Source organism: Lissotriton vulgaris, chromosome 1_1, assembly GCF_964263255.1.
Source record: "Lissotriton vulgaris chromosome 1_1, aLisVul1.2, whole genome shotgun sequence".
Taxonomy (NCBI): domain Eukaryota; kingdom Metazoa; phylum Chordata; class Amphibia; order Caudata; family Salamandridae; genus Lissotriton; species Lissotriton vulgaris.
The window spans coordinates 27133464-27421821 of NC_141685.1; the positions used below are offsets into that span (position 1 = coordinate 27133464).

The 288358-nt window shown below is 47.6% G+C and overlaps 1 protein-coding gene across 1 annotated transcript; it reads left to right on the forward strand.

Moving 5' to 3' along the window:
* The first annotated feature begins 12161 nt into the window (after positions 1-12161).
* Positions 12162-195521, forward strand: LOC147737030 (uncharacterized). The gene is made up of 5 exons (XM_086922627.1): positions 12162-12304; positions 14457-14645; positions 105738-105788; positions 118933-119050; positions 192269-195521. The coding sequence occupies exon 5, from the start codon at positions 193458-193460 to the stop codon at positions 195519-195521; it is 2064 nt and encodes a 687-aa protein (XP_086778753.1). The 5' UTR covers positions 12162-12304; positions 14457-14645; positions 105738-105788; positions 118933-119050; positions 192269-193457.
* Positions 195522-288358: the final 92837 nt, after the last annotated feature.

Below are 288358 nucleotides of genomic sequence, written 5' to 3' on the forward strand. Positions count from 1 at the left end.
GATTTGCTTATGTTACAACATGGCCAGTCTCAATTACGCTCTATTATAGAATTAGGCTGGACGCTGCAAAATCTTCGTTCAGGCTATGTGCCTTGGCGTTTGATAAACACAACGTCATTGTTTTCCATTTTTAACCTTACTGATAAACAGATCAGTTTGGCACAGAAAGGAGCAGACTATACAATCTTGAGCATCGAGAAACTCGAGCGATTACCATTGACAATGTCAGAGAGTCCTGTCATTGAATGGATAATACACGGGATTATCACAATTCCGATAACAACTTTCCGATTTCATAAATGCCTTGAGTACATACCTGCTGGCCAGTATGAACAATTGGGTAAGGGATATATTAAATCCGAATGGAAATTACCATACACTCATTCTTGCTATAGTGACAGCGACAAAAATGTATTTCTTAGTGGTGACAACTGTAAACACTCACTAAGCGGTATACTTTTGTGTCAGGGTATTAATTTACACGGAGCATGTGATGGAAATTCAAACAACCTTTCATGCCACCAGCTAGTCACACCTGCAACTCAGATAGAGCCCTTCTTTATGCAACTCGCAAACGGGAGTTACATTCTAAGAACGGATCACAGGTGCTGTGGCCTCGCGCCCGGACTAAGTTATCTAGTAGAAGTAACGTCCATGGTCAAATGCTGTATGCAAGCATTGTTCCCGAGCGGGCCTCCAGACATAGTGACTCCCATCTGGCCTCGTCTGAATCTCTATTCTATACGAATTGATACATTAAGCAAAATGAAATCTGTGCTTTTACAGACAACAGTGCCTATAACGTCATCTAAAGAGACGTATGATCTTCTAGTCGCAAGGACGGCTACTGAGGTTCATGACCTTTTATCAACAAATTGCCCCGTGCATTTCGTACAAATGCTCGACCAACTCCTTAACATGTCTAGTGCTACAAGCATCCCAGGCATATTTAAGACAGTCTTTACGGGACTGCTAACACCCTTCCAGGCAATTTTGGGAATATTTCCTAATTTTGTGCACTCCATCTTTGGTGGTATTCCACTATTTTTGGGACTCATCGCAGGGATTCTATTTTTGACCATCCTGCTACGTTATGGCAAGCCTCGGCTCAGACATAGCTCCCATGGGAATGGAAGAGACAATCCTAGCAATGCGCTACCGGGACAGGATAACTAACGTCCTCGGATTGGCCAGGCTGAGAGATCTAAACATGACCTGGTTCCTTTCATTCAGACCGATATGGCAAAATTGCATTTTACCTGTGCTACGGTGTATGCTTTGCGGCGATGAATGCGTGTTGGACATCTGTCTTTCACTTCCATCAGCAGTACCAATGGACGTCGATACCTTGCTAAGTCCAATAACGGCTCACGCATTGTGTTGTCCCCAGCGGCTACCAATCCTGATGACGGCATTCGTGGAGACTCCTGTACTACAGCCAAGTGGTAACAGTGGAGCGAGTGACAAAAGCAACATCACCCAGGTACAGCGAGCTGTGAGCATTGCTGCTCCCAAATATGATGACAGCAATCATTCTCACACCTGCCAAGTTACAGCGCTATCTAATTTGGTTGAACTATCACCTGATTTTGTAGACCAATTCTTTGCGAGCCTGTCTGATACGATGTTCTCACCCATAGAGAAACAATAACTTTTGAAAAGCTTTCCGACACACAGCGTTCCTATGAACTCTGGATTCGGCCTTCAGTTTTGATCAACAAAAAACTGCCAGGAGCTTTGGTAAACTGATTTTTCTTTGAATTGGACAATTTTTAAAATATTGACCTTTTTCTTCTTTTTGGCACGAACAATTCTTTGCTTAACGTAAAAACTATTCTTAGAGAACAGAAGCTTCACACTTCTATTTCTAAACACATCTAGAGACATAACAACATTACACCAGCCTCTAGCACACATGCTATTACAATGCATTTTTATGTGATGATTTATCTCGCATTTCTTCTGTCAGAGATACTTCATGTGTAATTCTTTTTGCATAATCGTTCATTGATTTTATATGCAATACCTTTTGAATGATTACTATGCTTTAAAACTACGTACAGTACCTAAATTCCATGTATTACAAGTACGCCTATTTCGAATGCATTTATGTATTTTGGGGTGGGCTATGTTACACAATGTTACACATGCATCTAATTGCTTAGTTTTAGTAATTTTGATGGACATGAATTCGTGGAGTGGGTGTCATGTGCTTATCTAGGTTCCTGATCGATACTGTGACCTTATGCCCCTATTCGGCTATAAAGCCCTTTATTCCCTATATTGGCATAACCGTTCAAGTGCGATTTTCTGAAAAGTCATCTCTGGCCTCACACGAGCAGAGCCACAGAGCCACATTCCAGCATTACTCTCTGCTACTTCCTTTGCGACCAATTAGTGCAATGACAGAGCAGCAGTCACTATCTGATATTCCTAGATAACACTCCGAGTTCTTCAACAAGATAAAAACTTAGCAAACCTGGAAATCCCTGCTTGCTATGTTTTGATTAGTAATGGAACTCTAATGAGCAACTGATAACTATCACTTCCTAGTGACATCTTTAATTGACGTCTTATGTCCAGCAAACTTGCGTCAAACCCGGCACCTGTCAGGTATAAATATTACCAACGTTGCCTTAAGCAATGAGCGTTGCCTGTTGCTGATGCCAGCTGCCTGCATGACCCCGTGTTGGTAACAACTAGCACTCTGTCGCTGCAGCCTGCTATCCTGTGGTGGTGAAGCTACTGATTACCATTATCGCCGCTACAGCGCGAACTGTGGTTCAGTACGCTTGAGGAGCCGTGCAGCCGTCCTCTGCGAAGACATCCAGCCCAGCTGCCCGCGGACGCTGTCACCCCTCCTTCCTCGACGCGCTGAGAGAAGCCGCTGCATTTCTCGTGCAGAGAAATCCAGTCCCGGCGCTTCCGGTTTACCCTCGCAGGTGACTGGGATATCGAGAGAGACCCCTGAAGGAGATACCAATCCTCCATCATTCTATTCAGAGGTATGGTGTTGACTAAACCCTTAGAAGAGAATTCTTGAAACAAACCTTGGCAAAACCAACTTAACTTAAGCTACTTACTTACTCCCCCTTCTCACGTGTTAGGCTTAGGTCAGGCACACTGGGGTAGGCTTAGTTAGAAGCACCAGTTGAGTATGTTAGCCTAATGTATATATGACTGTATATATGTTTTATTACTTTTAAACCATTGTATGGCTAAGAAACCATATCAATGCTTTTACAGTTCTATTTCGCAATTCTTATCTTACTGTACGTACTTTTTATAATAACAGTTATTGCAATTGTGGCAATACATTTCTCTTGTACGAGAAGAAAGACTGTTCAATAAATGTTAACCTTTATTGATACACGCCCGTCTCTCTATTCTCTACATACTGTGAAAGTAAACTGCACTAGACTGACTGAGTGAAATCTATGTCTATTGTTTCACACGACCCTAGAGATCGACTCTTGATCTGAGGAGCAAAGTTGTCATGTTGCACGGTTGTTGGAAAACTGAATCCCTTCTTGTCTGTGCCAGGGAAGCTGATCACTTCCTATGCAGAGAAGAAAGTTTCCAGTGACCTCTGAGCTAGTTGGTAACACAACCCAATTAAGTTTAGCATAGTCAGTGGAGGCCTGGAATATAGCCAGTTCCACGTCGATACTACTGTTTATGTTATTCCAATGCGCAGGGCCTAGTGGGAAACTAGGAACTACACTACACGCCTATTAATCAGGCTGTTAGGTCGACAGCGTTTCGATCCGGATTAGTTCGGATCATCATCAGGTCTGGTTGTCTGAATGAAGGAGTGCTAGGAGGATCCTGGTTGAGTAGAATCCTTGAAACCAACAATTTGAGGGGATCTCAGGGTGACTTTAGGAGCCCCAGAATGAGTCGATTCTGGGCTGCGGGAAGGAGCTTGCTGATTACCTCAGCGCTCTCGCCGGCCATAGGAGTCAGCCGTGCTCCGCGTGCACTGAGTTAATCGGCGTGTTGCGGCGTTCGCGAGTCAAAGGCAGTTGACTTGTGAACGCCGCGACACGCCGATTAACTCATGATAACCCATGATAGTCTAGAAGTGTGTAACTGAAAAGAGCAAAAGTGTATCTTCATGCGCAATTGGAGTTAATTATCTCTAACGGCAGAAGTGTTCCACTATACCAAAATGCTAAAAACCGAGTGATGGCTGGCAAACCAATGCGCCATCCGAATAGCGGTGGTCAGGGGGAAGGAGGTGCAGTTGAGCAAGCAATGATGTCTCCCTACTTACAAAACGAGTCCTTAACAACCTCCCCTGGGAGAGAGGCAGGCCTGCACAGCCATGCCGGTGTACAGCAACAGTTCAGTCTAAATTCCGCTTTTGTAGCTGTGGGATATTTTCAATTATTATCATGATATTCACATTAAAATAACAACTCCCTTTGTTATACGTTGTTATGTATTCCACCCTTTAGGCATATTCAGCTAAGGGCCATCAGCTTCGCTAAAACCAAAACTGGAATTTTGTATAAAGCTGTTTTCTTTGCAGCTCTTTTATTGTATTGTGACTAATTCAATGTTGCCGGACTGGGAACCAAAATCAGCTCGGAAATGTTGCATTAAAGATTAGGGGCCAGAAGTATCATACCAACATTTTGCGATTCTGAAATTGCAAATTTTACCAAATCGCTATTTTGGAATCTCAAAATGCAATGTTTGTAGGAATTGCAAATTATTTTGCGATTCCTTAACATTATCTAATAGCGATTCTGTAAATAGCGAATCGCTATTAGGTAATATGACTCCATTCATTCCTATAGGCCTAAAGACCGATAGGAATGAAGGGTTTTGCATTTGCTAATTTGCGATAACCAAATTGGTAATCACAATTAGCGAATGCAAAGCCAAGGGTGCCTAGGGGCCTAAGCCCCACCCCCAAATTACTCCCTCCAAAAGAGAAGTGTGTACATGTAAAGCACACACATGCCGCCTCATGGTACTTTGAACAATGCATTTTTGTACATTTTTCACAGTTTGCTTGCACATGGTTACCATCAACTTGAAGTTGATGTTAATTAGCGTTTCCTAAATGCACAGTTCGCATTTAGGAAAGGCTTCTTTCATTTGCAAAAGGGATGCGCAGATTGCGATTACCTACATTTTGCAACTGCAAAGCATTTCACATTAGAAAAGGCCTTTTCTGTTCGCAAACCGGCTGATTCTGCTAATGGGCCCGTTTGCGAACGGAAAAAGGCTTGATACATCTGGCCCTTGCCGTCTCAATTCTCCATGTTTACGGAAGACACTGTTTGCAATTCCCAATGGGGTCGCAAATTGCATGCCTCATCAATATTCATGAGGCAAGCGCAATTTGCGACCCCATTAGGACTGGCTAGCCAGTTCCAGTTCATAAGTCTTTATTCGGTGCAATTAACCATAAAAGACATCACAAAATAAAACACACAGTTTAAAACATACAATACATTATTAAAAGCAACATAATACATAATTGCATGATACATAGTATTTTCTCTGGTTGTTCAAAATAAGAAAGAAAGAGCGATATTTCTACAGACACTCTTTAAAGAAGAAAAAAAAAAAGAAAAACCGACCATGCTATGAATTTTTACGTTACAACTAGACATATAATGAACTAGGATAGAAGTCACATATGCTCCATATAGATAGAGGACCATCTCCTATTTGAGGCTGCCAGGATTGGAGATAAGGAACCACATAGTTAGACCTGAATTTAACAAGTACCAGATCGCCCACAAAGTCCTTGCGTAGAGGTCCTAGCCAGCCCACCCTTCTGACACTAAGTATGGTCCCGTCAATATTTGGCGGTAGAGGTCTATTTTTGGTTAACCAAAATGAGACCTTGTTTCTAAGGTCCATATTGCTTTCATGTTTCCCCCTTGTAAGTTCAGGTACACCCGAAAGCACACACACAATAGGGGCGGCCTCTGGAGGCAAATGTAGATGCTTGGATTTGGGCGACATTTTGTTACGAGTGACCATGGTTTCTTTATTTGAAGGCAATTGTTTATTTAGCCCTACTGTAGGGCGGGAGCTATGTACAGTTTTGACAGGGGGATCCAGGGCTTTTCTCATGTCGAGTTGCTGACTGATATTGAGTGGACTTGCTTTGTACGGGGTTTGCGGGCATTTTTGTGGCTACTAAACACTGTGATTGAGTAGATGTTGTTATAGTTTTTACAGGTAGTGGATTGGCCTTGATTGCATCCTCGACGGCCATAAGCCTATCCCCTAAACTGACCATTTTGTCCATCAGGGGGGATAATATAGTCTTGATTATGTTCTCGATTGAAGCCAGAAGAGAAGCGTGAATAAGTGGATTCGATGTGTCAGTGTTAGAAGTGATAGGAAATACAGGATAAGGATTTGGTTTCTGTTGCTTGGCCCGTCTCCCCAGGTGTTTGACCCCTTCTCGCTTCCTTTTAGCGATGGTGGACTGAGGGGTCAATGCCAAAGGCGAGTTCACATTTGACCGTATTAAAGGGGGGTCATCCTGTGTACTAGGGATTAATTGGGGTTGATTGCAAGGCCGAGGGCTAATATTTGATATGGCGCAGATGGGTGGATTAGTTTTCACATTGACTGGTTTCACATGTTCATACGTAGTTTTACACATGTTATTTAGATCCTCCAGTAATGATATCTCGGGAGCAGGATCAACAAACTGTAAAGGAGAGTACATATTGAGCGAACTATCCAGGGCGGGAGATCGCTCTAATCGCTCTAGGTCCCTAACAATGGGGAGCGTTACCCTCTTTAGATAGTGGTCCAATGTTCCTCTGATCATGCCACTGTGCGAGGCATCGTTCCTGGGACCCCCCTTGCAGGTGAGGACATCAGCCATCTTCCAATATGAACAGTTCAGTGGAGCCACTTGTAGACAAAATAGGAAGGACCTATTTGTAAAAGGGGGATATGTAAAGGGAAACAGTACCTTTAGTGCTTATTCCGCATCTCCTCGTGCCGAGCCAAGGGGAATGGCCCCGCCCCGACCTCCTCTGGCCTCTGATGGCCGCAGATGACCCCGCCCTTGTCCCGGGCTTCTCCCACGCGCGACTCGTCGAGGGCGTGAGCTATTAAGCACCTCCGGTCGCGCAGGTGACTCCTCCCTCGTGCGCCGGTCCCAGAGCTGCTGGGTATTGTAGTTCCCCGATGGGAACTACCGCCGTTCCCCTCACGGTGCTGATGTCAGAAGGATGAAATGCCCCTCTATGCCCCTGCCACGGGCTGTGCAGGTAAGGCTTGGCTTTGGTCTCCCCAAGGGCTCGCTTCATTACACAGTGTGCTCACTTAATAGGCTTCACTCACCGGCAACTTTATTCTGCTAGAGCTTTCCTCAGGCTTCCCTTCAAAAACGGGGCCAACTCCACTTCCCACGGCACTCCTGAGCCTCGCCGCGTCACTTCACTAGGAAAAGCCAGAGACCAAGTCAGTGCCTCCGGTTAAAGTTCTCAACTACAGTCACAGATTCAGACTGCTGCTCCTCCGAAAGTTGCCTTTTGCTGACAATACCCTCTGTCAAGAGTTTAGCACAGCTCAGCACTAAATATCCCAGAATGCTTCTTGGTTAGCTAGAAAGTACGGACCAAATAACTTTTTTTTTGGGAGAATGTCTTTTTTAATGTCTTTAGATGTACCAGATTTACCACCTACTTTCTTATTTGCCGCTTCCACTTTTGAAACCAATTATATTTTGATGTGTCCCAATTTAGCAGTATAGCAGTTTGGCAGAATTAGTAATTTTGGCAGCTGCATGCCTCCTCCGGAGCCGCACACCAGGCATGGAGCCTCACTCAATCACTGCACACAGCTCGGGAGAAACTCGGAAACTAGAGCAAGGTTTCACCTTCACTTGCCCATCCGGAGAAAGAAACACTCCCCAGCGATGATGCCAAGACTCCGTCAGGTGCCCGCCTCATATAATTAATGCATGCAGCTCCGCAGAAAAGCACTCTGGAGAAGCTCGAGATTTAAAGCGGGGACTTCAACATCCCCTATCCGTTTGAAAGATGTCCTGAGTGGGAATACAAGGACGCCCCTAGCACACATGGATGACGACGTGACGTCTGGATAGATGGCTATATCCATACCTTTGTGCGATAACTTGCCAAGTTCTCTGGCCTTTCGGAACACCGCATCTCTGTCTCTTTAACTTAGTAACTTGGCGACAATCGGTCTCGGTCTGGAGCCAATAGGGGTTTTTTCATTTTTTTCAGGAGATTAGTCGCCATTTCCTGTGCAAATCTTATTAGCTGGAAATGGGATAAAAAGCTGCATTTTTCAGCCTAATTTTAACAGCAGTTAAAGTAAAGTGCAAATATGTACATTGTTATAAGGATCAGAAAGATTGTATGTGGTGTGAAATCTCTCCGTTATCAAAGAGGAGTCAGTAAATGTAGTTCCAGCTATTTAGCATCTGTAGTTTTTGTCTTAAACAACAGACTGCATTTCCGTTTTATATCCTCTGTTCTTATAAGGTAGAAGGTGTTGAAGAGATAGAGCTACGGGTTCTGACCTCTGAGGCCTCTCTTCAGTCATCTGCAGAGCAGTCGTGGTCATCAGGTTTATCTGTGGTCAGGAGAAAAGATTCAACTGCCTCTATGCCTTTTGTCATGAGGTATGGATGTATATAGTGCTTTCACATCTATGGTACAGGGGATGGTATCGGGAGTAACTTTGTTCTGGATGGTTTCTAAGATGTTTAAAAAGTTAGTGGTGTCTCTGATGTATGTACTCATGGATTGTACCAAGGGCTGTAAATGTTTGTCCAGATATCTTCCAATCGGTTCATGTAATGAATTGATAGTAGGGACAATCGGTCTAAACGGAGGTATGGTTGCATGTTTGTGAATCTTAGGTATCATGTAAATGTAGTGTATTGCAGGATTGGATTTGGTGAGGTAGTTTCTGTCTTCGTTGTTGATGGTACCCTTTTCGATGGCAACATTGAGAATGGTTTGTAAGATGTTCATGAAATCATTGGTAGGGTCAAACGATAAAGGCAAGTGTTGGGATCTTGGATGCGAACATTAACATTTTTCTCATAAAAGTCGGAGTCCATGATGACCATTGCCCCACCTTTATCCGCTTGACAAATGGTGATTTCTGTTTTTGCTGCTATTTGTAAAAGGGCCTGTTGTTCTTTTTGAGTGATGTTTGTATTTTTAATTTTTCTTTGGTTGTATATTTTTTCCACTTTTTCTAGAGTGATGGTTTCGAAAGCATATATAACTTTGTGGCTGGTGGGAGCCATAAATGTACTTTTATTACGTAGTCCCATCAACGTGTTATCTCATGGTCTTTGTGTTGAATCTACCACGTTATGAAAAAAATGTTTTAGCCTTAGGATACGCATGAATTTGAAAAACCAAACTTTTATGTCAAGGGGATTGGAGTAATACGTAGGAACAAACAATGTTCCCTTTTGTGAGGTTCTCCTTTGGAAGTACGATATTTATGTCTGGAAATATTGATCACTAGGTTCTCTGACTGCGCAACAGGTTTTGTTAACAATGTTTTTCCTCCTGCTTCGTCTTGTGGCCTTGGTTATGCTCAGCACTATATTTTTAATATCTTACGTTCCAGCATCTTCCTTTTAACCATTGTCCCAACAGACGCGTGGGTTTATTGTACTACCCATTCACTTGCGTCACCTCGTTACCTTCAAACGCTCTGTTTTTTCCATTCACAGATCTTTTGATTCAATCCATTAACATTGTAGTACTTCAAATACCACATGAGCAATCGCTGCTTTTTACATTTTCCTTCACCGTTTCTCATCATAACTTGCGTGTACCTTCCATCACGTCCAGCACCACTGGAACTTTAAACGCCACAAATTCACTTGTTTCCTTTTTTCAGGGCATCACCTAACAGTTAATACACGTTGACAGGCACCGACCACGCGATCACTTTTAATTATGGATTCTCAAATTCACCAGAGTTTTTCACACGTTATCACTATGGGAGTTAATCACACGTTTGGTATTCACCATTCGCAACTTAACTTTCTTTGTATTATGAATGTGGGAGCCCTAGTTCGTATATAGCAGTTTCTTTCCTAAAACTATAGAAGTCGACTGTGGTAACTACTTGTATTATTTTGGTTCCTTATTTTTCATGGACTAAGGTGAACACTTATCATTTTGGCCAGTTCTTTTTACCAACATGTCTAGCATTTAACCTCTACTTTTTTGGTGCAACCTGTTGAGCCACTTATACAGTAGGCGATGAGGCTGGGTATTTTCCAAGCTGACATGAAGTTTCTGAAAGAAGGGTTATGCTTGCCACAAAGACAGATTGCATTCTTAAAACAACTCCCCCCCAAACCCTCCTCAGGTTGTTCGGACTCGCTCGCTACACTCGCTGCAGTGCAGTACCACAATTATTTTACGCCCCCATTATTTTCAAATGTCACCAGCCACCTCTGCACAACAGAGCTTCTCTGTAGGCCCAGAACACTAATATCACACCACTAGTGTTGTGCCTCAGGATAGCTGTGGATTTAATGCACTGTAAGAGAGCCGTACAGCAGGCCTCCTATACGTTATATCGAAAAAGGAAAGCAGCTTTCATCGGGGCAGGAGAGGCCCTTTTAGCCACGCTGCTACCCTTTCATTGCCATTGTAGCATCACTCCTTAGCAACCACAGCTGAAAGCCCGAGATCAGATTCTACATGGTTTGGATTCCCCCACACCCTAGAAATAAGGAACGATGCACACTATTGTAGGACACCAACTGCAGTAAAGCTGTTTCATCCACCAAATAGCGCAAACGCTTAAGCTTTCCACTGTGTCTGACCCCTCTCCCCACTCCGACATCCTTCCATGCGACGACAAGGCCACAAACCGGCCTATATAAAGTTTAAAAATGCCTGCCTGGGCCTTACCTTGTGAACTGCCCTGCTCCTTACAGTAACTTGCAGTGCTGTGGCGGCGGCAAGCACCCATTGGACTAGCTGTTGTGGGCACTGCAGAAATGATGATTTAGATGACAGACTGCCTGTGATACCTCAGTCTCGAGTAAAATGGCTGCCCCTTTCACCACTCCAACTGCCACTGAAGCAGTATGAAATCGAGTCTGTGCAGACTCGATTCCTTGACGCCTGCCACACCCTTTCCCATCTCGGCACAGGCGCGTTGTGAAAGGGTGGGGTGACAAGCTCTCCACCCTCTGACGTGGAGGGTTCACGATCCCGGGCTTGTATTTAAAATGTCCGGGGCTAACTTCACCTCCGCGCCATCAGGGGGTGGAGACTGCACCTCGTAGCTAAGACTTTGCCGAGCTGATGACGTCACAGCCTGCAGGGCTGCGAGGTTGTCAGCCCTGCAAAGATGTCGGCTTCTTTGGGCCCGCCCGGGGAGCAAACACAGACAGAGCCAGTCACGTGACGTGCGCGGGGCAGACACTGCCCCTGTCCTTCTAGCAGCATTATACATAAGAGGAGTAGTACTAGACTGCAGTAAAGGTTTCTTTTTCTATATGAGCTGAGCGCTTATTGTTGATGGTAAGTGGGGCAGAGCGCCGACGCAGGGCTCGAGTTAGGGTACCACGTGCGTGGACGGCGGCCCCCCTGCCAAACAGCTGGACTTCACTCTAATATATATGAAATGCAATATGGGAAAAGAACAATAGAAAGAGAACAGTAGAAAGAAAAGGAAGAAAAAAAATAGAGAAAAGAAAAAATAGAAATAGTAAACCTATTATTCAAAGAGTGGAAAGATATAAAAGAGAAAAAGAGGATGACTTGGGCAGTCACGTGACGTCCTTCCAGTAGCATGATACATAATGAGAGGAGTAGTGCTAGACTGCTGTAAAGGTTTTGTTTCTATATATGAGCTGAGCACGTATTGTTGAGTATAAGTGAGGCAGAGTGCTCCAATGCGGGAGGAAATTTCTGTTCCCTGCGCATGCGCAGTTGGTGCGCAGTGTCTGTCCTCCGCGCATGCGCGGTTATTAATTCCAGGCCCTCTTTGACCCGCGCTTCGCTACAGGAGGTAGTGTGTGTCCTCAGCGCTTGCGCACTTACCACAAGGCCTCTTTAACCCCCGATACGGGAAGCAGTGTTTGTTCCCAGCGCATAAGCAGCTGGTATTGTTCTACTTTCCTCAGCGCATGCGCGGCTGTAAGGAAGCGACAGCCTGCGCATGCGCAGCTGCAGATCACCGGAGCGGTTGTTGTCCCGCCCGCGGTTTGTTTGTTTCTGAGCCGGAGTCACACGGGGACCTTGGGGACCCCTCAGGCCGCAGCGCCGCCTCTCACAGCCAACGCACAGCGAAGGTACGAAATGGCCTCGAGGCAGCGGTCGAACAGAAGTACATAAACTGTAAGAACGGTAGTGGGGGCGGGGCCATTGGATGTGGGGGCGGGGCCTGTGAATGAGGTGGTCTGTGGGTGGGGACGGGGCCTGAGGGTGTGGCTTTGTGCTCAGTGAATGTGGGGGCGGGGTCAAAACAGCAAACCCGCCCAGCCTGGAGGCGTTGCCTTCTACATGGAGCGGCGTCTGTCTGTCTCTGAGTTTGATTTCCTGCGGGCACCGCCGCCTGTGCCTGTGCGGCCAGAGTTTGGAGCTCGCCCCCTCCGTACCTCCGCACCGCCATCCTTTTTCCGCATCTTCCAAAAGGACCTTAAAACTCTTCTCTTCCAAAGACACGGCGACCAATAACTTCGACTGTTTCGTGTTCCTCACTGGAAACTAGTTTGCCCTTACGCTTCAACTGTGGAATGTGGCTTTCTGGAACCCGAAAAGCTCCAACTTAGTTTGCAGGGTGTCATTTGTAGCGGATTTATACTCTGTTAATATGTTACCATAATATCTAATCGTATATACCTCGCTCTATTCTAAAGCGCTCTGACACTTCTGGGTAAAGTATGCGCTATAAAAAATGCCTTAATCAATGCTCTGCGACCTGGCTGTTGGAGGCTCCCTGTGGCCTTGAGGCTCCCAGTCACACGTCCTCAGGTCTGTAGACTAAAGACGGTTGCAGCTTGCAACTCAGAACTGTTCTATTCCTCAGGCTCCGGCGGGCTGCATGTTTTGCACTGTTCTCTAGTGGCACTTGTGCTCGTTTGGCGATTCCCTTGCGGGAGCGAGCAGCAGCGCCATCTGTTTTCAATGATCCTGCTCACGCTTTCGAAACAGATGGCACCATTTCTCACTCCTGCAAGGGAAATTCTGTGTGTGTCTGGTCCCTGTTTGAAACCTTATCTGTGTGCTTTGTCCCACATGGCAGTCCTATTTATCTCTTTTGCCTTTGGTTTTAGTTGTGCGTTTCCTTAATTGATAACCGCAGCACATTCGGCTGCTGGCAGTTCGCTTGGCAGGATGGTCAAATCTGCTTGTTGTGTCTCGTTGCTTGAATGGTTTGCATGTGGTTGGGTCGCTTTTACATGTTCATGTGCTTTAGCTTATCTATGTTTCTGCTGATTAAAAAAACAACAAAAAAAATTCTTCCAGTTGGCAGGTAACTCGTATTCTGGAGAGGGTCTGGATCTTTGCGATATCATGACATCACCACAGCCTGATGTTCCTGGTAAATTATTTAATCTCTAGGTTCCATTCTTCCCTCTCCGGCTTGATGTGGTTCCTGTGCCTCTAGTCCCCTCCCCCCTTTCTTGTTTCCCAGTTATAGCCTTCAAAGAAAGAGAACCTGTTAAAAAAGAGCACCTCTTTCCCCTAGAAATACAAATAACCTCAAATTTATGGACAGTTGACGTTTATCTAATTGTAAGCCTGGCATGCGTTCAGATTGTTGCACCACTAATCACTGTCGTTTGAGTTATGTGCTAACAACCTGGCTTGAGATGTTTTCATGTACTTGTTCTTTAAAGTCTGTTTTAAAGTGCCTATCTGCTTCAAAAAGAGCCAAAGTTGGGGTATTTTTGGCTTTGAAAATGGTCAGGTTATAAGTCTGCCCTGCTCCAAATTCTTTGCCATAATGTGGTGCGGTCCATGAACAGACAGGAGAGTATGTTTTGATTTAGAGGACTACGTCATAGGAACAAGGTGACTGCGCTTCTGTCTTGTCCTGTTTTATTTATACGCACAGCGTGTGGTCTTTATCTATACTGCCATTAATTAGTTTCTTTAACTAATCAATAAGACAGAGATCTTGGCAGTCGTGTTTTTTGTGTGCGTATTATTCATTTTTCAAATACTTCCCTGACCTTTTCCTCACTTACCACTGAAGGTTATCAACACTTTCTTTACCCTCCGTACTAATAGGTTTGCTGCCTTTAGTTTCTCTGCTTGTGGTATTCACTTATTTGTATCCTCCCTGGTGTTCACTTCTTTGAACCTTTACTTGTTCCACATTCCTATGTCTGTGGCCTTATCCTCACACCTTATTTGTGCATTTTGCCTATCTTCTGCTTGACCTTGGAGCTCCATGTTGTATGTATGCTTTAGTGACCATGGGCTCTCTGTTCTCAGCCATTGAACTCGGCACAAGGGACCTTCTAGGCAAGATGCCCCTGCCTCTGGGAATGCAGCGCCGGGCATTCAGTTAAGGTGATGCCCTGGATGAAACTGCTCCGATGACCCCTCCTCCTTCAGATGTGCGCTAAAAACATTTGGAGGCAGCCTGTTATTCCGGAGTTCACGTACAAGATGCTCTCTAAGGTATGCACTTTAGCCTTTTGGAAAGGGGGCCGTATCATTCTGACGGCCGGACTTTCGAAAAACTCCACATTATCACCTATGAATAAGTTAAGCTTTTACGATAATTGACTATCTTGTGTGCAAGACCTTTTGTGGAATACAGGAAGCTAAGTGGGTTTGGGGAGTTGCTAACAAGTATTTTGTTTTCTCTTAACCTTTTCCACCGACATCACAACGGGTGTGTGCGGAGGCTAGCCGGCCAAACTGCGCACGCATAATGTTTTTGTGCTCCGCAGCGGAATGTTCGCCGCAGCGAAGCGGTTAAGCATCCGCTGAAACCCACCTGGATAATTACACAGCTGTTATTGTTTTCCTAGGAGATGTGATGCAAGCTGTGTGACCCGGATATTAACGTAACCTGTGTTTCTGGGGCAAACAGTCATGCCCTACGTGTCATTACTCCTCGTGGAGTTTTGAATATATATTATCGTTGTATTTAGTTGTTGAGCTGAAAACCAGTTTTAATTTTTTTCTCTAATCCTCTAGCAAGCAGTCTATTTTCTTTTGTAGATGTATGCAGAAGAGGCTAATTTATTTGCTTCAGTCGTCGTTTATTCTTTTTGCCCTTTGCTGCCCCACAACCCGACTGATTTGCTAATATAGACTACCCATTAGCTCCCAAATGTCTTCCTTCTGTTTGCACTGAGGATGTAATAGCAATCATGAATCTCCAAAGCTACCTTTATAGGGCTAGAGCAGTTGACCTCGAAGCTGGGGTCTCAGGTTCGAGTCTCAGCAACTACGCTCAACCTCCATGTGTCCTCCTGTAACGAAACTGGTGTTCATGTAAAGCACTCTGCTACCCGATGTCTCGGGTCTAGTTTGCGCTATATAAAAAACTCTATAAAAAATAAAACGCACATTGACATAACCAGGCTGACCACCAAAGTCATATCTATTAGCTTGCTTGTTTTTATGTTCCTTATAAGATTGTTGCTACTGGTTACACTGTTTTTCAAAATGTTTTTATTATTAATATATTTGTGAAATACTAGCATACATCAACACATTTTGCTAAATGATGCTTCAAAGAAATGGTACCTAAAATGTCACATTAGTTTAGGAGAACGTTTTTTTCCTAGTTGCATTTTTTTGGGACTATTTTATTTTGTAAGCAAAGACTCCTCAATCTTGTGTTCAAGCTTTTGCATATAGTTTCTCTCCCATTATGTTGCCACTTCATTTGATGTTTTAGAGAAAGTCTTGCGTGATCAATAAAGACAGCTGGCAGTTTGACAGCCCCTTTTGAAAGAAACACACACAATATGTTTATATTTCTCTGAAAAGTAAGTTCCTATTATCAGAAACGTAATAGTGCCATTTCTATAGTTAATATTTTATATATATATATATATATATATATATGTAGAGGAATACTCTTCGTCTCCGCTTTTCTTTTGATTCAAATGAATAGCACGGACCACGTAATTCTTAAAATACCTTACTGTTTATTCACAGCGTACAAACAGTGCAGGCAGCCATATCGCTCTTCATTCCTTCTTGGGGATTGATCACTTGACGCAAAGTTACATATGGCATTCCTTTTTAGAGGTTACCACGTGATAAAAAGTGCCAAAAAGTGCTCAGTGTTGTACAGTAAAATGAAATTCAGTTACAGTGAGAGTTTCATCCTTATCACATCGCACATTTTAGGTTATTTTGTAAACTATATTTTGCCAATTACAATTAATTTTCAAGAGGATTTCCTAAAAACAAGAACCACAATTATTCTCCTGGGTATTTGCATAAATGCATTTTCGCGTTGATATTACTGCGAAATTCAACCTTGTGAAAACCAGACAATAATCAATCCACATATATAAATATATAAATAAATATATAGATATAAATATATACGGAGTGATTTTGATCCTGTATAAATACATAGGATAAATAAATAAACATATATATACATTATTTAATGAGTACAAAATCTACACATATTTAAAATTAATAATATGAAAGTTAATAAATATATATTTAATTTAACAACGTCTGTCCACATAGGTATACATGTAAATTTCGTCTGTTAAAAGTTTTCCAAATGTAAGAATTGATGTTGTGCAAAAATTGGCACGTAACTGCTGTTACCATATAGGAATGCAATATCCTCGCTAGTACCTCCTGGGCTACTGATATTAAATTTGAAAATAAATGTGGGGTAAATCCCAGTCATTTAACATTATATCCTTAACTCTAAATTCCGAGGATATTCATTACTCAAGATGCTGTTACAAGTGGAGAAGTGTGGCTCAATGGTTAGAGCGGCAGACCCTGATGCAGAGGTCTAGCCTGGGACCAGGGTTCAATTCCCGCCTCGGCGGGTCTTGGGCTCAAAAATTCCACGGACCTGATCATTCTCGCCTCTGTGCCTATTCCAATCATGGAGTCCCACTCTGCAACTCTGGGCAAAAGCTTGCTTAATCTCCACAATGGCCCCCACAACGCTAAGGATGCCTGGCCTCCACCTTGGGGGTGCCCAGGAGTGGACGCCTCACAGGGAAGCCAGGATGGGTTCCACAGCGGTATTCGTACAAGTGCCTTGAGACCCTTGCGGGTGAGTAGTGCGCTATACAAGTATCAATTTACATTTTACAAGTACTGGATATATCTGTGCAAATGAGTGCATGTGTAAAAAATATTTGTTAAAATAGAGAACTGGAAAAGTACACAATGTGTTTTTTTTAGAGAAGGTTAAGATAGCTAAAAAGAAAAAGGATTGTGGGGGAAGCTCATTAAAATATAGAAGATATGAATATCACTGGGCGGATTTGAATCAATATTAGGTTCTTAGATTTTTAATTACATTATTTGGTGCCATGCTGGCCCAGGAAATCTAGTACGAAAGGTTAATCCAATCTTCATTTTTTGAAGACTGGTAACGGAATTCAGTCAATGTCTACAGATCTTATACTTTTGAAATAAAAGCCCCAATGTTTAAAAGGCTCGCATGAAGTTCCTCCGAGCTATTTAGACCATTAAATGTAATGTAAATGTAAAATGTAAATGTCAAGGTATTTGTAGAGCGCACTGTCACCAAGCGGTTTCCTGGCGCTATTACTCATACCGCTGAGGAACCCATCCTGACTTTCCCTGTGAAGTGTCCACTCCTGGGCACCCCCAGGGTGAAGCCAGGCATCCTAGCGCTGTTGGGGCCGGTGTGGAGGTTAAGCAAGCTATTGCCCAGAGTTGCAGCGTGTGGCCCATGATTAGAATAGGCACCGAGGCGAGAATTGTCAGGTCCGAGGAAATTGAGCCCAAGACACGCCAAGGCGGGAATTGAACCCTGGTCCCGGGCCAGAGCTCTGCATCAGGGTCTACCGCTCTAACCATTGAGCCACACGCCTCGCATTAGGATGCTTACCTTCAAGACTTAAGATGTAATGCATCTCTAATAGTCTAAGGGTTCTCTCTCTGTCACCCCCTATTTTTTTTCTTGGGGACCGAGTCAATAAGAAAGTATTTGAGGTCCTTAGGATTACCATCATGCTGCTCGTGAAAGTGGCGGGCCCTCGAGTATGCCTGATCGTGGTTTTTGATAGCTCTGATGTGTTGGAGCACCCTTTTGTGTCCTGTTAAGATAGTTCTCCCTATATATCTTAGTCCACATGGGGACTCCAACACATATACCACATGATCATTTTTACAGTTTAATGCCTTAGTGATTTCTCTGTTGGGTGCCTCAAAGGGGGTTGAATATTCTGTGGCATTGACCCCATTGATAGGCTTTACGAACCTTGCATTTATAAAACCCCTTCTTTTGCGCCAGCCAAGAGCCCTTAGCTGGCGGTCCACACAGGTCATTGTCCATAAGTGCATCTTTCATGGATGCTCCCCTTCTGAATGTTATTGCAGGTCTTTTGGGGACTGTCTTGCCAATTATGGGGTCCTGCTTGATAAAATGCTAATTCTTTTTGATTATCTTTCTCACGGCTATGTGTTCTTTATTGTAACTTAGTATGAATCTAAACGCGTCAGAGATTTCATTTTTAGTACTTGGGACATTACTGGTCATGAATAGCCAGCCCCTATCTACAAGATTACACTTCGTGAGGGCCCTCTTTAGGCATGTTACTTTAACCTCTTTCCTTGAACCTTGAGATTCATTCACCCTGCGTTTTTTGCAATGTTTCATTATTGCTGCAAAGTCTTTTAATGCACAGTAATTCACCGTATGGAATGCTCTGTATGAGGTGGGTAGGGTGGGCACTACTGGCGTGCAGGATGGCGTTGCCTGCCGTAGGCTTACGATGTAATTTAGTTTCAATTCTTCCTTGATCTATGTATACCTCGACATCAAAGAATGTTACTGTAGTTCGGCTTGTATTGGCAGTGAAGTTTAGATTTAAGTTGTTTTGATTAAGGGAGTCAATAAACTCGCTTGCCTCACTTTCCTTGCCATGCCAGATCAAGAAGAGGTGATCGATATACCACCACCAGCATTTAACATGTTTAGTCAGTGTGTCCGAGTATTTTGCCATGAGGACCTGCTCCTCCCACCAGCCCATGTGTAAACATGCGTAGCTGGGGGAGAAGCTGGCCCCCATGGCAACACCTCTCAATTGTTGGTACAGTGCATTTTGATACATGAAAATGTTATTACTAAGACTCAACTCGACCATGTTAACAAGCATTTTGCTATGCTCCTCATAGTGTGGCCATTTCCATATATATATATATATATATATATATATATATATATATATATATATATATATATATATATATATATATATATATATATATATATATATATATATATATATATATATATATATATATATATATATATATATTCACTGAAAAAACCATAGGTTTGACACCAGTTATAGTTAGCTGGAAATTTTACTGGCATAAAACCATTGAAATTCCCACGTTATAGTCAAGTCACATAGGGTAGCCTGGTACCGAATGTGGAGGTCTAACCTAGAGGCAAAAGTGTTAAGCTTGCATCTCACCCTCTCAGTAACTCAGTGTCCATCCATCCAAAAATTACATTACACCATAATTTTATAAAAGTAGAAAAGCTTTATCTTTCCTTAAGTTAGTTTTGCAGTTGCACACAATTTTTCAAATCAATATCTAGACTGTTTTCCTGTAATACCTGTACTTGTAAACAATTGTGAAGGCATAGGTACACAATTCAAGAACAATTCCTCCTTTTCATTTTTAGATTGATATGACGGAAATTCCTCATAAATTCATTACATTTCCTAAAAGGAAGTAAGTAGCTATGGGGTTACTTCTGCACACTAGTACCTTGATGAAAAATTCAAACAGCTGACGGCCTAGTAGGTTAACTGCAGGTCAACATAAAACCTCCAATTCTTACAGTACATTCTATTGCGTTCTAATCTAGGACCCTGATCGATACTGTGACCTTATGCCCCTATACAGCTGTAATCCCCTTGTACCCCTATATTGGCATAACCGATCAAATGCAATATTCAGAAACTCGTCTCTGACCTCACACGAACAGAGCCACATTTCAGAATCGCTTCCTCTGCCACTTCCTTTGCAGCCAATTAGTGCAATGACATAGCAGAAGTTACTACCTAAGATTCCTAGATTAACACTCCGAGTTCTTCAACAAGATAAAAACTAAGCAACCTGGGAAAGCCCCGCTTGCTATGTTTTGATTAGTAATAGAACTCTAATGAGCACTGATAGACGGTCACTTCCTAGTGACATCTTTATTGACGTCTCATGTCCAAAAACTTACGTCAAACAAGGCACCTTTCAGGTATAAATATTACCAACGTTGCCTTAAGCAAATGCTGCTGTTTTCGCTGATGCTGCTGCTGTTTCACTGAAGCTGAAGCTGCTGTTATGCTGATGATACCATAGCTGCTATCGCTACTGCTATCGCTGCTAACGAGCGAACGATGGTGTGGTGAACTTAGGAGCTGAACAGCCGTCCCCTGCAAAGAGCCCAGCAGATGCAAGCTGCCCGCGGACGCTGCCCCTCCTCCTCCTCCTCGACGCGCTGAGAGAGACGCTGTCTTTTCTCTTGCTGAGAAATCCAGCTCCGGCGTTTCCAGTCCACTTTTGCGAGCGACTGGGATATCGAGTTCCCTGAAGGAGATACCAGACCTCGATCATTCTATTCCAGAGGTATGGTGTTGACTAAACCCTTAGAGAGAATTCTTGAAGCAAACCTTGGCAAAACCAACTTAACTTAAAGCTACTTACTTACTCCCCTCCCAAGTATTAGGCTTAGGTCAGGTACACTGGGGTAGGCGTAGTTAGAAGCACCAGTTGAGTATTTTAGCCTAATGTATATATGAATGTATATATGTTTTATTCATTTTAAACCATTGTATGGCTAAGAAACCATATCAATGCTTTTACAGTATTATTTCGTAATACTCATCTTACTGTACGTACTTTTTATAATAACAAGTCTTGCAATTGTGGCAATTCATTTCTCTTGTACGAGAAGAAAGACTGTTCAATAAATGTTACCCTTTATTGAAAACGCCCGTCTCTCTATTCTCTACATATCGTGAAAGTAATCTGCACAACCACTGACTGAGTAAAATAACTGTCTATTGTTTCACACGACCCTAGAGATTGACTCTTATCTGAGGAGCAAAGTTGTCATGTTGCACGGTTGTTGGAAAACTGAATCCCTTCTTGTCAGTACCAGGAAAGCTGATCACTTCCTATTCAGAGAAGAAAGTTTCCAGTGACCTCTGAGCTAGTTGGTAACAAACCCAATGAAGTTTAGCATAGTCAGTAGAGGCCTGGAAGATCCGTACTTCTACGTCGATACTACTGTTTATGTTATTCCAATGCGCAGGGCCTATTGGGAAAATAGGAACCACACTACAATTCAGTTCACATTTGTTGGTATGACTAAGGTTCCGGTTCCCCCTGTAAACAGGTTTGGGTTTATTGGAAAGGTTTACCCACTTTATGAAGGCAGGTCCTTGAATTAACACAATCACTCAAAAAGGGGCTGTTCATCCAAGATTCCTAGCCTCATATTTAAAACAGTAGAGTCTTCTTTTCCCTCCGATTATTCTTCTAATTCTAGCCTCAGATTATCCCAAGTCTGGTTTGTGTGGCACCCGAGCTATTGAATCATACCCAGTCGCTTGTTCCGGTAACTCAGTGCAGTTGGTTTACCTTCCGGGGCTCTGCTTACATGTTTCCTGATTCTGCTGGATGGGCCGATTACCTCATGTTTTCACAGGGCCTGCGATGACTGCCCGGCCTCCCACTTCCCCACTTACTTGACACTCGGTGGGTGTGCAGAAGGTCCTGGGGCCGCTGTTAATCGGGGAATATGAAACCCCACCTTCCGCTCCCTTCCTCGGCAAAGATGGGCCCTTAGCGGCTGGCTCACGGGGGGAAGGGTTTCCGCCTACTCTGACTGGATCTCCCTGCCCTTCCGCTAGTTACAGAGGAGGATCCTCCCCCGTCACCGGCCTCTGGTGAACTCGTCCCGCCTCCCGGCGCCCTTTCTTTTTACAGCGCAAGGCGGGACCTTCGTTTGTTCGCACTTTGGATCTTCCTTCAGGGAAGCCGGGAATGCCTCTCCCTCCCGCGCCGAATCGCCACAGCGGGACAGAAGCTCCGGCAACTTGCAGCCTCTCTCGCATTCGCCGGACCGTCGACCGGGGCACCAGAGGTTCCAGTACCCGGGTAAGCCCAGTTTCACTATAAAGCTTCAAGCAGTCTTTAGGGCAGCCAGTTCAGGACCGTGGAGGTCAAGTCGGGGTCTATGGCAGTCTTGGAACTTGCTGTGAAGTCAAGTTCTGAGGGGGTTTTGCCAGACAGTACCGAGTCTAGAAATCGGAAGACTCCAGGGCAATCTCAGCAAGAGCGTAGAGGGGCAAAGAGCGGAAACCCAGTCCCCTTCAGGGGGGTCGTTGATCTCGCCTCACCTCCCGCTGGCTGGTATGCCCTTTCAACTCAAGATTAGTTCAAGGTTTCTCCCACAGGGGCGTGGAAGGGGGATAGGTGCAATTTCCCCAATTTGAGAACAGCAGGGCTAGGTCTGCTTACAAGGGGCAATGTCGACAGCGAGGGATAGCAGCCCCAGGGAACAGCCAAACACTCCAACAGCGCACCAACCTCCCTGCTCAACAGCCTCAACTCCTAACTGGACTCTCTCTGTGTCTAAAATGGCCGCCCTACAGTTGGCCTATTTTTACCCGTCGGTCCAAGTGTCCAGAACAGGCCAGAAGGTTCTAGATTTCCCATATAAGTCTATGGGCCAGTCCCCGAGGTAATCAGTTGTGGCGGTTATTAGCCACCATTTTGCGTATCTCATAGTGTTAGTCAGAAAAAGCACCTAAGGCAGGGAAAAAAACTACAGGGGTAAGGAGCACCTAACCCCTAGGTCGACACCTGAAAAAATTCCAGTGGACATAAAAATAAAGGGTGTTGGGGGGCAAAAAGGGGACAAAAATAAATAACTAGATAGGAGGGACCACCCAAAGGGCTGACAGGTCTAACAGTTGGACTCACTATAACTTGCGCGCCTGCAATGCACTGCTGATGACGTCACATATTACATCACTCATGACATGGTCAGTGACATCACTCATGACATCACTGATGACACCATCCAGTGAATGTGTGTCTTTCTGAAAAATAAATATGTTTTATATATGTATATGTAAAGGTCGATGGAAGAATAAATGTTTAAATAAGTGTCTTAATGGATTTTTTTTTTTTAAATGATTGGTTAACAAGCTTATTAAGTGTATCTTAGTGAATACATATATTGGCGAGTATTGTTTAAATATTTAAATGTTTGTATCAGTGTTTCACTTTGTGTATAAGTGGCTGCATGGGTTGGTGAGTAGCTACATGTGTGTGTATATGGGTTATTAGATGTTTTTTTAGTATCAGTATGAGTATCTGTATGGTTTGATGGGGGTGTTACTTAGCACATAGATGCATCAATGACTGACTCACTGTTTGTATGTGTTTTGAAGACAGCATATGTGCAGGACTGTATGGGTGGATGAGTGTGTATATGTGTGTGTTAGTGAATGAATGACTGTCTCATTAGTGTCTTTATCAGTAACTATATATGTTTTAATCTAGTATATGTGAGTATTGATGTATATAAGTGAGTATATGTGAGAGTGAGAGATTGAAAGAGTTCTTGTTTAAATAAGTATGTGCTTCTATAAGTGATTGTTTAAGAGAGTAAGTATGTGTAAGTTTCCTTAGAAGTAAGGTGGTAGTGTGTGTATAGCTGTATATGCAAATACATGGATGTTCAATAGTTTATTTGCATGTGTGATTATGTGTGTGAGTAACTTTTGGATGACTGTCGGTGTGTAACAGGATGTATAGGTGTTTCACTACATATGATGAGTGAGTATATGTATGAGTGACTATATAGAACTGTTGGTGAATGAGTGGATGTGTATATAGATGGTGGTATTACTGAATTGGTTGTTGTAACTGGTATGGGTACCTCTATTGTTTTGAAAATTTTTGTTTCTATTTTTGAATATGTGTTTCAAGGGTTATATTACACTGAAAGGAGGTATGTCACTCTGTCACAAGGATGGTGTCATCAGTGATGTCATGAGTGATGTCACTGACCATGTCATGAGTGATGTAATATGTGACGTCGTCAGCAGTGCATTGCAGGCATCCAAGTTATAGTGAGTCCAACTAACTATAACGTGGGAATTTCAATGGTTTTATGTCAGTAAAATTTCCAGCTACCTATAACTGGTGTCAAACCTATGGTTTTTTTCAGTGAATTTAATAGGTTTTTTAAATGCTAATTCATAACTATAACTGGTGTGAAACCTATGGTTTTTTCAGTGAATTTCATAGGTTTTTTAAATGCTAATTCCTAACTATATAAGGCCTGAAAGCTATGTTTTTTTCAGTGAATTTCAAAGGTTTTTTTAATGCTAATTCCTAACTATATAAGACCTGAAAGCCCACCAGGAATCTCCAGTATGCGCCAGGGGACTGCATTGCAGAGAGGTGTAATGAAGCCACGCCCTTTTTTACACCTCTCTGCAACGCAGCCCCCGTGCATGTTTGAAGAGGGGGAACTAATTCCCCTTGCATACTGGGGGCCCCTGGGGGCCAACTAGCCCACCTGGAACCTCCTGTATGTGCCAGGGGGCTGCATTGAAGAGGTGTAATGAGGCTCGGAACGGATTTCAAAAGGGACAGGCTCCGACATAGGAGACACTAAACTATGCCTTAATCGGCACGTGATAGCGACACGGCTAAGCTTGAAGTTCTTCTCCCATCCTCTGAAATAAGGAGTTTGGCAGCATACAAGGGATCACAAGAATATACCTTTAATAAATACAAGTGGGATACAACTGCCATTCGTTGGAGCTACATTTGGACCAAGCCAGTCTTGAAACCAGTGTAGCACCAGGACATGATAGTAAGCCCTGAAGAAGCCTGTGTTTGGGCGAAACGCGTAGGCTGTGGATTTTGGCTGTGGATTTTATGAACACAATAAAGGCACTTGAAAATCACGTCACCGTTTGGACAACCATTACTTCTGTCATCTATGTTGACTCAAATGTATGGCATCTGAAGCCACAAAGTAGTACTGATACGCTTTGCCTCTCCACTGTTGTGTTAAACAAGTTTATATGTTAAGACCATTTCTGGTGGCTGGTCTTAGGAGGTGGGCAGAAGTGGAAATAATAGCGTGAACCAAAAAACGGTTGTAATAACTGTCGGTTAGTGCAGCAATAGTACCTCCCACCCTTTCTGTGTTGCAAACCACGTGTAATGAGGCTATGCCCCTTGTTACACCTCTCTGCAACGCAGCCCCCTGCCGTGTTTGCAGAGGGGGAACTAATTCCCCTTGCATACTGGGGGTCCCTGGGGACCAACTAGCCCCCCAGGAGCCTCCAGTATGCGCCAATGGGCTGCATTGCAGAGAGGTGTAATGAGGCCACACCCTTTTTTACACCTCTCTGCAACGCAGCCCCCGTGCATGTTTGAAGAGGGGGAACTAATTCCCCTTGCATACTAGGGGTCCCTGTGGGCCAACTAGCCCACCTGGAACCTCCAGTATGTGCCAGGGGGCTGCATTGCCCCCTGGCATCGCAGCCCCCATCGCCTCCTTGTCCTTAATAGAATTGAAACTTTCCGTTACGTTAGCTAGGAGATTTTTCATTCTATGTCAGGACGGAGGCGAGGATTATGCAGTTTCAAAGCTTATCCACAACAAGCTCTGCCGCACCATAGATAGGCTTGAAGTAAAACTTTTTGAATATAGACTCCGAGGACCAGTCTGCTGCTGCGATGATGTCCTCTAGCCTACCACCTACCTGAATGGCCTTAGATGCCATGGCACCCCTTACGGAGTGAGCCCCGAACGAGGTCACATCTATGCCCGCCTCGGTCATAATCCAACGGACCCACCGAGCGATAGACGGAGCCGAAACCGCCTTAAAAGGCTTCTTCAGTGCTATGAGGAGTTGTCGTTCCCCAGGAGGGCGGCAATCCTCTGTCATATCCTCATACGCCTTGAGGCTACATACCACACACAAGTTTGGATGGTCCGAAAAGGACGGGTATGATACTGACCTGATGCTAGTTTTCGTACGTCTAGCCACTGTGAACGTCACCCCCTCCGGAGTGAACACGCGTGCCGTGATATCCAATGCACGCACGTCAGAAATTCGTTTACACGAGATCAGACACAACAACATCGCCAGTTTAGCTGACAGTTCTTTCCGAGTCAAATACCTGTTGTCACGCCAAGAGTTAAGGAACCTGAGGATGATGTTGACATCCCAGAGATTGCTATACCTGGGCTCTGGAGGAGTGGAAAGCCTGGCGCCCTTCATGAGCTTGCAAACCCAAGGGTGTTCCCCCACCGGTTTTCCGTCGATGTGAGGATGCCCCGCCGAAATGGCGGACCTGAAAGAGTTAATGGACCGATACGCCAAACCTGAGTCGGCTAGTTCGACCAGAAAATTCAGAATGAGGGTAACGTCAGCCCCCACGGGATCGGCGTGTCTTCCCAGACACCAACGACGCCACAGTTGCCAAGCCGATCGGTACCTCTTGACTGTACCAGGGGCCCAGGCCCTGCTGATGAGTTCCGCAGCGCCCGCCGAAAGGCGCCCGTCCTGCCAACGTCCCCGGAAATCCTCCACGCCATGAGGACCAAGGTTTCCTGAAGTACCAGTGGGTGCCCCTCTCCCAGGGGCCCCGAAAGTAACGACAGGAACGAGGGCAGCCGAATCGGACTGTCCCAAGACAGCTCCAGTAGCGAGGGAAACCAGGCCTGAGCCCGCCAAAAGGGGGTCACCAAGACCAGCGAGGCCTGCTGTCGGCGAACTTGTGCCGCTACTCGAGGAATCATGAGGAATGGGGGAAAGGCGTACGCCTGTTCCGTCGACCAGTTCTGTAAGAAGGCATCGACCGCGACCGGCTCCGGGTCCGGTCTCCAGCTCACAAACCTCGGAAGTTGACGGTTGAGCCGGGAAGCAAACAGGTCCAGTGTGAACGGACCCCAAGTCTCCCTCAAGGCCTGAAAGACCGCAGTGTGCAGCCTCCAATCGCTGAAGTCCAGGAAATTCCCGGAATGCCAGTCCGCGATCGAGTTCTGCGTGCCAGGGAGATATTCTGCCGAGACCGAAATTCATCTCTCCAGGCAATAGTGCCAGAAGTCCTTCGCCAGATTCGCCAGTGCCTTGGACCGAGGCCCGCCCAGGCGATTGATATACTGTACCGCCGACATGTTGTCCATGCGCAGCAGGATGCAGCACGACACCTTGTTCTGTGTCAGAGACTTCACCGCAAAGGAGCCCGCTAGGAGCTCCAGGCAGTTGATGTGAAGCCGAAGTTCGTCCTCTGACCACCGGCCCCCCATGGTGACATCGCCGCAACGGGCTCCCCAGCCCGCTCTGCTGGCATCCGATTCTATGACCAGGTCCGGGCTGGATCCGAAGATCGCTCTCCCGTTCCACGCACTCATGTGTTCTATCCACCATCGCAACTCCGTCCTCGTTTCCTCCGTAAGGGAGATGAGTTCGGAATAAGTAAGTCCTTTCCGGAGGTGTTGCGCCTTCAGGCGCTGAAGTGCCCTGTAGTGTAACGGGCCCGGGAAGATCGCTTGGATCGAGGATGATAGATGGCCCACTATACGAGCTAGGTGTCGAAGGGAGATCCTGTCTCTCCTCAGAGTCTGGGAGAGTTCCCTGCGGATCTTGTTCACCTTCTGTTGTGGGAGGCTGAGGCAGGCCGAGTCGGAATCTATGAGGAAGCCCAGAAAGGTAATCTGCCTCGGAGGAAGATCCGACTTCTGAGCATTCACCACGAACCCCAAGTCCTGGAGTAGGGCAATAGTCATGGTCAAGTGTGACCGAAGACGGTCCGGCGACTGATCCATGATCAGGATGTTGTCGAGGTATATGATCATCCGCACACCTCTCTCGCGTAACGTTTCCACCACCGGCCGAAGGAGCTTCGTAAAGCACCAGGGGGCCGACGAGAGGCCGAATGGGAGGGCTTGGAATTCGAAGACTTCCTCGTTCCACAAGAACTGCATGAAGCGTCTGTGAGGGGGAAAGATCGGTACCGTGAGATACGCGTCCTTCAGGTCCAGACGAACCATCCAATCCCCTTGTAGGAGAATGTCGCAGAGTAGATGGATTCCCTCCATCTTGAAGTGGCGGTAAACCAGCCACTCGTTGAACTCCCGTAAATTGATGACCGGGCGAAGCCCCTTGTGTTTTTTCTGGACCAGAAATATGTTGCTCAGAAAACCCGCAGGGTGAAGGCGCGTTCTGCGAATCGCACCTTTTCTGAGAAGATCTGCGATTTCGTTGTCGATAAGAAGTCTGTCCTCTGAGGAAAAAACCAAGGGACGAGGGCGAACCCTCTGATGGGGAGAGCCATAGAATTCTATTTGGAAGCCCCTGACCGTCTGGAGAACCCAAGTGTCTGAGGAGATTTTGCACCAGTTGTGGAGGTGATCTCGAAGCCTCCCCCTCAGAACGGATGGGGAAAAAAGGGTAACACTCACCGGATGGGCCTCCTGGTGCATTGGCACCGCCGTGGTAGCCTCTGCTGCGCCCTCGGCCGGCGCCTCGACTCGGGTAGAAGTTCCCCTGGCGACCGTCATTCCAGACGTTGTTACGGCGCTGCTGGGCCTTGTTGTTAGGGCCTTGTTGGGGTTGGCGGCCGGAGGAACGACCCCGTCCTCGTCCGGCCCCTGCAAAAACCCGACCGGGAAAAATTTTCTTGATGGAAGTTTGAGCTCTGTCTAGTGCAGAGAAAGTCGTCACAAACTTATTCAGTTCCTTTATAAAAGGTTCTCCAAAGAGTTTGCCTTGTGCAATAGGGCCCGCCTACGATGTGGCTAGATCCCCGAGTTTCAGATCGATCTTGATGAGGAGAGATCTCCTCCGGTCTGCTGCCAACGCACAATTTGCGTTGCCCAGGAAGCATGGGGCTCTCTGTGCCCAACCTGCCACGACCTCCGTGGACATCGTTGTCCCCGACTCCTTGGCCCTCTCAGCCAACTGGATAATCTGGGTCACGGGACCCACGGCGTCCAGGAGCTTATCCTGGCAGTTGCGCCAGGATCGATCTATACCCTTCCTGGGGTCCTTCATAAATTTTGCGAAGAACGCATAGAGCTTTTCGTCGATATCAGGATTGGCCGCCACTCTGCCCTCCAGTTTAGGGCGAGGGCACTCACCCCGCATGCAGATCCGAACCTCTTTTTCCAGAGGTTGGCGCACTTTACCCGCCACGTACGCCGCTACTTTGGGGTCTGGGGTCCATTCCGACGATTGTGGATGGTAGATCTTTGTCGGATCAAACATATCCGGGAGTTTATCGTCTCCTTCAAGCGACCCCGAGGAATGAGACGCAGGGCGCCAAGGGCGTCCTGAGCACCCATCCTCGTCGTCCGAGGAGGTATCATCCTCGGTGACACCCTCTCCCTCCAAGGGGAAACCATCTTCCTGGTCAGAATTTGGGGCGACCTCGTCGCCATCATCTCCGGGGTAAAAACCCTCCCAGCAGGGTAAATGTTTAAGCGTTCGCGCACTTTTCCGGAAGGAGTCCCTCAGGCGATCGAACTCCTCCAAGTGCCCCGCGTGACGCTTCGCCGACTTTTTCACCCCCCCCTGCGCGCCTTTGGCTCCGCGGTTCGCAGGAACTGCGCCACTGAACACCCCGGGGATGCTTTGAGTGAGGGCCTCCACACTCTCCCGCAAAGGTGCCAGTACCGAATCCAGCGCCTGCTAAAGCGCGCGGCCAACCGCTGGCGGCAGTAGTTGGGAACAGCCAGGTTCCTCCGTCCCTTGATTGAGGGGTTCGACTGTTCAGCAGTCTGCATTTTTGCGAGGGTGAGAGCACTAAACACCTTGTACGACTTTACAGAAGGTAGCCCCCTCGCCGGTGCTCCGACAGTACCGCTGTCAAAATTAGGGTGCGGTGACTGACAACCACCACTAGATGGCGTCGGGCGCGCTAATACACCGGACAGGTGTCAGGCGAGGGTTGGTGAGTCCGGTGAAAAACCTGCCTCAGCGCACCGACCCGAGGGAAAAGCACCGCAAACGCAGCCTTAACCCAAGCGGTGGCGCCCCACGGAGCTGAGGGGAAGCGAAGCCGCTCTCCGCAGAGCCCGCGCTGAGAAAACGGCAAGCAGCGCCTGACGCACGTCGAACTGCCGAAGGGTCTGACAAGAGATCAAGCGCACCGCCAAGCAAGCGCTATTGCACAAGAAAACACAATAGTAAACCAAATACACACAACGTCAGAAAAGATAAAAGGTTTGACTTATCTGACGAGCAGAGAAGAAAGAGGAAAAGGATAGGACGTCATGGCTAGTTATACAGCTGACGGATCCATGATTGGCTGTTGGTTACTATGGACACTGTATCCCATGTGCTCATGAGAGTTGTGGTTCGATAAAAACGTTTTGATTGTTTTTTCTTTAAAGTGCTGATTATAATAAAGAGAAGAAAGGACTGCATAATCCTCGCCTCCGTCCTGACATAGAATTAACTGACAGTCCCTGTCCTTGTTGGATGTACATGTTTTACTGAGAATGTCAGACTTCATTCTCACATGACTGAGAAAGATAATGTGAATTTACAGAAAATATGCTTTCAGTTTAGCTTATAGATCCCCTTCCAAACCACTGTGGGAAAATCATGAGATATTAGTTTTCTTTCAAACATGATTCATGATATCACAGCAGAGGGCTTTTTCACATGGTAAAATCACCTTAGAACACACCACAATTCCTAAAATGAGTATGGTACCATCAACAAATGATTTATAATGTAACTAAAGTCCTAAAACCCTCTATTAACTACAATGCTTTTTAATGAGGTGCGTTCATGTATATTGGTCCCAAGATGGCTGCCAACACTTCTTGGATGAAGTGCTGACAGCCAATCAGATCAGATGTGTGGTTAGGCTCCGCCCAGATATATATATTTTTTTAACCTAAATTACTCAAAATCCACTGGAGCACATATCTTGAGACATAGCAAAGGCACATCGGGCTACCAGTCCCTACAATTTTACCAAGTTTTGTGGAGCGGGGGGGGGGGGAGATAAAAGGGGGGTCCCAAAACATGTTTTCTCCATGTTAATTTCCATAGGGCGGTCGAACTCACTTTTAGCCCGAACGGCTGAATGGATTTCCACAAAACTTGGCAAAATTGTTCCCATGCGGGGTATCCGTAAGAAGGACAGCGTGGACTCCCCCCCTTTTCCCCGCACTCTCTTCCGCCGGAGCGGGTATCCGGCCCCCGGGAAATTCTGGGGAGGGACATATAGCCATCTCCCCCTGGGATGGGCCTATGGCCGTCTCCTCCTGGGCGGCCCATCCGTAATGGGTGCCGCCCCCCCCCCCCGTGGGAGGGGCCAATGGCCGCCCCAACCCCGGGCGCTCCCATCCATAATGGGTGGCGCTCCCCCTAGGGACCTTGAAATCACTGCTCACCGATCATGACCTTACCGCCACAGGCCAGATAGTTGACCGACTATCTGGCCTCCCCACACCTCCTAAAGGTCATGTCTCCTCAACCCCACTAGCCAAGCTATCATGTCTCCTATCAATAAGTCATTCCCCACCCTGGACAGGTGTACCCCATCATCAGAATAACAGTGATCGCCGCAGATGCACCCATGAGATATGCTTTGAAGATGAGCAGAGCGAAACAATTTCTCCATTTTATTGTTGACTCTCTTTACCGAATGGTTCAACGCAGTTGTGGACTAACCACCCCGCCATACCCTCCTCGGAATCATGTGAGACCAAGCTATTGTACATCCCGGGAGCGTCTTTGCTAACCAACTAACTGCAGAAAGTATGTGCTCAATTAAAGCTCGTCTGCCCAACCTTACCAAGTCATTGCCCCCAATGTGCACTATGACTACAGATGGCGGTGACCTGTGCCGCCCTAATAATTCTTCCACAAAACTTTGTAGTCGGTCAATACACAGGCCGCCCTTCCCATGGAAGGACACCCTGAAACCATATTCCTCAGATGTGTGGATCGCATCACCTGCCTTGAATATGTCCCCGGCACGCCTCACGTATGAGTGGCCCACGACCCACACCACTCGTCTTCCATTCCTTGTTCCTGAAGTGGTGGTTAGCTGACACTGGGCCGGGTCCAATTTCCGCCCTGCATCACAGGCTCGTGAAACTGTAATCCAAACAAAAGACAACAAGCGTGAGTGCACTTCTTCAGTAACTTACAACATGTGCAGCCGCACGTACCGTTCGAAACATTTCGAGGACCAGCGGCCTAATTGTTTTACATTGTCTGCCCGCAGACCCCCAGCCGTTGCTTCTGTTGCGGCCCCTATCCTGAATGAATGGGTCCCAAAATCACTCGGGTTCAAGCCCGCAGCTGCAATCGTGATTGCCAGCACCCTCTGAAACTGAAACTTTGTTAACGGGGTGCCGTCCGCATGTCGCAGCAAGGCCCCCCCCCACGTTGTCAACCTCTGTTTTAGGTAGGCCTCAACATGCCTCACTGGACAACAGGGACTACTTGGAGCGCGCTGCAACACAATGCTATTCCCCTGGGCCTCCTGATCCGTCTTTGACCTGGCTATCGTGATCAGCAGAGAATACCCCTTCACTTGCGTGTGATCCCCGCGGAGACCCCCCTCTGTATCTTTTTTGTTGGCAGCCACTAGTTCCCTCACCCGCAGGGCCCCATAGAAAGCCAACGCGAACGCTGCCTGGAATAGTACCACCTCGCTAGGTGAGGAGCATGTCTCCTCCAGTTTAGCCAACAAGGAGGTCAACTTGTCAAATCCTATTGGGTGCCTGCTATCCTTTTTGCACCCTTCTCAGCGCCGCCGGCCGCGCAGCTCCTTCCTGACTAGAAAGGAGTCCATTGGGTCCTTGATCCCATGGAGCTGAGCCATAAATGATATGGCGGCCTTATACCGACTTGCGGTTCCCGCCGACCGGCCCTACTCATGAAGTGCCACTAAAAATTGGGTAAAGGACCCCTCCTGACCCCATCTATGCTCCCATGCCGGGCCCAAAAAGGCGCAGTACGAGCGGAACGCCCCTTCATAAGCTTTCCTTGTCCTGGGCGCTAAACTAGCTGCCACGAGATTTTGTAGTCCGGGGCGCCGATTTGCCATAATGCTTCGGGAAATGGCGCTGCCACTAGCTCCGCTGAGGGTAAACAATCCCTGAAAGCCTGCATTTTGAAACGAGAGAGCGCATCAGCTGCATTATTCAGTACACCCGGCACATGTTTTGCCCTGAATTGTACGTTTAATCTCAAGCTTTTCAACACAGTTTCTTTCAACAATCGCAATATCTGTTTGCAGCGTGCTGCCTGCTGATTAATGCACTCAACCACAGTCATGTTATCGGACCAAAATACCACCGAGCGGTCTCTGAACTCCTCCGGCCATGCCGACAGAGCCACCCAGATGGGGAAGAGCTCTAGAAAGCCAATGTTACTCGTCAAACCGCTTGTTTCCCACCATGCTGGCCATCTTTGGGCCGACCAACGGTTTCCAAGGATCGCGCCAAACCCCACGCTGCCCGCCGAGTCGGTCCATAAGCCTAGTTCTGCCGACGAGGCTGGGGCTTTGCTCCAGACTATTCTGCCGTTGAAGCCCGCCAGGAATGCCAGCCAAATGAGCATGTCCTGGCGAACCTGTGCCGACAGTCTCGTGCGATGGTGCCCTTTCTTGAGGCCAACCATGGCCTGGGCAATGGATCGTGAGAAAGGGCGAGCCATCGGTATCACTCTTAATGCAAAGTTAAGCTGACCCACTGTTTGCTGTAATTGGTGCAGTGTCACTTTCTCGTTCCGAAGACACTGCAACAAGGAAGCCCTGAATTTGGCGATCATCTCCGCCGGCAAGCGGAAGCAACCCTCCACGGAGTCTAGTTCGATGCCTAGAAACTCCAGAGAGGTAGTCGGCCCCACCGTCTTACCTGGCGCCAACGGTACCCCGAAACCCCGCATGAGCACGCAGAAATCCTGCAATGCCCGTGCACAGTCCCGAGAGACCGCTGGGCCGCGGAACAGGAAGTCATCAAGATAATGCATCACATGTTGGTGCCCTGTGGCCTTCGAGAACACCCACTCCAGAAACGAGCTAAACATTTCAAAATAGGCACACGAAATTGAACAACCCATTGGCATGCACACATCCATGTAGTATTTCCCCCTGAAACGTAAAACCCAGCAAGTGCTGATCTTGGGGATGCACCGGAAGCAACCTAAATGCAGATTCAATATCCGATTTTGCTAACAATGCACCGGGGCCTAAGCGATTCAACATTACCACTGCGTCATCGAAAGATGCATACCTCACACTGCAAATGTCAGGATCGATCGCCTCATTGACGGAAGCCCCCATTGGTGCCGACAAATTATGAATGAGCCTGTACTCCCCCGGGTCCCTTTTAGGCACTACCCCTAATGGGGAACACACAAAATCGGCAGTTGGTGGGTCACTAAAAGGTCCTGTAACCCGCCCCAAGCCAACCTCCTTGGCGATCTTTGTGGTGGCAACTGTCGGGTTGTGCTGAACTGACAGTTGGTTCTTACATGAGGGGGCCCCCCCGAAAATCACCCGCCGGGATCCTGAAGCCATATGAGAAGCCATCTCGCAGGATCCCAGCGGACGCATGATCAGGGTATTTGTTCAGCCATGGGGTCAAAGCCAGGATATCTACGGGTGATGGTGTGGACTTCCGCGGCACCGTATCAATCCTGCTTGGTACCCCCTTTTCCTCCGGTACCATTGGCTCTGGATCGGCAGCTAGTTTCGGGGTGTGAGGTGTTACCACAACTAGAGCACGCATGCCTGAACCTACACGTTCCTTGCGGCCTGTTACACGTTCCCTTATTAAAACCCCAACACACTCCTCGCTTATTTCCGTTCCCGCCCGATCTAGGCTGAGACTCCCCCCCGTAGTTTGGTCGAAAGGGCTGAGGCTGTTTCTGTGGAAAGGCCCTGGAGCCGTTTGCGCTCGACCCTGAACCACCTGCTGATCCCGGCAAGAGCTGCGCATGCCACGATACAGTATCCAAACAATCCCAAGTCAGTGTCTCATTAAACTCTTTCGCTTTTCTAAAAGCCATGTCATACCCTTTCCATTCTTCTCCTCCATACTTCTCATGGAAGCCCGTGATCCTGCTCTGGTAGCAAGCCAGGTCACTCAACAGTTCCGGTGTTCATTCAGCGATAATAGCTACAAAAATTGAAAAGGCCCTGATCCAGTTCATCATAGACTCTTCGACCCTGAATTCTGCCATTTTTGCCCACCATACACTGGGGTGCCATAAATCCTTCTGAGTCTTGGCATATTCTAACTTTCGATGATCAGTCAGCAATGAAAACATGTTTATGTACTTATTAGCCCACACTAGTTCTTTAGTTGCCATGGGAATATGTTGCGCTAAGCTTTCCCGCCTTGAGGGTACCGCGCCCTCCCCCATCATTGGGAGTGATCTCTTACCGGCTTCCGCCGCACCTCCAGCCGTGTCCGTCGACTTATTCTGGTTTTCGACAGCGACCACCTTCGCCACCTGTGGAGAAATAGAAGGCACGTTCGCTGTCCAAGCACCCCTTGTCTGCCTTAGCTGCTCTATAATCAGCCTAGCTTCTTCGACCGGGTCTTCCACAGCCGCGGATCCCCCCGCTCCCTTCTTCAACCAGGGTAACACAGCCGCCAACTGAAGCGCTAGTTCGGGAGGCATTTGGTTGTCATCCAGCGGTGTGATAACCACAGGGATTGGCAATCCCCCATCCGGTGTGGGTACCGGGCTGAACGCTGGTGCTACTGGGACCAGTGGGACTTCCATCGGGACTGGGGCCTCGCTAGTACCCGCTTTCCCCTTCCTCTTTTTCCCCTTAACCCCCCTGGGGTAATGTTAGGCAAAGCAGGCCTCACAATCCTCTTAGGTCGCCCTGAGGGCCCCGCTTGGGCCTCCACTTGTTTCCGGAGGTCCGCCAAGCCACGACCCAGCGGGTCTACTTTACCGAATTTTCTGTCCATCGCCTACACTCGGTTCACCAGTGTGTGCAGCATTCGTTCCATCTTGGAGATCTTTCCACTCTTCTTACCAGGCATATCTGCGTTCAGCTTTTACCTCTGCCTGTTGTCCAGCAGCGACTCTGACCCCAGCTACGCCTTGACGACTGAAACAGAAAAAACAACGATTACACGTTCAATAAACTGCAGCTTGTTCCCTTGAGGGCTCACGAGCGACGAGTGGTGCAGCCTTCAGAGCGCAGGAACAAGAGGACGCTTCCCCGGATTCCCGCACCTTTTATCCAGCAGTGGGAAGGCGGGGCCGCGACCCCATCCTGCCCATAGGTCCAAGGTTTTCCGGGTGGGTGTTTAGGACAACCCTTTTAGGCGGCGGGGGCGTGCTCCGACCACGCCGCTATGGGCATACCGGTCGGGACACACACCCCGCCCGCAGCGGTTTCCCGGGGGATCGGGGCACAAGGCCATACGTTCGGGGTGACCGAGTGGTCTCCCCTTTTCATTATCCAAGAAAGATGCAAGAGCAAAATGGCAGGTCTTTCAGTCACAAAAGTGAAAGAAGAAGTGAAGGAAATGGGTGGGGATTTCATTCTTTGTAAAAAAAACTGTTAGCAACCAATAAAAAGTGTTATTTTAAGGTCACATGACTTGACGCGCTGACGCTGTGCGCACCGGAGCGCTTCCGGGGGCGCATTCGCGGCGCAAACGTAGGCGCTTCCGGGGGTGCATATGCGGCGCGAACGTAGGCGCTTCCGGGGGCGCTTACGCGGCGCGCATAAGTGACGTTTTGATAGTTTCACGGAAATGCAAAATTATTTTCATTTCCTTATTCAAAAAAACTGCTTTTATATGTATGGTACTAAATGTCTTGCGTTATTATTTACTTTTCATTCATATTTTTTTACACGAACGCAAGTAGCGCTATGAGTGCGCTTTCCAGAGAGCTTACCGGTGCGCGGACCCAGAGCGCCCCAAGAAAAAATGCTAAAAAAAAAATATATTATTATAAAAAAAAATAATACTAATTAATACTCACACAAAACAGCAAATTAAAAAAAAAAATCGTAGGTTACAAACTCGATATAGAAAGGAATTAGCACTTGCGCGCCTGCAATGCACTGCTGATGACATCACATATTACATCACTCATGACATGGTCAGTGACATCACTCATGACATCACTTATGACATCACTGATGACACCATCCTTGTGACAGAGTGACAGACCTCCTTTCAGTGTAATGTAACTCTTGAAACACATATTCAAAAATAGAAACTAACATTTTCAAAAACATGGAGATACCCATACCAGTTACAACAACCAATTCAGTAATTCCGCCATCTATATACACATCCACTCATTCACCAACAGTTCTATATAGTCACTCATACATATACTCACCCATCATATGTAGTGATACACCTATACATCCTGTTACACACCGACAGTCATCCAAAAGTTACTCACACACATGCTCACACATGCAAATAAACTATTAAACATCCATTTATTTGCATATACAGCTATACACACACTACCACCTTACTTCTAAGGAAACTTACACATACTTACTCTCTTAAACAATCACTTATAGAAACACATACTTATTTAAACAGGAACTCTTACAATCTCTCACTCTCACATTTACTCACTTATATACATCAATACTCACATATACTAGATTAAAACATATGTTGTTACTGATAAAGACACTAGTGAGACAGTCATTCACTCACTAACACACACATATACACATTCATCCACCCATACAGTCCTGCACATAAGCTGTCTTCAAAACACATACAAACAGTGAGTCAGTCATTGATGCATCTATGTGCTAAGTAATACCCCCACCAAACCATACAGCCACTCATACTAATACTAAAAAAACATCTAATAACCCATATAAACACACATGTAGCTACTCACCAACCCATGCAGCCACTTATACACAAAGTGAAACACTGATAGAAACATTTAAATATTTAAACATTACTCGCTAATATATGTATTCACTAAGATACACTTAATAAGCCAGTTAACCAATTAATTTTTTTTTAAAAACATCCATTTAGACACTTATTTAAAAATTTATTCTTCCATCCACCTTTACAAATACATATATAAAACATATTTATATTTCAGAAAGACACACATTCACTGGATAGTGTCATCAGTGATGTCATGAATGATGTCACTGACCATGTCATGAGTGATGTAATATGTGACGTCATCAGCAGTTCATTGCAGGCGCGCAAGTTATAGTGAGTCCAACTAACTATAACGTGGGAATTTCAATGGTTTTATGTCAGTAAAATTTCCTGGTAACTATAACTGGTGTGAAACCTATGGTTTTTTCAGTGAATTTAATAGTTTTTTTAAATGCTAATTCCTAACTATAACTGGTGTGAAACATATGTTTTTTTCAGTGATATATATATATTCACTGAAAAGGGTTTCACACCAGTTATAGTTAGGAATTAGCATTTAAAAAACCTTTGAAATTCACTGAAAAAACCATAGGTTTCACACCAGTTATAGTTAGGAATTAGCATTCAAAAAACCTATTAAATTCTATTGGGAATAACTTTGGCGCCGATTGAGGGATCTGCCTGTAATTTTCCTTAAATTTGCCTCGCTGCGCTCCGCTCCTTCCCTGAAAGTTTCGGGGGGATTCGTCAAGCGGGGGCCGAGAAAAAAGGAGGGGTCCCAAAACGTGTTTTCCCCATGTTAATTTTCATAGGGACATTCTGACAAGGCTACAGCTCGAACGGCTGAACGGATTTACACCATATTTGGCAAAATGGTAGGGACTGGTATGCAGCAGTGCCTTTTGTATGTTTGGTGTAAATCCCTCCAGTAGTTCTTGAGAAAATTGAATTTGAAATTTTTCAAATGGCATTTTCTAAGGGACACGGCTACAGCTTGAACGGCTGAACGGAATTACACCAAACTTGGCAAAATGGTAGGGACAGGTATGCAGTAGTGCCTTTTCTATATTTGGTGAAAATCTCTCCAGTAGTTGTTGAGAAAATTGATTTGAGCAAATTATATATCTATATACGCTCAACATTCTATTGGGAATAACTTTGGCGCTGATTGAGGAATCTGTGTGTAATTTTCCAGAATTTTGGCCAGCTCTGCTCCGCTCCTTCCCTGAAAGTTTCGGGGGGATTCGTCAAGCGGGGGCCGAAAGGGGGGGCCCAAAACATGTTCTCGCCATGTTAATTTCCATAGGGACCTTTAGACACAGCTACAGCCCGAACGACTGAATGGAATTACACCAAACTTGGCAAAATGGTAGGGCCTGGTATGCAGATGTGCCTTTGCTATGTTTGGTGAAAATCCCTCCAGTAGTTGTTGAAAATTGAATTTGAGCAAATTATATATCTGTATGCGCTCACCGTACGCGCACCATACGCGTACGGTACGCATATCGTATGCGTACGTGCGCGAGCAAGTTTCTGATTGGCTGGCAGTCGACTGTCAACATTCCAAACTGTCCAAACCAGCAAGTGTTGGCCACCATCTTGTTTTTCAGGAGAACTGAGGCACAAGAGAGCCCAAAACAAGAGTGGAAAACACAAAAAGGGGGCTGGGTAGAGACCCCCCAACCCTCTAGCCCTTCTCAGGGGGTCCTAAAAGGACCCCCAAGGGCAAAAAAAAACAATCAAAAAAATCGCGGGGTACGCGCACGGTACGCGTACCGTGCGCGTACCCCGCGATTTAAAAATCAGGGGGTCTCAACCCTGCCCCCTTTTCGCGTTTTCCACTCTTGTTTTGTGCTCTCTTGTGCCTCACTTCTCCTGAGAAACAAGATGGCTGCTCAGGTGGTCCCAGAAGGATAATAACATACATAAACGTTATCCGCTAATAGAATTAGCATTTACAAAACCTTTGAAATGTATTGAAAAAAAATATAGGTTTCACTCCTGATATAGTTAGGAATTAGCATTTAAAAAACCTTGCAAATTTACTGAAAAAACATAGGTTTCAAGCCTTATATAGTTAGGAATTAGCATTTAAAGAACCTTACAAATTCACTTAAAAAACCATAGGTTTCAGGCCTTATATAGTTAGGAATTAGCATTTAAAAAACCTTGCAAATTCACTTAAAAAAACATAGGTTTCAGGCCTTATATAGTTAGGAATTAGCATTTTAAAAACCTTGCAAATTCACTTAAAAACCATAGGTTTCGGGCCTTATATAGTTAGGAATTAGCATTTAAAAAAACCATTGAAATTGCTCCTATATAGTTAGTTGTACTAACTATATTTCGCGCACCCGCAATCCACTGCTGATGATGTCACATATTACACCATTCATGACATGGTCAGTGACATCACTAATGACATCTCAAATGACATCACTGATGACATCACTGATGACATCTCATTTGACATCACTGATCAAATCACTGATGATATCATTCATGTGATAATACGATGCACCTCCTCACACTCTAATGTAACCTTTGATACACCCAGTGTTAAATACAGACTACAATTCTTGAAACCATTGACACACCAATACCAGTTACTACATACGCAGTCACTGATTCCCCCATAGAATCACTCATACATACAGTCACTCATCAATACAACACTATCATATGCTCTCAAACACCTATACAGACACTCACAAACTGCCACTCATCCATGGAGTTACTCACACACCTAGTCAGTCATGCAAAGAATCAATCACAATTCCATTTCCTCAACTATACAGTTATACACACAACACCTTACATCAAACATACTAACACATACTTACTCTCTTATACAATCACCGATACAAGTACACAATAATCCATACAGCCACTTGCACATTCACTGGCTCTCATGTATAGTCATTTATATATGCCAACTCTCACATGCACTGTGTTTTACATATGTACTTACTTGCACATGTAGCACTGAGATATCCATTCACTCACCAATACACTCATGCACACAGTCAACCGCCCATATAGCTGTTTCCACATGCACTCTTGAACTCATACACCTAGTGAATCAACTGCTCACACATCTATGCACAGAGTCACACACCTCCCAGCCACACACAAACACACTCAGTCTCCCATTCAAATACTTGGGCAACCAATCAATAACCCATATAGCCACTCATATAGCTACTGATCAACACATGCAGCAGTTTACACAACAACAGACATACTGATGCACACATTCAGACAGTTTAGTCACTAACCCATGCATTTAGTAAGACACATTTAATCACTCACTCATAGTCAGTCATGCACCTACTAAATCCTTCATCCAGACAATTATACATCCACTCATTCTTCAATATGTAAAACATATTTAAACTTTACAGAAACACACAGTCACTGGATGATGTCATCAGTGATGTCAAATGAGATGTCATCAGTGATGTCATTTTAGATGTCATCAGTGATGTCATCAGTGATGTCACTGAGCATGTCATGAATGATGTAATATGTGACATCATTAGCAGTGGATTGCGGGTGCGCAAAATATAGATAGTACAACTAACTATATATGAGCAATTTCAATGGTTTTTTAAATGTTAATTCCTAACTATATAAGGCTTGAAACCTATAGTTTTTTAAGTGAATTATATATATATATATATATATATATATATATATATATATATATATATATATATATATATATATATATATATATATATATAACCACCAGAGCGTAAAGAATCCTGCTATAAATTATGTACTGCTGTTTTTGGCTCTTTTTTTCTTGACTTAGCAGTTGAGCTGTACATACTGGGGGTGGGGGCCACAATTGTCATTGTTAGGAGTCTGTAGTTATTGCTGATTAACTTCACACTTTGTGGATCTTCATATAGTTAGTAAAGTAAGTTCTACGTAACCTTCCCTCATAGGAATCTCTATAGACTGTGGATTACAAGTCTCAGTAACGGGGCCAGTATAAATATTTATGATTCCGCATGCATGTTAATCTCCTCACTTACATGCCCCATAGTACGAGCAATTCAATAGACGTTTCTTTAGAAAAGTTAAAACTATTGGCTTTCTCTGTACCTATTGCTGTATGTTTTGTAGTCACTTTACAAAGTACAGTCATCCGGCTAGACACAGAAGGTCATGAACAATTGTGATCCAAGCCTGCGTCTTTCTTTTGAGTCAGTGGACCTGCATCATCCACCCCCTGCTTGGACTGCAGCAAGAGCATGCATCCCTCTGCAGGACTCAGTAATAGCTTCACATTAAATCTGGTAGGGAATAATATCTGGCAAATGCAGGCCACGCTGGGTTCTCCAATATATTATGACCTTCCTAATGCAAGATCCACAGGATGAAAAAGACAGGAACATGGTAAAGACCCATTTTCTCTCATTCTGAGCTGCGACATGTTCACTATGTTTGAGCCAGTGACATTCGTGCAGGTAAAAAACAATAGTGCGATCTGTACATACAAGTTGTAATTCTGATTCAACTGCAACTGTTTGAGCTAGAATGAGAATTACAGAGGTCCTGAAAATGAGGTCATAACTGTTAAAGTATTGCATTGAGAAAAGGTGCATATATGCTTATGAGCTAAATATTTTGCACAGATTGTGCACTGTTCGTTCGTGGACTAAGTATTGTGCCCAGGTTTATTTAAAAAAAAAATTGCATTTTTAATCAACAAAAACATAGATGGCACTTCACAAGTGATCAACCATACTCCTCTGCTCTCCCCCGATCCCCCCACCCACCCTCCATCGCAACAATACCATAATCATTAGCATAGCAAAACCCAACACCCGCCCACAATACATCTGTTCGCACCCTGGAACCCAGCCCAATCCAGCAGGACCCTTAGCACATCAATCAGAGCCCAACCTCCCCATCCAGGCCATGATACCTTCTCCACTTTCCCCATACTCTTCAGAATTTTCTGGGACAGCCTCTAGCCTTTAGGTGATCCTTTCCGCCGCCATGTACAGATCCATACCCCACCTCCATTCTTCCACCTGGTGCGGTGACAGCGCTCCCCACCCCCTTGCTACATCCCTCTTCGCCACCATCAGGGCCAGCATTGTGAAGATCAGGTGCGGGTGGCTCAAATCCACATCGTTGGTTATCTCCAACAAGACAAACTTAGGTTCCACAGTAAGCTCAGTCTCCAGCACTTCACTCAACTCTCCTAGTATCTGTGTCCAGTAAGTGTGGATAATAGGGCACTCCATAGGACATGATAGAAGCCCCCCTGCGGGTGTCTACATCTAAGGCAACTAGAATCACTGGCTGGTCCCATGCGATGTAGCCTGACCCTATCGTAGTAAGCCCTAAGTAGACCTATGTAGTATCTTGTATTGGATAAGTCGTAGTCGTGACTTTATCGCCACCTCCCTGTGGTGCATTAGGGCTGCTTCCCAGTAGACTGTGTCCATCTCGCCCACGTCTTGTTCCCAGGCTGCTCTCAGTTTTCCCAGACCATCCGGTGTGTTATTATTCAGGGTCTTATACGTCAGGGATACCAGATTGTTAGATACCTGTTTCTGCAACAGACGTCCTTCTAACGGGCAGGGAGAGGAGAGCGCCTGTTCAGCCCCCCCACGCATGACACAGTTGCACATATTTAAGGAACTGTGTGGGACTGAAGCCATACTCGGTCTTCAGGGTTTGGTAGGATTTAAGTTCCCCACGTGCCACCAGGTCCCCTAGCGTGGAGATTCCAAAATCATCCCAGCCCTTGAACCCTCTGAGTTTGTGGAGCTCCTTTAGGAAGGAGCAGGACCATATCGGTGTCTGTTTTGTAGGTTTATGCGCCCATCCCATCATCTTTGTTGCCCTATCACAGACCTCTATGGTTATTTGCGTGGCCGGGAGTAGTCGTCTCCTTCCAGTGCCCCCATATAAATAGTGCAAACTAGTACGTCGTGCCATGGTGTCCCTTTCCAAGCGGTATGTGGGGTGGTCAGCCGAGGCATGGAGCCAGTCATTGATCGGCGCCAGATGCTCGGCCCAATAGTAAGTCTCAATATCTGGTAAAGAGATCCCTTCATTATACTGGTTCCTCTGAAGCGTGGCAAGAGATATTCTGGGTTGTTTCCCCAGCCACAGCAGGGAGCAATTCTACGTGTATCATTGTGAACGTCTGTCTGAGGAGTGGGAAATATTAATTTCGTAGGGCTTAAAGGAAGCTGGGCAGCGAGATCATTTTAGGTTTAAAGTATTTTATTGAAGCAGGGTAAGGAAGGAAACAACAAAGTACATGAAAAAGAAAACCACAGGTGCCCTCATAATCAGTGCGTACGGTACATTAGATACATCAAAGCAATTCTTTCGCCACAATGGGCACCATCCTGCTTGGAAACACAGCTCGCGCACCTGTGGGTGAAGACAAAAAAGGGGGCGGGGGGAAGGGAAGGAAAGGGAACAAGCATTGGAAATGCAACAGGTCTCGCAATAGGAAAGTTGGAGCTATTGGTCTTATAAATTACATTTTTTTTATTTATGTGTTTTTTAAAATAGCTAAATAAATAGCTTTGTCATTTACAATGCCAATAGTTATAACTATAAAAATGTGACACCTCTAGCATTTGTAATGCAACATGTTTTGTATTTACGTGACTTAGAAGTACTGATATTACAAATAACAATGGCTTTTAAATAATTAATTCGTAAATAAAAGTGATTTTATTTTATAATTGCAATAGCTTAAACTTTTTTAAATATCTTTAGTTAATTATGTTCTGTGTATTTTATTGTGACGAAAATCCAAGAACAGAAGTGAAATATTAACATCTTTTTTGTAATTTGTAATAAAGCTTGAAACATTGAGAGAACATATTTGAACCAGTGATGCTGTGGTGATGCTGAGTGAGGCTGTGGTTGCGCTGAGTGAGGCTGTGGTTGCGCTGAGTGAGGCTGTGGTTGCGCTGAGTGAGGCTGTGGTTGCGCTGAGTGAGGCTGTGGTTGAGCTGAGTGAGGCTGTGGTTGATCTGAGTGAGGCTGTGGTTGCGCTGAGTGAGGCTGTGGTTTGCGCTGAGTGAGGCTGTGGTTTGCGCTGAGTGAGGCTGTGGTTTGCGCTGAGTGAGGCTGTGGTTTGCGCTGAGTGAGGCTGTGGTTTGCGCTGAGTGAGGCTGTGGTTTGCGCTGAGTGAGGCTGTGGTTTGCGCTGAGTGAGGCTGTGGTTTGCGCTGAGTGATGCTGTGGTTTGCGCTGAGTGATGCTGTGGTTGCGCTGAGTGCATCCCTGTAAATCAATATGTGCATGCAAAAGTGTGGGGTTTTGAGAATGTATTACAAATGTTCAACAAAGGAATACTCAAAATGTATTTATAAACACTTGCAAACATCTAATGTGCTACCACTTGCACTTCTGCGAAGGATTACTGCAGGTCAAGGGTCAACGTATTAATGAGAGTGTTTGGGATGTCTGCTGCCACCAAACAAACTGGAAGCTTGTTTGATAGTTAGAAGGCTGAAGGCAGAAGAGCAACGGAGAAAGCAAAGTTCATGGAGCAATTTCCCTTCTCTGCATGTAATGACCACACGCTGTGAAGCAGCATAACGTAGATACTATGGATCAATACAGCAGATGCCCTGCACATTGTCACCAGTAATATAAACGCAAACAGATCTAAAGTTGCAGTTGTTTTTGTCTTCAATTGACACGACTAATGTGTGGTACAGAGATGAGTTAAGGGATACGTTTTGAGAGACACACAAACCGCATGTGCTATTATTCTTTCTTACTAACGCAGGCATTTTCCTCTTTCCAAACTTCTAATAGCCCATTTTCGCCATTCTATACTTTTAATTGTAACGTAGATTGTTTTACACTGAAATGTGTCTCTTTGCTCTCCTTAAGAATGAAATTACATAAATGTAGCCACTTGCTCGTTTTAGTTTACGTGTGAAAAGTATTGCTACGTGTCACCGTGGGCTGAGCAGACTGTCTTTGAGATGTGACCAGATATCTATTTGTTTTTTTTCGGTTTGGTGTGCATAAAATCCAGAAGTTCTATGGTGGAGTTGGTCATGCTTCTGTGCTCTCAGGTGAGTTGTTGTCGGCAAAGCACTTAAACACAAGATTGCCTCCCAGTACATCTGTGCGGATGCTTTTTTATAACCAGGCGCCATCACTTAGGACCGTTTGAAGAACGGCGTGTACTGGATGTGTAGGCAAAGGTATGTGCTATGGAAGCATGTGTTACTTATGCCCTATGCTTAGAAATGGTTTCCCCTAAGAAGTTATGCTGATATTTGAAACGTTGCTGTTGTTTTAAGATTTAATAGTATTATTGTTCTCTCACATGAGTCACAGTACAGGTGTAAAATTAACTAACTTGTTGAGCAGCAGCTAGTGACGGTGACCAGTGCCGAAGCACTAAAATTAACAGGCAGCGACGAGCGGGAAGTGGTGGTGGTGGAGGGGAAGGCACGGGGATCTTAAGTGACTGCAACGGGTGCTGCAGCACTGAACAATAATAGGCAGCGATGGGCGCGGAGAGGGGGAACCACGGCATGGGATATTAAGTCACGAAGCATTGAAAATAACAGGCAGTGACGGGCGGAAAGGGGGTGGGGCGGCAGAGGGGCATAATTCCTCAAAAGAAGATTTACAGACATGTTTTCAAGCCGGGGCAAGCTTTGCTTTTGATTGCAAGAAAAATCGCTGCGTCCATGAAGCGGGCTGATACACGAGCCGAGGGAAAGAATAACAAGCAGTAGATTAAATTAAACTCCAGACCGTGTTTCTTCAGGCTGGGGACAACTGCACGGACACTCGCCAGGAAATAGGAAACTGCAATCAAGGAAGACCACTGAACGGAGTGTCACTTGCGAAGGACATAGTTTACCAACAAGCATTGGCCGTGCGGCCGGGCTGAAAGGAAATAAAAATGGCGGCCGTGAAACTGCAGGGAGAGAGAGGGGAGGTGCTGGCGGCTGGGGAGGGGGGAGGAGAAATGCGAGCGAGGGAAAATCCATGCAAGGCAGGCGGCTGGGGGCATGTGCACGCGCTTTCAAGCTCAATGCGCATGGACATTGAGCTTGAATTTCACGGGCACTGCAAGGAATCGCCACGATTCCTTGCAAGTTAGTTAAAGAGTGTTTAAGCCCCCATAGTCTCGCAAGCTCGATGCGCATGCGCATCGACAGGCGAGACCTAAAAAGGGAAAAAGAAAAAAGGGGTGGGGAAAACAATCCTGCCCCATTTCCTACCCAGCCAACAACCCCCCCAACTCCCACACCCCGTCCCACCCCCTGTACTGTGCTGTTGGACCTGGGCCTCTTGGCAGGGTCATCCCTAAACTTTTTGCCTTCCTCCAATACTCTCTCTGACCTATTTTGTTTGGTTTAATGACTCTGGGCACTTTACCACTGCTGACCAGTGCTAAAGTGCATATGCTCTCCCTATGTAAAGTGTACATGCGATTGATGTCCATGATTGGTTCATTGGATTTACTGTTAGTCCCTAGTAAAGTGCACCAGGAGTGCCAGGGCTTGTAAATGCCAATACTGCTAGTGGGCCTGCAGCGCTGGTTGCGCCACCCACAGAAGCAGCCATAAAATGTGTCTAGGGTCTGCCATTGCAGAACCTGTGTGCAGTCTGGTGCTGTCATGCTGGCTGGGCAAGTGCACACACTTGCCAGCCCTAAAACCTTCCCTTAACTTCATATTAGTCACCCCTATGGTAGGCCTGAGGGCAGGGTGCATTGTAAGTGTAAGGTAGGACAAGCCCTGATGTGTGTGGCATGTCCTAGTAGTGAATTACATCCAAATTCGTTTTTCACTATTGCAAGGCTACCTGCTCCCCTTAGGCCAGAATGAGCTGCTGGAATTATTACACTCTATAATCCCAGCAGGCTCAGGGAACATGGTAGAGAGTCATGTTTAGTATGCCTGAACTCAGAATAATAAAATACTTCTTTTAGTAAAGTTTATTTTAATATCCTGGGTTTGCAAATGCTACTTTTAGAAAGTTAGCATTTGCTTGTCTAACCACTTCAGCCCGCCTCTGCTCTTGTGTGTATCTGACTGTCTGAGTGTGTGAGTGACAGGGCTGGGAGTTGACAGGTTGTGAATAGCAAGATGACACCTTAGTGGGTGGTGGGAGTTTCCCTGAGTGATGCATCAGGCTGTGCTCTGCCTCCACAATGCTGGCTCCGCCCCCCTGGGGAGCGACTGATGACTCAGCCTGCACCTGGCCCAGGAAGGACCGAAGCTTGTCAACAAAGTGCTCAGGCTGCCCCTGTCTTCACAATGCCGGCTCCGCCCCCCTGGGGAGCGGCTGATGTGCCTGCCCTCACACTGAATGCAGAAGCAGAAGTACCCACCACAGGTGCTCAGGAGCTGAGAGCAGTTATGCAAAGGCCCCCCTGGCCTGTAAGAACAAAAGAAACTGGGTATAAAAGAAGGAGCCCTGCTCCTTGTAAATTAGATCCAGTTTGCGCAAAGAAGAAGCTCTGCCTGAAGAGGAGGACCCTGGAAGCTGCAAGGAGAAGTACTGACTCTGACCCCAAGAGACTGGCCTGTGGTGGGTGCCTCGCTGCTGAAGGAGAGCAGGAGAAGAAAGACTGAAAGACTTTGCTTTTATTGAACTTTGTGCCAAACTCTGCTAAGAGATCTCCAAGGGCTTGGAAGAGAACTTGCCCCCTGAACTGCGCCCCAGGAACAGTGGGCGCTACCCCCGTCTGGAAGAGGAACAGCTGCTGTGTATTGCCGACTCTGCATCACCGCCCTAAAGGACCCGTGCTAACCCCTGTCCTGCCAAGCACCGTAAATTCCTGCCGTCGCAGCTCGCACCGCAAAGGTCAGCCCTGCCTGACCCCAGCACCGTGACTGCCTCCCCGACCGGAAGAAACAACGCAAAGCAGAGGACCTGTCCGGTCCGATCACCACCTTCTGCTGCCCCCGCGCCGTGGAAAGTAAAGAGAAGACGGACTTCAGTGCGTGTGCCCATCGGGAGGAAAGAGCCCTGCAGAGACCCTCGCAATCCGCTGCACCCCTCTCCAGGCGAACCCAAGACGCAGCCCCTGCCTGTAAGCCTGTGTCCCCTGAACACCGCCAACCTCGAGATCCGTGCTCCTGTGGTCTCCGTGCCGCGTCACCCTCCTGGAAGACACCGTGACGCAGGACCCTGAGCCGACCTAGACCTTGCCGCCTCGACCCTCTTCCAGGATCTCTAAGGTACTGTGTGCCCCCGCAGTGCGAGCGTCCTGCCTGCCAAGCTCGCACCGCTCTCTGTGACCTTCTGTGCCCTGGCAGCCCGGCAGCTGCAGTCTGCACCTTGGCACGAGCCTCCCCTCTTCAGAGAGGCTCGCGCTGCTCCTGGCCCCCAGGCCCCCCCTGACATTCCCTTGTGACCGGGCCCCCTCTGCAGCGAGTCCCACACAGCCTGTGACTCATCCTGAGAGCCAGCCCCGGTCGTGCCCTTCGCCGCTCACGCGAGAAGCGTGAGCTTTGGCAGGCCGGGCCCGATCTTCTCACAGGAGGCACACAGAGGCGCTGAGAAGCCCCCAGAAGCACTAGAGAACATTGTACCTTGGGGAAACTGGGCAGAGGACCCCAAAGAATACTTTTAAGACTATTTTTGAAACGCTGAACAAAGAACTGTGGCAGCATATTTACAAGCAACTTGAACCTTGCATTCAAAGTAACAAGACTGTATTTACAAGCCTAATATAAAGATATATATAAAGAAGATATTTTTACAGAAATACAGTCTAGTGTCATTGTGTGGTGGGTTGGTGGTGTTTGGTGTGATACTGCAAATGTTTAACCCTATGTGCCCCAGAGATTAGCCTAAGACTGCTTAAGCCACACTACCTAGAGGGTAAGCAGAGGTTGTCTTGAAGGTAACCCTCAGCCCTGACGAGGAAGAGAGAGTCCCTGCTTGTCGCCAGTGCTGCACTGCGCCAACTAGAGACTCCCCCTTCCTACATTGGACGCAGCGGTGAGGATCGCGAATTTACATTTGCAGTGTCCATACATTAGCTATTGACCATTGCACAGTGATTACAGTCCAGTAACCTAAGCCACAGACTTTTTTTGATTTATGTGTTGCTAGAAGAGATCTCCATGTGTGTTACGTCATGCCGGTGTCAGTGAAAATGGAAAAGGCACCATCCATTTCTTCTATTGACTGTGATTGGGAGAAACTAGAAAACTATACTGGGAAACAGCTCAAGAGCTTCTGCAAAAATTTGAACATTTCTATGATCGGACTCTCCAGAAGGGAGCAGTTCCAAAAGGCGCTGAGGGCCTGGGTCAAGGCAAGGAATGCCCCTGGAAAGGATTTTGAATTTGAGGATGCAGAACAGCAGCTGGAGGGACCCCTGACTCCAGAGTGGAGGGGTGCAACCTCCCCATTGGGTAGCAGTGTTTCTGGCCAAGGTCTGTCACCAGAGGAGCTGGCGGACAGACGGGCCACCCGAGAACATGAAATGAAGTTGGTGGAGCTGAAATTGAATTGCCAACTGGAGCTAGAATCTAGGAAGTTAGCCCTGGAAGAAATGAAAATGGAGCTTGCGCATGACTTAAGAATGAGGAAACTTGACTTGGAGCTCGAGGGGCTTGAGGCCAGGAGGGCTTCAGCCCAGCAACAAGAAATATGTGTAGCTCAGAGATTGAGCTTTGCTGAGTTGGAGGTGGAGTCCAGCTCAGATGGTGGCAGCAACATTCAGGTATCTAGTGCTGACAGCATAGTGCGCGCACCTAGAGATATGGCACCTGACTTGGAGGGGGTTAACTTACACCAGGAGGTTCAAGGGCATGAGGTAGCTCCAGTAGTGCGCAGCGACCCTGAAGGGAATAGGGTGACTGGCGTAGGAGTTCATGGTCCTAGTGGTGGGAGGGATTCCCCCATGGTTGAGGTCCTGGTGGGTGAGTGTAAGGACCGCCCAAAAGAGTGTGGGTTGTGTGACAGAGACAGTCCGCTACTGTCTGGCCAGTCTCAGAAGGATGGCGTGGAGTATGTGTGTGAGGCGCTGGATGGTGAGGTGAAGGATAGCTTGGTTAACCCTGCTAGGGGGCTGTGTAATCCAATTGTGGGAGAGCATACTTTAAGTCCCAGTTTTCCAGAGCTATGCCAACACCTGTTTGAGAGTGAGTTCTCTGACCCCAGGGAGCTCACATTGGAGGCAGACCTTGTGGTGGATTCCAGTGGGTCTGGAGAGGCATTGGGGTGTGATCCTGTGGGGAGTGGCTCAGGTATCTTCCAGCCCAGAGTGGTGGGAGTGGCGCAGAGTAGCCCAGCTAGGTCCTATAGTAGTGAGAGGGGTGTAGGGCCTCACGTCCTGTCCTTGAGGGGAAGGAGTGAGAATGGGTTTTGTCCCGGTAGTGTCCAACCTCAGTCTCAGAGCCTGGATGGTTCTTTAAGGGAACACCAGGTGGGGAGCCTAGGCTGTCCGGATGAGTCACCCGCTGAGGGGGATCCCCCAGTGGCTAGAGGACGTGGAGGCTCTGTAAACAGAGCTCCAGTAGTTCTGGTGTCTGGCAGTACCACTCCAGTTGGGAGAGTGCAGAAGTCCAGAAGGAGGGGCGAGAGGGGGAAGGAGTCCCCAGTGGAAGAACCAGTGGGTCAGGGGCCAGCCAGCAGGGCTGCGTCCCCTGTGAATGACCATGGGGACACCACTTCTGTCCTGGGGGATCTTCCCGCACTGTCAGATGGACAGGGGTTGGGAGATCTGCGCCAGGCAGACTGTCGCACGGCACATGAGCTATGTGCCACCCTCAGGGGGGGCATGCATGCTCCCTGGGAAGTCCTGGTGTGCCAGGCAAGTGTTCAACTGCAGGGTTGGGTCCCTGAGTTGGAGAGCCAGGTTCAGGTGTTGTCTGATCTGGAGGGCAGGACCACTGTAATCTGTGTCCTGGCCCATGTCGCTTCTAGGGGTACCACTCCAATTGGGAGTGGGCAGTACTCTGGAAGGGGGTGCAGAGGGAGGAAGTCCTCGCCTCTGACCCCGGTTCAACTAGAGGGTCTAGACCCTAGGTTTAAGGGCCAGGTGCAGGGTGTCCCCCCTGACCTGGTGCCCAACTGGTGGGCGAATTGTGCAGATCACCTGCCACAGGTGCCCTGACAATTCTGGAAGGGGGTACCACTCCAGGTGGGAGGGTACAGAGCCCCAAGGAGGAGGACCGGGTGTGGGAGAGCCCACCCCAGTTTTTGGTCCAGCTGCCAGGTACAGGCCTGGAGCTGGAGGGTCAGTGCCAGGATGTCATACCTGACCTGACAGGAGGGAGAGTGGACAAAGGGTGCCAAGAACCTGGGGCTACTGCCCCCCACTCTCTGAGGCCACAGAGGTTTGGGAGCCCTGAGAGGCATGAGGCCTGGGTCTCAGCCCTGACTACTGTCAGTGGCCACTGTGATTTGATGACTGTCTGTTGGGACACACCTGTGAGCAAGTTAAGGTTAGAGGCTGCACAGGTGGTGTCCACAGAGGAAGAGAAGGGTGCCCCATGGAGTAGCTGGGTGGACCCTGAGAGTATGTACAGAGGATTTAAAATAGGTTCTGATTGGCGTAGAACTGGAATGTGCCCCTGCTGTTGCGGGCCAGGTCCATGTTCTATCGCCCCAAGCAGGGAAGCCCATCACAGTGGTGATTGGTCTACCCTGCGTTTTGGCTGGAAGGGGGTTGTGTTGGACCTGGGCCTCTTGGCAGGGTCATCCCTAAACTTTTTGCCTTCCTCCAATACTCTCTCTGACCTATTTTGTTTGGTTTAATGACTCTGGGCACTTTACCACTGCTGACCAGTGCTAAAGTGCATATGCTCTCCCTATGTAAAGTGTACATGCGATTGATGTCCATGATTGGTTCATTGGATTTACTGTTAGTCCCTAGTAAAGTGCACCAGGAGTGCCAGGGCTTGTAAATGCCAATACTGCTAGTGGGCCTGCAGCGCTGGTTGCGCCACCCACAGAAGCAGCCATAAAATGTGTCTAGGGTCTGCCATTGCAGAACCTGTGTGCAGTCTGGTGCTGTCATGCTGGCTGGGCAAGTGCACACACTTGCCAGCCCTAAAACCTTCCCTTAACTTCATATTAGTCACCCCTATGGTAGGCCTGAGGGCAGGGTGCATTGTAAGTGTAAGGTAGGACAAGCCCTGATGTGTGTGGCATGTCCTAGTAGTGAATTACATCCAAATTCGTTTTTCACTATTGCAAGGCTACCTGCTCCCCTTAGGCCAGAATGAGCTGCTGGAATTATTACACTCTATAATCCCAGCAGGCTCAGGGAACATGGTAGAGAGTCATGTTTAGTATGCCTGAACTCAGAATAATAAAATACTTCTTTTAGTAAAGTTTATTTTAATATCCTGGGTTTGCAAATGCTACTTTTAGAAAGTTAGCATTTGCTTGTCTAACCACTTCAGCCCGCCTCTGCTCTTGTGTGTATCTGACTGTCTGAGTGTGTGAGTGACAGGGCTGGGAGTTGACAGGTTGTGAATAGCAAGATGACACCTTAGTGGGTGGTGGGAGTTTCCCTGAGTGATGCATCAGGCTGTGCTCTGCCTCCACAATGCTGGCTCCGCCCCCCTGGGGAGCGACTGATGACTCAGCCTGCACCTGGCCCAGGAAGGACCGAAGCTTGTCAACAAAGTGCTCAGGCTGCCCCTGTCTTCACAATGCCGGCTCCGCCCCCCTGGGGAGCGGCTGATGTGCCTGCCCTCACACTGAATGCAGAAGCAGAAGTACCCACCACAGGTGCTCAGGAGCTGAGAGCAGTTATGCAAAGGCCCCCCTGGCCTGTAAGAACAAAAGAAACTGGGTATAAAAGAAGGAGCCCTGCTCCTTGTAAATTAGATCCAGTTTGCGCAAAGAAGAAGCTCTGCCTGAAGAGGAGGACCCTGGAAGCTGCAAGGAGATGTACTGACTCTGACCCCAAGAGACTGGCCTGTGGTGGGTGCCTCGCTGCTGAAGGAGAGCAGGAGAAGAAAGACTGAAAGACTTTGCTTTTATTGAACTTTGTGCCAAACTCTGCTAAGAGATCTCCAAGGGCTTGGAAGAGAACTTGCCCCCTGAACTGCGCCCCAGGAACAGTGGGCGCTACCCCCGTCTGGAAGAGGAACAGCTGCTGTGTATTGCCGACTCTGCATCACCGCCCTAAAGGACCCGTGCTAACCCCTGTCCTGCCAAGCACCGTAAATTCCTGCCGTCGCAGCTCGCACCGCAAAGGTCAGCCCTGCCTGACCCCAGCACCGTGACTGCCTCCCCGACCGGAAGAAACAACGCAAAGCAGAGGACCTGTCCGGTCCGATCACCACCTTCTGCTGCCCCCGCGCCGTGGAAAGTAAAGAGAAGACGGACTTCAGTGCGTGTGCCCATCGGGAGGAAAGAGCCCTGCAGAGACCCTCGCAATCCGCTGCACCCCTCTCCAGGCGAACCCAAGACGCAGCCCCTGCCTGTAAGCCTGTGTCCCCTGAACACCGCCAACCTCGAGATCCGTGCTCCTGTGGTCTCCGTGCCGCGTCACCCTCCTGGAAGACACCGTGACGCAGGACCCTGAGCCGACCTAGACCTTGCCGCCTCGACCCTCTTCCAGGATCTCTAAGGTACTGTGTGCCCCCGCAGTGCGAGCGTCCTGCCTGCCAAGCTCGCACCGCTCTCTGTGACCTTCTGTGCCCTGGCAGCCCGGCAGCTGCAGTCTGCACCTTGGCACGAGCCTCCCCTCTTCAGAGAGGCTCGCGCTGCTCCTGGCCCCCAGGCCCCCCCTGACATTCCCTTGTGACCGGGCCCCCTCTGCAGCGAGTCCCACACAGCCTGTGACTCATCCTGAGAGCCAGCCCCGGTCGTGCCCTTCGCCGCTCACGCGAGAAGCGTGAGCTTTGGCAGGCCGGGCCCGATCTTCTCACAGGAGGCACACAGAGGCGCTGAGAAGCCCCCAGAAGCACTAGAGAACATTGTACCTTGGGGAAACTGGGCAGAGGACCCCAAAGAATACTTTTAAGACTATTTTTGAAACGCTGAACAAAGAACTGTGGCAGCATATTTACAAGCAACTTGAACCTTGCATTCAAAGTAACAAGACTGTATTTACAAGCCTGATATAAAGATATATATAAAGAAGATATTTTTACAGAAATACAGTCTAGTGTCATTGTGTGGTGGGTTGGTGGTGTTTGGTGTGATACTGCAAATGTTTAACCCTATGTGCCCCAGAGATTAGCCTAAGACTGCTTAAGCCACACTACCTAGAGGGTAAGCAGAGGTTGTCTTGAAGGTAACCCTCAGCCCTGACGAGGAAGAGAGAGTCCCTGCTTGTCGCCAGTGCTGCACTGCGCCAACTAGAGACTCCCCCTTCCTACATTGGACGCAGCGGTGAGGATCGCGAATTTACATTTGCAGTGTCCATACATTAGCTATTGACCATTGCACAGTGATTACAGTCCAGTAACCTAAGCCACAGACTTTTTTTGATTTATGTGTTGCTAGAAGAGATCTCCATGTGTGTTACGTCATGCCGGTGTCAGTGAAAATGGAAAAGGCACCATCCATTTCTTCTATTGACTGTGATTGGGAGAAACTAGAAAACTATACTGGGAAACAGCTCAAGAGCTTCTGCAAAAATTTGAACATTTCTATGATCGGACTCTCCAGAAGGGAGCAGTTCCAAAAGGCGCTGAGGGCCTGGGTCAAGGCAAGGAATGCCCCTGGAAAGGATTTTGAATTTGAGGATGCAGAACAGCAGCTGGAGGGACCCCTGACTCCAGAGTGGAGGGGTGCAACCTCCCCATTGGGTAGCAGTGTTTCTGGCCAAGGTCTGTCACCAGAGGAGCTGGCGGACAGACGGGCCACCCGAGAACATGAAATGAAGTTGGTGGAGCTGAAATTGAATTGCCAACTGGAGCTAGAATCTAGGAAGTTAGCCCTGGAAGAAATGAAAATGGAGCTTGCGCATGACTTAAGAATGAGGAAACTTGACTTGGAGCTCGAGGGGCTTGAGGCCAGGAGGGCTTCAGCCCAGCAACAAGAAATATGTGTAGCTCAGAGATTGAGCTTTGCTGAGTTGGAGGTGGAGTCCAGCTCAGATGGTGGCAGCAACATTCAGGTATCTAGTGCTGACAGCATAGTGCGCGCACCTAGAGATATGGCACCTGACTTGGAGGGGGTTAACTTACACCAGGAGGTTCAAGGGCATGAGGTAGCTCCAGTAGTGCGCAGCGACCCTTAAGGGAATAGGGTGACTGGCGTAGGAGTTCATGGTCCTAGTGGTGGGAGGGATTCCCCCATGGTTGAGGTCCTGGTGGGTGAGTGTAAGGACCGCCCAAAAGAGTGTGGGTTGTGTGACAGAGACAGTCCGCTACTGTCTGGCCAGTCTCAGAAGGATGGCGTGGAGTATGTGTGTGAGGCGCTGGATGGTGAGGTGAAGGATAGCTTGGTTAACCCTGCTAGGGGGCTGTGTAATCCAATTGTGGGAGAGCATACTTTAAGTCCCAGTTTTCCAGAGCTATGCCAACACCTGTTTGAGAGTGAGTTCTCTGACCCCAGGGAGCTCACATTGGAGGCAGACCTTGTGGTGGATTCCAGTGGGTCTGGAGAGGCATTGGGGTGTGATCCTGTGGGGAGTGGCTCAGGTATCTTCCAGCCCAGAGTGGTGGGAGTGGCGCAGAGTAGCCCAGCTAGGTCCTATAGTAGTGAGAGGGGTGTAGGGCCTCACGTCCTGTCCTTGAGGGGAAGGAGTGAGAATGGGTTTTGTCCCGGTAGTGTCCAACCTCAGTCTCAGAGCCTGGATGGTTCTTTAAGGGATCACCAGGTGGGGAGCCTAGGCTGTCCGGATGAGTCACCCGCTGAGGGGGATCCCCCAGTGGCTAGAGGACGTGGAGGCTCTGTAAACAGAGCTCCAGTAGTTCTGGTGTCTGGCAGTACCACTCCAGTTGGGAGAGTGCAGAAGTCCAGAAGGAGGGGCGAGAGGGGGAAGGAGTCCCCAGTGGAAGAACCAGTGGGTCAGGGGCTAGCCAGCAGGGCTGCGTCCCCTGTGAATGACCATGGGGACACCACTTCTGTCCTGGGGGATCTTCCCGCACTGTCAGATGGACAGGGGTTGGGAGATCTGCGCCAGGCAGACTGTCGCACGGCACATGAGCTATGTGCCACCCTCAGGGGGGGCATGCATGCTCCCTGGGAAGTCCTGGTGTGCCAGGCAAGTGTTCAACTGCAGGGTTGGGTCCCTGAGTTGGAGAGCCAGGTTCAGGTGTTGTCTGATCTGGAGGGCAGGACCACTGTAATCTGTGTCCTGGCCCATGTCGCTTCTAGGGGTACCACTCCAATTGGGAGTGGGCAGTACTCTGGAAGGGGGTGCAGAGGGAGGAAGTCCTCGCCTCTGACCCCGGTTCAACTAGAGGGTCTAGACCCTAGGTTTAAGGGCCAGGTGCAGGGTGTCCCCCCTGACCTGGTGCCCCAGTTGCAGGATAGCACCCCTGAACTGGTGGGCGAATTGTGCAGATCACCTGCCACAGGTGCCCTGACAATTCTGGAAGGGGGTACCACTCCAGGTGGGAGGGTACAGAGCCCCAAGGAGGAGGACCGGGTGTGGGAGAGCCCACCCCAGTTTTTGGTCCAGCTGCCAGGTACAGGCCTGGAGCTGGAGGGTCAGTGCCAGGATGTCATACCTGACCTGACAGGAGGGAGAGTGGACAAAGGGTGCCAAGAACCTGGGGCTACTGCCCCCCACTCTCTGAGGCCACAGAGGTTTGGGAGCCCTGAGAGGCATGAGGCCTGGGTCTCAGCCCTGACTACTGTCAGTGGCCACTGTGATTTGATGACTGTCTGTTGGGACACACCTGTGAGCAAGTTAAGGTTAGAGGCTGCACAGGTGGTGTCCACAGAGGAAGAGAAGGGTGCCCCATGGAGTAGCTGGGTGGACCCTGAGAGTATGTACAGAGGATTTAAAATAGGTTCTGATTGGCGTAGAACTGGAATGTGCCCCTGCTGTTGCGGGCCAGGTCCATGTTCTATCGCCCCAAGCAGGGAAGCCCATCACAGTGGTGATTGGTCTACCCTGCGTTTTGGCTGGAAGGGGGTTGTGTTGGACCTGGGCCTCTTGGCAGGGTCATCCCTAAACTTTTTGCCTTCCTCCAATACTCTCTCTGACCTATTTTGTTTGGTTTAATGACTCTGGGCACTTTACCACTGCTGACCAGTGCTAAAGTGCATATGCTCTCCCTATGTAAAGTGTACATGCGATTGATGTCCATGATTGGTTCATTGGATTTACTGTTAGTCCCTAGTAAAGTGCACCAGGAGTGCCAGGGCTTGTAAATGCCAATACTGCTAGTGGGCCTGCAGCGCTGGTTGCGCCACCCACAGAAGCAGCCATAAAATGTGTCTAGGGTCTGCCATTGCAGAACCTGTGTGCAGTCTGGTGCTGTCATGCTGGCTGGGCAAGTGCACACACTTGCCAGCCCTAAAACCTTCCCTTAACTTCATATTAGTCACCCCTATGGTAGGCCTGAGGGCAGGGTGCATTGTAAGTGTAAGGTAGGACAAGCCCTGATGTGTGTGGCATGTCCTAGTAGTGAATTACATCCAAATTCGTTTTTCACTATTGCAAGGCTACCTGCTCCCCTTAGGCCAGAATGAGCTGCTGGAATTATTACACTCTATAATCCCAGCAGGCTCAGGGAACATGGTAGAGAGTCATGTTTAGTATGCCTGAACTCAGAATAATAAAATACTTCTTTTAGTAAAGTTTATTTTAATATCCTGGGTTTGCAAATGCTACTTTTAGAAAGTTAGCATTTGCTTGTCTAACCACTTCAGCCCGCCTCTGCTCTTGTGTGTATCTGACTGTCTGAGTGTGTGAGTGACAGGGCTGGGAGTTGACAGGTTGTGAATAGCAAGATGACACCTTAGTGGGTGGTGGGAGTTTCCCTGAGTGATGCATCAGGCTGTGCTCTGCCTCCACAATGCTGGCTCCGCCCCCCTGGGGAGCGACTGATGACTCAGCCTGCACCTGGCCCAGGAAGGACCGAAGCTTGTCAACAAAGTGCTCAGGCTGCCCCTGTCTTCACAATGCCGGCTCCGCCCCCCTGGGGAGCGGCTGATGTGCCTGCCCTCACACTGAATGCAGAAGCAGAAGTACCCACCACAGGTGCTCAGGAGCTGAGAGCAGTTATGCAAAGGCCCCCCTGGCCTGTAAGAACAAAAGAAACTGGGTATAAAAGAAGGAGCCCTGCTCCTTGTAAATTAGATCCAGTTTGCGCAAAGAAGAAGCTCTGCCTGAAGAGGAGGACCCTGGAAGCTGCAAGGAGATGTACTGACTCTGACCCCAAGAGACTGGCCTGTGGTGGGTGCCTCGCTGCTGAAGGAGAGCAGGAGAAGAAAGACTGAAAGACTTTGCTTTTATTGAACTTTGTGCCAAACTCTGCTAAGAGATCTCCAAGGGCTTGGAAGAGAACTTGCCCCCTGAACTGCGCCCCAGGAACAGTGGGCGCTACCCCCGTCTGGAAGAGGAACAGCTGCTGTGTATTGCCGACTCTGCATCACCGCCCTAAAGGACCCGTGCTAACCCCTGTCCTGCCAAGCACCGTAAATTCCTGCCGTCGCAGCTCGCACCGCAAAGGTCAGCCCTGCCTGACCCCAGCACCGTGACTGCCTCCCCGACCGGAAGAAACAACGCAAAGCAGGGAACTGTCCGGTCCGATCACCACCTTCTGCTGCCCCCGCGCCGTGGAAAGTAAAGAGAAGACGGACTTCAGTGCGTGTGCCCATCGGGAGGAAAGAGCCCTGCAGAGACCCTCGCAATCCGCTGCACCCCTCTCCAGGCGAACCCAAGACGCAGCCCCTGCCTATAAGCCTGTGTCCCCTGAACACCGCCAACCTCGAGATCCGTGCTCCTGTGGTCTCCGTGCCGCGTCACCCTCCTGGAAGACACCGTGACGCAGGACCCTGAGCCGACCTTGACCTTGCCGCCTCGACCCTCTTCCAGGATCTCTAAGGTACTGTGTGCCCCCGCAGTGCGAGCGTCCTGCCTGCCAAGCTCGCACCGCTCTCTGTGACCTTCTGTGCCCTGGCAGCCCGGCAGCTGCAGTCTGCACCTTGGCACGAGCCTCCCCTCTTCAGAGAGGCTCGCGCTGCTCCTGGCCCCCAGGCCCCCCCTGACATTCCCTTGTGACCGGGCCCCCTCTGCAGCGAGTCCCACACAGCCTGTGACTCATCCTGAGAGCCAGCCCCGCTCGTGCCCTTCGCCGCTCACGCGAGAAGCGTGAGCTTTGGCAGGCCGGGCCCGATCTTCTCACAGGAGGCACACAGAGGCGCTGAGAAGCCCCCAGAAGCACTAGAGAACATTGTACCTTGGGGAAACTGGGCAGAGGACCCCAAAGAATACTTTTAAGACTATTTTTGAAACGCTGAACAAAGAACTGTGGCAGCATATTTACAAGCAACTTGAACCTTGCATTCAAAGTAACAAGACTGTATTTACAAGCCTGATATAAAGATATATATAAAGAAGATATTTTTACAGAAATACAGTCTAGTGTCATTGTGTGGTGGATTGATGATTATTGTGTGTGATACTGCAAGTGTTTAACCCTATGTACTCCAGAGTTTAGCCTAGACTGCTTTCGCCACACTACCTAAAAGGGTGAGCAGGGGTTATTTCTGGGAGTAATCCTTTGCCCTGACGTAGAAGAGAGGGTCCCTGCTTGTCGCCAGTACATACCTGCGCCAACCAGAGACCCCCAATTCTAACATGTGCCATCAACCATTCGCTCTCCCCTCGTAGCAACCTATTGTGTGCCCCCGCTACCAGATGCCGGCTTAGACCAATCAAACAGCGGGTCCGGCGGCCGTGTCAGCCGTAACAGTCTGAGATGCCTAGGGCAGGTGATTTCTTTGAATTCAGAGCACAACAGATTATGGAAAGGCGCCCACAGCTCCTCAAAAGCATCTACGTCCCCTGCCACCACTAAAGACAGTTTCTCCATGCCAAGGACATGCCACAATCTGTGCAGCCAGCCGACAACAGTGGGGAGCGTGGTGGAGCGCCAGTGTACGAGTATGTTTTGTACAGCTGACCCCAAAGCTATCGCTATCTGTCTACCCCTTTTAGATCTGAGAGGGTACATCAATCCATTCGGCAAACCCAATAGGACGTAGGCAGGGAATCGGGGCAGCTCCATCCCAAAACATTTATCAACCTCATTGAGGACCTCCTCCCAGTAAGAAGCCAAAAGGGGACAGTCCCACAAGATATGAGTAAGCGTGCCATTCTGGCCACAGTTACGCCAGCACGTCCCCGGTATTGATCTATCCATCTCATGTAGTTTCTCAGGAGTGCGATACCAATAGGTTGAAATTTTGGTGAAGGTTTCCGTGAGCCCCGTGTGTTAGGCAGAGTGGCGCGCCCGGTAGGAGATGTGGTCCCATTCAGTATGACTCAGCACTCGACCAAGCTCCCGCTCCCAGCGCTCCCTACCCGGGCTGTGGATATGAAAGGGGGGGGCTGCAGCATCTTGTACAAATCGGAGATAAGCTTAGCGTCCGACGTGCGAGTGATTAGCCAGCGCTCGTACACCGTGATCTCCCGGTCTGCCGTCTCGCGCACTTGAGGCTGTAGCGCCCAGTGGCGCGCCTGCATATACCGCATGCGCTCCGTCTCGCGGAGGCCATAATCCCGACGTAAGTCCTGGAAGGGGACGACACCCTCTGGGCCATATAGATGATACAAGGTGCAGCAGCGAGCCGCCCGCCAGTGATCGTAGGCGCCAGGCTCCATACCCGGGCCAAAGTCCGGATTGCCAATCAGCGGCGTGAAGGGAGAGGGAAAGGTAGTGAGTTCATGCCTAGTAGCCACTGAGTCCCACACCCGAAGCGGGAGCCGCGTCACAAAAGAGGCGTAAAGGTTAGGGGGCCGATGAGCCCGTCTCAGGAAAGGCACCTCCTGTAGCGTTCTGCCTGCCACCGCCTGGTCCTGAAACAGCCAGTGTTTATCCGACTCCCACCGGCTCCACTCCACCAAATAGCGCAATTGGGCGGCCTGGAAATATTTCTGCAAGTCTGGTATCCCTAGTCCTCCAGACTCAGGCGCCAGCGTAGCTATGGTCCGTTTGATTCGAGGCCTACGGCCTTGCCACACAAAACGTGCGATGGCCAATTGAGTCTCCGCGAGCCACCCTTTGGGGGGCTGTAGCGGGAGCGCCCTAAACAGGTATAGTACCTGAGGTAGAAGGGTCATCTTCACTGCGGCCACCCTGCCCAGCAGCGATAACGTGCCCTTATCCCACCGGGCCAATTCCTCTCTGATTTTCGTACTCAAAGCTGTGTAATTGGCCGTGACCATCGCGGGGAGTGAGGGTGCCAAGAAGATCCGCAGATACGGAATCCGGTCCCCAGACCAGCTCAAAGGGAAAAGCCTCTGCAGGTCAGCTCTGGTGGCGCTAGTCAGCGAGACATCGAGGGCAGCAGATTTCCCGAGGTTCACCTTGAAGCCCGCCACCGCGGCAAAGAGGTCCAGTTCCGCGATACATGCAGGCAGGGACCTCCGTGGGTCATCGAGCGTCAAAATGACGTCATCCGCGTAGAGGCTAAGCGCATGGTGAAACTCTCCCATCTTGACCCCTGTGATAACGGGGTTCTGTCGGACCCTTTGAGCAAACGGCTCCATATAAAGAGCGAAGAGCAGGGGGGACAGTGGGCATCCCTGTCGTGTACCACGTTGTATTGGAAAGTGTCGGGAGCTGCCCCCATTCACCCGGACCACCGCGGACGGAAACCGGTAGCAGTTGAAAATCAGGTGGCGGAACTTCTCGCCGACCCCGAACTTGCTCAGGAACTTCTCTAGATAGGGCCAATGCACCCTGTCAAACGCCTTTTCCGCGTCTATGGAGAGGAGCATGCGTTCCCCGGGAATCCTGGAGGCCTTCTCAAGAATATGAGTCACCCTCTTCGTGTTGTCCACCGTCTGTCTGCCTGGCACGAAGCCGGCCTGATCCGAGTCGACCATGCCCGGGAGATGAAGTGCCAGACGTGCTGCCAGTATGCTAGTGAAAACCTTCAGGTCCGTGTTCAGTAACGAGATAGGGCGGTAGGACCCGCAGGCAGTCCGGTCCTTGCCCGGTTTCGGGATCACGGAGACCGTGGCCTGGAGAAATTCGGGGGGGATGGCACCCGGCTCCGAAAATGTATTGAAGAGGCGCGTCAACAGAGGCGCAAGTTCCTGACAGAAGGTCTTATAGAAAAGAGGGATGAAGCCATCCGGTCCCAGGGCCTTACCCGTCTTAAGCCGGGAGATCGCCGTAACCACCTCCTCGATCCGAATCTCCCGCTCCAGATACTGGGCCCGATCCGGTGTCAACGATGGGAGCGACACCGATTCCAGATAGTCCGCCTCCGCCCGGGCGGAGGGGGCCTCGCCAGTGTAGAGGTCAGCGTAGAAGTTACGGAAAACGTCCGCAATCTGCTCGTCCTCCGTAACCGACCCTCCGGTGGGAGTAACCAGCTCTTTCACCCGGTGCTGCTGGTGTTGCACCCTGAGCTTGTGCGCCAAGAGCCGGCCGCACCTTTCGCCACCGGTGTAATACTTGTGCTTCAGGCGAAGCACCGCGTACTCCGCCCGGTCTGTGTCAAGAGCAGACGGGAGTTTCCTGGCGGCCTTCAGTTGCCTCCAGACTCTGGGGGCGCCCGTTCTGTGATGTACCTGTTCCAGCTCCCGCACCTGCCGGGTAAGCTTGTCCCTCTTGAGCTGGCGATCCTTGTTCTCCGCCGAGGAAATAGCGATAAATTCGCCCCGGAGCACAGCCTTCAGGGCAGCCCATTGCGTCGCGCGGGAGGTGTCGTCGTTTACTCGCTGGAAGTCCGTTATGGCCGCGCGGATCTGTTGCACCATCGAGCGCCTATGCAGCAGTGTGTCCCGGAGACGCCAGACCCCTCTCGGACGAGCCACCGGAGTTATACTGAAGGTACCCTCCACCGGCGCATGGTCGGAGAGAGAGAGGACCCCCATGTCGGCAGTCGAGGCTAGTGCGAAAATCGGGCCTGTCACTAGAAGATGATCCAGCCTCACGTAGGACTTGTGTGCATGAGAGAAATAGGAATACGCGCGGGTCGCGGAGTGGAGGCGGCGCCACATGTCGTGCATGTCGTGCATGTCAAGCTCCTCCAGTCGGGTACGAACCGAGCCCGAAAGCTCTCCCAACTGGTGGCGCCGTTGCACAGACCTGTCCAGAGTCGCATCAAAGACCAAATTCAAATCCCCCCTAGCACTATGTGCCTATCAGAGGTGGATGCCACGTCTTCCAATGCCCTGTGCAAAAATTGGTCTTGGTGGTCATTGGGGCCGTATATAGAGCCTACAGTCATCACCAAGCCCCCCACCCTGATCCTATATGCCAGAAGTCTCCCCTTCTGTTCCGCTACCTTCTGCAAGACCTCCCCTCTGAACCCCCTCGAGAACAAGAGCGCCACGCCTGCCATTTTAGAAGCACTGGAGGAAAAAAGCTGCGTGGGGAACTTGGGGGTACGCATTCTGGGACAATCCTTGGCCAGCAGATGGGTCTCCTGCAATAGGCAGATGTCGGCCTGAGAGTTCTCCAACAGAGACAGGACGGCCCGCCTTTTAACCGGGTTATTCAGCTCCTTCACATTCAGAGTAACAACTTTAAGAGCCATCAAGGAGGGGGGCTCCAGAAATGAAGCTGGGCAAGGCCCAGCGGGCGAAACACAGAGGCCACAACAAGAAACCTCAGCACACAGCGAAGGCAAACATCCCTACGGCACAGTATAGTCCCCGAACCCCAAAACCCCCCAACTAAGTGGACCCCCCCCTGCCCCCGGAACTTCGCACGCCCAGCTCCACACCGCCCCCAACTCCCATCCCCCCAGCAAACCCCCCAACTCGAAACATTCCCCTGCAACTCCCTTTCCCACCCCCCGCTTCTCAAGCCATTCAAAAAAGTCATTGTCCCAGTCCGGTCCTTATCGGACAAGGCCGTGGAAAGTCGATTGAGTGGACGTCCAGCCACCACCACCAGCACCCCCGTCCCTCCCTACCCCCAGAACCCTCGCACCTGCAGTGATGAAAAGCTAATGTAGACTCCCCCCGGAGTAAGTTCAGGCCGTCAAGGCCACATCACCGTTCGCTGTTGCTCTGGAGGCCTCCTGGATAGCGCTTGACATGTCCGCCCGAATCGTGGGCGAGTCAGGCCGCTCCGGTGGTGGGGAGCGCCTCTCCCCGATCTGCTGCCAACCGTCTCGAGTGCTTCGCCTGCGGCTCGGCGCCGGGGTGTCAGCATCCGAAGCCGTGATTCCCAATACTGCGCAGACATCCTGGAGGGACCGGAGCTGGTGCAATGTCCCGTTCCACCGGAAGATCAAGCGGAAGGGGTGCCCCCAAGAATACTGCGTTTCATGCTCCCGAAGGAAGTCCGTGGCAATTTTAAAAGATTTCCTCTTCTGCAGCGTGACCGTGGATAAGTCTTGATAGAGAGCCACCGGGTGCTCTCTGAAGCGGAAAGGTTGCTGCCTCCGCGCCTCGCGGAGAATCCGCTCCTTCAGGGGGAAGTCCGGCAGAAAGCCCTATGCGCCCTGTCGATACGGACTTGAAAGTCCTCTGACTCCCCCAAGATTGCGCGGAAGAGGGCCTCCAGGTAGGCGGTCACGTCGTCACCTTTCTCGTTGGACGGGACGCCCCGGACCCTGATATTGTTCCGCCTGGACCGGTTTTCGAGATCTTCGGCGTGGGCTTGCAGCTCAATCTGTTGCTCCCGCAGCCGCAGGACCTCCTGCTGCAGGTGGGTGATCTCTTCATCTCTGGAATGACCAGCCTCCTCCACAGTATTAACTCGCTCCCCCAGGGAGTCCACTTCTCTCCGGACTTCCCGGACCTCACCGGCCACCTCTTGCTTCAAAGTCTGAAAATCCTCCCTCAAGGAGCTAAACAGCGACTCCAGGAACGATCGAGTCACCGGGGGCTCTCCGCCGTCAGCGCCTCTGGAATGGGCCGGGGAGCGCGGGGCGGCCTGGCTCCCCCCGCTGCGCAGGGCACCACGTCCCAACATGTCCGGCAAAGTTCGGTCGCCTCTCCTCTGACCCCTGGCATCCGACATATTGGCGGGGCGGGAGTCACCGATGGCCACAGTTTGGTGAAGAGGCACCTAAGGTCAGGGCAGCCGAGCAGCGGAAGCCGGCCGGGCACCCAGTCGTCGGTCAGGAAGCACTGCAGCGCAGAGGCCTCGATCAGGGCTGGGCGGCCGGTCCGAGGTCTCCAAAATGGCCGCCCATTACAGTCAATGGGCCAACGCCCAAGGAATGAGGCCTACCTCCGTCACGGGTCCAAAAGCGATACACACAGTCGAAGGGCAGGCCCGCAGGGCGAGAGGCAACTAGGGCCGGCTCGCCTGGATGTGCAAATACTCCGGAGGTGCGACTCAACTCCGCACGGCCAGGGCTGGGCCGGAGCAGCCACGCGGAGCAGGCGTTCTCGAGCCCCGGTCTTGCGTAGTAGTCGTAGGCCGGCTACGCCTCCGTCGCCTTTCTCCGCTCGGCTCGGCTCCGCCGACGAAGGCCGCCTCGGCACCCACTCGGTCGCTGCAGCGCAGGCACTCCGGCAGGCCACTCGTAGTCGCTGGATCACGCCACCGGGACCCCAAGCCTGAAGGTCTCGCGGCTTTCGGGCTTCCCACAAGCCGATCAGCGGGCACCTTCTCAGTCGGTATCCGGGCGGAATCACCACCGTGGCGGACTCCTGGGGCTCGCCGACTGCTCCACACCACCACGGGGGTCACCAGGTGTGGTTACCGCTCGATCCGGGGGGAATCAGCGGATGTAAGCGGTGCAGGATTTCCAGGGGCTCGGGAGCTCTCGGCAAGTGCGTCCTCTCAGCCCGCCATCTCGGCCACAGCGAGATCATTTTAAACATTGCGGCTCGGCCCAGTATCGTGAGAGGAAGAGCTTTCCACCTAATGTCTGGTTGGGTGATATAGAGTTGTATATCATCCGCGTATAGCGAGATTTTCTCTTCCTGGGTATCCGTTTGGGATATCTGAAATCCCGCACCTCTGCCTCCTGCCTAACCGCACATGCCACTATTTCAATGGTGAGGGCGAAGAGCAGTGGAGAGCAGTGGGGACAGGGGGCATTCCTGCCGTATCCCCCTCCTTATGGGGAAGTCGTCAGAGAGGATCCCTTTCACCTTAACCCGGGTTCTAGGGTTCTAGGGTCAGCGTACAGTAGTCCCACTCACTTATGAAAGTTAGGGCCTACGCCAAACTTTATCATGGCCGCCTCTAGGAAGGGCCAGTGTACCGCGTCAATCGCTTTTTCAGCGTCCAGGGAGAGGAACAGATTTGGCTCATCCCGCCCCTCTACCTCCATGAGCCAATTCTGGGTCCGCCACACCTGGATCTCCGACTGCGCAGACAAGCTCGTCTGCTACGCAACCCCAACAGACAACGCCCCAGGAAAGCCACCTGGTTCACCACCAGGCTCCAAGAAGCCAGACGCACCTGCAGACGCCTGGAGAAGAACTGGAGAAACACCAAGACAACTGAAAACCACACCACCTACAAGGACGCCATGACGGACTACCGCAACCAGATAAGAGCCACCAAGAGGAACTTCATCCACAACAAAATTCTGGCCAACTCCACCAACTCCAAGGAACTTTTCAGTGTCATTCAAGAATTCACCAACCCACGCAGCAAAGCCACAGACATCACCTCATCCCAAGACCTCTGCGACAAGCTTGGAACCTATATCCACCTCAAGATCAAAAGCCTCTACGACAATTTCATCGATCAGGTGCCACAGACGTCCCCCATCCCCCAACAACACCAGCCAGCCCACCATCTCCAACTGGACACCGATCACGGCCGAAGACACCGCCTTGACCATGAAAAGCATCCACTCAGGGGCCCCCACAGACCCCTGCCCCCTCACATCTACCACAGAGCTGCGGCTGCCATCTCACCCAAACTAAATTGCATCATCAACACCACCTATAAAACAGGCACCTTCCCAGATGACTGGAAGCACACAGAAGTCAGACCTCTGCTCAAGAAGCCCACAGCTGACCCCACTGACCTCAAGAACTATCTGCCCATATTGCTCCTCCCCTTCGCAGCCTAAGTTGCAGAGAAAACAGTCAACAGGAAACTGACACGATTCATTGAAAAGAACGCTGTCCTTAAATTGTCCTAATCCGGATTCCGAAGCAACCACAGCACAGAGACTGCCCTACCTGCCGCCACAGATGACATCTGCACCCTCCTGGAGCAAGGCCAATCCGCAGCCCTCATTCTACTCTACCTATCAGCGGCCTTAAAACCGTCTCCCACCGCACACTAATTGCCAGACTACACGACGCAGGCATACAAGGAACAGCCCTGGACAGCATCCGATCATTCCTCACCGGAAAAAGCCAAAGGATAAAACTCCCACCCTTCCTCTCCGAACCCACGAAAATCACCTGCGTAGTCCCACAGGGTACATCCCTGAGCCCCACCCTCTTCAACATCTACATGGCCCCCCTCTCAGTCATCGTCCGACAACACAGCTTCTACATCATATCCTACGCTGACGATACCCAGCTCATCTTCTCCTTCACCAAAGACCCCACCACTGCCAAACTCAACTTCCAGAAAGGAATGCAAGACGTTGCAGTCCGGATGACAAACAGCTGCCTGAAGATCAATGCTGAGAAGACAGAAGTCCTCGTCTTCAGTACCACCACTTCTGCATAGGACAGCACCTGGTGGCCGACCGCCTCGGAAGCCCACCTATCCCCTCAGACCACACCAAGAACCTCTGCATCGTACTCATCACTCACCATGAACCGACAGGTCAACACCATGACCTCCAGCTACTTCAACATCTTCCGCAAGACTTCTAGTGGATCCCCCCCTTGAGTCAAGGAAGACAGCCACCCACACACTTATCACCAGCAGACTGGACTATGGAAATGCACTATACGCCTGCATCAACTAGTCCCTATTCTGCAAACTCCAGACAATACAGAACACCGCCGCCAGACTCGTCCTTGGCATTCCCGACATGAACACATCAGTCAACACATACGAAGTCTCCACTGGCTCCGTGTGGAGAAAAGAGTCACTTTCAAAATCCTCACTCACACCTACAAATGCCAACACAACAACGGACCCAAATACCTCAACAACAGAATCAACTTCCGATCTCCCAACCTTGCACTGGCCAAAACCCCGCACATCCACAGAGCCAGAGCAGGCAGAAGATCCTTCTCTCACATTGCAGCCAAGACCTGGAACAAGCTACCGGCAGACATTAGATGCACCCCTTCCCTGAACACCTTAAGGTAGACCAACAAGACCTGGCTCTTTGGCTAAACAGATCTACGGACTCCCCAGCGCCTTGAGACCCTCACGGGTGAGTAGCGCGCTTACAATTCCCTGATTAATTGATTAACACATCGGTAAACACATCCTTTCATCCATCCATGTTAAATGAAATCAGCAGCAGGTTTATTGAGGGTAAATGTTGTATTTAAGAACCTTGAACGAAGCACTTTAAAAAGCTGTATATAAAAAACTTTTTGGAAAGAATATCTGCTCTTCGTACTTCTGCTTCCCAGTGGTATATTGTAGCTTCATTCATTGTACCAAAGCTTATATTTAAAAAAGATCTGTGGGTCTTTCGCTCCTATTTAACCCCTTCGCTGCTCATGATGGCCGGGAGACGTCATGAGACACGGTGGGCGTGTGCTCATGACGATTCCAGAGGGATTCCCTTCACACTCTAAGAGCCTTGGGAGCTGGGGAGGAGCTTCCCTGCTCCCGAAGCCCCCCCCACCGCATCCCTGGTTTCCATGAAATGACAATCGGCATGCTCGTCACACTGACGTCATTTGAGTGAAACTGAAATGAGCCAAGAGGCTCATTTCCCTTTCTACGTGCTCAGGGGGCTATCTCAGTGATGTATTAGTATCTTGACAGATATGGGACAAGCAGAGTCTGGTCTTCGGAAGAGACGGCTGAGACAGGAGAGGTATCGTTGGAAAGGGGAAAATCTCCCCTCCCCTCCCCTCAACAGGAGGGCGATCCTCAAGCAGGAACCCACCCACTAGACACCAGGGAGGGGGATCGGCCACTTGGGCAAGGGTTTTTGCTCCTCCGAATTAAATTTGACACAAGTTAGTGTTTTTGCCCCCCACTGGGGGGAGAAGGGGCAGTAGCCCCCAATCTGCCCCCTGGAGTGGGCAAAAAGTCCACTAGACACCAGGGATTTTTTTTAGCATATAAAAATAATCAATCAATCCATCAAACATTTGTAAAGCGCACTCCTTACCCGTAAGCGTCTCAAGGCGCTGGGGGGTGGGGAATGCCGCTACTGCTCAAACAGCCAGGTCTTGAGGAGTCGTCTGAAAGTCAGCAGGTCTTGGATCTGCCGCAGGTGGATGGAGAGGGTGTTCCAGGTCTTGGCGACGAGGTGGGAGAACGATCTGCCGCCGGAGGTTGCTCTTCGGATGCGGGGGAATGTGGCGAGGGCGAGTACGGCAGAGCGGAGCTGGTGGGTGGCGATGTAGAAGCTGTGTCATCTGTTGTGGTATGCTGGTCCGGTGTTGTGGAGTGCCTTGTGTGTGTGGGTGAGGAGCTTGAAGGTTATCCTCTTGATGACGGGGAGCCAGTGTATGTCTCTCAGGTTTGTATTTGTATTTGTATTGGGTATTTGTAAAGCGCATGCTGTCGCTCCGAAAGGAGCATCCTGGCGCTGAAATAATGTATCATGCAGTGATGGAAACTAGATAGAGGCCATTACAAAGACATCGGATAGATTAAAAATACATGTTTCAGTTGTTTCCTAAAAGCATTCTCATGGGCTAAGAGTCTGAGTTCTTTGGGCATGACATTCCAAGCCTTTGATGCCAACACGGAAAGAGTCTTTCCCCCTTTTGTTTTATAATGGAATCTGGGGTTGGTAATCAGATTTCCGCCTGAGGATCTCAGACTTCTTGGAGGATCATAACGGGTGTAGCGTCTTGAGAGGTACTTAGGTCCTGTCTTATTAAGGGCTCTGAATGTTGTTAAAAGGATTTTAAATAAAATCCTCTTGTGCAAAGGCAGCCAATGTAGAATCTTAAGTGCAGCCGAGGCAGAGGACCTTCTTGGTAATTTAAGTACCAGTCTGGCCGCTGCATGTTGCACACTCTGTAATTTTTTCAACGTGGATTTTTTAATCCCGGCCATCAGGCCGTTGCAATAATCTAAACGTGAAAGAATGAGGGCCACTGCCACCGTCTTTCTCGAATCAGTGGGCAGGAACTCGAAAAATTTCTTCAGGGATTTAATGATACTAAAGCAACTTCCTGCCACATTCCTTACATGTTGGTCAAAAGAAAGAGCGGAGTCAAACAAGACTCCCAGGTTTCTAGCTGTTTCAACTGAGTGAGGAGGTGCGGGCGAGTCCTCCGGCCACCAATCCTTAGGGCAGAAATGGACATCTTTACCTACAGGTAGAATCTCTGTCCTATTGGCATTGCACTTTAGGTGGTTATTGTCCATCTATTTAAAGACTTCTGTCAAACAACTCTTTAAGTTTTGTTCTGCGTTGGTAGAGTTCTTATCCATGGAGACAATCAATTGAGTGTCATCGGCATACGATGTCACAAGTATGCCGTACGACTCTATCAATGCAATGAGGGGGACCATATAAACGTTGAACAATAATGGACTCAAAATATAGCCTTGTGGGACTCCAGATGACACCCTTTTTTCCCTAGAACGAAAAGGACCCAGTGAAATCGTTTGGGATCTGTCTGACAAGAATGATATTATCCAGGCCAAGGTAGTTCCTGTTATGCCTATGTGTCTCAGCCTTTCAATCAAGATTTTGTGCGAGATGGTATCGAACGCTGCTGTGAGGTCCAATAAAATCAAAACAGCGTTCCTACCCTCATCCTGCAAAAATTTGATGGAGTCAGTAAGTTCCATAAGGGCCGTTTCAGTTGAGTGTCTGGGCCGGAAGCCTGACTGCTGAGGCTGAAGGATGTTATAAGTTTCAACAAAGTTTTTTAATTCTAAATATACCATCTGTTCCGTTATCTTCCCCAAAACCGGAAGGAGAGAAATTGGCCGGAGATTGGAAAGATCGGTGGGGGATTTATTAGTTTTTTTCATTAAGAGTTTAACGGTTGCTTTTTTCCACTCAAGAGGCACTTCCCCCTGACTAAGTGAAGCATTGACAATTGCATTGATGAGGGGATTAACTACATCAATTATCATTTGTAGTATTTGGGGAGGGCAAGAGTCCGTGGGTGCTCCTGATTTACAGGCCAGGATGATCTCCCGAGTTTGAAAGAGGGAGACAGGTTGGAAGGTACTTAAGGTATGACCCTTAGTCTCTAGCAAATCCTGATGACTAAGTAGGGAAGAGGAAGAGGGAGTTGGGAATGTCGTCGGAGTCCAGGAGAAGACACTGGAGTGGATCATCTCCTTCCTCGCCGGAAGAACACAGAGAGTCCGCCTCCCCCGTTCAGATCTGAAGCCACCGAAGTCATCTGTGGCGTCCCTCAAGGCTCCTCGCTCAGTCCAACCCTCTTCAACATCTACATGAGCCCCCTCGCAGACATCGCACGCCAGCACAACCTCAACATCATCTCCTACGCCGACGACACCCAGCTGATCCTCTCCCTTACCAACGACCCCGCCACCGCCAGAGCCAACCTTCACGAAGGGATGAAAGAGGTAGCCGAATGGATGAAGAACAGCCGCCTGAAACTGAACTCAGATAAGACGGAAGTCCTCATCCTGGGATCCTCACCCGCCGCTTGGGACGACTCCTGGTGGCCCCCCGCCCTAGGCAGCGCACCCAAACCAACAGACCACGCACGCAACCTAGGCTTCATCCTGGACTCCTCCCTCTCCATGACCAGACAAGTCAACGCCGTCTCCTCGTCGTGCTTCAACATCTTGCCGTGCTACGTAAGATCTTCTGGTGGATCCCCACCGAGACCAGGAAGACGGTCACCCAGGCCATCGTCACCAGCCGTCTGGACTACGGCAACACCCTCTACGCCAGAACCACCGCCAAACTCCAGAAGAGACTCCAGCGGATCCAGAACGCCTCAGCACGACTCATCCTGGACATCCCCCGTCGCAGCCACATCTCCGGACACCTGAGAGATCTGCATTGGCTCCCGGTCAACAAGAGAATCACCTTCCGTCTCCTCACCCACGCACACAAAGCCCTACACAGCCAAGGCCCAGGATACCTCAACAGCCGCCTCAACTTCTACGCTCCCAAACGCCAGCTTCGTTCGACCAGCCACGCCCTCGCCGCCGTCCCCCGCATCCGTAGAGCCACCACAGGGGGACGGTCCTTCTCCTACCTCGCCGCCAAGACATGGAACTCCCTCCCCACCCACCTCCGCCTGACCCAGGACCACCTCGCCTTCAGGAAGCAACTCAAGACCTGGTTGTTTGAGCAGTAGCAGATCCCCCCCCAGCGCCTTGAGACCCTCTGGGTAAGTAGTGCGCTATACAAATACGTTGATTGATTGATTGATTGATTGAACTCCCTCTGTAAAAGCTCGATTTTCTCTTCAAAGAAATCAGCAATCTGATTGCAGAAACCTAAGGCTGGTGGAATTTCTTGCTGGAGCATTTTAGGGTGGGTGAAGGACTTCACTATGGAGAATACCGTTCTCTGCTTTTGCTGGGCCTCATTAATAGCGTTCACATAGTAATCCTTCTTGGCCATTTTAGTACTGGCAAGGTAGGATTTCCTATGCTGTATGTACAGAGTTTTAGCTGTTTGATCATAGGATTTACTCCATTTACGTTCACTCTTTTTGCATAATAAATGCTTATCAGCCAACCTCTGGGAGTACCAGCGGGCATTCATTTTTCCCCTTTTCCCCTTACTCTGGGGGCGTTTGGGAGGGGCGCGGTCTGTAATGACTTGTTGCATCCAGGAATGGAAATCTATAGAGTCCTAGGACACATCACCGGATAAACTAGGCGCTTGTGAGTGCCACGGTGGATTAAGCTTTATATTATCAGCAACACCTCTCCAATTTGGGTTGGTTACGGGTTGCTGGCTGACCCTAGTTCTTTTCCCTGGGCAAGAGACACAGAAATTGAAAGGGATCAAACAGTGATCTGTCCAAATTTGCGGTACGGGGAAGTAAGTTTTCAATGGAGTAAAGTTGGAACATATCCCATCCAGGGTATGCTCGGCAGAATGAGTAGGTTGCATCACATGTTGATGCAAACCGAAAATATCCAGGGTCTGGTGGAAATTGATCGCAAATGTGTCGGTTTTAGATTCCAACTGAATTTTGAAATCACCCAGAAGTGTAAACTGTGGATATCGCAACAGAAGCTGTCCTAAGCTTTCACTGAGGATCTAGGAATGTGGAAGCACTACCCGGAGGGCGATAGACCAAACCCCCCGAAAAAGAAGAGGATGAGTTTAACATAATGGAGAAACCCATTTCTTCCGCTCCCTTCAGGGGCCCTAGGTCAAATGTGTGGCACTTCAAAGAGCTTTTAAGGATTAGAGCCACCCCTCCACCTCTTCCATTCTGTCTGTCCTGCCTCAAAATGGTAAAGCCCGAAGGAAGGGCAGATACTAAGTCTGGATTGCAAGTGTCGTTTAGCCACGTTTCCGTTATGAAGAGAACATCCAGGTCACGATCCAGGATTAAGTCCCTAATATCCTGACTGTGACAGCCCAATGAACGCTCATTGATCGGCCCTCCCTTAAATTGAGTGGAGCCTATCCCAATATTGTCTTTCCCAGAAACGAACCCAAGGGTGGGCCAAGGTGTGGTCCATCTGCAGGTTCTACAGGTGAAAGGATCCCAGATCTGCACCATAGGAGAGCCTCAAGGACACCTACCAAGAGTATTGAGCTTATGCAGGTTATTTCCCGCATAAGTTTAAATGGTAGGCCAAAAGTGAGCGGCGTGTCCTGCGCCTATCGCGGACTTAGCGCGGACGGGCGCAGACGGGCTTGCCTTTGGCGCGCCGCAGGCGCGCCCACTGCGCTCGTCCGCTGCGCTGCCTAGGTCGAGTGCTCATTTTATAGTGAATGAGGAGGGAGGGAGGCAGCGACCAACTAGAGCGCTACCCGGTAATCCGCCCAATATGGCGGTTACCCTCTGTGAAAGCGCATCAGCGCCTGTTTTCTCAAAGTGGGGAGCAGGGTTTGCGGTGCAGTGCCGTCGAAATTGATTTAAAATAGAACTAAAGCATACATTTTCACAATGCACCCAAATTTTAAAGATAAAAGTAACAACTTTGAAAATGCAATGGCAGCCTAGGACCCCTGGCTTTCCGCCTCAGGGGAGCGTCAATACACTAATTCTTTGCGAGCGCGCTTTTCACACGATTTAAATACAAGGCAGGGCGGGAGGCAGCGATCAACTAGAGCGCTACCCGGTAATCCGCCCAAGATGGCGGTTACCCTCTGTGAAAGCGCATCAGCGCCTGTTTTCTCAAAGTGGGGAGCAGGGTTCGCGGTGCAGTGCCGGCGAAATTGATTTAAAATAGAACTAAAGCATACATTTTCACAATGCACCCACATTTTAAAGATAAAAGTAACAACTTTAAAAATGCAATGGCAGCCTAGAACCCTCGGCTTTCCGCCTCAGGGGAGCGTCAATACACTAATTCTGGGGTGTGATGTGGGTGGGTCAGGGGATCAGGCGTTCTGGATGCGTTGAAGCCGTTTCAGGAGGGTGGCTGAGGCTCTTGTGTAGAGGGTGTTTCCGTAGTCCAATCTGCTGCTGACGAGGGCCTGGGCCACCTTTTTTCTTGTTTCGGTGGAGATCCATTCGTAGATTTTGCTGAGCATGCGGAGGGTGTAGAAGCAGGAGGAAGAGACAGCGTTGACCTGCTTAGCCATGGAGAGGGTGGAGTCGAGGATGACCCCTAGGCTGCGTGCCTGGTCGGTGGGTGTTGGAGCTGTTCTCAGTGCGGTCGGCCACCAGGAGTCGTCCCAGGCTGAGGTGGTGGATCCGAGGATGAGGACCTCCGTCTTGTCAGAGTTCAGCTTCAGTCGGCTGTTCCTCATCCATTCGGTGACGGCCTTCACTCCTTCGTGGAGGTTGGTTGTGGCGGTGTGAGGGTTCTTGGTGAGGGAGAGGGTGTCATCGGCGTAGGAGATAAAGTTGAGGCCGTACAGTCAGGCAACGTGGGCGAGAGGTGTCATGTAGATGCTAAACAGCATTGGGCTGAGGGATGAGACCTGGGGAATGCCACCGATGATCTCGGTGGTTTTGGAGCGAAATGGGGGGAGGCAGATGCTCTGTGTTCTGCCGGATAAGACGCAGGGAGTTCATTCCAGGGCCTTCTCTTGGATCCCGGCGTTGTGGAGGCGTGATCGTAGTGTGCAGTGGCAGACCGTGTCAAAGGCGGCTGACTGGTCCAGGAGGATGATAGCTGTGGTTTCTCCGTTGTCTAGCAGGGCCCTGATGTCATCGGTGGCGGCGATGAGGGTGGTTTTGGTGCTGTGGTTGCTGCGAAACCCGGACTGGGATGGGTCCAGGATGCTGTTCTCCTCGAGGTAACGGGTCAGTTGTTTGTTGACGTTCTTCTTGCTGACCTTCGCCGAGCAGTGAGAAAGGCTGGAAGTTCTTGAGGTCTTTGCGGTCCGCCTAGCGTTTCTTGAGTAAGGCGTTAATCTCAGCGTGTTTCCAGCTCTCCGGGAAGGTCGCTGCCTTGAAGGAAACTTTTATGGCTTTCTGGAGATGGGGTGCGATGGTGGTGCTGGCTTTGTTGAAGATGTGGAATGGGCATGTGTCTGACGGAGATCCGGAGTGGATGGTGTTCATGATCTTGATAGTGTCGGCGTCGTGGATGTCTGCCATCTTGCGATGGAAGAAGGTGGCCAGCGAGGGTGGGATTTCGTTGGTGTTGGAGCTAGGGTTGGACATTTCCCTCACGATGTTGAAGAGCTCTTTGCTGTCTAGATGGTCTTTGAAGGAGGCCCTTTTGGCGATCTGATGAGGTGATGGTGTCTGCAGGTGGCGTTCTTGTGGACTGTGTAGCTGGTGTGCGTTCACGGAGCCAGTTCTTCTTCAACTTTCGGCAAGTTTGCTTGTAGGCCTGGAGGTCCTCAGTGAACCAGCTGGCTTTCTTGCTGGTGTGACTTTTGGAGGGTTTCTTGAGCGGGACGAGAGCACAGTTGTTGATCCACTGTCTGGGGTTGTGGGCAGCGGTGTCGGTGAGGTCGGCGGGGTCGGCGGGTGGGCTCTGGGCAAGGGTGGTGGTTAGCTGGTCTTCGGTGACTCTGCTCAAGCAGCGGCGAGCCATCTGTTGGGTGTGGTGGTGCGTTTCTGGAAGGTGAATTGGATGCAGCTATGGTCGGTCCAGTGTAGTTCGATGGTGTGGTTGAAGGAAACATGGGGGCTTGCGGAGAAGATGGGGTCAATCATGTGGCCGGCGGAGTGGGTGGGTGTTTTGACGGGTTGTCTGAGTCCGAGGTTGTCGAGGTTGTCTATCAGGGTGGGGGAGTTGGTGTTGTTGTTGTTCTTGAGGTGGCAGTTCAGGTCGCAGAGGAGGATGTAGTCTGTGGAGGCGAGGGCGTGCGTCCTGACGAAGTCAGCAAAGGAGTTGCTGAACTGTGGTCAGGGTCTGGGGGGCCCTAAATGTATTGAGGCAACATCAAAATTGCCTATCACAAAATGTTTTGGGCCATTGCCTGTCGCAGGTACTTGGGCCTCCCATACGAGTGAGGCACCACTTTTATCAGGATACCCGGGGGAACGCTGGGTGGTAGGAAATTTGTGTCAGCCCGGTGATGCCATAACTTTCCCACATAAAAATGTGTGGAAAAAATGATTTTTTTTCAGCTAAATTTGAGGTATGCAGAGGACTCTGGGTAAGGAAACGCTGGGAGATCCATGCATGATTTACCTCCCTTGAATCCCCCGGGTGTCTAGTTTTAAGAAATGTGTGGGTATGGTAGGTTTCCCTAGATGGCCACCGATCACGGGGCCAAAAACCCAGGTGACACCCCTGGCAAAACCAGGTAGTTTTGAGATAGGCAATTTTGATTTCGCCTCAATACGTTTTGGACCCTTGCCTGTCGCGGGTACTTGGGCCTCCCACCCGAGCGAGGCACCATTTTTATCTGGAGACCCGGGTGAGTGTTAGGTGGTAGGACATTTGTGTCAGCCCCTTGATGCCACAACTTTCCCACACAAAAATGTGTGAAAAAAAAGATTTTTTTCAGCTAAATTTGAGGTTTGCAGGGGATTATGGGTAAGGAAACATTGGAGGATCCATGCAAGCCGTACATCCCTGGAATCCCCCGGGTGTCTAGTTTTAAAAACTTTAAAGGTTTGCTAGGTTTCCCTAGGTGCCGGCAGAGCGGTTCAAAAACGACAGCTAGGCACTTTGCCAAAAAAGGGTCATTTTTCTCTGTGAAATTGTTGTGTGTCCACGTTGCGTTTTGCTCCGTTTCTTGTCGCGGACACTAGGCCTACCCTCACAAGTGAGGTACCATTTTTCTTGGAAGACTTTGTGGAATGCGGGGTGGGTGGAAATTTGTGGATCCATACAGATTCCAGAACTTTTCACCACAGAAATGTGAGGAAATGTGTTTGTTTTACAACGATTTTGGTTTGCAAGGGATTCTGGGTAACAGAACCTGGTGAGAGACAGTCAAATCACACCATCCTGGATTTCCCTAGGTGTCTAGTTTTAAAAAATGTATAGGTGTGCTAGGTTCTCCTAGGTGCCAGCAGAACTAGGGTTAAAAACCTACAGCTAGGCACTTTGGCAAACAAGCATTTACAATGCCATGGTCTCGTCTTTGTTAAAGTTAGAGCTATTGGTATTGCAAATGTTATTTCATTCATTGTATTTTTAAAAAAAACTGATCTATAGGTGTTATTTTCACTTACAATTGCAATTATTAAGCATTAGAGAGTAGTAGAGAGTACAAGCATTTATTAAGTGTTAGGAGAGAGTGACTAGTTGATTAATAGAGAGTATACCTGTATAGAGTAGTGTAGGAGTAAGTTGTAGGCAATAGTAGTTAGTTAGTAGTGTTGATTAGTGGAGAGTAGTATAGAGTGAGTAGTAGATAGTGTCCCACACACACAGTCTCACACACACACACAGTCACACACATACACAGTCACACACACACAGTCACACACACAGTCACACACACACACGCAGTCACACACACACAGTCACACACACAGTCAGACGCACACGCAGTCACGCACACGCAGTCACACACACACAGTCACACACACACAGTCACACACACACAGTCACACACACAGTCACACACACAGTCACACACACAGTCACACACACACAGTCCACACACACAGTCTACACACAAAGTCTACACACACAGTCTACACTCACAGTCCACACACATCATTATATAGGAAGGTGAGGCAAATGTCAGGAGCCCGCAATCATAAGCTGAAACTATTCCTGTGTCAGATTTTTTTCTATATAAATGTATTCTTACTGATCATTGCTTCCACTCCAAACGCTTAAAATCATGCGACTGATATTGTGAAGTCAACCAATCACCGAACTTGCTTAAATCATGACGCAGCATTCCTTCCCTAGTTGGAGCAAAACAGAGTGGAGTAGGATTTTAATTACTCATTAGGTTGTTCTTGGGTTCTTATTTCTGCTGCCTGTTTAGGTCAAGCCGGTACAGTCCTAGCTGCTTTAATTGCCAAACTGTAGTGTGTGCCTGTTTTTAATGTTTTTTTCCTGCCCTTATGAAATGCTGAAAAACTTTAACCAAGTTTACAATTCACTGTAAATACGGGTGCACTCAGCTCCATGGGTCAAAGTGTCTTTCCCCACAAATGTGTTCCAACTAACTTTTTTCAGGACCCAACCCAACCCTTCCATTCAACCACTGGTCATTTTTTGGCTAGTGGTTGGCAAGGCAGACAAAATGGACGCCGGATGGAGGGTGGTCGACTGATTGCACTCTGCGAGCTTCTGGAACAAGCACCAATGGTCGTGAGAGCACAGCGACAAAATTGCAATGATAAATGTGCGAATATCTGTATCATGTCTAAACCGCTAACCAGCAATGACTAAAGAGGCAAAATTGCACAAAGAACCCTTCTCACATATTGTTAGTTTTAGGCCCTGCCTTCCAGAGAGGATTTATTTTGTTTGGTTTCATGAAGATTTTAAAAGAAAACCATCTCAAAAGAAGTAATAATGTGTCTTACTCACCCCAACAGAGTACAACTTTCACCAAATGCACCATTAGCAACATGACATAGGACATGAGAATACCAACTTGAAATGCAATAAAGCCTGTCTCTCGGGCATGAACCAGGGGCACCGGGGGTGCCGGTCACATCCAGTTCGAGGCACTCCCTGCCAGCTGCTCCCCTGCCCATGCAACCACATGGAGGGGAGGAAATTGAGCTGCGAAAAGTGACATAAACGTCATGAATGGTATAAGGGCTACCACAAGGACCCCGGGATATGCAGCTGGGGCAGTGTTCCGTGCGGGATCACCAGCTCTGACTCTGTCTCTCTCTCCGCCCCCCCCTCCGGCTCCCTTGGAACTCACCGGCTGGGGCGGAGGACTCTGGCGTTCTCCCTTGCATCTCCAGCGGTGGGGGCAGGCAACGGCAATCTGCAATCCGCTGTCTGGCTGCACCAGGGGCGTCTGCGGGGCTCTCCCTTTACCACGGGAGCCCCGCACCGGCAGCTTCTCTTCTTCCGGCGGCGGACGCGGGGCTTCCTCTTTGGAAATTGGAAGTCCCGCACGCCGTGCCTGACTTCCCGTGATCCCGGCCGCTGCAGTGATTCCCCTCAGTCCCAGGCTGCAACAGTGAAAACGGGGCTGATGAGGGGTAGGCTCCCTCCAAATTGAAAATAAACAGCGGGGTGGGCACCCGCTTAAGAATTAAAAATATAAATGCGGGCAAAGTCGCGGGGTGGGAACCCGCGCAATAAAAACAATCCCATACGCGGGGTGCCACCCTTAATTACTTAGAACCAATAGATGGCCAGAATGCAGGGTGGGCACCTGCTCGCAACTATTTAAAATAAGTGAGGTGGCACCCGCGCCGATCATATTCAGCTGAACCTCGGACCACGCCATGAACATCGCGGGGGTGCTTTGGCTCACCCGTTCTTCTTTAGAAGCCTCTCCTGGCCCCTTTCACCGCAGCTGCTGTTCCGGTCGTGTGGAGGGTGGGCGGCCATCTTGAGAGTAGTCCTTCTCCCCTGCTGAACTGGTGGCAGCGTTCTAGCTTGGGGAGAGAGGACACAGCATAAAATTAGCATGCCTCCGTCAGCTCGCAGCGGTCGCGCATGGCGGGCGCGCCTTAGGCACGCCGAAGGTAAGCCAAAGGTTAGCCCGTCTGCGCCCGTTCTTGCCTCAGACATGACGGACTCAAGACGGGCTACCTTACAGGTGTGGAGTCCAGATAAAACAGCAATGGTGTATACTCGAGAGAGTCTGCTGGCGCTCCGCCCGCCGGCTGAGGTGGGACCGAGGTGTGTAACAATAGATCCAGTTATCCTTAATTCCTGCTCTGCTTGTGGTTTTTATTGCAGAACTAATCAGAATATTTCGTCCGGTTCTACCTTAGGTTCAGGTTCTATTTCTGCTGCTTTAATTAATGCTCGCTCAATGAGTAAACACACAGCAGAGGTTTTTTCACTATTGGAAGATGGTACACTGGACTTGCTGTTTATAACAGAAACTTGGCTGAATAGCTCATGTGCTCCTGACATTGAGCTGGCCATCCCCAGAGGGTTTAAGATCCGGAGGAAAGACAGAGCCAGCCGTAGGGGTGGCGGATTAGCCATTATTTTTAGGGAATCCTGGGTCCTCAATATTGAAATTACTGATGAGATAGTTGAGGGTGAGATTGTGAACTTTTCTTTGGTTTTGTCGCCACATTTTACATTGGGAGGTTCCCTGCTCTATCGACCACCAGGCTCCTCGGGTCCTTTTCTTAAAGCTCTCTTGGAGACTCTGGTTCCCCGTGCAGTGAGGTTTTCTCGTTTTCTACTGTTTGGTGACCTGAATATTCATGTTGATCGTTCGAAACTTCAGGAAAGCAAGTTTTTGCATGATTCTTTTGACTTGGCTTCACTTACCCAATCGGTCTCCTCCCCCCCACATACGGGTGTGCATACCCTGGATGTTATTTGCCCTAACTTTCCCCTGAAGGTCGAGGCCCCTATAATTCTCACTTGGACTGATCATCGGCTGATTAGACTTACATGGTCGGCCATGAAAGATACGCCCAAGTCCTGCAGGAATATGTCCCCCCCGAAGATCAACATAGGCAATTTTATTGCCTGGCTCGATCAAAATAGGCCTATTCTGGGGGCTGAGTTGGATTCTGCACTTCAATCATTTGATGGGTGGCTGGGAGCAGGGACCTCCGCCTCATCGAAAGGGTCCAATTCAAGTAGAGATAGGATGACCCCCTCGCAACCCTGGTATTCGCCCCAATTACGCATACTTAAGCTTGCCTGTAAGAAATCGGAGCGGGTGTGGCGGGCGGCCTATTGCCCACAAGCCAAGGTGGTATACCGCACGGCACAGTTGGAGTATTATGCCAGTATTAAACTGGCTAAATCTGAATACTTTGTCAATAGAATTGAGAAGGCCAACAATAACAGTCGCAAAAATTTTTCTATTGTCAAGAGTTTTCTCTCCCCCTGTGCAGAACAAGTGTCGGTGAAGCCTTCTACTGAGTAGTGTGAGATTCTTTCTTCTTTTTTCTTAACAAAAATTGCTACAATACAGCAGAGTCTCAGAGCTGTCAATGGTGGGAGTAGGATTTTTGATAATGTTAGATCTATAGCATCGCCCACCCATACGATGGAGACATTTACTCCCCCCTCAGTGGAAGACACTTTGGTAGCGATTAAGTCTTTGAGATCTGGCGCCCCTGGTGATACTTGCCCGGCTCGGTTTTGGCTGTAGTGGCTGAATCAGTGGCAAGGGAGGTTTCGCAAATAATGGGCCTATCCTTTAAGACATCTAAGGTTCAGAGGAATGGAAACAGGCAAAGCCTCTTCCCTTGTTGAAGAAGACGGGTGCTGATCCTGCTGTGCCAGGCAATTATAGACCTTTTTCCCTGCTTCCAGCCATGGCGAAAATTGGAGAGAAACTTGCTTTTCGTCAGTTGAATGCCTTTGTTGAATCTTCTGAGGCTCTCCACCCTGCTCAGTCCGGCTTTCGTGCAGCACATAGCACGGAGTCAGCTCTGGTGGAGATCACAGAGGCTATTAGGGAGTGTTTGGACAGTGGCGGCAGAGCGGTTCTAATTTTATTGGATCTCTCTGCCGCGTTTGACACTGTCCCGCACTCTCTCCTTCTGACTCGATTGGCTGAGATTGGTGTGGTGGGCTCAGCACTGGAATGGGTAAAATCTTTTTTGTCCGATAGGTCCCAGCAGGTTTGGATCCCACCTTTTTCTTCCTCGGCCAAGCCTCTTACTCCCGGGGTACCCCAGGGGTCTACATTGAGCCCCCTGCTTTTTAATGTCTATCTTACCCCGCTTATAGTGATGGCTGAACAAATGGGGGCCAAAATTATAGCGTACGCTGATGATACGCAACTTTTATTTACATGGCCTGACACAGCACTAGGCACTGAGGTTATTTGTTCCTGTCTTTCTTCGGTTTTCAACTGGTTAGCAGCGGCACAGCTGAAATGCAACGAAGATAAAACAGAAATTTTGTTATATGGCCAATTTCCGCCCATTTTTAGAGAACTCTTGTGGCCTCCGGATTTTCCCCAGCCAAGTTCAGTTACCATCCCTGCAAAGAATTTGGGAGTATGGTTTGGGGAGGATCTGAGGTTTGAGGCACGCATAAAGAAACTTACAGGGGTGTGCTTCGGATCTCTCAAGGCTATGAGAAAGTTCTTTCCATATCTCCCTTCTTCGGCAAGAGAATCGGTTGCGAGGGCTTTAATACTATCACGGCTCAACTATGCCAACTCTCTTCTAAGCGGAACCCCAGCCTTTCTAGTCGCCAGATTACAGATCATCCAAAATGCGACGGCGAGACTTCTCTGCAATGTGCCCAGTAGAGAGAGTGTAGGAATCCATATGAAAGAACTACATTGGCTACCAGTAACACAAAGGATTACTTTTAAAATCCTGACACTAGCATTTAAAGCAGTCAATCACCTTGGGCCTTCGTATCTGAAGAAAAGATTTAGCCGCTACACCCCCACTCGATCTCTACGCTCAGCTGATCGTAATTTGCTGAGCGTACCCCGCTTTCGGCGAGTGCGCCTTGGAGGCCAGTCAATTGTTGTCCTTGCGGCTTCTGCCTGGAACACTCTGCCTTTGTTTCTAAGATCAATCCTGAATTTTGTACCTTTTAAGAAGGCAATGAAAACTCATCTTTTTAGATTTGCTTATTAGACTATTTTAAATTTCTTCAGTTTTTTCTTTGGCCACCTGCTTGTTTTTTTCTTTCGCGCCAGGATACTCTGGTAGTAACAGAGCGCGTTGTAAAACAGCTAAAATAAAGAAAGAAAGAAAGAAAGAAAGAAAATAAATGAACGTCACCATGTTTCTCCGAGGTCAAGCAGAAATGGATCTGAGAAACGCCCCGTCATTTTCAGACTGGGGGGCGTGTTTTTCCTTCTCCCCTGTTCCCATTGGCTGGAATGTAAACAACGGACGTGTTTTGACTTGTTGTTTACATTCCAGCCAATGGGAAGAGGAGAGAAAGAAACTAAAAAACACACCCCTTAATCCGAAAAAGACGGGGCTTAGCTGGCAAAAATGACATCACTAAAACCTCTTCTCCAATGTCTGGCCACTGTTTAGGAAGCCAGCCAATGGAGAAGAGGGCCGGGGTTAACCTTTGCTACTAAGAAACATAAAATCTTGCCAGCGAGACAGCGCAAGCGCAGCCTACGCTAGCCGAAACCTAAAAAGGGTAATTTTTAGGTCTCGCCTAAGCAGTGCGAATGCGTTTCTTAGGAGCACCTTTAGCCGTCGCTGTGCTTCCAAAAAGAGCAGACTGCGCGCGCACGCCTTCGTTTCTCCATTACTAGCACAGACTCTCGCAGTTTTATAGCACTCCCTGGTTGTCCTTCTCACTCCCTCTTTCTCCTGCGCCGCCTCCCTCTCTGTGTCTGCCTCCCACTCTCATCCGCCGTTGTCTCTCCTCGTCCCTTCTTCTCCCTCCATCTCTATATTTTCTTTCTCTGTCCCTCCGCTTTCTTTTTGAGGTCTGCTTTCTTTGTTTCACATTTTGAATCTCTCCCTTTCATCTTCTTTTCGCCCCTCGTTTATTTTCATTTAAACATCAGCTGTTGTGTGCTTGAGCTTGCTGGTGTGGCTCCTCTATCTTTATCTCCCTTTTTCGGCTCTTTCCGATCCTCGGCGGCGTTTCTATTAGTGGCCTCTTTCTGTGCTTTTTTTCCTCAGTCTCTGTACTGTCCCTTGCCGTCTCCAGCTTTCTACTACCCACTTCTTATTCACCCCTTGTGCCCCCATCTTCTTCTAACTCCTCTCTCCCAGAGTCATGAGATCAGATCTCTTAACCCCCCCCTTAAGGAGCTTGCTACCTTGGTATAATCTATGGCCATTCTCTGGGATACTCCAAACAGTGCAAAGAGGCTTTGAAAAAGGCATGCAAGGCCCTTAATGAAAACCACATAACAAAATGCATAAGAACATTTTTAAAAGAAGGAAATTGTAATTGGTGCTGTGTAAGCTGGTCAGATCCCACCATGGTTCGTTTAAGCTTCCTAAATCTTTACAAGGAAATAATAATTAAATAGAACAAAGGGGGGCAGAGGATACACACAGTGTACAGTGCTGTAAATCAGTGTACTTATCCCAGAGAAGACTATGCATCATTCTAAACTTGCAAACATAAAGTTTGTGGATGGATGTTCGCAGAAAGGCATCAAGTCATGTCTTCGACACATTCAATTTTAAACTTTTGCAGCCGGGTTTATTTCTCAGTGCTGCCCGAGCTGGTTTGCTTCTAAACCTTTGCATTATATTTGTCTTGGAAATTAGAGACAGTAATATTTAAAGCAGCGACGCGGTTTCCTGGCTCCAACCATTTGTCATGAAGATTGGATGCCCGGCACTGCAGCGCCACAAACACAAATAAATAACTTGGGTAATGTAAAACAACAAGTATTGGCATAGCCAATAGGTCTCGCCTTAGACACTTATAAGTGTTTAGCCATGCAACAGTTAATGTTGTTGCAGTAAGGATATTGTGATGCATAACTAAATACTTATAAGGTCCCAAAGGCGAGACCTATTGGCTATGCCAATGCTTGTTCACTGTGAAATTGTGTGTCCACGTTGCGTTTTGCGCCATTTCCTGTCACGAGCACTAGGCCTACCCACGCAAGTGAGGTAGCATTTTTCTCAGAAGGATGGAACAATCTTCCCATCAGTCTCCGCCTGGAGCCTTCGGAAACTATTTTCCGACGTCAACTGAAAACTCATCTGTTCTCCTCATAGTCTACTTTAATGTCCTCTGCCTCGCACTGTCCTCTCCCCATGCGAGTTTTTTCCTTCTCTCTTTTAGCGCGGTGACACGCCGGGATGGCGTAACCATGCGCTCTATAAATGTCTTTATTATTTTAAGACTTTGGGGGACGCGGGGTGGGTGGTAATTTGTGGATCCACGCAAATTCCAGAACTTTCCACCACAGAAATGTGCATGAAAATGTTTTATTTGACTTTTTTTTAGGTTTGCAAGGGATTCTGGGCAACAGAACCTGGTGAGAGCCAGCCAAGTCACCCCATCCTGGATTCCCTGGGTGTCTAGTTTTCGAAAATGTATAGGTTTCCTACTTTTCCCTAGGTGCCGGCAGAGCTAGGGTTAAAAAACTACAGCTAGACACATTGCCAAAAAATTTACATTTTTAGGTCTCGGCTGGAGAGCAGCTGCGCGCATGCGCTGCTCTCGGCATCCGAAAGATTCTTGGAATCAATACAGATTTTGAAGCTCTCGGAGGCAGAGTTGAAGCCCCACCCATCTTTTCAATTGGCTATTGTCCGCTTCCATGCAAAAAGCTGGCTTTTGATTGTAAAGGAGGCTTCTTAGTCCCTCCTTGTTGCCGCCTTGTCTCCTTTAGGCCATGCCCACGGGGTTTGATCTTTAACAGGCGGCGTGACAATCTCCCTTTTATTACTCCCTATGCACTTTTTTCTTTGTTCTTTGCATTCAGCTTTGGCAAAGTTAGCCGCATGTTTACTTTCTCATTGCACTTTCACTTAAAGTGAAAGTATGATGCGATAATAAACACGTGGCTGCCTTTGTGGTACGGCGCTTGTTTATGTTTCTTTCCTTGAAACGGGTTGTGATGTGCGGGGTCCCCTTCTTAGATGGTGTCCCGTTTCCAGGGTAATTTTAACCACCTGGAGCTAATGGGTGTAATTTCCTCAACATGAAGTGCAAAATTGATCGCTTGGCCCTGCTGCACCGCCGCTCGCCAGGGATCAATAGCGCGGCCATGTTTCCTCTCAGGAGGAAACGGCACAGTGCAGACGCACTTTGTTCAGCGCCTTTTCGATGACTGCTCAGCTAGCGATCTATCCCCACCTCACCGCCTTTTTTTTATTTTGGGGTTTTCATACGACCCAAGAGGAGATGGTGTAGAGAGGGGGATGGAGTATGTTTGCAATTCCAAAATCGTTAGAAGAACAGGCTTTTAATATTTTGTTCTTGCCTTGCTCGCGATGTTCAGCGACAAGGAGAGGTTCTTTTAAACTAACTTCTTAAAAGACCAAGCTTCGGATCTGCAGCAGCTGAGACATTGAGCTCCCCCGTGAACACTGGAAGGATTGTCCCTCCTAGCTCAGCTTCATGAACCCTCCAGGGCCCAATTGCAGGGAGTCGGAGTTTGTTCCACATCTGCTAGGCTGTATCATGTTACAAGGCACCCGTGCAAGACACACAGGGCCACGGGGCCGCAGGCCTCGATACATGCAGGCATTTGTTATTGGGATTACACAAGGGATGTAAAAGGGTTACATTCCTGGCGCTGCCGTACGACATCAGTGAATGTAAGTATTTAATGCAGTTTTTTTTCAAGTGCAAACAGCTGCGCCATATGCAAAACGTAGATCAGGCCTGTCCACTGCATTTCGTTGCTGCCCGGTCTTGCATCCCTCTACAAAATACACCATTGACTGTGGTATGTCTTCAAATAAAGCCACCAAACATGTTGCGAGTAAAGCAACATAAAAAAGTAGAGCAACTCTGTGTTGCCTCCCAGGACACATTAGGCATCTATCTGGCTTTCAAGGTAGACGTGACCCAAGGGACACTCGGAGGGTCACCATATCACCCCTCCCAGCATCATCACTTGGGTGGTGGGAAGGGTCAATTAAAGGCCCACAAACTGCCTCAGCGGGTCAGCGAGCCTTTATCTGTTTTTATTCTGCAAGCTGAGATATTAACCCACTATTCTTGGAAGGATTACTGGGCGATCATAGGGAGACTGGGGAAGCAGGGAACACCACCACTAGCCTCAAAGAGGGACTGCAAACATTACCACATGAGTCTCCAGTTTAGGGCATCCTGCCTGTGGGACAGTTTATAATTTAAGAGCACATCTTAAAGGATTTTAATGAGTTTTCGCTGACGCAGTCTCAGTATGAACATCTGAATGTGTAAGTTCCATGTGAAGAGCTGTGAAGCTTCATGCAATGACCTGGTAAGTGAAGGTCGTGAGAAGAGTAGACCGAATGTTTCCCGGATTCTTCCTTATTTTAATTGTCTAAAATAAACCACTGGTGACTTCCAGTAATAACCCACATTTATAAAGCGCGAACAATCACCCGTTAGGCGCTGGGGGCCGTCGGGAAGATTAAGCAAGCTATTACCCAGAGTCACATGGTGCTGGGCTAATCTGCCGCCGGAGCCGGGTATCGAAACGTGATCCCCAGATTCCGGCGCCAGTCGCCCTGGCCGCGGCGCCACACCTCTCACAGCCTTTCCTCTGTCCCAGTCAACCTTTCCTTTAAATAAGTACCAGTAAACCCTACCTGAGGTCTCAGGGTCCCCGGTGTTCTAGTGGGTAGCCAGGTGCGAGGGGTACAGCCTTAAGGTTAATGAAGGAATTTATTCTACTCTATGGTTGCATATCAGATACCCCAATAATGAAACTGTCATTGTGAAGAACGATTCCCATAAGAGCCTGTAAAAATACAAAATCCAATCTGCTCAGGAACAATTCCATTCATTAAATGTGATTAAAAGTATTAGTTCAATCCTCCTCTCATTTCAAAAGTAGGATGATGTGAACCATGTTGATGATCAACCATCAATCAATCAGGAGTATTTTCTACCCAACTCCTCAGGAAAGAGTTTGCAAAGATGGGTTCCTATACAAATCCAGTGAGATCACAAGGAAAGACGACGCAGTTAAAGGAGGACGTGGTTCTGATTTCTCTCAATGAGGATTTCACATTACCATATGTTGTCAGATAAATAAAACGATAGTGCAGCACAATCTTCCTGCCACTCCCTTGTGCAACACCCTAAAATCTATGTTGAAGCTCTTTATTGGCAACCCACGTCAGAAATTACTTTCAGCACCAGAAGCATCAGCCACTCCAGATTTAGAATTACACCTAAACTTGTAACCCTCAGGAACTTATGTTCAATAATTTGAATCTCTTAAATGTTTTGGATTGAATTTTGTCCATTTTAGTATTGCTAGGAGAAAAAAATAAAGCTGTAAATAATTCGAATCGCATTCAAGAATTTAAGATTCTCATTTAACTATTACTTAATCTATTGGTGGATTAAAATTTTTAAAAAAAGGAGAGGAGGGTGTAAGAAACATGATTGATCGGCATAAAAAGAAGTGCTTCCCATAATTCACCTAGCGCTGATGAGTACACCACACTGATGCTCCTCAATTAAGACCTTTAATATAGACTATGACATACAAACTGGTAAACCTCAATGCAAGAAATATAACAAGCATTAAAAATGCAATATGTCTTGCCTTTCATTAAGTTAAAGCCATTTGCTTTGCTATACAATACCCTTATCAAAGCAAATGGCTTTAACTTAATCAAAGGCAAGTCTTATTGCATTTTCAGTGCTTGTTCACTGTGAAATTGTGGTGTGTCCAGGTTGCGTTTTGCGCCGTTTCCTGTCGCGCACACTAGGCCTATCCAAGCAAGTGAGGTACCATTTTTCTCGGGGAACGCGGGGTGGGTGGAAATTTGTGGATCCATGCAGATTTCAGAATTTTACACCACAGAAATGTGAGGAAAATGGCACTGTGCAAAAAAAAGGGTAATTTTTCATAGTGAAAAAGTGGTGTATTCACGTTGCGTTTTGAGCCGTTTCCTGTTGTGGGCACTATGTCTACCCACACAAGTGAGGTACCATTTTTATCGGGAGACTTAGGGTAATTCAGATTTGTAAAACAACTGTTATTACCTATTGACTTTCAATGCATGTTTGCCTTCCAAATGAAAGACAATGTGTAAAAAAGAATAATTTTGAAAAATGATCGATAAGTCTCATGCTAGTATGAGTATTCCCAATTTCGGAAACGTGCAAATATCTACTGTTGCTAAAGTCTATATTCTGTTCCCATTTCATAAATACATAGGTGTCTTTCATACCGATTTTTCCATGTATACATTGTCCCAGAATAATTGCTATATACCCGGTACATAATAAAAAACCATTGCAGGTCGCTGCTCAGTTTTTGGCTCTGGGATCATCGGGTTCTTGGTGAACCTACCCGTCCTTTATGTTTCCCCACAACCAGTAAGGTCCAGCGGATGTAACGGTATACTGCTGTCATAATTAGAAGAAGTTACAGGTGAAAACATTGACACAAAAGCTGTTTTTTTCAACTAATTTTAACATTTTCCTATATTTAACTGTTATTTACTGTAAAGATATCTTGAAGGATATACACAATTGACCCCTTGCTGAATTGAGAATTGTCTAATTTTAAAAAATTTATAGCGTTCAAGGATCCATTATTGCTTTCATACCCATTTCTACCATTAACTGGAAAGAGGTTGAAAGCACAAAAAATAGCAAAAATAGGCTATGTCCCAGAAAAATGCCAAAGCTGTCTAAAAAATGTCAGTTGTCTGACAAAAGTCTGTCATTCCCTAGGAGCTGGGAAAAGGGTGATTTCAGCACCACAAACCCTTTTTTGATACTATTTGCTGGGGAAAACTCAGACGCATTCATTTGCAGCACTTTTTTCCCATTTGTCCCAAAAAAACTAAATTTAGCTGTGTTCCCTCCAGGGGAAATCCACAAACCCTGGGTACCTTTAGAATCCCCAGGTCGTTGGAAGAAAAGGAAGCAAATTTGGCATGGATTCCTTATGTGGTCAAAAAGTCACAGGGGTCTAAGCGCAAACTACCCCAAATAGCCAAAAAAAGCTTAGCACAGGGGTGGAAAAGGCATAGCAGCGAAGGGGTTAAACCTTGAGTAGGTGAACTAGGCATTCATGGAGAGTTGATGGTTAGCAGATCCTCTGTAGAGGCAGAAAGGAGCTGCGGAAAGGAGGATGCACAGAGTGGACAGCCCGGGGAGTTAACAAGCATCCTGTGACGCCAAGGTCAGTCTGTTTGCCATAGCTTGGGAGACGCGCTCCAAATAATTTCTTTCTTTCTCACTGGTGTCATAAGTGAATACTTGTCTATGCACATTGTCGTTTAGTGATTTCAGGAAGGTCTCAAATTTAGCTCTTTCCTCTTAGATAAATAAGTAGTCGATTAAACAAATCCATAAGATTACTTGTTCCATACTAGTTGAGTTCTGTTAGTTCAACATCATAACCTGCTCTCATCAACCTATCATTAAGTTCGCATAGGTTGGTGCGAAATATGTCCCCACTGCTGTTCCCTGTACTTGTAGGAAGTAATTGTTATTAAAGATAAATGTATTATTTTTATATATTTAAGATGTGTATATAAAAAAATATATATATATGTAATTCAGAATATACAGTTTACTGTTTGGTCTGCCCTTGCCAAAAAGGATACATAGGTAGTACCATAAAACCAACACAGTGTGGTAGTGTGGCTCACTGGTTAGAGGCGGCAGACCCGAGAGCAGAGGACGGCCTGGGACCAGGGTTCGATTCCCGGCGCGGCAGGTTTCTGGACCAGGGTCAGCGGACTCGATAATTCTCTCGCCTCGGTGCCCACTCTGATCAGCGATCACACTCGGCAACTCTGGGCATTAGCTTGCCTCATCTTCACTAACGGCCCCACCAGACCGCCGGGGATGCCTGGTCTCACCCTGGAGATACCCATTAAGGGACCATCTCTCCGGGATGCCAGGAAGGGTTTTGCAGCGGTCGAAGCGCCTTGGGACCCTCCGGGTAAGTAGTGCGCTATATAAATGCCTATACATTTACATTTACATTTACATAACAAAAATGAGAATCCTAGAACACATGAGGGCTATTGTGAACAATGATAAGACCTATCCGATAGCCCGTCATTTTGCAGAACAACATCAAAGCAATAGGGATTTACTCATTTACTACTGCATAGATCAGGTTCCCAAATCAGAACGAGGGGGGAATAGGGAAAAAGCCCTCCGTGTTTTGGAATCGAGATACATCTTAGACCTCAAAACGATGTCATCGTGGGGTCTTAACAATGATGCAGAAATGTGGGTACACCTTTGATAATCTCTGGTTCTGTAAAACTAACATTTACAATCTGTTAGAACACCATGACAAAACTCCTTGACCAAAATGAGAATAGGAATATACTGTAGCCTTTGAAATATGTCTATCGCTCCCTTTAACGCCATGCTGATTTGATAATAACAACATTAGAGATACCGGTGAACTATGACATCCATGTGTGGTGGATCATAAGCCCATACAGGGCTCAATCAACACGAATTTGCCAAGCAAAAACTGGCCTAGTTCCATGTATGTATATATTGTAGATTTGTATATAGTTGACATTGGGTTCAATAACATACCATCTGTATAGAACTGATCTGCACACATGAATTGCAATATGGAACTGGGGATACACCCCTACATAATACAAAGAATAACTGTAATTTTGTAAATGGCAACACCGGGTATCGAATATGCAAAAAGTGTAAATATGTGCTAGTCATGATAATTTTTTGTTAATGTCAAACGTTGTTTTGAATTTTTGCACTAAGCACTTTACTTGTCGCCATCTTTGAACAGGAGAAAATGCCTTGTATAAACATACTACAAGATGGCCGCCACAAAATGAATTTTATACCATCATCTATGTCTATGAAATAGAAGGGCGGACTGTTTAAAATGGCGAATTTGTTTGTACACTAATGACACTGACGAAGCCTTGAGCGAAACGCTTCTGTCGGGGGTGCTGGGGGTTTGGAAATAAATTAATTTCAAGATCACGACATCGGAGTGCTTGCCGTTTCTTTCCGAACGCTACAGTTTGGGAGCGTGTGGCGATATATATATACATATCTATATTCACTGAAAAAACCATAGGTTCTACTGAGTCACAAGATGGCTGCCAACTCTTCATGGTTTGGCATGTTGACAGCCAATTAGAATGAAGATTATGATCGGGAAGGGTCACAAATCCAAGGCTGCCCTAGGTATCGAAACTTTTATTTTTTAAATTTCTCAGCAACTACTGAACGGATTTACACCATTTAAAAAAAGGTCGCTTTCTGAACCAAGCTCTACTTTTTTGCCAAATGTGGGGTAATTCCGTTCAACAGTTCGGGCTGTATGGAAATTAACATGGGGAAAACACGTTTTGGGACCCTCCTTTTTTCCTCAGCCCCCGCTTGACAAATCACCCCCAAACTTTCAAGATGGGAGCTGACCTGAAATCTGAAACTTTTTTTGGAAAATTTCATAACGATTCCTTAAACGACGTCAAAGTTATAAGCACATCAAAAAATGCTTTTCCCTTGGAAACTGTATTGTCCCTGAAAGCTGTGTTTTTTTCAGTGACTTTCATGAACATTATAGTTAGTAATTAGCATTTAAAAAACCTTAGAAATTCATCACAACTCAAATGACATCACTGAGGACATCATCCACGCTAAAATCTGATGCACCTCCTCATACTCTAATATAACCTTTGATACACCCACTGCAAAATACAGACTACTATTTTGAAAACCATCGACACACCAATACCAGTTACTACATACGCACTCACTGATTCCTAGGTCTACACTAACCCTGGGCAAAGCACTACGCTACGCTCTCGTAGTTTGCGAAGTTTGCGCAACTTCGCTCTACGCGAACTGCACGTAGCACAGTGCGAACAAGCGTAGCGTAGTGCAGCGGTCATTTTTTGCTTGCTCGCGGTCCTAAACGTCAAGTTGGCGACCGCGAGCAAGCATAATGACATCCTGGCGAGACTTATTCCTCCTTCTCGATCAGCAAAATCAAGTTGCCGATCACAAGCATGGAAAAAAACCTCCCGGCGAGATTCTCAACGCGGGGAGGTCTGGTTTCTCATTGCGAGTGGTCGCGTGTGCTCACGATGAGAAACTACCAGTCCACGTTGAGAAAGCTGCTGCTCGAGTAAAAACCTCCTCGAGCAGCAGAAAACTACAGCTCATACTGAGCAAGATGCCGTTTTCAATGATTGCACAGTGCCGGATGCTTGTCCGCACTGTGTAATCATTGAAAATGGCACCTTGCACAATGCGAACAGGGTACTACGCAGTTCACGTAGTGCTACGTGTAGTTCGCGTAGTGCGAAGTGCACTTCGCGTAGCTACCTGTTGCGCTACTTCGGAAACTACACCCAGCCCTAGTCTACACACACATCCACTCATACACCCATATAATCACTCATACATACAGTCACTCATCAATACAACACTATCATATGCACTCATACACCTATACAGACATACACAGCCCCTCATACATGGAGTTACTCACACACCTAGTCAGTCATGCAAAGAATCAATCACACTCCCATTTCCTCAGCTATACAGTTATACGCACACCACCACACTTATTCAAACATATACTAACACATACTCTCTTATACAATCAATGAGACAAGTACACACTCATCCATACAGCCACTCTCACAATCACTGACTCTCACGTATAGTCATTTAAATACTCCAACTTTCCCATACACTGCCTTTTACATATGTAGTTACTTGGACATGTACCACTGAGAAATCCAGTCTCTCACCAACACACCATACACACACTCTCCCGCCTATACAGCTGTTTCCACATACAATCTTGAACCCATACATCCAGTGAATCTACCCCTCACACATCTATGCATAGTCACATAAACACACTCAGTCTCCCATACAAATACTCAGACAACCAATCAATAACCCATATAGACACTCATGCAGCTACTGACCAACACATGCAGCAGCTTACACAACAGACATACTGATACACACATTCAGACAGTTTAGTCACTAACCCATGCATTCAGTAAAACACATTTAATCACTCACTTATACAGTCAGTCACGCACATACTAAATCCTACATCCAGACACTTATACACCCACTCATTCTTCAATACACCTTGGCATATATATAAAACATTTAATGTTTATAGAAACACAAGTCACTGGATGATATCATCAGTGATGTAATTTAAGTTGTCATCAGTGATGCCATCAGTGATGTCACTGACATATCATGAATGATGTAATATGTGACGTCATCAGCAGTGCATAGCGGGGGCGCGAAATATAGTTAGCTCAACTAACTATAACGGCCGAATTTCTCTGGTTTTGTACAAGTGAAATGTCCAACTAACTGTAACGTCCCTGAAACCTGTGGTTTTCTTAGTGAATTTCTAAGGTTTTTTTAATGCTAATTTTTAACTATTACGTCTGAACTTATGATTTTTTTCAGTGTCCTTCAAAGCTTTTTTAGATGCTAATTTCTCACTATAACGCCCCTGAATCCTATGTTTTTTTCAGTTAACTTCAAAGGTTTTTTCTAAAAACGTTTTTATTGGTATTTACACATTTACAACATATTACACTTAACATGTATAGTCTCTTCGCGTTTGTTCTTGTGGGGACCATTGTCGTTGAGTTTTGGCTGACTGTATCTATGGGGTTTTCCAATTGTCCATATCTGCCTGCGCTTCCTTGCCCCTCTAACTTATACACATTTAGCATAAAACATGTAGGTACTTGCGATTGTTCTAAGGTGTTCAGACATATAGTGCATCACATATAAGTATTTGGCGATTGTTTTTTTGGGTTGACCGGAGATGGCAGAACGCTTCCGACAGTATTACGCAGAGCTGCACAGATCCCAGTCGGCAGGGACAGACGACCAGATAGTTGAATATCTGGAGCATATTTATTTTTTTTTATTTATTTTAGCGATTTCTACAGCGCCTGGTGACCCAAGGGTATCCCTGCGCTATGTAACTTGAACCTATTGAGACGGGAGGTAGTCGAAGGGTGTTACTTGGGAAACAAGTGGGTCTTAAGTTTTTTGCGGAACGCAAGGAAATTGGATTCCAATCTGAGGGCCAGGGGGAGTGCGTTCCAGCCTTTGGCCGCCTGAACGGAGAATTGGCGGCCTCCCGTGCGGACTTTTTTGAATCTGGGAATGTGGACTCGATTCTCATTTTGCGATCGTAGCACTCTGGTTGCTGTATAGGGTGTAATCATGTTGCTGAGGATCGCTGGGCCGGAACCGTTGTAGAGCTTGTGTGTGATACACATTGCTTTAAAGTGCACCCTTTGGCGCACCGGGAGCCAGTGCAGGGTTTTAAGGGCTGGCTTGGCAGATGTTCTGGAGGGGGTGTTGGTGATCATACGTGCTGCCGCGTTCTGTGTCCGCTGGAGTTTCGAGATGGTAGCCTCGGGGGCACCCAGATAGACTAGATTGCTGTAGTCTAAGCGGGACAGCACTAGGCCCTGGATAAGGAGCTTTCTGGACATAGGAGGGAGTAGGGGCAGGATTTTACGAGTCTTACGCATGAGCCCAAAACATGTGCCCGAGGTTTTGGTAGCCTGGGTCTTCATCGTGAGTTGTGGCTCTAGCCACACCCCGAGTGTTTTGATTTCAGATTTAGGGGGGGGGATTTCACCGAACACATCGGGCCATATCGTGGGAGGGATAGATGTCCATTGCTTACCGAGTAACATTACCTCTGTCTTTGTCCCATTCAATTTCAAAGATGATTCGTTCATCCAGTTGTGGATGTTTATGAGGCAGTTAGTCAGGTTTTCCGGATGGTCAATCAGCTGGGACAGGGAGACGACCAGTTGGGTGTCATCGGCGTAACTCACCATTTTGATGTTAAATGGTGTTACCACGTCCTCGAGGGGGGCCATATAGACATTAAAAAGCGTGGGGCTCAGGGAAGAGCCCTGAGGCACGCCGCTGGTGAGTGGGAGGGTGGATGAGTGGTGACTGTCATCCCATACTTGAAAGGTGCGTCCTGTAAGATAGGATTCGATCCATCCGATAGCTGTCCCGGTAAGTCCTGCTTTCGCCAGTCTGCTCAGAAGGACACGGTGGTTGACCGTATCGAAGGCTGCACTTAGATCCAGGAGGATCACTGCCACTGATCCTCCTGAATCTAGTAAGCCCCTTGCCTCTTCAATCACCGCAAGCAGTGCGGTGTCCGTTCCGTGGCCTGGGCGAAATCCGGTCTGGGATTGTCTGAGCAGTTTGTTTGTCTCAAGGAACTGAGATAATTGGATATTTACCAATTTCTCGGTGACTTTACTAATGCCAGGGAGTAGGGATATTGGCCTATAGTTGGTCAGGTCTGCTGGATCCAGCTGGGGTTTTTTTATGAGTGCTTTGACCACCGCACTCTTCCAGCTGTCGGGGACGATGCCATGTAAAAACGAACAGTTGATGAGGTCCGTAATGGTGGGAACTATTACTGGGGCTACTGTCTTAAGGAACCTGATAGGGGCTGGGTCCAGGGGCGATCCACTTTTCATTTTTACAAGGGTTCGCTCAACCTCTGCGGGGGTGACAGGTCGAAAAGTCTTAAGCGAAGGACGACAGCTGCTTTCAGACAATTTGGGGACAGGACTGCTTTCCGTAAGGCTGGGAAGGCTGGAGGGAGGGAGGGAAGCCAGGATACGGGTAATTTTCTCGTTGAAAAAAATGGCTAATTCGTTGCTTCTGTCGACTTTGGGTGTGTTAGAGGAGGAGGTGGTGGGGACCTTGGTCAGCTCTTTGACGATTAAAAAAGATTCTCGGGCTGAATTGGATGCTTCTTGTATGCGTGTGGTATAGTAGGAAGCTTTGGCTGATTTGATATCCTCTTTGTAAATTTTGACCGCAGCCTGGTAGTCTTCTTTGTTGGCATTTTGCATTTTGGCATATCCGACTTCCTTTTCTCCCAGACTCCCACAAGGAACTTCTAATGCACCGATTGAGAGGGATGAGATAATTGAGGCTTTAGGTAATATGAGTACCAGTACTGCTCCGGGATAGATGGATTGATAGTTGCATTCTATAAGACATTTTTGGATCAATTGCTCCCGCACCTCGCAACCCTGTTTGGCGATTTGTGTACTACGGGCACTGCACCTTCATCCATGAGGGAGGCTATGCTGGTAGCCATCCCTAAACCGGGTAAGCCGCTGGAGAAATGCAGTTTGTATTGTCCTCTGTCTCTCCTAAACGTGGACGTGAAAATATTTGCGAAAATCTTAGCCAGCAGGCTTGCTCTGATGTCACATATATTGGTTGCCCCGGAGCAGGCGGGATTCATCCCATCCAGGAACTTAACTTTTAATATTCTTACGGTATTCAGTATGATGCAGCAAGTCCGTCAGGAAAACAAAGCGGTGGCTGTTTTCCTCGATATGGAAAAAGCATTTGACTCTGTGGCATGGTCGTTTTTAAAGCGAATGCTTACACGAATGGGGCTTGGGGCGGTGTTTTTGCAGTTGCTGGGGACTCTATATCACAAGCCCACGGCACGTGTGCGGATTGGTGACCTGGTTACTGCTCCTTTAGATATTACTAGGGGCACCAGACAGGGCTGCCCGCTGTCCCCGATGTTGTCTGCCCTGGTAGCGGAACCCCTGGCTTGTGCTTTGAGGAAGTATCATGGGAATGCAGGTATCGGATTCCCAACGTATAGAATAATAGTATGCACATATGTGGACGATACTCTCCTGTATGTGAGAGATCCTGAAAGCATCTTGGCTCCAGTTATTAGGGAGGTGGTCCGCTTTGTAGCGCTGTCTGGACTTCGGGTTAATTGGGACATATCGCTTGTGTTCCCACTTACGCCAGCTACCTCCGTATTTGATATGGAATATCAGTTGCAGTGGACTACTGACTGCAGTGCGATACTTAGGCATTAGACTGCACACAGGCGCTGATATCGTTTTTAGAGAAAACTTTGTCACAGCCATTTCCCGGCTGGAAGATGACGTTATTATTATTATTATTATCAATTTGTTGAGCGCGATTGCTGCCCAGAGGCGTTGACCTGTGGTGTCGCCTACCACTGTCCTTGATGGGGCTGATCTCCATTATGAAAATGATAGTTCTGCCCAGACTCCTATTCCTTTTTATGAATATCCTTTTGGTGCACCAGCGCGTCTTCTTCCACAGACTACGGCAATTAATGTTAAAACTAGCTTGGGGAGGTTGGCAAGCTAGAGTCCAGTGGGGAGTGCTCACACTGCCATACCCTTTAGGGGGTCTGGGAGCAACGGACTTCAAACTCAATTATAGGGCGGCCCAAGGAGCACAATTGCATGCCTGGATACACGGTGGGTCTGACGTCCCATATTTGCAGATGGAGAGACTTTTTGCCGAGCCTATTCCTTTACCAGCAATAATTATGGACTCTGTTGATCGCAGGACAGGTATTGTAGACTCCTTGAACACTACTAGGCATGCATGGAATTGGCTTTTGCAGAATCAGGCGGGTGCCTTATTGTATTCCCCTGCTATGCCTATAGAGTGGATGAGATGGCTGGGACCTTGTACGGAACAAAGCCTTCTCTTGGCATTGCGTGAATTGAATATGGAGGTTGCAGGGGATTTGTTTCATGACGGTGTGGTTTGCACTCTGGAGCAAGTGACGGGTGCACTGGAGGATGTCTCACTCCTTAATAGATTTCAATTTCACAGAGTGAGGAGGGCACTCAGGGCACAATTGGGTGATAGTATTCTGGAGTTAATGCATGTTAACAAAAGCGCTTCCCAGCGCAAAATGGTTGCATCTATTTACAAGATAGCAATGTCGTACAGGGCGCATAAGTACACCGCGGCCAGACTTGCATGTCAGTGAGATTTGAATGTGCAACTGGAGCATGATAAGTGGGTCTATTGCTGTACGAACACTAGGAAAGTGTTACTACACGGCCGGCATAGGTTGGTCCATTTCAAATATCTTAATAGGATCTAATACACCCCTGAACGGCTATGCAGATATGGTTTGCGTGATAATGCTAGGTGTGAGAGATGTCGCTCTCCAGTTGCCGATTTTCTACATTTGCATGGCTGTGTCCAGGAGTTTATGCCTTTTGGGAAAGTGTATTTGAGGAGTTGGGCAGAGTGGTTGAAACTAACCTTACACCAAATCTATTGATGGCCCTTTTGGGGTACAAGAAGGCGCTGCATAGGGCAGTGCGCAGACTGGTTGATATGGGGCTACTTATAGCCAAGAGACTAGTGGCTTTGTGCTGGATGAAGGGACCTGTCCCGAAGCTGCGACAATGGTCAAGGGACATGATGTACTGTTCTACACAAACTTATAGCGAGCTGATACCTCCCAGAAGCAGACCAAAAAACATTTGGGGTTTATATATATCATATATGTAGCATGATGAAGGAACTGCAGAGGAAGAAACAGATGATGTGTGTGCCGGGAGGGATCGGAGTGTGGGTGAACCTGCTGGAATTGGCTGAGGCTTAGCGGGTCTTGTCTCTTTATTTGGTATTGTGCAATGAACACTAAGAGCGTGCCTACAGCAGTGAATAGGTTACTGTGGAGACTATAGCAGTAGGATGTTCGAGGACAGAAACCTTCGCGGGCAGGTTGCTTATGGGTAGATTTACGAACTCCGACCTAGGAGTCTATACATTTTTCACACACCTGGGTGCTGTTAATTGTCATTTAAGTTGTAATGTTTTTCTTAATACGTTGTTTCCTGCCCGCCTGCTCGGCTCGGGTTGTTGGCTAAATGGCTGTGTATAACCATTCAGTGAGTGAGCTAACCATACTCTGATACGCTGGACTGAGCTTAAAATGACGTGCTGTGTAACTGTTAATTATTACAATAAAATGCTTTAAAAAAAAAAAAAAAAGGACCACCAGTGGAGTGGTGTGGCTCACTGGTTAGAGGCGGCAGACCCAGAAGCAGAGGTCGGCCCGGGACCAGGGTTCGATTCCCGACACGGCAGGGTCTTGGGCCATGGTCAGCGGACTTGATAATTCTCTCCTCGGTGCCACTCCAACCATGGGTCCCACTCAGCAACTCTGGGCAATAGCTTGCTAAATCTCTACTAACGGCCCCATCAGCGCCGGGGATGCTTGTCTTCACCTTGGAGATGCCCAGGAGGGACCATCTCACAGGGAAAGCCAGGATGGGTTCCCCAGCGGTATACAGCGCCGGGACGCCCCTTTGCTGGGGCAGCTGTGTGCTTTACAAGTATACGACATTTAACATTTAACATTTAACCTCATTAACATACAAGAAAATAATGTCCAACTGTCCTAACCGGTAGACCCCTTGAGGGCGGCCTGGGAAGTAGAAGTAGGCCTATTAGAGATGACGACTGGGAAGAGGCAGTACAGAGCCCATGGGAGGTAGCCATAAGAGCCAGATTTTGTTTGATTGAACTACGTATACTCCACAGGTCATATGCGTCTGGAACTCTACTGCATCGACTTGGGCAGGGTATGTCCAAATAATGTGCTAGGGAATGTGGTGAAATTGGCTCCTTCTTTCATATCATTTGGGAATGTAAATACATCATTGACTTTTGGAAGGCGGTGACGAGAGTTATATCTGACGTCACTGGGATTGAAATTCCAACTGAGCCAAGATGGCTGCTATTGTGTGTTACTGGGGAGGAAAAATGGGCAAATATGCGGGTGTATGGTTGAAAGTAGCTGCGATGATGGAAAAACGGAATACAGCCAGGAAGTGGGGAGTGAGACCTACACCGGATTTATTGGAATGGGAAAATGAATTGGACTGGTGCTCTGGGGCCGAGAATGTGAAATATAATGCCAGAGGGTGTCCACATGAATGAGGAAAAATCTGGGGTTGCTGGAAAGCATATAGGTATTACTGAAAGGGGTGTGGGAAGGCAGGGTAGGATAGTGGATTATTGGTAGCCTTGGATCCCGGCAGCTCTGGGATCTCTGGGATGCATGAGAAGGAAATCTACCTGAGAAGTAAGAGATTTCAGTATTGGAACATGTATTATCGTCCTATGTGTGCAAGACTTGTTCTGAGCTTAAGAAGAGTTTTTAAAAACAAATGGTAGCTGGGTCGCATTTATTTACTATAAGCCCTGGGAAACCCTCCCTGGAGCTGTGTTCATAAAGTGGAGGGTTATGTGCAGCCAACCCTCCGAACCATCAGAGGCCCCGGGAAGCCCACCGAGCTGCCGAAATTGTTGAAAATGGGGATTGGAGCTGTTCAGCCGACCCCCAACCTCCAAACCTCAAAAGTCACCTGCTTTTGTCCTATCAGACATCTTTGTCCGGATTTATTGGGGGTACAGTGTCTGCCTCAAACTGTATGTTAGGGTTAGATGTGGAAGGACACTAGCACTGCCATAGTACATGCCCTATGGACACCCTCATCTCTCAAAGACCAAGTTTAGCGTGGTTGAAGAAGTTTGTCATCTTAAACATGCTTAAAGTGGGTATGATTGTCGGGTAACTTTTACTCCATTGGTTTGGGCATGCCTAGGAGTCATTCCCACGTAATAGCCTGTGCCGGCATAAATGAGGCATCTACAGGCACCCACTTCAGAACACTCCTAGACCTGAGGAAGAGCAGACGAGTAAAATACGGAGCAGATCCAGTCCTTTGGGGCTTTTTTCAGATCACAGACAGGATGTGAGCTGAAAAAAGCCCCAAAGGACTGGATCTGCTCCGCATTTTACTCTGGACTAAGAAGTAGACTTGTAGGGTCATTCGGTTGACCTCCTGTTCAACCTACAAGGATACAGAACACTAAAAAGGCATTTGCTGCAACTGTCCAGCTGACCAGTGGCATGGACAGGACGGGTCCCGGCTGTTGGTCCTTGACTGAGCCCATATGAGTCTCTAAGTGCTTCCCCTGAGGTCCTGGGAGGCTATAGAAGTGCGCTCCGATTATGGAAGAAGACTTAAAGGACTAAAGTCAAAAGGTAAAATCTTTTACCAGCACGAACCTGGTTGGTGTATCCGACCTGACTTCCATCGCGGTCGCCATCAATTTACGCCTAGGTCTTCCGCAACAATGGAGTATCATTGGCACCTTGTGCTTCTTGGCACCATCGTTACTTAAAGCATTAAAGTTCATGTCTCATTCCCCTTATTGGGTTTTGTCATTTTAGTGTCATTTTATTCATTACATTTTACTTTATTTTTCTATTTATTTTTTTATTTTTATTGTTTTGCATTTTGACTTTTACTATTTTGGTTTCTGCATACATATTTTACATATTAACCTAAGTTAAGCCTGCCTGTTCCGTGCCTTAGGTACCAGGGGGTTGACTCCAGGTTACTTTTAATGGCGTTGAGAATTCACTCTGACAGGGGTTGTGATTTTTCCTCTTTCACCACAAATAATGATTTAATTTCTTGAAGAAACTAGCAGAGAGTTTTTTTAAATGATCTGCAAATAGGCAGTTGATAACCTACCAGGGTTGAAGCACTTGGAATATGGGACGAGTATCGTGCGGGAACAGAACCTCTAAATAATTCAGTTTAGAGATGAACCAAGCATCACGCTTGAATGTCACAACTTTTTAAAACAAGGTAGTCAAGAAAGTGTGAGGAATATATAGCAGCTCTTTGCATTTTGAGAACCCCAAGCACATTTGAGAACAGAGTGGATGTATGTAGCAGAGACGAGTTTGTTTAACTGATTCTCTAAGAAGTTGCAGGAGAGATTACTGAGCTGCAGAACCCAACTCTCCCTGAGAAGTGAACATTCTTAAAAGCATAGAGCGCTCCACGCTTCCATCTAGAACACTGACCTCTGAGGAGGGCGCATCACCAGTGAGTCGCATTCTTGGGACTGCTCTGGGTTGTTCTGTGAACTCCAGAGACCGAACAAAAAGGAATTGGGCTCAGAAAGCTCATCATGGCAATTGTTACAGGTGTGGGTTTAAGGCACACGTGGGAAGTAATGGGAAAAGCCCGGATCAAGGACAGTGTTGGGGCATTTTCAAGCAGTATGAGTGTATGCACTACTGTAAATTCAGCACAATTGATGTTAATGAGGAAGAACGTCTCCAGAGGGAATAACTTAGTTTTAGAAATTGATTCCATAGTTCGTTCCACCTTCATGCGACAGGTAATGTGTCCCTTGTTCATCGTTCATGCTGGTACGGTGCTGTTAAATGGAATGGGGGATTCAGGACTACCCTTCAAGATTTTGTGTGATGTAGCCTTTAATAAAACTAGAGCTGTGAGGAACAGCTGACACACCTTAGTGAGCAGGATATTGATATATACTGGATTACTTTGTTAGTCCGCTGGAATGATTGGGTAAAAAGATTCCCTCAAAAATGTATGAAACTATCAATGGAAGGTAAGGGATGGAATGGCAGAATCAGACTAAGTTGGCTTCGCTATGAGGCCGGGTCCTGATAATCCTAGATTTTGATGCCAATGACATTAAGAATACTTTACTACATTCGCCTGATGTTTACCGAGTGGGAGCAGTGAATGGGTTGAGCATTGTATCAAACTTAAAGCTCAGGCGGTACCTCTCATTCATAGAGTGCGCTCTGTTTTTCTGAGGGTACGGAGAGAGCTTACTGCCCTCTTACATGATTTATGATGTCACCAATTCTGAATGGTTTCACCAGTTTTTATTGTCCAGAAGAGGTCTGGGGGCATGCATCTTTTAAAGTTCACAGACCACAGTCCTTTGTTTTGAACCTTTAATGGTTTTGAACCTTTAAAGTTTTGAACCTTTAATGGCCCCTGTAAGGCTGCTAAGGCTGTTTTTAAAATTACAACTTTGCCATCAAATTAGCGACAGACACTACAGGGCTGGCTGCTTATCTAGAAAGCCATTTTTGGGTAGTTTGGGTGACGAGGATTTGAATGTTCATGAATGTTTGTGGTAGCGGTGTTAGACGCTGTCCATGATGCTGCTTGTACTGACCCAGGAGTGGTGCAAGTTAACAAGGACTTCACAGATGGTCTCTCCTGGGACTGGTGCTTAAGTGCTGAGATGTTTGGGTGTGCTCAAGTGACGTCAGAGCTAGCTGTGGCTCTGGGTATGGTTATGAGACCTGATTCTTTTGTTCTGCTTGGTAAGCCGAGACCGCTCTTATTGTATAGTCACCCAGTGTGAGTGGTGAGATCCGCATTGCTGATCTGCCTGAAGTTATGATGCTGCCGACAGTAGCGTGTCTGCTAAAAGCGATGGCGTGACTGGTGGAACTATAAAGCCAAATAAGAGAAAGTTATCTTCCGACACCGCAGTCTTTGTGACTGAGAGCAGTAATACTGAAGACCCCGAGACTCACAGCAGTAATTTCTCCTTTCAGAGCGTTATTGCTGCAGATGGAGTGAAGCCAAGAAGTGAGCACATTACTAAGGTACCAACAAAGTTTAATCTTTTTCATTTATATTAACTGTTTCTCTTTTGCAGCATTTGGAAATGCATTTTCTAGTTTTGTTGCTTTTTTTTCTTGTAGGCTGTTACCTTTGGTTTAAAGGGAATGATGTTGTAGTGTGTGACCTTAATGCTGCAGTTTGCATTTCATTAACATCATTTGCTTACCCCGGAGAATCTCCAGGGTGTAGGAGGTTTGTTGTTCCAGAGTTCTTTCTTCAGCTTCTGGGAAGTTGTCACTCTGTGGTGATCTGTGGTCCTGTTTCTCTGCTCTTATTGTAGTAGCTCCTATCAGAGCTTCATCCTCCCACCAACGATAATAAGATGCCAGGCATCACCCAACACACAACACAGCCTATGATGGGCTACGTCTATCTGCTCAGCGCAGTTAGAGCGAGGATAAAGTTCTGCAGACCTATCAGGCTGTGAATGTACCCTAAGGGCTTAAGATGAAATAAAGAGCTTACCTCCTTCCTGAGTGGCTCCAGTCTGCTGTGTTCAGACCCGATAGCTGACAGCACCCTGGAGTATGTATGTATAAATCAGATTATGTTGGACGTAACCTGCAATATAGTGGCAGGCAGCACCCTGCCAACAAGTAGGATTTCTCATAGTATTTTATTTCCTGACACTTTAATGGAGATTGTCTTTTAACTGGCAGAAGAACAACACTTCACCATACATTTTCCTGGCATTGTCTTTAAAATGACGTACACATTAGGAATGGCATTTCGTTCTGCTGGAATAATAACACAAGTTATCTTGCACTCTGCTATGATGTTGCACTACAGATCGTTGGCTGCAATGCCTTCCATGTTCCACTCAAACATGCTTTCTACAGGGCACATACATGATTTGGTGCTGTAGAGAAGTCAAGTCAAGTCAAGTCAAGTCATACAATTTATATAGCGCACTACATACCCAGAGGGTTTCAAGGCGCTTAGGAAGGGGAGGAGGATTATTTGTCAAATATCCACGTTTTAAGCTGCTTTCTGAACGCTAGGTGATTCTGGGTGAGGCGAAGGTAAGCGGGGAGTGAGTTCCATGTTTTGGCCGCCAGGTAAGAGAAGGATCTGCCTCCCATGGTGGTCTTGTTGATGTGGGGAACAGTGGCGAAGGCTAGGTTGGAGGAGCGAAGTAGGCGGGGGGGGGAGTAGAAGGACAGTCGGGAGTTGAGGCAGTCTGGTCCGATGTCGTAGAGTGATTTGTGTGCGTGGGTGAGCAGTCGGAAAGTAATCCTCTTATTGACGGGTAGCCAGTGGAGATCTTTAAGGTGACCAGAGATGTGTTCGTTGCGTGGGATGTCTAATATGAGCCTGGCTGAGGCGTTTTGGATTCGTTGTAGTTTCTTCTGGAGTTTGGCGGTGGTGCCTGCGTAGAGGGTGTTTCCGTAGTCCAGTCGGCTCGTGACCAGAGCGTGGGTGACTGTTTTCCTTGTTTCGGTAGGGATCCAGCGAAATGTTTTTCTGAGCATGCGAAGAATGTTGAAGCAGGAGGAGGATACGGCGCTGACTTGTCTGTTCATTGATAGTGAGGAATCCAGGATGACGCCAAGGTTTCGTGCGTGGTCTGTCGGGATGGGTGCATTTCCGAGGGCTTCCGGCCACCAGGAGTCGTCCCAAGCAGAGGGGGATTTACCTAAGATGAGGACTTCTGTTTTGTCTGAGTTCAGTTTCAGTCGGCTTTGTTTCATCCATTCGGCGACTTCTTTCATTCCTTCGTGAAGGTTAGTTTTGGCGGTGTTGGGGTCTTTGGTGAGAGATAGGATCAGTTGAGTGTCGTCCGCGTAGGAGATGATGTTGAGGTTGTGTTGGCGGGCGATGGCCGCGAGGGGGCTCATGTATACGTTGAAGAGGGTGGGACTGAGTGAGGATCCTTGTGGTACGCCGCAGATGATTTCAGAGGCCTCTGAATTGAATGGTGGGAGGCGGACTTTCTGGGTTCTTCCGGTGAGGAACGAGGTGATCCATTCCAGTGCCTTTCCTTGGATTCCGATGTTTCTGAGGCGATGTAAAAGGGTGTTGTGGCAGACTGTGTCGAAGGCTGCAGAAAGATCGAGGAGGATGAGGGCGACTGTGTCTCCATTGTCCAGTAGAGTACGGATGTCGTCTGTTGCTGCGATGAGGGCGGTCTCAGTGCTGTGTTTGGCTCGGAATCCAGATTGTGAGGGGTCGAGTGAATTGTTGGCTTCGAGGAAGGCGGCGAGTTGGTTGTTGACAGCTTTCTCGATGACTTTGGCCGGAAATGGAAGAAGCGAGATGGGGCGGTAGTTTTTGAGTTCGGTGGGGTCTGCTGTTGGTTTTTTCAGAAGGGCGGTGAGTTCAGCGTGTTTCCAATCTTCTGGGAAGGTAGCGGAATTGAATGAGCAGTTGATGACGTCTCGGAGGTGCGGAGCTATGACGAAGTCTGCTTTGTTGAAGATGTGGTGAGGGCATGGGTCTGTGGGGGATCCAGAGTGGATGGAATTCATCAGGCGGATGGTGTCCTCCGTGGAGATGGGGTTCCAGGCGTTAAGGGTGTTAACGGGGGGAAGATGGTCGGCTGATGGTAGGGTGCGTTGGTTTCCGGGTTGGTTGTCAAAGCTGTTGTGGATGTCAGCAATCTTGTTGTGGAAGAAAGAGGCTAGGGAATCGCAGAGGGTTTGAGAGGGGGAGATGTCGTTGGAGTTGGCCGAGGGGTTGGAAAATTCCTTGACGATGTTGAAAAGTTCCTTGCTGTTGTGGGCGTTGTTGTCAAGTCGATCTTTGAATGCTGTTTTCTTGGCTTTTCGGATCAGTTGGTGGTGAGTGCGGATAGCGCTTTTGAAGGCGTCCTTGTTGCTGGTGGATGGGTCTTTTTTCCAGGCCTTCTCAAGGGAGCGGCACAGTTTCTTGGACTTCTTGAGGTCATCGTTGAACCATGAGGCCTTCTTGATACCAAGTTTGTATTGACGTTTTTTCATTGGTGCTAGGGTGTTGGCGGTGTTGGAAAGCCAGAGGGTGAGGTTAGATGCGGCTTCGTTGGCGTTAGAAGAGAGGGCTGGGGAGGTTTGAAGGAGCGATGTGGAGATCTGCTCCGTGGTGATTTTGTTCCAGTTTCTTTGTAGAGTTGGTTGGAGGTGGGCGATGGGTTTCGGTTTGTTGTAGGTGAAGTGAACGCAGGTGTGGTCAGTCCAGAGGAGATTCGTAGTGTGGCTGAAGGAGACATGGTTGCTGGAGGTGAAGATGGGGTCGAGTGTGTGGCCTGCGATGTGGGTGGGGGAAGTGACCAGTTGTTTAAGTCCGAGGTTGGCTAGGTTGTCCAAGAGGGTGGTGGTGTTGCGGTCTTTGCTATTTTCAAGGTGGAAGTTGAGGTCTCCCAGAAGGATGTAGTCTTTAGAGGGGAGCGCGTGTGGGGTGATGAAGTCCGTGATGTCTTCACTGAATTTTGCGCGGGGTCCTGGTGGTCTGTAGAGGAGGGTGCCTCTGAGTGTGGTCTTGGGGTCGATGTGGATTTGGAAGTGAAGGTGTTCGGAGTTAGCGAGGTTGGCGTCAGAGCTGGTCGAGATGCGGATTGTTTTCTTATGGACGATAGCGATTCCACCTCCTGTATGGTCTGTGCGGTCCTTGCGTGTGATCTTATAGTCGTCAGGGATAGCGATGGCGATGTCTGGGGCGGAGGAGGCGTTCATCCATGTTTCCGTTAGGAAGGCGATGTCAGGAGAGATGGTGTCTAGTAGGTTCCAAAGGTCAATGGCGTGCCTGTGGACCGAGCGGGTGTTGAGAAGGATGCATTCTAGGTGGTTGGGGTCGGGAGTCTGTGTTGTGGACGCAGCGGATATGCTGTCGGTGCCGATGAATCTGCAGGAGAGGCAGGAGAAAGGGCCATGGGTGCGTCCAGGAGCGGCTTGGACGCAGTTGGGGGCGCGGCCGGGGTTGAGGGCTAGGAGGGTGGCAGCATCGTAAGTAATGCGGGGGGGTTGGGCAGCGCGAGGAGCAGGGGGTCTGGCGCTAGGCGCGGTCCAGGCGCGGACGGGCGTAGACGGGCTTACCTTTGGCGCACCTTCGGCGTGTTCGAAGCGCGTGGACGCTGCGCGTGGGGGCATCAGGCATTTAATGGAGAGAGGAGGGGGCGGAGCGTGGGAGGGGCAGCAGCTGGGAGGCGGTAGCAGGGAGGAGGGGCGGGCCAGGGGACACACAACAAGATGGAGGGTCACAGGGCACCGGGGGCTAAAGGAAAAACTTATCAAACCAACACAGCGCGAGGCTGAAATCAACAAACAAACACAATGCAGGCGGAATTATTTAAATAAAAGCAGCGCGAGGCGGAGTGAAAACAGATAACCACAATGCAGGCGGAATTAATTAAATAAAAGCAGTTACAGCTCTGTAGTCTCGGCCAGATCGTCAACAGGAGCTGGGATCAGGGAGCATGGGGGGAGCGACCGTGCTGGAGGAGGTCCAGGTGATCACAGCGCGTCAGAGGAGGTAGGGAGCACTCTGTTCGTGGGTGGGAGGGGCAGCAGCTGGGAGGCGGTAGCAGGGAGGAGGGGCGGGCCAGGGGACACACAACAAGATGGAGGGTCACAGGGCACCGGGGGCTAAAGGAAAAACTTATCAAACCAACACAGCGCGAGGCTGAAATCAACAAACAAACACAATGCAGGCGGAATTATTTAAATAAAAGCAGCGCGAGGCGGAGTGAAAACAGATAACCACAATGCAGGCGGAATTAATTAAATAAAAGCAGCGTGAGGCGGAGTGAAAATAGATAACCACAATGCAGGCGGAATTAATTAAATAAAAGCAGCGCGAGGCGGAGTGAAAACAGATAACCACAATGCAGGCGGAATTAATTAAATAAAAGCAGCGCGAGGCGGAGTGAAAACAGATAACCACAATGCAGGCGGAATTAATTAAATAAAAGCAGTTACAGCTCTGTAGTCTCGGCCAGATCGTCAACAGGAGCTGGGATCAGGGAGCATGGGGGGAGCGACCGTGCTGGAGGAGGTCCAGGTGATCACAGCGCGTCAGAGGAGGTAGGGAGCACTCTGTTCGTGGGTGGGAGGGGCAGCAGCTGGGAGGCGGTAGCAGGGAGGAGGGGCGGGCCAGGGGACACACAACAAGATGGAGGGTCACAGGGCACCGGGGGCTAAAGGAAAAACTTATCAAACCAACACAGCGCGAGGCTGAAATCAACAAACAAACACAATGCAGGCGGAATTATTTAAATAAAAGCAGCGCGAGGCGGAGTGAAAACAGATAACCACAATGCAGGCGGAATTAATTAAATAAAAGCAGCGTGAGGCGGAGTGAAAATAGATAACCACAATGCAGGCGGAATTAATTAAATAAAAGCAGCGCGAGGCGGAGTGAAAACAGATAACCACAATGCAGGCGGAATTAATTAAATAAAAGCAGCGCGAGGCGGAGTGAAAACAGATAACCACAATGCAGGCGGAATTAATTAAATAAAAGCAGTTACAGCTCTGTAGTCTCGGCCAGATCGTCAACAGGAGCTGGGATCAGGGAGCATGGGGGGAGCGACCGTGCTGGAGGAGGTCCAGGTGATCATAATGCTCCTGTGTGCTGTGGCAGACTCAAAAATATTGAAAAACGTCATGATTTCTCTTTCAGCACTTCGTGTAAAACCTTTCACTTTTTGAGTCATACATTTGGCAGAAACATAACCTAGTACCATTAAAATAGTTGTGATGGGGAACATTCATGTGGGGTTAGGACTGGCTCGACCAGAGTGCTTGCTGACTCGGAGGAGTATGGAGTTGACCACCTTGCCTGGTCCGGTGTGGAACCAAGCCAGTGATGCTTTGCTGCAGGCTCATTTGCCCTGATAGCTGGTCAACAATTTGAGGGGGAGGAGGTGAAGAGCTGACTAAGTGTGCCATGAGGCTGGCAGTTCAGTACATCCCTGAGAAATGAGCTTTGAGTCGATGTGGTGTTCCTCTTATACCACGTGCAATTCATCCTCTCCAAAGCCTCAAGAATTCCTGGGTGTGAAGGGCGGCTGATTCTGATTGGGTGCTTGATGGTTTTCCAGAAACTCATGTTCTTGATTGTTCATTGTTGGACTTGGCCCTTCTGGCAGGTTCACCCCTGAACTTTTTGCTTTTTGAATGTGAATTGGTGGTAGTGATTTTTGGGTTCTGCGCACTTTCACTGTGTCCCAGTGGAAAGTGCGTGCGCACTCTGAGTGCGTGGAGTAAGGTTGGCCTGCCCTCCCATGGGAATGCATGGGGAATGTCTGTGTCCCTGGTAGTTTCTGATGCGTGGGGTCTGGTATGTGCGGACTCGTGTGATTGAATGCTGCGCAATGGTGTGTGCAGCGTGCTTGTGTCTAATATGGAAGCGCCACTTCTAGAAGTGTGCCTGTCTTTGCAGTGAATGTGCTGGCTTGTGATTGCTGGAGCTGGCTGGTGTGCCAGGCTCCATGAGTCATGATGGGTCTGCCCCGGTGGTGAGTCTTGAGATTAGCATGTGGCGGTGCACCTGGGACCAGAATAGGGCTGGGCTTTCCGCACACTATGCTGGCTCCGCCCCCTGTGGTGCGACTGATGACCCTAGCCTGGCCAGTGAAAGGAAAGGGTGGTTGAGCACATCACAGAGCTCCAAAACCAGCTGCGACTGGTTTTTCCCCCACCCTGCACCCTGAGACAAAGGAATTTACTGTATAAAAAGGGGCTGTGTCGCCTTACAAAATGTTCTTGTTCCCAACTCGAATCTACTAGGGGCGTGCTGCTGTTGGGGCCATGGGGAAGGCTTGCCACCCTGGGCCCTGCCCAGCCCCTGGATATCCTGGATGCCTGGAAAGCTCTCTGCCTGTGGGGCCCTTCTGCCATGCTTGGGGGGGACTGGAGGACTTTTTCTTTACTGGGAGCTGCCTGCTCCATTTCCCTGCCCCAGGACTCCTTGGACTCCCCAGCGCATTGAGAGCGCTTTATTTGAATTTTGCAGCATGGAGCTGCTCTCTGACCTGCTCGTGATCCGAGCCTTGCAGGTGCCACCCTGCATTATGCCTGCAGTTATATATTTCTATTTACGGGTGCCACCCCGTCTATCTGCCCCATTAGCGAGTGCCCACCTCGCTTCTACGTTTATTGAATGTCTCGAGGGTGCCTACCCCTCGTTATGCGGCGAAACAGGAAGTCAGGCGGCCGGGCGCCTGGAGCGGGGCGGGACTTCTGCTTGCTCCAGGAAGTCCCGCCCGCTGCCGCACCACGATTGGCTGCCGGCCGCCGGCCGGAGAAAGTAAGGCGGGCCGAGTGATGGCTGCCCGGGGCTCCCGTGAGCTGGGGAGAGCCCCGGAGAGAAAAATGTCCCGGAGCCTTGCGGCTCCACCTTAAGTCCCGGTCCCGAGGTGGGGGACTGGGTGAAGACCAAAGCGAAGCGGGCGCCTTGTGAAGGCGGGGCTCCCATGGGGAGAGGGAGCCCTGCCACGCGCTACCGCTGCCGAAGAGAGAGAGCCGCAGACCGCCCCAGAATCGGTGAGTAAAGGCCGGCTGGGGGGAAGTTGAGCGAGGCACCCTGCTGGTGCCCCGCTCTCGAGCAGCCCGCATAGTAGGGGGCTGCTCTGACGTGTCCGTAATGGTGACACGGGCCCAGAGGGGCCCAGGCTTTGTTGTGTAAGGGGGGTGATGTCGGGGCACATGATCGGTGCCCGCCCCTGGGCCCCCACCGCTGTTGTTGGCCCCCCTCATTGCTCCTAGAGCCTAGAAGGTTCCAACCATTGGGGACACGGATTAGGTTCAAAGCCTGCGGGCTCCAACGAGGCCCCAAGTGTTTCAGGGTCGTGGTTGCCTCATTTTATTCCTCAGAGCCCCGTGGCTCCAACGGTGGCCTCAGTTATCTAAAGGGCCCCAGTGGGAGGGCCAGAGCGGTCCAATGATGAGCGTATTTTGTCCAGAGCCTAGAGGGCTCCAACAGTTGGCACAGTTTTGTCCTAGGGCCAGTGAGGGCCCTGTCACAGTTTTGTTGATTCTCCAGCTGCCCAGCAAGTAGTGGGCAGCTGCACCGTTTAGGTCTTCCTTCCTAGGGACATGTGTTCTCTGGACTCAGGAGTGAGTCACACTCCTTCATCCCTACCCTGGCCGTCCCCAGCTGCGCAACAAGTCAAGTCAAGTCAAAGAATTTATATAGCGCACTACATACCCAGAGGGTCTCAAGGCGCTTAGGGAGGGGAGGAGGATTATTTGTCAAATATCCACGTTTTAAGTTGCTTTCTGAATGCTAGGTGGTTCTGGGTAAGGCGAAGGTAAGTAGGGAGTGAGTTCCATGTTTTAGCAGCCAAGTATGAGAAGGATCTGCCTCCCATGGTGGTCTTGTTGATGCGAGGTACAGTGGCGAGGGCTTGGCTGGAAGAACGTAGTTGGCGGGATGGGGTGTAGAAGGACAGTCGTGAGTTGAGGCCTTCTGGTCCGATGTCGTAGAGTGATTTGTGTGCGTGGGTTAGCAGTCGGAAAGTGATTCTCTTATTGACGGGTAGCCAGTGGAGGTCTTTTAGGTGACCAGAGATGTGTTCGTTGCGCGGGATGTCTAATATGATCCTGGCTGAGGCGTTTTGGATTCGTTGGAGTTTCTTCTGGAGTTTAGCGGTAGTACCTGCGTAGAGGGTGTTTCCGTAGTCCAGTCGGCTCGTTACCAGAGCATGGGTGACTGTTTTCCTGGTTTCGGTGGGGATCCAGCGAAATGTTTTTTTGAGCATGCGAAGAATGTTGAAGCAGGATGAGGATACGGCGCTGACTTGTCTGTTCATTGAGAGTGAAGAATCCAGGATGACGCCTAGGTTCCGTGCGTGGTCTGTCGGGATGGGTGCTTTTCCAAGGGCTTCCGGCCACCAAGAGTCGTCCCATGCAGAGGGGGATGTACCTAATATGAGGACTTCTGTTTTATCTGAGTTCAGTTTCAGACGGCTGTGTTTCATCCATTCGGCAACTTCTTTCATTCCTTCGTGTAGGTTAGTTTTGGCGGTGCTGGGGTCATTGGTGAGAGAAAGGATTAGTTGAGTGTCATCCGTGTAAGAGATGATGTTGCGGTTGTGTTGGCGGGCGATGGTCGCGAGGGGGCTCATGTATACGTTGAAGAGGGTGGGGCTGAGTGAGGATCCTTGTGGTACGCCACAGATGACTTCAGTGGCCTCGGACTTGAATGCTGGAAGGCGGACTCTCTGGGTTCTTCCGGTGAGGAACGAGGTGATCCATTCAAGTGCTTTTCCTTGTATTCCGATGTTATTGAGGCGTTGTAAAAGGGTGCTGTGGCAGACTGTGTCGAATGCTGCAGAGAGGTCGAGGAGGATGAGGGCGACTGTGTCTCCATTGTCCAGTAGAGTTCGAATGTCGTCTGTTGCTGCGATGAGGGCGGTCTCAGTGCTGTGTTTTGCTCGGAAGCCAGATTGTGAGGAGTCGAGGGATTTGTTGGCTTCGAGGAAAGCGGCGAGCTGGTTGTTGACAGCTTTCTCGATTACTTTGGCCGGGAATGGAAGGAGCGAGATGGGGCGGTAATTTTTTAGTTTGGTGGGGTCCGCTGTGGGTTTTTTCAGAAGGGCGGTGAGTTCAGCGTGTTTCCAGCTTTCCGGGAAGGATGCAGAGTTGAAGGAGCAGTTGATGACGTCTCGGAGGTGCGGTGCTATGACGGAGTCTGCTTTGTTGAAGATGTGGTGAGGACATGGGTCTGTGGGGGATCCTGAGTGGATGGAGTTCATCAGGCGGATGGTGTCTTCAGTGGAGATTGGGTTCCAGTCGTTAAGGGTGTTCACGGGGGGAGAATGTTCGGCATATGGTTGGGTGGGTTGGTCTCCGGGTTGGTTGTCGAAGCTGTTGTGGATGTCTGTAATCTTGTTGTGGAAGAATGAGGCTAGGGAGTCGCAGAGGGCTTGAGAGGGGGTGATGTCGTTGGAGTTGGCCGAGGGATTGGAGAATTCCTTGACGATGTTGAAAAGTTCCTTGCTGTTGTGGGCGTTGTTGTCAAGTCGATCCTTGAGTGCTGTTTTCTTGGCCTTTCGGATTAGTTGGTGGTGTGTGCGGGTGGCGTTTTTGAAGGCGTCCTTGGTGCTAGTGGTTGGGTCTTTTTTCCAGGCCTTTTCAAGGGAGCGGCAGAGTTTCTTGGACTTCATGAGATCATCGTTGAACCATGAGGCCTTCTTGTTGCCAGGTTTGCTTTGACGTTTTTTCAGTGGTGCTAAGGTGTCGGCGGTGTTGGATAACCATAGGGTGAAGTTGGCGGCGGCTTGGTCTGGGTTAGAAGAGTGGGCTGGGGTGTTTAGAAGGAGCGATGAGGAGATCTGGTCGATGGTGATTTTGTTCCAGTTTCTTTGCAGAGTTGGTTGGAGGTGGTTGATGGGTTTTGGCTTGTTGTAGGTGAAGTGAACGCAGCTGTGGTCAGTCCAGAGGAGATCCGTAGTGTGGCTGAAGGAGACATGATTGCTGGAGGTGAAGATGGGGTCGAGTGTGTGACCTGCGATGTGGGTGGGGGAAGTGACCAGTTGTTTAAGTCCGAGGTTGGCGAGATTGTCCAAGAGGGTGGTGGTGTTGCGGTCGTTGATCTTTTCAAGGTGAAAGTTGAGGTCTCCCAGAAGGATGTAGTCTTTGGAGGGGAGCGCGTGTGGAGTGATGAAGTCCGTGATGTCTTCACTGAATTTTGCGCGGGGTCCTGGTGGTCTGTAGAGGAGGGTGCCTCTGAGCGTGGTCTTGGGGTCGATGTGGATCTGGAAGTGAAGGTGTTCGGAGTTGGCGAGGTTGGCGTGGGAGCTGGTTGAGATGCGGATTGATTTCTTATGGACGATAGCGATTCCTCCTCCTGTGTGGCCGGTACGGTCCTTGCGAGTGATCTTATAGTCTTCAGGGATGGCAATGGTGATGTCAGGGGCGGAGGAGGCGTTCATCCAAGTTTCCGTTAGGAAGGCGACGTCTGGAGAGATGGTGTCTAGTAGATTCCATAGGTCAATGGCGTGTCTGTGGACCGAACGGGTGTTGAGAAGGATGCATTGTAGGTGGTTGGGGTCGGGAATCTGTGGTGTGGTCGTAGCGGAGATGTTGTCGGTGCGCTGAATTTGCAGGAGTAGCAGGAGAAAGGTCCATTGGTGTGTCCAGGAGCGGCTCGGACGCAGTTGGGGGCGCGACCGGGGTTAAGGGCTAGGAGGGTGGCGGCATCGTAGGTAATGCGGGAGGGCTGGGAGGGACGGGGGCCAAGGGGTCTGGCGCTGGGCGCGGTCCAGGCGCGGACGGGCGTAGACGGGCTTACCTTTGGCGCACCTTCAGCGCGGGTTGGGCGCGTACGCTGCGCGTATAAACGCTGCGCGCGGGAACTACTGTCATATATGGATAGTGGAGGGGGAGGGGCGAGGGAGGGGTCAGCTGGGAAGCAGGAGCGGGGTGGAGCTCAGGTCAGGGGGGCACAACAACAACAACTAAAATGGCCGCAGGGATTCTAGTTTCAGGATTGGGCTGACCACTCGTGAATGGCGCTAAGCTGACGGTAATGGCGCTGGTACAATCAATCAGGCACGATTTTACAGGCAGCACAGATAATTGTTTAGTTAAAGCGCACCTTGGCAGACAAGCGCTACGAGTATTTTCTAGGCAAGTGAAATAATTATGAGGAACAAGGCGAGGCAGTCTAGCGCAAGCAGTGATATTATAATGATAAACAAGGCGAGGCAGGCTAGCGCTACGATCTATGTGCAATTAATTAAATAATTAATCCGGTTAATGCGAGCACGGCAGGTTAAGCACTTAGCAGTCTGGCGGTGCAGCGAAGCAGGGATCAGCAGGGAGCAGCGTTGGAGCGACCTCTTCTGGGAGGAGCAGGGCGAACGCTTAGTGCCAGCTGCAGCGTTTAGGCCCTGTTCTGTCCCTGTCCTCAGCTGCCCAGCAAGTAGTGGGCAGCTGCTACGTTTAGGTTTTTGGCGCAGTGGCGCAACCTGGACTTTGTTGTGAATGATGTGCTTCTTAGGGTGCTAGGAAGTGTACTGTGTGTTGTACGTTTTGTGACCCTGTGTTCTGGTACCTCTGAATGTGTTTTTATGCATCATGTACAAAGTTGCTTTCCTTACACTGCTGAATGTATGTTTATGCATCATGTGTTTTCTTTCCCTACACCTCTGAATGTTGTGATGCATCATGTGTAATATTCTTATGCCTATACCCCTAGATGTATGGTGATACTTAGGTGGTTGTTCTTCCTAGTACAGGTGTTGCTAGTGAGGTCCTGGTTCCCTGCGTGACATTCTCCTAAGGTGGTTAGGGTTGCTTAGGTGGTACTTACATCTTACCAGTAGTTACTGGTTGTGTGCTCTATGTTTCATTTTTGTCCTACAGTGATTGTTATTCTATAATCTACAAGTGCATATTCCTGACAGTGGTCACTATGGCCCTGTCCTGTACATAATCCCCTGTAAATTCTGCCCATGCCTGTTGGCACATTGTAAAGTGTGTGTTTCTATTTAATGTGTTTTGCAATACCAAGGCTATTTTTACATAAACCTTGTGTGGAGTTCCTTTTGTAGGGGGCCTGGGATGTTGTTGGTGGTGGGTGCGTGCGCAAATGCTTTACACATCGCCTCTGAAATAGGCCTGACTGCTTGTGCCGAGCTACCAATAGGGTGAGCAGGGGTTATCTTGCTGGGTGACTTCCTTGCCCTGACGTAGGAATGGTGGTTTCTGCGTGGCTTTGGCGCAAGCCTCAGCCAAACCGAAATCCCATTTCTAACATTCATGTTTGTCAGTAGTTAATTAAATACGCCCAGGGGTCTTATCTCTTCAGTGACTCAAGCTGCAACAAAGGTTTCTTTGTCGTTACAAATAAATATGAACGGCCGACGAGCCTCTGTAGGTCAAAGAATGGAAGGGCTGGGGAACTGTCATTCATCTCACTGCTAAGCAGAGCAGTGTCATGCTTCATCCTCCATCAGGCCTCTGAATTTAACCAACATCATTCAGAACACTAGGACTTTAGAGCCCATCCTTTTAATGAGTAAAGCAAAACTACAGGTCCCATAAGCAATAGTGGTGGAAGGTGTCACGCATGACCTGGGGCAACATCCGATTCAGCACATCCAGTTCCATTTTCTAAGTATTTGACACAATATTGAATTTAAAACCTTTGTTTTTTATGGTCATGAGTCACCAGAATACAAAAAATGTGTCTTTTATTTTCAAGGTCAATTAAGTATGGTCACCAGCTCGGAAGCTCAGTTAATTCTTCAGTATTTGTCATTGATCTCCACGTGTGGCTGGTTTGGGTCTGCCCCCTGCATCTATCCCGATAATTCGCACAGGTAAGGAGCTTGAAGAAGCAACATCATAACCCGATACTCGTCTGTAAAAAGTGCGCTCTGATACAGGTATCCTATAATTTTTGTGAAACAAGCAAGCGCCAATATCTGCTATGTACATTTGTTAAAATAAAACACAATCAAATCACAGTATACTGTTCCGGAGGTTCAGTCCCAGAGACATTATCTGTAACTGAACGCAGTCACCCTAGGAAGCTTGTGCTTTTAAGGCAAGTTGCGTTCACTCACCTGATGGTGACATGCTTAATCATTGAGCTATACACCTCACCAGGCCGGGGCTACAATGCCTGGCGGGCACCACACGAGGGCACTTTGTCGGAGATCTTTTAATAAGTACGCCGTATGAGCATAGTAGGACAGAGGATGTTGTGTCATAAGATGTGAGAAAGTCAGAAAATAAGATCAACTATCGACCAGTTGGGGGGGTGCTAGAGAGCCCAGAGCAAGATGGACACACATTAGTGGAGCTCTGCTGGTCAGGGCCCAACATCCTATATTATTCTGCCTTCTACGAGTCCATCCTGTACTCCATTAGGTTGGAGGAAAAAGTCTTACCTGTGGGCGATCGTTTGCTCAGCTCTGTCTATCTCGAAAATGGGTCTGTTTGTTGAAGACAATGTTTGGTGCTGAACATTTCTTCGGCATGTTGGTGGTAGAGCAGGCGCATAGGTCCCTTGTGCCGCGCCCGGTCCCAGGGGCGGCTCCACATCCGATTATAGCAAGATTTCTTAATAATAGGGATCGAGATGTGGCGCTTCGGATGGCATGGGAAATCGGCACTACAAGGTATCAGGGAACAGAGATACAGCCCTATCTGGATTTCACGACAGCTGTTCAGCAAGCCCAGCAGGAATTTCAACAGGTCAAGAAGAAGTTGCAAACGCTTGCAATCCAGTATGCGATGCCCTACCCGGCCCGGCTCAAGATCCAACCCGGCAGCAAGCCGAGGATCTTCACGACTCCTAAGGATGCACCACATTTCATCAAACAAATTGATCGTAAAGCCTCGCCGATGACGGAGGGTGGAAAAGCAGATGTAGGGGACTGATGAGGCTGTGAAGGTGCTGCAGATCACCTCAGTAGTTCTGCTGTGTTACATGCTGGAACATGATTAGAGCCAACAGCTTCGATATCTGAACGTTCTCTGTTGTTTGCTGTTGTAGGTATATGGTAAGGTATGGGCTCACATCTTGCCACATCAAGCTGGCTGATACATGCACCTATAACGTTCGGATTGTATGTCAGTAATGAGCCTGTTTGCGTTTTCTTTGCTGTTTTCTCTTTATTTTACTTGTTGTACACGTGCTGTATTATGTTAATTGTCCGTTGCTCCTTGATGTCTAGCGTACTTGCTGATCCTTCATGGATACAGTCAGCAAAGGAATGACAGACGCTATACATGCTATGGAGGGTGGGAATTGACGGCGGATAGCCTTAACGTTGTGGACTCCAGACTGTCATTGATTACTGTGTGTTTTTTTCAATTTTTTACCGTTTTTACTACAATATGCTACAGCTAGTTCGATTGAAGGGGGCTATGATTATGGCTCTGACCCCCTGCTTACAATAGGGGGGGCATTTGGGCTACTAGCTTTCCCCAAAAGGGAACTCCCCTAGCAGTTTAGCTTTTGTTCCTGGGGTGTGAGCAGGTTCTCTGCTTTTGGTGGGCGGGGGCAGGGGTTTTGTTTTGTTATGTTTCTTCTGATGGGGCTGCGGGCATGATTGGGATGCCTGTGTGGGTGGGGGGACTGAAAGAGGGCTTGTTTATATGTATTGTTATGCTGTACAGAATGCAATATGCCAGGCAGAATGATTTATAAAGACAGCATGCAACATTACAGTGGGATATGATAATTGAACTTAATGTGAATGGTAGCTGAGTTGGGCAAACTTACATGGATAACGTGGAACGTCAGGGGCCTCAATAGTCCAAAGAAAACGAGACAGGTGCTTGCCTTCTTGGATAGGCATAATGTACAAGTGGCGTTTCTGCAAGAGATCCATCTGACTAAACAGATGGCCGAGAAGGTAGCCACGAAGTGGGCTGAGTTTAAGTGGGCCTCCAGTTATTCCTCCTATGCAAGAGGCGTCATGCTATTGATTAAGAAAGGCTGCCCCTTCCAGGCGACTCATGTGCACGCGCTTTTCTCCCGAGCCTCAGCATCACACTTCAAAGGAATTCCTTCCGCTCCTTATCTTCTCAGGCACTTAGCGTCTACGTGTGTCTCCCAGGCTCCTCACAGTGCCATATGTCCTCAGGGCATCACACTTCTAACGTGAACGACCGTCTGCTCCTTGGAATGTTGGCATGGTTGCCCAGTGCTGCCTGATCTTCTTCAAAGGCAGCTTGTAACCCGAGCTGCCCTCTGCCTTTGCATTCTGAACTCTTTCTTGGATTTCACACGCAGTCCATAGCGCTTCCTTCTACCTTTCACCTGGCACACACACACACCACCAGCCATCAGTGCACGATTTCACCAGGCATACACATCACCGGCCGTCAGTGCACACTCTCACCAGACACAGACACCATCAGCCAGCAGTGCACGCATTCACCAGGCATACACACCACCATCAGAGGCACACACACACCACCAGCCATCAGTGCATGCTTTCACCAGGCACACACACATCACCAGCCATCAGTGCACGCTTTCACCAGGCACACACACACACACACACACCACCAGACATCAGTGCACGCTTTCACCAAGCATACACACACACCACCAGCCATCAGTGCACCCTTTCACCAGGCACACACACACCACCAGCCATCAGTGCACGCTTTCACCAGGCACACACACACACACCATCAGCCATCAGTGCACGCTTTCACCAGGCATACACACACACCACCAGCCATCAGTGCACGCTTTCACCAGGCATACACACCACCGGCCGTCAGTGCACGCTTTCACCAGGCATACACACCACCGGCCATCAGTGCACGCTTTCACCAGGCACACACACATCACCAGCCATCAGTGCACGCTTTCACCAGGCACACACACACACACACACACCACCAGACATCAGTGCACGCTTTCACCAGGCATACACACACACCACCAGCCATCAGTGCACCCTTTCACCAGGCACACACACACCACCAGCCATCAGTGCACGCTTTCACCAGGCACACACACACACACCATCAGCCATCAGTGCACGCTTTCACCAGGCATACACACACACCACCAGCCATCAGTGCACGCTTTCACCAGGCATACACACCACCGGCCGTCAGTGCACGCTTTCACCAGGCATACACACCACCGGCCGTCAGTGCACGCTTTCACCAGGCACACACACCACCGGCCGTCAGTGCACGCTTTCACCAGGCACACACGCACACTACCAGCCATCAGTGCATGCTTTCACCAGGCATACACTCCACCGCCCGTCAGTGCACGCTTTCACCTGGCACACACACACACCACCAGCCATCAGTGCACGATTTCACCAGGCATACACACCACCGGCCGTCAGTGCACACTCTCACCAGGCACAGACACCATCAGTCATCAGTGCACGCATTCACTAGGCATACACACCACTGGCCGTCAGTGCACGCTTTCACCAGGCACACACACACACCACCAGCCATCAGTGCACGCTTCCACCAGGCATACACACCATTCGGCCCTCAGTGCACACTCTCACCAGGCACAGACACCATCAGCCATCAGTACACACATTCACCAGGCATACACACCACCGCCGTCAGTGCACGGTTTCACCAGGTACACACACACACCACCAGCCATCAGTGCACTCTTTCACCAGGCATACACACCAACGGCTGTCAGTGCACGCTTTCACCAGGCACACACACCACCGGCCGTCAGTGCACACTCTCAACAGGCACAGACACCATCAGTCATCAGTGCAGCTTTCACTGGGCACAAACACCACCAGCCGTCAGTACACGCCTCCACCAGGCACACACACCACCAGACATCAGTGCACGCTTTCACCAGGCATACACACACACCACCAGCCATCAGTGCACCCTTTCACCAGGCACACACACACACACCACCAGCAATCAGGGCACGCTTTCACCGGGCGCACACACACACCCCACCAGTGCACGCTTTCACCAGGCATACACACACACCACCAGCCATCAGTGCACACTTTCATCAGGCATACACACCACCGGCCGTCAGTGCACGCTTTCACCAGGCATACACACACACCACCAGCCATCAGTGCTCCCTTTCACCAGGCACACACACACACACACCACTAGCCATCAGTGCACGCTTTCACCAGGCATACACACCACCGCCCGTCCATGCACGCTTTCACCTGGCACGCACGCACACACCACCAGCCATCAGTGCACGATTTCACCAGGCATACACACCACCGGCCGTCAGTGCACACTCTCACCAGGCACAGACACCATCAGCCATCAGTGCACACATTCACCAGGCATACACACCACCACCGTCAGTGCACGGTTTCACCAGGCACACACACACCACCAGCCATCAGTGCACACTTTCACCAGGCATACACACCACCAGCCATCAGTGCACGCTTTCACCAGGCATACACACCACCGGCCGTTAGTGCACACTCTCAACAGGCACAGACACCATCAGTCATCAGTGCACGCTTTCACTGGGCACAAACACCACCAGCCGTCAGTACACGCTTCCACCAGGCACACACACCACCAAACGGCAGTGCACGCTTTCACCAGGCACACACACACACACCACCAGCCATCAGTGCACACTTTCACCAGGCATACACACCACCGGCCATCAGTGCACGCTTTCACCAGGCACACACACACACCACCAGCCATCAGTGCACGCTTTCACCAGGCATACACACCACCGGCCGTCAGTGCACACTCTCACCAGGCACAGACACCATCAGTCATCGGGGCACGTTTTCACCGGGCACAAACACCACCAGCCGCCAGTGCATGTTTCCACCAGGCACACACCACCACCAGCTATCAGTGCACGCTTTCATCAGGCACACACACCACCAGCTATCAGTGCACGCTTTCACCAGGCACACACCATCAGCTGTCAGTGCACGCTTTCACCAGAGACGCATACTACCAGCCATCAGGGCACGCTTCCACCAGGCACACACACCACCAGCCGGCCAGGCGCACACACACACCATCAGCCCAGTGCACGCTTTCACCAGGCATACACACCACCGGCCATCAATGCACACTTTCACTGGGCACAGACACCATCAGTCATCAGTGCACGCTTCTACCAGGCACACACAACCAGCCATCAGTGCACGCTTTCACAAGACACACACACACACACCGCCAGCCATTTATTTATTTATTTATTAATAAAAAATTTAAAGCGCGAACAATGGCCCTTGGGCGTCTAGGTGCTAGGATATCTGCAGAATTTAACCGGTGAAGGAAGGAGAGGGTCTACTGATTAAAAAGCCAGGTCTTAAGTTGTTTGCGAAAAGACCAGAGTGAATGGCTTGATTTAATCGAGGGAGGCAGTGTATTCCAAAGTTTAGGGGCTGAAACAAGAAATCTTCTGTCTCCCCATGAAACAGATTTGCTGCGTGGCACCACGAGATCATTTAGGCTGGAGGAACGTAGAGTTCTGGAAGGACAGTAGGGAATCAAATTTTGGGTAAAGAAAGCAGGTCCCATGTTGTGCAAGGCCTTGAACACTATGCAGAGAACTTTAAATTTTATCCTATTCCTTATAGATAGCCAGTGTAGTTCTCTGATAGTTGCAGAAGCGGAGTGGTATTTGGGGATTCTGCCCAGGAGCCTAGCTGCTGAGTTTTGGATTCGTTGCATTTTATTCAAAACTCCTTCTTGTGCATTCAAGAACAGAGCATTGCAGTAATCCAAGGTCGGCAATACTAGTGAGGTGACCAACGTTTTGCCAGCTGAATCGGGAAGGAAAGGAAGGATTTTCTTAATTAATCTCAATTTATGAAAGCGGCAGACGTGATCTGGTTAGCATGGGGGAGAAAGGTGAGAGGGTCGTCAAAAATGACTCTGAGATTCCTCACCTTGCTAACAGGCTCCGGGGGAGGGCCCAGTGACGCGGGCCACCAACAAGAGGACCATTCCGGGGTCAGATGACCAAAAATGACTACTTCCGTCTTGTCGGAATTTAATTTTAGGCAATTGGAAGCCATCCAATTCCCAATTGCCAACATGCCCTGATTGAGATCATCGGCTTTTTTGTGGCCATCATTCTTGATGGCAAGGACCAACTGTGTGTCAGGAGGTGAGGCTCATCCCGTGTGCACGAATGGTATTGGCAAGGTCCGACACATAGATATTAAAAAGTGTCGGACTAAGGGATGAGCCTTGAGGAACCCCACATGGCAGAGACAAGGTGGAAGAATGGAACAAGCCCATTGTAACCACCTGAGTCCTATTGGCCAAAAAGGAGGCCAGCAGTTTCCTGGCGTTGTGTTGGACACCTATGTTTTCGACACGGTCGATCAAAATAACATGATCGACCGTGTCGAAAGCCGCCGACAGGTCAAGCAGTATTAGAACTGCAGTCCCCCTGGCATCCCGGATGGATCTAATATCATCCGCGGCTTTGATCAAAGCCGTCTCCGTCCCATGATATTGGTGAAAGCCAAACTGGGAGTCGTCGAGAAGATGATGTTCCTCTAAAAAGGCCGAAAGGTGTGAGTTCAAAGCCTTTTAGGCTATTTCTGCTAAGATTGGAAGGTTGGCGATCGGTCGATAGCTCTTTAATTCTTCCATATCAAGATGAGGTTTCTTTAACAGTGGTTTGATGAGAGTCTGTTTTAAAGTGACTGGGTAAATACCTGAGGTGAACAAATAGAAGTGATGACAGGAAGCACCACTTCGATGACAGGAAGTAGTACTTTGAGAGGACATGGATCAAGAGCAGAACCCGATTTTATTGTGGATATAATGTCCGCGACCTGAGAACTGGAGATGTCATTGAACTGAGAGAGAGTAGGTCCCGTCCGAGAGATTATCGGCGAATTAAAGGGGGAATTAGTGTTGTTTGTGAAGGCGGAATAGATGTCATTAACTTTGCCGTAAAAGAAATTGGCCAAGGCGTCACATAGAGACTGAGAGGGTGGGGGGGTTACGTTAGAAGAGTAACCAGCTAGCTGTTTGGTAGTTTTGTACAGTGCCTTGTTGGAGTTTTTGGCTAGTTCGATTCTGTCGCTAAAGAACTTTTTCTTAGCCTCGCTAATCATAGATTTATATATAGCCAGCATTTCTTTATACTTCATTTTGGCCTCAGCAGAGTAGTCTTTCCGCCAGTGCCTCTCTTTGTTCCTACATTGTTGTTTCTGATTTCTTAGAGCCTCTGAATACCAGGGGGCCGAAGGAGCAGATCTATTACGAGATCGTTGTTTAAGAGGGGCCAGATGGGTGGCTGCGGAGCCCACCCACTCATTAAATTGTGTAATGGCGGTATTGGGATCGGCTGAAAGGGTGGGGATAGAATTAGTCAAAAGAGTTTTCAGGCTGGCAGGGTCAATATTGTTCCATGCCAGGAAAGGCTGACGTGGGATGGAATGTTGTTTAGGAGAGCCGGAATCTTGAGTCGTCAAAGATGCCATGATGACATGATGATCTGACCATGTGATGGGGAGGATTTGGGAAACCTGTACCAGGATTTACAGGAATCCAAAGGAAAATAGAATAGAATTTGGAAATTAGTTATTCAGCAAAGATGACTAGTTGAGCTCAAACCGACAAAGAATATATTTTTATTTTATTTTATTAAGTGAAGATTTCCCTTTTTCCCTGCCTATTTAAAGGTGTGCCAATTATTAGGGGACAACGAAGGTATCTATGCTTTGTTCTAAATAGATCTGATAGAAATGATCTATATTTATGCCATAAGAGTGACTGGTTAGACTCAGACTGACAGATACTGGCATGTTTATTTTGTTGAGTTGGAAATGATTTTTCCTACCTATTTTGAAATGTTCTAACTATTAAACAATAACAACAGGAAAAGACTCCTCTTTCTAGATGGATGTGATGGGGGTTGACTGTGTTATCCGTTGAGCAGAAGAAAACATTGTGAATACTTACCATATATAGATGCTTTAGGATGTTGAAAGAAGAAACAATGTAGAGACAGGTCCAAACAAAGTCTCTGCACCAGGTCTTTTTGTCTATATTTGCCCGAAAATAAAAAGTCAAAAGCCAATAGATTAGCTGTTATGTTGGTATTGAGATGAAAAGTCCGGCCTATCCAAGCCAATCAGAGTGATTCAATAAGAGGACATGTGATTATGGAGTCATAAACTGAAAGATGACTAAAGGGATACTTGGTCTCTTGTGGTTAAATACACGCCTACCTACAGGGAATAATTACCAACCCGAGAGCATATATGTTTAAAAGAGATATACCTATACCCACAAAGCTAACACAATCTATTCATAACACAAGTAACTTCATGCTTCAAAATATACAGTAACATGATATCGGAGCAATGCTAGTCAGAAGATGGTTAAACGCTCACGGCTGACATCTGCAGAGGTCTTTCGGCCGCAGTTCCAATCACGACAACGAAAGCCAGACTTTTGAGGTCAACAGATTACCATTAACGAGGGCAAAAGAGATAGCGCTTGTCTCTACTTGTTTGCTAAATGTGATCCTTCCATTGAATTGCTGTGTTTTGCTAAATGTAATCTTCTACTTGCTTTCTTTACTTTTTGTTTACTATCTTTCTGTTTCTCCATACTACGTGTCACTTGTTCTAATTGCTCTCATCATAAAGAACAACAACTACACACAAAGGACAGCTCTGTAAATATGCAATTCACAAGTCGCCTTTCAACAACACTATGAATTCTGTTCTGAAAAATACAAATATACAACCTCTGCCTTGCACCCTTATCGCCCCCCACTTGCACCCTTCTCCCCCTCTGCCATGTACCCTTCTCCACCTCCGCCTTGTTGTGGTATGTTGTGAAGTCCGAGCCCCTCCACACTCTATCTATCTATCGCCCTCACTCTATCTATCTATCTATCTATCTATCTATCTATCTATCTATCTATCTATCTATCTATCTATCTATCTATCTATCTATCTATCTATCTATCTATCCATCGCCCTCACTCTATCTATCTATCGCCCTCACTCTATCTATCTATCTATCTATCTATCTATCTATCTATCTATCTATCTATCTATCTATGGCCCTCTATCTATCCATCGCCCTCACTCTATCTATCGATCACCCTTACTCTATCTATCTATCTATCTATCTATCTATCTATCTATCTATCTATCTATCTATCTATCTATCTATCTATCGCCCTCACTCTATCTATCTATCGCCCTCACTCTATCTATCTATCTATCTATCTATCTATCTATCTATCTATCTATCTATCTATCTATCTATCTATCTATCTATCTATCTATCTATCTATCTATGGCCCTCTATCTATCCATCGCCCTCACTCTATCTATCGATCACCCTTACTCTATCTATCTTTCTATCTATCTATCTATCTATCTATCTATCTATCTATCTATCTATCTATCTATCTATGGCCCTCTATCTATCCATCGCCCTCACTCTATCTATCGATCACCCTTACTCTATCTATCTTTCTATCTATCTATCTATCTATCTATCGTCCTCACTCTATCTATCCATCGCCTTCACTCTGTCTATCTATCGCCCTCACTCTATCTATCTATCGCCCTCACTCTATCTATTGCCCCACTCTAGCTCTCTGTCGCCCTCACTCTATCTATCTATCTATCTATCTATCTATCTATCTTTCTATCTATTTAGACTGGTTAGAGGCGGCAGACCCGAGAGCAGAGGACGGCCCGGGACCAGGGTTCGATTCCCGGCGCGGCAGGTTTCTGGACCAGGGTCAGCGGACTCGATAATTCTCTCGCCTCGGTGCCCACTCTGATCAGCGATCACACTCGGCAACTCTGGGCATTAGCTTGCCTCATCTTCACTAACGGCCCCACCAGACCGCCGGGGATGCCTGGTCTCACCCTGGAGATACCCATTAAGGGACCATCTCTCAGGGAAGCCAGGAAGGGTTTCGCAGCGGTCGAAGCGCCTTGGGAACCTACGGGTAAGTAGTGCGCTATATAAATGCCAATACATTTACATTTACATCTATCTATCTATCGACATCACTCTATCACCCTCTATCTATCGCACTCACTATCTAGCTATCGCCCTCACTTTATCTCTCTATAGCCCTCACTCTATCTATCTATCGCCCTCACTTTATCTCTCTATAGCCCTCACTCTATCTATCTATCGCCCTCACTTTATCTCTCTATAGCCCTCACTCTATCTATCTATCGCCCTCACTTTATCTATCTATTTTTCTTTAATCTGTTTATTGGTTTTTCAACACAGAGAGCATTGAGAGATAAAGAAAAAAGAAAAAACAAACATACATGGGTTGGAGCTTGAGGTAGCATAGTCATAGATGTAAATAGGTACAATGAATGTATATTGCAATTCGCTATCGTAGGCAACAATTACATTACGTCATCAGGGTGAGCACATTGTATGGTGGCAAGGTACATTGTCAAGGGGAAAGCATGCACAGTATGGATTAAACTACATAAACACATACGAGGTGAGGGCACAACATGAGCAATAGTAGATATAGTGTGGACTGACAGCTATTCTTGACAGGTTGTGCTATCTTTTGGGGCATATACTTAGGTACGGGGCTGATGAACCGGTCTAGAAGAACATTAGTGTGTCAGTAGGTGGCGGGCGACACAATGCGTCACCTGGCATCAGTGGGGTTACGGGCGGCATCTTCCTCTGGGCCATCCTCCTCATCCGTCTGGGCAAGTAGGTAGCTGACCAGGGGACCCCATATGTCTTTAGGTTGACTTGTGATTGGTAGTATTTCAGTGAAGGTTACGTGTTGCTCTTGGCTATAGGTCATGTTGGCTAGCCATTCCTTGAATTTAGGGGCTCTGCCACGGCCCCATCGGCATGCTATTTGCCGCTTTGCCAAGAGCAGTGCAATATCCAAGAATTTCCTGCTGGATTCAGGGATGTGCGGCGTGTAACCAAGGAGCATAAGTAATGGATCGAGAAGTATGGACTCCCCTGTCATAGTCACGAGGGCGTCGTGCACCTGTTGCCAGTAGAGGCGAACAGGGGGGCACTCCCAAGCGAGATGCAAGAACCCTGCATGTTCTGCGCGGCAGCGCTCACATCTGTCATTATCAGTCAGTCGGAACTTATGTTTCTTAACCGGGGTGTAGTAAAGTCGTTGTAGGAACTTATAATGTATTATCTTAAGTCTACTGCTACCCGATATTTGAGCCGTGAGGGCACAGCAGTAGTGCCATTGTTCATTGCTGAGTTTGATCGCTAAGTCAGTGTCCCAGTGTAGTCGAGCCCTGGTTTCAGACATCGGAATATTCGCCCTGAGATGTCGATAGAGACCAGATACTAAGGGTGAACCATCTTGTGAACATAGCATGAAATGTAGTGGTTGTGTGTTTTCAGGTTCACTGGGGAAATCAGGTAGGATATCTTTCATCCCTTGGCGTAAGCACAGATAGTAAAATACATCAAGTGGAGTGCGGACATGGGAGGCGAAGAATAGCTCCGCAGTCTTGAATAGCCCGTCTGAGAAGAGGTCACCCCAACATGCGATGCGCACGCGTTCGCAGAGTAATCGGAAGCCACGTTCCTGTAGAAGGGCAAGGTTAGGATGATATGTCAGTGGTAACTGAGAGGAGTACAGTAGGCGGCAAGATAGACTCTTAGCTATACGGCGCCAAGCATCCAGAGTACATGAGACGGAGGTAAGTGGTGTCATTATAGATGATTCTGGGCAATGGAGGAGTCCATTGAGTGGGAGGGGATGAACGATCCAGTCCTCCACTGCCAGTTGTGGCATGAAGGGGGTGGGGAACATTCAATGATAAGCATAATGTGCTTGCACGCTCAGGTAATAAGCCTCAAAATCTGGGACATCGAAGCCTTCTTTGTCGTATGGCTGTGTCAGTGCAGACCATTTAAGCCTCGGACCCTTGCCCCCCCAGAACAAGCGACATAATTCTGATTTCAGTGTTTTAAAGAAGAAGGCACCCGGATAGTAAGGTATGTTAAGAAAGAGGTAGAGAAAACAGGGAAGGACAATCATTTTGATAAGGGACGCTCTGCCAGCCATGGAGAGCGGGAGGGCGATCCAGTGGTCCACCGACGCGGTGAGCTTCGTGATTGCCACGCCGTAATTGGAGCGTAGAGTTTCATCTTTATCACGCGAGATCTGTATCCCGAGGTATCGCAGGCCCGACCTGCACCACTCAAGAGGATAATCGAGGGGAAAATCGACAATCGCATCCGTGAGTGGAAAAAATTGCGACTTGGTCCAATTTATGTGCACACCAGACATCCTGCCGAATAGGACAAACTCTCTGAGTAAGGGATTAAGGTTCAAGGCTGGGTGTTTGACAAAAAGTGTCATATTATCGGCGTATAAGGACACATCGATCTGGCGCTGGAAACAACGTATCGCACCTTCACGGTGTAGCTGGCGCAGCCTGCAGGCAAGAGATTCAACAGCAATTGCGAATAAGAGTGGGGATAATGGGCACCCCTGACGGGTACCTCTGGTGACGGCGAAGGAATGCGAAAGGCGACCGTTAATGAGGACCTTAGCCGTTGGCTGCGTATAGAGCAGCTGAACCCATGAGATAAATAACTTGGGAAATCCCATGCTCGCTAGGACCATGAAGAGGTATGGCCATTCGACCGAGTCGAAGGCCTTGGTGGCGTCGAGGAAAACTGCGGCCACTGGTAGGCCAGGGTGCACCGTACGTAGTAAGGAAAACAACGTACACAGGTTGTGAGAGGTGGAGCGATCCGAGACAAAGCCAGATTGATCAGGTAAAACAATTCTGTTCATTAAGAGGGATAATCTGGTTGCCAGAACCTTCGCGAGTATTTTAACGTCACAGTTCAAGAGGGTTAGCGGACGAAACGAGTCGCAGGAGCTGGGGTTTTTGGAGTGAGGTGATAATGACCTCACGCATGGAGCAGGGGTGGACACCGTCAGTCAGCGACTCCTCGAAGACCTCACGGAGAACAGGGGCCATAATATCGATTTATGTTTTATAAAATTCGGCTAGGATCCCGTCCAGTCCAGGCGCCTTACAGTTTTTCAAAGACATAATGGCTTCACGGATTTCATCTAATTCCAAAGGGGCAGCCAGGAAGGCCCTGTCTCCATCGCTAAGCCAGCAGAGGGCTACGTCACCTAAGAAGTCGCTATACGGTACATCAGCAGTCGTGGCTGTGAGGTAAAGTGCATGGTAATGAGTAACAAAAGCAGTGAGTATATTGTCCAAATTTCTAACTGTGTGTCCATGGTCATCTGTGAGTTCTAAAATCATGTTGTGGTCGTGTGAGGTGCATGTCATCACAGCTAGCGCCCTTCCGGGTCTGTCTCCCTCGCAGTATTTCTTAGCTTGCCAGTGCTTCCCCCTGAACTTTGCTTCCCTGTCAGCTTCTTCCTCGTATTTCGTCAACTTATCTCTAAACTCTGTGTGAACGTTGGCGCTGCCATCTTCCACCATTCGGGTTTCCAAGGCCCTCAGCTCACCATCGAGTGTGCAGATAGTGCGCTGGATATCGCGAAGGACCCCAAAACTTTTGACATGCAATACCCCCTGACCGTCACTTAAAAGGCCACCCAGATACATTCGACCGAGTCTACAGACCCCCTGTTCCTAGGAAAGAAAGCAGCAATTTCCTCTCTGAGTTCAGTGCGAAACATAGCGTCTAGCAGGGCCGTAGGTTGTAACCTCCATCGTGGTCTAGGGGTGTCCCAACCAGGTATTCGCATGCGCATCAGGACAGGGCTGTGATCGGAATATGTCCTCGGTAAGTGTAGTATTTTCTCCACCCCTGTAGATAGCTCCCTGGTCGTAAGGAAATAATCCAGTCGTGCCCATGTGCCTGTCTGTGAGGTGAAGTGTGTACCCTCCCTACGGGAGAGATGTAAACGCCTCTATGTGATACTGCCCCCCGGGTCGCGAATCCCTTACTCACCCCACCAGGATTGCCGCCCCTCCGATGCACTCCCTTCCAGGACTCGCGGTCAAAGGCAACAACGAAAGCGTCCATGACTACTCGAATCCCGCCCCTCTCTGTATTACAGGACCCAATCCGGAGAGACAACGGACCGGAAAGACTTCACCCTGACCCCGGAAGTCCCGCCTCTTCGCCGACGTCAGGACACAGAAAAGACGGAAGTGGGGATTCCGAAGCCGTTGGAGTATCGTGGCAGGAGATTTCGACTGGAGTTGCGGAAGAAGAGGACGGGAGCGGAGAAGCAGACGAGTGGTCCGAAGAGTGGTGGAGTCCCCCGGAGGTGGCTGAAGAGCGGCCGCAACTCGACGGAGAGTTGCGGCGGAGCGCGTGAGTACCAGCTACCTTCTCTTAAGCACGCTAGGTGCTCTGTGTAAATACTTCGGCCCCCTGTGTAATTATTCCCTCTATCCTCGACACGTCATTGATAATAGCTCGGCACCCTGTATATATTGTACAGCACCTCGCACTGTATGTAAACTTCCCCTACACGAACCTCTTTGATCACCCTATGTACTTTGCCATTCCTCGTCCTCCCCACCCTTTCCTCACGGTCCTTTCTGACTCATCACACCCTGGTGACGGTTACGGTACAATACCTCAAGCCCCAGCAGGACTAACGGCTCTCTTTGTTTTTCTCTTATTGCCCTCCGAGGAGCCTCCCCGACATCAGAAGACATCTACACCCAAGACCTGGACCCCTACCGAGCCCCTACAACCCCGGAGGCGGACGAAGACAGTACACCTCGTTTTGGAGCCTCATATTTGTTTCTCCTGTTTTTGTTACCAACCCCTGCCTCATGTGCAATAAAAGAGCAGTATTGCCCACTATATCCGGCCTCCTTGCCTTCTTTTCCAGCCCGCTGACCACCCACGTTCACATCTGGTGTCAGAAGAGGGATCTCCTGGAAGCATGGAGGCCGTGATGAAGAGGATGGCCGAGTCCCAAGAACAATTAGGGAAATTAATGGAGTGGTTCCTGAAGACCGCAGAGGACGACCAAGGCCAACTCCACGATGTACTTAAAGGGCAGGGCGACACGCACGAACAGGTCATGGGGAAATTGACCGACGCCCTGGGGCAACAGAGACCAGTGACCTCCCTGCCTTCCGTGGTTCTCCAGAAGTATGTGCCGGGAGATGACCCGGACTACTTCTTTACTAATTTCGAGAGGCTAGCACAGGCCGCCTCTTGGCCTATCGACCGTTGGGGTCAATACCTTGGGCTCTTGTTGACCGGCGACTTGCAAGCCGCGTACCAACAGGCCAATATACAGGGCAACACCCCTTATGGGGACATCAAGAAGTGTATCCTCGAACGTCTGGGCATAGACGATGAAACTTACCGAGTAAATTTACGACAGGCCAAGGAAGGACCTCAAGAAACTCACAGAGCCCTCTCCTTCAGGATCAAGGATTTAGCCAACCGGTGGCTTAGACCCGATGCCTCCACCAAAGAAGAAATCCTAGAGAAAGTGTACCTGGAGCAGTTCCTGGCTTCGTTACATCCAGGCACCCAAAGGTGGGTCCGGCAACACGCCCGTCTTACACTGGAAGCCGCAGTGGAAATAGCAAGCGCCTACAGTCGAGCGCAAGACTTACAGCGAGGCAAGGAGGAACACCCGCATAAACCACACCCCACCACAGGCATCCGACCCCACCGACCCCTCTCATTCCCACCCCTATACTGCATCGATCTACCAATCCTGGGCCCCAATGTTACAGTTGCGGGGGATTCGGACACATTGCTCGGGTGTGTCCCCACAACGAAGAGCCCATGGAGGTAGGCCTTGTCCAGAACTATGTCTGTTCTGTTCCGGGGTACTACACCACCCCCGTTCCGGTGTCCAGTGAACATTGACGGACAGACAGTCATGGCTCTAGCAGACACCGGGTGTCGACAGAGCGTCCTTAGACCAGAAGATCTGGCCTACCCTGTTAACCCTCCATCTGGCATGGTCGCCATTCAATGCGTCCACTGAGACACTAAAAGATATCCGACCACCCAAGTACATGTTCAACACCCCAAGGACCCAGGAACCACCCTCACAGTGGGTCTTGTACCGGCTCTTCCAGAACAGGCCATTTTGGGGAGCGACTATTCCGGACTGCCCAGGCTTCTACAGGACACGACCGATTCCCTGACCCGATGGTGGGAAGAAGCACCATTCCCTCAGGGTCTGTCTCCCCCATCTATAGAGCAAAAACCCCACAAAACCAAAACACAGAAGAAGAAGGAAAAGAGAGAGTACACCTGTGTTTACCCAGTGATTCCGGACGAGCATCCCTGGCATTCAGGGCAGCACAACAAGAAGATCCTCTCCTGCAGGAGGCGTGGGGAAGAGCGGTAAACAACGAGGATCCCCTCAATGTAGGTCCTTACTTTTTCAAGAGAAATGGGTTGTTATACCGTAAGGGAGGGACACAACAAAAACGCCAGCTTCTGATCCCTGGCCCCTTCCGAGACAAAGTCCTGTTCCTTGCCCACAGTCACCTCCTGGGGGGTCATTTTGGCGATGAAAAAACCAGTCAAACGATCCTAGAGAAGTTCTACTGGCCCGGTGTTTACCAACACATCAAGACTTATTGCCGCGAGTGCCCGGTGTGTCAAAAGCATAGCAGGTATCGACCACCTAGGGTACCCCTACAGCCTCTGCCTGTCATTGATGTCCCGTTCAGCAGAGTAGGGATGGACATCATTGGACCCCTCTTGCCTTCCCGAAGCGGCTGTCGCTATGCTCTGGTTATCGTGGACTATGCCACGCGCTTCCCTGAAGCCCTACCTTTGCGTCAACCCACTACTCAGAACATCGCTAAGGCCCTCATCTCAGTGTTCTCCAGAGTGGGGTTTCCCCGGGAAATCCTGACTGATCATGGCACCCCTTTTGTCTCAGCCCTCATGAGACAGATCTGCTCCCAACTAGGGATAAAACAAATTAGAACATCGGCGTATCATCCGCAAACCGACGGGTTAGTCGAGAGATACAACGCCACATTGAAACAAACACTAAAAAGATTGTTTGGGTTAGAAGCAAGAAGGTGGGAGGACATGTTACCATTTGCCTTGTTCGCCATCGATGTAAAACACAGAGCAGCACCGGTTATTCACCCTACGAGCTGCTGTATGGTCGACCCCCTCGCATCCTGTTAGACATGGCTCAAGAAGCATGGGAAGCAGAACCAGACCGTACCCGTCCCCTTCCTGAATATATTGACAACCTAAAAATACACCTGTCCGTGATAAGGGACATAGTCCGACAAAACTTGGAGAGTGCACAAAACAATCAAAAAGGGCAATACGACAAGGGCACAAAAACACGGGCCTTTGCCGTAGATGATCTAGTTCTCTTAATGATGCCGTCATCAGACCAAAAGCTTCTAGGCCAGTGGCAGGGTCCATATTCCATCCTTCGAAAGGTGACCCCTGTCACATACGAGTTAGAGCTAGATCCCACACGAGGTACAAAACAGATATATCATGTGAATCACCTGAAAAAATGGGAAGGCCCTCGTCCCGTCTGTCCGCCTCTCTTGATCATGTTCCCCTCACCATTTCCCCCTGTTTAGACACTGAATTAACTACTCAACAGGGTCTAGAGCTCAAGAAAGTCCTATATCCGCTACGACAGGTGTTTTCATCCTCACCCGGTCGTACCACCATCACCGAACACATCATACAAACGGAACCTGGGAAGGTAGTCAGACAAAGACCGTATCGGGTCCCTGAAGCCCGGAGGGCGGTTATACAGAGGGAAACAGAACAAATGTTAAAGATGGGAATCATAGAACCCTCGGTGAGCGATTGGAACTCCCCGATAGTCCTTGTACCCAAACCTGACGGGTCTGTCAGGTTTTGTATTGACTTCCGTGAGGTCAACAAGATATCTACCTTTGACACATATCCTTTGCCTCGCGTCGACGAGATGGTCGAACGAATAGGGAAGGCCCAGTTTATCTCCACGCTAGACCTCTGTAAGGGGTATTGGCAGATACCCCTCAGAGAGGAGGACAAAAAAAAGATGGCTTTTTCCACCCCTGAGGGATTGTATCAGTTCATTGTCCTGCCTTTCGGCCTTCACGGCGCACCCGCTACATTCCAACGAGCAATGAATCACATTTTAAGGCCCCACACCCTGTATGCAGGCGCTTATCTGGACGATATCATCATTTACAGTGATAGTTGGACACAACACCTAGAACACCTCCAGAAGGTCATCACCTCCCTAGGGTCTTATGGGTTCACGACAAATCCTGCCAAAACCACCCTAGCCGCCCAAACTGTGAAATATCTAGGATACCTTCTGGGTGAAGGCCTGATAAGACCTCAGAAAAGCAAAACCGAAGCCATCCAGTCCCTCCCGTTTTCCCAGACCAGAAGAGACCTTAGGGCATTCTTAGGTCTCTTAGGCTATTACCGGAGGTTTGTTCCCAACTTCTCACAGAGGGCAGCCCCACTCACTGACCTCTTAAAGAAATCCACCGAAACAGCCCTACGAAATCCGACGCCGTTGTTGTGGCGTGCCTTCACCGATCTAAAAAGCGCCCTGACCTCCAGTCCCGTGTTAGTGAGTCCTGATTACTCACAGCCATTTCTGCTCCAAACAGACGCTTCGGAACAGGGATTAGGTACAGTACTGTCACAAAAAGACCACTTGGGGAACGAGTAACCCATCCTCTACCTCAGCAGAAAGCTGTTCCCATGAGAAAAAAACTATGCCGTGGTGGAAAAAGAGGCCCTTGCAATCAAATGTGCTGTTGAGAGCCTCAGATATTACCTGGAAGGACGAGACTTTACCATTTTCACAGGTCTCGCTCCTCTGGAGTGGATGGCCCGGAACAAAGGGCACAACGACCGAGTCCTCCGCTGGTTTCTGTCGCTACAGCCCTACCACTTTAAAACGGTACATTCGAAAGGCGTAGACCAGGGTAATGCTGATTACCTCTCCCACTAACCCATGTCTCCAACCCTTACAAGAAGAACAGCTAGGGGAAGGGGATGTGATACTGCCCCGCGAGTCGTGAATCCCTTACTCACCCCGCCAGGATTGCCGACCCTCCGGTGCACTCCCTTCCAGGACTCGCGGTCAAAGGCAACAACAAAAGCGTCCATGACTACTCGAATCCCGCCCCTCTCTGTAATACAGGACCCAATCCGGGGAGACAACGGACCGGAAAGACTTCACCCTGACCCCGGAAGTCCCGCCTTTTCACCGACGTCAGGACACAGAAAAGACGGAAGTGGGGATTCCGAAGCCGTCGGAGTATTGTGGCAGGAGATTTCGACTGGAGCTGCGGAAGAAGAGGACGGGAGCGGAGAAGCAGACGAGTGGTCCGAAGACTGGTGGAGTCCCCCGGAGGTGGCTGAAGAGCGACCGCAACTCGACGGAGAGTTGCGGCGGAGCACGTGAGTACCAGCTACCTTCTCTTAAGCACGCTAGGTGCTCTGTGTAAATACTTCGGCCCCCTGTGTAATTATTCCCTCTATCCTCGACACGTCATTGATAATAGCTCGGCACCCTGTATATATTGTACAGCACCTCGCACTGTATATAAACTTCCCCTACACGAACCTCTTTGATCACCCTCTGTACTTTGCCATTCCTCGTCCTCCCCACCCTTTCCTCACGGTCCTTTCTGACTCACCACACCCTGGTGACGGTTACGGTACAATACCTCAAGCCCCAGCGGGACTAACGGCTCCTTTTCTTTGTTTTTCTCTTATTGCCCTCCGAGGAGCCTCCCCGACATCAGAAGACATCTACACCCAAGACCTGGACCCCTACCGAGCCCCTACAACTCCGGAGGCGGACGAAGACAGTACACCTCGTTTTGGAGCCTCATATTTGTTTCTCCTGTTTTTGTTACCAACCCCTGCCTCGTGTGCAATAAAAGAGCAGTATTGCGCACTATATCCGGCCTCCTTGCCTGCTTTTCCAGCCCGCTGACCGCCCACGTTCACAGTCTACTTATCCGTTCTCTAGAATCACACCTCCCAGTGTCTCCCTGGATCTGGGCTTGTAGTGCATTACTCCATCTGCTCTATCTAGTTGCGGCTGCAGAGCTAAGTTAAAGTCCGTCCCCCCCCCCCCCAAATTATGTCGGGACCCCACGTCTACGATTTTACCCCAAAGTGTAGTGAAAAAGGAGGGCATATCAATGTTAGGTGCATAGCAATTAGCTAAAGTGATAGTGTCACGGCCCAGCCGCCCCCACAGCAGGGCGAGCGCCCTTCCCTATCTATGAATTTGCCGCACATTTGGAATGGTACAGTGCGTTTAATGAGGATAGCAACCCCCCTCGCATAATTAGAGTAGGAGGATAATACTCGGGTGCCAGTCCATTTACCGGCAAAGGCTACTCACGTTTGCGGAGATAAGTGGGTTTCGTGTAATAGGACAAGGTGGACTTGATGGCGGTTTAAATAGGAAAGCACATTTCGCCATTTTTTAGCATTATTTAGCCCTCTTATATTCCACGACATACAGTTCAATTGTGCATTGGTGCTTAGATCAGCCATTGTCTGTGACACAACATACCCTTGATGCCCACCCCTACGACTGCAGCAACACCTTTCCAAAGCAAATGATGCACATTGTCATGACTTTCCGCCGCTCTTCTGTCCCTTCCATGCAATAAACTTCCCTTCCCAACAGGTCCCAACCCCCCTCCCACTACTGCATCCCAATCATGACAGCAGCCGCCCATCCCTCCCTCACCCCTCCCTCCCTCCCCCCACAACTTAATGGCATAAATGGGGTACACCCGTGGGGGAAACAACATCGAGGGCACACAACCACTTCTCCCTCCGATAGCCTCTAGCACTGTACCACCCTCGGTGGAGGCCAGGACAGGAGTTGTGGTCCCTGGAATACGTTACCACTGAAGAGATTATGTAGTCCCGTTCCGTATCATAGCGTCCGAGCCCACTGGGATCGCGCAGTATGGGCAATGCCCGCCAGTTCAGGAGTACATCAGTTCAGATCATGTAGGCGTCAACTGGTTAATGCTCGTCGGCCGCCGAGGCTGGGTCATCTTCGGGGTCCTCTTCAGCATTCCGGCCATTCCTCCGTGCCTTGCGGATCGTCTTTAAGAAGTCCTCTGCCTTTTGTGGGTTCGTGAAGAAGCAATGTTTTCCCTGGTGTGTCACCCGTAGCTTCGCCTGGTAGAGCAGTGCGTATTCCAGCTGGGCTTCCCTTAACTTCTTTTTTACCACGATGAATTTGCGTCTCTCCTCCTGAACCATTGGAGTGAAATCAGGATAGATGGAAAATGCGACCCCGTTATAATGTAGGTTCTGTTGTGTCCGAGCTGCTCTCAAGGCAACATCGCAATCGCGATAGTTCAATAATCGGGCGATGATCGGCCTAGGTGGCAGGCCAGGCTTGGGGATGGGGCCAGTGATCTATTCACCCGCTCGACAATGAATTGTGTTGAGAAAGCATCTTCTCCCACCGATTCCCCTAAGGAGCATTTCCACATATAATTCCATCTTGCCCGTGTCTTTGGACTCCGGAATTCCCGTGACGCGTATGTTGTTGCGTCGACTACGGGCCTCCAAGTCCTCGTTCTTGGCTGCTATGATTCGGAGGAGGTTATCCATATGGGCAAGTTGTGAGATGCGGTGAGGTCATCATTGTCGGAGATCCGCTGCTCCGTTGTTGTGATCCGCTCCTCGTGTTGATCAACCTTGTGTACTAGGGCGTCCATCCTGGAGGACATCTTGTCTACTTTTTCCACCACCGTGGCAAAGCCCTGCCTCATTTCATGAAACAGATGATGTAGGCCCAGCTCCTTAGGGGGAGAAGCAGTGGTAGCTGGGGACCCAGCTCAGTAGGATTTGTCCTCGTCCCTCTTTTTGCACTTCCGAAGTTGTGGGCGCCCCCTAGCCAGTTATGGCGTCGCGTTAGTATTCGAGCCACTGCACGCCAGGTTCCTTATATGCGAGACGTCAGGGGGTCCCCTTTCGTGAAAAGAAGCTCCGCTATTCTAAGTAAGTATGCAAGGCAAAGTGTCCAGCCCGGTAACAAGCACTAGGTCAGCGGTAGTGAGCAAGGGTCATCCACGAGATACAATTAAGGATGTTCAGCGCACGTTGGGATCTGGTGTAGGCACCCCTCAGACAGCTTGCCGCAAGTAGCTCCTCGTGTAGGCAACACCTCTGAGCTAACGGCATGGGACTGTGGGGACCAGCCTCAATATGGGAGATATTCTGTGGTGGGGCTCCGTCCGCTCTTAGGGACAGAATGGCTGCCGGCAAGGCAGCGGATCGCGAGCTCAGGAAGCCAGGCGGCGTCGGTTCATCAGGGCAAAGCAGCTCCCGCCAACAGCTGCAGAGGCAAAGGAAGACGTTCGGAGCCCAGGAGCAGTACACGAGCCCTAGTGATGGCGCGGTGGGCCGTAGTACAGCGGGCGCAGCTTCACCCTTCCTACCCTTCTCCCGGTAGGGCGCCAAGGTGCGGTCGCGACCCGCGGCAGGTGTCAATCAATCAATCAATCAATCATAACACTTGTATAGCACGCTACTCACCCGGCAGGGTCTCAATGCGCTTGGGGGAAGGGGTCTGCTATTGCTCGAACAGCCAGGTCTTGAGTTGTCTCCTGAAGGCGAGATGGTCCTGGGTCAGCCGAAGATGGATGGGGAGGGAGTTCCATGTCTTGGCCGCCAGGTAGGAGAAGGATCTGCCACCAGCGGTGGCTCTTCGGATGCGTGGTACGGCGGCGAGGGCGAGGCTTCTCGAACATAGCTGGCGGGTGGGCGTGTAGAAGGTCAGGCGGTCGTTGAGGTACTTGGGGCCCAGGTCGTGGAGAGATTTGTGTGCGTGGGTGAGGAGCCTGAACGTGATCCTCTTGCTGACGGGGAGCCAGTGCAGGTCCTTCAGGGGGCCGGAGATGTGGCTGCGTCGGGGGATGTTCAGGATGAGTCCGGCGGAGGCGTTCTGGATGTGTTGGAGTCTTTTCTGTAGCTTGGCTTTGGTTCCGGCGTAGAGGGCATACCCGTAGTCCAGACGGCTGATGATGAAGGCCTGGGTGACCGTCTTCCTGGTTTCGGTCGGGATCCACCGAAAGGTCTTGCGGAGTCTCCAGCTACTCCTCCGTCCCCCGCAACGATGATGCCAGGGAGTCTGCTCTCCCGTCAGGCGCCAGGGTCTGGTCGGCAGCGTCGGCCCCTCTCTCAGACGCCGTCACCCCACTCGCCCCGTGTGGGATTCAGCGGCAGTCCCCTCGTCCGGATTACAGGTTACGCAAGTTGTCCGGATGCGGCCGGGATTTAGCGGACAGAAGGCAGGCAGCACAGCCAGGGGGTCAGGTCCATGAGCTGATGATCAGGCCGGGGGACGAGCCCGCTCCGGGCACCGCGAGCGAATCGAGCAGGAGAGGCCCACCGCCTTTTCGCAAGCACCGGACATGCGTGCCGGCCCGCAGCCAGTCCCCTCACCTCACGAGCTCCGAGGGCGCCACCGGCCAGATCTGCAAGTCCGATTCCTCAGTCCCAGGCACAGCAAACGCTTCGAGGCTCGGGTCGATTGTGGAGGATCATTTGCCGCTTCGATTGAGCTGTTTTAGTGGGACAATAAACTTCAGTAGTATAGGATAACTGCAAGATTAAAGCTCCAGGGAACGGGAGCCACAGAGCTAGGCGACCATTCCGTGTGTGCGCCATCTAGCGCCCCCCACTTTATCTATCTATCGCCCTCACTCTATCTATCTATCGCCCTCTATCTATCGCCCTCTATCTATCGCCCTCTATTTATCGCCCTCTATCTGTCTATCGCCTTATATCTGTCTGTCGCCCTCTATCTATCTATCGCCCTCACTCTATGTATCGTCCTCACTCTATGTATCGTCCTCACTCTATGTATCGTCCTCACTCTATGTATCTATCTATCTATCTATCTATCTATCTATCTATCTATCTATCTATCTATCTATCTATCTATCTCCCTCACTCTATCTATATGTCGCCATCTATCTCCATCTATCTATCTATCTATCTATCTATCTATCTATCTATCTATCTATCTATCTATCTATCTATCGCCCTCACTCTATCTATCGCCCTCACTCTATCTATCGCCCTCACTCTATCTATCTATCGCCCTCTATCTATCTATCGCCCTCTATCTGTCTATCGCCCTCTATCTGTCTATCGCCCTCTATCTATATATCACCCTCTATCTATCTATCTATCTATCGCCCTCTATCTATCGTCCTCACTTTATCTATCGTCCTCACTCTATGTATCGTCCTCACTCTATGTATCGTCCTCACTCTATGTATCGTCCTCACTTTATCTATCGCCCTCACTCTATCTAACTATCGCCCTCATATTATCTATCGCCCTCACTCTATCGCCCTCTATCTATCGCCCTCTATCTATCGCCCTCTATCTATCTATCGCCCTCACTCTATCGCCCTCTATCTATCGCCCTCTATTTATCGCCCTCTATCTGTCTATCGCCCTTTATCGCCCTCACTCTATCTATCGCCTTCACTCTGTCTATCTATCGCCCTCACTCTATCTATCGCCCTCACTCTATCTATCGCCCTCACTTTATCTATCGCCCTCACTTTATCTATTGCCCTCACTCTAGCTCTCTGTCGCCCTCACTCTATCTGTCTATCTATCTATCTATCTATCTATCTATCTATCTATCTATCTATCTATCTATCTATCTATCTATCTATCTACATCACTCTATCTATCACCCTCTATTTATCGCCCTCACTATCTATCTATCGCTCTCACTTTATCTCTCTATCGCCCTCACTTTATCTATCTATCGCCCTCACTCTATCGCCCTCACTCTATCGCTCTCACTCTATCGCTCTCACTCTATCGCCCTCACTCTGTAGCCCTCTATCGCCCTCTATCTATCGCCCTCTATTTATCGCCCTCTATCTATCTATCACCCTCTATCTGTCTATCGCCCTCTATCTGTTTATCGCCCTCTTTCTGTCTATCGCCCTCTATCTGTCTATCGCCCTCTATCTGTCTATCGCCCTCTATCTATCTATCGCCCTCTATCTATCTATCGCACTCTATCTATCGTCCTCACTCTATCATCCACACTCCATGTATCGTCCTCACTCTATGTATCGTCCTCCCTCTATCTATCGCCATCACTCTATCTATCGCCCTCACTCTATCGCCCTCTATCTATCTATCGCCCTCACTCTATCTATCTATCGGCCTCACTCTATCTATCTATCGGCCTCACTCTATCGCCCTCTATCAATCTATCGCCCTCACTCTATCGCCCTCTATCTCACTCTATCTATCGCCCTCACTCTATCGCCCTCACTCTATCGCCCTCACTCTATCGCCCTCACTCTATGGCCCTCACTCTATCGCCCTCATTCTATTGCCCTCTATCTATCGCCCTCTATTTATCGCCCTCTATCTATCTATCGCCCTCTATCTATTTATCACCCTCTATCTGTCTATCGCCCTCTATCTGTCTATCGCCCTCTATCTATATATCGCCCTCTATCTATCGCCCTCTATCTATCGGCCTCTATCTATCTACCTATCTATCTATCTATCTATCTATCTATCTATCTATCTATCTATCTATCTATCTATCTATCTATCAATCGCCCTCTATCTATCTATCGCCCTCACTCTATCTATCGCCCTCACTCTATTGCCCTCTATCTATCGCCCTCTGTCTATCTATCGCCCTCTATCTATCTATCGCCCTCTATCTGTCTATCGCCCTCTATCTATCGCCCTCTATCTATCTATTGCCCTCTATCTATCGTCCTCACTCTATCTATCGTCCTCACTCTATCTATCGTCCTCACTCTATGTATCGTCCTCACTCTATGTATCGTCCTCACTCTATCTATCGCCCTCACTCTATCTATCTATCGCCCTCACTCTATCTATCGCCCTCACTCTATCTATCGCCCTCACTCTATCTATCGCCCTCTATCTATCGCCCTCTATCTATCGCCATCTATCTATCTATCGCCCTCACTCTGTCGCCCTCTATCTGTCTATCGCCTTCTATCTATCTATCGCCCTCAATCTATCTATCGCCCTCTATCTATCCTCCTCACTCTATGTATCGTCCTCACTGTATGTATCATCCTCACTCTATCGCCCTCACTCTATCCATCTATCCATCTATCACCCTCACTCTATCTATATGTCGCCCTCTATCTATCTATCTATCTATCTATCTATCTATCTATCTATCTATCTATCTATCTATCTATCTATCTATCTATCTATCTATCTATCTATCTATCTATCGCCCTCTATCTATCTATCTATCTATCTATCTATCTATCTATTGCCCTCTATCTATCTATCTATCGCGCATCTATCTATCTATCGCCCTCTATCTATCGCCCTCACTCTATCACCCTCACTCTATCTATCGCCCTCACTCTATTTAATCTATTTATCGCCCTCTATCTATCTTTCGCCCTCTATCTGTCTATCGCCCTCTATCTGTCTATCGCCCTCTATCTATCGCCCTCTATCTATCGATCGTCCTCACTCTATCGATCTCCCTCACTCTATCTATCTCCCTCTATCTATCTATCGCCCTCTATCTATCTATCGCCCTCACTCTATCTATCACCCTCACTCTATCTATCTATCGCCTTCACTCTATCTAATCTATCGCCCTCTATCTATCTAGCGCCCTCTATCTGTCTATCGCCCTCTATCTGTCTATCGCCCTCTATCTGTCTATCGCCCTTTATCTGTCTATCGCCCTTTCTCTATCTATCGCCCTATATCTATCGCCCCTATCTATCTATCGCCCTCACTCTGTATCGTCCTCACTCAATGTATCGTCCTCACTCAATGTATCTATCTATCTATCTATCTATCTATCTATCTATCTATCTATCTATCTATCTATCTATCTATTTCCCTCTCTCTATCTATATGTCGCCCTCTATCTATCTATCTATCGCTATCTATCTATTTATCGCCCTCACTCTATCTTTCGCCCTCACTCTATCTATCGCCCTCTATCTCTCTCTCTATCTCTCTCTATCTCTCTATCGCCCTCTATCTATCTATCGCCCTCTATCTATCGCCCTCTATCTATCGCCCTCACTCTATCTAATCTATCTATCGCCCTCTATCTATCTATCGCCCTCTATCTATCTCCCTCTATCTATCTATCGCCCTCTATCTATCTATCACCCTCTATCTATCTATCGCCCTCTATCCATCGCCCTCACTCTATCTATCTATCTCCCTCTATCTATCTATTGCCCTCACTCTATCGCCCTCTATCTAAGGCCCTCTATCTATCTATCGCCCTCTATCTATCGCCCTCTATCTATCTATCGCCCTCACTCTATGTATCGTCCTCACTCTATGTATCGTCCTCACTCTATCTATCTATCTATCTATCTATCTATCTATCTATCTATCTATCTATCTATCTATCTATCTATCTATCTATCTATCTCCCTCTCTCTATCTATATGTCGCCCTCTATCTATCGCCCTCACTCTATCTATCCATCGCATTCACTCTGTCTATCTATTGCCCTCACTTTATCTATCGCCCTCACTCTATCTATCGCCCTCACTCTATCGCCCTCACTCTATCTATCGCCCTCTATCTCTCTCTCTATCTCTCTCTATCTCTCTATCGCCCTCTATCTATCGCCCTCACTCTATCTATCGCCCTCACTCTATCTATCTATCGCCCTCACTTTATCTATTGCCCTCACTCTAGCTCTCTGTCGCCCTCACTCTTATCTCTCTATCGCCCTCACTCTATCTCTCTATCGCTCTCACTCTATCTGTCTATCTGTCTATCTGTCTATCTATCTATCTATCTATCTATCTACATCACTCTATCTATCACCCTCTATCTATCGCCCTCACTTTATCTATCTATCGCCCTCACTTTATCTCTCTATAGCCCTCACTCTATCTATCTATCGCCCTCACTTTATTTATCTATCGCCCTCATTCTATCTATCTATCTCCCTCACTCTATCTATCCATCGCCCTCACTCTATCGCCCTCACTTTATCGCCCTCACTTTATCGCCCTCACTCTATCGTCCTCTATCTATCGCCCTCTATTTATCGCCCTCTATCTGTCTATCGCCCTCTATCTGTCTATCGCCCTCTATCTATCTATCGCCCTCTATCTATCTATCGCCCTCACTCAATGTATCGTCCTCACTCTATGTATCGTCCTCACTCTATCTATCTATCTATCTATCTATCTATCTATCTATCTATCTATCTATCTATCTATCTCCCTCACTCTATATGTTGCCCTCTATCTATCTATCGCCCTCTATCCATTGCCCTCTATCTATTGCCCTCTATCTATCTATCGCCCTCTATCTACATATCACCCTCTATCTACATATCGCCCTCTATTTATATATCGCCCTCTATTTATATATCGCCCTCTATCTATCTATCGCCCTCTATCTATCTATCTCCCTCTATCTATCTATCGCCCTCACTCTATCTATCACCCTCACTCTATCTCTCTATCGCCCTCACTCTATCTATCTATCACCCTCACTCTATCTATCTCTCTATCTCCTTCACTCTGTCTATCTCCCTTTATCTATCTATAACCCTCTATCTATCTATCTATCTATCTATTGCCCTCTATCTATCTATCTATCTATCTATCGCCTTCTATCTATCGCCCTCACTCTATCTATCGCCTTCTATCTATCGCCCTCATTCTATCTATCGCCCTCACTCTATCTATCACCCTCACTCTATCTATCTATCGCCTTCATTCTGTCTATCTATCGCCCTCTATCTATCTATCGCCCTCACTCTATCTATCTATCTATCTATCTATCTATCTATCTATCTATCTATCTATCTATCTATTGCCCTCTATCTATTGCCCTCACTCTATCTATCGCCCTCACTCTATCTATCGCCCTCACTCTATATATCTATCGCCTTCTATCTATCGCGCTCACTCTATATATCTATCGCCTTCTATCTATCGCCCTCACTCTATCTATCTATCGCCCTCACTCTATTAATCTATCACCCTCACTCTATCTATCTATCGCCCTCTATCTATCGCCCTCTATCTACCTATCGCCCTCTAACTATCTATTGCCCTTTATCTGTCTATCGCCCTCTATCTGTCTATCGCCCTCTATCTATTGCCCTCTATCTATCGCCCTTTATCTATCGCCCTCTATCTATCTCCCTTTATCTATCTATAGCCCTCACTCTATCTATCTATCTCCCTCTATCAACCTCACTCTATCTATCACCCTCTATCTATCGCCCTCTATCTATCACCCTCTGTCTATCGCCCTCTATCTATCGCCCTCTATCTATTGCCCTTACTCTATCTATCGCCCTCACTTTATCTATTGCCCTCACTCTAGCTCTCTATCGCCCTCACTCTATCTCTCTATCGCCCTCACTCTATTTGTCTATCTGTCTGTCTATCTGTCTATCTATCTATCTATCTAGCAATCTATCGCCCTTACTTAATTTCATCTCTGGCCAATTCCAGCCCTAACCTTTCCGGTCTCGCCGCCCCGGTCCAACTGACTACCATCAACAACTGGTTGACCCAAGCAGGTGACGACTTCGCTCCCTTGAGGCGGATCGCGGTTAAGCGAGCTCATGCTGCTAACCGCTGGTTCACCCCCGACCTCAGGGAGAAGAAACTGGCCACACGTAGAGCAGAGCGCGCATGGAGAAGAGAATACTGTCCCGACAAAAAAACTACTTACCTCTCCATACTTAAGGTATACAAACAAGGTATCCTCGATGCTAAGACCATGTTCTAGTCTAACAGAATATTAGCAGCAGAGTCACAAACCAAGGAAATCTTTGCCACAGTGCACAAGCTTGCCTCCTCTAACAGAGCCACGGCTCTGATTCCCCCCTCTCAATCGCTTTGCGACTCGCTCAAAGATTTTTATGTTGACAAGGTCGCAAAGCTAAAGGCCAACATCCCCCTTCCTTCCCCCACATTCATTAACCCCTCCCCACCTGCTGTCACTTCTAAACTCACCTCCATCCCCCCCCCGACCAAAGCCACGCTCCTTCCCCTGCTTCAAAAGGTGAAGTCAGGCTCCCCCCTGGACTTTGCCCCTGCTCACATCCTGAAAGAGATCTTCATAGCCTGTCCAACCCCTCCCCTCACACTTCTGAATGATTCCCTTAGCAACGGAGTGGTCCCCACTGCCCATAAATTTGCGGCTGTTATACCCATCTTAAAAAAGCCCGGTGCTGACCCTTCATCCCCCTCCAACTACCGTCCCATCTCCCTCCTGCCGTACCTGGGTAAGGTCTTAGAAACCCATGTAACCAGCACCCTGAGCACCTATGTAGAAACCAATCACTGCCTCTCCCCCCGGCAGGCGGGCTTCCGCCCCCTCCATTCTACGGAGAAGGTGGTGATCTCAGTGATGGACAGCCTACGCGAGGGCATTGACACCAAACTCCCACAGGCCCTCATTCTTTTAGATCTGTCCGCCGGTTTTGAGACGGTGGACCATTCCATCCTCCTCACCCGTGTCAGGGCGGCGGGCATAGAGGGCCTGGCCCTCGCCTGGCTTGAGTCCTTCCTGAGTGACAGGGCCCAGGCGGTCCATCTAGCTGGTTTCACTGCTGCCTCCCGTAAGGTTGTATGTGGGGTCCCCAAGGTTCTTCACTTTCCCCTCTTCTGTTTAATTTATACATCTACCCCCTCATTTTTACGTTACAGCAGCTTGAGGTCACGGTGTTCAACTACGCCGACGACCTCCAGCTAATTTTCAACCTCTCACACTCCCCTTCTTCTTCCCAGAACGTCCAATCTGTCATGTTGTTCATCCAGGATTGGATGAACTGCAACCACCTCAAACTCAACCCGGACAAGACGGAGTTAGTCTTGACCGGAGGTGGTTGCAGTCCCTGGTCCCCTTCCCACTGGCCACTTTCACTCGGTGTTTCCCCGCTCCCTGTCCCCAAGGTCAAAACCCTGGGTATCTCCCTCAATTCTTCCCTTTCCGTTCACTCACAGGTCAACTCGGTCGTTTCCTCCTGCTTCTTTTCCCTCAGAACTATTAGGAAGATATCTCGCTTCTTCTCCCAACCTGCCCTAAAGATCATAATGCTGGCTATGGTGCTCTCGCGCCTTGATTATGGCAACATCATTTACAACGGCGCTCCGGCCTACGCCATTCACCGCTTGCAGCTAGTGCAGAACCAGGCAGCCCGCCTGATTTATGGCCTGCCCAAATTCCACCGTGCCACTCCTCTACTACAGGCACTACACTGGCTGCCGGTGAAAGAGCGAGCCTTGTTCAAGCTTGGCTGCACCACCTTCCAGGCCAAAATGGGCACCGCCCCGGAGTTTATCTGCTCCGCTATTAAGCCTTACATACCGGGCAGAGAGCTCCGTTCCACCCACCAGGCTCTTTTAACCACACACCGATTTAGAAAGCAAAAGGCAGGCGGAACAAAATTTGCAGTTCTTGCTCCGGTGTTTTGGAACTCCCTTCCGGTGGAGCTCCGCACGACACCCTCCTACACCGAGTTCCGGAAAGGTCTTAAAACCCTGCTCTTCTCCCGAGCCTACAATGTCTAATTTCCCTCTGCTCCTGTAGTCTCCTCGCAATCCAAAAGCGCCAAGAAACCGCGTGGTAGAAGTGCGCTATACAAATGTTTTTAAATTCAAATTAAATTCAAATTAATCTCTCTATCGCCCTCACTCTATCTATCTATCGCCCTCATTCTATCTATCGCCCTCACTCTATCTATCTATCGCCCTCTATCGCCCTCTATCTATCGCCCTCTATCTACCTATCGCCCTCTAACTATCTATCGCCCTCTATCTGTCTATCGCCCTCTATCTGTCTATCGCCCTCTATCTATCTATCGCCCTCACTCTATCTATCTCCCTTTATCTTTCTATAGCCCTCACTCTATCTATCTCCCTCTATCACCCTCACTCTATCTATCGCCCTCTATCTATCGCCCTCTATCTATCGCCCTCTATCTATCGCCCTCTATCTATCACCCTCTATCAATCACCCTCTATCTATTGTCCTCTATCGCCCTCACTCTATCGCCCTCACTCTATCGCCCTCACTCTATCGCCCTCACTCTATCGCCCTCACTTTATCGCCCTCACTTTATCTATTGCCCTCACTCTAGCTCTCTATCGCCCTCACTCTATCTCTCTATCGCCCTCACTCTGTTTGTCTATCTGTCTATCTATCTAGCAATCTATCTAGCTATCTATCGACATCACTCTATCTATCGCTCTCACTTTATCTATTGCCCTCACTCTAGCTCTCTATCGCCCTCACTCTATCTCTCTATCGCCCTCACTCTATCTGTCTATCTATCTATCTATCTATCTAGCTATCGACATGACTCTATCGCCCTCTATCTATCGCCCTCACTCTATCTATCGCCCTCGCTTTATCTCTCTATTGCCCTCACTCTATCTATCTATCGCCCTCACTCTATCTATCGCCCTCACTCTATCTATCTATCGCCCTCACTTTATCTATATTTCGCCCTCACTCTATCACTCTATCTATCTATCGCCCTCACTCTATCTATCGCCATCACTCTATCCCCTCTATCTATCGTCCTCTATCTGTCTATCGCCCTCTATCTATCTATCGCCCTCTATCTATATATCGCCCTCTACCCATCGCCCTCTATCTATCGGCCTCTATCTATAGGCCTCTATCTATCTATCGCCCTCTATCTATGGCCCTCTATCTATCTATCATCCTCTATTGCCCTCTATCTATCACCCTCTATCTATCGCCCTCTATCTATCGTCCACTATCGCCCTCTATCTATCACCCTCTCTCTATCTATCGCCCTCACTCTATCTATCTATCTATCTATCTATCTATCTATCTATCTATCTATCTATCTATCTATCTATCTATCTATCGCCCTCTGTCTATCGCCCTCCCTCTATTTATTGCCCTCCCTCTATCCATCTATCGCATCACCACAGCATCATTCAGCACCACCACAGCATCACTCAGCACCACCACAGCATCACTCAGGCACCCCACAACATCACTCAGGGGCACCACAACATCACTCATAGGCACCACAACATCACTATGCGCTACCACAGCATCACTCAGCGCCACCACATCATCAATCTGTGCAACCATTCAACAACAACTGGTTCAAATATGTTCTCTCAATATTTCAAGCTTTATTACAAATGTCACAAAAAGATGTGTTCGAGGCATGTGGGCTGCTGAATTCATATCTGTGCATAGATCGCCGCCTAGTGTTGGGTCCGGATGATTGCACATTGTTGTCCTGGAAGAGTTTTCGAAGTATCACAAGATAGGTGGCTCCTCCCCCGGACTACAGTGCGCATGGGCATCCTCTCCATCCTCAGATTGTTTTTTTCCGCCATTGGGTTCGGATGTACTTTTCTTTACTCAAGTTCGGAAACTTTCTACAGGCCAAAAGGCCTTAGGGGTCGTCGGTATTGTTTCGATCGGTGCCAAGTTCTTGTTCCAGTTTTCTTGAGCAGGACGTCGAAGAGAGCCGCGTGGCCTTTTCGACACCGGAGGCCTGATCGTCGATGGAACGGAGCCCGAACAAAACGATGCCCCTCTGTTACTCCAAGTACCCGCACATCGATGTACACCCGGTGTGCAACAAGTGCTTATCACCGGAGCACGATGAGAACAACTGTCTAGCTTGTGCTCGATTCAGGTTGAAGAAGACGCTTAGACTCCGACGCGCAGCGAGGCAAACAATGTCGAAGCCAGCGCCCAACCCGGTGAATATCTTCGACGAAGACGAAGATGAGGTCGTCGACACAGAGGATCCAGAACAGCAGTCGGATCCCGGTTCGGAGCATGACTCCAACTATTATGAAGAAGACGAAGACAACGTCGAATATGAAAACGTCGTCGAGGTAAGGGACGACGTATCCCCCATCGGAGCCGTTGATGACGACTCAAGCGATGACACAGGCCCAACAGTGGGTACGGGGCCCGAAACAGACACTCAAAGACTTTCAAAGGCTCAGGTCGAGGCATCGCCAGAAGGCCTTAGCCGAGATCATGAAGAACATTCTATAGCCCCGCGTCAAGGCCCGGCTAAGAAAACATCACATGAGCCATCAGTTCCACTACTCAAAAGCACCTCGAAGGACCACATCGAGTCGAGGCAGAAGAGCGCGCCTCCGACACCACAAGCACCGAAGTCGGCGCAGGGCCAAAAACATATTGGAGAAAAGGCAAAGTCGGTCGGGCCTACATCGACGCCGGCGCCGAAGAAGGTCAGTCTATCTAAGGACGCTATGCCACTGATGAAATTCGGACTACCGCCGACTGCACGCCCCAAGGCGCTCGATCCAAAACCTGGGGTCGAAACCCCCAAGCAGGTGTCATTGGGAAAAAGGAGTCATCCTCTAGAAGAGGACGTTATGTACCAAGAGCCCTCATATGATGACCAGTCGAAGTTACATATCGACTCAGAATCTGGTAGACTTACTATTAGAGGAAAATTAGATCGGAAAATACTTTGGAATCATACAAAATTCCACTCAAAAAGAAAAGGGATTCTGCAACAACACCTGTCCTTTTTGAGACTGTGAGGTATCATGGCCAGGACACTTTGGCATATTCACCCACACCCACACTGAGGATATGGGGTATGATGATGATGAACAATATAATTACCCTGCGGACACTGATCAGGATGACCAAACTCAAGCCTGGACAGACCCTGCTGACCGGGGGAATCACAGACTATTCCTGATACTCCCTCTTATCCTGTGAAAACTTCACCAACGGAAGATACAGCTGCGTTCAACGCTTTAATTGAAAGGGCAGCCCTAAATCATGATGTGGACATGCATGCTGACCCAGTTGAAGAGGACTTCCTGCTTGACACTTTCTCCACTTCAGAGAAATCTGTTAAAACTTTGCCAATGCTAAAGGGTGTCTTTAAACACGCAGGGGACATTTTCAAGGAAACCACTAGAGCAAGGGTTATTAACCCCAGAATTGAAAGGAAATACAGACCGGCGCCTGTGGACCCTACATATATTAAGGGACAGCTGCCGTTAGACTCTTTGGTGGTCTTAAATGCTCATAAGCGCACCAACTCACAAACTACGGGTGATGCTCCTCCTCCAGACAAAGAATCTAAAGTACTAGAAGCTTCTGGGAAAAGGGTGGCTGCTCAAGCAGCTAATATCCGGAGGATTTCTAATACACAGGCCCTATTAGCCAGATACAATAGGGCACATTATGACACTCTAGAGCAACTGCTACAACATTTGCCTGAGGCCTACAAGGAGGGAGCAGAGATGCTAATCCAGGAGGGTAAACTCATATCCAACGCATCCATTAAGTGTGTGCTAGACGCAGCAGACACTGCAGCCAGGGCCATCAACACAAGCGTCATGCTCAGGAGACATGCTTGGTTGCGCATCTCTGGATTCAAACCTGAGATTCAGACCACATTACTAAATCAGCCTGTGAACCCAGATTATCTTTTTGGTCCTGATGTGGACACAATCTTAGAAAAGATTAAAAAAGACACAGAGACAGCCAAGTCCATGGGTGCCTTGCAGTCCCAACAGTTTAGAGGAGGTTCCTTTCGTCGCTCCAGTAACAGAGGAGCTACACGAGGCCAGGCATCACAACAAATTCCATACAATAAAGGGAGCACGCAAACCACCTACAATAAGAATAATAGAGGTGGATACAGTGGCAACAGCAGCAGAGGCAGAGGATGAGGGAATAACAACACCAGATCCTCCGCTAATACTAAACAGTGACGCCTTGTCACTGCCCCCGGTCCATGTAACACCGGTCGGGGGGCGATTACAACAGTTCCTGCCAGTCTGGGAGAGCATTACCACAGACAGGTGGGTGAGACAACGTATTCAATACGGCTATTGTCTAGAGCTAACTTCCACTCCTCCCAACATACCCACAGGACACCATCCTATGTCCGCAGAGCACAAAGACTTATTACAGCAAGAAGTTGTCAGCATGCTGCAAAAAGGGGCCATAGAACTCGTCCCCATACAGGGACATGGTACAGGGGTATACTCGCTGTACTTCTTAATCCCGAAAAAGGACGGGTCTCTCAGACCAATATTGGATCTCAGGCCCCTAAACGAATACATCCTATCAGAACATTTTCACATGCTCACTCTACAACAGGTTCTGCCATTGCTCACTCAGGGAGACTTCCTCGCAACACTAGACCTAAAAGACGCGTACTTCCACATACCAATACATCCTACACACAGGAAGTATCTCAGGTTTACCATACAAAATCGGCACTACCAGTTCAAGGTACTACCTTTCGGGGTAACAACAGCCCCCAGGGTGTTTACCAAGTACCTAGCGACTGTAGCGGCTCACCTGAGGAGAAACCATGTCCACGTCTACCCCTATCTGGATGACTGGCTCATCCAGGCAAAGTCAGTCCAGCAATGTGCCAGCCACATGTTGCGCACTATTCACCTCCTGCACAGCCTCGGATTCTCATTAAACTACGCAAAGTCTCATCTCCAACCCGCCCACGTACAACAGTACCTAGGAGCGACGATAGACACTCTGGTAGCAAAGGCACAGCCAAACTCAGCAAGAATCAACATTATTCAGTTGCTGATTCAGAAATTCAGACCCCAACACTCGCTCCCAGCACGGGTGTTTATGCAGTTGATAGGCATGATGGCCTCTTGCATCTTCATTGTCCCTCACGCGAGGCTACACATGCGTTCGCGTCAGGAATGCTTAGCACGACAGTGGAACCAGGCTCAAGGACAATTAAAATACCTAGTGTTGGTGACCGGTTGTGCATACCACTCTCTGCATTGGTGGAACCCACAAAACCTTTGCAGGGGACGACCGTTCCAAGAGCCTGTCCCACAGATAGTGCTGACGACGGACGCATCTCTCCAGGGTTGGGGAGCGCATGTCCTCCATTACACAGTGCAGGGACTATGGACGACACAGCAAAGGAAGATGCACATCAACCTGCTGGAACTGATGGCAATCTTCATGGCAATGAAGGCGTTCAAGGTACATCTGTGTAACAAAGTCGTGTTGATCCAGACGGACAACATGACTGCCATGTACTACATACAGAAGCAGGGAGGGACACACTCTCCACAGTTGTCACATCTAGCGCAAAGCATGTGGAAGTGGGCCATTCAAAGGAACATATTCCTCATGGCGGAACACCTCTCAGGCAGTGACAACTAGGTCGCGGATCTGCTCAGCAGACACAGCCACCAGATGCACGAGTGGGAGATACATCCCTCGGTGCTACAACCGTACTTCCAGCGGTGGTGTCACCCAGAGATAGACCTGTTCGCCACAAGGGAAAACGCAAAATGACAAAGCTTCGCCGCCAGGTTTCCACATCCGCAGTCTCAGGACAATGCGATATGGATGAACTGGTCAGGCAGGTTTGCGTACGCTTTTCCCCCAGCCCCGCTCATACCACTAGTGGCACGCAAACTGCGACAACACTCCATGACACTCGTCCTAGTTGCTCCGACGTGGGCGAGGCAACCGTGGTACACCACGTTCCTAGAACTTTCCGTGGTGCCTCATCAAAGGCTGCGATTAACACCCAGTCTTTTAACGCAGAGCCATGGAGACATTCAGCACCCAGATCCGCAACAGTTGAAACTTGCGATCTGGCTCCTGAAGTCATAGAGTTTGGTTACCTGAACTTGCCTCCTGACTGTATGAACATTATCAAGGAGGCAAGAAGACCTACAACCAGAGCTTGCTATGCGGCGAAGTAGAAACGATTTGTCATCTATTGTACCAATAATGACATAAATCCGCTAGATGTATCTACTCAAAACATCATATGTTACCTGTTACATTTACATAGCTGCAATCTAGCCTATAGCTCCATACGTATACACTTAACTGCGGAGGCAGCTTATCTTCAGAACAGGCAACACCTTTCACTCTTCAGAGTACCTGCTATTAAAGGTTTTATGGAGGGACTCAAACGAGTGATTCCTCCAAGACACCCACCTTCACCTGTCTGGAACCTGAACGTGGTTCTAACCAGACTGATGGAACCACCTTATGAACCTCTACACTTGTGTGAGATACAGTTCCTAACGTGGAAAGTGGCTTTCTTAGTGCAATTACATTACTTAGAAGGGTTAGTGAGCTACAAGCCCTAACTATTCAGGAGCCATTCATACTAATTCATGCAAATAGGGTAGTACTGCGTACCAACCCTAAATTTATGCCAAAGGTGCTATCCCAGTTTCACATCAATCAAACTATCGAACTGCCAGTGTTCTTCCCAAATCCAGATTCAGTGGCAGAAAGAACTCTACATACACTGGACGTTAAAAGAGCTCTCCTGTACTATATAGACAGGACAAAACCTTTCAGAAAAACTAAACAACTGTTTGTTGCCTTTTCACCACAGCACAAAGGCAACCCCATTTCAAAATCAGGTATAGCCAGATGGATTGTTAAGTGCATGCAAAATTTTTTATCAGAAAGCTAAACGCACATTAACAATTCCCCCAAGAGCGCATTCCACACGCAAGTTAGGGGCATCCATGGCTTTCCTAGGAAACATTCCTCTAGAAGACATATGTAGAGCAGCCACATGGACTACCATACATACATTTACCAAACACTACTGCGTAGATGTACACTCCAAACAGCAGGCAGCTGTAGGACAGGCTGTACTCAAGACTCTTTTTCAGGCTGCTGCAGCTGGCATGGGCAACCACCGCTAAGAGGGAGACTGCTATACATTCTATGCACAGATATGAATTCAGCAGCCCACATGCCTCGAACGGAATATGCTACTTACCAGTATGCATCTGTTCTTGGCATGTAGGGCTGCTGACATTCATATCGCCCTCCCTCCTCCCCGGTGCCTGTCGAAGCTGTAGCACTCAGAATTATTCTTAGCATGGACATCACTTACTGTATCATACTCCATCCCTGCCACAATGGCGAAAAACAATCTGAGGATGGAAAGGATACCCATGCACACTGTAGTCCGGGGGAGGAGCCACCTATCTTGTGATACTTCGAAGACTCTTCCAGGACAACAATGTGCAATCATCCGGACCCAATACTAGGCGGCGATCTATGCACAGATATGAATGTCAGCAGCCCAACATGCCAAGAACAGATGCATACTGGTAAGTAGCATATTCCTTATATTTCACATCTGTTCTTGGATTTTCGTCATAATAAAATACACAACATATTCTTCACAACAGTTCTTTACTAAAGTTTAAGCTATTGCTATTAATAATTACAATAACTTTTATTTAAGTATTAATTATTAAAAAAAATAAAAGCCATTGTTATTTATAATATCAATACATGTAAGTCACGTAAATACAACACATATTGCATTAAAAATGCTATAGGTGACATATTTGCGAAAGTTAAAACAATTGTTATTGTAAATGACAAAGCTATTAATTTCGCTATTTTCAAAACCACATAAATACAAAATTTGTCATTTACAATACCAAAAGCATTGCAAATGCTTGTTTTGCAACGTGCCTAGCTATAGTTTATGAACCCTACCTCTGCCGGCACCTTGGATAACCTAGAAAACCTATACATTTTTTAAAACTGGACACCCAGGGGAATTCAGGATGGGGTGACTTGACTGCCTCCCATCAGGTTCTGTTACCCAGAATCCCTTGCAAACCTAAAGAATTGTCCAAAAAAACACATTTTTCCCACATTTCTGTGGTGGAAAGTTTTGGATCTGCTTGGATCCACAAATTTCCACCCACCCCGCGTTCCCCAAAGTCTTATGAGAAAAATGGTACCTCACTTGTGTGGGTCGGCCTAGTGCATGCGACAGGAAACGGTGCAAAACTCAACGTGGTCACACCTTAATTTTGCTATGAAAAATGACCCTTTTTTGGCAAAGTGCCTAGCTATAGTTGTTGAACCCTACCTCTGCCGGCACCTTAGGAAACCTATACATTTTTGAAAACTAGACACCAAGGGGAATTCAGGCTGGGGTGACTCGACTGCCTCCCATCAGGTTCTGTTACCCAGAATCCCTTGCAAACCTAAAGAATTGTCCAAAAAACACATTTCTGTGGTGGAAAGTTCTGGAATCTGTGTGGATCCACAAATTTCCACCCACCCCGCGTTCCCCAAAGTCTTATGAGAAAAATGTACCTCACTTGGGTGGGGGCGGCTTAGTGCTCGCGACAGGAAACTGCGCAAAACGCAACATGGTCACAACTCAGATTTGCATTGAAAAATAACCCTTTTTCGACAAAGTGCCTAGCTGTAGTTTTTGAACCCTAGCTCTGCCAGCACCTAGGGAAACCTAGCAAACCTATAAATTTTTTAAAACTAGACACGCAGGGTAATCCAGGATGGGGTGATATGACTGCCTCCCACCAGGTTATGTTACCCAGAATCCCTTGCACACCTAAAGAATTGTAAGAAAAACAAATTTCCCCCACATTTCTGTGGTGGACAGTTATGGAATCTGCGTGGATCCACAAATTTCCCCCCACCCCCATTCCCCAATGTCTTATGAGAAAAATGGTACCTTAGTTGTGTGGGTCGGATTAGGGCATGCGACAGGAAACGGCGCAAAACGCAACATGGTCACACCTCAGATTCGCATTGAAAAATAACCCTTTTTCGACAAAGTGCCTAGCTGTAGTTTTTGAACCCTAGCTCTGCCAGCACCTAGGGAAACCTAGCAAACCTATACATTTTTTAAAACTAGACACGCAGGGTAATCCAGGATGGGGTGATATGACTGCCTCCCACCAGGTTATGGTACCCAGAATCCCTTGCACACCTAAAGAATTGTAAGAAAAACAAATTTCCCCCACATTTCTGTGGTGGAAAGTTATGGAATCTGCGTGGATCCACAAATTTCCCCCCACCCCCCATTCCCCAATGTCTTATGAGAAAAATGGTACCTTAGTTGATAGGTCGGATTAGGGCATGCGACAGGAAACGGCGAAAACGCAACCTGGTCACACCTCAGATTCGCATTGAAAAATAACCCTTTTTCGACAAAGTGCCTAGCTGTAGTTTTTGAACCCTAGCTCTGCCAGCGCCTAGGGAAACCTAGTAAACCTATACATTTTTTAAAACTAGACACGCAGGGGAATCCAGGATGGGGTGACATGACTGCCTCCCACCAGGTTATGTTACTCAGAATCCCTTGCTCACCTAAAGAATTGTAAAAAAAAAACCACATTTCCCCCACATTTCTGTGGTGGAGAGTTCTGGAATCTGCGTGGATCCACAAATTTCCACCCACCCCGCATTCCCCAATGTCTTATGAGAAAAATGGTACCTTAGTTGTGTGGGTCGGCCTAGGGCATGCGACAGGAAACGGCACAAAACGTAACATGGTCACACCTCAATTTCGCAGTGAAAAATGACCCTTTTTGGCAAAGTGCCTAGCTGTAGTTTTTGAACCCTAGCTCTGCCGGAACCTAGGGAAACCTAGCAAACCTATACATTTTTGAAAACTGGACACGCAGGGGAATCCAGGATGGGGTGACATGACTGCCTCCCACCAGGTTCTGTTACCCAGAATCCCTTGCAAACCTAAAAAATTGCCACAAAAACATATTTCCCCCACAATTTTGTGGTGGAAAGTTCTGGAATCTGTGTGGATACACAAATTTCCACCCACCCTGCGTTCCCTAAAGTCTTATGAGAAAAATGGTACCTCACTTGTGCGGGTCGGCCTAGTGCTCGCGACAGGAAACGGCGCAAAACGCAACGTGCTCACACCTCAATTTCACATTGAAAAATGACCCTTTTTAGGGCGAGCTGGTGGAACCTCTATTGTTTGCGACTTGCTCTGGAAGTGGGACGGGATGGGCACGCGCAGGGCCGTCGGTGATTTCAGCATTTGTGCGCGCGCGTACAGACCCGCGTCGTGCACATCGCCTGTCCCGCTTCCAAGGCAAGTCAGCCTCTCGCAATCGTGCGCGCACACACACGCATAGCCACACTCACACACACACATGCACACACACGCACACACACGCACACAGCCACACACACACACAGCCACACACACACGCACACACACAGCCACACACACACATGCACGCAGATGCACACAGACACAGCCACACACCCCCTCTCTCTCTCACGCAGGCACACAGCCACACACACAGCTACACTCACACACACACACACAGCCACACCCCCCTCTCTCTTACGCAGGCACACAGCCACACACACACGCACACACCCACACAGCCACCCCCCCTCTCTCTAAGCCCCACTCACCTGGCTCTTTTGTCGCGACTCCCCTGGTGTTATCTCTGCCTCATCACCTGGCACACACGCGGGGCTTCCCTCACTCATGGGAGCCCCGCACTTGCATCGGCGGCCTCAGCCGCCAAGTCTGCCGCCACTGCGGGGCTCTGCCTCAGGCGTGGGAGCTCCGCGTCAACACTACTGCTCTCTGCCACGCACTCAATGGGCGCGGGCTTCCAGCAGAAGGCGGAAGTCCTGCCCCACGACCGACTTCACGCTCCCGAACTTCCAGTTTTCGCGCCGGGATATCCTTCACCATCGCTCCACTTTATGGCAATCTCTTCGTGTTTCAAATAAATAAATTTAATATAGTGTTGTCTCACCAGCTAATAAGAATTTCCACCTTCTTCAAAGGTGCTCTGTAGAGAAAACCCTCACAAAATGGTACCTCACTTGTGCGGGTCGGCCTAGTGCTCGCGACAGGAAACGGCGCAAAACGCAACGTGCTCACACCTCAATTTCACATTGAAAAATGACCCTTTTTAGGGCGAGCTGGTGGAACCTCTATTGTTTGCGACTTGCTCTGGAAGTGGGACGGGATGGGCACGCGCAGGGCCGTCGGTGATTTCAGCATTTGTGCGCGCGCGTACAGACCCGCGTCGTGCACATCGCCTGTCCCGCTTCCAAGGCAAGTCAGCCTCTCGCAATCGTGCGCGCACACACACGCATAGCCACACTCACACACACACATGCACACACACGCACACACACGCACACAGCCACACACACACACAGCCACACACACACGCACACACACAGCCACACACACACATGCACGCAGATGCACACAGACACAGCCACACACTCCCTCTCTCTCTCACGCAGGCACACAGCCACACACACAGCTACACTCACACACACAGCCACACCCCCCTCTCTCTTACGCAGGCACACAGCCACACACACACGCACACACCCACACAGCCACCCCCCCTCTCTCTAAGCCCCACTCACCTGGCTCTTTTGTCGCGACTCCCCTGGTGTTATCTCTGCCTCATCACCTGGCACACACGCGGGGCTTCCCTCACTCATGGGAGCCCCGCACTTGCATCGGCGGCCTCAGCCGCCAAGTCTGCCGCCACTGCGGGGCTCTGCCTCAGGCGTGGGAGCTCCGCGTCAACACTACTGCTCTCTGCCACGCACTCAATGGGCGCGGGCTTCCAGCAGAAGGCGGAAGTCCTGCCCCACGACCGACTTCACGCTCCCGAACTTCCAGTTTTCGCGCCGGGATATCCTTCACCATCGCTCCACTTTATGGCAATCTCTTCGTGTTTCAAATAAATAAATTTAATATAGTGTTGTCTCACCAGCTAATAAGAATTTCCACCTTCTTCAAAGGTGCTCTGTAGAGAAAACCCTCACAAACCTCTAAAGTATACTTGCTTTGCCAAAATACGAAGTCTGCCAACTTTCGCATAGCCATTCAGTAAAAGGTAAAATTCGATTTTGGCCTTTTATCTAGACGTGCTAATTTCCATACTAGCAGCCTCCTAATGACATATGGCGCTACACACAAAGCTAACACAATCTATTCATAACACAAGTAACTTCATGCTTCAAAATACACTCCTAGTACAATATTTCCCCCTCCCCCTTGCCCCTTTTCTCTTCTCTGCCTTGCACCCTTCTCCCCCTCCCCCTTGCACCCTTCTCTATCTTGCACCCTTCTCTACCTTGCACCCTTCTCCCCTCTGCCTTACACCCTTCTCCTCTCTGCCTAACACCCTTCTCCCCTCTGCCTTGCACCCTTCTCGCCCTCTGCCTTGCACCCTTCTCCACCTCCACCTTGTGTTGGTATGTTGTCATGTCCGAGCCCCTCCACACTCTATTTATCTATCACCCTCACTCTATCTATCCATCTATCTATCACCCTCACTCTATCTATCGCCCTCACTCTATCTATCTATCTATCTAGCTATCTATCTATCTATCTATCTATCGCCCTCACTCTATCTGTCGCCCTCTATCTCCCACACTCTATCTATATCTCTATCGCCCTCACTCTATCTCTCTCTTTGCCCTCACTCTATCGCCCTCACTCTATCTATCTATCACCCTCATTCTATCTATCTATTCCCCCTCACTCTATCTATCGCCCTCACTCTATCTATCGCCCTCACTCTATGTATCGCCCTCACTCTTTCTATCACCCTCACTCTACCTATCGCCCTCATTCTATCTATCTATCGCCCTCACTCTATCTCTATCGCCCTCACTCTATCTCTCTATCGCCCTCACTCTATCTCTCTATCGTCCTCACTCTATCTGTCTGTCTATCTATCTATCTATCTATCTATCTTATCTATCTATCTATCTATCTATCTATCTATCTATCTATCTATCTATCTATCTATCTATCTATCTATCTATCGCCCTCACTCTATCTATCGCCCACACTTTATCTCTCTATTGCCCTCACTCTACCTATCTCCTATCTATCTATCTATCTATCTATCTATCTATCTATCTATCTATCTATCTATGTATCTATCTCCCTCACTCTATCTATCGCCCTCACTTTATCTATCTAGCGCCCTCACTTTATCTATCCATCGCCCTCACTCTAGCTATCTATCGCACTCACTCTAGCTATCTATCGCCCTCACTCTATCTATTGCCCTGACTCTATCTACTGCCCTCACTCTATCTATTGCCCTCACTCTATCGCCCTCACTCTATCTATCGCCCTCACTCTATCTATCGCCCTCACTCTATCGCCCTCACTCTATCTATCACCCTCTTTCTATCTATCGTCCTCTATCTGTCTATCGCCCTATATCTATCGCCCTATATCTGTCTATCGCCCTCTGTCTATCTATCGCCCTCTATCTATCTATCGCCCTCACTCTATCGCCCTCTATCTATCGGCCTTTATCTATCGCCCTATATCTATCGCCCTCTAGCTATCTGTTGCCCTCTATCTATCTGTTGCCCTCTATCTATCTGTCGCCCTCTATCTATCGCCCTAACTCTATCTATCGCCCTCTATATATCTATGTGTCGCTATCTATCTATCTATCTATCTATCTATCTATCTATCTATCTATCTATCGCCCTCACTCTATCTATCTATCGCCCTCACTCTATCTATTGCCCTCACTCTAGCTATCTATCACACTCACTCTAGCTATCTATTGCCCTCACTCTATCTATCGCCCTCACTCTATCTATCGCCCTCACTCTATCGACATCTATCTATCGCCCTATATCGCCCACTGTCTATCTATCGCCCTCATTCTATCTATCTATCACCCTCACTCTATCTATCGCCCTCACTCTATCGCTATCTATCTATCTATCTATCTATCTATTTATCGCCCTCATTCTATCTATCTATCGTCCTCACTCTATCTATCGCCCTCACTCTACCTATCTATCTATCTATCTATCTATCCATCTATCTATCTATCTATCTATCTATCTATCTATCTATCTATCTATCTATCTATCGCCCTCACTTTATCTATCGCCCTCTATCTATCACCCTCACTCTATCTATCGCCCTCACTTTATCTCTCTATTGTCCTCACTCTACCTATCTCTTATCTATCTATCTATCTATCTATCTATCTATCTATCTATCTATCTATCTATCTATCTATCGCCCTCACTTTATCTATCACCCTCTATCTATCTCCCTCACTCTATCTATCGCCCTCACTCTATCTATCTATCTATCTAGCTATCTATCTATCTATCGCCCTCACTCTATCTGTCGCCCTCTATCTCCCACACTCTATCTATATCTCTATCGCCCTCACTCTATCTCTCTCTTTGCCCTCACTCTATCGCCCTCACTCTATCTATCTATCAATCTCATTCTATCTATCTATTCCCCCTCACTCTATCTATCGCCCTCACTCTATCTATCGCCCTCACTCTATGTATCGCCCTCACTCTTTCTATCACCCTCACTCTACCTATCGCCCTCATTCTATCTATCGCCCTCACTCTATCTCTATCGCCCTCACTCTATCTCTCTATCGCCCTCACTCTATCTCTCTATCGCCCTCACTCTATCTCTCTATCGTCCTCACTCTATCTGTCTATCTATCTATCTATCTATCTATCTATCTATCTATCTATCTATCTATCTATCTATCGCCCTCACTCTATCTATCGCCCACACTTTATCTCTCTATTGCCCTCACTCTACCTATCTCCTATCTATCTATCTATCTATCTATGTATCTATCTCCCTCACTCTATCTATCGCCCTCACTTTATCTATCTAGCGCCCTCACTTTATCTATCCATCGCCCTCACTCTAGCTATCTATCGCACTCACTCTAGCTATCTATCGCCCTCACTCTATCTATTGCCCTGACTCTATCTACTGCCCTCACTCTATCTATTGCCCTCACTCTATCGCCCTCACTCTATCTATCGCCCTCACTCTATCTATCGCCCTCACTCTATCTATCGCCCTCACTCTATCTATCGCCCTCACTCTATCTATCACCCTCTTTCTATCTATCGTCCTCTATCTGTCTATCGCCCTATATCTGTCTATCGCCCTCTGTCTATCTATCTATCTATCGCCCTCACTCTATCGCCCTCTATCTATTGGCCTTTATCTATCGCCCTATATCTATCACCCTCTAGCTATCTGTTGCCCTCTATCTATCTGTTGCCCTCTATCTATCTGTCGCCCTCTATCTATCGCCCTAACTCTATCTATCGCCCTCTATATATCTATGTGTCGCTATCTATCTATCTATCTATCTATCTATCTATCTATCTTTGCCCTCTATCTATCTATCGCTATCTATCTATCTATCTATCTATCTATCTATCTATCTATCTATCTATCTATCTATCTATCTATCGCCCTCACTCTATCTATCTATTGCCCTCACTCTATCTATCTATCGCCCTCCCTCTATCTATTGCCCTCACTCTAGCTATCTATCACACTCACTCTAGCTATCTATTGCCCTCACTCTATCTATCGCCCTCACTCTATCTATCGCCCTCACTCTATCGACATCTATCTATCGCCCTATATCGCCCACTGTCTATCTATCGCCCTCATTCTATCTATCTATCACCCTCACTCTATCTATCGCCCTCACTCTATCGCTATCTATCTATCTATCTATCTATCTATCGCCCTCATTCTATCTATCTATCGTCCTCACTCTATCTATCGCCCTCACTCTACCTATCTATCTATCTATCTATCTATCTATCTATCTATCGCCCTCACTTTATCTATCGCCCTCTATCTATCACCCTCACTCTATCTATCGCCCTCACTTTATCTCTCTATTGTCCTCACTCTACCTATCTCTTATCTATCTATCTATCTATATATCTATCTATCTATCTATCTATCTATCTATCTATCTATCTATCGCCCTCACTTTATCAATCACCCTCTATCTATCTCCCTCACTCTATCTATCGCCCTCACTCTAGCTATCTATCGCACTCACTCTAGCTATCTATCGCCCTCACTCCATCTATTGCCCTCACTCCATCTATTGCCCTCACTCTATCTATCGCCCTCACTCTATCTATCGCCCTCACTCTATCTATCGCCCTCACTCTATCTATCGCCCTCACTCTATCGTCCTCTATCTGTCTATCGCCCTATATCTGCCTATCGCCCTATATCTGTCTATCGCCCTCCGTCTATCTATCGCCCTCTATCTATCTATCTATCGCCCTCTATCTATCTATCGCCCTCTATCTATCGCCCTCACTCTATCGCCCTCTATCTATCTTCCTTTATCTATCGCCCTATATCTATCGCCCTCTAGCTACCTTTTGCCCTCTATCTATCTGTTGCCCTCTATCTATCTGTCGCCCTCTATCTATCGCCCTAACTCTATCTATCGCCCTCTATATATCTATGTGTCGCTATCTATCTATCTATCGATCTATCGATCTATCTATCTATCTATCTATCTATCTATCTATCTATCTATCTATCTATCTATCTATCTATCTATCTATCTATCTTTGCCCTCTATCTATCTATCGCCCTCTATCTATCTATCGCCCTCACTCTATCTATCTATTGCCCTCACTCTATCTATCTATCGCCCTCACTCTATCTATCTATCGCATCACCACACCTTCACTCGGAACCACCACAGCAACACTCAGGGGCACCACAACAACCCTTAGGGGCACCACAACATCACTATGTGCTACCACAGGATCACTGAACGCCACCACATCATCAATTTGTTCAACCATTCAACAACAACTGGTTCAAATATGTTCTCTCAATGTTTCAAGCCTTATTACAAATGTCACAAAAAGATGTTAATATTTCACATCTGTTCTTGGATTTTGGTCACAATAAAATACACTGAACATAATCTTCACAAAAGTTATTTACAAAAATTTAAGCTATTGCCATTATAAATTACAATAACTTTTATTTAAGTATTAATTATTTAAAAAAATTAAAAGCCATTGTTATTTGTAATATCATTGACATTGATAACTTTATTTCGGTCGATTGACCATAAAAGTGCACATAAAATACATCAGCACGATCAATAAAACAATAAATAAGGATCTATGATGTTACAACGCGTTATTTTATAACGCATGCTGTAACATCGCAACTTTTACAACGCAGGTTCCATTACATCGGATGCCATTACAACGCAGGATATTACATAGCAGATGCTATTACAACGCATACCATTACATCGTAAGTATAGGTAAGTATAACTTTTTTTTAAAAATGTAATTAAGTTAATTTTATTAATTTTATTTTACTAATATAATTAAAATAATTGTAAAAATGTAATTAAAATAATTTATTCAAATAAGTTTAATTTTAGGAATTAATGTAATTTAATTAAATTAATATAATTTTATAAATTTAATTTAATAAATTTTATAATAGTAATTATTTAAATTTAATTAATTTAATTTAATTAATATAATTGAATTAATCTTAAAATTGTAATTAATGTGATTTAATAAATTTAATTAATTATAATTTAATTAATTTAATTTAATTAAAGTCGTACTTAAAAAAAAATAAACCCTAAAAATACCCCTGAACCCCAAAACCCAAACCCTGCCCTGAAACCTAAAAACACCCCTGTACCCCAAAATCCAAACCCTGCCCTAAAACCTAAAAACACCCCTGTACCCCAAAACCCAAACCCTGCCCTGAAACCTAAAAACACCCCTGTACCCCAAAACCCAAACCCTGCCCTAAAACCTAAAAACACCCCTGTACCCCAAAACCCAAACCCTGCCCTGAAACCTAAAAACACACCTGTACCCCAAAACCCAAACCCTGCCCTAAAACCTAAAAACACCCCTGTACCCCAAAACTCAAACCCTGCCCTAAAACCTAAAAACACCCCTGTACCCCAAAACCTGCCCTAAAACCTAAAAACACCCCTGTACCCCAAAACCCAAACCCTGCCCTGAAACCTAAAAACACCCCTGTACCCGTAAACCCAAACCCTGCCCTAAAACCTAAAAACACCCCTGTACCCCAAAACCCAAACCCTGCCCTGAAACCTAAAAACACCCCTGTACCCCAAAACCCAAACCCTGCCCTAAAACCTAAAAACACCCCTGTACCCCAAAACCCAAACCCTGCCCTAAAACCTAAAAACACCCCTGTACCCCAAAACCCAAACCCTGCCCTAAACCCTAAAAATAGCCCTGTACCCCAAAACCCAAACCCAGCCCTAAAACCTAAAAATACCCAAACACCCCAAAACATATACCTCAGTACCCCAAAACATATACTCCTATACTCATACTTATTTAAAAAATTACTTAAATTAATATATTTAATTTATAATATTTAAAAACATAAATAAATATATTTATTTATAATTAATATTAATTAAATTAATTAAATAATATTAAATAAAATTAAAAAAAAATTATATACTTACCAATACTTACGATGTAATGGTATGCGTTGTAATAGCATCTGCTATGTAATATCCTGCGTTGTAATAGCATCCGATGTAATGGAACCAGCGTTGTAAAAGCTGCGTTGTAACAGCATTACGACGTAAAAGTTGCGTTGTAACAGTAAGTTACCATAAATAATCATAAAATGTTAAAACAGCATTAAACTGGAAGTCATCAGGGTACAAAGATAAAAACAGTGAGTACAACAGTTGATTTAGTTTAAAAAAGTTTGTCTCCTACGCCACATGCTTAAAAGATAGCGTGAAACCGCAAACACAATCGGGGGATGAGTGTCATAGGTTAATATCCTGCAAGCCTGTGTAAAGTGCAAAAAGCCCAAGTTCTTACAAATAGGGGTCAGCCAACATTTACTAATGGCAGAATAGGCAGGGCAAAACAACAGTACATGGGTTACATTCTCTTTTTTGTAATTACATGCAGGGCAAATTTCGATGTTAGTTTTTTGCCCACTTAGATGTAACAGATCCGATAGGTAGAGTACCATGCCTTAACTGAAGATGTAATTTTCGAGCAAACGGGGGTTCAATTGTGTCCAAGAATTCCTCACTTTTGGAGGAATTCAGTAGTTAACCTACCCAATGAAGTATAGCGCGCTAGCATCTGAGCTCTCTGCTTACTTATATGAGATAGAAGTTCCTTCTTTGTTATCCCTGGGCAATAAATCTCTGGGTTTTCCCACAGATCCGATAGACCTAGCCCGGTACTAACCGCACGAATGTGCTGGAGCCAAGGGATCTTTTTATGTATAAGGAGGGACAACATTTCAGAGAACTCTGCTCTGTATGCGGCCAGTTCGGGAACTGACCACAGCCTTTTCCAGTACATGATTGGTCTTGCACTCTTCTAATGGGACCATGCCCAGATCAAACCTAAGAGGAATCATAGGCGTACTGGGCGGTAATCCTACTATGTTTCTCAGAAAAAACTGTTCAGCCTTTTTGAGGTTCGATACCTGCTTGTGCCCCCAAAGTTCAGCCCCGTAAATTGCTGCCATTCTCGCCTGGCGGCAATATATTTCCAGGGCTGGGGACACCGGCCTAAATGTTGACTCCCTAAAAACTTTACTTATACCCCCAGCAAGCTGGAATAGCTTGAGTGTGGATTTGGCAATCTGGGTGTTCCAATCAAAATTCTCAGTTAGAGTAACACCCAGATAAATAAATGTTTTTACTCTTGCAAGGGGGGTACCATGTAGAACTGGGTTTGGGCGTACTCGCTTAGGGGGATTAAAAATCATAAACTTAGTTTTTCCCAGAATGATTTCCAATCCTCGAAGCTCACAGAACTCAACAAATCCATCAAAATTTTTTTGAATGCCTGATGATGTTCTAGACAACAACAATGTGTCGTCTGCGAAAATCAGAGCGGGCACTCTACCAGTGACCAGTTTGGGGGCATTGTTGTTAACCACACCCATCAAGTGTTCCACAAGGCCATTAATGTAAAGGCTAAAAAGTGTGGGTGCCAGCACGCACCCTTGGCGAACTCCTTTTTGGACTGAAAACTGATCTGTGAGTTCACCATGCCTACCACACCTGACTTGTGCAAAATTATTTATATGTAACCTGGCTAGTACATTTAGTAGGTATGGAGGGAGTCCTAGGTCTGCCAACACCTTCCACAGTTTGACGCGGGGAACCAGATCAAATGCCGCCCGCAGGTCCACAAACACAAGGTAGAGGCTGCCACCCTCCACCTTTGCTGTCTTCCAGTACAGGACCTGCAGGCGAAATAACTGGTCTCGGGTAGATGTTCCAGACCTGAACCCTGCCTGCAGTATGGAAAGAATCCCTTTATCTTCAATCCACCCAAGGATCCTATCAAGGATAACCCTCTCCATCAGTTTTTGTGAAGTATCAATTAGACTGATGGGACTATAATTAGAAGGGATAAGCGGGCAGCCCTTTTTTAAAATAGGGACAATTTCTGCTCCTAGCCAAGTAGGGGGCGCGTTTTCCCCCTGCACAATGCCATTAAATAAAACAACCAGATAGGGAGCCCAGATTTTGGGCTGCCCCCTAAACAGATCCCCCGGAAGTTTATCCAGTCCTGGGGCCTTGTTGGGGAGCAATTTGCCTATGGCTGTCTCAACCTCTGTTAGGGTAAAGGGTTCCGCCAAAACGTGGGGCATAGGAGCTTCAGTCAACCATCCACAATCCTCAGTCCCATTGGCTACCTGCATTGGCTGGGGTTCTACAGGGCTACGAGGCACAGCGTCAGGCTCCGAAGTGCCATATAAAGCAGAAAAATGACTTTCCCAGATGGAGGGTGCAATATTGGGGGCAAGCGCCTGGGTATGCCCACTAATACCAGTGGTGACAATAGACCAGAATAGTTTGGGGTCCTTATTCCTGAGTGCAGATTTCAACTCTTCCCACATTGCGGCTTCCCATTCCCTTTTAGCTTCACAAATTTGCTTTTTATAGCAATGCGATGTATTCTTATGACCTCGCTATCATTGGTTTTTAATGCTGTAAGCAAAGCCTTTTTGGCCTTCCTACAGGAACTATTAAACCATCGAGAAATCGTGGTCCGTATATTATTTGCCCTTCTTACTGGGTACAAAATATCTTTTAGTGTAGCAACCAATTGGTTATGTATTTGTGTAGCCCTACCCAGATGCCCAGATTTCCCCATCTCTTCGATGAACGGAATAATGGTTTCATACAGTTCTGCAAGTTTGGTAGTCGATGCTTGTAGTTCTGGCCATTTAACCCTACGTCTACAGTTGGATATTATTAGTGGCACAATGTCGGAGTGATTAACCATAGTTGAGCCCTTCAACCCGAAACTCCCTGGTTTAAGGGACAGAACTAAGGCATTATGGTCACTGTCAGACCTTTCGATGACCTTGAATTCAGATAACCTATCCCAATGTTTAGCTTCCATAAAAATATAGTCGATTATTGAGGTCTGATTTGGTCGATTAAACATGGCTCTCCCTGGTCTGTCAGGCTCCACCCTCCCATTGCAGGCTCTTAGCGAAGTAGCTAGCACAAATGACTGCATTTGCAAGGCAAGGGGAGTCCATGCCTTGACCTGAGGAGTCTCTGGTTCTGGGATATTCCAGAGTAGATCTACATCATCCGATTCGCCAAAGTTTGGGTCCATAAGGGGCTCAAAATGACAGTTAAAATCACCACCCAAAATTAACACAGTAGAGGGGTCAATCGATTGCATGAGGGTTAGCAGTGTTTCAATAGTTTTTGACTCAAGACCCCGCCTTACTGGCCTCGAATATACATTAATCAAGGCGATGTTTGGCCTATTTGGCAAAATCAGCAGGACACACTGAACATCCTTTGAGTTAGTTGGAATTGGAGTTACATTTACTCCCAAGTGCGTGCCAACCCATATAGACAATCCTCCCGAGGGTCTGCCCCGAGCACCCATGCTTGCCAAAATATTGTATGTTGCAAAACCCTGGAATACGCTTTCTTTTAGCGCCCAAGTTTCTTGCAACATGCAAATATCATGCAAAGCCATAAGGAACCCCACTCAGGAATAGGCAATTTACTCTTAAGACCCGCCACATTCCAGGATAAGATTTTAACTGGAGCTTCAGCCAAGTCTTGCTTGGTTGGTTCACGATCCAGAGGTCCCGAAAGGTTATTGGAAGAAAGGGTGCTAACATCTACACCTTGATCAGGCTCACGATTCACCAGTGGCCGTTCATCAGAATAAGAGACAGTTACAGGTAGAATAGTTTGTACTGGTTTCAAGATTTTTATTAATGGGCAAATTTTTGCTTTACCAAGTGGATTGTCAGTAGTGGGTAGCATGGTATTGAGGGGCTCCGTCTGTCAATCGCAGTCATCGAAGCCTGAAAAGACGTCGAATCTATTTGTGAATTCCAGCGGGGTGAACGGCAACAGGTGGTCCATCCTCCCATTTCTATTTCTATGTCTCTTAAATAGTACAGTATTCCACCTGGATAGATTTTCAAAATTCACGGGGTTGGTTACATGCGCCCTATACTGTTTGTTAAAATGTATAGGAAGGTTGGTCTGCGTGTAAGATAGGGTCCCGGGGCATGTTATAGGAGTCACTAGAGGTCTTGGGTAAAAATATGTCAATTCGCAGGGAACAATTGAATTTCCAACATTCCCTGGGGACCAATTTAGAATATACCTAACCGCTCCAGGATCTCTAAAATTGATAACAATTAAGTCCCCCTTTATGTCTTTTACTCTGCTTCCCAGCCATTGAAGTCGCCGAACATGCAGGATTTCACCACTAATATTGTAAGGGAGAGGTCGATTTTGACTAAGCCAATGCATAGTTTTGTTTTTTAACTGGAAGAACCCTTCCCTTTTCCCATCAGGTAATATAGGGACTCCCGTGAGGACAACCACGAAGGGTACCGCTTCAGGGGGTAATTCAACTTGGCGACCCCTGTGGTTACGTGCTGAGACTGGGCTAGTACTTCCCCTATCGCCTAGGCTTTCTCCGTTGTAGGACTTTTTCTTATCTGACTTCTGTGCTGCGCTAACACCAAGTGCTACCGTTTTTTGAGCTGGTTTGGGTGGTTTTGCCCTGTGCTGTTCAAAATTTGTAGGCTTGTTAGTTTTATTTATACCTTTATGGGCAACAGGAGTGGGAGATAGCACTATTGCTGGAGAGGATAGTGCCGGCTTCGCAGGGTTCTTAGTTAGCCCAGCAGTATTTCCAATAGTCAGCTCTTAGTTCTCCAACCGTTGCTCAACCCTCTTCAACCTCTCTATTACAGGTAGAATAAAAGACCTAATCATGTGTTCCAGAGTTTCCAAAGGAGCAAGAGACAGTGCTTCCCTTGGCGGACAGTGTGGAGGGATGACTAAACCTGGTGAAGTTGGAACAGTAATTAAATCAGCTTTTGGAGTCGATACAGTTGAGGTAGGGCCCTTTGAAGCTGGTCCAGTTGTTGCAATGCCCTTCGAGGGTTTACCAAAGTCAGAATGGCTAATCTTCGTTCTTTGCGGGTCACCACCCCTCTTTCTTCTTTTACTAGGTGGTGGGCCAAAGACTTTAAGCGTCACAGAGTTCTTGGTCCTCTTCTTAGCGGTCACAACTGCTGGTAAAGATGGCTTAATTGTCACATCAGATCCCATGGAAGAATTACTACCAGGGAGAGATATGACATTTGTGTGTAAATCAGTGGACACATCGGGTAAAGAGGACAATGTGTCACGCAACAGCATTGGGACATTATCAGTAGAAAGAGGATCGTCAGAGTCAGTGCAAGAGCTCACATCAGGTGGGGAAATATGTTTAGAAAGGTCCACGGGAAGTCTCTTTTTCATACCTTCGACAGACCGTCGCAGTTCAAAGCGGCGCTCGGCCAATACACTCTCCCTATCGATATCTTGGGCTACCTTAGTAAAATAATTATCCAAAATACCTTTACTGGTTCCTCCTGCCTTCACCGGTATGTTTTTGTCAATGTTCAGGGCCATGGTCCCACAATCCAGGGATACAATCCAGTAATCCTCACACAGATGTTAGGGGATGTGCCCAGCCCAACCTCTTCTGGCCTCTGACGGCCACAGACGGCCCGCCCTCTGCCCGGGTTCAGCCCGGCGTCGCCCGCGAGCGTCCCGCGACGCGGGAGAAGCGTCTCGTCTTTATGCGCCTCCGGGCGCGGGAAAGTGACGCTGCAGGCGGCATCCCGGCGTCCAAGCAGGGGCCGCTGGGAAATGTAGGCGATTTTTCTTCCCCTCAGTGAACGCTCCCCCCTCTCGGCGGCCGCGATGGCAAGTGCGGCGGCGGGAGAGAGCGGTGGAATGATGGCGCGATGACCAGCAGAGCAGCCAGGTAGTTGGAAGCTTTCTGCAATGCCCCCAAGTGTTTGAGAGTCCCGCTCCCCAGCAGGAGCGTCTCGTCTTTATGCGCCTCCGGGCTCGGGAAGTGACGCTGCAGGTGGCGTCCCGGCGTCCAAGCAGGGGCCGCTGGGAAATGGAGGCGAATTTTCTTCTCCTCAGTGAATGTTCCCCCCTCTCGGCGGCCGCGATGGCAAGAGCGGCGGCGGTGGAGAGCGGTGGAATGATGGCGCGATGACCAGCAGAGCAGCCAGGTAAGTTGAAGCTTTCTGCAATGCCCTTAAGTGTTTGAGAGCCCCGCTCCCCAGCAGGAGCGTCTCGTCTTTATGCGCCTCCGGGCGCGGGAAAGTGACGCTGCAGGCGGCATCCCGGCGTCCAAGCAGGGGCCGCTGGGAAATGTAGGCGCTTTTTCTTCCCCTCAGTGAACGCTCCCCCCTCTCGGCGGCCGCGATGGCAAGTGCGGCGGCGGGGGAGAGCGGTGGAATGATGGCGCGATGACCAGCAGAGCAGCCAGGTAGGTTGAAGCTTTCTGCAATGCCCCCAAGTGTTTGAGAGCCCCCAATATCAATACATGTAAGTCACGTAAATACAACACATATTGCATTACAAATGCTATATGTGTCACATTTGCGAAAGTTAAAACAATTGTCATTGTAAATGACAAAGCTATTAATTTCGCTATTTTCAAAACCAACACATAAATTAAAAAAATTTCATTTACAATACCAATAGCTCAAACTTTCCTAATGCGAGACCTATTGCATTGCAAATGCTTGTTTTGCAAAGTGCCTAGCTATAGTTTCTGAACCCTACCTCTGCCGGCACCTTGGATAACCTAGCAAACCTATACATTTTTTAAAACTGGAAACCCAGGGGAATTCAGGATGGGGTGACTTGACTGCCTCCCATCAGGTTCTGTTACCCAGAATCCCTTGCAAACCTAAAGAATTGTCCAAAAAAACACATTTTCCCCATATTTCTGTGGTGGAAAGTTCTGGATCTGCGTGGATCCACAATTTTCCACCCACCCTTCGTTCCCCAAAGTCTTATGAGAAAAATGGTACCTCACTTGTGTGGGTCGGCCTAGTGCATGCGACAGGAAACGGTGCAAAACACAACGTGGTCACACCTTAATTTTGCAATGAAAAATTACCCTTTTTTGTCAAAGTGCCTAGCTGTAGTTTTTGGACCCTATCTCTGCCGGCACCTAGAGAAACCTACCAAACATACACATTTCTGAAAAGTATACACCCAGGGGCTTCTAGGGAGGTATGCCTTGCGTGGATCCCTCAACGTTTCCTTACCCAGAATCCCTTGCAAACTTAAAGAATTGTCCAAAAAAACACATTTTCCCCACATGTCTGTTGGTGGAAAGTTCTGTAATCTGCTCGGATCCACGAATTTCCACCCACCCCGCGTTCCCCAAAGTCTTACGAAAAAATGGTACCTCACTTGTGTGGGTCGGCCTAGTACCTGTGACAGGAAGCGGCGCAAAACGCAATGTGGTCACACCTCAATTTTGCAATGAAAAATGACCCTTTTTTTGGCAAAGTGCCTGGCTGTCGTTTTTTAACCCTAGCTCTGATGGCACCTATGGAAACCTAGCAAACCTATACAGTTTTGAAAACTAGACACCCAGGGGAATCCAGAATGGGGTGACATGACTGCCTCCCACCAGGTTCTGTTACCCAGAATCCCTTGCAAACCTAAAAACATTGTCAAAAAACACATTTTCCCCACATTTCTGTGGTGGAAAGTTCTGGGATCTGTGTTAATCCACAAATTTCCACCAACACCCCGTTCCCCAAAGTCTTATGAGAAAAATGGTACCTCACTTGTGTGGGTCGGCCTGTGCCTGCGACCCACACATTTCTGAAAACTAGACACCCGGGGGGCTTCCAAGGAGGTATGGCTTGCGTGGATACCCCAACGTTTTTTTACCCAGAATACCCTGCAAACCTCAATTGTAGCTGAAAAAATGACAGCCAGAAACCGGTCCTAGGATGCTTGATTCCGGTCCAGGGAAGACATGGCTTGGCAGTTCGGGCTGGACTGTTCCCATGAGGCACAGAGTCAAGACTGATTTGCATATTGTCATGTCTGAACTGAGGTGGCGTGGTGAGCAAAATAACGATGGATTAAACCCAGATCTGTGGCTGTTATGTTATGTTATTGGGGTTGCTTATATAGCGCACGGCTACTCCAGGGAGTGTCCCGGCGCTTTCTGACCCCAAACTGAGAAAGGAGATGGAAGAAAACACAAACATAACAAGTTACTGCTTGTAAAGCCAAGTTTTCAAGGCCTTTCTAAAGGCAAGCAGATTAGAAGTACGGCGCAGATCCACAGGCAGGGAGTTCCATAGTTTAGGGGCAAGATGTGTAAAGGAACGTCCACCTATCCTGACCCTCCTAATGGGAGGAACCGTTGCCAGGCCAAGACATTCAGATCGGAGAGATCTGGTGGGTTTATAGAAAAGAAGCCGTTTCTGAATGTACGAGGCCCCAACCAAATGGAGTGCCTTGTGAGCTAGAGTGAGAGCCTTGAAAGTAATCCGCTTCTTTACTGGGAGCCAATGAAGGGAAGACAGCAGCTCTGAGGCCCGAGCTTGACGAGGTAGGCCAAAGATAGCCCTTGCCGCGGAATTTTGAACTACCTGAAGTTGATGCAGGAGGTAGTCCGGTAAACCCAGGTAGAGGACATTTGAGTAGTCAATCCTGGAACAAACCAAAGCCTGTACCGTCAGCTTCCTGTGGACTAAAGGGAGCAGAGGAAGAAATTTTCGCAGCATTTTTAACAGACCAAAACAGGTGCTGGTGAGACCTGTGATCTGTGTTTTCAGCGAAAGGGTGTTGTCTATTTTGATCCCCAAGTTTTTAGCAACCACAGAGGAAGAGGAAGGGGGTGACATACACACCGGCCACCATTCCTGCCACGGTGGATCTACTTGACAGCCGAAGAAGAGCACCTCAGATTTATCAGGGTTGCATTTGAGGCTGCTTCGCTGAAACCAGTCGAAGACAGCCCCCAGGCAACCACGGATGCTCTCCCCGTCAAACTCCATGCCCTTCTTGCAGGTGAAGAGAAGCTGGGTGTCGTCAGCGTATGATATGATCTGGGCACCCATGGACTCCGCAAGTACCGCCAGTGGAGTCATGAAGATGTTAAAAAGGGTCGGGCTCAGCACCGACCCTTGTGGGACTCCAACGTCCATAGGCGGCACCTCCGCGGAGTACGGCGGGGCCCAGACCACTTGTCGACGACCCGCTAGGTAAGATCTTAACCAGCTCAACACCGTCCCACGGAGACCAATCTCGTGAAGTCTTCTCAAGAGGGCCTCACCGCCGACAGATCCAACATCACCAGCATAGCTCTTCCCCCTGCGTCGAGAACTTCCTTAATGGCTTCGTTTACTTCCAAAAGAACGGTCTCGGTGCTCAAATTGGAGCGGAAGCCAGATTGGGTAGAGTGGAGTAACCCCTGATCTTCCAAGAAGGAAGAAAGCACAGAGTGGACGTGCTTCTCGACGATCTTAGCCAGACTGGGCAGGAGAGATATGGGCCTATAGTTCGCGTGTATCTCTGGATCAAGGCCTGGTTTTTTTAGAAGAGGAACAACCATTGCCTTCTTCCAGGCTGGCGGAACCATGCCGCTGGACAAGGATGAGTTCAAGACAGGGTAGATCAGGGAATTTAGATTCTTAGCATTCCTAGCTAGAAAACTTGCCGGACAGGGGTCAAGCGGAGAGCCTGATTTGATTCTGAGTAGGAGATCCAAAGAAGTGGATTCCGATAAAGGTGGAAACTCCGATAGAATGGGGCAAGTATCAGATGGAAAAGACAACATATTTGAATCAATCATAGGTACATTGGGGACAGCTGGAGGAAAGGATTCTTTCTGGATGAGTTTGATTTTCATATTAAAAAAGATGGCCAGCTCCTTTACCCAAGTGGGTGAATGTTTTGCTAATGTGCAACATTCCGTCCATCAGCTTGTGTGTTTTATTTTTCCCCCAAAAAACCCTGGCGTCTACAGGGCTAACCCCCCCGGATGGGTAGATTGGGGGGGGGGGGAAAGCCCTGTAGACGCCAGGACTTTCAACCCCCCCGGGGGGGGGCTAATACCACCGATCTGCCCCCCCCCCCGGGGGTTGAAAGTCCACTAGACGCCATGGAGTTTTTTGGGCAAATTTTAATTAGGGTGGAGGCTGCACAAAATGGGCATGCCAATGTCCCCACCCTAATTCAAATTTTCCCAAATAATCCCTGGTGTCTACTGTTTGCCCCCCACCTGGGTGGCATATTGGGGGCTAATGCCCCCATCTGCCCCCAGGAAATGCAGGAAGGCTATAAGTTTAGCGGAGGAGGGAGTGGGAGCATGGACACACCTGTTTTGGGCAGCCTCCACCCTAATTCAAATTTGCCTAAAAAAATCCCTGGTAACTAGTGGGCTTTTCGCTCCACGGGGGTGCAGATTGGGGGCTAATACCCCCATCTACCCCCCCGGGGGCAGAAAGCATACTAGACGCCAGGGATTTTATTGAGGACATTTTAATTAGGGTGGGGTTGCCAGAAATGGGCATGCCAATGCTCCCGCCCTAATAAAAAATTTCCCCAAAAAACCCCTAGGATCTAGTGGGCTTTTTGCCCCCCAGGGGGGGGGCAGATTGGGGGCTACTGCCCCATCTGCTTCCGGGGGGTGCAGGAAGGCTGCAGTTTTTGTGGGGGAGGGGGTGGGGTCATGGACATGCCTGTTTAGGGCAGCCCCATCCTAATTCAAATTTGCCCCCAAAAAATCTTTTGCCCCCTCCAGGGGTGCAGATTGTGGCTAATGCCCCCAACTGTGTAGTGAAGTAGTGTGGCTCACTGGTTAGAGGCGGCAGACCCGAGAGCAGAGGACGGCCCGGGACCAGGGTTCGATTCCCGACGTGGCAGGTTTCTGGACCAGGGTCAGCGGACTCGATAATTCTCTCGCCTCGGTGCCCACTCTGATCAGCGATCACACTCGGCAACTCTGGGCATTAGCTTGCCTCATCTTCACTAACGGCCCCACCAGACCGCCGGGGATGCCTGGTCTCACCCTGGAGATACCCATTAAGGGACCATCTCTCAGGGAAGCCAGGAAGGGTTTCGCAGCGGTCGAAGCGCGGAGATACTCCTCCGGGAGTCGATCCTAGCGCTATATAAACCTGCAATTAATTAATTAATTAATTAATTAATTAATTAATTAACTGTCGTCCCCCAGGTAGGGCAGAAAGCCTACTAGACGCCAAGGTTTTTTTTTAGCAAGTTTTACTTAGGGTGGGGTTTGCCAAAAACGTGCATGCCTGTGCCCCCACCCTAAAAAAATTACCCAAAAAAATCCCTGCCGTCTAGTGGGCTTTTTGCACCCCGGTGGGGCAGATTGGGGGCTAATGCCCCATCTGCTCCTCAGGGAGTCTGAAAGTCCAATAGACACCAGGGAGTTTTTTGGTCAAATTTTAATGAGGGCGGGGGCTACCCAAAACGGTCATGCCAATGCCCTCACCCTAATGAAAATTTGCCCAAAAAATCCCTGGCCTCTACTGGGCTTTTTTTCCCCACAGGGGGGCAGGAAGGCTGTAATATTTGCGGGGAAGTGGGTGGGGGCATGGGCATGTCTGTTTTGGGCATCCCCATCCTAATTCAAATTTGCCAAAAAATAAATCCCTGGCGACTATGGGCTTTTTGCACCCCCGGGGGTGCAGATTGGGGGCTAATGCCCCCATCTGCCCCCCAGGGGAGCAGGAAGCCTACTAGACGCCAGGGATTTTTTTGAGCTAATCCTAATTAGGGTGGGGGGTGCCAAAAACGGATATGCCAATGCCCCCACCCTAATAAAAATGTGCCCAAATAAATCCCTGGTGTCTAGTGGGCTTTTTGCCCCCCTGGGGGGCAGATTGGGGGCTCCTGTCCCATCTGCCCCCGGGGGGCATGAAGGCTGTAATTTTTTGCCAGGGAGGAGGTGAGGCATAGGCATGCCCATTTTGGGCAGCCCCCAACCTAATTCAGATTTGCCCCAAAATAACCCTGGCTTCTAGTGGGCTCCCCCCCCGTGGGGGCAGATTGGGGGGTACTGCCCCCATTTGCCCCCCAGGGGGCAGAAAAGCTGTAATGGTGGCACAGGTGGGGGCATTGGCGTGCCCGTTTCAAGCAGCCCCCACCCTAAAAAAATGGTGTAAAAATGAAATCCCTGGCGTCTAGTGGTCTTTCTGCCCCCGGGGGGCAGATTGGGGGCTACTGCCCCCTCTGCCACCCAGGGGGGGGGGGCAGAAATGCTGTACTAGTGGCGCGGGTGGGGGCATTGACGTGCCAGTTTCAAGCAGCCCCCACCCTAAAAAAAATGGTGCAAAAACTAAATCCCTGGTGTTTAGTGGGCTTTCTGCCCCCCTGGGGGGCAGGTTGGGGGCTACTGCACCCTCTGCCACCCAGGGGGGGCAGAAAGGCTGTACTGGTGGCTGGGGTTGGGGCATCGGCGTGCCCATTTCGGGCAGCCCCCACTCTAAAAGAAAATGGTGCAAAAACAAAATCCCTGGCATTTAGTGAGCTTTCTGCCCCCCGGGGGGCAGATTAGGGGCTACCGCCCTATCTGTCACCCAGGGGATGCAGAAAGACCGTAATTATTGTGGCGGGGGGGTGGGGGCATGCCCATTTTGGGCAGCCCCCACCCCTAATAAATATCCCATAAAAAATCCCTGGTGTCCAGTGGGCTTTCTACCCCCCCAAGGGGGCAGAAATACTAATGATGCCAATATTTTTATGGGGGAGCAAAGGCCCCTGCCCAGAGGCTGCTCCCCCCTTCCTGGTGCCTAGTGGTTGGATTCCTGCCTAGGGATCGCCAAGCAGGGATCCACTAGGGAGGGGTACCATTGGAAAGAGGAGAGTCTCCCCTTTCCAACAATACTTTTCCTGAGTTTCTACGTTCTCGGGGCTGAGATAGCCCCCTGAGCACATAGAAACTGAAACTGAAAATGAGTCTCTAGGCTCATTTCAGTTTCGGTTTCACTGAAATGACGTCAGCGCGACGTCCACACTGATCGTCATTTCAGGGAAACCAGGGGGAGTGTCAGGAGCTGGGGAAGCTCTTCCTCAGCTCCTAAGGCTTTGGGGGAGAAAAGGGAATCCCTCTGGTGCCTGCACCAGAGGGATTTCCGGTTCTGGGTGTCATGATGAGCTGGGCTCGTTTTGAGCACACGAACACTGTGTGCCATGACGAGCTCAGCTCGTGATGAGCACCCAAGGGATTAATATCCGGGCTCCGAGTAGTGCTGTAGTCTAGGCATGCAGAGTAATTCAGGGATCGAGGGGTTCTTCAACAGGGTCAAAGTCTATTGTCACTTTCCCCTTTGCATAATTTCTCAGATTTTGTATTACAGACTTATTACAGACTCCAATGGCTCAGCGATCAACCTTAAGTACTCGCCGCACACCTCTTTCCACTTGTCACTCACTACTCACTGTTCATTGCTTGTTCGTTGCTATTCATCGTTGTCAAGAGTACAAGGGAAAATGCTGGCAATCCTTGAGGAGCAAGAGCGGGATCCAGAGACAGTCCCACTACAGACGGCAGATGTAGGCACTTCCCTCCACTCCTCGGCTCAGCTCTGCTCAATGCTTGGTATATATGTAAAATCAGGCGGCAGGCCAAGGCTCATCTGAGCTCCTCTGTGCCTCTGTGCCCTGGAGCAGTCGCCGCACCAGCAGCACCGCAGGCCAAGGCTCCTTTGACCCCTGCAGCGGCCGCCGCACGAGCAGCACCAGCAGCTCCTCAGCACAGAGGTGCCGGCAGCAGCCGTTCGTGCCCCCACAGCGATCCATAGAACTTAAAGCGCCCGTATAACAGGATGCGGTGAAGCGAGAGAAACCTTCGGAAGCGGGAACCGGTCACAAAACAAACCCTGGCAGTCGTCCCAGGCTCCTCTCCGCTTGTTCGTCAACTCCTCCTCGGCTCGGCCCCTCAACTCTACTCAATGCGCTCTGCCGAATCACAGACCGACAACAACTGTGAACACCAAAAGAGGATAGAATTGTGTGTTTTCCCCAGTTAGTTAAAAAACACAGCATAAGTCTTGGCTGCTTCTGCTGCACCCAGAGTCTTTTGCGTCTTTTCAGTCTAATTTTTCTGTCTGGAAAAAAATTGTGTCCTGATTTTCTGCACCCATTAAATCCAGGTGCAGAAAAACCTAACAACTGATGATCAGGTGGCATAAAATGAACACATGAAAGTACGCCTTAATTTCATTGCCCTTGATTCATACTCTGGACCACAGTTGAGGGATTGGTCTAGGCATAGTCCTCGCAGCACACAATAGATTTGCTTGATGCTGAGGCCAAAACCCAAAAGTCAGGATACCAGATACAAGTAGGTGGTAACTCAGGGCAGGGGAAAATGCCTGTTGTCCGTGGAGGAGTCATTCCGTTCCCAGAAATCTGCATTACAAATTAATTAATAGTATATTCTTAGGTCGAGGACCGAAGGCTGCGCTAGTGCAGTCTCCGGGAGGAGATTTAATGATTTGGAGTGACTTCCAGTATGGGGTCTTGAACCCGCCTCTCTCCTCCATTGGCTGGCTTCCTAAACGGAGGCCAGCCATTGGAGTAGAGAGGAGTCACTCCAATAAAGCCCCGTCTCTTTCGAATTCGGGGGCGTGTTTTTGGCGTACTTTCGCCCTGTGACGTCATTCGTCACTCAGAACGCCTAAACACGCCCCCGATTCCGAACATTTTCGGAGCTTTGGCAGCCATTTTGCTTGTTTTTGGTTTGCACAGTCCCAGGCTGGCCACGCGCTCCGTTGGGCTCCCTTGTATTTTTATAGCCATGGACAGACCCCTGACAAACCCCCACCCTTGGCTAACCCTAAGAAAACCCTAGCAGTGCTTCCCGCGTATTCAGGATGACTCTTTGTCCGTCCGCGCCACCCCCCCCCCAGCAGCCCGCCATGCTGCCCCCGCCCCGGAGGATGAGGACGCGGGAGCCGGTGTGGAGCGGAGTGTACAGGTGGGTTGCCTTGTTTTTATACGCCTTTGCACTGTTCTTTTGCCAAACGATGGCAGTGGAGCCATCGGACTACACTTCCCAGAGCGCCACTAGTGGGATTGCGCAGGCGCAGAGAGCCCTGTTTGTGTGCGGGCAGTGACGGTGGCAGAAGGGACTGTCAGCGGCCCAGAGTTCCGCCGGGGTCCAAGAGGAACACCTGGCTCCCCTGAGACCACAACAAGAAGTCTGCGAGCCCCCGCCTCTCCCGAGCGCCGCCACCGGGGAATGTAAGAGCTGCGACCGGCGGGGTGAGCATAAGCGGCCTAGACAGGAAGGAGGGACAGCCGGGGAGGGTGTGGTATCGCTTCCTAGTACCTATTTGGGCCCTTTATCTTATAAATTACCCTTGCCCTAGCCTTCAGCCCCATTGACTTTGGTGGGGTGTTGCGCCCCGATGCAACATGAGTATGTTGCATCGGGGCGGCGGCTATCGGGGGGCACCCGCGGGTGGTTGGTGGCTCCTAGTCCTAGGCGTACTCTGGCCTGGAGATAAAGATGTATTTGCTGTCTCTCCTCTGGCCACCGAGGCTGCAGCAGCCGGTGAGGCCCCAGGACCCTGCTGAGATGCGGGGCGCACATGAGCCCCCTCCCAGCGGGCATCATTAGCCCGGGACAGTGTCGAGGGGGCAGTGAAACGGAGCTGCCTGCCTCGCGTCACGTTTCAGGCGAAGCTCTCCATGTGTTTTGTAGATATTGCCCGGCAGGGACAGAGTGACCTCTGTCCCTCCGGGCAGGTCACCCCCCGAGCACACTCTTCGTGAGTGAGCCAGTCCTCTGGTGCCGCCTCTGCCCTGAGCTGTGCCCTCTGCCACCTGCTTGCCTCGCCGCCGTTTTTTTCTTTGCCCGCCGTTTTTTTCTCTAGCCCCCAGTGCTCCCCCCTCCTCGCCCAGCCCCGGACGCGTTTCCCGCCACCTCCTCGCCGCTGCCCCCTGCGGCCCGCGCCCTTCCCTCGCTCGCCATCCCCATTCGCCACCCGGCCCCCCCTCCCAGCGGCCCCTCCCTCGCACGAGACTACTTATAGCCTCTGTGGCCAGCGAGGTGCAGTGACCTCTGTCCCTCCGGGCAGGTCACCCCCGAGCACACTCCTCGTGAGTGAGCCCGTCCTCTGGTGCCGCCTCTGCCCTGAGCTGTGCCCTCTGCCACCTGCTTGCCTCGCCGCCGTTTTTTTCTTTGCCCGCCATTTTTTTCCCTAGCCCCCAGTGCTCCCCCTCCTCGCCCAGCCCCGGCCGCGTTTCCCGCCACCTCATCGCCGCTGCCCCCCTGCGGCCCCGCCCCCTTCCCTCGCTCGCCATCCCCATTCGCCACCCATCTCCCCCTCCCAGCGGCCCCTCCTCGCTCGACCCCCCCCCACTCTCCTCGTAAGGCAGAGTGGCCAAAGCGCAGCGGGCGCGCCCTAAGCGCGCCGAAGGCGCGCCAAAGGTAAGCCCGTCTGCGCCCGTCCGCGCCTGGACCGCGCCCAGCGCTCGAACCCCTGGCCCGAGGACCCCAGCTCACCCGCCGGACGTACACCGCCGCCACCCTCAACGCGCTCAACACCCGCCGAGTCCCGGGATGCTACCGAGCCACCCCGAGACGCACCCACGGACCCTTCAGCTGCCACGCCTGCAAGTTCACCTGCATCCGGACCTGCCTCGCACCAGCACCCGCCAAGCCGAACACCAGCAGCAACCACCTCAAGTGCATCCTGCTCAACACCCGCTCCGTCCACAGACACGCCATCGAACTCTGGAACCTCCTCGACACCACAGCTCCTGACGTTGCCTTCCTCACGGAAACCTGGATGAACGACTCCTCAGCGCCCGACATCGCCATCGCCATCCCAGAGGGATACAAGATCACCCGGAGAGATCGCGACATCCAGACTGGAGGAGGCATCGCCATCATCCACAGGGACACCATCCACATCACGACCAACACCGACGACACCCTGACTACCGCCGAACAGCTACACTTCCAGATCCGCACCAACCCGAAGACCACCCTCAGAGGCACCCTGATCTACCGACCCCCGGGATCACGCACACAATTCAGCGAGGACATCGCCGACTTCATCAGCTCGCATGCCCTCCCCTCCGCTGACTACATCCTCCTGGGGGACATCAACTTCCACCTGGAGAACAACAACGACCGCAACACCATCACCCTGCTCGACAACCTCGCCAACCTCGGACTCAAGCAGCTGGTGTCCACCCCCACCCACCTCGCCGGACACACACTCGATGCCGTCTTCTCATCCAGCAAAGACATCACCTTCAGCCACGCGACTGGACTCCACTGAACGGACCACAGCTGCGTCCACTTCACCTTCAGAAGAACGACGATCCACCACCACCAGCAACAGGTTGCTCGAAGAAGCTGGAACAAGTTCACAGCCGACCAGCTCGCCGCTTCCCTGAGCCAGCACCCTCCCGCCAGCTCAGCGAACCCCAGCCAGGCCGCCGACAACCTCACGAAGTGGATCAGCAACTGCGCGGACGAACTCGCCCCACTGAGGACCCGGCCGAGCAGACCCGGCAGCAAGAAGGCCCCATGGTTCACCGACGAACTCAAGAGCTCCAAGAAGAACTGCCGAGCCCTCGAGAAAGCCTGGAGAAGGGAACCAACACTGGACAACATGACCACCCTCAAGCTTGCCACCCGGAAGCACCACCAACTGATCCGCGCCACCAAGAAAACTGCATTCAAGGACCGGCTGGACAACAACGCACACAACTGCAAGGAACTCTTCAACATCGTGAAAGAGCTCTCCAACCCCAACGCCGGAAACAACGACATCACCCCATCGCAAGACCTCTGCAACTCCCTCGCCTCCTACTTCCACAACAAGATCGCGGACATACACAACAGCTTCAGCACTCAACCGACGCACGCCACGACCGAACAACGGCCCCCCACCACCACCACCCTCCGCGCCTGGACTCCGATCAGCACCGAAGACACCGTCCGCATGATGAACTCCATCCACTCCGGATCTCCGACTGACCCCTGCCCTCACCACGTCTTCAACAAGGCCGACACTGTCATTGCACCCCACCTGCGGGACATCATCAACACCTCCTTCGACACCGCCACCTCCCCGGAGAGCTGGAAGCACGCCGAACTCAGCGCCCTACTAAAGAAACCTACAGCGGACCCCACCGAACTCAAGAATTACCGCCCCATCTCGCTCCTCCCGTTTCCAGCCAAAGTCATCGAGAAGACCGTCAACAAACAGCTGGCCGCCTTCCTCGAGACGAATGGATCCCTCGACCCCTCACAGTCTGGCTTCCGAGCCATCCACAGCACCGAGACCGCCCTCATCGCTGCCACCGATGACATCCGAGCCCTGATGGACAACGGAGAAACAGCGGCCCTCATCCTCCTAGACCTCTCCGCGGCATTCAACACTGTCTGCCACCGTACCCTAGTGCAGCGCCTCAGCAACCTCGGAATCCAGGAGAAGGCACTGGAATGGATCATCTCCTTCCTCGACGGAAGAACACAGAGAGTCCGTCTACCACCGTACAAGTCAGAGGCCACCGAAGTCATCTGCGGCGTCCCTCAAGGATCCTCGTCGAGCCCCACCCTCTTCAACGTCTACATGAGCCCCCTCGCTGCCATAGCACGCCAACACAACCTCAACATCATCTCGTACGCTGACGACACCCAGCTGATCCTCTCCCTGACCAACGACCCCGCCGCCGCCAGAGCCAACCTTCACGAAGGGATGAAAGACGTAGCCGAGTGGATGACGACCAGCCGCCTGAAACTGAACTCAGACAAGACGGAAGTCCTCATCCTGGGCTCCTCGCCCTCCGCCTGGGACGACTCCTGGTGGCCCCCCGCCCTGGGCACCGCACCCAAACCGACAGACCACGCACGCAACCTGGGCTTCATCCTGGACTCCTCCCTCTTCATGACCAGACAAGTCAACGCCGTCTCCTCGTCGTGCTTCAACATCCTGCGCATGCTACGGAAGATCTTCCGGTGGATCCCCACCGAGACCAGGAAGACGGTCACCCAGGCCCTCGTCACCAGCCGACTGGACTACGGCAACGCCCTCTACGCCGGAACCACTGCCAAGCTCCAGAAGAGACTCCAGCGGATCCAGAACACCTCAGCCAGACTCATCCTCGACATCCCACGACACAGCCACATCTCCGGACATCTGAGAGACCTGCATTGGCTCCCCGTCAACAAAAGAATCACCTTCCGTCTCCTCACCCACGCACACAAAGCCCTACACGATCAAGGCCCGAGCTACCTCAACAACCGCATCAACTTCTACGCTCCCAAACGCCATCTCCGATCAGCCAGTCACGCCCTCGCCGCCGTCCCCCGCATCCGAAGAACGACAACAGGAGGAAGGTCCTTCTCCTACCTTGCTGCCAAGACCTGGAACTCCCTCCCGACCGACCCGCGCCTGACCCAAGACCACCTCTCCTTCAGAAAGAAGCTCAAGACCTGGCTGTTCGAGCAGTAGCAGCACCCCCCCACCTCCCTCAAGCGCCTTGAGACCCTCCGGGTAAGTAGTGCGCTCTATAAATGTCTTTGATTGATTGATTGATTGATATTAAATATTTAGTAAATTGGTGCGGGCTCGAAGCACTGACTGGGGCATGATCCGCACGCCAAAATTAGAAAGAAGCGCTAATTTGCGTATTATTCCCTCGCATATGATCTTTGATGTTCGGAGACCGAATGTATGTATGCACGTCATTAAGAACTATAAATGGACATTTACATATGGGAACCCCTGTACTGCGACAGTACTTTCAATGCACTGACCAGACCCAGAACAGGCACTTGTTCCAGGGTGTAACTTTGACATCTTAACTAGACTCCTCTTTGGCGCCTGTAAAATAGCTTAGCGGGTTGAGTGCGCGCTGCTAGAGCTGTAAATTCGAATTACTGCGAGATTGACCAAGTCCTGGTCCACGTTGTGATACAACGTGGACCAGTATTCCACTAGATTAGATTTTTTGTATCTAAAATGTACACAACAAAGGAGTGTGCCGAAGGCGTGTGGGGTAGGGGAGGGGTTGTGGTCCAGCCCCATGCCCCCTCGGGGTGATGCATTCTGCTTCGCGGTGCTGTGTACTATGCCTGGCAGCACGACTCACTGTGTGATCCAGTCTCTTCAGACCTCAAGGATGACCTCAAGGCGCTGGAGGACGAGGGGCAGACAAAGATCAAGCAGCGGGGAGCCGCACTAACTTCACCCTGGAGCAGCTGAACGAGCTGGAGCGGCTGTTCGACGAGATGCACTACACGGATGCCTTCATGCTGGAGGAGCTGAGCCAGCGGCTGGGGCTGTCCGAGGCCCGGGTTCAGGTACTGACAGCGGGGAGAGGCGAGGGGGATCTGCCGCACACTCTCCTTCTGACTCTAGCTCACACCCCAAGTGCCATTCTCGCCCTAATATCACCCACCCCTTCACTGGCCTTGCACTGCGGCACCTCAGCTACCCTGTGTCTACCTCCAGTCCATTCTCTCACTGAGTGCTTCTGCTACCAACCCATGTCACAACCTCACACTAACACCCCACCCTAAAAATGAATAACAGCTAATCAAAACCACAGCTGCCCTCCTAACTGCAGAGGCCACATCGCCGGATCACCAACCAACATCCCATCTCCCAGTCCCAATCACCAACAAACACCCCAACTCCCAATATCTCTACCTGCCTTAACGGTGATTTGTATGTGTGTGTGTTCATGCATATATGCTTTTTTTTTATCTCCGACCATGACCTTTAGCAGTGATTTGTATCCCACAGCTAAATGCCTGATCACCATTAATTACAACACCATAATTAATTTAAGGCTCCTGCAGCTACCTTTCAGATTTACATGTTTACCTGCAGCATCCGGTTAACCAGGATACTGTATCTGTTTACCATTCTGTACCTGATACACATATGTACAAAGTGAAAGTGAATAGTATAAATGTGCATTTAATAGATGCTAGCGTGCTCTTGCCTTAACTAGACTAGCGTGTTTAACCTGCAGGTGGACAATCATTCACTTCTGTGAGACATGCACCGGAGCAGGTACAGTTCACGAGAAAGTCCATTGGGCTTAAGCGCCCACTACTGAGATCTGCGCACAGGTCTCCGAAGCACTACAGGCCGATATGAAGAGGAGTCAACGCTATAACTGGTGCTAAAATCTGTGCAGTCCTCACGACAAACCATTTTCATTTAACTGAAACAAAATAAATCCCCTTTCCTCCAACAAACGGGTCCGGCTACGAAAACTTCAAAACATAATCTAAATTATTTTCCTGTCAATTACGACAATATTAATATTATCATGATATTAATAAAATAGCGCCAAGGAGACCCATGTCATGTATGATTTGAAAGTAATTTTCTGATTTCTCCGTACAAGAATTATTATTATCTGTACTTACACAGCACTTAATTCCACCGAGTTGCAATTAACTAAGACTAGCAAATGTCGTGTTATTGCTATGCATTTTAAAGATACTGGGTTTGAAATTTGCGACTTTCTGCTCACACTGTGACTCTTTTAAAAATACGAACTGGATTTAATCTTAATGACCCCTTAACGTAGGTTGCTTAGTGAGCGTAGACCCGTGGACGGTGCTATTTTATTGACGGACGTGGTTGTATTGATCATGCAGCAGTAGCTGTAAAATAATGGATGCTGTAGTGCATTAAGCAGATCTGGTCGAAGATTCGGAGTATGACAACTGTACCTTTCAGGTTAGGGTGTGGGATGAACAGAATAGTGGGGTGGTGGCTAGACCCTTTCAATAGTACTGATGAGAGGTTGGGAGTTGCTTTGGGCAATTGGTTAGCCCAACATAAGCGGGGCCTTTTGAAGCTCGAATGGATCTTACCGGAAAGCCATATTTAGAAGCCCACAGCTCAGTGATGTCAAGATGATCAGGTTAATGCATAATACATTCTACAGTTATTCATTTGGCCAGCCACGCAATATGCATTGTACATCAAAAGTATGTAGTGGACTAGCTAGTGCCCACAGATTTTAATGGCAGTAACATCATTTTGGGCCTAAGTTATCCGTCTCTTTGTTGGAGCTGTGGTGGAAGAGTAGAGTACAATTTAGGCTTTAGTATCTTATAGGAATTTTTCAGATATTCTAAGGAAGATCTTATTATAGATTCTATATCTGCCATGAAAGAATTGTTTAACACCTTCATAGTTGTGATCGTTTTCCCTAAATAAGCGAATGACTAGTTCCAGGTCAAATCCAAGCTAGGGAGATGTGATAGCAACTTAATCGTACTATTCGTTACATATAGACACTTGAAGACCCCACTTAAGTATGGTTATAATGGTGTGCATCTTGCATTGTTTACAGAGGAGAGTATCTTAAACTAGGTGGAAAATCATCACCCAGATCAGATGTGTATAAACAAAATACAAAGTGGCTAGGGCACAGGTTTTTTTAGGCTTCTATTTGTTATAATATGTTTTGTGTGGTCTCTTGATCTATACCTGAACATTTACCCATATATTTGTACGGAGCTCAATATTAGTCCCTAGAAGATGCGCGAAGGGGGCCATAAGGCTTGCACTTTTGTAACAGGTAGCACATATTTATACTGTTGAATGCCGGCGTGAAGTAAATGAAATGTGTATAAGGATGCCTGTTGCCTAAAAACAATGCCATTTATTTCATGATTAAGCTATTGGTAATGTAAGTGACAATGATATTTATTTATGATAAAAAATAAATGTCATGAGCAATGCCAATAGCTCTACCTTTAATAATGCAGAGACCATTGCATTGTAAATGCTTGTTTTTATATCTGTTTGGTACCAATCCATATGACTTTAATATTTGTCTTTGGGATTCTATGTTACAACTCCATTGGGTACATGTATCCTTTGTGAGCTTAATAAAATGTTGAAATTCTACAAATCCTCACTCCTACATCCAAGTACTCTCATGCTACCATTCCACACTCTGCTCTGTCTGAAAAACAGCTCAACATTTTCAAAATTCTGCATCGATTTGGCTTGTACATTATATTTTTGGAAATGTACATGTATTAACTATTTAATTTTAATACTATAGGTGATTGAAATTACGGACGAAGAAAGCAAGATTTAGCACTAAGCAACTGAATGTCAGTGCAATAAGAAGGATTATTTCGAAAAACTGAAGGCCATCGAGCATTCTACGTTTAAACAATTTCCAAAAATCTAAGTGTGTCGAGGAAAATACTATACCTGTAAGTGAAGTCTCTAATTTTGCTTTTCATTAACCCAGAGCAAAGGCATATCTTTGCACACAGCATCAAAAATAATGTAGAAAGACCACTTCACCATCCTCATCTGAAATATTATCAGAAAGACAAATTACCTAAGCATGACAGTATAACATTCATCTAAAGCATCATGTAATTCCAGAGAAGAAGTTCACACTGCATAAAAGAAAGTTACAACAAAAGTTTCTTCTGGATACCACAAAGAAAAGACGCTGAAAGAAGACTCCGAAGCTGACACGTTAACAACCATAAGATTGGAAAATCACCTTTGTTCAGCAACCGTTTTAACCAGTTACGCAAGTTTGAGACTATCTGCCTCGGGATATAACACCTCGACCCACTCTGCTCACTCTTGCGAAAACCTTAAAAGTTCACCACTTTATTGTGTTCATTATCATCTCAGATTGTTTCCTTTTTATTGAGTACTGTTCTGTAATTCTATGTAAATCGCCTCAACATTATCTGTTGTGCAGGAGTTATATGTAAAACTGTTAAATATAAAAATGGATTAAAGGAGCAAAGTTGCGCTATAGCTAATGTAAATAAATCCTCGTCTTCAGAACCACAAACCTTAACCTTACACCAAACATAGAATGGGTAAAAGGAACTGATGTTCTGCGACTAATGATTCTCAATATTGGTACTTATCAGTTTATTAATTAAATATCAGACTAACACCTTATTACTGCATTGCTAAGAACCTATACAAATAGACTTGAGAAAAACTTCAGTCACAAAATAAGTTGCTGCCGGATAGGCTATCACCTAAAGACTATTATCTAAAATCAGGTTCACCCTTACTGTGGCATATAAGCAAGAGAAAACTAAACGTAGAGATATTAACTCTAGGAAAAACCTTATGAAAACACAGACTGTGAGAACAAATTCAGTGTTCAAACCCGCCTCAATCGAGGCAAAATAACAGAAGTTGGGGAAAAAAGTTACCTGTGCCAAAAAAGATACAGCCATAAATCTTATCTCACAGAATTTGACAGAATGCACACTGGGGGAAACCACTCTCAGTGCAATGTATGCCAAAAAAGTTTCAGGCGTAAATCTTATCTCACTGAGCATATGAGAATCCACACTGGAGAAAAACCTTATCAGTGCGCTGAATGCCATAAAAGGTTTAGTATCAAACCAAGTCTATATCGACATGAATTAACCCACTCTTTGGAAAAACTTTACCAGTGCGGTGAATGCCAAAAAAGTTTCAACCGTAAATCTTATTTCACTGAACATATGAGAGTCCACTCTGGGGAAAAACCTTATCAGTGCTCTGAATGCCAGGAAAGTTTTTGTAACAAACAAAGTCTTTCTCGACATGTAATAACCCACTCTGTGGAAAAACCTTATCAGTGCTCTGAATGCCAGAAATGTTTCAGTGATCAAAGCACTCTTACTCGGCATACAAGAACCCACACTGGGGAAAAACCTTATCAGTGCACGGATTGCCAGAAATGTTTCATTGACAAAAACAGTCTCACTCGGCATAGAAGAACCCACACTGGGGATAAACCTTTTCAGTGCTCTGAATGCCAGAAATGTTTCAGTTGCAAAAGCAGACTAACTGAACATACAAGAATCCACTCTGGGGAAAACCCTTATCAGTGCTCTGAATGCCCAAAACAGTTCAACCGTAAATCACTTCTAACTGAACATTTGAGATTCCACACTGGGGAAAAACCTTATCAGTGCTCTGAATGCCCGGAAAGGTTTTGTAACAAACAAAGTCTTTCTCGACATACAATAACCCATTCTGTGGAACAACCTTATCAGTGCTCTGAGTGCCAGAAATGTTTCAGTATAAAAAGTAGTCTCACACGGCATACAAAGATCCACTCTGGGGAAAAACGTTATCAGTGCACTGAATGCCACAAATGTTTCAGTGAAAGAAGCTACCTCACTCAGCATACAAGAACGCACACAGGGGAAAAACCTTATCAGTGCCCTGAATGCCCAAAAGATTTCAAACTTAAATCACTTCTAACTGCACATGTGAGATTCCACACTGGGGAAAAACCTTATCAGTGCTCTGAATGCCAGAAATGTTTCAGTGAAAAAAGACATCTCACGCTGCATATACAAACCCACACTGGGGAAAAACCTTATCAGTGCTCTGAATGCCAGAAATGTTTCAGTGAAAAAAGACATCTCACGCTGCATATATTGACCCACACTGGGGAAAACCCCTATCAGTGCTCTGAATGCCAGAAATGTTTCAGTGACAAAGGAAGTCTTTCTCGACATACAATAACCCACACTGTGGAAAAACCTTATCAGTGCTCTGAATGCCCAAAATATTTCAAACTTAAATCACTTCTAACTGCACATGTGAGATTCCACACTGGGGAAAAACCTTATCAGTGCTCTGAATGCCAGAGATGTTTCAGTGACAAAATGAGACTCACTAAACATACAAGGATTCACACTTGGGTAAAACGTTATCAGTGCACTGAGTGCAACAAATGTTTCAGTGAAAAAAGCTGTCTCATTCAGCATATAAGAACCCACACTGGGGAAAAACCTTATCAGTGCTCTGAATGCCACAAATCTTTCACTCAAAAAAACAGTCTCATTCATCATATAAGAACCCACACTGGGGAAAAACCTTATCAGTGCTCTGAATGCCAGATATGTTTCATTCAAAAAAGAAGTCTCACTCAGCATATAAGAACCCACACTGGGGAAAAACCTTATCAGTGCTCTGAATGCCACAAATGTTTCATTGGAAAAAACAGTCTCGCTCATCATATAAGAACCCACACTGGGGAAAAACCTTATCAGTGCGCTGAATGCCAGAAATGTTTCAGTGAAAAACGCAGTCTCACTTACCATATAAGAATCCACACTGGGGAAAAACCTTATCAGTGCTCCGAATGCCAAAAATGTTTCAGCCAAAAATCTCATCTCACTGAACATGTGAAAATCCATACTGGTGAAAAAAACTATCAGTGCTCTAAATGTCAGAAAAGATTCAGGGGTAGAGATGGTTACAAGCGCCATAAGAAAACACACCAACAAAATAATTCAGTGCTCCGAATGCCAGAAAATCATTAATTTTAAACTCAACCTCACTCTACATGAGCAGACGCACACAGGGGAAAAACATTACCAATGCGGTGAATGCCAGAAATTCCTATTTGATAGGCACAGCCTCACTAACCATAAGCGACTCCATACTGATGGAAAACCTTATGAGTGCTCTGAATGCCAGAAAAGTTGCAGAGAAAAACGCTATCTCACCATGAGAAAATTGACACTGGAGAAAATCTTTATGCCATAAAAGCTTGAATCTGAAAGACAGTGTTATGAGAGATCCCACTCTGGGGAAAAACCTTCTGAGTGCTCGAAATGCAAGCAAAGTATTGGTTACAAATTACTTCTCACTTGACTTGAGCGAACTCACCCGGGGGAATAAAAGCCTTATGTGTTTTCTGAATGTCAGATAAGGTTTAGTCTTGAATACAATGTCACTTCACATGAGGGAGTTCACACTGGCTAAAGCCTTATACAGGAGGGGAAAGCCAGAAACGTTTTACTCGGAAAGGAGATCTCACTAAACATGCGAAATGCATCCACACCAGGTGAAAAGTGAGGCGTATCTTGAGTTGCAGAAAAGCTTCTAACAACCTGACTTTACATGAGAGAGCACATATTGTAGTTGCAATAGAATTCATCAAGAAACTCTTGCAGGATAACTTAGGCTGCCCGCATGCAACCTCCAAAGAAATTTCAGGCCTGGAAATATTTTTTATTGCATCAGAATCTACAATTTGAGTATCTGAAAGGTACAAAACTCTCAAGGTCTTTACTTTAGACAAAGAAGTGTTAGTGGTTGCAAAAATCAACTGATTGCCAAAAAAATCATAATAATAATGTCTTAAATTTTACTTCACCCAAAACGTTCCTACTCACCCTTGTTTCTTAACATATGACTGATATCTATATTTTCATGATAAGATTAAGCCTATGCAGAGTTCCTCAATGAGGAACTCTGCAAAGTGATAAAAAAACTCTGGCAGTCTACGCGGAGTTCCGCGAGCAGTGGAGTGCGTAAGGGTCATGCCGTTTGTGGTGATTTTGATCTCCTGGTGTTTGTCCCACCTTGTAAAAATAATTGCGAATGGCACCATGTGCAGGGCAAGAGGGTGCAGCTGCTTCTACTCGAGCGGCAGGTTTGTCAATGTGAAGGAAGGTTTCTCAACGCAAGTGGCCGAGACCTGCCGCAACCACTGGCATTGAGAAATCCGACGACCCGCTTTGAGAAATAGCCCCAGGAGGTTGATTTTGCTCGCCAACTAGGCCATGGCGGGCGCGAGCAAGTTAAAATCTCATCAGGAGGTGGATTTTTCCCGCTCCGGCACATGACGTTGAAGGGTGCGAGCGTAGAAAAAACCTCGCTATGCTACATGGACCGGAGTTTTTAGGAACTATGAGCTCGGCGGAAAACTCCGCGAGCAGAGTTCACCACCCAGAATGAGATAATATACAACACCATGAAAACATAACAAACCAGTTACTTGCCTTAGGTAACGCTCTTTCTGGTGGATACTCCTTTACCTGCAGATTCCTCACCTTGTAAATACCCCCAGACGCCAGAATAGGTCCTCCAACTTTAAAGCAGAGTAGGAGACATCATGCAGCTCAGTGTCAACATCATTCTGCTCCAGAAGTGACAAGCGGAGACTCCTATAAGCACTTTCCATGCGCTCTGTGAACAACTACAGAGGTATATGAGTTCATTATCTCACAGGTCTGTATCACATATGCAGGCCCTGGGCAGATATTAATTCACCATTGTTATCATGATTAGAATTCAGATGAAGTCTTTTCATTTCCAAAAATTCTAATTGTATTCTCAGCAGCAAGGGTTTATATAAATCGTTGAGGGATGACTGCGCAGTGCTCAAGATGAAAGTGATATGATGATGATCAGTCCGATCCACATTTTGTACACAAAAACAGGGCTGTAAATACTTTCGTACAATACAAGTTAAGCAAAGGCGATTCTTAGAATACATAATTTATATGAAATAGTCCCTGTACAGTCAATGTTTCGACCATTCCAGTTAATTACCATGGTCTCATCAGGACGGTAGATCGGCGCCTCTCCAATATACCCATACAATGGTAGGGTAGGGGTCAGTTTGGGTGGGAGTGGCAGGATCTGTCTTTTTTCCAGATGCTTGGAAAAAGGCATCGATTTTGCCACTTCTAAAGACTCTTTCCCGCGATCCCTCAGATGTAAAGAGCTACGGATTCAAATTGGTCTTTCTCTTCCCGATGAAATTTTAGAAAAGGCCATGAATCAGGAGATCACCACCTTCTTCTAAAATATGGACTATATGGATCCTGTTCAACATGGTTTAGACCCTACTACTGTACAGAGTCAACCTTAGCGGCAGTAGCTGAAGAGATCAGATCCATTGTGGATAGAGGAGATTAATGCGGCCTTGATCCTATTGGATCTTTCGGCCATATTTGATACGGTTAACCATTTCTCTTTGGTAAGCCGTTTAGAAAGTATAAGCATCAACAGTACTGGTCTGAAACTGACCGGGTTCTTTTTGTCAAACAGAGGGCAGTTGGTACCTTTGGAAGATTTTACCTCTGCCCCATTTTCACTTCCTTGTGGGGTTTCGGGGATTTTCAATAAGTCTGACTTTGCCTAATGCCTACAGCACTACATTAATTGGACTAGATTGAAGCACTCCACTTATAACAACGCGTTTCGCTGAGGTTATAAAACACCTGTCGGCTTCCTCAGGGCTGGAAATAATACAGAAATGTTTGCGTCTTAGTATTACATATATTTTCCCATTAAATTTCTAATATTATAGTAGATAGAGCCCCATATGGCCCATAGAAAACCTGTGCCTTTCAGATTTTACTCATTTGGTGAATACTTGCATATAATTCCTGGGCATTCAATTATATTATGACACTCTTGGGATAAATTCGTCTAAGACATCTGTAATCCAAGTGAAAAGTATAGTCCCAACATACTTCACAAAGTGACTTGTATTCACCAAATGAGTACAATCTGAATGGCACAGGTTTTCTATGGGCCATATGGGGCTCTATCTTTCATAATTTTGGAAATTTAATTGGAAAATATATGTAATACTAAGACGCAAACATTTCTGTATTATTTCCAGCCCTGAGGAAGCCGATAGGTGTTTTATAACCTCGGCGAAACGCGTTGTTGTAAGTGGAGTGCTTCAATCTATGTGGACTTTCAATGTATGCCTAATCGTTTGATTACGCAGGGAGGAGTGGGTTGTTTTCCTCCCCTAATATTGTAAGCACCCCGAGTAAACAGAATCTGTGGAATATTAATACAATTGTTTATTGTTTCTTGAGCGCTTTAGAAACTCCTTGAGCACCCAGGGTTACAACATTAATTGGACTAGTTTGATCCTGTTGGTTCTCTACATTCTTTTATGCCAGTGATACCCAAATATTGGTATCGGTGACTGCAGAACCTGAAAAAGTGGCAAAAGATTTTAGAACGAGTATGACTAGCATCGCTAATGCAGAAGAATTTCTTAAAATTAGATGCACAAAAACACAGTTAGTGCTATTTGGTAAGGATTCCTCCTTCTGGAACACCTTTTGGTGGCCACACAGTATCAAGCCCCTTCCACTCCCAGTCCAGAAGGCTAGAAATGTGGGTAGTCGTCTTTGACTCAAAACTCACTTTTATTGACCACTCCAATCAGGTAACCTCTTCCTGTTTCCTTATGTTAAAACATTCAAAGAAAATCTTGCCCTTCCTTCCCATGTAGCTTAGGGAAATTGTTATCCTGGTTCTTGTCATATCTAAAATGGATTCTTTGATTGAACTTTATATGGACTCCCAGTTGTCTTCTCAATAAGTTACAAACAGTCCAAAACGTGGCAGCAAGACTGCTGAAGAACCTTCCCAAATTCTGCTCGGTATTTAAAGCCATTTAAGACCTCCATCGGCTGCCTATTAGGGAAAGAATTTAATTCAAAGCCTACTGCTGTGCCCATAAGGCACTGCATCAGGTTGGCCCTCGCTTTTTACAAGATGTTCAAATGATATTCCCCTTCTCGTACTCTATGGTCCAGCAATACTAGGCAGGTATGTTTACCCAGAATAAAAAGTGTCCATTGGGTAGGAAGATGTTTCTCCTACTCTACCTCCAGATGGTGGAACTCTATCCAATCATTTGAGTTCAGCCTAAACTATTGAAGTTCAGGAAGGAACTTAAGACTTTTCTTTTCAGCCCATAGTTTAATGTTCTCATCTAACTGCTAGGCAAATGTTTAGGTATTTTATATCCCGTACTGTCAGGTTTCAAATGACACTAGTGCCAAGATGCCTTTTTGGTAATCGTGCGTTTGATAAAAAAATGAACATTAACATTATGTATGTATGTATGTATTATATGTATGTATTGGCATTTATATAGCGCACTACTTACCCGTAGGGTACCAAGGCGCTTCGACCGCTGCGAAACCCTTCCTGGCTTCCCTGAGAGATGGTCCCTTAATGGGTATCTCCAGGGTGAGACCAGGCATCCCCGGCGGTCTGGTGGGGCCGTTAGTGAAGATGAGGCAAGCTAATGCCCAGAGTTGCCGAGTGTGATCGCTGATCAGAGTGGGCACCGAGGCGAGAGAATTATCGAGTCCGCTGACCCTGGTCCAGAAACCTGCCGCGCCGGGAATCGAACCCTGGTCCCGGGCCGTCCTCTGCTCTCGGGTCTGCCGCCTCTAACCAGTGAGCCACACTACTTCAGACTCTGCTAGCTGCAGCTTGATGATAATAATATAAAATAAACACAGCCTTCCCATATTTTTAAAAGGAAAATATGACCTTGTTCTTATTTAAAAATTAACTCAAACCTGTGAGATAATCCAGTGGTGTCTGGGAGCTACTGGTAGCTCGCGATCGACTGGTTGGAGACACCTGTTCTACCTTTTATCAAATTCGGCCAAAAGCCATTCCTAATATTTAAGTTGTTGTTGTTTTGGGGGAGGGGTCTGTTTGAGCCCATACATTCATGTTTCATCCTTTTTACATCTTGAGTTCTTATGCGTCCACTGTATTCCTGTTTACACTGTATTCCTTTTTTGGGTGTTTTTAAAAACCTTTTCTAAGAACGTGAATTGACGAGGTTTCATTTTTTTCTTTGTGGAGTTTTTTGCAAACTGTTAAATTTTTCCATTCTTTGGCACCACAGTGTTGCATAGTGCATAGGTTTCAGTATTTATTTCCCTTTTTTGCAGAGGGTGATTTTGGTATGAATTCGGATTTTCCTTACGTACTTTTCCTAATCACTTTGGGTTACCGTACAGCAGACTTTGTATTTGAAATTCATCTTCCCCTTGTCACCTGATCTTATTCTGTTTTTTTCTCTGGCTGCAATGGACTTCTATGCACCTATATTTAAACTTGGTTTGTACAAATTTGCTTCAAACATTTTTGGCTTCCCTTTCATTGCAGGTGATTGATCTTGCCCTTTTTTAATTTCTTTGTGTTCATGCAACCTCATTTGAAAAAATGTAAAGTTTTCCATTGTGATTTCATTTCTTTTGCTTTTTTTTATTTTTTTTTTGCACTTACTTTATAGCAGACTTGGTTGCTTTTTTAAATAAGTTTTACCAGCAAACACAAGCAGATGATGGACGGAATGCTGAAACTTTTCAGACACTCACCCCCAGTCACAGATCTGGGTTGAATCCATTATCATTCTTTAGCTCACTTCGCCACCCCAAATCAGTCTTGATGCTTGTTTCCGGTCCAGTTGAGACCTGACTTGGCAGTTCGGTCTGGACTGTTCCTATGAGGCACAGGGTCAAGACTGATTTGCATATGGCCGTGCATGAACTGGGGTGGCGAAGTGAGCGGTGATGGATTCAATTCAGATCTGTGACTTGGGGTGAGTGTCTGAAAAGTTTCAGCGGTCGGTCCATCATCTCCTTGTGTTTGCTTTGTTTGCCCTAAGTTGGCAGGGTACACCCAGACATGGGTCCCTTTCTTACTTTGCCACTTGATTCAAGCTAGCCTGGCTGATGATGGGTGTTACCCCGAAACCAGTCCCAAAATGCTTGTATCTAAAAGAGACTATTAGTTATAGATGACTTACCTTAGAATTACCCCCAGGCTTCAGGCTGGATCCAGAGAAATGTTTTTTAGCAGTACCCCTGCGCTTCAGTAGGTGGCGTCGGTCGACTCTGTGTCCGGCGTTGTAATCGCCAGGATGATGTCGCCGTTTCTACTTAGACGCCGCTCTTGCACGATGACATCAGTTCTTTCTTTTTCCATGCCAGTCAGCGCAGATCGGAGAGAGCGTGTCTCTTAGTCAGTTTTTGACTAAACCCTTTATTGACTTTTGACAACCTCTTTTTTTTGAGTCTTTGGCTTCTGGTAGCAGGAGGGATGTCCCATCGTCAGACCGGCTTCAAGCCCTATGACTACTGTCACAAGTTGATGTTGGTCACCTCTCCGCATCTTGTGTGCCTTTGGTGCCTGGAGCATGGCCACGATGCAAAGTCGTGCTCTGACTGCCCACCCATGAACCCGAAGTCTTTGCGGGAGCGGTCCCAAAAGCTTTTGGAGGCCCAGCAGTCTGCTCCGCGCAGCTCGAGGTCGCCGTCGAGAGGAAGGTCGCAGGACCAGTCACGGAGTCATCACCATTCCTCTTCGAAGTCTTTGCACTCCTCAAGTACGTCAATGCACAAAAAGAAGGTAAAAAAGCATTGTCACTCTTTGCCTTCTCTCTGTCCGTCGACCAATGTGACGCGGGACCCAGATCACTGCCGCTCTCCAGCTCCTTCCTTGGAGCATGCTGGGGTGGCTCCACACTTCCCTACCTTTCCCAGAGTCGGAGCGTCCCTTGTACAGCTTTGTCAATTTAACAAAGCACTGCACAGCTTCTTTGGGCAGCCCGACTCCGCAGACGTGCCTTCGAGCCCCACTGACTCTGGGTGGGCTGTAGGCCTTCGATGGCAGCGGCTACGGCCCTGGTACTGCAGGGTCCTGAAAGATCCAGGCCTGGATCCGGATTGGTCTGGAAAAACTCCTAGGCAGTAACAATATGGAGAACAACCAGCATGAATTGACAGCAAAAGCAAACTAAAGTTAAAATGTCAGTTTAATAAACATATTAAAAAATCATTCAATTTATGGTACGATAGTTGCCCTATAGCAATAAAAGGAATTAAAACATAATCCATACATAAAAATACAAACAATTATTCCAAATTAATCAATCACAAGATAAAGGGGCGGAGAAAGGATGGATATATGGAAACAATAATAAAATGATTATTATTTTTTTATTATTGTTTCCATATATCCATCCTTTCTCCGCCCCTCCCCTTCCCCTTCCAATTTATCAATATGTCTAAAAGTGTGGGTACTCTCTAAATGAGCATCAATATGTTTTATCTTTATAGGTTTTAGTCAACAACACGAAATGTATTGTATTGAATTGGCAGCTATTAGCTTTTGATTGTTCGATTAGTACATGAAATATTTTTAGTAGGCTTTGAAGTGTATTTGTATATATAATATTGTGATTGATTAATTTGGAACTTTTTTGTACATGTTTCAGATTATTGTATGTACAAAATTTGTGGCTCCTGAAGAAGGTGTGTCCAACTCCGAAACGCGCGTCGACTCCATTCGCCACAAACTGTTTTGTTTCTATGGTTTGAAACCTTCAAATGTGTATAAATTGTAATCTAAAGTTGTAATTGTAATAATTGTAATCAAGACTGATTTGCATATGGCTGGGTCTGAACTGGGGTGGCGAAGTGAGCTAAAGAATGATAATGGATTCAACCCAGATCTGTGACTAGGGGTGAGTGTCTGTAATTTTAACTTTAGTTTGCTTTTGCGGTCAATTCATGCTGGTTGTTCTCCATATTGTTACTGCCTAGGAGTTTTTCCACATACATTATTATCCCTGTCCTAGGAGTAGAGTTTTACTCTAGTTTTCAGGGGGGTCCTTGTTTTGTACAATCCTAGATCCGGATTGGTGCAGGTCGCCTCAAAGTACCTTCCCTGGCGCCGATTCCAGTGGCGACGCTCCTGACGCCGGTTGTGCCCCAAACCTGTGTCGACCCCGACATGCCAGACTTCTGTACCGCTGTTCATCCGTGGTGTTCCCTACTGCCCTGAGTGGCAGCCAAAGGAGGGTGAGGAGGACTGGTAAGGGTCTACTGACCCTCTAGTAGACCAACTTGAGAAGCCGGACTGGCGAGAGGAGTTGGGTGATGCCAGTGGTCTGGATACCTCCCAAGACCTTGGCATGCTTTCTCCCTCTACCATGGCTACAAAGGAGAGAGCCTCCTACGCTGTGGTGTTGCGTAGGGCGGCTGAGGCCTTGGGCCTCGAGCTTCCTACGGGAGCTGTCAGGACTACCCTTCTGAATGAGGTGCTTCATCCGTCAGCAGCCTCTTCGGAGCCCTGCTGCCTTTAAATGGGGCCCTCACTCACATCCTTCTGGGTACTTGGTCCAAGACAAGCAGCTTCTGTGGACAGGAGTATTACCCGATGCCACCACCCGGCCCTGGACGACCCATTATTCCTCTCCCAACACCCTACCCCTGAGAGCTTGGTGGTCAAAGCCTCATCCTCAAAAGGTGCATTCCCTACTGCTCTGTCAGATAGGGAATTCAAGAAGCTAGACCATCTTGGGAAGAAGATGTTTTCTTCTGCCAGCTTAGGACTGCGGTCGGTGAACACCGCATGTCTCTTGGGCCGTTACATAAACACAGTGTGGGATACGGTTGCTCATGGGCTGCCGCAGTGCATGAGGAGGCCTGGGCCGTTCTCACCCGTGCTGTTGCTGAGGGTCAAGACGCAGCAAGGTTCACTATCCGGTGTAGGCTGGATACCGCCAGCTCGCTGGGTAGAACGGTTTCCACGTCGGTACCCCTGAGGCGCTACGCCTGACTGGGTACGTCTGGCTTCTCTGCGGATGTCCAATCTAACCTTTTGGACATGCCCTTTGATGGCCGACACCTGTTTGGTGACAAGGCGCTCAAGTATTTCAAGAACTCTAGGGCTACGGCCAGATCCTTGGGCCTCGCGACAACTTCAAACCCCATCCAGTCTGCCTTTCGTGGCTGCAGAAAGGGTGCCCCACAGCGCTCCACCCGGAGCCACAGGGTTGTGCAAGCTACTTAGCCTCTGCATGGTCGGGACGTTGGACCCAGTCTTGAGGGTCAGGGGGCCAGCGGGCGGGCCAGACCACCAAAGCCCCCCCTGCAGCAGCCTCAAAACCTTCCTAGTCCGACCTTCCGGGGCCATCACCTCCCCCACTGGCACAACATCACGTCGGAAAGGTGGGTTTTGCAGATAGTCCGAAAGGGCTACTTCCTCCCCTTCGAGACTACCCCTCCCTCCATGCTACCAGCACTCCATCCCATGTCGAAGGATCATTTGGCCCTTCTCTGCCAGGAAGTTACAGACCTCTTTACCAAGGGAGCTATCAAAGGCGTCCCTGTGCCAGAAGTAGGTCGTGGTTGCTACTCCCACTACTTCTTGGTACCCAAGAATGACAAAGGCCTGCGTCCTATCTTAGACCTCAGGGACATCAACTGCTTTTTCCGGAAGGAGAAGTTGAAGATGTTAACCGTGGATCGAAACGCCGTCCCCATCACAGCGCAATTGTTTGGCGCACTCTAGCGTTTGGCTCATAACTATGATGACATGCATTTTGACTGACTGATATGATTACTCACTGAGCCACCATTGTACATATATTGGTCACCTTGCGCCGTTCACGCTGTTCACCTTTATCACTTGCGTCGTCACTGTTCACTTGTATATATATCACTGCTTCACCAAGTGCCTTCGGGTTGTCACATGATTCTCTCTGTACAGTGCTGCCTTTAACTGTATTTCCATGTGCAACTTCTTCCACAAATTGGTGAATTACAAGCCATGTACTAATCACTTGAGTCTCCTTGTTTCCTTCAAATGTAATGCTATATCACTAGATGGCATATACGGGCTCTGCAGTGGGACCTGAAGTTCCAGTGGGCGCAGTACCAGGGGAATCTTTCCGATGATGTTCAGATCTCGGAGGGGACTGCTAGTCAGTTGCAGTGGTGGCTCACAAACCAAGATTGGGTCAACGGCAGATCCCTCTCCTTTCCCAAACCTGAGTTCACAGCAGTGACATATGCTTCACTCCTGGGATGGCACAGCCATGTGGGAGAGGGGGAGATTAGAGGCCTCTGGCCTCCGGCGGAGTCCAGGCACCACATGTACCTTCAGGAGCTCCGGGCGATTCATCTTGCAATGAAGGCATTCCTTCCTTCTGTCAAAGGAAGAGTTGTGCAGGTGTTCACGTACAACACCACCGCCATTTGGTACTGCAACAAACAGGGCAGGGTGGGGTCGTGGACCCTATGTCAAGAGGCTCTTCACCTTTGGACATGGCTGGAACATCAGGGCATCTCTCTGGTGGTTCAACAACTAGCATGTTCACTGCTACCCTTTCCGTTGCGAGTGGAGTTGCGGACTCCTGTACGCCTTTCCGCCTGTACAACTTCTGCCAAGATTTCTGAAGAAGATCAAACGCGACCGGTCCCAAGTCATTCTTGTGGCTCCTGACTGGGCATGAAGAGCTCTTGAGCATGGCCATCAATCCTATTGTTAACACATTTCTGAAGTGCATTACTCATCTCTTACCTCCTTCTCCTTTCGTAATACCCCAGTGGGACTTGAATCTTGTCCTCACTTATCTTATGTGTGCTCCGTTTGAGCCCCTACATAAATGTCCTCTTTGCCTCGTTTGAAGACTGCTTTTTTACTTGCCATCACCTCTGCTCCCAGGGTGAGTGTGCTTCAGGCTTATCTTCCAGACCTCCCTTTCTTGCTGTCCATCCCGACAAAGTAGTCCTCCGTATAAGCCCTCTTTTCTGCCCAAAGTGATTGCCTCTTTCCACATAGGTCTGACCATCACATTGCCTACCTTCTTCCCACCACTGCACCCTTCCAAAGAGGAGGGGAGATTCCACTGTCTTGACCCAAAACGTGCGCTGTCTTTATACCTTGACCACACTAAAGACTTACGGGTGGACGATCAACTCTTTGCTGACACCAAGAAAGATCGGGCAGTGCACAAAGGTACCATCTCTCGATGGGTCGTCCTATACATTAGGATCTGTTATTTGGCTAGAAAGGAATCACCGGTAGGACTGCGCACCCACTCTACCAGGGCGACGGCAGCCACTTCTGCTTTGGGACATGGAGTTCCGCTGGGTGACACCTGTCACACAGCCACGTGGGCATCCCTGCACAAATTTACTATGCATTACTGCCTGGACAGCCAAGTCCGGAGAGATGGCTTTTTTGGCTGTTCTGTTCTCCAGGACTTCTTGGGGTGAACTTAGTTCTCCGGCCCCGCCTATGGGGTTGGTATTGCTGGGGGTATCTATTCTAGGGTAAGGAATCTATAACCAATAGTCTCTTTCAGATGAACAAGTTACTTACCTTCGGTAACGATGTATCGGTAAGAGACATATATTAGTTATAGATTCCTTACCGCCCCACCCATCCTCCCCATTGTGCACACTGACTTCTAGGGATAGGGATTCCCTTGCAGGGCCCTAGTTTTGTGCACCAATGGTCAGTGTCATGCATGTGTGTACGCTTCTGGCATTGAACGTTGTGTCAGAACTGAGGTTAGCGCTCAGGAGCGGAGTCTAAGTAGACACTGCGGCGTCATCCCGGCGGCCACGATGCTGATGATGGACGCGAAGTTGACAGATGCCACCTACCGACACGCAGGGGTACTGCTAAGAAAAATTTCTTCGGATCCAGTCTGGCGCCTGAGGGTAAATCTAAGGTAAAGAATCTATAAATAATGTATGTCTCTTACAGATACATCGTTACCGGAGGTAAGTAACTTGTTCGTTTTGTGCCTGCCAGGTATGGTGCATCAATTGAGGGAAGATAATGAACAACATTAACATATAAAGAAAACTGGGTGGGTGCCAGTGCACAGCTTGGCGAACACCTTAATTGATAAGAAATCGTTCAGTCAACTGGCCCTGGTTCTCCAGAGAACCTGGGCATAATCGAGGATATCTTCTTCCTAAAGCCTGTCTGAAAGGAGGATACGTTGGCCTTCACAGCAGTCCATTCCTCAATCTTGCTCAAGATCAGTTGGGCAGAATTTTTTTTTGCACAGTTGATCAAGCTGATCAGCCTGTAATTGGCTGGATGGAAGCTATCCCCCTTCTTATATATATGGACGGCGTCCGCTCCCTTCCAAGAGTCTGATACTGGGGCACCACTGATAATGGCATTAGTTAAGAAAAGGTTATACCAAGACCATTTATCTCTTTCAAGCAGAAGTATATATGCTGCAATGCTGTCTAATGCTGGTGCTCTACCTCTGGTTATTGCATCCAGAGTGGAGGATGCGGGCAGGTCAAGGAAAGGGCCTGTTACAGCTATAGAGTTGTCTGTTTACACAGTCCACAGCACAGTGTCCGGCTCATTAAAAGGAGTGACTGAATAAAGATTGTAGAAATGATTAACCCAGGTCTGGGGAGAACTGTTATGGGAGAAATGTTATTTTGCAGAGGTGAAGCAGATACATCTCTCCCCTCCACTTTACAAGAGCCCAAAACCTGGTGGAGTTCTTAAGAGAGCAAGACAATTTGAGTTCCTGCCGTCTTTCTTCCTCCCATTCTTTCGTAGCAGTAGCCTGGGCTTATGTTTATTACTTGTATTATTGCTTTACATTATTAGCTTTGACCCCACCTATTTGTATTGTTAGCTTTATTGACTTACCTGTTTTGACTATGCTCCATCATGTACCCTCTCTGTGTAAAGCGCTCTGATATCTGCAAAGATCTTGTTCGCGCTATATAAAACTTTCAAATAAATAAATACATTTTGTACCTTTCTCCACCCAGACTGATTTCTGTGATGTCCTTTGTGCAAAGTGCCTTACCCAGATATCTACTTGATAGTCTGAATTCCTTATTAAACCAATTGTTTACTTTAGGAAAATTTTGTTTGTGCCAGTTAATAGGGACTATAAGGTAGGACAATATTTTCTTGAAGTTGTTGTGGAAGCAGTCATTGGCATGCCACACTCTTCGTTTTTGCAAATCGATTTTCCGAAGGTAGTGATAGATTGATCTTCACCTTGCCAGATGACCAAAATATTGTTGATATACACATATAAATGAAATCCCAATTGGCACAGACAAACCATGGGAATAAAAGCAGTGATTGGGATAGGACCGGGCCTGAACACCATTTTCCCTTGTCCATGTAGGATAGTGCCAAATCTTAATTGGTTGCTATAGGAACAAGGGAGTTGCCCCTTCTCTGGGGGAGGCGGCCCCATTAGACTTGACCTTTTCCACATGAGTGATTTTTCAGGGTATGTGGTGCAGTGCCACAGGTCACCTAACATACAAGAGAATATGTATGGCTAACCATATAGAACTATGGCTCCTGATAACCAGGTGCCTTAGAATATGTGCGAGGGACACTGCCTGTTCTTTCCTATATTTTCATATATATATTTTTTATTGTCCTCTCATAAGCTCAGAAGAAGATTACCACTACCAGATACCTGTAACAGACTGTCCGTTGGGCATGGTCCAAACATCATACACTTATCCATACAAGCCTGGGCACTCTGATTCGGGTGTACTGACTTCTCTATACCCTTAGACATATGGGGCTGACCGCTTGCAACAGGATGCATGCTTAGTACAAGGGACATGGTTTACACACCCATCACTCATTTCTACTATGAGCAATCTGATTTTCGGGTGTGCTGATTTTTGTAATGGGTCTTCTGCCCTTGTGTATACGGGGCTGACCCATTAAAAACACATGCCAGTACATCGTGGTATTGGCATTTAACTTCGATGGAGGCCCGCCGTTAGTGATTATATTCCACGTGAAGAACATTGCTGCATGTGACAGAGGCACGAAAGCCTTCAGCATTTAGTGCGTGTTCATTCAGATTCATGCTGCCGGCATGGGACTACATTTCCCAAGTACACATGGTCACGTGACTGCATCAGAGTGATTCGATTATACAACCTGAGTGAGTAGCCACAACACCAAATTCGGCTTTAGCTAGCCCAGGATCCTATATTCAAGCAAAAGCAATTACTCTGGGCACCGTCCTTCATCTGCAGTGGTATAACAGATGGCTGGCTCCCTGTGTACAGGTATGGGTCTAGGACCCGATGTCTGTTATATCTGTAATTTTTAGGTTCAGATTGCTGGCTCCCCGTATATAGGTATGGGTCTCTGACCCTGCCTTTGTTATATCTGTAATTGTTTCTGCACCGAAGCAGCATGTTCCCTGTATGCAGAAATGGGTCCCTGAACCTACCTTTTGGTTTAACTTGAATCTTTTGTGCCTTGAGCGCGTCTTTTCTTTTTTTCTTGTTATGAAAACGGAAAGAATGTTGCATTTGTGTTGAAGATATGGAGGTTTCAAAGCACACTCTCTCATGTCGTAGGAAAGCTCTCAGTGCACATGTGGCAGGTGTTTTGTCTTGAAAAGAAAGCACGCTGCACCCATGCTGAGGTCAACAATTTTAAGCGCATTTCCTCCATTGCATTGCAGCCTTGTTATTGCAGTGCACATCAAACATGTTCGCTGTTTTTACTTGAAGAATGTTGCATCTATGTTTAAATTGGGCAGTGTTATCATGTCCCTTACCGCTGCATATTTTGATGGGGCAGTTGCTTCTGAAATCTAAGCACACTGTACTTGTGTGTTAGGCCAACTAGCTCTAAGAGTCTTTTTTTTCCCCATAACACCACGTTTGCTATGGAAGTTACTGCACTAGGTTCTGCCTTTGTTCACCCTGTGCCGCCTTAACACACGCCTGTTATGAGGCACGAGCCATCAAATGCATTGATACACAAACTTCAAGGCAGACACACGACTGCCTCTATGGTCTTCGTGTGTCTCCCCCTAGTGTTCAACACCATTACGCTGCCCGCTTGTCTCGATAGACCTTAGTGACATCTGAATACATGCTTGGGGAACCTATTAGGGACTTCAGAGCCATACGAAAATACCTCAATCGCTATTGCAGACACCGCCTATGAGTATTTGGATGGTTTTTAATCTACATGGGCACACTTTATCTTTACACTTGTTTGTGAAATGCCTAGAGCTCTTACAGCCTTCCAAAAGACTTATTTTCTTAACCTCATGGACGCGATAGTAATTACGGCCGTATGCTGAGATTTTTTAAAACCCATGTTACATGACGAGCTGGGCTCGTCATGAGCGTGCGAGGAGGCTACACAATGAGGAGCCCAGCTCGTCATGAGCGTGGAAGGGGTTAACATGCTCCCCTTCCTATAATTATTTGATAGGGCGGAGAGTCACCCTGAGCTGCATGCCACGGTGAGTTGAGGCACATTTTCCAACGTCAGATGATTAACCCTTCTACAGTATATTGTTATTGTAGTGAATCTTGTTGTCTAAAAATTATTTTATTTTTCACCTATACTAAGAATAACAGACATTGACTATACAGTTTATGGTAGTCCCGTTCAGATGGTTTTGTATGTCCTGGACTGAATAGCTTTGAAATGTAACGCTAGCGTAGTTGTTCAAATGTCTGACCTAGATTGTTTCAAACCATTCTTATATTTCCTATGTATGTATTCTTTTAGGTACCACCAGTAAATTCACCACTCTATGTAGATTAATATGATCACTGGATGGTTTTGTACATTAAAACCCTTCTGTATACTTATATTGGTTCGTACACCATTTTTCGGTCTCGCCTAAGCCAGCGTGCATGCACTGCTCTGCAAGGCTTTTAGTAAGGGCTTTAAATTCTGAACACTCGCCCGTGCGTGTGCTTTTTGTTTTTTCATCACTAGCTATTGGCCTTTGCATTTGTCTTTCTAAGAAAGACAGCATGCAATTGGCCAAAGGGGGTTGCATGTCCCGCCTTCTCTCACCCCTGGACTAGGCAGCTCGGTTTCTGAGCATTAACTAAGGAGAAATGAATTGCGTAATAGCTTGGACAGATGAACTGACCCATCAGAGATCCACAGCAGCAGCTGTGTGGAGACTCAAATTCACAAGCTCCTTGCAAGGAGTTCTGGGAACCAAATCATGCACACTCCGGAGCATGTTGTGTCCTCTGACCTTTTGCAGGCGATGCAGTTAATTTTAAATCCCTCCTTGCACAAAAAATTTCATAATGCCTAAGAATCCATTTTTTTTAAGGTCCAAAGCGTGGGGTCTGTCTTCTATATCTATGTGTTTTAATAGCAAATAATGAAAGCGCCTAGATTTTTGCACCATATAGGTCAAGGTAGTTTACGAGAACGCTGCGTGCCCCTTGTATCTGTTCCCTGCAGGCGAGTGCATCATTACAGGAATCCGACCCAGAGCTGGAGACCGCATTCCTGTGCTTTGGGAGCCTGGTTCATCGAATTGTTGCCTTCTGAAACATTTAACCCCTGTTTGTCCAAAATGCCTTCAGTATTAATACAGTGCCTATTTATTCCTTTACATTTACTTTCCAGTTGGCTTGTAACATTTTCTTTTTGGGAGGAGGTATGTTTTTGATCATTCAAATGTAAGTCCTGTAAAGGCGCACATTTCCACAGAGGATATTGCATTCACAGTGTATCCTTCCTGCTATATGGGAGATGGGTGTGGGCCAGAACGTTTTTCAAACTCATTCAATTTTCTTTTGTGTATTTAGAAAGCTTTTTTCCTTTCCTTGTGCTTGCGAACATGAATTGTATTCAAAATAGAAGCCTTGACTGAGCCAATAGACTCTTCGATAAATATTGTATGCTGTTTTTTATCTGCCTGGCACACAACATATAGACTGATCTCACACTTTCTGTAGTATGATTCGTTCTGGGCAGATAAACTCTAAGCCCCATTCTACTGCTATCCTCGTGTTAGTGCAGCCGGATGTAAACAGTAATTGTAATGTATTTGCATTTATATAACGTTTACTACCCCTGACGAACTTTGAAGCGCTCTTTCGGCGAGTAGCACACTGCTCCAAGATCCAAAAATGATTAGTGGTGAATTAGTGTAGGGAAATATAAAATGTATTTGAGAGCTGGACTTGTTGGTCTGTTAGTTGGGTTAAAAAAGATAGTGGGGGGATAGAAGAGGGAAGGTTTTGCATTTATATAGTGCTTGCTAACCCTGATGAAGTGTTGAAGCGCTTTTAGGAAAGTAGCATGCTACTCCAGAACCCAAAAAAATGAATAGATAGATCAATTATGGTAGGTAGGTTGTTTTATTATATACCACAACTGAATGAAAATGTATAAAATGATGTCGTAAAGTTGTATCCAAGAGACAAGTATGGTCTCTGATAATAATATAAATAATACGGATACGTTTTAAGTTGGTTTGCCATCAAGACTGATGCCCCGTAATGTTGATGCAAAGTCAGTTGCGCTAGACTATCTTAGACTCTTGTTGAATTGTAACATCCACCTTGTAGGTACTGCTATTTGTATCAGGTCCACGTTGTAGGCCGACACAAACGCCGACATTGTGCACTATTTATATTAAGCATAATGTAGGTGAGCAGATGACAATAACCACTGTACACGCTTGCTGGAAGGGGAAGTGTTTAATCAAAAGGTGTATTGAATTCAAGTTTAGGTGACAATTTTAAAAATGTTTATGGAGTTTGTATATATTTAAAATTGTTGATCTTCTTCAAAAAGGCCTGAATCAATAAATTGAATTGAAAATTCAAGTTTATCATTTTAATCATATTGTTGGAAAAGATGTGATTTTTAACCCCATGAGGCGGTTCCTTTCCAGAAAGCATTCAGGTTGTAATCATGAGCCAAATAATGCTGAGGATGTTAAAATATTCAAATTGAATTCAAATTACACATGAAATTTTCATTGTTCAATGTAGTTCTCTTAGTATTTTAGTGTGCGGGCTTTATTGTTTAAGGAAAATAAAGAGATTTGTTTTTCTATGTGTAGGAAGTATTACATTAATGAAATCACTGTATCTCACCTTCTTTCTTTCCTTTACTGTTCTTTAGGAATGTTTCTATGGTTGAACTTTAAACATTGCCGGAAATTAAGAATTGTGCTCTACATAACGTTGCTGTGTTACAGTATGTTGATTTTTATGTACAACTTGTGTCTGTTATGTGTATGGCAACTGTTTTTTGTTTTGCTTTAATAATCAGCTTATGTTTATTAGGTTTTTTTATTCAATAAAAAGTTTCAAACACAACAAATGGTAGTTGATATGTATTTACAATTTAAGCATTTTTATTGTATGGGAACTTTCAAATGGGCCAAAAATATGTCTGCGGGATGACGGAGGACCACATTGGCATCAGCAGGGAGAGGTTTGGGCAGGTGATTAGGGTTATATGTAATGTGATTAGGGGTATATGTAAGGTTGGAAGTAGGGGGAACAATGCATGTACATTGTGTGGACTGTGACTCCTGGATTTATTGCGAGGGATACCTTGCTACCCTCTAAATGAATCCCCTAGTGATTATTATCAACAAACTTTATTCGGTTTTATAAAATGAAAACAATAAGAGTCATACATAAAATGATAAATCTTTCAAGTTACAGATTGACATATATAATATGTCCAAGTTAATCTAAACACAAGATACAAATTCATGAATTACAGTACAGAAGTTAATCGCAGCTTGACCTGAGTCTAACAGCGAACCGTAAAAAGTAAAGCGTATGCAAAGCAGTGTCATTAGAGAGGAGTTGTAAAAAGATAAGAGCTGGTCTCACCCTCCTAAAACCCGCTGTCTTGAGAATGGGAATAATAAATAACTTTTTAGGGACAGCATAAAAACTACAAAACATTGTAAAGTGCATCATGTCCTGAGGAGACTCACCGTTTCAGCCACAGGGCATGAGGCACTGGCCTCTGTGGTAGCCGCAAGGGTGTGCCATGAGGTAATGGCAGAGGTTGAGCCAAAACCGAGTCAATAGAAAACGATCATGGATGCTTTTAAGCCCTAGAAAATAAGGTTTGGTAGTTGGTACAGTTTTTAACACAATGTACTTACACACACTAGGCTTACACATCTTATACGGGACCGCTTCGTCGCGTTCCGCGCCTTACAGGGACGCTCTGTTTCTTCAGGAGATTTAACTCCAAATTGAAATATTTAAGGAATTCTATTGTGACATATATTTATCTTGATGCATACTAGAGAATCTAACAGAATGAAACTAAGAAATTGAATTTAGCCTTGAGAAAGCCCTGGCGCAATACGCCACAGAGGGCGAAACACGTGTCGGCTGTCAATGTTCAAACTTGCATCAATAAAATTCTATCTTTCTTAAAAATTGGATCGAGCCGTTTTTGAGTGAAAACTTGCACCAATGACCATTGGATTCAACCTTAAATAGTACTTTATCTTGGGAAACGTACTCGCTCTATCTAAAAACTTTTAACTTCCAAAACTCTAAAAGGTCCAGAGTTTTTGAGTATGTTGCCACCGTTTACATAAAACTTCTTGTGAAAACAGATATAGTCCTGGAATCCCTGGACCTTTCATGCTCAGCTGTTAAGCAAATCTTATTTCCCTCTCTATCACAGTGGCTCATTCTTAAAAAACACTCTTTGACCAGAGAAAGGTCCCTCTTACATATGCTTTGAGGGTTATCGAATAGTTCCTTCCTTTCCTGGAGAGGCCAACTCTTATATACTGGAGCCATCGGATGCGTGAGACACGGTCAAGTGAAAGGCATTCCTGTAGGATGTCTTTGCTAAGTGTATTTTCTTGTTTAGCCCAACTATTAAGCCACAAAGCCAAGGGACGGAATGCCAGTACATCTGAGATGAAAGGCATTCCCAACTCTTCGTGCACGACATAAAACGGAGTGCTTTGTGGGACAGAAAGGGCCCTTCGCAGGAAGGAGTTTTCAGCACTTTGCACTGCCCCTACCCCAATGTGGCCCAAAATCTCACTCCCATAACTAACCTTTGAGATATATTTGTCTTCATATGTCTTCAAAAGAGCCCCTATTGGCTTCCCTCTCCCTCTGCTGGCAAAGTTAAAAACAGCTGCAAAAGCTTTCACTAGATCCCCTTTCTTCAAAGTAAGCAAAGGGCACCAACTCAAGGAATCGTCAAACACAACTCCGAAATAGGAGATAACATTGGTCTTCGGTATTGATGAAAGTCAGAGTTTAAAAGTGAACTGCTTAGCTTTACGAGGTCCCACCTGCATAATGAACGACTTGCCATGATTAAACAAAAGGACCAAGTCCTCCATAAAAAGGGCAAAAGAATTCAGAAGCAGTTGTAGGCCCCTAGCTGTCCTCGCCAAGAGGACTGCGCTGTCCACGTATAGGAGGACTGACAGACTACGCTTGCCTACCTGGGAACAATCCACATTTGTCGCCAAAAGGGCCTTCTCTAAGGAATTAATATATAGGTTAAAAAGAAAGGGTGCTAAAATGCACCCCTGACACACCCCTCTCTTGATGTCAAGCTGACTGGACACTTTCAGGTCCTTTGAATAGCGGACAACCGCAGTTGAATCACAGTGAAGATCCCATAGAAATAAAATGATGTTACTGTCAATGCCAATGGAGGACATCAACTGCCACAGCTTGGACCTATTGACACAGTCGAATGCTGAGAACTGGTCCATGAAGGCTAGGTATATGGGGCTGGAACGAGCCACAGTGTATTTGTTCAGAACCATGTAAAAGTTTAAACACTGTTCCACTGGTCGAAAGCCGTATTGGATATCGGATATAAAGTTGTTTTCATCAACCCAAGATACAAGTGTGTCAAGAACCACAGAGTCCAGAAGAGAAATGAGCCTATAACAATAGGTACTATACCGATCTCCCTTTTTAAATACCGGGACTATAATCGATAAAGCCCAAGAATCTGTGCGGCCAATTTGGACTGCAGCATTGATGACAGCTGTGAGGACAGGCACCCAGGTTTCTATGTGGGCAATGTAGAGATATGGTGGGATTCCATCTGGCATGGGGGCCTTGTTTTTAGATAGACCAAGAATGCCGGCTCTCACCTCTTGCATGGTGAAAATAAGTTCTGACTTGCCTTCCACCCTTTCCTGCCCCTCAATTGGAGGGCTATCAGACTGGAAAATACCCTTAAAATGATGTACCTAATCATCCTCGGTGATTTGGGCATCCGGTAAATTAGCATTATTTCCAGATAGAAATGGGCTGTTAATAATGCCCCAGAACTTTGAGCTATTACGCAGTGTACTAGCCTCCACTAAATCGATCCAGGCCTCCTCCTTCAGGGCAGACTTGCAAGTTGCTAGAGCAGCCTTTTATGCTCTTCGTAGGCCATTGAGCTCCAACCGGTCTCGGGGCTTGACACCCAAGGTCTGTCTCCGGTTCCTGGGAGCATGCCGAATAAAACCATCTTGGACCTGGTTGCTTACAGACCCCACCCGGTGCCGTAGTAACTTCCTTCTGACAGTAGACATGGATCCAAATGCACCCATGATGTCTGGAGCACTTGCCTCATCATCGAGACAGGTTGCAAACTTGCGGCGACACTGAGTTAAACGGGACTCGTGGAGTAGCTATGGGACAATACACCCCCACTTTATGCTCCTTCCCGCTTCCACCTTTTTAAGGGGGACACCAGTCCACCTTGGTGTGTCCGAGTTTTCGGGTCTAGCCTGTTAAGACACAAATAGGGTTGTGGTCACTACATTCACTCGCCTGCACAGAAAAATCGGTAAACAGAAAATAAAAGGGGGTAGATACAAAGGTGAAATCAATAAAGGTTTCACACCCTCTCCCAAAAAGGTGGGAGTAATGTCTGTTTTCCCCGGAGGCAGCTTATTCATTACAGATGTCAGATCAAATTCAAGCAAGATGGAGTTAAGCTCAATACCCTGGGAAGTATGTTCCATGTGTAAGCCTGCTTGTCGTGCACAGCCCATAGCTTCCACTCCTCCTTGCCTGATGTCCCCACATATATGAGTGTTAAAATCCCCTGTTAAAAAAATGTAGTGATAACTCTGACCTTTCAAGATGCTGTGCTGAAGTACAGACCCCAGCAGAGTTATATTGCCCTCACCCGGGTGTGTAACTCCAGCGTTGTAAAAGTTTACCAGAAGTAGCTTGGTCTTTCCACTGGACAACAACATCACATGTAAATTGGGAGAGACATATAGTGAGCGGAGATGCCAAGGAAAGCTAGAGAAACAAAGGTGATAAGCCTCCCCTTGGCTCTCCCTGACCTGGATGGGGTAGCTGGAACGAAGAGGGTTTTATAGCCATCCAGGTGATAATTACTGTCTACAGCCCATGTTTCCTGGAGGCATATCACATCAAAACTCCTTACAAGGGCCAACCATTCGATGTTCTCGATCTTGGTCTCCACCGCCGCTATATTCCAAGAAAAAAATGTACACCCTCCATTCACTTTAAAAAAAAATATATATATATATATCTTTATTAATCTTTTTCATATTATTCCATTTTCTTGCAATACATGGCAAAGCAAAAATTTGGAGAATACAGTGTATATCCGCATGTAGCGTCGTCTTAGGAACAGTTATTCTATTATAATGTTATTATTACAGCAACACGATTTATAGTTTGACATCAGCTTATCTCTAATAGACAGTTTCACATACAGTGTTGCGATTGCCTGCCCACCACATATCTCTGCAGCTTTCAAGTGCCTATGCTAGAATAAAAATATAAAGAGAACAGAGGGACATGTTTCTAATTTCACGTGCTAATATTTTCCACATTATTTAAGTCCTTTGTGTCAAATGGACACAACGTTATCCGGCACTGGAGACCTATACATGTGGCCTGTTCGATATTACAACGAAGCGGGCTTTGCTAAAGAAGAAAAGGGATGGCGCATGATTATAACAACAGACACATCAATAAAGCATATTTTATCTAAATGAAAAATATTGTGCAACAAAACTAAAGGGCTTCTAACTGGAAAAAGTATGTTAACCATTGCCTTACTGAGTGTGGGACCGGTTATTGCATGAATAACTACTTGGAGACTCATCGGGACTCTACTCGGACTCTTGTGTGTGTAGAGGGCTAATGTCACAGCACTAGCCGTCGGGGCAGGAAAGAACAGGGCCCCCAGTACATCAGACTTTCTCCACGGGGTATCATGTAGTAGAATGCGATAGGCATCCACCGCTATCTCTCTCCCCGTCGCCCGGAAACTTCAATTAGTATATCATGGGGTCGCTGGCTCGGTGTCATTGCCCTCCCCGTTTACTCCATTTCTGAAGGCCGTGAGTCTGGTGTCCCATTGTTGCGCTACGGGGCACTTGCGGAGCCCTGCCGTTTTCTCACTGTGTAGCGCTGTACTCTCTGCCTGTGCCCATATTTTAAGTGAGCTTATCCAGCCGTTCATTTCTGGGGGTTCTGCCTGCTTTCACTGTTTTGTAATTAAGCGCTTGGCAGTTCTTAAACCTAGGGCTCTGAACCGCGATGTGACGCTATTTTTTAAGATCTGACATATACCCCTAATGTGGGCGTAAATGAGGTGTTGGTATAATTCGCCAGAGTTGCAGCGACCTCTCTCCAGTAGCCTTGAAGGAAGGTGCAAGACCAAAGCATATGGAGCAGATCCACATTGGGCTGCGCACAGCGTAGGCACCCTCCATTCACACTCAATACTTGTTCTGGGGGTGATTCATTTCCCTGGAGTGCGGGTCCTACAGGGCCCGAGGGAGCCTCACATCATCAAACGCAATCTTCCAATGAGCTCAGAGGAGTAAACCTATTTGCTGTGCTTACCCCTATCATCCCCTCTCCACAACTCCTATGGCCCACCTCTTGGAGCCGCTTGCGCAGGGACTGTAGTTGGTAATATTTGGGTCTGTAGAAGTATCCCGGCTGGAGAGTCAAGATTGGTGAGTTCCAACACCTCAGTTAGATTCGGTTTACCATGATGATAATTCAGTCCCCCACCCAGGATTTCTTGGCGCTATCAACCCACTGTGTACGGCGCACCATGGGAATTTGGTTTTCCACCCTAAGCCCAGGGGCAATGTTGGAATTGAGCCAGTGCACCACCTTTTTGTTCAGCTGGTAAAAGTCTTCCTTGCTCCTGGGGTTGAGGCACGTTACTCTAGCTAACACCACAACTAGCGGAGTGGACTCAGGTAGTAGATGAAGAGAGCCCAAACTAGGAGAATAGTTATTCAAGTCCCCGGGGGGCATCGCTTCCAGCCCTTCCCACCTATCATTGGAACTGTAAAATCCGCCCACTTTGAAACCCTGAGATTGCAGACTGAGAAGAAACTGGGTTCAGGGTGACCCCCGCCCCCTTCCGGTTGGCTGAACAGTCTTTAGGGTCAGTCCTGGGCATAATAGGTGCCGTTGTATCTTCTACCATATGACTAGGTGGCTTTGTGATAGACACTGCTCTGTCTCCTGCCACTACCACTGGGACTGAAAATGATGGTCAAGAGCGTAGGCCTTTTAGGAGGGGTACTTGTGGATAGAAGGGCACGATCCCTCTGCAAGCAGGCTATCAGTTCAGAAAGTTTGCTTTCCATCTCAGAAAGTCGGAGTAGGATGGGTCCATTTTAGTTCCAAGTGCTGACAGCAAGGCTGCTTTGAGCATGTCTAACGAAATAGGATCCAGGTTAGGCACTATTGGGTGGACTGCTGAAGATGACTGTGATTCAATGTTCTTTCTGCGTTTACAAGGGCCCCCAACCGAGGGGCGCTTCCTCTTAGTGCCTGCTTGGCCCAACCCATTGCCAGGGGTCATGTTAGGGCCTGACCTAATAATTGGCGACTGGGCATCCTATGTATGACTTTTATGGTTTATTTCTTTTATAAAACCAAATAAAGGTTGTTGAACTGAGTTGGGCAGCCACAAACCTCACTCGTTTATTCCTGGCTTGACCTCTTTGCCAAAATATCGTGTTTGAGAATTCTCTATGAAAGGTCTGGGCAGCTCGCACTCAGTGGCATTTCCTTGATAAGAAATGTCCCGGTTTCACCATCACAGACAGTGAAATCCACGTTGTGTAACAAACAAGATGGAATCTATAAAACCAGGAGATTTATTTTTCTTAATTCTCAGCCTCCCCTTGTGATAAATTCTGTTCTCAAGATCTATCTTTCATTTTTTACAGTTACAGGAATAACTTAAATCAAACTAAACATTTGAAGTAAGTTTCTAATAGAAAAACAGGACTGTAACCTTGGGTAGTCTTAGATGCATACTTCGTATCATCCCACTTGTACCATACAGCAAGCAGCAGCTACACCGCCACCCAACTGATTGGCCATCTTACACAAAGCCTTTGAACACTGTAAAAACGTGAATGTAAACGCTGCAGATGCCAGCTGAATCCCGCTTATGTTGTAGGTCTTCTATACTGTGTTTCGTTAACCAGAAGCGCAGAGAGAAGCCACATGGAATTATTTGTTCTTCAGAAATCGAACGTGGAGTTTTGAAACTTCTAATGAATATATGAATCCCTCTCGTTTAAGTTCTTTGACTCTAAGTTCCCTGACTGATTGTAACAAAATATACATTTTAGCAAGGACAAGGGGATACTGTTCTTATAGAATCCCTTTGGGAACGTAAAGAAGTGCCGCACTCAGCGCGACTTCCTGCAAATTCGTTTTTCTACTGCCTTGCACTGAAAAACTAGGAAAGATTGCATCAAAGATGGCATTATGAACTTTGGCACTATATCTTGTATAGCGATCCTAATTTAATTTATTTTCCTAATTGGGTTACCTTGGCCCGTGGACAAAACATAAAGAAATTGCAAGCTCCTAAGGCGGAAGCCGGGAGAATTCGCTAGGTTTTTAAGCTCTTGTGTGTGATTAATACTTTGTACTTATTTTAAAATTACCTTCTTCTCTCCCACGCCCTGCTCAGCGGACCTCAGCGCTGACGAGGGGAACACACCCACATTGACGCCAGCCGAGGGGAATCCCTGCGGTCACGCCCCCCCATCTGGCCACGCCCCCTTGCAAAAATACTTAAACGCGCGCTGAATCGCTAGCGCGACTTAAAGAAATTGCAAGCTCCTGAGGCGGAAGCCGGGAGAATTCGGTAGGTTTTTAAGCTCTTGTGTGTGATTAATACTTTGTACTTATTTTAAAATTACCTTCTCCTCTCCCACGCCCTGCTAAGCGGACCTCAGCGCTGACGAGGGGAACACACCCACATTGACGCCAGCCGAGCAGAATCACTGTGGTCACGCCCACCCCCATCTGGCCACGCCCCCTTGTAACAACCGGATTTTCGGACCAGATAGGATCAGCTCACCAAGACACCACCAACCCAGCCGAAACGTAACCACCTCCCTCCTCAGGACCCATCTATCCAGGCACCTGGGTACCTACCTGAGGATGGGGAACTAGCAATATACAAGCTCATATCATCAAAAACACCACTAAATCTATGGGATTACTAGGAATACTCACTGATTACTAAGGACGTCCATGCCCTACACCACACTCATACCTTATAGTCTCGCGGCAACTCAGACCCAGACTATGCTACCCTCCTCCTCATAGTGAAGGGGGCAGTTCCAATAACTTACCATTACTACACACAGTGCTCGCTCAAGGCACTTTATCCTCCCAGTGCTCTCACTATTACATACAGACACAAGCCACAATCCTGTGGGTATACACATTGACCGCAGTCAATGCTCTCATTAACGCCGCTTTCCCTAGAGGCGATCTCATTACACACCAGTGTCCTCCCTGGTGCTCTCATTAACGCCGCCTTACAACGACGATCACTTTCCTATGAATACCTTCAGCTCTCTCTCTCTGTTGGGAAGTTTCTCTCACTATCCACTAAAGGTACAATACTGCAATATTATGGATCACACAAGAATGGCCAAATTACACGGTGTACAACTTATTCTCTATTTCAAGGGCTCCTCTCTCCCTCATTATTCAGTTACCATTTACCTGATCAGGGGTAGCATCTCTTCATATAATAGCACCTGACTAGAAGACAAGGTTACCTTTACTGTATAAAAACAAGAGGTACACACTGGTTCACTAAGAACTGGGGTTCCTTTATTAACAATAACAATATAATACTGCACTATAACACATAGCCTGAAAAGTAAAAGGGGAATAGACACATACACAGATCTATATTATAATGGAAAGCTTTATTACTATAACACATCCACATGTAACTAACAGGGACTGTAGATAGCTAAAGAGGGAATGGATTATACTGCACACCGCTGAAAGAAAAAGGATTAGCAATACAGTAGGGACAAGGTTAATGTTTAAATGTAAAGCAAACTAATATAACAGGACAGATATCACCTGATTAGTATGAAGTCTTGCTCTAGCTGTCATCTGGGTTCCTCTCTCGTCTGTGCCTTAGCTCGTCTCAGATTCTCCCCTGCACTCTTGGACACGCATCTGCGCTGATCACTCTGCACTGGATTCCTCTCCCCCACGAACTATCTTCACCTTCCAGCTTCAGTCTAATAGTTTCTGCTGCTCTGATAACCGTTCGCTCCACTCTGTCTGATTATCCCAGCTCCAATGTCCAATTCACTCCAGCTGCTCCCACAGACTAATCCACGATATAACTTCAGTCTCTTCCAAAAGGCATCACTTCAGACTCCAGCTGATCACAACTCCTTCTGATAAATAACTGCTTCTGACTGCTTCCTTCAGTTCCAAACATCATCTCACTTCTCTCTGTTCAAAACACCATCTGCTCACAACTGCTTCTGACTGCTATCTCTGGTTCCAACTCACTGACTTCTCTCTGTTCCAAGCATCGACTAACTTCTTCTCTCCCCGGCTCCAACTGTCACTCCTCCTCTTCTGCACTTCGCTAATATGGAATGCTCTCCCCTCATGGAAATTTCCAACAGAGGGCTGCTTCCCACCGAATTCCTGTGCCAGCTCCGAGGCCTCCTGCGCAGCCTGCAGTGACCATCTGCATGTTACGTCTAGGCCCAAGAGACAAACACATTCCTCCGATAAGAACCAGTCTCTGCTGGTTTTCCCCTAGTGAACAACACCTCATAACTAAAACATCACCTTTACCCTGCAAGCATCTCAGTCTGCAGGGACAGACAGCAACATGGAGTCTCTCTAGTTCTGGGCCTTGTAGGCACGAAAGGGATGAAATAACACTTAGCTCTGTCAGAGTACATACACAAACCATACCAATATGTAATATACAGTCAGGACTACAGGAAACTGATGAAAGGACACATAATTATGTCAAAGCCAATAGCAATAGATGGATTAGAGTCAAGAATAAGGGATCTATCATCATATAAAGCAGCTATCCTCTAGTTTATGCTTATAGGTCTGGAAAAAGGCCTGAAAAGGACCAACACAAGGCAAGAATAGGGATTCAGGATGGTAGCAAGCTTCCTAAAGGTCTCGCTTAGGTGAGACCGATTGTGGTATCCCAGCAGCAAATCTACCAGGATATTGTACCCCTACCGATTCCATGGGGCACAGTTAAGCCTTTGTTCATGACCACGTGATTAAGTTTGGTTGCGTAGGTACCAGATGCATGCCTTATTTATTTGCAGTATTGAATTAATTATTAGTATTTCGTATTTAATAGCTTATTAGGCTTTGGATAAGGAGTGGCGAACACAGGGCTGGTCCCTGTGTAGCCCTGAGGAAGTGCTATGGGGACGCACGAAACGTGTTGGCAGACAGGAGTTGCCAGGTTTTGGAATAGTGTCAATAGTTCCAAGAAAGAAAAAAAGGAAAAATATTCCTTTTTTTCTTTCTTGGAACTATTGACACTATTCCAACACCATTGTGTGTTATGGGAATAGAGTCATAGACTCTGGCTGGGTTCTTGATCTCTGTCCCCAGAGATCTTGTGTGACTTCTTTTAGATCATCACTTGCAAAAGTCAATTAATAAAAAAAAAAATTCAAAAATAGAACTATTGGCTTTGTCAAGGAATTTTTTATTTTTTTAGGAAATCCAGGAAAAGTTCAGTCACTATCTATAGCAATCCATAGTTGGTTTCTTCTTAGGAAAACAGTTCATTCGTATAGGCCATGATCCTCCATCTTCATCTGTATCCTGTGCCAAGGAAGCACATCCTCCAATCTGGTCAGCAGTCATCAGATCCTGGTACGTCCGCTTCCGGTCCGGGTCCAGGCTCGGGGGGTTTTAGGGGGGGCACTCATCCGAAAATAACAAAACACATCACTCCAAAATAAGAATATCCACACTCATACAGGGCCCCCACAAGAAGACAGCAATCTGAAACGAGAAACACGTATCATCAATCTTGCAAAAACACATTTTCCATTCAAAAAGCACCCCAAGTGCTTTTCATCTCTGTAAGAAACCTCCTAATTCCTGAAAAGAACTTTTCTAAATCCAAGGAATGATTTAAACATTCTACCTATACCATATTCTTTAAATTTGTTTTGGCAAAATTTAATTTTGTCATACACAGCCAGAAGGGCTGGGGCCTAGCTACTCCTCACTCCTTTAAGAAACAGCCCCTCCCTCCAGAAAGATGTCAGCGCTTAGAGTTTTGAATTAGCTCCAACCATAATAAGCAGGAGCCGGGCTACCTTGCGATGTAACATTGAATCACTGCCAAATGCTGATCTCATTGCAGGAGCGAAGCTCCTGCCAAGTTTTTTCTACACTGCCTTCCCCTTATCGTGATGTCACCCACAGGGCGGCTCCACCCTTTCAAAACTCTGAGAGCTGAGAACTGCTGAATATTTGCCAAAAATAAAAAAAAACAGGCAAGGACAAGTCTGAGAGCCTGGCTGAGCTATCATATCATTCAAGGTCAAAACCAAATTCCTTCTAACTTAAAACATACTAGTTCCCAGGCTTCAAACACTGCACCATTATTTCTAACTAATTTAAGCAAACTTAGACATGGTAAAAAGCATCCTAAAAACAGGAATTAATAAAGAATTTTTTTTTGTAACCTAGACACATGCTAGCATTCTCAAGGAAGAAGCAAAATAATTCTGTAGAATCTAAGACAAACTATATATCATAATGTACTGCTACGTGCTGAAAAGAAAACTATTAGAATAACATTTCATGCAGCAACATAAGAAACCACAACACATTTCTTAAAATAACATGTGAAGCACCATCAAATTAAACAAGGGGAAAAAAGTTATACATGTAATTTTGCACTGCATAACCAAGAATTCATAATTTGGTGCGCAAGCCTTTCTGTTCTAATTATTAAAAGGGTCAGATTTATTTTTGCAGATAGCCTTTTTTTTGTTCCTAACTGAGTGGGTTCACTCTCACGCTGATCTGCTACATATCAGCGCAAAATACAGAATCATTTGCATTTGAACTTTAAACAAAAGGGGCAGCTTGCTTTAGGGAAATAATCACTTATATTTTCTAGATATGCAAAACACACTACAGAACATTTTTTTTAAAAGCACACAGTTGCATTTCACTGATTGAAGCACATTCTATGATGGGTCTGTTTTATTTTTCAACCGATAAACACTAATTCTAAAATGCTGGTTCGTGTATCTGTCTGCACCATCCACGCTGAGCTGAAAACCCTTCTTAATCTGACTGGTTGATTTATAAGACTCCGACCTCCGAGTCAGACACATTAACCTCTTGGCTGCTAATGACAAACGTAACTCGTCATGCACTTTTCATTGATTTCAATGGAAATTAGAGGAGAATAGGTAAATGGCCTTAGCAGTAAAGGGGTTAAATCATGTGTTCAAAGGCAAACCCACACAAACTTGTGGGCGCATTTCAAACAGTATGTTAAATGAACACTGCTTTTTTTCTTCGTGCAAGATGTGACCCTTCTGTCAGCTAGCTGTCAAAGCACACAGGCGAACCCTGCAACTAATGAAAAAGTCAAATCAAACCATCATTAATCTAAACAGTCACTGACTTTTAGCGTTAGCTTTTGTAACCATGCATGTTAAACAGCATGTTGAAATAAATACTGCTGTCTCAATCTAAGATATTAACCCTTTGGCAGCTCAAACACAATCATTCTCCAAGTCTGCAGATACATGGGAAATTCATGAACTCATCTCTCCACGTTTTCATATAACACATGCGCACCTCTTCAAAATATTTTCTCCAAGCACTTGAAAGAGATCCTGCTCTCTCCTGCCTAACGTAATGATAACATGCTATGTACAAGCCATATTCACAAGGCACTACAAGTCATATTCACAAGGCGCTATCCACAAGCCATATTTACAAGGAGCTATTCACAAGAAACTCAGCAAGTCATAATGATAACATGCAATTCACAAACCATATTTACAAGGAGCTACTTACAAGAAGCTCAACAAGTCATATTACACTGAATACATTTCACATTTCACAGCATAAGCAAATGCAGCAAGTCATTTAATGGGCAATTTACAAGCATTTTTCACACACATATGTACAACTGCATCAACACCAAGACATAATTGGCTCCCTCACGTACTGTTACCCTTCAAGCCTGTCAGTTCAAACACCAAGATAAAAAGCACTACTTCCACACTGCATAAGTCAAATGCCATGATGTACTGCAATCTTCTTACACTCCAACTGTTCAAGCCCATAGGTCAGGGACCACACCTCACCATGCAATTCACAGACTGTTTCCAGATGTCAAAATTAAAGGGTTTTAAGTCCAAATACATGTCAAGGGCTCCCTCCCACGCAACTTGTGCGAAGCTGCCGACTACGCCAGATGTAACGACCGGATTTTCGGACCAGATAGGATCAGCTCACCAAGACACCACCAACCCAGCCGAAACGTAACCACCTCCCTCCTCAGGACTCATCTATCCAGGCACCTGGGTACCTACCTGAGGATGGGGAACTAGCAATATACAAGCTCATATCATCAAAAACACCACTACATCTATGGGGATTACTAGGAATACTCACTGATTACTAAGGACGTATATGCCCTACACCACACTCATACCTTATAGTCTCGCGGCAACTCAGACCCAGACTATGCTACCCTCCTCCTCATAGTGAAGGGGGCAGTTCCAATAACTTACCATTACACACTGGCTACACCCAGTGCTTGCTCAAGATAGGCACTGTATCCTCCCAGTGCTCTCACTATTACATACAGACACAAGCCACAATCCTGTGGGTATACACATTGACCGCAGTCAATGCTCTCATTAACGCCGCTTTCCCTAGAGGCAATCTCATTACACACCAGTGTCCTCCCTGGTGCTCTCATTTACGCCGCCTTACAACGACGATCACTTTCCTATGAATACCTTCAGCTCTCTCTCTCTGTTGGGAAGTTTCTCTCACTATCCACTAAAGGTACAATACTGCAATATTATGGATCACACAAGAATGGCCAAATTACACGGTGTATAACTTATTCTCTATTTCAAGGGCTCCTCTCTCCCTCATTATTCAGTTACCATTTACCTGATCAGGGGTAGCATCTGTTCATATAATAGTACCTGACTAGAAGACAAGGTTACCTTTACTGTATAAAAACAAGAGGTACACACTGGTTCACTAAGAACTGGGGTTCCTTTATTAACAATAACAATATAATACTGCACTATAACACATAGCCTGAAAAGTAAAAGGGGAATAGACACATACACAGATCTATATTATAATGAAAAGCTTTATTACTATAACCGCTGAAAGAAAAAGGATTAGCAATATAGTAGGAACAAGGTTAATGTTTAAATGTAAAGCAAACTAATATAACAGGACAGATTTCACCTGATTAGTATGAAGTCTTGCTCTAGCTGGCATCTGGGTTCCTCTCTCGTCTGTGCCTTAGCTCGTCTCAGAATCTCCCCTGCACTCTTGGACACGCATCTGCGCTGATCACTCTGCACTGGATTCCTCTCCCCCACGAACTATCTTCACCTTCCAGCTTCAGTCTAATAGTTTCTGCCGCTCTGATAACCGTTCGCTCCACTAGCTTCTTCACTCTGTCTGATTATCCCAGCTCCAATGTCCAATTCACTCCAGCTGCTCCCACAGACTTATCCACGATATAACTTCAGTCTCTTCCAAAATGCATTACTTCAGACTCCAGCTTATCACAACTCCTTCTGATAAATAACTGCTTCTGACTGCTTCCTTCAGTTCCAAACATCATCTCACTTCTCTCTGTTCAAAACACCATCTGCTCACAACAGCTTCTGACTGCTCTCTCTGGTTCCAACTCACTGACTTCTCTCTGTTCCAAGCATCGACTAACTTTTTCTCTCCCCGGCTCCAACTGTCACTCCTCCTCTTCTGCACTTCGCTAATATGGAATGCTCTCCCCTCATGGAAATTTCCAACAGAGGGCTGCCTCCCACCGAATTCCTGTGCCAGCTCCGAGGCCTCCTGCGTAGCCTGCAGTGACCATCTGCATGTTACGTCTAGGCCCAAGAGACAAACACATTCCTCCGATAAGAACCAGTCTCTGCTGGTTTTCCCCTAGCGAACAACACCTCATAACTAAAACATCACCTTTACCCTGCAAGCATCTCAGTCTGCAGGGACAGAGAGCAAAATGGAGTCTCTCTAGTTCTGGGCCTTGTAGGCCCGAAAGGGATGAACTAACACTTAGCTCTGTCAGAGTACATACACAAACCATACCAATATGTAATATAAAGTCATGACTACAGGATCCACCCTCTACTATAGGTAGGATGATGAAAGGACACATAATTATGTCAAAGCCAATAGGCAATAGATGGATTAGAGTCAAGAATAAGGGATCTATCATCATATAAAGCAGCTATCCTCTAGTTTATGCTTTTAGGTCTGGAAAAAGGCCTGAAAAGGACCAACACAAGGCAAGAATAGGGATTCAGGATGGTAGCAAGCTTAAAGTCACCATCACTCAGAAATAGAGCCAAAAACACGGTCACTACACCCCTTCTCATTATAAAAAATGTGTCTCCACCGGAAGCGCAGCGGACGAGCGCAGCAAGCACGCCGTTTGCGTGCCTAAGGCAAGCCCGTCCGCAACCGGATCGCGCCCTGCGCTGGCCACGCTGCCAGTGAACAGCTACACACAAGCAGGATAGTTTGGACCAGCATTGAACTATTGACACTAAACATAGCTAAACCATGTCAGGTGCCCCGGCTCGACCTCACAAACCCTGATCTTCCACCCTCCTGCTCACTGTGTAACAAGCCACTTTGTGATGCTTCTCATCCAATAAACACTTACCCAAAAAGATTAAATTATCGCTCAGCCAACACCTCTACCACTCTTTTTAGAGTTGGGCTACTGAACTGCAGATCCCTCCCTAAACATGCGGACGATATCTATCTGCTGTTAGCGGATTCTGAGTGGGACGCCTTATTTCTTACTGAAACCTGGCTCAATGAGGACAATATGGCATCCATTTCTCTGGCTGTCCCGCCTGGATTCATACTAAGCTTCTCTAACAGAGAGAAGAACAGACGAGGTGGCGGAGTGGCTATTATCTTTAAAGATAAATACACCTTGTCTTCCTCTACACCAACTAGTCTCCCTGGCATAGAAGGGCTACACTTTTGCCTTCAAATCAATCCCCAAACGTCCTTAGCTGGCCTGATCATATACAGACCCCCGGACTGCTCCCCGGCCCACACCAATGAACTTATGGACTTTATAGTCCAAACTCGTTTTCTCACCCACACTACATAGTAGTCGGTGACTTTAATGTTCATGCAGACAGACCGGATTGCCTTCAGGCCACCCAACTTATTACCACGCTACAATCGGCCAATTTAATCCAATTCACCCCTGGTCCTACGCACCAGGCAGGCCATATGTTAGACCTCATTTTTTCTAACATATTGGATACTTCCGCCAAACTCCCGATGCCATTGTTATGGACGGATCATTTCCTAGTCCCTTTCTCAATCTCATTCCCATCCCATTCTCAGACAACAGGAAAACGTTCTTATGTGCGGAGAAAATGGGATAACCTATCAGCTGAGACTCTATGCCCCGCTCTCGCAGCTGCTCCTCCACTACTATCGTCAGACGTGGACTCCAATGCAATGCTACTGAATCACTGGATAGGCAACACAGTAGATTCTATTGCTCCTCCTAAAGTAGCCACATCACGTAGAGAATCCCCGTCTGCTCCCTGGTTCTCCATAGAACTGTTGGCTGAAAAAAGCAAATGCAAAAGACTAGAACGCCACTGGCGGGCAAACTACTCTGAATCAGCAAAAATCTGTTACAAAAAAGCCCTACACAGCCTACATCAATCCATAAAAAAAGCCAAAAAACTATTCATTGTATCCTCTATTCAGCAAGCGGAACAACCTAGTAAAGAAATGTTTAAAATAGTTCAATCCTTTTTTAAACCTAAGGCTATCGAAATGGAAATCATCCCCTCCGCTAAACTCTGTGTAGATATCTCTGATTTCTTCGACAAAAAAATCATGAAGGTCTATGATTCCTTCACCTGCCCCGAGCCGACAGCTATGGTGGACCATGACAATACTGAGCTGCCCACCCCTCCCCTAACTCAATTCCATCCTATCACCCATGAGGAGGCACTGAAAGAATTACAAAAATGCAAATCAGGTGCTCCTGATGATCCCTGCCCTCTCAAACTCTGGAAAATGATGTTGGATGCAATTGTGGCACCACTCCTACACATCTGGCACATGTCCATTGAGACTGGCACGTTTCCTGATTGCTGAAAACATGCCACTCTTCTCCCTCTGAAAAAAAAACCCAATGGTGCCCCGATGACCTGAGTAATCTCCGCCCCATCTCCCTATTAGCAGCCCCAGGTAAAATGCTCGAAAAACTAATTCAACGCCAACTTAACAGTTTTATCGAAAAAAGAGGAATACTACACGAAACACAGTCAGGTTTCAGGGCCGGCTTCAGCACTGAGACTGCCCTCATCGAGGTTGCTGAGTCGATCAGGTGGTCTCTAGATTCAGGAGCATCAGCCATGCTGGTGCTCCTGGATCTATCTGCCGCATTTTGATACTGTGGATCACGGCAAAATGCTGCTTAGATTGAAGGACATAGGTCTGGAAGACAAGGCACTGAGCTGGATGCACTCCTATCTTACAAACCGCTCTCAGAAAGTGGCACTGGGTGCCTTCTCCTCCAAACCAAAACGGCTATGGTGTGGTGTCCCGCAAGGGTCTGCACTCAGCCCGCTACTTTTTAATGTTTATCTAGCCCCACTCTTCACCTTAATTGCCAAATGGGGGTCAAGGCGCTTTCGTATGCAGATGATACGCAATTAGTCTTCCCCTATGCGGAGGTGTCAGAAGCAGCTTTTAGCAAAATAAAAGGCTGTCTTAGAGATGTAACCAGCTGGATGAACACCAACAAATTAAAATTGAATGCAAGCAAAACTGAGGTACTATTCTTTGGAAAAAGTGCTCACCCTTCCCCCGATCTGTGGTGGCCTCCCGAAATGGGCCCAGCACCAACCCCTGGAACCAGTGCAAAAAATCTGGGCGTAAGATGGGACGAGACTCTCTCCTTCTCCTCTCACATACAACAAGTCACTACAGGATGCCTCCAAAAACTCCGAAACCTCCGAAAATTTCTCTCCTTTCTATCAATTGATTGTCGAAAAATGGTCCGTCCATGCGACAGTCACATCCAGACTGGATTACTCAAATGGCCTTTACCTTGGTCTGCCGAAATATCTGGTGCAACGCCTGCAGATCGTGCAGAATGCGGCTGCGAGATTGATAAAGCACATTCCGTTCAAACATCATATCTCTCCGCATCTGCACGAAATGCACTGGCTCCCAGTGGCGAGCAGAATAAAATTCAAAGCTCTCACCCTGGCGTTTAGAGCACAAAAAGTTACATGTCCCAACTATTTAAAACTCAGACTTCCCCGCTACCATCAAGAGAGACACCTGCGATCTAACTCCCGGCTCCAATTAGCTGTTCCACGAGTTAGGAAAGCTAGACTTGGTGGCAGGTCTTTCACTGTTGGCACGGCGAAACTCTGGAACACCCTCCCCTCTGCCATCCAATCTGCTACGTCAGAAGCTAGTTTTAAGAAGCTCCTAAAGACCTGGCTCTTTTTGCAGAAAGCCTAAGAATTTCACCTTGCTACCTACCTTGCTGTTGTAGTTTCTTTTTCAGCGCCGGGACACCTCCTTGTGAGGTAGCTGTTCGCACTATATAAGAATCTGTGTTATTATTATTATTATTATTATCTACAGTTTTCATCTCATCCCGGCTAGGAAGTGCGTCTTACATGCTTTCTACATTTGACTAGCCTCCAGATTTAAGTAACATTAGGCTAAGAAGGGCTTTTAGTCCCATTCAGGGGCCTTTTTAGGCTTGCCTAGGTGGCGCTTGCGCTGTCCCTTTGAGATATGCTGTATTCAGGATATGGGAGTGTAGCTCCTCCCACTTACTGCCTATCTTTTTAGTTGTCTCCTGGTACTGTCATTTGTAAATGGTAGCTTTTCATTGGTCAATAGAATGCACCAAGTGTATGGAACGCGCTCCCGAGAGACCTCCGATGCCACCGCTCCTTTTCCTGCTTCAAAGGGAACCTGAAACTCCTCCCTCATCAAATACCTTACCACACACGCCAACTGAACTAGGCTCCAATAGCTCACTCTCTCGATGACTCGACCGTTTGGGATAGTTAGTTATTTGATTGTTTCAGGTGTCTTATATGCCATTCACTTCTATAATTTATGATCTTCTAATTAGTTTGCACACTGTAAACACACCTTTTTTTTGCCTGATTCTCTTTATCTCTATTTATGCTTGGTCGTTAATCTAAGTGTATAGCATCCTACGCAGAACCAAGTTATTCTATTTCTCATTTTATGCATCCTATGTAAAGCTGCGTTAGGCTCTTTCTTTTTATGTAAAGCGCTCTGATACCTTACGCTATATACCATTTATAAATAAATAGGCTTAGCTCTTATTTAGAGCCACCTTTTTTCATGTTGTAACCTCCCATTGTGACTGCCCCCTTACATGTGTTCCTGCGCTGTATGTTTTATTTAGAATCTGGAGCATTATTTTCTTAAAAGACTTTCCCCAACCTGCTGTTGCAGGTTCGACACGCTCACCTGGAACGTAATTACTTTTTTTTTTCCAATGCATCATGCCCTGCTTGGACTTTAATAATGGTGGCCTCTCATTTTTAGGTCTCGGCCTGCCAATGCACTTGCGCATTGCTGGCTGAGATTATAGTAATTGGGCAAAAGACTAGTCTACCAACGGCAGATTTGGCACAGTTCATGTGACCTATGCGTGTGCACAAACCAGCCACGTCACAAACAACCATTTGTCTGTGCCTCCCGCTTCCCGTCACACTTCAAAGCTGCCGCTCCCCTCCCCCGCATCAGACTTCAAAGCAATGCGCTCCCGCCATGCCCCCCGCAGCAATGCCAAGAGCTTTCCCAGCGCCCACCACTCTCTCACTGTTGCCACACGCATTAGTAGGCAACCCACCCACCTCCCTCTCCATATGGTCCCTGCCTCGCACTCTAATTCACCTATTTCCTCTACCGCCTTCACTACCTTTTGCCCCTCACTGCTTTTCTACTCCTCCTTTTCTTTCACTCTACTCTGAGCTCTGCCATTCATTCCTTTCTTAGCTTGTCTCACCGCCTCCCTTCTTTTCTACTTCCCCCGCCCCTCCTATTTTCTTGCTGTGGCTAGTTGCACTCTCTCCTCTCCACTGCTAGTAATACCCGATGCCAGCTGGCTCTGCCCCGCCCTGTCCCTTTACCTCCCACCTTGACAGCTGCAATTCTTGCTCCTTGTTCCGTCTGCCACTGCTACGTCACCTCTCCCATCCCCGCTGCAGGCGATGCACCCCCTCCCCCGTTCGCTGCCTTTTGCTCTCTGTAATGGCCCAGGGTGGTCAGTTGTGCCCCCTCCTCCGTTGCTATAGGTATACCCCCCTCTTTGCTCTATTTGCCCCTCCCCAATCTTGTCTGTGCTCGGACGCTAATCTCCGAGCAAGAGCATTGTGTTCTTCTGCTCTCCTCACATGTCCTAAAAGCAGAGCCCAGTGTGCCCTCCCTGCATCCCCCATCCCCGCCCTCCTCCCCATTCCTGCTTCCCGTCTTGCTGCACAAGCCACTGTGTGGACATGACAAGCATTGCCACATAAAATCCATAGGATTCCATCAATGGGTACATTAGTGCCCAGAATATTTACATCGATCTGGCCCCTCCCCCTTGACAGGCCAATGGACTGCTAATAATAGGCTTTGACCTCTTTCTCTTGCTACTCTTCCCTCCATCCTTGACTCCAGCCCGGGCTCCTTTCTTCCGTCTCAGCCGTCCAGCGCTCCCGTTCTGTAGCCCCCAGCCCCCAGCCCCAACCACCGTCCCTTTCCTGTACCTCCTTTATATTTCCCAGTTACTTTCTATCTCCCACGTGGCCTTGGCCTTTCCTCCACCCATACATCCTCTACTTCCCATGCTTACATCGTTTGATGTCCTAGTGAATCCTCTCCCTTGCCCTTCCCCGTCTGTTGATCCATTCCTGCGGCTTTTTCATTTCCTGTATTTCCACTCTCCGCTCCTCAGGGGACCAGCACCACCAGTCCATGCTTTATGAGCTACAGTTTTAGTGACTTTGATTTTTTGTTGCTACTTTCAAAAGAATGAAAGATTTTTGCCAGTTGCCAACATGAGTAGCAGCTGCTCCCCAAGTTCCCATTAGTTCATTTATCACCCTTGGCTATGGGCATCTGTGTATTTTATTTGCTGGCGATTGATTCTCAGTGATAAATCCCTTTATATCGAGGAGGGAGTAGCGAGCCCTTCTATTACAATGAGGGCATGAGATCGTCAGCTGGTAGGCATTGGTGTGGATCGCAGAACTGTGCAACAATAAATAGCCTGCCCGGATGTGCTCGCTGCTCAAACAGCCTGTTGTTTCTAGCAATGCCAGTTGTCTATTAATGTCCAGATGAATACAATTGTAATAGTATGCGAGAAAGGCATACCCAGTCTCGGACGTAGGAGGCTCTCTTAGCAATCCTTCATACCATCCCAGCCCCTGCTGTACATTAGGTGCAATAATTCGCTAGGGATGTTAAACGTGGGGGGCGGAGCCGCGCTTTTGAATCTGCAGCTCTATCAATCCATAGTGGTACGTCCGGTCCAGCGCCTGGAGGCTGGGAGTAATCCCCGGAATTACGCCACATTTTCCCTCAAGAGCAGTCAAACAATGTGAACGACCAGAACACTGGCAGCTCTTGCTTGCAGCATGTGTTGTTTTTGTGGGTTTTTTTCTGGTTGAGCGCGAAATGTGTTCTTCTATCCAAAATGTACACAAAGATACATTTCACAGAAAAATATAATGCTGAATGTCCGTTTTGCATATTGTACAATTGCCTGTAATATTTGCCAAATTTCACTTAATTATGCAAAAGCAAATTTTGCACAAACCTATGTGATACGCCATTTCCTGGACCCCCACACACAAGTGCTTCCTCCACCCTCTCTCTCTTCCTCCACCCTCTCTCTCTACCTCTCTTCCTCCACCCTCTCTCTCTACCTCTCTTCCTCCACCCTCTCTTTATACCTCTCTTCCTCCACCCTCTCTCTATACCACTCTTCCTCCACCCTCTCTCTATACCTCTCTTCCTCCACCCTCTCTCTACCTCTCTTCCTCCACCCTCTCTCTCTACCTCTCTTCCTCCACCCTCTCTTTATACCTCTCTTCCTCCACCCTCTCTCTATACCTCTCTTCCTCCACCCTCTCTCTACCTCTCTTCCTCCACCCCCTCTCTCTCTCTACCTCTCTTCCTCCACCCTCTCTCTCTACCTCTCTTCCTCCACCCTCTCTCTCTCTCTACTTCTCTTCCTCCACCCTCTCTCTATACCTCTCTTCCTCCACCCTCTCTCTACCTCTCTTCCTCCACCCTCTCTCTCTACCTCTCTTCCTCTACCCTCTCTCTACCTCTCTACCCCTCCTCTCTCTCTATACCCCTCTCTCTATGCCTCTCTCTCTATGCCCCTCTATCTATGCCCCTCTATCTACTCTCTCTACCCACCTCTCTCTACTCTCTCTACCCACCTCTCTATACACCTTTCTCTACACACCTCTCTCTACACACCTCTGTCTCTTACACACCCTCTCTTACACACACTCTCTCTCTCATACTCTCTCTCTCTCACTGTCTCTCTCTCTCTCTCCCTCACTACCTCACTCTCTCTCCCTACCTCACTCACTCTCTCTACATCACTCACAAACTCTCTCTGTTACACACTCTCCCTTACACACTCTCTCTTACACACTCTCTCTTACACACTCTCTCACACACTCTCTCTCTTACACACTCTCTGTTAGACCTGTCTGCTTCTGGGAAGACTCTAACCACCATGATTTATTTTTGTCCCCCTTAGCCTCCCAGAGTTTCTATTTTTATGTTTACATGTGTCCATCAGGAATTTTTAATGCTGTCAGGGGGTTAGGTGTTCCTTGGCGATGACGCCATTTTTCCCTCATAACTTGTGAGGCCTAGTCATTCCCCTTGAAAATCTAGGGATCTCCAGAGATCTAAAATGGTGTCCACCAACTGCCATAACGGACACTACTGGAGGACAGGTCCATAGGATAACATTAGGGAACTTTCTGGAATCAACTAGAGACTTCTGCAGGTCTCAGGCCAACCTATATAAGGCCAGTGACCAGCAGCCATTTTGTGCTGACCCCAGAGTAGAGGAGTGAGGCAGTGGTGAGAGGAGGTGGACACACTGAGAGCAGCAAGTTTGTCACTGAGGCTGACAGTTACTTCAGAGGATTGTTCCCCCTTCAGCCTTTGACCGATCCCTCTCTCAAGACAACAACTGCTGAGACAGAAATCGAGCTACTTGAGAAGGAAGACCCTTCTAAGTCTTGCCCCCATTGATCCCTAGTGGAACGCCTGGCTAGGAGACTTAATTTCCCTGGATAAGACTTCCACCTACCAGCGCTGAGTAGGAGAGTGGATTCCAGCCGGGTGTGGACTCTGTGGTGCTCCTGAGGCTTGGTGTAGGAGGCAGGCGGCAGCAGAGCCTGTTGGGACCCTGAAGATAGAGCGTCCCGCTCTGTGCAGCGTTTTTCCCTGGAGTCAAGTGAGGGGAGGATCAGTGGCCAAAAGTGTGGTGACAGCGCGGCGCCAAGCGGGAACACTGGTCCCTCGCACCCGCGCTGCCTTAATCAGCCTTTGTGAGGCGAAGTGAGCCGGCCCCTGAAGAGACGCTTCCAGCGTCGGGCTCGCGCATGCCCCGTGAGCGGTGAAGGTCCCCGGAAGGAGGGGCAACAAGGTGAGCAGGCCCGGAGCAGTGCGCGTCGCTGAGGAGGCGGAGCCGTCGTGGAGCGCTTCCGCGCATGACCGGAGGATCAGCGCGACTGTCGGCGTGACTGAGGCGCCGGAAGGCTTCCTGGAGCGCCGTGTCAGTGACACCGATCCCCCACGCTCGAGCGCTAGCTGAAGGAGACAGCGCGAGCGAGGGAAAAGAAGGCTCAGGCGTGTTGCTCCGTTTTGCCTTTCCGCTCGTGTGTCGAAGTGTGAAGCAGACACGAGCAGGGAAGGGTGAGCGGGGACCCCAATCGATTCACCGCCAGACCCCCCAGCAAAGCGCCGGTTCGCGCCCAGAGGCAACAGTGACGCGTGGGGACTGGGACATCATCGTCCCCACGCTAAAGTAAGGAGCAGGGAAGAGGGGCCCCTAAAGAGTCTGATAACTGGGAACTGCTAGTGAAAATCCTAAGTTGTGAATAGAAGAAATAATAGTTCATTGTAGAGCCCAGGGCTGATCTGAGCTGGGAGTTAGCTTGATACACCAGAGTAATTATAGAATTGGTTACAGGGTAGTGATACTAGGGTCTTGAAAATTACTACTGAAGCAGGCCAGTAACCCTGAATAGCACTCTGAAACTGTTAGGAAATGTACATGCCAGTTAGGTGATGTAAGTGTGTAACCCTACATAGTATAAAACTAACAGGTTTCTTTTAATTTCAAAAGAGTGTCACTTCCTCATTACTGAACTCTTATCAAGTGAATGTGTTTTACTGCCCTTTTTCCACAGCAGGAAGAGTGAAAAGTAATCTCTCAAAGTAAAAGTGTAATGTTTACTCCTGAAAGAAATTGATGTTGTATCCTGTATGATTTAAAACCAAAGAGCCATATTATTTTTATAAAAAGGTAACAGTATTTTTCCAAACAGAGGTGTTGTGTCTTTATTTTAGTGGTTCATCACTGTGTTACTGTGGGTGAGACTTGTAAGTACTTAGCCAACGCCTTGAGTTAGCTGTAGACCACTACTGTGCCAAGCTACCAAATGTAGGCTTGGGTAATCTAGGTCCAACATAATTGGTGTTTCAGCGGTGGGATAGCGGATTTGTACTTACACTCACTTATTAGTAACGCAGTGCCAACCACGAGACCCCACCTGGAGTTTTCTCCCTGCGGCCCTCCTAATTTACATTTTTGATTTTTCTAAATTGACTTCTGGCGGTGGGTGGAGGTTGACCTCAGGTCACTTTGTGGATTTCTCCTGTGTAGCATTTTATACTTCAAATAAGAATGGAGGTAAATGTGGAAGAGCTAGACAATTATACTGTGACCCAATTGAAGGAATGGTGTCAGCAGCAGGGGGTGTTTTTCAAGAAAGGCGCCAGAAAAGTTGAGCTGCTGACCAGTATCCGGGCATGGGTAGAGGCTCATTCCGGGGAGGAGGTAGATCCTGAGGAGAGTGACAAGGACACTGTCCTGGAGACCGCAACACTGTACCAGGCGGGAGGGGAGAACCTTGTAACAGGTCCTAGAACACCTTCTAGAGTGGGCAGTAGTGTGTCAGAGAGGGGGCTGACCGACGCCGAGTTAGAAGACAGGAGGGAGGAGAGGAGGATGAGAATAGAACTAGCCAGGATGGACATGGTGAGGGAGGAAAAGAGGTTGGAGCATGAGCGGACCATCAAAGAGATGGATTTGCAAGCCCTAAATTTACGTACCCCCAAACCAGAGAATGGTGGCAGCGATAACCAGACCAGCACCAGGGAACCTAGACCGTACCTACCAAAAGATATTATGGCTTGTTATGTACCCAGTGACGACATTGCTAAATGGCTAGCCGCCTACGAGGTCTCGCTGAGGGCCCATGGGATTCTGGAAGTCCACTGGGGAGGTGGGTTATACAAATACATGCCCCCCACTGGCAGGGATACTTTGTTGGCCCTTGATCAGAGTGAACAGACCTACTACCCGGCTATGAAATCAGCGCTGCTCAAGAAGTTTGGGTTGACCCCTGAGAAGTATAGGCAAAAGTTCCGGGGCAGCTACAAGCTGGGCACGCAAAACTGGGTAGATTTCTTGGACTACTCCAGGAAGGCCCTGGAGGGTTGGGTAAGAGGCAGCGAAGTAGGAGACTATGAGGGACTATATGACCTCATACTCAAGGAACACCTACTCGAGAAGTGTCTTCCCGAACTAAGACAGCATCTGGTGGACAGCAAGCTGACCAGCCCCAGGAAGCTTGCTGAGGAGGCGGACATCTGGGTTAGTACCCAGGTGTCGACTAAGGGGACTGGAGGGAATTCCCAGAAGCAAGGACAGGGCGCCCCCCAGAAGAAAGAGGGAGGGGAAACTAAGAGGGAGTTCTCAAAAGGGCCACAAAATACTTCGCAAGGAAGGGGCAGAGGATTCATCCCCAAGAGTAACCCCCCTCGCAACCCTACTCCTGGCCAAAGCCAGCAGCCAAGGGTTGTTCATTGTTTTGAGTGTGGTGGTGTGGGACACTATAAAGGAGATGTGAGATGCCCAAAAAGACCACCCCCTCCCACTGGAGGAAAAGCCCCGGGAATCACTAGTGTAGTGCTCGGGGAGGAGATGCCTTTGGTTAATGGGGGGGAGCGGGCGGGTGTCACCTTAGTGTCCCTGGGAGATAAAGAGATGGTTCCCAAGACCCAGCTGCCCTCTAACACTACTAAGTATGAGCAGTGGGTCACCATCAATTGCCGTAGAGGGGAGGCTCTGAGAGACACAGGAGCCAGCATGACTATGGTAAGGAGTCAGCTGGTGTCTCCAGAGCAGGTCATCCCAGATGTACTCCATCCCGCCGTAATGGCTGACGGCAGATTGGGCCACTACCCTGTGGCTGAGGTTCCCTTTGAGTGGGGAGGGGTTGCAGGTCCACTTCGAGTTGCCGTAAGCCCTGCCGTGCCTGTTGACTGCCTGTTAGGGAATGATATGGAGCACAATGCTTGGAGGAGGGTGGAGTACCAGACTCACTCTGCGATGCTGGGACCCCCTGACTGGACTTGTGTCAGCACAAGGTCAGCGACTGCCCGAAGGGGAAGTTTGCTTACGCTGGAGCCTGGAACAATGGCCCAGCCGGCTGCCAGAGAGGAGAAGGACAAGAGGCCGGAGGACCCTGCCTCGACATCTCCACCTCGTGAGACAGCTGGACCACCTGCGGAGGTGGATCTGGAGTCCACAGGGGAGAATGTTGCTTCCCTGGAGAACCTACCCATCCCTACTGAATGGCATGTGGAGGGAGGTCCTTCCCGGGAAGAGTTCTGCAAAGCTCAGAAAGAGTGTCCTACTCTCGAGGGGCTGCGGCAACAGGCCAACGCCCAGGCAGCGGGAAACATTGAAGGGAGCTACCGAATTTACTGGGAGGATGGACTCCTCTACAGTGAGCCCAAGGCACCTGGCCACGGTTCAGCCAGAGCCTTGGTGGTCCCTCAATGCTTTAGAGCCTTTCTACTGGAATTGGCTCATGAGATACCATTGGCAGGACATCTAGGACAGGACAAGACCTTTGCCCGGCTTGTCCCCCACTTCTACTGGCCTCGAATGAAAGTGGCGTCTGATACATATTGTCGGACGTGTGTGTCCTGCCAAGCTAGTGGGAAAACAGGAGTGAAGCTTAAAGCTCCCCTGGAACCACTGCCTGTCGTTAGCACCCCCTTTGAGAGGGTGGGCATCGACATTGTAGGGCCATTGGATCCACCAACTTCAGCTGGTCACCGGTTCATACTGGTTTTGGTGGATCATGCCACACGGTACCCAGAGGCAATACCTCTGAGGACCATCACTGCACCTGTGGTGGCAAGGGCCCTGATGGGGATCTTTACCCGAGTGGGTTTCCCCAAGGAGGTTGTGTCCGACAGGGGGACTAACTTCCTTTCGGCCTACATGCGGGCTATGTGGAAGGAGTGCGGAGTTACCTATCGGTTTACCACTCCTTATCACCCACAAACCAATGGTCTTGTGGAAAGGTTTAACAAAACCTTGAAAGGTATGATACGGAGTCTACCTGAGAGCCTGCGGAGGAAATGGGACATCCTCCTACCCTGTCTCTTGTTTTCTTACAGGGAAGTGCCACAAAAGGGAGTGGGCTTCAGCCCCTTTGAACTTTTGTACGGGCACCCTGTACGGGGACCTCTCAGCCTGGTGAAAGACAGATGGGAACGGACTCCCAGAAAACTTCCCCAGGACGTGGTGAGCTACATGCTGGCCTTCCGGAGCCAAATGGCTAAGTTGTGGAAGCAAGCTTCAGACAACTTGGAGGCCAGCCAAGCAGTGATGAAAGAGTGGTATGACCACAACGCTCACCCAGTGGAACTGGAGCCTGGACAGAAGGTGTGGGTGATGGAACCTGGAGAGCTAAATGCCCTCCAGGACCGTTGGACAGGCCCCTTTGAGGTGTTGGAAAAGAAGGGGAAGTCCACCTACTTGGTGGATCTTAAGGCCCCGAGGCAGCCCCATAGGGTGCTGCATGCCAATCGCCTCAAGCCACATCATGAGAGGCCCGCGGTTGTCTTAATGATGGTAACCGATGGAGCAGAGGAAGAAGAAAGCGAACCTCTCCCTGATCTTCTCTCGTCCCAAGAAAAGGATGGGTCGGTGGAGGGAGTAATTCTCTCGCCATCCCTAACTCCTGAACAGCAGAGTGATTGCCGCCAGATCCTGGAGCAATTTTCTTCGCTGTTCTCCCTTGTCCCGGGTAGGACCCACCTGTGTACCCATGACGTGGACACAGGAGACAGCCCACCTGTGAAGTCTAAAATCTACCGGCTGTCGGACAAGGTGAAGGCCAGCATCAAGAGTGAAGTCGCCAAGATGCTGGAGCTGGGAGTGATTGAACCTTCTGGAAGCCCTTGGTCTAGCCCGGTGGTTTTGGTACCAAAGGCTGCCCCACCAGGCACCACACCTGAATTGAGATTCTGTGTGGACTACCGAGGCTTCAACTCAGTAACCAAAACTGATGCACATCCCATCCCACGGGCGGATGAGCTTATTGACCGGCTGGGAGCTGCTCAATACTTAAGTACCTTTGACCTAACTTCAGGGTACTGGCAGATTTCCCTTACCGAGGAGGCGAAGGAAAGGTCAGCCTTCTCTACACCTGAGGGACACTACCAATTTCGTGTGATGCCCTTTGGGCTCAAGAATGCCCCTGCCACTTTTCAGCGGCTGGTGAACAGGGTCCTTTCTGGAATGGAAGCTTTTTCTGCTGCATACCTGGACGACATTGCTGTCTTCAGTAGCAGCTGGGAGGACCATTTGCAGCATCTGCAAGCTGTTCTTCATGCCCTGCAACAGGCTGGATTGACAATCAAGGCCAGCAAGTGTCAGATCGGACAGGGGTCGGTGGTGTACCTAGGTCACTTGGTGGGCAGAGGGACGGTGCAGCCCCTCCAGGCAAAGATTGAGGCTATCATCGCCTGGGAGCCCCCCAAGACTCAAACAGAGGTCCGAGCCTTCCTGGGCCTCACTGGATACTACCGTCGCTTCGTGAAGGGGTATGGCACTATCGTGGCCCCCCTCACTGAGCTTACTTCCAAGAAGCAACCCCGACGGGTAGTCTGGACGGAGGCTTGCCAGCGAGCCTTCATGACCTTGAAACAAGCATTGTGTTCCGCTCCCATTCTCAAGGCCCCTGATTTTGCTAGAGAATTCATTGTCCAAACAGATGCGTCAGAACATGGCATTGGGGCAGTGTTATCGCAGCTAAATGATGAGGGTTTGGAGCAACCCGTGGTCTTCCTGTCCAGGAGACTACTCCCCAGGGAAAGGAGGTGGAGTACAATTGAGAGAGAAGCCTTTGCGGTGGTTTGGGCTCTGAAGAAGCTGCGACCATACCTGTTTGGTTCGCACTTCCTAGTTCAGACTGACCATCGCCCCCTTCGTTGGCTGATGCAAATGAAGGGGGAGAATCCCAAGTTGCTAAGGTGGTCCATCTCCCTACAGGGAATGGACTTTAGGGTGGAACACCGACCTGGGGCGGACCATGCCAACGCAGACGGTCTATCCAGGTATTTCCGCCTTAGTGATGAGGACTCCCAAGGGGTTGGGTAGTTCTCCCCACTTTCAGCTGGGGGGGACGCGTGTTAGACCTGTTTGCTTCTGGGAAGACTCTAACCACCATGATTTATTTTTGTCCCCCTTAGCCTCCCAGAGTTTCTATTTTTATTTTTACATGTGTCCATCAGGAATTTTTAATGCTGTCAGGGGGTTAGGTGTTCCTTGGCGATGACGCCATTTTTCCCTCATAACTTGTGAGGCCTAGTCATCCCCCTTGAAAATCTAGGGATCTCCAGAGATCTAAAATGGTGTCCACCAACTGCCATAACGGACACTACTGGAGGACAGGTCCATAGGATAACATTAGGGAACTTTCTGGAATCAACTAGAGACTTCTGCAGGTCTCAGGCCAACCTATATAAGGCCAGTGACCAGCAGCCATTTTGTGCTGACCCCAGAGTAGAGGAGTGAGGCAGTGGTGAGAGGAGGTGGACACACTGAGAGCAGCTAGTTTGTCACTGAGGCTGACAGTTACTTCAGAGGATTGTTCCCCCTTCAGCCTTTGACCGATCCCTCTCTCAAGACAACAACTGCTGAGACAGAAATCGAGCTACTTGAGAAGGAAGACCCTTCTAAGTCTTGCCCCCATTGATCCCTAGTGGAACGCCTGGCTAGGAGACTTAATTTCCCTGGATAAGACTTCCACCTACCAGCGCTGAGTAGGAGAGTGGATTCCAGCCGGGTGTGGACTCTGTGGTGCTCCTGAGGCTTGGTGGAGGAGGCAGGCGGCAGCAGAGCCTGTTGGGACCCTGAAGATAGAGCGTCCCGCTCTGTGCAGCGTTTTTCCCTGGAGTCAAGTGAGGGGAGGATCAGTGGCCAAAAGTGTGGTGACAGCGCGGCGCCAAGCGGGAACACTGGTCCCTCGCACCCGCGCTGCCTTAATCAGCCTTTGTGAGGCGAAGTGAGCCGGCCCCTGAAGAGACGCTTCCAGCGTCGGGCTCGCGCATGCCCCGTGAGCGGTGAAGGTCCCCGGAAGGAGGGGCAACAAGGTGAGCAGGCCCGGAGCAGTGCGCGTCGCTGAGGAGGCAGAGCCGTCGAGGAGCGCTTCCGCGCATGACCGGAGGATCAGCGCGACTGTCGGCGTGACTGAGGAGGCGCCGGAAGGCTTCCTGGAGCGCCGTGTCAGTGACACCGATCCCCCACGCTCGAGCGCTAGCTGAAGGAGACAGCGCGAGCGAGGGAAAAGAAGGCTCAGGCGTGTTGCTCCGTTTTGCCTTTCCGCTCGTGTGTCGAAGTGTGAAGCAGACACGAGCAGGGAAGGGTGAGCGGGGACCCCAATCGATTCACCGCCAGACCCCCCAGCAAAGCGCCGGTTCGCGCCCAGAGGCAACAGTGACGCGTGGGGACTGGGACATCATCGTCCCCACGCTAAAGTAAGGAGCAGGGAAGAGGGGCCCCTAAAGAGTCTGATAACTGGGAACTGCTAGTGAAAATCCTAAGTTGTGAATAGAAGAAATAATAGTTCATTGTAGAGCCCAGGGCTGATCTGAGCTGGGAGTTAGCTTGATACACCAGAGTAATTATAGAATTGGTTACAGGGTAGTGATACCAGGGTCTTGAAAATTACTACTGAAGCAGGCCAGTAACCCGGAATAGCACTCTGAAACTGTTAGGAAATGTACATGCCAGTTAGGTGATGTAAGTGTGTAACCCTACATAGTATAAAACTAACAGGTTTCTTTTAATTTCAAAAGAGTGTCACTTCCTCATTACTGAACTCTTATCAAGTGAATGTGTTTTACTGCCCTTTTTCCACAGCAGGAAGAGTGAAAAGTAATCTCTCAAAGTAAAAGTGTAATGTTTACTCCTGAAAGAAATTGATGTTGTATCCTGTATGATTTAAAACCAAAGAGCCATATTATTTTTATAAAAAGGTAACGGTATTTTTCCAAACAGAGGTGTTGTGTCTTTATTTTAGTGGTTCATCACTGTGTTACTGTGGGTGAGACTTGTAAGTACTTAGCCAACGCCTTGAGTTAGCTGTAGACCACTACTGTGCCAAGCTACCATATGTAGGCTTGGGTAATCTAGGTCCAACACTCTCACTCTTACTCTCTCTTACACACTCTCTCTTACACACTCTCTCTCTCTCACACACTCTCTCTCTCACACCCACTCTCACACACACACTCTCTCACACACACTCTCTCTCTCTCACATACACACTCTCTCTCACACTCTCACTCTCTCACACACACTCACTCTCTCATACACACTCACTCTCACACACACACTCACTCTCTCTCCCACACACTCACTCTCACACACACTCTCTCACACACTCACTCTCTCTCACACACACACACACACACTCACTCTCTCTCTCTCACACACACTCACTCTCTCTCACACACACACACTCACTCTCTCTCACACACACTCACTCTCTCTCACACACACACTCACTCTATCTCACACACGCACATTCTCTCTCACTCTCACACTCTCTCTCTCACACTTTCTCACACTCTCTTTCTCACACTCTCTCTCTTTCAAACTCGCTCACACTCTCTCTCTCACACACACACACACTCTCTCACAGACACACTCTCTCACACACACTCTCTCTCACACACACTCTCTCTCTCACACCCACTCTCTCACACACACTCTCTCACACACACACACACACTCTCTCTCTCACACACATGCACTCTCTCTCACACACGCACTCTCTCTCACACACGCACTCTCTCTCACACACAGTACAGCCTTCTACCGCCACCACTCTACCACTCTCTCCACCAACACTCTACCACTCTATCCGCCAACACCCTATCCACCACTCTATGCACCACCACTCTAGCGCCCACACTCTAGCGCCCACACTGTAGTGCCACCACTGTACCGGCCCACCACTCTACCCTCGAACTCCACCCTCAAAATCCACCATCCAAATCCACCATCCAAGTACTACTACACCCTCTAAATCCACCCTCCAACTACACCCTCTAACTCCACCATTAACTACACTCTCCAACTCAACACTCCAAATTCACCCTCCAACTACAAATCCACCCTCCAAACCCACCCACAAACTACAACTCCAGACTCCAACTCCACCCTCAAAATTCAACTCCACCCTGCAACTCCACCATCCAACTCCACCATCCAACTCCACCCTCCAAATCCACCCTGCAACTCCAACCTCCAACTCCAACCTCCACCTCCACCCTCAAAATCCACCCTTCAAATAATCCCTCCAACTCCACCCTCCAAATGAAAAGACAACTCCATCCTCCAACTCCACCCTCCAACTCAAAAGCCAACTCCGCCCTCCAACTCCACCCTCCAAATTCCAACCTCCAACTCCAACCTCCAACTCCACCCTCCAACTCAAAAGCCAACTCCACCCTCCAACTCCAACCTCCAACTCCACCCTCCGAACTCCAAACCAGTGTTGTTTGTAATATCAATGCATGCAAGTCACATAAATACAACCCATATTGCATTACAAATGCTATAGGTGTCACATTTGCAAAAGTTATAACTATTAGCGTTGTAAATGACAAAGCAATTAATTTCACTATTTTTCACAACAAAACATTAACATAAAATTGGTCATTTAACAATAGCAATAGCGCAAACTTTACAAATGTGAAACATATTGCATTGTACTTTAACTCCCTGTTAACTTCTGCTGATCTGAAGCTCACTTTCACCACACCTCCTTCTCTAACTCCCAATTCTATTTTCTTCGACTGTGCTGATCTGCTGCTCTCTTCCACCCCACCACCTCCTTTAACTCCCTGTTCTCTTCTGCTGTGCTGATCTGTTCCTCTCGTTCAACAAACTCCTTCTCTAAGTCCCTGTTCTCTTCCACCCAGCTACTTCTCTAACTCAATGTTCTCTTCTCTTCTCATGTGCTGATCTGCTGCTCTCTTCCAACCTGCCTCCTTCTTTAACTCCTTGTTTTCTTCTCCCGTGCTGTTCTGCTGTTCTCTTCCACTCGCCTCTTTCTCGAACTCCCTGTTCTATTCTCCTGTCCTGATCTGCTGCTCTCTTCTACCGCCTCCTTCTCTACCTCCCTGTTCTATTCTCCCGTCCTGTTCTGCTGCTCTCTTCAACAACACCTCCTTCTTTAACTACATGTTCTCTTCGCTTGTGCTAATCTGCTCCTCTCTTCCACCCACTTCCTTCTGTAACTCCCTGTTCTCTTCTGCTGTGCTGATCTGATGCTCTCTTCCACCCACCTCCTTCTCTAACTCCCTATTCTATTCTATTTGCCTGTGCTGATCTGCTGCTCTCTTCCACCCACCTCCTTCTCTAACTCCCTATTCTATTCTATTTGCCTGTGCTGATCTGCTGCTCTCTTCCACCCCACCTTCTTCTTTAACTCCCTGTGCTCTTCTGCTGTGCTGATCTGTTCCTCTCTATCAACAAACTCCTTCTCTAACTCCCTGTTCTCTTCTCTTCTCCCGTGCAGAACTGCTTATCTCTTCCACCCTGACTTCTTCTCTAACTCCCTGTTCTCTTCTGCTGTGCTGATCTGCTGCTCTCTTCCACTCTGCCTCCTTCTCTAACTCACTGTTCTCTTCTCCTGTGCTAATCTGCTGCTCTATTCCACCCGCCTCCTTCTTTAACTCCCTGTTTTCTTCTCCTACGCTAATCTGCTGTTCTCTTCCACTCGCCTCTTTCTCGAACTCCCTGTTCTATTCTCCTGTCCTGATCTACTGCTCTCTTCCACCCACCTACTTCTCTAACTCCCTGTTCACTTCTCTTCTTCAGAGCTGATCTGCAGCTCTCTTCAACCCGCCTCCTTCTCTACCTCCCTGTTCTCTTCTCCCGTCCTGTTCTGCTGCTCTCTTCAACAACACCTCCTTCTTTAACTCCATGTTCTCTTCGCCTGTGCAAATCTGCTGCTCTCTTCTACCCACTTCCTTCTGTAACTCCCTGTTCTCTTCTGCTGTGCTGATCTGCTGCTCTCTTCCACCCACCTCCTTCTCTAACTCCCTGTTCTCTTCTGCTGTGCTGATCTGCTGCTCTCTTCCACCCACCTGCTTCTCTAACTCCCTGTTCTCTTCTGCTGTGCTGATCTGCTGCTCTCTTCCACCCACCTGCTTCTCTAACTCCCTGTTCTCTTATTTTAGCCCTCTGCTGATCTGCTTCTCTCTTCCACCGCCTCCTTCTTTACCTCCCTGTTCTCTTATGCTGATCTGCTGCTCTCTTCCACATCGCATCCTTCTCTAACTCCCTGTTCTGTTCTCCTGTGCCGATCTGCTGTTCTCTTCCACTAGCATCCTTTTTAACTCCCTGTTCTCTTCTCCTGTGCTAATCTGCTGTTCTCTTCCACGGCCACCTTCTTTAACTCCCTGTTCTCTTCACCTGTGCTGATCTGCTGCTCTCTAAAACCCGCCTCCTTTTTTAACTCCCTGTTCATTTCTCCTGTGCTGATCTGCTGCTCTCTTCCACCCGCCACCTTCTTTAACTCCCTGTTCTCTTCTCCTGTGCTGATCTGCTGCTCTCTAAAACCCACCTCCTTCTTTAACTCCCTGTTCTCTTTTCCTGTGCTGATCTGCTGCTCTCTTCCACCCGCCTCCTTCTCTAACTCCCTGTTCTCTTCTCCTATGCTGATCTGCTGCTCTCTTCCACCTGCTTTCTTATTTAACTCCATGTTATCTTCACCTGAGCTGATCTGCTACTCTCAAACACCCCGCCTCCTTCTTTAACTCTGTTCTTTTCTCCCGTGATAATCTGCTGTTCTCTTCCAACTGCCTTCTTCTTTAACTCCCTGTTCTCTTCACCTGTGCTGATCTGCTGCTCTCTAAAACCCGCCTCCTTTTTTAACTCCCTGTTCATTTCTCCTGTGCTGATCTGCTGCTCTCTTCCACCCGCCACCTTCTTTAACTCCCTGTTCTCTTCTCCTGTGCTGATCTGCTGCTCTCTAAAACCCACCTCCTTATTTAACTCCCTGTTCTCTTTTCCTGTGCTGATCTGCTGTTCTCTTCCACCCACCTCCTTCTTTACCTCCATGTTCTCTTCTCCTATGCTGATCTGCTGCTCTCTTCCACCTGCTTTCTTATTTAACTCCATGTTATCTTCACCTAAGCTGATCTGCTACTCTCAAACACCCCGCCTCCTTCTTTAACTCTGTTCTTTTCTCCCGTGATAATCTGCTGTTCTCTTCCAACTGCCTTCTTCTTGAACTCCCTGTTCTCTTCTTTTCTCCTGTGCTGATCTGCTGCTCTCTTCCGCCCGCCGCCTTCTTTAGCTCCCTGTTCTGTTCTCCCATCCTGATCTGCTGCTCTCTTCCACCCGCCCCTTCTCCAAAACCCTGTTCTCTTCTCCCGTGCTGATCCGCTGTTCCCTTCCACCGCCTACTTCTCTAATTCCCTGTTCTCTTCTCCTGTGCTGATCTGCTGATCTCTTCAACACGCATCCTTCTTTAACTCCCTGTTCTCTTATAATATGCTGATCTGCTGCTCTCTTCTACATACATCCTTCTGTAACCGCACACACACATACATACAACCACGCACAAACACACATACAACATACATACAACCACACATACACAACCACACACATCTATCGCCCTCACTCTATCGCCCTCACTCTATCTATCGCCTTCACTCTATCTATCACCCTCACTCTATCGCCCTCACTCTATCTATCACCCTCACTCTATCGCCCTCACTCTATCTATCGCCCTCACTATCTATCGCCCTCACTCTATCACCCTCACTCTATCACCCTCACTCTATCACCCTCACTCTATCACCCTCACTCTATCGCCCTCACTCAATAGATCTATCGCCCTCACTCTATAGATCTATCGCCCTCACTCTATCTATCATCCTCACTCTATCTATCACCCTCACTCTATCTATCGTTCCCCCTTCTTCTAGCTATCTATCGCCCTCACTCTATCTATCTATCGCACACCAACAGCATCACTCAGGGGCAACACAGCATCACTCAGGGGCCCCACAACATCACTATGCGCTACCACAGCATCACTGAACGCCACAGCATCACTTGTCGCCACCACAACGTCACTCAGCGCCACCACAGTATCAATCTGTGCAAACATTCAGCAACATCTGGTTCAAATATGTTCTCTCAATGTTTCAAGCTTTATTACAAATGTCACAAAAAATTTTGATATTTCCCTTCCGTTCTTATATTTGAGTCACAATAAAATACACTGAACATAATCTTCACAAAAGTTAATTACAAAAGTTTAAGCTATTGCCATTATAAATTACAATAACTTATTTAAGTATTAATTATTTTTAAAAAAACAGTTATTTGTAAAATCAATACTTCTAAGTCACGTAAATACAAAACATGTTGCATTAAAAATGCTATAGGTGTCACATTGTCAAAAAATAAAAGTATTAGCATTGTAAATGACAAAGATATTAATTTCACAATTTTCAAAAATAACACATAAATAACAAATTTGTCATGTACAAGACAAATAACTCAAACTTTCCTAATGCGAGACCTATTGCATTGCAGCGCGGCACGATGCTAATGGATCCCACGTGTCTTCTTTTTCAAATGTGCTTCTCTACTGACTTGCCCCTCTCATGAAACTTGATATAAAAAACATATATATATTTCCAAATGCATGTGACGCTCTGAGGATGCTCTGCCTGGCGGACCGGGGCTCTTTTCGCCGGTGTCGTCCGTATCATATATTCCAAAAGAGACAGCCTCTGCTCCCAGAGGCAAATAGAGCCCACCAGCCGGTGTAGTCGTTTAAAATCCTTTATTAATTCGTTGGATGGTTCAGCATAACGCGTTTCAGAATCCTCTAGGCTTTATTCATATGCATCATGTGATGTGGTCAGTTGATCTGTTTTCATACCCCACAGGTCATATAAACACTAAAGATGGACAAGTGAAGTTACATACATTTGTTTAAATACTAAAGTAGTAGCTTTAGTGGTACTCTGGTACAATTTTGAAAAGTAAAAATATTTATTATCTTGTATCCAAGCCAATAGTTGGCATCTAAATCAAGCCTTATTAGCAAACCATGTGTTAGTTTGTTTTGTCAAAACCATAGTAAGTCATCCCTTTTCACAGTTCTTACTTTTATTACTGGCCTGTTCTATCACTTTCTTAGAGTAGCCTCTTTCTCTGAATCTCACTTTCATCTTATTCATTTCATCCTTTGAAGGCTTCCTCGGAGTTACAGTTCCTACTTGCCCTAAGAAGTTATCCGTATGGTATGCTGTTAATTAAATTCTTGGGGTGACAGCTATCAGCATGCAGGAAACTGTTACTAGCTGTTTTTTTGCGAAATAATGTGCTTTCCAATTTGTTGTTAACAACCCTTATTTTTACTTCTAGAAATTCAATTTCATTTGCATGTACTTCACTAGAAAATTGAAGATTAAATTCATTCCTATTCAGGGTTTCCACAAAATCATTAGCATCCATTTCTGTTCCTCTCCAAATACAAAAAATATAAATGATATACCTTACCCAGAGAACGACATGTTGGTCAAAGCCTTGATATTATTGGCCACCTGCTCCTCCCACCAGCCAGGTACAACTCTGCATAGCTAGGGGCTAATTAGGTCCCCATAGCCGTCCCCTGGGTTTGCCTGTATAATACATGATTGAAAATTAAGAAATTATTTGTCAAATATGTGTACATCATGTCTAACAACATCTCAGGATGCATGCCGTATGACAGGGACCATGCTCTTAAGAAATGGCTACACGCATTCAAGCCTAAATCGTGCTGTATGCATGTCTACAGGCTATTTATATGGAATACCATCAACAACAGGCTCTCTTCCCAAATTATATTGTTGATCAACCGTAAGAAGTCGCCTGTATCTCTTACATAGGATGGAAGCAGTTGCACAAAGGGTCTCAAAAGGTAGTCAATATACTTTGAAGTATTTTCATTTAGGCTACCCATAGACAAGACTATTGGTCTCTCGAAGGATTATCCTTATCCTTGTGGATTTTAGGCAACATATACATTGCTGATAGTTTCGGGAAATCACAGCTTAAGAATGTATACTCATCCATTCTTATTGAACAATAATCTTTCCATTTTAGATTGGCTCTGTATCTCTCATTGCTTCTTTCATAGCGCACTCTGTCTGTTTTTTCACAATTGTTTACATCATCTAATTGTCTCTTGCCTTTCCTCAAATAAATTTCTAAGGACCAGACAACTACATTCCCTCCCTTTTCAGATTTGTAGGTCTCGGCTAGCGTACGGCTGTGCACATGCGCAGTCTCGCTGGCGAGATTTAATGATTTAGAGGAAATTCTGTAAGGGGCTTTAAGCCCGCCCCTCTTTCCCATCGGCTGGCGTCACCGTTTATGCTAAACAGTGGCCAGCCATTGGGAAAGAGCATTCCGCGACGTAGACTTTTCTGTTTTTGAGGCGGCCCACTTGGACGAGCTCGTCTCATTTATGTTTCTCTCAGAAGTTTACTTATCTTTATGGGGCCATGTGTTTCAGACACATGGCCCCATAAAGATAAGAAATCGGTGGACCTTGCTTGTATTTTGAAGGGAATGCTCCATACCATGGAACCATTATAGGTGTCCCTCGTGATGTTGATAAATTATCCCAATCACAGAAGTCTCTGACAGGCTCGCAGCCCGGAAAGCACCTCAAACTGAGACTCGTAAGTTGCCAAGCTTGTGTCTGCACAGCACGAAAATGGGCAAGAGGTGGCAGGCCATGGTGCCGACTTTACGTCAAAGCTGAGTTTTACCTTAGCACAGACAGATTCACCCTCCCCAAAGCTCCCCCACTCACTTTCTCCTGCGGCCTGTGCAGGGCCCAGAGTGGCAGAATGGGTTGGCACTGCACGGGCACAGCGGCGGTGAACTCATGGCCGGGTCATTGCCACTGATACCAGGAAGCGGGTGCTTTCCCTCAGTGGTCACTGAAGGAGACATTACCAAGCAGGTTTGTGCTTAGAAGGGGCGTGGTTAATGATGAGGATATTAGGAATCGCACATGCTGTCCAGGTGAGGTCACAGAAGGTGCAAGCAGGAGGAAGGACTCCTTCAGGACGGGTTGTCCCGGTCGGACACTTGGAATGTTTAGTGAATGAGATGTTCACTTATGTGAAGGACCCGGATGACGAGCACAACTGCACCGTTGCACATAACCAGGACATGACACATGGATCCTGGGTGAAGGAAATGGTGGTGTCTGGAAACAGAGTTGCCTCTCGCCGGTGGACAGCGGGTACAGGAGCAACACGGCAGGGCTGCCAGAGGCTCGCTCATTGGTCAACAGAGTCTCTCTCCTTGTATGCCAATCTCACGCTCTACTCCACAGTGCCAATTGCTGCTTGTTAAACTCGCCTCTGCACTCAATCTCACTCACTCACTGGAGCACAGACTGTGCACTGTTTGTGACTTGGGAGCAGGGGTTCTAGAGGGTATGGGGTTTGGGGTATGCCATGGCCTTTAGCTGTCTAATTATTTCAGGGATATCAAGCAAATAATGGGTGATATTCCAGCTCTGGAACCAGCAGGGATAGAAGCTACTGACGTCGTGCACAAATGAACAGTAGGGATAGCCTGTTGAACCCCCACTCTAGCTGTAAAGAAGACATGATCCTCTCACAAGCAACTTAAATGACAAAACCAGGGGGAGGAGCTACGCGAGCGTCCGAGATGGCCGCGTGAGCACAGAGCTCCCGGGACCCTCGCCACTCTTTGCAATTTATCCTGACGTTATCCTGAATTTTCAGATGGGCTTTTGAAGATGAACCTTTGCTGATCACTTTGCTCCTTCAAAATTCTTATTTGGACTTTGGGAACCGAAGTTACGCTTCTCCAAACTTTCGAGGCCCACCTCTCGGTAAGCCGGGGACTTGGCAAGTTGGCACGCCGGGACAGAGTTGAACAACAACGGCTGAGGGGTCTTCCCCTAGTAGCCCTGCATCGACTTTCGGTTTCACTTTTGGGTCCTGGCACTGTCTGACGGCGCAACAGTTCCGTTCTGTTGGAGATTCACCCAGGCTCTGATGTATCAGAGTGTGCCTTCTCTCCTCTACGCCGCTGTGTTAAGCTACATCTTCACCTCGGCCGCACGAGCCTCCAGTTGAAGGCTTTTGGTGAATTGCCCGCAGGCGGCCATGTTCACCAGGTCTCACGGGCCCCTCCGGGGCTTGTCTCCCAGTATGGCGGCGAGGGGCGACGTTGAGAAGCGAAAAACTAAGGCGCCCATTCGCGGGGGGTCGGTCCAAACCAATGTCATGGATCGGTATACACAACCTAAAGGATCCCCTGGTGGCACCAGTCACACCCTGGAGGACGCCAAGGACGATTCCACTGTGCCTACTGACCCGTCTCTTCACAACATCATAAGCGCTATCGCTGGCATGAAGGAGACCATCGGCCAGCAGTATGAGGCCCTAGCTCACAAAATCGACACGGTTGCTATCGATGTCACCTTGATCAGAGCCGATTTGTCCAAAACCAACGAGAAGGTGAAATCGTTGGATTTGAAGACCTCTAGCCTCACGGCCGATGTGTCCGAACTTCAAACTGAGATTGGCAACTTGAAGTCTACCAATGATCTCATGTCTCATCGACTGGAGGATTTTGAGAATAGGGCAAGACGCAACAACATCCGCGTCATAGGTGTTCCGGAAAACCCTGAGAACCATTCTATGGACCTCCTGGTGGAAGACCTTGTACTGAACCATCTTGCCCCTACGGGACTGAGCAAGTTCTTTGCAGTGGAGCGTGCCCATCGCGTTCTGGGTGGAAGGCCGAAACCGGGCGCCCCTCCAAGGCCTATCATCGCCAAGCATTTTCACTTCAGAGACCGGGATGTTATCCTGCAGGCCTCGAGGGTGAGCGGCCCGGTAAAATTTGAAAACTCCACAGTCAACTTCTACCCGGACTTCACTCAACTTGTCCAGAGACAAAGGATGGGCTTTCAGGGTGTTAAGCGCAGACTCCGAGACTTGGGATTGAAATATGCGATGCTGTTTTCCACCAGGCTTCGTGTGGAGTACAATGACCGGACATTTTTCTTTGACCGACCAGAGAATGTGAGTGACTGGCTGGATTCTCTGCCTGCCCGGAGGGACAGAACTGAGCGCCCTGGTGGTGCCGAGGGTGGTGAGCCGGAACAGAAACGATGACTTGGCCCCTGAACTCCGAACATTTGACTTTGCGCAGCTGGGTTCTATAACCTCCTTATTTTTGTAGTTCATTGTTGTGTGCCAGAGGGTTGCGGCAGTGGTGGGTCTCTTTCCTCCTCCAGGGTCTTTTTGTAGATTGGGTAATGGTAGGGCGACAGGCACACTGCAAGTTGGGGTGCCTTTCTAGTCTAATACAGGGGTGCAGGGAGGGGGGAGTTGTAACGGGATTCGGTTGGGGGGTGGGGAGGGTTGTTTGTAAGTTTGTTTTTCTTTCTCAAGGCAACGTAATGTTATTCTCTATGACTCGAATGTTGTGCTCTTTGTGGGGTGAGTTCGGCATCACTTGTTGGGATGGGGGTAGTGGGTTGAGGTTAATATCGTGGAATATTAACGGGTTGGGTGACAGGATAAAACGGGGTGTGGTGCTACAATTTTTGCGTCGCCTGTCCCCTTATGTAGTTCTTTTACAGGAGACGCATCTAGTAGGCAACACGTGTCACACCATGAATAGGTGGGATTATCGCCTTGCCGCACACACTGGTTTCACCACTGGCTCTAGGGGGGTGGGCATTCTCATTCGGTCCTCTCTCCCCCTGGAGATAGACAATGTAATCCTTGACGACAGTGGGCGCTACGCCGCCCTCTCTGGCAGATGGGAGAGTAGAACTATTTCTTTGCTCATAATATATGTTCCCCCGGGCCTCCAGACCTCCACTTTTTATGATATTGGATGAGTAGTTATTTGGTCTTCCTGAGGGTATTTTGGTTATGGGCGGGGATTTTAACTCGGTTGTCTCCTGTACCGTAGATCGTCATCCCCCCAGGGATCTTCTCAAATCCCAGTCATGGCTTAGTGGGTTTTTGGACACTTTTGGTCTGGGGACGGCTGGAGGTTGATGCATCCAACGCAGAGTCAGTACACTTTTCACTCTGGGGCTCATGGGAGTCTCTCTAGACTCGATTACATCCTCATGCCTGCTGCCCAGTCCCCTTCCATTCGAGAGATTCGACACCTTGCCCGGGGCATTTCAGACCATTCCCCAGCGTGGCTTTGTATGGATGCTGGACTGAGTAGCGCGGGGCGAGTCGCTCCCATAAACCCTTGGCACTTGCGTAATCCCAAAACCCATGCCAGTTTGGTAAAGTTCCTAGATCAATACTTCCTTGAAAACGAGGGGTCTGTGTCTTCATCTCTGTCCCTATGGGAAGCCTTCAAGACTGTCATTCGTGGGCAGGCATTGTACTTGATCTCTGAAGCTAAGAAAATTAAGAATCAAGAGGTCGTGCGTCTTGAGGCCGAAATAGTCGAACTGGAGAGTGACTTAGAATCAGGTGTTACCCATGATAGACTCCACGCCCTTGGTCTAAAGCAGTTGGATTATAAGTCCCTTGTCACGGATGCTGCCAAAACAATGCACAGGGGGCAACAGGGCAGGTTGTATGATGTTGGGGACAAGGCTGGTAAATTGATTGCGTGGCTGGATAAGAAAGAAAGGGTGAATCGCGTGGTACCCGTTATTCGGAGTTTGAATGACAAATGTGTGACTGAACCGAGCGAGATTGTTGAGTGTTTTGCGGACTATTTTCGTACAGTGTATTCCCCGGTGTCTGATAGGGATGAGGAAGACTCCCATTTGTTGCTACGCGATATTACCTTGCCGTGCTTATCGGAGGTGGACCGTGACCTGATGGAAGCTCCTTTGTCTGCGGATGAGATTGCGGTCGCTATTCGCTCTGTTCGCTCTGGCAAGGCCATGGGCCCGAATGGTTTGTCCATCGAATTATTTAAATTGCGCCCTGATAAAATTGCACCATATCTCCGGGACATGTTCATGGAATCACGAGACCTTGACACCCTCCCTTGTGATCAGCGCTTGGCTATAATTGTGGTAATTCCCAAGGAGGGTAAGCCTCGGGATCGTTGCTCCTCGTACAGGCCCATCTCTTTGTTGAACGCTGAACCCAAAATTCTAGCTAAAGTTCTGGCTAACCGGTTGATCACGGTGATTGCTGACCTGATCCGGACCAATCTGGTTTTTTCCAGCACCGTAACACCGCACTCAACTTGTGGCGCTTGCATGGTGTTCACGCGAGAACAGGGTCCCTTCAAGAGTCGGCCATCTTGGCTTCCTTGGACGCCACGATGGCCTTTGATACTATCGAATGGCCTTATCTCTGGGCCGCCCTCGTGAAATTTGGTTTTGGTTCGGAGTTTATCGGGTGGGTGCAATTGCTATACAAGGAACCTCTGGCTCAGGTGGTCGTTAACTCTTGAGAGAGGTACGAGACCGGGGTGCCCGCTGTCTCCCTTGCTTTTTGCGCTCGCCTTGGAGCCCCTCGCAGCTTGGCTCCGCTGTGAGCCTTCGATAAAAGTTATTCAGTGGACTCCCGATTTTGAAGACCGGATCTCGCTTTATGCGGACGACATCCTTTTATACCTCACTTCCCCCCGAAAATCGCTTAACGTCTTGTTCGATGTTCTTACCTCGATTGGCAAGAACTCAGGTCTAGTGATTAACTGGACCAAATCCTGTGTTTATGTGATTTTGGGTGGTCTTCCCCCCCTGCCGCGTACATTTTCCATTCAGGTTTCACACACGGGATTCAAATATCTGGGGATCTTTATATTATTGGACCCTGTTGCTGGTTATGAGCGTAATTTGCTCCCCCCTCTCCAGAGGCTGAAGCTTGACGTGGTTTGTTGGCGTAAATTGCCATTGTCGCCGCTCGGTCGTGCCGCGCTCTTTAAAATGATGTCCCTCCCACAGTTTTTGTATGCACTCCAGAACTCGCTTGATACCATCCCGGCGAGTTACTTCCGGGAGATGGAAAGCTTACAGAGGCGGCTTATCTGGGATGGGCGCGCAAGAATCGCTCTCGCTAAGCTAACCCTCCCCTGGTATGACGGGGGCATGGCGCTCCCGGATATCAGGCGGTATTACTGGGCCTCCCAGTTGAGCGCGATTAATCACGCGACGTATGCGCCCAGCCCAAACCCGGCATTTGAAATGGATAAGCATCAGTTGCCGGGTGGGAATTACAACAGGGCGCTGGGGAAAAATTTAACAGGACCTACTAAAATTGCTGTGCGAGTCTGGTGTGACGCAACTGCTGCTTTGGGTTGGAAGGATCGATTGACACGTGCGACTCCATTGTATGCGTCGGAGAGATTGGGAGGCCTCTGGACAATGAAAGGTTTTGAGAAATGGGACATGATCGGAATTAGTAGAGTGGGTGACCTTTGGGCTAAGGGTGCGGTCAAGACTTTTGAGACATTGAAGAAGGTTTTTAGGTATGCACAGGTTCGTCATGCTTTGACCGCGGTCTTTGCCTCCGATCCTAACATCCCTGAGTCCTCCCCGTTGGAAGATTGTATACTCGATGGTCATCTGCCTGATAGTACGATCTCACTAATATATAAAAAATTGATTAACAATCGGGCGGATCTCCTCGTACGCCTCAGGGAGGCCTGGACCGGAGACGGGCTGGAACTGGATGATGACTGGCAGTCCGCTCTGTCCTCCCCTAAGGAGGTGGCCATTCCCGCCCGTCTCCGCCTCGTCCAGCTTAAGATCCTTCATCGTGTGTATGTCACTGGTCCTCGGTTGGTCTCCATGGGTTTTTCTGCGGATGGGTTATGCAAGCGTGGCTGTGGATTGAGTGCTACCTTCCTCCATATCATTTGGGAATGCCGGGAGGTGGCCGCATTTTGGAATCGAGTGCATGCTGTGATGGAGTGTGTCACCAGGATTGCTTTGCTGCCTGAGGCCCGGAGATGTCTGTTGAATGTGTGGGAGCCGAATGATTACCAAGTTGCCCAGACTCGGTGGGCGTCCCTTGGAAACATGATTGCAAAGAGAGATATTGCGCAGCTGTGGGGTTCCCGACGGCCGCCCACCGTGTCAGTATGGAAGGAAAATATTGATTGGTGCATGTTCAGAGAGAAGACTGTATTTGGCTAGGCGCAAGCCTAGGGTGTGAACTACAATTTGGAATCAGTGGAACACCTATCGATGGAACATATGTACACCCCCGTTCGAGGACACTCCAGACACCTCCTTCTCCCCCTGATCCAGCATTCCTTGTCTCATTCTTATTTATTATTGCTTTTTGATCTCCCCACTGTTCCCCCCCAGACCAACTCTACCGCTTGCAAAATGTATTCATCTCGCAATTGAGGCTCACCCCCCCCCCGTACAAGCGCTACTGTCTTTTGCCTTGAGACTTGTTTCGTTCCTTTTCTTTGTTCTTCCTATAAAACACAAAATACCACTGTATCCTGGCTCCATCCTGAGTTGCTACGAACTTTATCCAGCACTGCTGCCGTACCTCTAGGATGCCGGCGACGGAATTGTGGTGAATGTTGATTGCTATTGCCTTGTCTAGCGGCCGGCCCCTGTGGTTGTAGGCCCATACGTGTAACTATATTTACGTGCACAATAAAGTTTAAAGAAATAAAATAAAATGAAAAAACCAGAGACATACCAGAAACAATCTGGAACAGGTTTTACCTTTCCAAGAACATGCAATTAAAATTTACATACAGTTAGAGCGTATGTGCTTAGAAGTGGTTTGGTGTATTTTCTTCCTGCTTTGAGGCAGTTTTTCTAACTTGCAGCATAGGCCTAAAAATAAGTTAAATAAAAATAACTTGTTTTTTTTTATATGTAGCTATAAATACTACACTTCTGGCATTTTTCAGTGCCATACAAGTAACAGATGTCAATTTGTCAATATGCCATTTTGGGGCACTTTATTTACCCATTTTGGAAGAAGGAATTATCAGCAGATAATTCGACACGTCCTTACGCACCTGTATTTCATTAAGCGCTAGGACGCCTGCGGGTAGCTATCGCGCTATACAAAAACTAAATCCAATCCAATCCAATCCAATGAAAGGCAGAGGTAATGATTTTGTATAGTGCTAATATGTGTTTAATTTCAGTGCCTTTGATACAATTTTTAGCTATTGCAGTCGGTACACATAATGCCCTGAAATCCTGATCAATCAGGTGAGTGACAGTGATTAAGCGCAGCTACATAGAATAGAGTAAGAAGTAATGTTTGTATGGCTGCTTAGTCAAGGACATGTACATGAAATATTTATGATTCTTTTGGCCAGTCTTAGTGGAAACGTTTCTACCATCTTCAAACCATCTTTTGCCTTTGGAAACATTGTCTTTCAGTCCAGGGCCATCGCCAGTTTCCAGATGTGGGCATTTGGGCCTAGAGATGTGCGGGCAAAAGGTTCTTCTAGGCGCTTTTGGATGTCGACCTACTAGGGCTCTTCAATCACACGTTTCCTGCAGGCAAGTTTTGTTGGGAAGTGACACACTCTGCAGACACTGATGTGATACACACAGACTGCTCCAGCAGAAGAAAACATGCAAAGAAACAAAGCACTACAGTTACCTGGCACGCCGAGTGGCACAGTGCCACTGGGTGGAGGGGTGGGGGCAACCATGGGCTCATAAGAGACGAGGAGCACATCTGCTGCAGGGCATTGGCAGCCTCTCGGGCAGTGCCACCTTTGTTGCTGTGGGTCGACCCATCAAAAGATTACTTCTGGCAGACACTGCGGGTTGTGGCGGCTGTTGGTATGGCCTGGCAACCTTTTAAGGCGGAGGTTAATGATCTTGCAGTCTCTTTTGCTGCTCTCTCACAGCCGCCCTTTGAACAATGCGGTCCCACGGCTAGATTGCCGACTTTGGAGCTGGGAAGCCAAGGTTCGAGCCTCTGGATCGACTCCACATCAGGTGATTCTGGGCAAATCACTGAATCTCCCCGTGCCTACCAGCATACCAAAAAAAAAAAAAGAATGTGTCCTTGTGTAACGTACCTGGTGCTCATGTATGTGGCCATGTGTTCAAAACACAAGGCCCCATAAAGACAAGCTCCGCCGCATGTTTATCTTTGCATCTCGCTTTCACTTTAAAGTGAAAGCGAGATGCAAAAATAAAATGTGGCTGCGTGCCGAGTTTTTTGCTTGCCCATGGGGTTATCTCCGCAGCAATACAACGGAGGACACTCTGTCATTCAGCTATGGGGAGGGTCGCGGCTGTCACAGCATCAGTGCCATTCATTTTAAGCCAAAAACGTGGGTGTACAAACGCGTCCCTGTAACACACTCTTGACACCAAACGACACACTGGTTAGTAATTAGGACACACTGCCTTCTCTCACTCTCTGCGCCACCCCAAAGCCTTAGTGAGTCCGGGCCACTATGAGGCCGCCAGGTCGTGTACTCACTTCCTGGTGATGTCGGCAGTAACCTGCAGAGACAACTCCACCTTTCATCCTTCATTGTGACACCTGTGCAGTAAAGGCGCCATGAGGCCCACCAGGTGAGTGGTCCCTGCTGGCGCTTTAAGTGACCTGCAGGTCACACCAAAGAATCTCTGCAGAGTTGACTCTGCCTTTTATCCTTAAAAATAAAAAAATGCTGAGGCCTCCGCATAACAGCATAGCATAGCCAGAGAGGGGACGGGTTCCTGCTGACATCTGCAATGAGATGCAGGTCAAATAGCGAATCTCGCAGGGCCGACTCCGCCTTTTATCCCTGCAGTTGACACTTTTACGCCTGAGATTTAAAAACACCATGAAGCTGCAAGGCGAAGTCTGCCTGCTGACGTCAGATGGGACCTGCACGTTCACTAAATTTTGATGTTGTTTTTTCGGTTTTGTGAAGAAGACGTTTTATGCAATGCACAAAATATTTTAATATTCATTAAAAAAATAATGCAACTTAAAACAAAGTATCACATCACGATTTAGAATTGCATGTTTCATGAGATTTTTGTGGCGCTGCAAAGAGCGTGGTGTTAGGAGGGTTATTTATCGATCGATTTAAGACATGATGAGGTCACCCGAAAACTCTTTAATATCACTGGATAAGTGCGGACCGTCGAATGATGGGCAGTTAAAGGGGCACTTTCGGCGTTTTATTGTATTATTGGTCATTGTTAATGGAAATGCTGTTGTTAGTAGAAGCAGAAAGATTGTAAATATTATCCCTGTTAATAATAACCTGTTAGCAAATGAGTGTCGTGAAAATGTGATACCAGTGGGTCACTGGGACCATCCCCTTGGGAACACCTTTTACTCCTCTTAGCAACAGAGGATTCCACACAGTTAGTTTGTATATATCAAATGTTTTTCATTTATTTGTCAAAGTTCACTGAATATTAATATGTAGCATATTCAATAGATGAAACTTTATCCACATTAGTGTACATATATGGTTCAATCATTCATGAGGCATCATTATTTTTGAAATGTCCAATGCATTTCGGGCTACCAGATGAGCCCTTCATCAGGGAATAACGCTATGGAAAGAAACATAAAACAATGCATTCAAAAAAAGTAATCATCCTGGGTTAGAGTTATGTATGTGTACATGCTGTTCTCACTGAGATAAAGTGAAAAGTAAATGCAAACGGTAACTTACATGCCTTTAGCATTCGGGTAGATCAAAAAGCTCGCTTGTTACGTTACACTGAAATAAAAGGAAAACGCGGGTCTTGTTAAGTATGGCAGCGCTGTTTGAAATGGATAGACCGAGCGTGAGGGTATGTTCTGGCAAACTGACCTGTTGTGCGGTGAGTTGGATTTTCGAAAAAATCAAGCGTGACTGCTTCTGTATGGTTTAGCGTCTCATCTGCAACAATGTTGCCATTTAGTTTGTAACTTCGAACCACGGACGCGGTCACGTGTCTAATGCAGGTTAAAGAAAGACTATGGGGAAATAGTTCCCTGTCGGTAAACATTCACTTTAATTAGCATAATGTGCTCGCTATAAGCTGGTGTAAATATCAGTGAATGGTGGTGAAACTAAGGGTAAATAAAAAGTGTAGAAAAGACGATAAAAATAGGTTTAAAGAATGAAAGTAAAAACGGGCGGGCTAATTAAAGTGAATGTTTACCGACAGGGAACTATTTCCCCATAGTCTTTCTTTAACCTGCATTAGACACGTGACCGCGTCCGTGGTTCGAAGTTACAAACTAAATGGCAACATTGTTGCAGATGAGACGCTAAACCATACAGAAGCAGTCACGCTTGATTTTTTCGAAAATCCAACTCACCGCACAACAGGTCAGTTTGCCAGAACATACCCTCACGCTCGGTCTATCCATTTCAAACAGCGCTGCCATACTTAACAAGACCCGCGTTTTCCTTTTATTTCAGTGTAACGTAACAAGCGAGCTTTTTGATCTACCCGAATGCTAAAGGCATGTAAGTTACCGTTTGCATTTACTTTTCACTTTATCTCAGTGAGAACAGCATGTACACATACATAACTCTAACCCAGGATGATTACTTTTTTTGAATGCATTGTTTTATGTTTCTTTCCATAGCGTTATTCCCTGATGAAGGGCTCATCTGGTAGCCCGAAATGCATTGGACATTTCAAAAATAATGATGCCTCATGAATGATTGAACCATATATGTACACTAATGTGGATAAAGTTTCATCTATTGAATATGCTACATATTAATATTCAGTGAACTTTGACAAATAAATGAAAAACATTTGATATATACAAACTAACTGTGTGGAATCCTCTGTTGCTAAGAGGAGTAAAAGGTGTTCCCAAGGGGATGGTCCCAGTGACCCACTGGTATCACATTTTCACGTTTGTTCACTGGCGTTTTTAGGGGTATAAACGCCACCCATGGAGAACCCAAACCTGATGAACTAAGATAAAAAGCTGTGCATCCATCCGAAATTGTTTTCAGCAAATGAGTGTCCTCATCCGTCAGCTCTTTCATCATCAGAGCCCTGAGGCGCCGACCTGCTCTAGCGCTCAGTGCTTCGGTCTGTTATCACATGTTAACGCCCACTGAGTGTCCTCATCCGTCAGCTCTTTCATCACCAGAGCCCCGAGGCGCAGACCTGCTCTAGCGCTCAGTGCTTCAGTCTGTTATCACATGTTAACGCCCACTAAATGTCCTCATCCGTCAGCTCTTTCATCACCAGAGCCCTGAGGCGCCGACCTGCTCTAGCGCTCAGTGCTTCAGTCTGTTATCACGTGTTAACGCCCCCTGAGTGTCCTCATCCGTCAGCTCTTTCATCACCAGAGCCCTGAGGCGCCGACCTGCTCTAGGGCTCAGTGCTTCGGTCTGTTATCACGTGTTAACGCCCGCTGAGTGTCCTCATCCATCAGCTCTTTCATCACCAGAGCCCTGAGGCGCAGACCTGCTCTAGCCCTCAGTGCTTCGGTCTGTTATCACCTGTTAACGCCCTCTCGGGTCCTGTCCGCGATCTGTCAGCTCTTTCTTCACCAGAGCCCCGAGGCGCAGACCTGCTCTAGCGCTGAGTGCTTCGGTCTGTTATCACGTGTTAAAGCCCGTTGAGTGTCCTCATCCGTCAGCTCTTTCATCACCAGAGCCCGAGGCGCAGAACTGCTCTAGCGCTCGGTGCTTCGGTCTGTTATCGCCTGTTAACGCCCTCTCTGGTCCTGTCCGCGATCCGTCAGCTCTTTCTTCACCAGAGCCCCGAGGCGCAAACCTGCTCTAGCACTCAGTGCTTCAGTCTGTTTTCACCTGTTAATGACCGCTGAGTGTCCTCATCCATCGGCTCTTTCACCACCAGAGCCTCGAGGCGCCGACCTGCTCTAGCGCTCAGTGCCTCAGTCTGTTATTACGTGTTAACGCCCGCTGAGTGTCCTCATCCGTCAGCTCTTTCATCACCAGAGCCCTGAGGCGCCGACCTGCTTTAGCGCTCAGTGCTCCGTCTGTTATCACTTGTTACTGCCCGCTGAGTGTCCTCACTCGTCAGTCCTTTCACCACCAGAGCTCCGAGGCGCAGACCTGCTGTAGCGCTCAGTGCTTCAGTCTGTTATCACGTGTTAACGCCTGCTGAATGTCCTCGTCCGTCAGCTCTTTCATCACCAGAGCCATGAGGCGCCGACCTGCTCTATCGCTCAGTGCTTCAGTCTGTTATCACATGTTAACGCCCGCTGAGTGTCCTCACCCGTCAGTCCTTTCACCACCAGAGCTCCGAGGCGCAGACCTGCTGTAGCGCTAAGTGCTTCGGTCTGTTATCACGTGTTAACGCCCGCTGAGTGTCCTCATCCATCAGCTCTTTCATCACCAGAGCCCTGAGGCGCCGACCTGCTCTAGTGCTCAGTGCTTCGGTCTGTTATCACGTGTTAACGCCCGCTGAGTGTCCTCACCCGTCAGTCCTTTCACTACCAGAGCCCCGAGGCGCAGACCTGCTCTAGCGCTGAGTGCTTCGGTCTGTTATCCTGTGTTAACGCCCGCTGAGTGTCGACATCCGTCAGCTCTTTCCTCACCAGAGCCCTGAGGCGCCGACCTGCTCTAGCGCTCAGTGCTTCGGTCTGTTATCACGTGTTAACGCCCTCTCGGGTCCTGTCCGAGATCCGTGTTCCTCGATCCGTCAGTCCTTTCACCCCAGGATCGGCGGACCGGGTCCAGGGCTCAGTGCGTGTCTGATCTCGGCACCCTCAAGCCCTTCAGGGCACACTCCGTATATTTCTTCAAGGCGCTACACCTTTAAAGCGCTCCGAGGAGCACATACAGCGCTCGTGGCTGGATGCCGCTCTGTGTAACTGAGGCCCATGGATGGCTATTGTGGGGCTTATTTACCGGTGCCTCACTTTGGGGCAAGAGCCTGCCTTTTCAAAAGCACAGAATGATCTGCAAGTATTTCATTTATTGTCTTATGTTTTCCCTTTCCTTGTGTGTCTGCTTGCTATTTCCCTACATATATTGCTGTTTTTTTAAACGAAAAAGTGACAATTAAACGTTTATAAGCACACAAAGAAACATATTAAGAAAACAGCCTACTTATTATGCCGGTTCTTTTTTCGATCATAATTCTTTATTAAACGTTTTTCAAAATGACATACCAATATCATGGGTTCATACATTGACCATGGAGTGGTTTAAAATACAGATATATGTACACAAGAAGTGAAGACATATATGCATTCAAAAACAAAATCCCTCATGTAAACCCATTGAGCTTAAATGGATCAAATATCATCAAATTCATCACAAACCAATGTGGGTAAAAGCAAGCACTGTGTCAGCTATAGATTGTTTTCTGAGAGTGAGCCTCATCGAACATGTCCCCAGCCTCGAGCCTTTCACTTGCTTCGCTTTCCATGCTTTCTCTTTGATCTTAGTTTCCCTCATTACCAGCATCGGTCTCCTTGTTTTTCTCCACCTGTTGATTTCCTCCAGATGTGTCCTGGCTTGCTTCGCTTAAATGATCGGATTTTCTTCCAAATGTGAAAATCTGTCCCCTTTCATAGTCAATTGGATCTCAATGAAATTTTTGTTGTTTCTTCATTTTAATTTCATCATCTGCTTTGTCTAATCTTGCATTTAATTTATTCATCTCCAAGTCTAATTCATTATCCGTGCATTTTTTCAATCTCTCTGTGTGTCCTTTAATGCTTATTTTATTAATAATTTCAACATAACAGTGGAATAGTTGTGGTTATTGGTAGCCCATTCATCAATTAAATCAGGATTATTAAAGGTTGGGGGTGATGAAGATCCTTAAACCCCTTGGGACTCTCTCACAGTACACATACTTTTGTAAAGCTGTTGCTTTCCACCACTTCACCTGTTCCAATATGACGCACGAGGAGATCTGCCCGATTGTTGATCAACTTCTTATATATCAGTGAAATCGTACTATCGGGCAGATGACCATCGACTATTCGGTCCTCAAGTAGGGAGGACTCGGGAACATTGGCGTCGGCAGCGAAGGCCGATGTCAAAGCATGGCGGACCTGTGCGTACCGGAAAAACTCTCTGTCACTCAGTTCATACTCATTCTGCAGTGCCTCAAAGGTCTTAACCGTACCCTTCACCCAAAGATCACCCACTCTACTTATACCGATCGAATCCCATTTTTCAAAACCTTTCGTAGTCCAGAGGCATCCCAATCTTTCCGACGCATACAAAGGGGTTGCTCGTGTCAGTCGATCGTTCCATCCCAGGGCCGCATTCGCATCATTCCACACACGCACAGCAATCTTAGTGGGTCCCGTTAACTTCTTCCCCGCTGCCCGAGAGTAAAGCGCCCTGTTGTAGTTACCACCCGGCAACTGGTGCTTGTCCATTTCGAAAGCTGGATTTGGGCTGGGTGCATAAATTGCGTGATTGATCGCGCACAATTGGGAGGCCCAATAGTACCGACTGATATCCGGGAGCACCATGCTCCCATCATACCAGGGGAGAGTGAGCTTAGCGAGAGCAATTCGTGCGCAGCCATCCCAAACGAGCCGCCTCTGTAGGCCTTCCACCTCCCGAAAGTAACTTGCCGGAATGATGTCAAATGAATTCTGGAGTGCATATAAAAACTGAGGCAGAGACATCATTTTAAAGAGCGCGGTGCGGCAGAGCGGCGACAATGGCAATCTGCGCCACCGAACCACGTCTAGTTTCAACCTATGGAGAGGGGGAAGAAGATTGCGGTCATAGCGGGCAACTGGATCCAGCGATATAAAAATCCCCAAATATTTGAACCCGGATTGGGAGACCTGGATAGGAAATCTACTTGGTAAGGGAGGGAGGCCGCCTGAAATGACATACACACAAGACTTAGACCAATTTATGACCAGACCAGAACTCTTGCCGAACGAGGTGAGGATGTCAAACAAGACATTAAGGGATTTACGAGGGGAGGTAAGATACAAGAGGATATCGTCGGCATACAGCGAGATTCAGTCCTCAAAATCGGGAGCCCACTGAATGCCCTTTATCAAAGGCTCCCACCGGAGCCAGGCTGCAAGGGGCTCTAAAGCTAGAGCAAAAAGCAGGGGGGACAGCGGGCACCCCTGTCTCATACCCCTCCCAAGAGTGAAAGACTTGGAAACGCGACCATTGACGACCACCTGTGCTAGCAGTTCCCTATATATAAAAGTTGCACCCACCCAATAAATTCCAAGCCAAAGCCAAATTTCGCGAAGGCGGCCCAGAGATAAGGCCATTCTATCGTATCAAAGGCCATCGTGGTGTCCAAGGAAGCCAAGATGGCCGGCTCCAGGATAGACCCCGCCCTCGCGAGAACACCATGCAGGCGCCGCAAGTTGAGAGCGGTGTTCCGATGTGGAATAAAACCGGATTGATCCGGATGAATCAGGTCACAAATCACTGTAAGCAAACGATTCGCTAGAACTTTGGCTAGAACTTTAGGCTCAGCGTTCAACAGGGAGATGGGCCTGTATGATGCGCAGCGATCCCGAGGCTTACCCTCTTTAGGAATCACCACGATTGTTGCCAAACGCTGATCACGAGGGAGGATGCCAAAGTCACGCGACTCTATAAACATATCGCGAAGATACGGTGCGACTTTATCGGGGCGCAGTTTGTATAGCTCAATAGGCAAGCCGTTCGGGCCCATAGCCTTGCCCGAACGGATGGAGCGAATTGCGGTCGCAATTTCATCTGCAGACAAAGGAGCATCCATGCACTCTCGGTCCTCCTCGGACAGGCAGGGCAACGCAATATCACGCAGGAATGAATGGGAGTCTTCCTCATCTCTATCAGAAACCCGGGAGTACACAGTACGAAAATAATCCGCAAAACACTCCACAATCTCACTTGGGTCAGTCACATTTTCACCATCCAGCGTCTGAATCACGGGAACCACTCGATTCGCTCTTTCTTTCTTGTCAAGCCAGGCAATCAATTTACCCGCCTTATCCCCAACGTCATACAGTCTACCCTGCTGTTCCCTGTACATAGTCTTTGTAGCATCCGTGACAAGGGATTTATAGTCTAGTTGCTTCAAACCAAGGGCGTGGAGTCCGTCATGGGTAACGCCAGATTCTAGGTCAGTCTCCAGTTCCAATATTTCCGCCTCAAGACGCACAACCTCTTGATTCCTAGCTTTCTTAGTTTCAGCAATTAAGGACAAGGCCTGCCCACGGATAACAGTCTTGAAAGCTTCCCACAGGGACACAGAAGTAGAAACAGACTCCTCGTTCTCCAGGAAATATTGGTCTAGGGACTTTAACAAACTGTTACGGGTCTTGGGATTACGCAAATACCAGGGGTTGTCCGGGGCGACCCGCCCCGCCGCATGCACCCCAGTGTCCATGCAGAGCCACAATGGAGAATGATCCGAAATGCCCCGGGCCAGGTGTCTGATCTCCCTGACAGAAGAAGACTGGGCAGCGGGCATGAGGACGTAATCAAGTCTGGAGAGACTCCCATGGGCCCCAGAGTGAAAGGTGTACTGACTCTGTGTCGGATGCATCAACCTCCAGCAATCTACCAGACCAAAGGTGTCGAAGAACCCACTAAGCCATGACTGGGACTTAGGAAGATCCCTGGGGGGTGACGATCTGTAGTACCAGAAAGCACTAAATTAAAATCCCCGCCCATAAGGAGAGTGCAATCAGGGAGCTCCAGCATCACATGGCCGATATCTGAGAAGGTGGAGGTCTGGAGACCCGGGGGAACATAGACAATAAGCAGGAAAAGAGTCTTACCCTCCCACCTACCAGTGAGGGCGGCGTAGCGCCCTCTGTCGTCGAGGATTACATCATCAATCTCCAGGGAGAGAGAGGACCGAACCACCTACCAGTGAGGGCGGCGTAGCGCCCTCTGTCGTCGAGGATTACATCATCAATCTCCAGGGGGAGAGAGGACCGAACCAGAATACCCACACCTCTAGAACCAGTAGTGAACCCGGAGTGTGCGACCAGGCGATAACCCCACCTATTCATGGCATGACACATATTCCCCACCAGATGCGTCTCCTACAGAAGTACCACATCAGTAGACAAGCGACGCAAATACTGCAATACCACACCCCGTTTTATACGATCACCCCATCCATTGACATTCCACAATATTAACCTCAACCCACTACCCCCATCCCAACAAGTGATGCAGGAGTCATCCCACAAGGAGCAGAACACTCGAAGCATAGAAGAAACAAATACGTCGCCTTGAGAGAGAAAAACAAACACAAAAACACCCCTCCCCACCCCCATCCAACTCCCGTTACAACTCCCCCCTCCCTGCACCCCCGCAGTAAACTAAAAAGCCACCCCAACATGCAGTGTGCCTGTCGCCCTAACATTTCCCACTCTACATAAAGACCCTGGAGGAGGAAAGAGGCCCATCCCTCCCGCCACCCTAAAGGGAACACGAATGAAACATATGCATACAAAAGAGTTAGAACCCAGTTGAACAATGTCTAGAATTTGGAGATCATGGCCCGAAGCATCATTTCTGTACAGGCTCACCGCCTTCGGCACCACCAGGGTGCTCAGTCCGGTCGTTCCGGGTAGGCAGGGAATCCAGCCAGTCACTCACGTTCTCCGGTCGGTCAAAAAAGAATGTCCGTTCCTCATACTCCACACGAAGCCTGGTAGGGAAAAGCATCGCGTACTTCAATCCTAAGTCTCCAAGACGTCGCTTTACACCCTGAAAGCCCATCCTTTGCCTCTGGACGAACTGAGTAAAGTCCGGGTAAAAGTTAACTGTGGAGTTCTCGAATTTCACTGGGCCGCTCACCCTCGACGCCTGCAGGATAGCATCACGGTCTCTGAAATGAAAAAGTTTTGCGATGATAGGCCTCAGAGGTGCGCCCGGTTTAGGCTTTCCACCCGGAACGCGATGGGCGCGCTCCACTGCGAAGAACTTGCTCAGTCCAGAAGGGGCAAGATGGTTCAGGACCAGATCTTCCACCAGGAGATCCATCAAGTGAGTCTCAGGATTTTCCAGAACAGCTATGACGCGGATGTTGTTGCGTCTTGCCCTGTTCTCAAAATCCTCCAGCCGATGAGACATAAGGTCATTAGCTGATTTCAAATTGCCAAGTTCAGTCTGAAGTTCCGACACATCGGCCGTGAGGCTAGAAGTCTTCAGATCCAACGATTTCACCTTCTCGTTGGTCTTAGACAGGTCGGCTCTGATCAGGGTGACATCTATGGCAACGGTGTCAATTTTATGAGCGAGAGCCTCATACTGTTGGCCGATGGTCTCCTTCATGTTGGTAATGGAACCCATGATGTCCTGCAGTGACGGATCAGTAGGGGCGGTCGAGTCCTCCTTGGCGTCCTCCGGGGTACGGCTGGTGACTCCAGGGGTTCCTTTGGATTGAGTGTACCGGTCCATATTGTTGGATTGGACCAGTCCCCCACGAAGGGGCGTCTTAGTCTTCCGTTTCTCGGCTTCGCCCCTGGCTGCCATGTTGGAAGATGCGCCCCGGAGGGGCCCGTGAGACCTAGTGAAAATGGTCGCCTGCGGGCAAGGCACCAACAGTCCACCAAAACCGGTTCGTGTGGCCGAAGCAGAGACACGACTTGGCTCAACTGTGCAGATGATAAAGTCTCCCTCACACTGAACAGAGGCTGGGCAGATCCCCGACCAAGCGGAACCTTCTCGCAATCAGACCATGCCAGGGCCCAAAAACGAAACCAAAAGTTAGAGTGGGGCTACTGAGGAGACCACTCTGCCGTTGTTATTCAACTCCGTCCCGGCCTCACAATTCGCCAAGTCCCCGGCTTGCCGCAGGGTGGGCCTCAAAAGTTCGTATCGATGAAATTTCGGTTCCCCGAGTCTGAATTAAAATTTGAAATGAGTTATGGAGTCAGCCAAGGTTCCTCTTCAATAATCCGTCCAAGAATTCAGGATGTAGTCAGGATAAGTTGCGAAGAGTGGCGAAGTTCTGGGGAACTCTGTGCTCACGCGGCCATCTCGGATGCTCGCGTAGCTCCTCCTCGTCTGTTTAGTTTTTTTAATTCATTTTTTACACCTCTTTCAAACACTTCTATTGCATCATTGTGTATTTGGGGTAAAAAAGATTGGATATACACTGGCTCGATCTATTTCAAGATCTTCTCTTGCTAGACTCAACATAGGGTTATCAATCCAATCCCTCACTGTCTTCCAATTCTCTCATTGTATGTCAAATTTCTATATCACCAATTGTAAGATTGAATGCATCACTGCTTATTGCTGGTGCACCCTCTTTTTTATTTACATACCATTTTATCAATTTTAATTTTCTAGTGAATTGGGAATAGTAGTCATTACCATGTAGCCATCTAAACTTCCTTGCTTTTTTGCGCCACGCTTGATGCCTCCTCTGGCGCTTCGTCCTCGACCTTTGTGTTCCTGGGGTTCCTGATTCCCCACTCCACCTTGTGTTCCCTTTGCCATTAGGTCAAATTCTTATAAAATTTTGGATTTTACTGCAGGTTGTTCCGTTTGCACAGAGGTATCACTTTCACTTGCTTCGCTTTCCATGCTTTCTCTTTGATCTTAGTTTCCCTCATTACCAGCATCGGTCTCCTTGTTTTTCTCCACCTGTTGATTTCCTCCAGATGTGTCCTGGCTTGCTTCGCTTAAATGATCTGATTTTCTTCCAAATGTGAAAATCTGTCCCCTTTCATAGTCAATTGGATCTCAATGAAATTTTTGTTGTTTCTTCATTTAAATGTCATCATCTGCTTTGTCTAATCTCACATTTAATTTATTCATCTCCAAGTCTAATTCATTATCCGTTTATTTTTTCAATCTCTCTGTGTGTCCTTTAATGCTTATTTTATTAATAATTTCAACATAACAGTGGAATAGTTGTGGTTATTGGTAGCCCATTCATCAATTAAATCAAGATTATTAAAGGTTGGGGGTGATGAAGATCCTTAAACCCCTTAGGACGCTCTCACAGTACACATACTTTTGTAAAGCTGTTGCTTTCCACCACTTCACCTGTTCCAATATGGCTGCTTTCCACAGTTTGTCCCATAATTGTTTTTTTGTTCAGAACTCACTTCCAACACTGCCACTTGGATTCTCACCCTTGGTCGTATCCTTAGACTTGGGTACAAACAGCATCTCAGCCGCATATCGTCTCTTTGCATCTTTATTCGCTGCCATAATGATTTTCCAATTCAGGGTTCGTTATCCCAAACACAACCCTCTGCTCGTATTCACAAGCACGTACCACGCTTTATTCGGCTGTCGCTGAACTCGTTCAGCCACACCAGTTCCACCATCCTCTCTGCGTTCTTTTGCAATACATAGACTTGGGACTCCTCTTACTTTTCCGGTGAATCAGCTGATCGACGGATGTCCTCCGACTCCGCCTCTCGCCTTAGAGTCTGTTGTGTACCATTTTAGATTCCGAAAGGATTTTCCCGATTCATGCCCTTATAGAGGTCCAATTCGCATTGTCCTTATATAGGCATAGAAATCAAGTCCTTATTTAGCCATAGCCCATGCAGCCCAAATACAGGCATGGCTACTTCCATCCGTTCACCAAAGGTCACAACGATTTCTTGGAAAACCAGCTTCAGCCGTTAGGGACTTCCCCTTGTTTGAATATTGACTTCTCCAAGAACTCAGTTAGTTTTACAATGAACAACTATTTCCCAGGGTTCATTCATGACGTTCATATGCCCGACTTTATGTCAACTATGGCATTCCTAAACAACTTCAAGGTATAAATATACCTTCACTTCCTATGGCAAAGCATGGTGGTTCGGAGCAGTCTGACGACCTACTTGCCCGACGCAGCTCGCAACAGCAAGTGCCGAAGGAAGCAGACTCTCCAGCTGATGCACTGATCAGGAAGCTGCCCTGCTCTGCTGAGAAATCCAGCTCCAGTGTTTCTAACTCCCCTTGTGGGGTGTTGGGAAATCGAGTCCCGAGACAGAGATACCAGACCTCCTTTATTCTAAGGTATGGAGTTGATTAGAACCTAGAGAAACCGTTGGTAGATTCTTGGCAAAACTAAACCTATGCAAAAGACAATACTTACTCCCTCTCACATACTAGACGTAGGTTAGACATTGGGGTAGGCGTATTTTAGAAGCACCAGTTGAGTATTTAGCCTGTGTATTTATGTATGTATTTTCATATGGCTTAGAAACCATACAATGTTCTTACAGTATTATTTTATAATACTATTCTCGCTGTACGCATTATACTTTGCAGTTTGCCTAACAATTGTAGCAGTTCACTTCTCTTGCATGAGAAAGAAGACTGTTTAATAAACCTTTTTATTGAAAACGCCTGTCTCACTATTTCTCTGCAATCTCTGTAGAAACGAAGCATGCACGATTGACTGAGTGAAATACTTATCTATTGTTTCCACGACTCTGAAGATACGTTTTATTCTTGGGTAAACAAAGTTGTCATGTTTATGCAGTTGTCAGAAAAGAAACCCTTCTTGTGAATTCGAGAAAGTTTCTAGTGACCTCTGAGATAGCTGGCACTCACAATTAAGTTTAGAATATTCGATAGAGACCTAGTTGACCTAAGTCCTACGTCAAATTTATAGGATTTATTATTTCAATGCTCGGAGCCTCTTGGGAATATAGGAACTACACTACAGGGCGCCCAACGTTTGGTAAGGCACTAATTTAACGCTAGATACTAAAGTAACTCAGTTGTGCTTTTCTCAGAGACCCTTTTGTCTTTAATACTCCAATAGAAGTCTGGAGAGGGTACAAGGATAATATCCGCCATAGCTGAGTAGGACGAAAATCCTATGTATTAGTTTTTGGTTTAATCAACGTTGAAGGATACAGTGTTCCAAAAATATTGTGTTGTGCACCTTATCTTTGTTTCCTTGAAACTTGCTCTCCAAACTTTCAGTCAACAAAATGTCCCTCGATAATAATACCGAGGCCGCTGGAGCTAAAGGCGACAACGCCATACAAGCTTTAAACTTTACAGGCTTTAATGAAGCCGATGAGGATGCTATAAGTATTCCAGAAAACTTAAGAAAGCCATCACTATAAAACATATACGTAATGGCCTATCATCAAGAGGTGGTAGGGTAGTTTTTGTGATAGAGGCACATGAATATCACCAGATAGAGGTATTCTATTCATGGATAATCTTCCCTGAAGCAAATCCAGCCACTAAAGTGTTTCACTTCTACAAAGAAGATGATCCACCAGAGGAATACATTCCTTTCGAGGATATTGAAATTCCATTAACATACCAAGAGCATGCGCTCTGGTTTAAAGGCGCCCTAAAACATATGCATCATTTTACCAGGCTTGGTCCAAGTAGACCAGGAGCAACATGGCTAGCTTTAGCCAACTACAGACCTGACCCTGACATTGAAGCAATGTCAGATGAACACTTACTTAGTAATATGCAAAATTTAATAGAATTACACAGTTAAAGGTCTTTATTAAAAACACTCCTACTCCTCCTAATAAGAAGTGGGAGAACACTAAACAAACTTTAAAGAGAAGCATTCTCATTCCAAAGGTAGGTCTCCTCAAAGGAGCCCCCTGAAAGGAGGTGTAACCTCAGGAACAGGCATAATTTGAGAAAACCTGATAGATACCAAGATACTGATACCCGTTCCTCTCGTACTTTCAGACTTTGTCACAAAAATCCGAAAGAAGAGGATGGTCAGAACAAAAGGAAGAACGTGTGAAGTCCAAGGACGATCAACACGTTCAGAAAAACAAAAAAACTCAATTCATCAAAAAGAAGGTAGCAGGTCTAAAGATCAGACATGCCGAGGATCTGGAGGACACAACTTAAGAACGGGGAATGGGTCCAGACAATGTTGGACAGCGCAGCAGAAGTCACCATTGGTCGCAAGAACTTGAAGGATCATCTGGAGACAGTGGACTTGAATGAATACATTCAACTTGAAACTGCAGATACCAGGGTTAGTAATCTACATAAGTTATATGAAGTAACAGTCAGGATGGAGGGAGATATAACGAGAAAAATAAGAGCACTCTTTTGGGAGCGACTGTCTCAGGGTTATGACATTCTTCTCGCTGAACCAGACTGGCCACCAGAATTTGTCAAGGAGTGCCAACATGGCGAAGACATCATTATGCCAGTCTTCTCCAACCATATTCCAATTCATTTAAAATATACTAATGCCAGGAAATGGGGATGGGATGAGGATTCCCCTCAACATAAAATCCAGTTAAAAAATCAACCAACTGCACAAAGGTAGTATCCAGTTAAGCAAGAAGTTAAAAAATAGGTCAGGGAGATTTTAGATCAACTTGAATACCAAGGGGTGGGCAAGATGGCGGACGCATCGGCGTCCGAGTGAGCAGCATCACTAGTGGTCTCGCTGCCTAAAACCTTCCAACCTTCTGATAGTGTTTGCCCGCAGCTCTGAAAACTTGGTGTCTCAACGGCTAGCAGCACAGATCACGTACACAAAGCCCTACACGATCAAGGCCCGAGCTACCTCAACAACCGCATCAACTTCTACGCTCCCAAACGCCATCTCCGATCAGCCAGTCACGCCCTCGCCGCCGTCCCCCGCATCTGAAGAACGACAACAGGAGGAAGGTCCTTCTCCTACCTGGCCGCCAAGACCTGGAACTCCCTCCCGACCGACCTGCGCCTGACCCAAGACCACCGCTCCTTCAGGAAGAAGCTCAAGACCTGGCTGTTCGAGCAGTAGCAGCACCCCCCCCAAGCGCCTTGAGACCCTCCGGGTAAGTAGTGCGCTCTACAAATGTCTTTGATTGATTGATTGATTGATCAATTGGTGGAAATTGGAGCTTTTTTGTGCTATCTAAATCTTCAAATCTTTAAAAAATCTCTTGTCTGTTTTTTCTCCCGAGATGCGGCTGGACCTTTGGTGTTGGTTCCGACGGTCACTGCAACCTACGTGGCGGCATTCATCTCTCTCGCGCTCAAGGGCGAAACCGGAGCCACGGACTGGAGCGGGGGACAGCTCTGTGGAGGATATCGACTCGCAGCAGACTGCTGCTCCTGGCAAACGACTTCGTACACAGCAACGACGTAAGGGGGACTCCAGAGGAGGAGTAATGGCACCGAAGAATCCTGCGGCGGCGGGTCCTAAACCTCAAAACAAGCCAAAGACGAGGGCGACCACGGCTGCACAGGAGGGCGCTTAGAATGCTCAGAATGCCCAGAGCGCTCAGAACGCGCAGAACAGCGGTAATGCCGGTAGCGCTACACTACAGGATAATCTCCAGAACCCTCAGCAGGTAACTCTTAATTCTGACTCTGTCTCTGTGGCTGTTCTGACAGCAGCTCCTGCAGCTCCAGCCGAAATTACTACTACTGTTACCACTCGCTCGATAGTGAGGGATTCTGGGAGTTGTAGGCTGGGAGATGTTCCTAAAATTCCAGACATGTTTGCACAAAAAAAAATAATAAAACTTTAGAACCGGGAAATATTCACTTAAATGGCAACACTAGGAAAATATCAGCAATCGCAATTGAGAGCTTAAATATATCTAGTGACACTGGGCTGAATACAGACACTGGCAACGGCAAAGTTGGGTCAAAAGAGATTCAAAATCCAATGCCTCCACAGATGATTATTTCAGAGCCCCTTCAGACATCTGGAGAATCAACCCATAAGACATTATTAGAATCAGCACAGGACGCACCAGAATCGCTACTAGTTGGGGAAGATGTTGAATTAGTAGATTCTGCGGGTAATTTTTACTCTATGACTGACCTGTCGGTGGCTCTAGAATCCAAAATCCTTGAGGCAGATGGGGGATGGAGAGACGATATGAGTGGTAAGAGTCTGGGATCGCAACAAGAATCGCTTGGCTCAGTGGGACAGGAGGAAGGTGAGGAGGAAGATGAGGATGAGGATGCCCCTCAACACAGATCGGAATGGGGTGCTAAAGATATTACAGTACTCACAACACATGGAGATACTCTCCCCAATGTATCAATTATGGATACACCACAAGAACCGCAGACCTAGGATAGTACACAATCAACTGGTACTACGCTAGATACACTTTGTCAGCTCATGATCCAGCATCGGGAGGAGACAAGGGCAGAAAATCTCCGCACGCAAGGTGCTATTCGACGGCTCCAAAACAACCTTAGAAAAGTCACCAAATCCTGCAGCGAGACGTCTGCTAGAGTGACTGAACTGAGGGGAGAATTTTAGCGATCGAAGATACTGTGACAAATCAACAAACACAAATTTCATCATTGGTAGGGCTGAGAGATGAGATAAATTGGAAACTCGTGGACTTGGAGAACAGATCACGTAGAAATAACCTTCGAATCCTGGGTGTTCCTGAGGGAAACGAAGGCGGCAATATAAGACAATTTGTAATTGATCTCTTTTCGGAAGCCTTTCTAGATCTCGTGCAATGGAAATGGGATATGGAAATTCAACGTGCACACCGATTTCCATTAAAAAAAACCAACACCAGACAGGATACTAATCCAAAACCTAGGGCAATCTTGATTTGTCTAAACAATTTCTTGGCAAGAGAGGCTCTCTATGACCTGGCTAGGCCAGATCGGAAAAGAAGGGGGAGAGGCGTGGAATTCTTCGTCCGGCCTGACTATTGCTATGCCACAGTGGAGCAACGTTGGAAGTTTCGACAGTTAATCCCTACCTTCCAGGCTAAAGGCGCCCAGGCCTTTCTCTTGAACCCTTCTAAACTTAAAATAATTTTCAATGAGAAATCGTACTTTCTGACCTCGGAGTGTGCAGTTAAAGAGCTTTTGGCCTCATTTTGACTGCAATTGCTGTAAAAGAGCATTGGGTATTTTTTTTCCTTTTCGCTTTATGGGGGGCACAAAAGGGCTATTAAGATCTGACAAGATCGATGAGACCAATTATGATTTTCGTCATGCACATGTAGACTCATTGACACTTGGGCATCTAACCAGTTAACTAATTACTTGCTGACTAAAATAAGTCAACTTTTCTTGATCTGGTTTTAAAAGTGGAGCCATAGTCGGTGAATAGCAAGAGATTAATTAAGGAAGGAGGAGGCAGTGAGACACCAGACGCTTCTCACATCATCCATACTAGGGACTACTAGTCCTTATGCCCGAGATGGTTTGGGGTCAAGGGGAAGGGGGAAGGGGTGAGGGGGCGGTCACCGAGGTGGGTGGGGGGTGCAAGCAAAATCAGAAAAAAACTGATATGTCAATCGATTGGTGGTCTATCAAAGATTTTTACTTTTTTGATTAAAAGGGATGAGAATAGAAATATGAGTTTGTATGTAAATAACCAATGTGCTAAACAGCATGGATGTACGAAGGTGGGCAGAACGGGAGACTGTATAATTATTGATGATGGGTAAACTCCGAGTCTGCTCTTGGAACGTTTGTGGAATAAATAACAGAAAAAAAGAGGGATTTGTAACCAGATTATGCAGAGTATGAAAATAGATATAGTGTGTCTTCAAGAAAGACATATTAGGTGGAGTGATAGAAATATGTTCAAAGATTTGGGTCTGCAATTATTAGCTTGGACTAGACAAGGCACTACCATAAAGGGTGTGGCAATTCTTATGAGGCAAGGACGCGGATGCTTAAAACGCACTAAGGTCGATCAGTATGGAAGATGGGTAATAATCGAGCTTGAGATAGATGCTAAGCTATGGACAATTTGCTCAGTCTATGCCCCAAACTCAGATGACCCCGAGATCATAGACTATCTAAGTCTAGAATTAGCGGACTGGCCGCCCGCGGTTATTTTTTGTGGAGATTTGAACATGCATCTTGAAGAAGGGATAGATATATCTAGTGATGCTGTATATCCAGGTTTAAAAAAGAAGACATATAATGCAGTCAAAGGTTTAGTAACAGAATATGGCTTAAGAGATGTGGGGTACGTAAAAAACCCTCTCTCACCTGGGTATACTTTTTTCTCCAATCCCCATCAGAAATTTGTACGTCTAGATTATTTTTGTGTGAATTGCGGACTAATAAATAGTATTGTATTTGAAATCTTCCCCCGAATAATTTCTGACCACAATCCAATAGTAATAGAGGTTCCGACAGAGACTGGCTCTGCTTCAACTTTAAGATCCTAGTCATTTGATCGGAAATTACTTGCAGATCCACTAAATCTAGAAACAATGAGGAAATGGATTAAATACTTTTTTCTCTTCAAAAGAAGCAGCACATCTATTCAAATGTTGTGGATGCTTTTAAAGCTGGGGTCCGGGGCGAAACACTTTCCTATTCAATTAAGAAACAAAAAAATATTAAAGAGAAAATAGAACAGAATTTTAACTTAGTACGAGAATGGGAGGAAAAACTCGCCATAGCTATTGTTAAACATCAAGATACTGAACAAATTAAGACTACACTGGATATACATATGGCTAGGGTCTATGAAACATTTGCAGCTAAACTAGCGGAACAACTTGCGACATTTAGATCTCAGATTTACGAAATGGGAGAAAACTCTGGAAAGATACTAGCAAAAAGAACTAGAGAGAAAGAAATCTTAAATTCAATTAATGCGATACAAGATGAGGCAGGTCAGGTTCATAATCATCCAGATCAAATACTCGAGGTATTCCGGCAATTCTATTCTCAGTTGTATAAAAATGATAATGTGGCATATTCTCCGGATATGTTGTTAAATCTTATTGGAGAAAATTACAAAATTGAATGATTTACAATCAGATTCCCTCGAAGCTAACATTACATGGGAGGAAATTGAATCAGCTTTGCTTTCGCTGGCTACAGGGAAAGCTATGGGCCCTGATGGCATCTCTCTTGAATTCTTTAGGATGTTTAGAAATGTTATGAAAGAAGACTTACTGCTTACATTCCTGGAAGCTCAGAGAGGGTCTCCACCAGCATCGTGGAGTCAATCCACATTGATGGCATTTCTCAAAAAGGACAAGCCTCCCCTTAATCTGGTGTCTTTTAGAGAGATATCCTTGATAAATGCTGATAGCAAGGTCTTTTCAAAAATACTTGCCACCCGTATGTCAACAGTGATATCCTCCATTGTTTCACAATGGCAACACAGGTTCATCCCTAATAGGGACACTGCGGACCATGTCCGAAGAGTAATTGCTATGATGGACTGGGCTCAGGCAACCAATACACCTATTGGAATCACACTGTTGGATGCCGAGGAGGCATTCGACAGGGTGCCATGGTCTTATCTATGGGATGTTTTGGCTCTGAAAAGCTTTGGACCAAAAATGATTGTGGCACTGAAAGCCTTATATCTATCACCAACGTCATGTGTTAAAATCGGGTCCTGTAATTCTAGTCCATTTTCCATCTTTCGGGGTACTCGGCAAGGGTGCCCGTCATCTCCGCTACTATATTCTATATATATATTGATATTTATCTTAATAAACCAAATCAAGAGGAAGAAATAAATCCGGTGGAGGTTGCAGGGACTCCTTATAGAGCATTGGCATATGCTGATGACGTGGTGGTGACCACCACAGACATTGTAAATGCAATCCCGAAGATTGAAGAGATAGCGGATTAGTTGGGTGCCTTTTCCGGCTATAAATTAAATTCCTCAAAAACTCTAATTTTATTTGTTGGTCAGAATCCACCCACACACCTTAACATAGTATCCATCGCAACTTATTTAGGAATTAAGATTACAACCCCGATTTCTGATATTCCTAAGCTTAATTTTATTCCCATTCTTAAGAAAGCAAATACTACTCTGGAACGGATTAATCACTTACATCTGTCATTACATGGCAGAAATAATGTATTAAAAATGTTAATAGTTCCGCGATTTCTGTATCTTTTTCGAACCATACCTCTTGAGTTTCCAATAGAATTTTTTAAACAACTGGAGAGAATGTCCGGAAGATTTTTATGGGGATACAAACGTCACTGCAGAGCCTTTAAAAAGCTGACTCTCCCTAAGGATAGAGGAGGATGGAGTACACCACACTTCTTATTTTACTACCTAGCATCAATATTGCAGTTCATTAATCCCGTAATTATTGGTATCAAAGCCCCAATTCACGAAGCACATTTCCCCTCCATCTATGAATTTTCTTTAGGGGTAGAAGCTCGTGGCTGCTTACTAAAAAATATAGAACCAAGCTATTTCAAGAAAATTAAATTTAAGATTGTAACAGTAGCATACCGGGCTTGGAAGACTATTAAGCGACATCTAGGGATTCCAAAAATGTTGAGATATACCCCCCTGTCATCCAAACATATATTGCCTGCTATTTTTAGAGATCATATTGTGTTAAAATGGAGCAAACAAAGAATTAATTGTATCAGTGATTTATGGTATAATGATGAAATGATCTTTTTTCAGACTCTTCAGGCTAAGTTTAATATCTCAACTCTGGATTACTTCAAATATTTTCAATTACATAGTTATTTTAACACTTTATCATTAGAGCAACGTTTAGGGCTTCAGAAAATATCTCTGATTGAATCTTTATACACTAAAAGAAAGATAGGCTTTTTCTATAATTTATTGATTTCATTTTATTTAGATGACCTATCATTAGTACAAGACCGATGGGCAGCGATGCTAGGGGTGACAAATGTGTTGATAGAAGATTCCATTCTGATGGCTAACTCCATTTTATTGACGGGTAGATCCCGTACTCAGCACTATATGGTCCTCTTTGATCTATATCACACCCCCGAAAAAATCTCTAAATGGGGAACATCTTCAGGTACAGCCTGTAAGAAATGTTTGCTAGAAGCAGCGGACGCAACTCACATGTTTTTTTTATGCCTGCAGCTTTCATTAGTACTTACTGAGATACAGACTTTCTTGTCCTCAATGCTTGGCTGTAATATTACCCTGACAGCATAGCTGGTCTTGATAGGTATATCCTCTGATAACATTGCTGAAGATAAAAAAAGCTGATATTTATCTGTATGTCTGTTTACCGTGCCTGTGTCCCTCAGGAATGGATAAGCCCAGATCTGCCACAATTTCATACTTGGAGGGCCCGGCTCTTAGCGAAGTATAATCTAGAACAGGCAATCTATGCAGTGAAAGGACGTGCTAAAAGATTAGTGGGGGGGTAAATATGGGCTCCAGTTCATCAATGGATACAGGCAGAATTGGGGACCTAGAAGACTTCTATCTAATGTTAACTAAAAAGATTACTTTTGTTTCTTTTTTGATATGAGCATCTGTAGAACTGTAATGTATCTCTTTTTTCTTCCTTTTTATGCTTGTGTATCTCCTTTCAGTATGAAATATGTATCTGATTTGCTTGCAATAAAAAATAAAAGTTTTTAAAAAAATGAATACCAAGGGGTGATTGAAACATGCACCTAGTCCATGAACAATCCTTTGTTTCCTGTCTCCAAACCAGACAATACATATCTTCTAGTATTGGATTAAAGACATTTAAACTCTTGCTGCAAAACCTTTGCAGTACAAAATACACATGGTGCAGCATTAATTCTTCTGACACAAGCATTGCACATGAAAGCAGGTACTTTGCTGCTTTCTCAATTATGGGGACACAGCATCACTTCTGTCGTCTCCCTCAGGGATTCAATAATAGTCCTGGGTTATTTTCAGCAAGGGTAACATTGTTACTACAAACGTATGATGACGAAGCTCTATCATATGTAGATGACATCTATCTAACAGACAATAACTTGGACAGGCACTTGAACAGGGTGAACACCATTATACTGGGCTTGGCCTCTGAAGGGTATAAATTCAATTTTAAGAAATCGAGAATTACCCACCTCAACGTCCTGTTTCTAGAATATGAGTTATCAAGTGAAGGCAAAAGCCTGGCAGCTAACTTTTTACAAAAGTGTGCGCTGCTCCAACTTCAAAAAACGCTGAAGAACTTACAGTCGATTCTAGGTTTCCTGAACATATATTCTAAATTATGCAGAAAGGGTTAAACCTCTCTACGAATTAATCAAACCTGATTTCAAAACAGTTAATTGGACACAAAAACACACTGAAATTTTACGTTCAGTCCAAACAGACATGTTAGCAACTAAACATTTACAAACACACGTAAACGTATGCAACTTAGTGATCCAAATCATTCCAGGACGATGCAGATTCACGTTCTTAACCTTTAACGAAGGAGAAAAAGTACCAATAGCTTACAAATCTCACTTGTACACACAAGCAGAAATGAAATTCACTTCTGCAGAAAAAATTCTGACAGCGGTTCAAACTGCAGTAGCAAAAGAGAGAGCCCTCGCACAGGGTAAGCGCATTATAGTTGTTACACCTGTACCTGCCTTAGAGGCAGTGACAAAAGCAAGCATTCCGAATGCTAAAGTATTACATCCAAGATGGATACAATGGGTTAATTCTCTTGCTGCAACATATGTTGAATACATTTTTGACCTAAATCTGAAAACACAAGAATTTCTACAATATGAACAAGAATGTCCTCTGCCTACTGAAATTATCCCTCTAGAAAAGTATGAATGTATAATTTATACTGACGGATCAGCACAGCCTGCTACGGGGGGTAAACAAGTTTATAGTGCTCCGTGCGCGATCGTTAAAGGTTGCTGGCGAGATGACAAATTCAGATCAATGGACACTAAAACTCAATCTCTAGGAGATTGTACAGGTCAGCGAGCTGAACTACAAGCATTCAAGATGGCGCTTAAAAATACTGATTGCGAATTCCCCACACTTATAGTGTGCGATTCGGATTACTGTGTTCAGTCTTACAATGAATACTTGCAGAACTGGATTCAAAATGGTTTCAAAGATGCAAAAGGTTGCACAATCAAGCATAAGTTGCTTTGGTAACAGGTAATTCAAGTACAACAAGAACTACAAAACACTCATGTGATACATACACTGAGTCATCAACGTGATGGCGTTCACATTGCAGGAAATTTATTGGTTGATGAAGCCGAGAAGGCAGCTGTGCAAACGGCTTCCGTAGCTGCAATCACGCGTTCAAAAAACGAAAATAGACGGTGAAATAATGTAAGCTGTTAATGCTTCAAGCAAAGTCAGTGGTAAAACATTACCAAAAGGCTTTCCACTCAAATACTCATATATAACAGATGCAAATAATGTTCCGTTTGCTCGAATCCCTGGAGTGGGGGATAGAGTAATTCCAAACATGGAACATAGATTAGGACTAATCTTAGCAGCACATGGAGGGCTTGCCTCGGTTACCAGATATGCAATGCCTCGTAGCATTCCACAGCAGCCTTGATCGTTCAGCATCAGGTAACTCCCATTCGAAAGTAGCCCGAATGCTGGAGTAATCACTGCAGCTGAAGAACCCTTCAAATGGCAGGACAGGTTCGCTAAAGACCCATAACAAGCCCCGTGCTGAAAATTGTCCTGGCATATGAGTGATCCACTTAAATCGCTCTCATAGTTTGTACCGCTAAGAAACACTTCTCGATCCCCACTCCGGCATCGAAGTCTGTATGTTCCCAAGATTCCTTGATGTATTCCCTACCCATCTTTTCATATTTGCCTGCCAGCTTTTGTTCAAGGCAATACTGAAACTGGAAAGTAGTGACCGGGAGAGTTATGTGACCATGGATGAGCCATTCTGTAGCCGGTGATTCTGCTACGGTGAATAGTAATCTGTCCAGTTTTTCAATACTCAGTATTGTGTATTTTGCTCCCCTTTGTGCCATTTCTACCTTTTTATCTGTTAGATTATATTCAGAAAACAGAGACTTATTGTTGATAAAACACCAAGGCACATAGCCTGCAGGCAAAATTGTGGCATCCAGTCTAACAACATAAAAGAACATAACTGAGATTGCCCGTGTTGCAACATGGCCAAATCTTGTTCTAATATGTCTAACACAGAATATACATTGTTGCATGAGGAATATATCCTGGAGGTAAATGTTGTTAACCCATTAACTACTACTGCCAACTGTCAGGTCCCAGATTCTTCGCAGAGGCAGAACCGATGCTTGCTCCCAATGCCCTTTCCCCAGTGACGCCGCTTAACAAGCAACTGCACCAGAGACAGGGAAAGGGGAAGTGGACAGAAAAGAGTGACACTCCAAGTACAGCTGGCACCGACTAGGCCTTCTAAATTCGACTGGTTTTCAGGACTGCACTTGGGTTCCTAATGCACAGAGAAAAGAGAGAAAGACAATGCAGCAACTCCAAACTACTCTTCCTGGACATACAGTTCGAAATTCCAATTTATCCTACCAGCTGTCTTTAGAGCCTTGCCCCTCTCTGTAAGTGGTTGTGAGCGGTTACCATGAAGGAGTTGATATTGCTGGAAAAGGAAAACACCTCATTAAGTAAACTGAACTAGTGAATATTCCCTTATACCAAACCAAGAACCCTTCCCTACCTTCTTCATTGATAAAGTCTCTTTCAGGTAGGTACAGTTCACAGATACTAGTAGATTGCCTTGGTACTCTTGTAGACAGTCTTAGTACTTTTGTAGATGCGCGCAAAAAGGAACCAGGAAGGGAAAAAAAGGAGTGAAGATAAGGATAGCGCAATGGGGAATTACTGGTAAGGAGAACTTGGGAGCTTTCCAAATAGGTTTTGAATTGTCTTACTTTATCCTCAGACGCTTGAATGTCCGCTGTCGAAAGTTTCCACAGCCTCACTTGCTCACTGAACTGACGGAACTGCAAAGTTGGGGATACTTCTCCTCAGGAAAAGTTCACGAATATTTTCTCAGTAATGTAACTCCTCTGAAGCTTTCCACAGGACCTTCTGCATAAACGCTGCCTCTTCATGACGGTCTTTTCTCACTGACGACGTCGGAAGACTCGAACCTTTCACAGTCTCTGCCTAAGACGCACCCAACACAAGTTTGTCTTATTTAACAAATAGTTTCCTGAAGCGGTGTTTCTATTTACACCCCAAAGCTCAACTAAAACTCGAAATTCCTGTGAGCGCCTTGGATGACGGCCACTCACGGCAAAGTCTATTTTGAAGTGTGCAGTGCTCTGCGCGCTCGCTCCTCAAGTTTACAGGAAACTAGAACGTCTCTAATCTTTCACTGCGGCAATAGCAGCGGCCATCTTGGAATTCCGGACTATTTCACATTTACCCAGAAATTCACCAACCTAGGTTTCACCACCACCCTAGATCTTTTCCTAGACCGAAAGTGTCCTGTATTGTGTAAAGAGCTGACAGAATGATTCCTGACACCAACAATTTTTTTTAATTTATACGATCTATTTACTGTATTCTCTCTGCGGCCTTTTGTTGGGATATTTTCCATATTTCATTGTAGGCAGTGTAAATGGCGGCATATATGAAACGTTTCTGACGTGGCTTCCTGGGACCTAGTAAAAAATCCCTAAGATCCACATCCTCTGTAAGTAAGGATAAGTGTTGTTTCACTTAGATGAGTGTTGAGGTTTCTAGCCAATCAAGGCACAACTTCCCGACACCATAGGATGTCACTATCCCCGGATGTTATTGTTATTGTTAATTTAGACTTGTACAGCGCTTCATACCTGCAGGTCCCTAAGCGCTTTGAGCAGAACTATGGAAGTACCAGGAAGAGTTGTATCATAGGGGGAGTGTTATGCCCAGGCTTCTGTGAATAATAAGGTTTTGAGTCTTTTCCTACACAGCAGGAGGCAGCTTTCAGAGCAGAGCTCACCTGGCAGCTTGCTCCAAAGTTACGGCATGAGAGCTGAGAAGACTCGGCCACCTTTAGAGATGTAGCTAAGGCTGAGGCTGAAAACTTTTCCCCTCCCTACCTGGACACTGGGGGCTGCAAGGCTTATTGTGCGTGTTGCGGAGTGTGGAGGGCGCTGACTGTATGAGGAAGGGGCTGATCACCTGAGGGACTCGAAGTCCCAGGAGTCCGCTGTTTGCCCACACACCTGGCTCTCCTTCTGAGCACCGCCCACAGTTGGTTGCTGCTTCTTAACG

What these genes read in the sequence shown, in the direction of transcription:
- LOC147737030 (XM_086922627.1), top strand. Translation starts at nt 193,458, where the DNA reads ATGCACACTGGGGGAAACCACTCTCAGTGCAATGTATGCCAAAAAAGT.